This window comes from Eumetopias jubatus, unplaced genomic scaffold (genome assembly GCF_037043125.1).
Source record: "Eumetopias jubatus isolate StellerSeaLion01/CBP00866 unplaced genomic scaffold, mEumJub1_p1.0 scaffold_2, whole genome shotgun sequence".
NCBI lineage: Eukaryota > Metazoa > Chordata > Mammalia > Carnivora > Otariidae > Eumetopias > Eumetopias jubatus.
In genome coordinates this window covers 55,480,847-55,727,088 of record NW_028274808.1, presented here as the reverse complement: position 1 = coordinate 55,727,088, position 246,242 = coordinate 55,480,847, and the positions used below count along the sequence as shown (strand labels likewise).

At 39.9% G+C, this 246,242-nt stretch overlaps 1 protein-coding gene and 1 long non-coding RNA gene across 3 annotated transcripts; one reads left to right on the top strand and one right to left on the bottom strand.

The window, feature by feature from the left end:
- Window positions 1–75,766: 75,766 nt before the first annotated feature.
- Window positions 75,767–96,700, bottom strand: LOC114217430 (uncharacterized). Its single transcript, XR_003610985.2, has 3 exons — window positions 96,489–96,700; window positions 77,201–77,686; window positions 75,767–76,617 (listed from the first exon to the last, which is right to left on the bottom strand). It is a non-coding gene; the product is annotated as an uncharacterized LOC114217430 (long non-coding RNA).
- On the top strand, window positions 96,406–244,454 carry GALNT7 (polypeptide N-acetylgalactosaminyltransferase 7). Of its 2 annotated transcripts, none has more exons than XM_028114274.2 (12): window positions 96,406–96,586; window positions 176,544–177,004; window positions 214,557–214,723; window positions 219,071–219,201; window positions 219,444–219,523; window positions 221,898–222,080; window positions 224,870–224,987; window positions 226,720–226,842; window positions 232,917–233,135; window positions 237,676–237,774; window positions 238,488–238,616; window positions 242,026–244,454. In XM_028114274.2, the coding sequence occupies exons 1-12, from the start codon at window positions 96,461–96,463 to the stop codon at window positions 242,161–242,163; spliced, it is 1,974 nt and encodes a 657-aa protein (XP_027970075.1). In that variant the 5' UTR covers window positions 96,406–96,460; the 3' UTR covers window positions 242,164–244,454. The 2 variants fall into 2 exon arrangements, with proteins under 2 accessions (XP_027970075.1, XP_027970076.1); XM_028114275.2 differs by lacking the exon at window positions 221,898–222,080 and adding an exon at window positions 221,573–221,755.
- The last annotated feature ends 1,788 nt before the right edge of the window (window positions 244,455–246,242 follow it).

Sequence of the window (246,242 nt, the reverse complement as noted above, 5' to 3'; positions counted from 1 at the left end):
AAAATAATAATAATAATAATTATGGAGGTGGGGGAAGAATATACAGGGATCTATCGGGATGGGTCTTTGGACGAAAGGGTCATGTTTGCTATACATTTCTCAAGCTTTTTCAGGTAGAAAAAGTTTTTATTTTGCTTTTGTTGTTCCCGTTTAGCTTAGTTTTTCTGTTAATGAGCATGTATCTGTGGTCCAGGATAGAGAAGCATTGGGTTTTAGAACTGGGAAGACTCTTAGAATGCAGCCCCTTTGTTTTTCCAAATGAAGAACAAAAGGCCAAAGAGGGGAGTCCTGATTCCTGGCGAGGCAGATGGCCTTTCTGAGCGTGCTTTTCCTTGTGTACTCTGTCTTGCTCGCTCTGTTACCCAAAGTGTTTCTGGTTCTGACTTGAAACTTGAAACTTGAAATTTTCAGTCACGAGATGAGACTATTATGCCTCCTTGGGGATGTTTCTAAGAGTAGCATTCATGTTCCGAAACTCTAATATATGAAACGTTTTCTTGTAAACGTTCATGATTTTGTTCTCTCCTCAAAATCGAATCAAAATGTCCAGCGAACCTGCCCTGCTCATAGTTGGGGAAGAGTTACTCCATTATCTTTCCTGACTTTTCAAGCATTCTTTTGAGGAGCAATTCTTCTTAAAATGACTTTTTTTGTGTGTGTGTATGTCAAGAGATCTTGAAGCATGCGAGATGCAGAGTAAAGAAAACCAATAGTGAGAAACTAACCTGTGAGGTGAACAATTCCAGAGAGTGAGTGAAGATTTATCTCAAGTGTTTAGAAAGCAATCTGGTTGTAGAATTAGAGGAACCTATAAAAATTCACATTATGTCATTAAACAGTTGACTGCTATTTACAGTTCCACCAAAAAGCCACCCCTGGGTTTCGCACCCTGGAAAGTCCAGATCTGCAATATGTCAGGATGCTCTAATCATGGGAAGCTAGCCATAACATGTTTGGCACTGTTTTCTGAGAAACCCTGGAGACCGCATCATCTTAGTGTAACACCCATGATCAACAAAGATTGGTTTCCCGATCTCAGAGGGGCTTATCTCTTGCATCTAATCTTACCTTTGAGCAAAAGGATGTAATACAAAAAATAAAAATTAGCAAAAAAATTTCAGAGAAGGCTGAGACATTAAAGCCAACATTAAAACCTCAAACTGTCAAGCAATTGTGTGCAAATAGGAAACATCCAAACAAGACTAAAATGAAGCCCAGAGAATCGACTTCTTAGCAGAAGCGCAGAACACTGCCAATAAGCATATTTCAGGAGTCATTCCCAGTTCCCCCAAAGGTTGGGACTCCACTTACTTGAAAAACCACCATTACTATTGCAAAAAATAGAAAATTACATATGTTCACATATTTGTTTGGCAAAGAGGAACTAAACGGTTATCAAGTAGATTCTCTTTCCTGGAAATAACATGATTCAGACATTAAACAGTACAGTTCTGACTTACCCTTTTATCAGAACGAGAGGGAAAATAGCATAAAGTTAATCTGGCCTCAGGAACTGCTGCTTCTCCATAATAAGAAATGGTTTTGCCAGAAGTTAGAACATAACTTTTTATACCCTTATGTATGTACTGAGGAAAGGCTATGCTGAAAAGCAATTGTGAACTAATGATGGGATTTATACTTTGTTCCAAGATGAATTAATGCCATGGTAATAACAATGGATTAGCTTCTATGTCTACTGCTGTTTAGTTAAAAAATATGAATATGATCACATGACTTTTTAAATGTGCTCATTATATGAGGCCTCAGTGAATAAGTTCCAGAATTATTTTGTGAATTGGTAATATAGAACTTTATAAAGAGATGCGTAACATATAACGAACTGGATTTACCATCAATGAAAGAGAGGCTTAGGCCCATTCTATCCACGTTCTCACAAAACATAAAACCAATGAATGACAACACTTGACACCACTTCTTTGAGGAGCAGTTACATGATTTTTTTTTTTAAGCCAAAAAATATGTAAAGGGCATATAAATATCTCTTTTGTGATTCTTGCCCTCACGTGGAAAATTTCTATTTCAGTTCTTTCATAAGTAAGGAAATAGCAAAAAGAACTCCTTTATTGGAACAGGTAAAGTCCATGTCAGATACATCAGAAGAGCCAATGACACTTCAGTTATGAAGCCAGCTGTCCAGTCATGGGAGGAAGGCCACACTCACCATCAGGCGACATTCCTGGCCCAGGACTTGACAGAACGGAGTTGACAGCAAGGTCTGTCACCAACTGCTTTTGATTCCTGTCTTCAGTGTTAACAACGCAATATTTCCCTGGAGGGGACCAATGCGAGCCCCACCCCACCCCCGTGCCTTCAGATGCTTCCAGATTACATTATTTAGAATTCAGAACCATCCTAACAATATGTGATTCTTGTGAACATTGATTTATCCCCGGGAATCCCTCTCGTAAAGTCTCCTTAGGCTTCTTCCCCTGGCAGAAACACAAGGCTGCAATACACTTTCCTAAACAGGTGCTGGAGATAAGGAAATAAGGCATGTCATATAAATCCTGAGAAGGAACACCTCGAAGGGAAAATATTTTTAAGTGGCTCTCCGCAATTCCGAGAGTAAATACAAATGGTGAGAGGTAAATTGTGTCCCTGACATGGGTGCATGCAGTCCTCTCCATTCACCGCATCGACAAGCTCCGCCTTGCCCCCCGTAACTCTCAGACACCACTAACTGTACTTACTCTCTCTGTGTGAAAACTGTGGCGGAGAACACCGAAGCGCAACAAGTGGCCCAGTCCTGCCCACACCGCCGATGTTGGAAGATTGCTCTTTGATTTATGTCTGTAGCCTCTGCTTGCAGAACTGGGAGCTGTTTGCAACTCTATTTGGTAGACTTGACATTGGCTTTTATTCACAGTCACTCATCTCTACACTTGACGCACCAGGCTGGTGTGTCTGGTACTGTGGCTTCTCAGCAGAAAACAGCTCAGGCCCATGTTTGATACTTCACTTCAGAGAAACCTGGGAGCATTTCTTCCGTCCCTCCTGCCTGAAGCTGCCCCCTCCAGCTCACCACACAATAGCCTCCCGGGGCTGCCCAGTCTGCCACTCTCCACCTTTGCTTCGTCCCACCGTGATGCCACCGACCTCAACACAGAAGTCTTGGCTACATTTCAGAATCTTACTGTTCATGCTTTTATTCTGACATTACTCACCTTGGGGTGGGGGTGGGGGGGTGTTTGTAACTAAGTGATGTAGGTCCTGATTTACCAGAGACAGTCCTGGTTTATGCCTGCTGTCAGGTGCATTTATTAATAGTGCCCTTTTTTACTCTTACAAGTGTCCTAGTTTGAATAGCAAATCAGATGGTCACTATTTATAATCCACCTGCCTGTTTACTTCATAGTACCTTAGGGAAAGTTAAAATGTCCTCTATTTATTAATGCTTATAGACTGCAAGAGACCAACTAGTCTTGTTCTTTCCCTTCAAACAAGATCAAGCAAAAACTAATTATATTTGTTGATCGCCTATCGCATTCACATGCAATAAGTTCTTTCCAGGTTGCATAAACGGAAGCTTTTCAATTAAGAGTTCTTGTACCCGGGGCACCTGGGTGGCTCAGTTGTTAAGCATCTGCCTTCGGCTCAGGTCAAGATCCCAGGGTCCTGGGATCAATGGAGCCCTACATTGGGCTCCCTGCTCAGTGGGAAGCCTGCTTCTCCCAACCCCCACTACACCTGCTTGTATTCCCTCTCTCACTGTGTCTCTCTCTGTCAAATAAATAAGATTTAAAAAAAAAGAGAGAGAGAGAGTTCTTATACCCACGTAAATCTTTTTGCTGAATTAAGAGGATTCTAATTTAAACGTTTTTTCATGATTATTAAAATATATTTAAAATAAACTAAGTCATTTTCGACTTTTCCAAGCTAAAAACAGTAGATGCTCACCATTAGCCATATTATTAATTTTCAATATTATGGTACTGGATAGAAATAGATAAGGTAGGTAGGTAGATAGATACATTCTATCTGCATTATTGGTTTTGTTTTCCAAAATGACTTTACATTTAACTCATTCCACCCTATCTCAGAGGTAGATAACATTACCATCCTTATGAAGAAACTGAAGGACTCAAAGTCAAGGGGTTCACCAGATCAAGGTCAACAGTTGATAGTGGCCTCTCTCCGTATTTGTAATTATTATTAACCTGTGACAAGTTAACCGTGGAGCCAGGACTGGAAGTCAGGCTTTCTGATGCTTAGGCCTCAGCTCCTTCCACTCTCCATGGTAATTCATACCTTACTCTAGGGTCGCTGGTCCCCAGCAAAACCAAATATGAGACGTATTGAGTTACTTCAAAAACTCTGTGAACAATCATTCCTTGGGGACCTCCATTTTTAACCCCTTAATTGTGTTTGCTTATCTCTGTACCTGCGTGTTTTGTTGGTTTTTCCACAAGCTTATTAAAGCAAGAACACCAAACTGAATTTAGGATTAGTTCCTCTTACTGAGATTTCCAGGGCACTTTGAAGAAGTGATCAACTAAAGCTATTTGCATAGCTCTGGAGGAAAATCCTAAAGCAAATACTTGCACTGTGTGATTGTCAATGGGCTCAGCCCTGGGGTGTGGGGGCGGGGGGGCAGTCACCAAGCAAAGATTTTGCAGTAAGTCTCCAAATTGACCTTCTTTCAGTTTTCTTCCTTCTGAAAATTTCTGTCCAGGTACACTGAGGTGAGTTCTCTCTGCAGCACTTTCTCTCTTCTGGGGGTACTAATGCAGAATTTCTGGGTAAGGCTGCTAGATACAGATAATTCTACGATTGAAAAGACAATGAATTGCTTTGTGCCCCAGCTCTCAATGTCTTACAACTAGTAAATCCCAGTTAATTCTCTGACATGGTTGTCTTGCTCACATGCATGCACTACCGAAGCCTGAGAGCATGGCCAGCTGGGATCCACAGCTAAACTTATATTGAGAGGAACAGATCCAAGAACACCTTACTTCAAAAGTCCTCTAGCTTTTATTAGGCCAGTGCTTACTAAACTGTATCACTTGGAGGGATAGTTAAAACACAAATTTCAAGGCCACAGCCCTCAAATTTCTGAATCATTCAAACTGGGATGGGACCCAAGAATTTACATTTATACTAAATTTCCAGGGGATGCTGATCTTGATGGTCTGGGATCCCCACGTTGGCTTAGGTCAATAGTCTCACCACTTTGAAAATACCTTTTTAAAGATAGGTTTGTTAATCTTGAACATATTTAGAAACCATTATTATATTTGAAAGCCATCTATCAGAAATGATAAAACCAACTCACTCAAAATTCAAATGAGTCTAAGTCAGTTCAGTAAATATTTATACCTCTTCTGAAGCTCTTTAAACCAGGATTACAGAAGACTAAGAACAGGCTATATTGTGGTATCATAGTAAATATCTTTCTAATCACTTACATTTTTCAACTAAAGTATATAATGCCTAGGTCAAGACTCCTACCAGTAAGTGCCTGGCATTGAGCATCACATTAATAACTTAATCATTATTGTTCCTTCCTCTGAGCTGCTAGTAAACTTCATACCACGATAGAACAGTACTGAAAATCAAAAGATGGCATAGTATGGTTAAATAATTTACTTAACGCTGTTTTTCATTATATCAGCCTGCCTGGCCTAGACTATGTTTTTCTCCAGTTCTGTCTTATGAAAAGAAACATTACTTGTTTGGTGGCAAATACCTGGCCAAGCTCATTTCAAAACCATTGTGCAGATATGACTGACTTTCCTCTTTGAAAAATGCTACAAGTTAATTAAAAGTCTTTCACGTGCATCAGTATCTCACTATGTTCAACTCAGTTCAGCACCTTCATTAGAAATAATTGCAAAACATAAAGAAAACCTTAGTATTTCTGCCATCTTGGAACTGTGGTTCTCTTGTAATCTTCTTTTCATTGAAAATAAATACTAAGATCTTTTTAAAGGTTATTTCTCCCTCATCCTCTGTCTGCAAAAATAAAAGGTTTTTTTTAGATTTTATTTGTTTATTTGAGAGAGAGAGCAAAAGAGAAAGAGAACACGAGCAGGGGGAGGGGCAGAGGGAGAGGGAGAGGCAAACTCCCTACTGAGCAGGGAGCCCGATGCAGGACTCAATCCCAGGACCCTGGGATCATGACCTGAACCGAAGGCAGATGCTTAACCGACTGAGCCACACCTAAGGATCCTCTGCAAAAATAAAAGTTAACAGAGAATATTTTTCATTTTTTTCTTTTCAGTTTATTTAAATTTTTACCCCTAAAGGCACACAGAGTAAATCTTCCAAATTACTATTTCTCCCCATTTTTCTGTGTGTGTGTGTGTATGTGTGCATGTGTGTGCATGTGTGTGTGTGTGTGCACATGCACTACAGGTGCATGAAAGAACATATGGGAAAAGGTGTTTTGCTTTACTGATATGTGCTATTCAAATTTCTATCATTCAGCACGTTGTTTGTTACAGAATTTATAATGTAGTCATGTGCCAAAAATCCAAACCACATGTGTTCAGATTTTATGGAGGAAAAATTGCAGTAGATGTGAAAATTTCTTTTAAAGCCAAAATGTAGACAGTGCATCTCAAATCGAAAAGATAAACTTCTACCACCAGGACTTTCAATTCTTTTTAAAGCTAGTGAGAACCAAGTGTTAACCAATGCTCCCCAATCCTAGTAACAAAGGGATTAAAGGGGGTGGGGAAGTGGCAGGGGGGTGAGGTTAAGAGAGAGAAAGAGAAACAGTCATGCTTTATTTTCCTAACGATAATTTCTTTTTTAACATCCTGGAGGAAGCAGCAGGGAAGTGTCAGCGTGACTGAGATGTCAAAGAAATAATCTCACAAAAGAAAAGCTGCACTAGAAGCAAGGAGCCACTTCTCATTAATATCTACCCGTTAGCAAATGGCGAGGGGCAGACACATAGAGGCACACACACGTTCTCGAAAACGGCTTTCAGTCGGAAGACAAGGATTTATAAAGAATGGGAGCTCAAACAAGTATTAAATAACTATGCAGAGTCACTGAAATGTTTAAAATAAAAATCTCTAGGGCAATTCATCGGGATAATAAATGCCTCTGCTTGAGAAAGGACATGGAGTGGAGGCTCTTTCATGGTGAATGACAGGAAGCCTTAACCAGGGGGGAGAGCTAATGACCGTGTTTCTACATTCCTCAGACATCAGTTGGGCTGCCAGAAAACCGCCTGTGGGGTTGAGGCAGTGATGGTTTAAAATGACCAGGGAGAAAGGCTACGGGAAAAAATGAGCTGCAGCTTTGGTGGCAGCTTCTAAAGATGTTGATGAATATCTCCACACTTTGTGCTGTCTGCTACCCAGCCGAGCCACTGGCCAAGATGCGAAAATATTAGCAAGGCTCATTGAGAAATTATTCTTCTCCTTCCATTTCTTTTCAAGTTCTCCCCTATTCCTATCAATCCTGAGTAAACTTCCTCCAAAAATGAAGTTAAAACATCGGGTGACTTGAGGACGTCAGAGCATCTTTCTTGTCGAGGTAAAGAGAAATGTTAGAATAGCAAAATCCCCGATCTTCCTTCACATCACCTTTTCTGTTTCTCTTTTCCCAAACTAAGAAAAACATTTCAGACAATGCCAGTAGGATGGCCTCTTTCTCTGAGGACTCAATGCTCTCTAAATTTAATTCAATAAATGTTTGTTGAGTACCAGCACAAGCAAGGCTTCACTTTAGAACAAAAGGTACAAATAGCTAGAAAACAAATGTCTGGTTAGTTGTCCAAAAATTCTGTTCTTGCCCTAGCTGTGGCCCTTTTCTCCCATTTGAAACTAGGTGAGTCTTTAACCCCTCTAAGTCTTCTTCTTCATGATAATGATGAAATGTGTTAATCAATAAGAAATCGCCATGTAACCTGCAGGCAAAACGTAAATTTTGTTTAATTTACTGACTTGTTTGTCAGTATTTAATAACAGTCTGTCCCCTAGCACCTTACAATTTAACAAAGTGATTCTTAGATAGGGTGACTGTATTATTTATTGTACAAACCAGATAATTTTTGAGACTGAAAGGAGATATTAATGGTTATGGAGGAAAAACAGATGAGAACCAGGAGTGGGGGAAACTAGGACATATGGTGATCCTCTTCTTAAAGATGCTAACAAAAGATTTATGGATAAGATGGAAAAAAAATTTTTTAGAATGGGGGGAGGGGCACAAACGGATTCCACCCCCAGTGCAGAGGTGACAGGGCTCAATCTCATGACCCTGAGATCATGACCTGAGCCAAAATCAAGAATCGGATGCTTCACTGACTGTGCCAGCCAGGTGCCCCTGGATAAGATGAAATATTAAAACTAAACCCACATAACCAACATTTAAGAATTGCTGGAGAAGAAAAACACTTTTCCTCTATCCTCTTATGTACAGTTTTGAGGGCCTGCAAATTAAAGTAATAAAAGACAGATGAGTAAGGAAAAAAACAGATGTATTTATGTATTTATGCAAAGGAGTTCATAAAAAATGTGACCCAAAGAGGCAGTTAGAATATGGGGCTTTTATACCATCTGAATAGGAGATGGAGATGGGTAAAGGGGAACTTCCGGGAGAGTCAATTTCTTCTTAGAAGGGGGTCAGGGAGAGGGGTACTTATGGAAAAACCAGTGACTTTTTGGAAATATAAATCGGCCCCTAGGAGAAGAGATGGGAGATATGACAGTTTGTGACAATGTCTGTTTGTATGTGCTGCCAACTTCTTGTCTCTAAGAAGAGATTAGAACTTTTCCCAGAGTGCGGATTTATGACAGTTGAGTTATTTTGAGTCCTTTCAGGAGGCTCTGCTTTTAGGCAGATAAAGGATTTTTATTCTGAAATGACTTAGCTCAAAACAATTTTTATGCCAAACCAGCATATTTTGGGATGGCATATCCTGATCCCCTTCAGGGTTAACAAAGTGGATTACATTCTCTTATTGGGAAGTTCTTTGGAGTCATGTAGGTTATGTAGTTCTATTTGCTATTTTTAAGTTCAAGCATGAAGCTTTATCTAAAGATAAGGTGCTGTTATAGCTAGATTATAATATCTAGGCTATTCACTGCTTGAAAATGGCCTTAAAACCTTTATTCATCAAGTCAGGGTATCAAAATAACATCATAATAACCAACTTAATTTAGAGAATATAAGTAAAAATCTTAAAAAGAAGGTGCTTTAAGGAGGAAAGATAGTCTTCTCTGTTTTGATATGCAATTGTATATACTTAATTAAAAATAAAAGAAAAAGGCAAGTAGAGCTTAGAAAACAATTGAATTATTAAATATCTCCCACAACATTAAAATTGCTATTTTGTAGTTTGCTTTATGTAGACGGCCAGTAGCATTGTGTTTTGCAAGATGAAAGAGGATTTGGGAAGGAAGCTGTTGTCAGGGAATTTAGCAATAAAACAAAACAGCAAAGAAGACACTAGGTTTTTAAGTGCTAATTTACTTCCTTGGTTTTGCATTGCACCAGGGCTAATTCCTCTATCAAAATGTAGTAATAATAGGCTTACCTGATAAATGTGCCCCATCTTCAGAACGTGTAATGAGCTGTGTTTGTTCAATTTCACTGCATCCCAAGACAAAAGACAATGGGGAAAGGCTACTACGAAATGAAGCAAATTATTTTCTAGGGGGTTTGTTCCTGACAAGCCAAATTGCAGCCCCTACAAAAAGGAGACGATATATCATCTGCTTTAGAAACCAACCAAACAAAAACAAACATAGGCACCTAAATGTTACTCCAGCAATGAACTTGGGTGGAGAGAACTTAGTTTATCTAAATTATGTATATATTAGATGCCTAAAAATTGTGCTGAGTGGATGGATGGATGGATGGATGGATGGATGGATGGATGACAGGAACATGCCTACTTCCCTGTGTTACTCTCAATATTTCCCATAACTCAACCTTTAAAGTAGAGAACAGAGAGAATAAGACAGAATGTAAGAGAGAGGGAGAGATTGGGAGAGGGAGAAAAGTAATATACATGGAAGCCCACATTCTAAAGCATGAGAAATATACCATAACTGGATATTTTGATTGATGTAGTGAGTTATTTTGTAATTGCTGCTTCAAGAAAAAAAAGAATGAGATGCAATCAAAATGTACTCCATTAGGCAGTAAACAGGGGGGAAAAAGTCTCCGGAGAAGAGCACAAATCCCTGTCTGCCGTGAGTCTCTAACGACTATGAACCACTTAAACTCTCCCACGAGCAGATCCCGCTGTTGGAAGAAGCACAAAGCAGAAAGACTACCCTTCTCTTTCCCAGCTTATGCTGACACTTTAACCCCTCCTAAATGTACACAGCAACAATATGCACTAAGGATTGTCAGTAGTTAGGGAAAGGAATCGGAGAAAAAGAAAAAAAGATCCAACGCAGGCTGCTAAGTATACAAATTACATAGAGGGTTCTATTTATTGATGGAAATGGCAAATACAGATATGTCATATTGAGTCCCTTGAGAGAGACATTCATTTTAATGGTGAGACCTCAGTAAAGCTACGGCAGAAGAGTCCCATTGTGGGTACAGTTTCTGGCCTCTTGGCTGTTAATGGAATGAGCATTAACTCTTTCCAAGAAAACCTTGGGGCACTAGGTGCTCGAGGAGAGAAAGAAACAGTAGAAGTAAGTACATTTCCCCAACAAATTCACATTTATTTATTTGCAAGCAGGAGTCTGTGATTCGAAAGCTTTTCAGGATAGTGACATTGATTGCTAAAACTAACTAAGCAGGAAGAAATGCATGAAATTGAGAAAGGAGGCCAGTCGAAGGCAAACATTGGGCTATAACACAAAAACAAAGGCTTCAGAAGTAACTGAAGGTTTCCTGACTGTTCTTGACCTACAGACTTTATTTCATTTCGCTCATGCTGCTGAATCGCACAAATGGAAAATAATCAAAAGCAATGGAAGCAGTAATTGCTTTCCTAATAGTTACTGTTTTGACCTGATGTGAATTAATATTCTTAAACTTCTTCAAGGCACATTGCATTTGACTAGCTTATTCCTCAAAGTCACCACAAGAGGAACAATGCTTACCATACATACAGCAAAGCTGCTTTGTTTTTATTTCGTTTCTGTTTCCATTTCTAATTCCTCAGGTCACCAACTCTAATTTCATAGAAGTTAAATTTTGCTAATCAGTCACATAATTGTGGGTAAATGGCCCAATATCTATAATGTAGAATATTCATTCCTAAATTGTACTCTCTAACATCCCTTAACAATGGAAAGTTCTGTGATTTTATAATAACAATAAAGTGGGAAAAAAAGGGATCCATTTGAGCTGTAAGAATATAATCTGGAGAACACGGAACATATTTTTTCCTCCTTTAGAGAGTTGGGATAAGACTAATCATTGGCAATGTTAGAGTAAACAAAGTAACTTTATGCACCATACAAAAATGAGATGATGAATCATAGCGTACTCTTAGATATTACAAATGGCTGGCAATGTATTAAGTCTATTGGCTATTGATTCAATCATTCAACAAACATCTATTGAGTGGCTGAATGGTAGATGCTAATCAGACAAGCTCTCAAAAACCTATATTTCTTCATGGCAAAGATCTCTCTTATGAAGCTGTTTACATAATTGGATCCACAGAGGGGCTCCTCAGCTACTCTGTAAACCTTGCCAGTAGGCTGAAAATCTGCTTATCGGATTACAAAACCACAGCCAGATGTAATGTTTAAAGGAAAACATTCTTAATAGTACTCTTACTCTCCTTTACTATTGTTTCTAATAGATGACTGGAGAGTCCTCACAGAATAAGATAAAAAGAAAAGGAAAGAAGATTTTGAGGACTTTGGAGGACTAACTTTTAGAAAATAAAAATAGGCTAGTTATGTTCAATATCGGAAGGGAACTAGGAATTACACGTCCTAGGCAGGAGAAAACCTTTCTCCTTCCTTCTCCTGCATAGTCCCCTCTGGCCCAACCAGCTGATAGAACATTGCTGGTTCACCCTTGAAATCCTGACAAGGGAGCGTGGGAAAGGCTGCAGTGCTCAACTCCTTGTTGGGTCTTCTCATGTGTCTTGTCAAAATTAATTTATTAATAACTTGCAAAGCTCCCACGTTTCTAAATGTTTTACGGAGTTAAAGGAATTTGAATTTTTTTCTAAAACAAGCTCATTCTCACTCACACTTCTGGTATGCTTTCTCAAGAGCATGAGAAAAGGGCATGGTTACGGTTAGTGCTGACAATTGAAGATAACCTTGATTCTGACTGCGGGGGAACCACTGGGCATTTGAAGGCTCTCCATCACTGTCAACGGCAGCACAGAGACTGAGAATAGACGCCTCATAAATGTAGTCGCCAGCCCTGCACTCTTCTGCGTCTTAGGACCTCTGGTCTCTAAGGGTAGGTTAAAGGGCTAATAGAGGCAGGGTAAGTGCTTTCCCACCCAAGACAGGCCCTCAGAAAACAGCGAAGGCCTATCAAAATAGGACGTGTTCACTCGGTTCCAAAATGGCGCCAAAAATGTTCCAAAATGGCGACTAAAAAGCAAACCAGTGAAGAATGGAGTTTAGCCTAGTCAGGCAAACACTTTTGACAGAGCCACTTCAAACTCTTCAGGATCAAATGTTAACTAAGTGGCAATTGCTCCACCAGCACGAAGCAAACTTCCATTTTTCATTCACTGGCTTCAGATTTCTTCTTAAAAGAGAGAGAGTAGAAGCCTATCAAATAGCCCACTGATATTTTCGACCTTGGCAGGAAACAGGCCTGCTGTCCTGACGCTGGAACAGGAAGATTGTTAACCCAATTGCCCGTTTTTACTAAACCAGTAAGTAAATAACTTAGGCCCGATCTTTACAGAGAGTTCGACGGTGCGGCGCTTGATCAATATGCCTGTGTGGCTGCCTCACAGCAAAACAAAGAACAATGCCGGCTAACAAGACAGCTGCAAAAATTAACGTTAGATCCTGAGGAGATGGGAGTTTCAGGATTACAGACCCTGTCCCTGGCAAGAGAGATACCTGTTACAAAAGAGTGATGGTTATTAAAAGAGAAGAAGCCACTGCAGATACATTTAAGGCATCCTACCATCAATTTTCAGGTAAGTGCCATTGCCTGGAGTTGAGCACAAGAAGATAACTGGAATCTGTGATTCTCCTTTATCATTTGAGATTCACAGCCTGAGGGAAAGGGCTGTGCAAAATACAAACTCCATCTGAATTTTGTACCAAAGCCCTACCATTAACTTCCCATTATCAGCAGCAAACTTTGTATAATACAAAGGGCATTTGAAGAAGGATATTGGCCCAAGCAATCATGGCATTTGGTGGGTTAGAACTTGGGTCTTCTGAAAAGCTTGTAGCTTCTTTTTGCAACCATTTGCAAAATCCTTGCCAGAAGCAGGGAAAATCTATATACTAATCATATATCCAATTGGGCTGAAACTGAAGGAAGTTAAGAGAGCACAAATCTGACTCAGAGGGCAAAGGGACTGCCATACAAAAAGAAATGATTAAAGGGTTCTAAAATGCCCAGCTCTGCTGAGTAGCCACCAGGCGAAGAGGTGATTGTCACTGGAAAGTGTCCACGGAGTTTAAATAACAGTCAGAATCATTGCTGAGCTGAGGAGAAGGAATAAATTGAAGTGAAATTAAGGACAGAGAAATTTTTACTTAATGCCTGTAATGAAAAAAGCTGCCAGATAGTGAAACATCTCTCCGGGGGTAACCATGAGCCATTTTCTCAGGAAGCTTTCAAAGGTCAGCCTTCACCAAGAACCAAATGAACATTTTTCCAGTCCTTTGGATTGGAAAAACCCTTCATAAAAGAGTAGGATTCTATTTTTTGGAGAAAATAATTGTCTAAAATTCCTCTCAGAGAAAGAAAAATCTGTGATGGGACAACACAGGGAGCTAGTTTATTTGTTTGTTTGTTCGTTTAAGTAGGCTCTACACTCAACGTGGGGTCCAACACGGGGCTTGAACTCACAACCCTGAGATCAAGACTTGAGCTGAGATCAAGATTCTTTTTTTTTTTTTTAGATTTCATTTATTCATTTGACAGAGAGAGAACACGCACAAGCAGGGGAAGTGGCAGGGAGAAGCAGCCCCGCCCCCACAGCAGGGAGCCCAATGTGGGGTTTGATCCCGGGGTCCTGGGATCATGCCCTGAGCCGAAGGCAGCCGCTTAACCAACTGAGCCACCCAGGTGCCCCCCCAGGGAGCTAGTTTTAAAGGACATGAGGTAAGAGCAGAATGCTTAGAAAAGAGGCAGGTCATTGGCCAGCAGAGAAGTGGTAGGAGGCACCACTTAACCAGACTCTTCAGAAAGACAATGATAGCCCTATACTAGTAACAAACTTCTGCTTATATGTTGAAAGCAATGGCATGGCATCTTCTTTAGTTCATCAGCATGACTGGATTTTTCCTAGCAGTAGCCTCAACAGTTGGCAGCAACCAACCACTTCAATTCTTTCTGTCCTTAAGCTAAGACATGTCTAAAAACTCTAGTAAGCTAGTCTTGGTAACATCTTCTATTTTTAACTAAGAGTGGTGGCTCAGAACACAAGCTTGCCATCAAGCAGATCTGAGTTCAAATTTCAGCTCTGATATTTCCCTGTGTGACCACTGGCCAATTAATATAACTTCTCAATGACCCAAATTCTCAGCTGAAGATGGGATAATAATATATACCTCTAGCAGCCAATGTTCTTGGTTGCAAGAATTATATGGGAAAACTTAAGCAGAAAAAGAAACCTATCAGAAGGTTATTGGAGAGTTCACAGAATGATCAGTAGAACCAGGTGGAAGAAATGGATGGAAATTAAGAGAGGTGAGTCACCCAAGCTATGGGCAAGGTTATGCCACAGAAATTGTCTTGTTAGGGTGTTACTACATGAATTGTTGCCACCACTACCTCTGGGCCATACACGACTAGACTCTGCTGTCACTGGATACTGGATGTTACTGCCATCCTCTCTGTGCATAGCCATTGTGAGGTGAATTGTAAAAGATCTCTGCATCTCGTTTCTCTCACTTAAGAATCTAATTCCCTACTGGGAGCATTTGATTGGCCAAACCTAGGTCACATGCCTGTTTTATAGCTGCCAGAGCGGGGCAGAAAGGGAGTATCTGATCCTCTTCATCTTCTTTAGTTAAAGACAGGGCTCTGTCTCCCATGGAGATTCATGGTAAAGGATTTCTCCAAATTAGAAGGCAGATTTGAATGCTGGAAAGCCAGAAAAAGGGGAAACATCTATTCCAGTTCACCTCTTTGGCTGTCCGACTTTGCCTAGATTATTCTTTCTCTAATTTAAGTTTCCCCTAAAAGTTCCTACCTAACAAAATTCAACTATCATTATATAGTCAGAAATTCACAAACCCCCTCCCAAAAGGAAGACAAGGCACTGGTTCTCACACCAATTTAAATCCCGGCTCTCTCAATGATGTTAGCTTCTCTTGTTCTATCCTAATCCCATCTCAGTATCCAGAAACTAATGACAAATTGTAACCTGAATAGCTCTACCCCTACAGTGTTGGAAAGGGAGAGGAGAGAAAAAGGAAACATGCAAGGATCTGTCTAACTCAAATCTATCAAGTTCTGAGTTTAGAGGGGGAGAGGTCAGACAGCAAGAGATGTTACATATACATTCACAGCAAGGAAGGAAATCCACAGTCATTATATCTACATGGTCATTGGGCCATGGCTAAAATTTTATTCCTCTTCCATAGCCTATTTGCTGTTCAGGACTTTTTTTTTTTCTTCCTGGTAAGGTCATTTAAATCTTTATTTCAGAGGGATCTGGGTTTGGGGGTCCTGCCTACATGGAATTACAGTAGCTCTCCATTCATTGTAACTCTGGCCACAATAGAAGGAGGAATTACCCCAGAACATCACCTCAATGTCACAGCAACAGGTCACCTTCACCGTGATACTCAGGATCAACTATGAGCATCAACACCAACACTTTCTATTGCAATGACACAAGGAGATCAGAATGGTCAGGTAGCAGTCTCAATTTCCAATTCAATGGGACCATTCTTTTGTTTCCTGACAAACACATTTATCCCTTGAGTACTTAAGGCTCTAACCAGTGAGACCCAGTGTCACATGAATAGAAGGAAAAATTTTGAACTGGTCATTAGGCATAATTATTTATATTCCTTGGTTCCAAGGTTCATGTACATTAACCAGGAAAAGTGCCGTAAGTTGGTCTAAGAGCATATAGTTGAAAGCTTGCCTAGAATACTTTGCAAGATGTATGAGCCAGCTGACACCATGAGTAAATCTTCAACAGGTTTTTCCATAAAGCCAGCTGCTTCTGGATGGGAGAGCACATGTAAAGATCAACAAATAACTGAGAATGAACCCATTGCCTTTGTTAGTTCATTGTAAAGTGAGTCCTCGGTCAGAGCAAAGTTGTGTGGGATACCGTGTCTAAGGTCTTTGGTAAACCCAGTCATCAGCCAAACTATGATCCATTGATCATGACATGTGTGAAACCTTACATCAGGCTATTCTCCTTTCCAGACTTAAAAGATAACAAATAGGGGCTGCCCAGAGCTCCTCCCTGAGGAATGACTGACTTTCATCACCCTTCCAGGCCAGGCTGCAAGGGATGGAATTGCGCAATCTGCCATCTACTTCTGACTCATGCTCAGCCAGGGGTTCAGAACATGAAGTCAGGCTCAAAACGCTTCTTCCTCATTAAAGCAGTCATGGGGAACCCTCATGAGGCCAAACGTGTTTGCTCAGTTGTAAAATGGGCTTTAGCAGCTTGGGAGGATAAAACAGGATAAGTATTTGAAGCAGTTAGTCCAGAATCTGACAGGCTAAAATCCAAGTCATTATTGTAGCCAAAGCACATTTTTAGGCAGGAACCAATATGTGTGGGCAAGCAAATGAAATCGACAACAGGTTTTTCCTAAGTCTACACACTTAAATGAGAGAATATTCAGTAAATACACTAATGGGTACATACTTAGCATCCTATTAGTATTAAAGTTAGGCATTTTAAACCCAATTAATGCACACACACACACACACACACACACACACACACACACACCTCTCTAATGAATTACCTAGGAGAAATAATACAGATCTATGATATCAAATAAGATGAGAAAATTCTAAACATTTCTGTATACAAATACTTTTTTACATAGATTCTTTCTGTAGAAAAATTCACTTGTCTACTCCAGGAGGGAACCAGGATTCTATTTCTCCTCACAAATCACTACCCTTTATCCAACTGTATACATTTAACAGATCCAGACTATGGCATTGAGAAAGAAAGCCAGTGACAGAGATCACAGAGCAACATCTTGAAGAGTCAGATTGGAAGCCTCATCTGTAGAGTAGCCACCTTGGACGATGCCATCATGCCAAGCATACCTCTAGATCTTCACTACCAGATCATTCTTTCTTAAACACTAATATAATTACCATGGAAAAAATGAGCACCAGAGACATCTGGAGAAACTCAGAAACCCGAAGGTGAGAGACTGCTTGTTATACCTCCCCCTACATGGTATGTTCTAGACTGAAGTTTTAGAGTGTCTCTTTCAGCAGGAGTGTTACTTAATCACAATTTCCCCCTTCAACGATCGAGTTTTAAAATAACTGAATATTTAATTAATTCTCCAGAGGAATCTAAAATATGCAGAATTGATTAAAGAGTAAAAAATGTTGCAGTTGTTCTATAACTGTAACCTCATTGAATGCAAACGAAATGCTCCAAAATGCGAACAGCTTACACAATCTAAAGGATATTGGAAAGTAGAATTGAATGTTAATTTCATCTAGAGGACCAGATACTGAGACTTCCAGACAGCCCCCATCCTGTTTTTCACGACTAAGCTGTCCCTGAATTTAAAGGAGAGGGGATTGATCATAATCTGTGATTCTGTGAAAATATGTCATTATGCATTTGAAAATGGTAGTTCCCAGTAAAATTACAAAGCTATGTGGTGGCTATTTTTGATGGGTATTTGCTTAATTTTATATGATAATTGAAAATTCTACAGCAGAAAAAGAAAAATGGTATCCTGGTTCCTACCTAGCTGCCATGGAGCAATTTGACAAAAAATTCAGGCACGAGTCCGTGCCTTGGCTGAAATAATGAGCAGCCTGAGGCTGATTACCTATCAAACCAGAATAATGAGAATTAAGGCTTATCACCAGGTAACAAACTAGCCTCTATTCAGATACTGATTCTGCTGGTCACAAAAAGTTATAAAACAACCTCAACTTTGAGATTCCCTGAAGATAATAGGAATGATAACAAGAGAGGAGAGTGGGAAGAGGATGTATCAAGTGGTGAAATGAAGGGAATAGTTGTAACTTCACAAGCTTTAATCAAAACAGGAGTAGGTGAAGAGAGTCAAAGATTACACCCAGGTTGGCAGCAGCAACGAATAGGTCATAGGTGAGGTTACACTGGGACCTTCAACATCTAGGTGGTCAAACAAGTTTTTAAACAACCATCATAGGGGCGCCTGGGTGGCTCAGTCATTAAGCGTCTGCCTTCGGCTCAGGTCATGGTTCCAGGGTCCTGGGATGGAGCCCCACATCGGGCTCCCTGCTCAGCGGGGAGCCTGCTTCTCCCTCTCCCACTCCCCCTGCTTGTGTTCCCTCTCTTGCTGTCTCTCTCTGTCAAATAAATAAATAAAATCTTAAAAAAAAACAACCATCATAATTTAAATATAATGTCACCTATCTACTTAAATAACAAACAAAATATCCTCCTAAAAATTAACATTTTCATAGTAATGTTGACTATGCATATTCAAATTTGAAATACTGGACTTCTTGTTCTAAAAATAAAATGACAGGTCATAGTCTATTGTTGTACGGTGAACACCCCAAATTTACTCATACTCAAAACTTGTTCATCCCAAACTGTGTCAACACCCAGAAGGTTTGGTTTTGTCTTATTTCCAATTTCTTGGGAGAAACATAAAACTAATTTGGCCCCACAGTCGCTTGCATCCTCCTGGTTGATGGGACTGGGTGGCGCCCAGTGGGGGCAGCAATCAGTGGAGTCTACACAGAAAGTGAGGTTCCAGCAGCCAAACTGGTCACTGAGGAAATTAATTACCCAGCACAGATGAAAGCAGCAGAAGCAAAAGAAAAAGAGAATCTCCAGAAAAGGGAATCCAAGTTGTTAGAGCAACAATAACAAAAGCAGGTATGTCAAGTTCAGGGGCTGAAAGAGGTTTTTTAAAAGGGAAAGGAATAAAAGGTGGGGAGGACACCTGGGTGGCTCAGTAGGTTGTCTGCCTTCGGCTCAGGTCCTGATCTCAGGGTCCTGGGATGGAGCCCCGCATCGGGCTCCCTACTTAGCGGAGAGCCTGCCTTCTGCCGGCCCCTCCTTCCTGCTCGTGTTCATGCTCTCTCTCCTTCTCTCTCTCAAATAAATAAATAAAATCTTTAAAAATAAATAAATAAAATAAAAGGGAAAGGAGCCAGGAATAATGGGCAGAAACAGGAGGTAAGGTCCAGTTTATAAGTAGCCAAAGTGCGTTCTTCACCATGCAGGGGGGGTGCTAGGTGCAAGATAAATGGGGTAGACGTGCAAAGCCAGCCGGGATGATATAAAAGCTTGTTACATAAATCGCCTGTTAGAGAGCACTGAGTGGTTTTAGTGGGAGAGTTAATGTGCTGCAAAAATACCTAGTCATTTTGTTTACTCCCCAAATGACACTTAGGAATTCAAGGTCAGGTTTAAATTTGTACTTTTCTTCCCTAAAACAGATGGAAGGGCAAGGATCTCCAGCATCAGTCTGGAATGCAGCTTGTTCAGAAGTCCTGCTGTCATGCTTATATGCCAGCCTGCTTTTTCAGGGGAGGCCAGCTGAGCAGGCATTTGTCATGCAAAGAGCAGAGACAGAACAAGATCCACAGAAGGAAGATTAAGAGCACAAAATCAGGCCAGGTGGCAATAACCATGACCTGCTGGGACACAGTAAGTAGCAGCACCTGGGAGAAAGTGAGTCATTGTGAATACAGGAGATGTGTGTCACAAGGAGAGAGAGGGGGGAAAATAAAACAGAGAACAGCAGGTTTCGCAAACAGTGACCACAGGCACCAAACCCAGGCCATATTGCAGATGGATCTGGGAAGGACCACATGAAACACACACACATTCTCATACACAAAGAACTCAGCACTCCTAATGGATACCACAGAAAGGAATGTAAGCAGGAAGAGCACCTTTGAGTAATTATGTTTTATACCCGCAAAGAAATTGTCTCTATTTTGTTTAAGTAGGCCCCACGCCCAATGTGGAACCCAGTGTGGGGCTTGAACTTATGACCCTGAGATCAAGACCTGAGCTGAGATTGCAAGTCGGACACCCAACCAACTGAGCCACCCAGGCGCCCCAGAAATTGTCTCTATTTTAATGCTATTTTCTCTCTTTGGGAAATTTCCCCAAAATTTGAATAAAAAAATGTTGAAGTATAAATTATAATAGGATTTTCAGGTTATGATTCTATATTTCCAAGACTACTAACTGGACAGATAAATAATGAACAAAAGACTTTTTCCACTCTTAGATTCCTTCACTCCTCTATTCATTCATTCAACCAATATTTATCAAACGCCCAGCACAAGCCAACAAGGTGCAGACCTCTGGAAGTACAACTATGATCCATGTTGGATGTGGTTCCTGGTCTCCTGGAGTTAACATCCCGATAAAGAAGTCAGATACCAGTCAAATAATCTCACTATATCATAACTACAAATGGAAAGGTTGTTATGCAGTAAGACCACTGCAACCTGTGGGAACACACAATGAATGACCTGATCTCATCTGCAGCCTCAAGAGAGATTTGCTTGAAGAAATGACATTTTACCTAAGTTCCAAAGGAGGAGGAGAAGTGTTTTTAAGACCTGCCAGTTGAGGCGTGATTTTGTTTTCTGTTTTTAATATCTCGTGATGTAAGTATCAAGGCCTTGAGAGAAAGACAAGCCAAAAACGTTTTACTGTCCCTTTCTGATTTCCCAAAAGAAAATGATATTAACCTCAGTGCTTCTAGCTCTCTATCTAAAGGCGGGATTCTTCCAACATCTTTAAGACTCTGGATATCACTACCAATGCCTGAACCTCTGCAGTGCTGGTGGGCCACTGTACAAAGGGAGGACTGGAAAAGGCATTTGGATTCTTTTTATTACCTGCTCCAAGAATTGAAATTGCCAGCCTTTGGTGAAAATCAATCTTATTCTCTTACCTCATTCAGGATGCCAAGAAACAAATTTCTCCCATTTTTCTAATAAGATAAAAAGGCAAGCAAGTATAATCTCTAAACAAAACAAAACAAAAACATAAGAATGTCTCTGAACAAGACATTTTTATGAAACAAAAGAATGTCTCTGAACAAGACATTCTGTGGGTATTACATTTTCTCTTCTGGGGAAGGGAATCATAGATCTTGGTACAACTTGCTTAAGAACAATAGACAATAGACACTTTCAGTTCCATCTGTTTTCCATAAGAAGAAAACATTTTTCATAGCAGAGAATGAAGGCCTTAAGGTTTATAAAAGGGTTATTCTGAGATGTTCCACAAAAATGAGTTATCGGTAAAGGAAGCTAGAATAAGGAATGTGGACGACTATCCAAGGAATAAGAAATATACATGCAAAGGCCCTGGGGTAGATGATCATGGTGCATATGAGGAGGTGAAGAAAAGTCATTGTGGCTGGAGCAGAGAAACTAACAGTGCAAGTGGGAGAGATGAGGTTGAAGAGGTGCCAGATACTATAGGGCTTTAAAGAACAAGCCAGTGATTCTGATCTTTTTTCTTACAGCATTGAAGGATATTTAGCAGGAAAGTAATAACAACAGCTGTGTATTTTTAAAAGATCACATTTTTTGCATCTTGGAGAAGAGTTTCGAGAGAAGCAAAAGTAGATGTAGGGAACAGGTTAGGGGGCTATAGTAATAGCTTAGGAGGGAAATGATGATAGCTAGACTTAAGATGGTGGTGGTACAGATGGAAGAAAATAGATGAAATTAACAGGATCTAAGGGCACCTGGGTGACTCAGTCTGTTAAGCATCTGCCTTCAGCTCAGGTCATGATCCCAGGGTCCTGGGATCAAGCCCCGTGTTGGCCTCCCTGCTAAATGGGGAGTCTGCTTCTCCCCCTCCGTCTGCCTCCCCCCGCCACCTGCTTGCACTCTCTCTCTCTCTTTCTCAAATAAATAAAATCTTTAAAAAAGAGAGAGAGAGAAATTAACAGGAATTAATCATAGATTGGATTATAGAACATAAAGGAGATGGAGGTGTCAAGGATGAGTTCTTCATTTTGAGCTTCTTTCTATTAATGGGTGGATAGTGATAGTATTCACCAAGAGGGGAACCCTAGTACAAATAAGCTTGGTGGGGTGGTGGTGGAAGAAACAATGTGTTTATCTTAGAAATGCTGAGTCTGAGGTGCTTTGGGGATATCAGGTGTTTATATTATTGGAAAGTTGCTTATTTATCCCATAGCTGAGAGAAAAGGGTTAAAGATATTGAACTAGAATATTGATGGTGGAGACATAAGAACAGATGAGATTGCCTAGGGAGAGAATGTAGAGTGATGCATTGGGGAGGAAGCTGGACAGGCAAAGGAGACAAAGAAGACAGAGAGAGAGGAAAATCAGAAAAGTGGTTTCACAAAGGCTGAGGTTTCACAGAAGACTAAAAAATGCCTGCTAGATTAGTGACATGAAGGTTATTTCTGGTGGTAAAACGAGTCATCTCTACAAAAGAGCAGAAACTACTTCAGAGTGTGTTGATTAAAGAGTAGAGGGGTGGATAAATAGAGTAAATGTAGAAACAAATCTTCCAAGAGGTTGGCTGTCAATGGAAGATGAGTACGGAAGAGAAAAGTGAACTGGGTATGTCCATAAAAAATATAAATGGGTGAGATTCAAACATACCTCAGTGCTGAACAGAGGGCTCCATTGAAAGAAGGAAAAGTTGATGGTACAAAAGGGAGAATGGATTATGGAAGACATGACTTTTCTAAATCAGCAGAAGATGGGATCTTGACCACATGTGGAAGGACTAAACTTAGAGAAGAGGAAAGGGAGAAGAAAGTTGAGAACATTCCCTCTGATGGTTTCTATTTTCTTTGTCAAGAGCAAGGTTCAGCCCAGAGCAAGAGAAAAGAGACAGGATTGATGAATTGAAAGTTTGGGAAGAGTAGTGGTCTGAAATGGTCATTGCAGCAAATGGGTAAACAAGTTAATCAGGGTAGCACAGATAGATTTTCTGATAATGTTTGAAAAACAACTGAAGTTGTCTGGTCATGAATTTGTGGTGGTGAGTAGCTGCCCTACTGTGAGATTTTCTCCAGCAGTTCTTCAACAAGAACTTAGAAACACCTGTGTTGAAATGATACCTCATCAAATCTAAGTTATATATGGAAGAAAACAAGAATAAAACAGGCTTATGAGCAGAGCGAAGCCAGAACTGTTAATAGAGTCGATGCCCACATGAGTTTGAAGGATGATGTTAGTATAAGTAATTGAACAAGAAGTCTGGCTTTAATCAGAGAGTGGATGTCAGATTTGTGAGTTAGAATTTTAAGTGTTGGGTGTTTTAAGCTCCAGGATGTGACTCATGGATAGGATAGAGGTGAAGTAGAGGAGAAAGTCACTGGAGAGAAAAAGTCAAGAAAATGGGGGCCAAAGTGTGGAGTGGGTCATGTGTTTATATCTCATAGCAGGGATTGGGGTGAGGTGATCACCATTAGACCAATACAAAACTCATTAATAAATGAGTAAGAGTAATGGGGAGGTCATAGCAATGAAAAGGAAGAATGGTTAGTAGAGCGAAAAGGTATGTGCCTCCATGAAGCATGATATTCAACAAAAGTGTGGAAGTGATACAGAAATAGCAAGGAGGACACCAACCCTATCTCTAATCCTGGAGGCACATGGGGTATGAAAAATGAGCAACCTCTTGTTCTCCCCAAAATGGCCCATGCCCATGGCAACCCCAGAGTCTTAGCATCTACCTCTCTGGACCATCTTCCCTCATTCTTCTAAATCTATCATTTCTGTCTGTCAAAAGCCTCTGAAGTGACACAGTCATCTCTTTAAAAATATAAACACTATTTACTGCTTGAAAGATTCATTTTTTTTGTTTAACTAGTTCAACTCTAAGATAGTCGATGCCACTATTATAGACCTAGCAAGATAATCTCAGAGGCAAATTGGGATAACATTCCACTTTTTGGAAAGTCTAGATTGGAGTTTAACCTTTAAAGGAAGACCTTCAAGGAAAACTCATCAGAGACTCATATTCACAATCTATTCAGCTGGTATATTTGGAGTTGATGCTCAATATGTCTGTATAGCATACTTTCACACTTCCACATCTCCACAGTTACAGGGTCTTAATCATAATGAGTCATAATGAACTCTTCTTTAGTAAGTGGGATTAACATTCCCACATGAACTTGAGATGCTAAATTATTAATAGCCTCCTAAGGCTTTTGGTTTATTCCTGCAATGCCTCCAATGCTTTCATAAAAGTTTAAGATCATTAAAATAAAATGTAGGCTCAAAATACAAAAGTTTTTAAATCTATTCACCATGTGGTTTCAATATTCTTCAAGATACAAGAGAAACTAACAATAAAAGGCCATCATGAGCTTCTCTTGAGGTAAATATTAAGGCAATGAAGTTAACAATACTTTAAAAATGTTATTGCAGCATACTGGGAAAAAAAAAAAAAAACCTCCAAACATTTTGTTTTCACTATGTGGCATTTATGGCTCATCAGTATGACCTCTTTGATAGTCTGTGTCAGCATCAAACCAATGCTACTCAATGACAAATGAAAAATTGAAGCTGTGAGATTGTCCCCAAAAGACATGTGGTTTTACTGGGTTTTGCCTGTTTGTTTTTACTAGGTTCATTGGGGGAGATAGTGCCAGAAAATATTCGTGAGAAACTTTGATCACAAAGAAGATGTCTACGTGCTGAAGAATTTACCATTAAAAAGGCAAAGAGGTGGGGCACCTCGGTAGCTCAGTAGGTTAAGCGTCTGACTCTTGGTTTCATCTCAAGGCATGATCTCAGAGTCCTGAGATCGAGCCCTGTGTAGGCTCTACACTCTGTGAGGCGTCTGCTTGAGGATTCTCTCCCTCTGCCCTTCCTCCCACTTAAAATAAAGGCAAAGGGTAAGGGAAATGGGGGGACTCAGGTAAAACTTATGTTACCTTCCTGACCTTCAAGAGTGAGAATGAAAATAAAAAGGGTCCCCCAAAAAAGGGCCCTCAGAAGGGATATAGGCTATTTACAATTTTTTAAAAGATTTATTTATTTATCTGTTTATTTGACAGAGACAGACACAGCGAGAGAGGGAACACAAGCAGGGAGAGTGGGGGAGGGAGAAGCAAGCTTCCCGCTGAGCAGGGAGCCCAAAGTAGGGCTTGATCCCAGGACCCTGGGATCAGGGCCTGAGCCGAAGGCAGACGCTTAATGACTGAGCCTCCCAGGAGCCCCTATTTACAATGTTTTAAAATGGACATCAGGCTGTGAAAGGGTGAAAAGTAACAAAATAGGTAAGGATGAACAAACCCTATATTTACCAAAGAAAAATAATCAAAAACATGTTTGTTTCAAAGGAAGTAACTTTGCAACGGCTAGGACAAGAATGACATGAGGTGAGGACATTCAGAGAAGTTGTGGAGAAAACAAAACAAACCAAAACAAAGAAATTAAGAAGCCTAGATCTGCAGTGGATGGAGCTCCTCCAGAGGAGAAAGCAATGCCAGAGGGTGTAAATTGCAGGATGGAAATAAGAATGGGAGATACTTCATTTTTTACAAGGTGGAACCTGAGGAGTCAAAGTGGGGAAGAAAAGGGGGAGGGAGTTCATAGAAAACCTAGGGGTCTGACAACGTCGTAAAGTCATGGAAAAAACAAAACTTCGAGTCGGGAGATTTAAAACAAATAGCACATACATGCAGATAGGTGGCGAGACAACTACAAAGTTCAAGATACATTTTTAAAACTACTTTAAAAAAAAAAATGGTAACACCGACTATGAAACGATGAGATACGAAGTGACTGGCATCAGGGCTCATCTTTGTGGCAGTGTTAGTTTGCTAGGGCTCTCACAACACAGTACCACAAACTGAGTGGCTTGAACAACAGAAACGTGTTGTCTTGCGGGTTGTGGAGGCTGGAAGTCTGAGATCCAGGTGTGGATGAAATTGGTTCTTTCAGAGGGCTGTGAGGGAAGGATCTGTTCCCAGCCTCTCCTTGGCTGGTAAATGGACAGCTACTCTCTTTGTTTCTTCACCTGAAATTCTTTCTGTGTGTCTGTCTGTGCCCCGACTTTCCCCCTTTCTAAGGACACCAGTCATAGTGAATTAAGGAACCACCTACTCCAGGATGACTGCTCCTAACTTAACCAGTTTCATCTGCATCGATCCTATTTCCAAATAAGGAAACATTCTGAGGTATTCGGGGTTAGGACTTCAACATGTGAATTTTAGGACACAATTCAATCCATAACAGTGGTCAGCAGGGTTGCCAGCATAATGCCAAGCAGCAATGAGATTTCCATGTGACCTGTGTGTCACCTAGGGCCCCCTGCTCTTTGAAATTTAAGTATAATCACATTGGATCCCCATTCATGCCCAGCAGATATTCAGTCTTTCCCCAGTACATCAGTGATTTCCCTGGGGGCTGATATCGTCAAGGCCAGCTCTGGTGCATTCTCCATCCTGCACTGCAGTGACCCAGAAGCACTTACCTCCTTGATGTTCACCAAAATAAAATAAATAAGAGCCCCGCTCACTAAGTATCTGCGAGGGTAATGGATGTTACTAAAGATCTGGAGGTCATTGGAGGGGAGAAAGCTGGCACATACGGGAAGCACACAGTGAACATATTAACCTTTCTGCTATTAAAAGTCCTTTAGATCAGTTTCCACCAGGCTCCCATGCCAAGGTTACTGCCTCCTGATGCCTGGCACGTCTGCAAGCTGCCAAATCAGCCCTGTGTTTCCTGCAGTCCTCCACGAGCTAGAGTGAGCTCTCTGGAGAAGAGGAACGAGGCCTTGCTCCCCACTTGGTCCCATCTGTCACCTTGGCCCCAGAGGAGGACCACCTGCACCCCTGTATTGCAGTGACCCCCTTGTGATTGCAGCGCTCTCAGCTTCCTTTTGGAGCCCCTCTCTCTGTAAGACTCCTTCATGGGTGTGATCCTGTATCCAATCAAAGACAAACCCTGCTGTCCCCTCCATTCCTTGTTTCCCTCTCCCCAGGGCACAGGGCAAAATGCCTTTACCTCATTTCATGCAGATGAAGTTCTTACAGCCCCACCTTTGAGTTCAGGCTTGTCTGTGTCCCAGAATAGACTCAAATAGGGCCTTCTATTTCCTTTATTTATTAAGCTTCCTGAAATGGGAGTTTCAGCAATGAAAAACCAAAAAATTCCTGTCAGGAGGAAATTGAAAATGTAAGAGAAATGATCTAAGGGAGTGAGGATCTGTCCTTCCAATGTCTCAAAAAACAGGGGAACCTATTAAAACATGATATGTAGAAAATTCTCGACAAAGCACAAAGGCAAAGATTTTAAAGAGCCAAGTAAATATTCCCAACTGCTAGGATACTCAGCAAGTACAAGCTTGAAAACGCAAAGGTAAAATACTGGAGCAAAATATCAAAAGACAACATCCAAGAGACAATTCTGTCAACAAAGTCAAGCCTGATAAGAGAAGAAAAGAAATCAAGCAAGATTAAAGACGTTACCTACAGATATTTTAAGTATGCAAGAGAATAAAGGGGGGATAGTAGGCTTAGGAACTAGAAATAGATTGAAGTTTAGCCGGAAGAAAAGAAAAAAAAATCTTTAAAAGGAGCACTGCATGGAATTGTTTCCAGAACAAGGTATAGAAAAGACTGATTCTAATGGAGCTCTCATGGATCCTATGGCGTCCTTCTCAGATCCTCTGCAACTAGGAAAGCTACCTCAGCTCCTGGGGGCACTGCGGGCCCTTCGGATGGCCGCTCCTTCAAGGATTGCCTCCACTGGGAAGTGAGCCTCACTCAAGGTCACACCCTTTCCCAGGACAGCCCGTATCCCATGATGGCTTGGTGCAGGGGTAGAATGGCTTGGCCACTCTGACACTGCTCAGAACAACTCTGAAGGGCCATTCTAGTTCCAGAGTTCCTGAGCCAGAGGCTGCCATTAGGTCTGCATCCCAACTCCACCTCTGCATCCACCATAGTCCTTCCTCCTTTCCCTTTCTTATGTGCTGATGCTAACAAACATTCCTTAATTAATAGTATGCCCACTAAACCCCATCTCAGAGTCTGCTTCCCTAGGAATCCAACTGGTGACGGAAGGTGATTCATTTATATGAATAGGCATACATGAATATAAACTTATTTGTTTATTCGAACTAATTTATATGAGAACTTAAAAAATGATTGGTGTTCTTAGTCCATTATGGTTCTATAATAACACACCATAAACTGGGTAGCTATAGACTACAGAAATTTATTTTTCATAGTTCTGGAGATTAGAGAGTCCAAAACGAAGCCACCACAGATTTGGGGTCTGGTAAGGGCCAGCTTCTTCATCAACAGTGTCTTGTCTGTATAACCTTACACAGAGGAAGAGGCATGGGACCTCTCGGGCCTCTTTATAAGGGCACTAATCCATTCCCTAGAGCTCCACTCTTATAACCGAATTACTTCACAAAGACCCCACCTCAAAGTACAGCCACATTTGGAATTAGGTTTTTAACACATGAAATCTGGGGGAACACAAACATTTAAGGTATACCAAATGGTGTGAATAAGATACTAGGCAGGGGAAGAACTCTTGGGTTCATAACTTCATTGCTTGATTCTGTAAAACATCAAGGATTATCTCAAAGATGAGAGATGAAGGGAAAGTCCTGGTGAGATTTAGGTCCTTAGTTCTAGTTTATTCTTCAGCCCTACAAAGAGGTAGATCCTTCCCCTATTTCCTGAGGAAAATCCTAGGTTTTATAGAAGAGCTTTGGTTTGAAGACACTCTTAAAGAACAGGTGGATAATCAATAATTAGAAAACAGTTTTAAACTGGAGAAGCAATCTCTGGAGCCAAATTCCTCATCCATGGTTGTTTGCTACCATTAAAAATGTGTGTTGTATCAATGGCAAATTAATTTTGAACATTAAAAGCATGCTGTAGTTCTATATTAATTAACACTAAAAGAAACCAATGACAGCAAAAGAAGATTTCACAATTGCATGTTAATGACCTCATTAACATAAAATACTATATCTCCATATGTGGATTTATGTACCCACTTATCATTGGATCAGGAGATTTTAAAGGCTATTTTATATATTTTGTACTGGTGAACTGTCTGTGACATCATGCATAACCCATATCATGCTTAATATTGAGGAAATAATGAAATCAAAGAAGAAGGCACAAAGAATCAGTTTTGAGGTACTTTCCTGTATAATAGAAATATGAAAGCCTGTAAGTATGAAAAGAGAAGAATTTGTCAAAAAAGGTAAAACATAAAAAGATAGAAGTTAAGAAAACTACAACTTTATTAAAAAGGAAAAAATAAAATTTTGAGAAATATAAACTGTTGGGAGACAATTCTCCATGGATTTCTTGCATTCCTGCTTGGCCTAAGCCTTCTGAGTACAGGACAAGTTTGAAGAACAAACAGCCTAGAAGCTGGAGACTGTGGAATCCTCTAGAGAGATTTAGAGATTTATCTGACCAGAGACATCCCAGGGTTGTAAAGATAAAGCCCTCTTCTTTTCCACCCAGAGACATTTGTGTACATTCCGAGTTAATGAGGCATCTCTCTCCAGAGGGGAGAAAAGAGATGTCGCAGCAATCTCATTTAGCTCTGAGTCTCCCAGTCTTGGGACGTCTCTCCGGTGATGTAGTCTCACTGAATGCCCAGGTGACCTCAGGCCCTCATCACATCACCATGTGGGGATTAGGGTATGAGAACCAATACCCATAATGCTGCTCTGACTATTGTTCTTGCTGTGAGTAAGAATTGGTCTATTTCTCTGACCTAGGGTTCTTGTATTCTTCTATCAGTAGATACCTAAAACTGGGGCAGGCTAACTCGTTATCTTTCAAGAAGAGTGAAATCTTAAAGTAATTTCTTTTTTTTTTTTTAAGATTTTACTTATGTGACAGAGAGAGACACAGTGAGAGAGGGAACACAAGCAGGGGGGGTGCAAGAGGGAGAAGCAGGCTTCCCTCCAAGCAGGGAGCCCAACGCGGGGCTCGATCCCAGGACCCTGGGATCATGACCCAAGCCAAAGGCAGATGCTTAACGACTGAACCACCCAGGCTCCCCAAGAAGAGTGAAATCTTAGACCCTTCACAGTTTTAGACTTATCAGAAACAAAACGTAAATTGTGTTGTTTCACTTGGTGTTGGGAAAAGAAATGCAAATATTTGAACACACTAACCCTATGATAATCAAATGTAAGTCTTAAAGTGCAAAAGCCTACGCAGATATAAGAAGATGGATTCAGCAACTCATAATTTAAACTTGGCCATGATGGATATTGGTAGCATGACATCCTTCAGATGTGATACATCCCTTACTGAATTCATTTAAAACAGATAGCTGTCAAATTTGATGTTTACATGCATAAATACAAATTGCATTTGCATATGTCTATATTCATATATTCATATTTTTCTTCAGCTTTCCTGTCATCTTTCACCAGATGTGGGTTATTTTATTTTGTCCCCGCCCTTCCTGCCCAGTGCTTGCCCACTCTCTCGTTGCTGGGGTGTGATTATTGCCTCAACATTTTTGGCATTTTCCCTAGCTCTGAATTTTGAGATGCTCCATATGCTTTATTTTTCCATGAGGTCTAGTTTTTCAGCCCCTGAAGTTTATCAGTTTTGTCCCGTTTCTCAGAAGGACAAATAACAGCCAACAGCTACCACTGGCTGATAGAAGAAAGGGCTGCCTGCCCTGTCTATCATCCAGTGACCCTCTTTTAACTCTTACTCCAGAGACTTTCTGGACCTTCAAGCTTTCTCCCAAGTATCCCAAGAGATAGGGGCACTTGTTGGGAACTTGAATTAAATGTCAACAAATAGCTCCCCTGACAGGGCTCTTAAAATGTTCCAGATACTCTGGCAGTGAAAACAGTTGGAATTCTCTTTACCGTCTTCATATTTGGCCAAGCTGCCCCCTCTCGATTGCTCATTTTTTAAAGATGCAGCTATATTGTTCATTATCAGAACAAACATTTTTGATTGCTTCATTCAAAAGGTCCACATCAAAATATACTATAAAGATGTTTCCTGGAAAATTGACTATTGTTGCTTAAATGCACATTTGTCAGAGAGCTCTAAAGAACTCCTAGTAAGTTTCCACATTTACATAAGATTAATTTGCATCACCACTCTTGCACTTTCAATGCCTTTCGTTTTTCTTCTTCAGTATTAGTTTCTTAACCTCTTCTCTTCACTGCATTCTGTAAGACCTCAGCATTCTCCCCTTGTGAGTGAAATACTTGGTAGAGTCTTTAGCAGATAATATTGCATTGGTTCTAGGACTAGGGTTACTCTCCCTTGTCTAGTTAGGATAGCTTCCATTACCGAGTCTCATCCTACACACAATAAATATGCTAAAATAAAATGCTCCCTCTTTGTTTTGCTATTTAATTTAACCCTCTGCTGCATTGGAGAGTGGAAAAAGGGAGAGGGATGGGGAGTAGAGTAGGTCACTGAATGCAGTGAAGAAACTTGACTTGGACATGCAAGTGTTTGGAAGAGATAATATCCGTATCAGGATAATTCAGGGAACTTTGTTTGAAATATCTATTCAAGTGACACTGAGACAGGTTTTTCTGTGGCATTCTTTGAGTTGTCCAATCACCATAATTCTCCATTATCTGATATGCCACAGAGAGGAGAGAAATGGAGGGAAATGGGCATCTTGAGGGTTGGGCTTGGCAAAGTCCTGGAAATCTGAACTGAGATGTCAGAGCCTCGGATCCTAGCTGAGAGTTAAATAGGACCTTCAAGTTCATCTGGACGTGGCTTAGAGACCAGCAGAAGACCAGAAATAGCGACAATGATGAAATTCAAAGTGAGAGGCCTGCGTTAGGATAAGATCAGATTGGGTCTTGAGGTGGAAAGGATGTGGCAAACAATATAGGCGTGTGGATGTAGGGATAACTAGAATGCATATGGAGAACGGAGGCTGGGGGGCAGGCATCTTAGATAAGACCATGTTCCTACCTTAGTAATCACCCTATTGCAGGAGATTATAGTCTAGGCCTATATTTCCCAAACTATGTGTAAAGAATCATTACTGTTCCCATAAGCTATAAATAAATATTTTCTGATATTTTTTTCTGTAGTCAAAGGAACTTGGAAAATGCCTATAAGATTCCATTGTTGGATAATGACAATGTATATTAGCACAAGAAAGGTACTGACATATCCTGCAATACAGAAATGTCTAACTCATTATTTTATCAATTTATGTGACCATAGAACTCTATTTTGTTTCTTATAATAATTGGTAATATCCTAAATGAGGGATGGTCTAAGAACATACTTATAGGGGCACTGCATGGCTCACTTGGTTAAACGTCTGAACCCCAAAGGGCTCAGGTCATGGTCCCAGGTCCTGGGATCAAGCCCCTCATCGGGTTTCCTGCTCAGCGGGAAGCCTGCTTTCCCTCTCCCACTCCCCCTGCTTGTGTTCCCTCTCTCGCTGTCTCTCTCTGTCAAATAAATAAATAAAATCTTAAAAAAAACAAAAACAAAAAAATACTTATAACAAGGGATTTAAAGTATTTGTTTAGTAAGGCCAACATCTGGACTTAGTCAGGGTCACTTTCTAGTTGTGAAGCTATTGGTTTTCAAGGCTGCAGCAGACCTTGGAGAGAGGGACTGGATTGGGACAAGTTTAAAATGTCACCAGGCTTGCTGGGTTGTTTTTTGTTTGTTTGTTTGTTTTGAGATTTTGCCTTTTTTTGAAAAAAAGATTTTATTTATTTATTTGAGAAAGAGAGAGAGCACATGTGCAAGAGAGAGAGCACAAGCAGGGTAAGGGGTAGGGGAGGAAGCAAGCTCTCTGCTGAGCAGGGAGCCTGACACAGTGCTCGATCCTAGGATCCCAGGATCATGACCTGAGCCAAAGGCAGATGCTTAACCAGCTGAGCCACCTAGGTGCACTGCTATTTTTCTTGAATAAACATTCCTTAGGCTGCTACAAGCCTTTAGTTAATTTCCAGAGTTCTGAAAAGGGTGATTTTGACAGTTTTACTGCTTTTATGAACAAGTAGGTTTTTGGAGGCCCTTACTCCACCATTCCCTCCATGCATTTTTTTTTATTCCACTGTGTCTTTCTTCTTGTTGTTCTCCATACTAAGAATGTATTTGTTCTCTGTTTACGCTGCTTGGAAAACTCTCATTCGGACATCAAATGTCTCATCCTTAGTGTAGCCTCCCTTTCTCCTTCTCCTCCCAGGCATAATTAATAATGCCTCATTTGACTTGTTTATACATTTTATAGCAGTGATCACATAGCCTTATGCTTAGCTGTTTCAGAGTTCCACATTTGGTTATGAATGTTGTGTACTACCCACCCCAGGAATCACTATTCATAGTAATCTCAAATATGCCCCCTGGAGTTATATAGTGAACAGTCTGCATGGCCAAACTTGGCGGCCTTGTGTCTATCTCTACCAGTTAACATGAAATACTTATGATAGAAATAAGGTCTAATTCAAATTTGTTTGCCCAAGATTGAGTCCAGAAGTTCTCCAAAGTACATACTCAATAATTTAACAAATGAATGAATAGAATATATTCCCCCTATCCTTGTTATAGATCACAGACAGGCCTTTCCTCAGAAAAACTTATAATGTGGAATATGAACAGGAAACCAAAATAAATGACTAAATAGGGACCTATAACTGCCACGGGGTTAGGAATAAAATTCCTGTTATTTCCACAGCAAGAGAGAATGATTAGCAAATTCATGAATAACTTTTTATTATGAGATTTCTACTTAATTCATGCTGTAGGCCTTAATTATACATGTTTCCATATGTCTTATTAAGAACTTCTTAGGTTGCATGAAACAGAAGCTGCCTAGAGATAGCTGAAATAAAGAGGAATTTTTATAAGGAATCAGAGATATTTCATATAAACCAAGTGCAGAACTTGAATATGACCTCTCAACACACTGCAAGTCAGAACTAGAAAGTCCATAGTAAGGCCCTCCTTCCATTTCTTCATGACCATTCTCTTGGATTCTTATTTCTTCTCTATGCACCTCTGCTTTACTCTTTTATTTCTCCCAAAAGACCTATTTTCTCTAGGTCAGCATGCACAAGGTCACACAGCCCAGGCTTAAGTACACTCTCTGTTACACATCACATCAAACTAACTAGAGTTTCTGAGTCCCTGTTTCTAATTCCCACAAGAGCAAATCCACTGGACAAGCTTGGATCAGGTGTGAGCTGCTGGGATAAATGGCTGTGCATGGGGGGCAGGATTACATGGCTCACTTGCTAACAACTTAGCCAAGTCTGCAGGAGCTCACTCACTAGAAGAAAATGGGCAATGAGGATAGGGCTGTAGGTGGTGGGGAGTTTAACTGGATAGGCATCTGTATTAGTCTGTTAGAGCTGCCATAACAGAATACCATAGCTGGATGGCTTAAACAATAGAAATTTATTTTCTCACAGTTCTGGAGGTTAAGGGTCCAAGATCAAGGTGCCAGTAGAATTTCAGGTGAGGTCTTTTTTCCTTAAGCTTGCTATTAACCACCTTCTTGCTATGTCCTCACATGATCTTTCCTCTGTGGGCTCATGAAGAGAAATTTCTGTTGACTCTTCCTCTTCTTCTAAGGCTACCAGTGATATCGGATTAGGGTTCCATTCTTATGGTTAATTTTAATTATTTCTTTAAAGGCCCTACCTCCAAAATGGGGGTTAAGGCTTCAACATATGTATTTTAGAGGGACACAATTCAGTCCATAACAGCATCCCAAAGGTATCCATGATGCCATATAAAATAATATCTGAGTTTAATTTCTGAGTATAATGCACATTGTTCTACTTACTAATAATAGTCTTTAATGGCTGTTAAAGATTTGTTAAAGAATAATTCATGAATTAGTTTTTCTTCTTTGTGACCAATATCCTCACATGTGTATGTACATGTGTGGAATATATGATCATATATATTCAATTCTCAATTATCCATACTAATGAAGATGTAGAGTGAATATTCAGATGATCTGAAATCAAAAGTATTTTTGCACCCTGCTCTGTTCTAGTAACCAAATGTCCTACAGGAAACAACAGTAACATTCAGAGGACCAAGAGTGTCACTTTGCCATGCCTTCTATATAGATGGCCAGATTTTTTTTTTAAGTTTTTTTTTTTAAAGATTTATTTATTATTTATTTTGAGAGAGTGAGAATGAGAGAAAGAGAGAGAGTACATGAGAGGGGGGAGGGTCAGAGGGAGAAGCAGACTCCCCGCTGAGCAGGGAGCCCGATGTGGGACTCGATCCCGGGACTCCAGGATCATGACCTGAGCTGAAGGCAGTCGCTTAACCAACTGAGCCACCCAGGCGCCCTAGATGGCCAGATTTTTAATGAGTAGGAAAGATGCTCTATGGAGTTATGTAGATATCTCCATCCTATTGTGTTTAGGAAGGGAGAGGGTTGTACAGCAAAAAGCGTGAAACTGGGACTCAAAATAATAGTAGTAGACCTGGCAGAAAACTAAGGGAAGTCTTTATAGTATGCAATTTGAATGCATTTATCATAGCATTCAGAGAATTATACCTAAATTTTAATGGGGACCAAAACAATCCCCTCTAAACAAACGCTACTCAACTCCACCACTGAAATCCATTTACCCAAACCCAATGACTTATTCAAGTACTATTTGGATTCCATTCTAAAGGCAAAAATCCTAATATCATCTCAGTTTAGGAATATTGTTCTGCTCCCAGTAAATAATTCTTCTCAGGAAGCTGGTAATATTGAAACATAGTTAAATCTTGAGTCATTCCAAGACTACTCTATTGAATGCTGCCCTAATTCTGCTGTGCCCATCTTGGCTGCCAAATCAAGAGAAGGAAACTAACACAGATTGAGCACCTACTATATAGCAGTACACCTACTTAGAACATTTTAATTTCAGATAATATTTCTAATAGTCAGGTAACTCCTTTAAATATAGAAATAAGAAATAGACAAATCTACCATATTTGTCAATAAATCACTATAAGTTTTATAGTATAGAGCTATAGAGTATATGCAGTGTAGAATAGTGGTTAGGAGTAAGGACTCTGGATTTAAAGGTCAAGGTTCAAACCCCAGCTCTACCACTTACTAGCCAAATCACTTAAGCTCTCTGTGCTCCAGTGTCATTACTAAAAAGGGATAATAATAACTTCTACTTCATAGAATTGCTGGGCAAGTTAATAAATAACAAATGGAAATATTTAGAGAAGTTCATGGTGCATAGTCAGTACTATGCTACTTTTTGCTATAATTCCAAATCTCTATTATTTCCATGTTAGCCACAATGGCAGGCAGACTCTAAGATGGTCTCCAATGACCTCCACTTCCCAGTATTGACACCCTTGTGTAATCTCTTCCCCTCGAGTGTAGGTAGAACCTCTGAATTGCTTTTTCTCTTCTTTTTTCTTTTTTTATTTAAATTCAATTAGCCAACATATAGTACATCATTAGTTTTTGATGTAGTGTTCAGTAATTCATGAGTTGCGTATAACACCCAGTGCTCATCACATTACGTGCCCTCCTTAATGCCCATCACCCAGTTACCCCATCCCCCCACACACCTCCCCTTCCACAACCCTCAGTTTGTTTCCCAAAATCAAGAGTCTGTCATGGTTTGTCTCCCTCTCTGATTTCTTCCCATTCCCCTATGGTCCTCTGTGTGGTTTCTTATACTCATATATGAGGGAAACCATATGATAATTGTCTTTCTCTAATTGACTTATTTCAGTCAGCATAATACCCTCCAGTTCCATCCATGTCAGTGTAAATAGTAAGATTTCATCCTTCCTGATGGCTAATATTCCATTGTGTGTGTATATATATATATATATATACACACACACACATATACATATATATACATATATACACACATATACATATATATACATATATATGTATATATACCACATCTTCTTTATCCCTTCCTCTGTCAATGGACATCTAGTTTGGCTATTGTGGACATTGTTGCTATGAACATTGGAGTGCATGTGCCCCTTCAGATCACTACATTTGTATCTTTGGGATAAATACCTAGTAGTGCAATTGCTGGGTCACAGGGTAGCTCTATTTTCAACTTCTTGGGAAACCTCCATACTGTTTTCCAGAGTGGTTGTACCAGCTGACCAGTGACTGTCATCTTGTTAGCAGACTTTCTCTACTGCCTCCTTAGCTTACATGTGTTAATGAAGCAAGCTACCACACTGGAGAGGCTTGTGTCCCAGGGAATTGAGGTCAGTTTAAGCCAACAACCAACCAGGAACTGAAGTCCCCAGTCCAACAACCCACAAGGAATTGAATTCTGTGAACAACCATATGAGTGCACCATAAATCCTTCCCCAGTCAAGCCTTCAGATAAGACTCCAGCCCTGGCTTACACTTTGTAGCCTGTAAAAGACCTGAAGCATATGGTCCACCTATGCTTAGATTCCCAGGCCACAGAAACTGTGAGATAAGAGTGTGCATTGTTTTAAGTCACTAAGTTTGGTGGTTCTTTGTTTTGCAGCAGTAGACAGCTAATAAACCCATAAGAACTTGACACAAAGTGATTGCTCCAATAAACATTCTCTCTCCCTCTTCAGTGATGTATCTTTTAATGTGATTTTTGGCTGGAAATCACTCTCTAAAGCATTGTTTATTAAAAGACACACATGGGATTAGCCCAGATTTGGCTTATATCTCTTTGGTAATCATTTTTCTCTTGCTTTGATTCAGTTTCTTCAATAATACTAGCCATTCCTTATGAAGTGCCTATGTATGGCATGCACAAGCCATGTGTCAAACATCTTACTCATATTCTCTCATTCAATATTCACAAAAACCCTGAAAGGTGAGTATCATTACCTTCTCTTTATGGGTAAGAATACTGGTGTTCTAAGAGATTAAACCCCTTTTCCAGAGCCATAGTTTGATGTTCCAAATTCTTCAAACAAAACAGAACAAAAAGCCACCACTGTTTATGCTTACAGCTATTCTCAAGATAATACAGTTGACCCTTGAACGACACAGGGATTAGGGGTGCCAACTCTAATGCAGTCCAAACCCTGCATATAACTTCTGATTCCCCCAAAACCTAACTGCTAGAAGCCTACTGTTGATTAGAAGCCTTCTTATATTACAGTTAATTAACACAGATTTTAGATGTTATATATATATTATATACAAATTCTTACAATAAAGTAAGCTAGAGAAAAAATGCTGAGAAAAAAATGTTAAGAAAATCATAAGGAAGAGAAAATACATTTACAGCACTGCAGTGTAAAAAGTTCACACACAGGCAACGAGCCTGGAGGTCCCACAGGTCTGTCTCTTGCTTTAACAGTGTCTGGATGGACAGACCCGGGAACATCCCTTCTTCCAGCCTCCAATCACCTTCCAGTCTCTTTTCCACTTATAACCTTCCAAACCCTCTTCTCAGCCATCTTCTGCCACCAGGGCCAGCCAACACTGTTTTTCGAGGTTAGCTCTTTACTGCCAATGAACCGTGTGTCAGAATTATTCCATCTGGTCAACAGGCATTGGCAGGCCTCTTGTATGTACCTCTCTCTGGGCTTCTATTTCCAATGGGACGATGTGGCTCTAGAGGGCATGAGTCACTTCCTCACGAGTTGCTGGAAGAGAATCACAGAGCACCCAGCACCTCTTGAAGAAGCAAAACCAGAATGGCGGCCTCACCCTCTTCCGGAATGTGCAGAAGCAGTCCTAGTGTGAGCACACTATGAAGGCACACACACAAGTTGTGTCTTTCCATAGTGTCAGCTTTATTCAATCGTACAGCAAGGTTAACGTAATTGCAAAGCAGCTTCAGGATTCCAAATTCAATGACATGTCACTCCTCATGTAACTTGGCTTCATACGTGTCACACAAAGCAAAGGACCATATAAAGTCACACAACAAACAAGATACAACAAGGAGTAAGAAGCTAACGAACGCAACTCGAAGTCCGTTCATGAGCATGCAGTTAAGAGGAGGCCTCCGTCAGGTCAGGGTCAGCTCTTGCCACATGCTGCTAATTATGTTCAAACAGTGGAGAATCTCTGTCATGTTCAGAGATCAGTTGGGTAGAGCCTTCCGCGGCAGTTGCCTTTTTGATGTGGTCAAATCTGAAAGGGTCAGTGTCAGGAGAGTCTGAGAATTTGCTGCAAAAATCCTCCCTCTATACAGGAGTTTAATCAGGCTTGGACCTTTGCAAATCTGCTCTGGTTCTACTCGTTATCAGTTCTGGGTGTCATCAGCCTGTGCTAGTTTTGGTGCTCTCTGGTCTTAGCTGCACCACCCTTGGCTGCTTGACATAAGACATGGCTTGACACGAGTGACTCCATCTTGCTCTCTACATCCATGTGTAAGTAGACCCACACAGTTCAAACCCGTGTTGTTCAAGGGTCAGCTGTACTATTTTTCTCCAAATAGTATAGAAAGACTTCCAAGATATTATTACTCTTCTTTCTTCATTTCTTTCACCTAGAAAATTCTCACGCATCAGTGACCATTTAATCTGGCCCTTCCCAGGTATTTACACTGCAGTCAGGCAAGCAGAAGGTCAGCAATATCTAGCTGGTGTCCTCTCTTAGGGGACATCTTCATACATAGAGATATCTGAAAAAAAAATAGATGGTGAGTTCAATAGCTCATAGTCAGGCCACATGCTATCAATACAGTATGCAAAGGAGCCTCTCAACCAGTCTTTTCTGTCTAAGTTAAGGCTTAGGCAGAAACAGAGCTGAGATTTATGTCCACAAATCTCAAGTTCAAAATTATGGTTCCCATGACAGTCATAACTTACCCTCAAACACACAGGTAGTATTTTTAGTTGTTAGGTTATAGTAGGAATGTTGCAGCCTAAAATATATGTGTGATACGTTCAGATTACAGTTAATACAAGATTGGCTAATTTAGATTTCCTTTACTCTAAGGTTGTTTATATTTATACCTAAGCTGATTCACTTGAGTGTGATTTTTGCACTTAAAGGAATGTGCATTTCAAATTCAAGGGGGTAATAATTACTTGCAAATTTAAATTAAAGTAGTTAGAGCTTAAAATAGGGAGTGTTTGAGCTCAGCACTCAATGACAGGTAGTGGGAATAATATAACCTCAGATCACATTCAAATATTTAAGTTAAGGAGACTCAGAGGAAGGAAGGTTGTCTTGTTATAAGGAAGGAGAGAAGCCTCAAGGTTAAAATAAACCATGCAGGTTTGTAAGTGTATTACATTCTGTGTCCTCCAGGCACATGCATACAAGTAATTCTTCTAAATGCATTTATGTATTTAGACTCATTCTCTAAAAACATAGCATAAAGTGGATATGAACATTTAATCTTGAAAACCAGCATGTAATCATGTGACTGGGCCTGAAAATAAATTCCCAAGAAGAAAGGAGAAACAGGATATGAGACAAAAGGAAGCAATATATATTTAGCCTCCTCCTTCTGTTTGGATTTCTCAGGTACCAGTGGCTACTTTGGGAAAACTGTGAGTGGATTGGCTTCAGTAGATGGTTAAATTATCTGAGTCAGTCTCAGGCTACACTGTAGAATGTGCCTGATATGTGGCACTTTGGGGCCTTTACTCTTAAAGAAATGTAGATTTCTGAAACAATGTTTAGATACCCAAATTCTTCTTGGTCCATAAATACTACATATTTATAGATGCAAAGATATCAAAGAAGGCTCAGACACACACACACACACACACACACACACACACATGGGTTTTTGGGAGTTTTTTCCTTCACTTAAAATCTGAACTATGTGAAAACATTGAGTTCTAGAAGGCAACAGTGGGTACAAGATTACTCAGGAGCAATAGATTTAGAATAATTTTTAAATGGACAAGAAGCGTGGAGGGAGTTATTTAAAAGTAGAGGTGCCTGGGTGGCTTAGTCAGTTAAGCATCTGACTCTTGATTTTGGCTCAGGTCATGATCTCAGGGTTGTGAAATCAAGCCCCATGTCAGGCTCCGTGCCTGGCGTGGAGCCTACTTAAGATTCTCTCTCTCTCTCTTCTTCTGCCCCTGCCCCACATTCTCGTTTTCTCTCACAAAAAAAAAAAAAAAACAAAAACAAAAACAGGGGCACCTGGGTGGCTCAGTCATTAGGTGTCTGCCTTCGGCTCAGGTCATGATCCCAGGCTCCCGGGATCAAGCCCCGCGTTAGGCTCCCTGCTCAGCGGGAAGCCTGCTTCTCCCTCTCCTACTTCCCCTGCTTGTGTTCCTGCTCTCGCTGTCTCTCTCTCTCTCTGTCAAATAACTAAATAAAATCTTTTTTAAAAATGTTTAAAAAACAAAACAAAACACCTTAAAATTATCAAAATCATGGGTTTTAGAAAATAAAATTTGTTTGAAGTGAACCAAACTTCTGAGATTGGATTAATACGGTAAACTAATCCCATGTATATACCTGTTTTCCAAAGTTTCATTAAATGAAAGATATATTTTAAATTAATAATTTTTGTGAGAGAGAGAGCTCAAGCACTCACACAAAGTGGGGAGAGGGGCAGAGGCACAAGTAGGGGGAGGGGCAGAGGGAGAAGCAGACTTCCTGCTGAGCAGGGAGCCCCATTCGGGGCTTGATCCCAGGACTCTGGGATCATGACCTGAACCAAAGACAGACACTTAACTGACTGAGCCACCCACCCGAAAGATATATTTTAAAGTCGTGGTTCTCAAAGTGTGGTTCCCTGAGCTAACAGCATCAGCGTCACCCAGGAACTTAATAGAAATGCAAATTTCTCCTGCCTCTCTCTGCATCTACAGGAACACTGGAGGGGAGGACCCAACAATCTGTTTTAGCGAGACCTCCAGGTGACTTGGACCCAGATTAAGGTTTGAGAACCCCTGGTTTAAAAAGAATAAATCCAGATTAGCCCCCAAACAGAAGAAAGCACCATCAGGAAAAAAAAAATGGGGGACATTTCTGAGAAATAGAAAGCACACTGGATTGGTCACTCAAAGTAACAATACAAGAGTAAACTAGAAATCTTATGTCCACTAGGGCAGAAGCAGTTCAGGGAAAGGATTACCTTATTAAAGAAAAGAGGGGGGTGTTTAGGGTTGGGGCCTTGGAACACCTGGGCAGAGCTGACCCCTCTCCTGCATCCCTGTGTTCCTCCCCCACCCCACCGATGCCAAGTCCCAGGCAGCTGTGGCCTTTACTCATTATAGCAGAGGTTTGGGGCTATGCCAGCAAAGCAAGACTGGGCCCCAGGGGGCTACTGATGGGAAAGATAAATGACCCCATGCCAAGGACATGTGGCTGTCTCTCCCCAGAAACATTTTATCTCTCCCCAACAATCAAGGACAAAACGAGGTAATCTCTACAGATAGGCAAGCAGGGGTTCTTAATTAAAGAGATGCTCATCAAAAAAGAATTATAATTACTTGAAGAGAGTCCCCACCATGAGAGGAACACCAAACTCAGTAGGCAGAAGACCTAATAAAAGCTAGTAGAGCAAACAGGAAAGAACTTTAGAATCGGTTACATTCATCAGGGATTGCAAATGGCTGTGCAAATGTCAACTAAAAGTGAACTGAAAATTGGGTTTATTTTTGTTACATAAAGAGAATGAAGGGCGGGAGTCCGAGGCTAGTGTAGCATTTCACTGATGCCATTGGGATCCATATTCTTTCCATCTTTCGGCTCTGCCATTCTTAGAGTGCGGCTCTTGTCCCAATGGTAGCAAGATAGGTGCTGAAACTCCAGACGACATGCCTGCATCCTCTGAATGAAAAGAAAGGAAATAAAAAGACAGCGCCAACAAACTTGGCCAGAATTATAGTTTATAGCCACATCCAGGTGCAGGTTTTTATAAATTACAACATCTAGAATAGAGAGAGGCAAGGTTGTTCACCTACAGAGTATATACCACGTAAGAGTTATTATTATATTTGGAGAGATTTAAGAAGATATTGCATCTGTGATAAATTTTAAATGTAACTGACAAAATAAAAACTCAGTCGATGGACTAAATAGCATAATGGACAGAGCTGAGGAACAAATTAGTGAGTTAGGAAACCAAACTAAAGAATGTTAGAAAAATTCCCAGAAATTTATTTATTTTTTTAAGATTTTATTTATTTATTTGACAGAGAGAGATAGACGAGAGCAGGAACACAAGCAGGGGGAGTGGGAGAGGGAGAAGCAGGCTTCCTGTTGAGCAGGGAGCCCAATGCTGGGCTCGATCCCAGGACCCTGGGATCATGACCTGAGCCGAAGGCAACACTTAACAACTGAGCTACCCAGGCGCCCCGAATTCCCAGAAATTTAGAAATTTCTAATGAATTTAAAGCAGGAAAACTGAAAAATATTCATGGAGAAATTCGAAAGAACAAATGAAAAAAAAAAATCAAAAGAGCTTCTACAGAAACAAATACCCACTCATATTAGCTAAGAATAAGCCCCCTCTATTGTCTGTCCCTTCACTTGGCAATCACCAAGTAAACAATGCTCACCCCAGAATCCAAGACTACTTGGGGTTGATTAAAGACTTCCACCTTTAAGCTGATACCTGCAACAATGTTCTTAATACTTAGATATTATTTGAGCATTGCATAGGATTGGAAATAAAGACTAGATGAACTCTTTAACTGATCTCTAACACATTGTGTTTCTTTTACCACAGTCAACAAAATAAGATTTATGACATGAACCAGAGAGATGTAGGCAGTCCTAGGTTTGGCAGACATTAAAGCAAACAGAAATACACTAACAGGTAAGAAAAAAGTCGTATAAAAAGATTTAACAGACTGACTATGGCAAAAGAAATTAGATATTGCAATATTAATATTAGACCAAATAAAATGTAAAGAAAAGGACATTTACTGGTTTAAAAAAGGGACATATTTTACATTTATGAAAGGTACAAACTGGAAAAAATATATAACAACAGTAAACTTTTATTCACTTATGAACACAACTCTGAAACCTATAAAGCAACAGCTAATAGAAAAATAAAAATGTGAAATTTTGATACATCTCTCTCTTAGAAATAGACCAAGTAGAAAAAAAGGTACTAAGTTTGATCTATATGCAGATCACTTATATTATATATTTTCCTTCTCTTTTCCTCTTAATATCAATAAAAGCTAATACTTTAAGATCAAATAAAAGATCAATAAAATAAACTTCTTGACAAGAAAGTAAAAGAAAAGACACAAACAGCATTGGAAATTAGAATGTAGCATGCTTGTTATAAAGAATTTTTTTTAATTATAAGAGAAGATAAAGTATAATTTTGCTTTAATAAATCTAAAAATCTAGGTCACATGAACAATTTGTCATAAATACAGATTCAAAACCAGTTAAAAACATTAATACTATAAGGCAAAAACCATAAGAAGATATAAAATACAAAACAAAAAAAGTCCCTGAAAGTATGCCAGGATTAGGATATTTTCAAGGCAAGTTTACCAAACAAAGAACAAATCATTCTACATCACATCAAACAGTCTAGAGTGTAGAAACGTATGAAAAACTTGGCAGTTAATTTTGACACCAAAGCTGAAAAACACAATACAAATGAAAATGTAGGCCAATATCATTTCTAAATATAGATTAAAATCATAAATAAGATATTAGGATATAAAATCCTTCACTCTGCACAAGTGGGGTTTATACAAAGAGCGTAAGGATGACTCACAACACTAATGGGAAATTTGAGAAAAATAACCATTAAACTTGGAGCCAGCACTAGTCCTGGATCATGCAGACCACTTGGCTATCTGAGCTGTGGTAATGTTTATCTTTAAAATCCTTTTCACTTTAAAAATAAATGATGAAAAATATGATTTTAGAGAATGGGGAAGACTATTTTAAAATATTATTGTCAAGGACCATAAAGTTAAATGTTTTAAATAAACATTTGTGTAAAGATGAAAGTGCCCTCTCAGTCACAGGTGTAAGGCCACACCTAAAGTTTTAATGAAATAATCAAGATTTCTGAAGTAGAAGAATAAGAACCAAACATTCCTTACAATATGCTGATAGTTAAAAAATAGTTATAGAAGGAAAATAACTAGGCTGGATCTATAAATTAGCAAGAGCTACTCAAGCACATAATCCTCCAGAGTGAATCTACAAAAAGCCAGCTGAATCTGAAAACCATTAAGTCAAGCAATAAGTCAAGCACAGAGAGAAATATCTTTTTTTCCTGACACCTTCTAATGCTTCCAAGTTATTCCTCTGTAGTTGACCTCTATGAGATGTTGGTAGTGAAGTATTCTTATGCAACTTTACAAAGCATCATGACATCCTGTGACATCCAGCAGATGGGATATTATGCAACCAATAAAAATAAAGTTTATAAAGGATAAAAAGATATCTTTAAAGAAAATGCCCCTAAAACAATGTGAATATTTTTGGCAAGCAGAATACAAAATTGTAAATAGAGTGCGATACGACTTTATTAAAAAATAAATACATAATTATATATATGATATATATCATATATATATGATACATAACATAACATGTATATAACATCTACAGCCATCTGGATTCACTTTCCTTTAAAAAAAATAATGTGTTCAGTTTTTCTAAACATTCCACCTTCTCATTGATCATCCACTTCTGCATATATCCCCCTCTTCTAGCATCACCTTCTTTAAGGGTGGACACTTCTAATCTCATCATTCCTGGGAGTATCATTAGCATAAGGCTGTTAAGTGTGAAGATTTCATTTAATGTTGAGGCTTACAGAGGGGAATTACCATAGCACATACGGGAAACTACTTAAAACTAGCTAGAATAAGGGGAGATTTTCCTATTGTGTATTGTCTATTGTAAAGCTACAAAAATGAAAGCATTGTGGCACTGCATCCAGAATAAATGGATGGAATAAATACTATATCCAAAAATTAAATCCAATTTAAAATTCAATCCAAAGTAAGAATTTAGTATATGGTTAGGAAAGTACTCCAAAACAATAGGAAAGAAACATACTACCTTTTTTTTTTTTTTTTAAGAGAGAGAGTGGAGATGGGTGAAGCAGAGGGAGAGAGAGACAGAGAATCTTAAGCAGGCGCATGGAGCCCAGCGCCAGGCTGGATCTCATGACCTGAGAACTATGACCTGAGCCGAAATCAAGAGTCAACTGCTTAACTGACTGAAATACCCAGGTGCCCCAGAAACGTATTTTTTAATAGTCAGCAAGACAACTGGCAAACTATTTTTTTTTTTTTTTTGGTGAACTATATTTTAATTAGGTTAGATTCCCCATCTCATATTGTATTCCAAAATAAATCTAAAATGGCTTAAAGATTTATATATACAAAATTAAAACATTCAACATTAAACAATAATAAAAGTGAACACTGATAAAATCTTGCATAAGGGAAGGAATTTCTGAAACATGAAAGAAAAATTGGATACCTCAAAAGGAACAGGCAAGTCCACTTCCAAAAAGTCATTCAAAGGAAATAATTACACAAGAAAACAAAGGTATATGTAAAATGATGCTTGGGGTAGTGTTGTTTATAAATCTAAATACGTGAGGGATGCCTGGGTGCCTCAGTGGGTTAAGCGCCTGACTCTTGATTTCAGTTCAGGTCATGATCTCGGGGTCGTGAGATCAAGCCCCGTGTCCCACATCAGGCTTCATGCTCAGCGGGGAGTCTACTTTGTCCCTCTCCCTCTGCTCTTCCCCCACTTGTACATGCTCTCTTTCTCTCTCTCTCAAATAAATAAAATCTTTAAAAAATAATAATGGGGCGCCTGGGTGGCTCAGATGGTTGGGCATCTGCCTTCGGCTCAGGTCATGATCTTGAAGTCCTGGGATGGAGCCCCACGTCGGGCTTCTGGCTCAGCGGGGAGCCTGCTTCTCCCTCTCCCTCTGTGTCTCCCCCAGCTCATGCTCTCTCTCTCTCTGTACCTCTGTGTCTCAAATGAATAAAATCTTAAAATAATAATAATAGTAATAAATAAATCCAAATATGTGAACTAATTTAAACATCCATCAATGGATTTAGTGAAATAAATTCCAGTTCTTCCATATATGTTACTTTAAAAATAATGTGTGTTTTATTTATTGATATGAAAAGACATTCACAAAATGTTAATAAATGGGAGGAGGGGGGATTATTACAAAACAGTGTATAAAATATATATATATATAAAGTATAAAATTTTTTTCATGTTCAAACATAAAAGTAAAATCGCATCATTTCCTCAGTCACAAAGCTTCCTATGGCTTCCTAATACCTACAGAAGAGCCTGACTTTCTAGCATAACATTTGAAGCTCTTTACATCAAACACTCCTTTTCCTCCCTCAAGAGAATGTGCTCTATTCACACAAATCTATTATCCTGTCCCAAAGGACCGTGTGCTGTCACATTTTCATGGAGCTCATGCTGTTCTCTCAACCTGGAAGGAGCAATCTTCCACATTTGCTTCTTAAGGAAATTCTCCTCATGCTTCAAGTCTTCGCTCCAATGTCACCTTTCATTGGAAACTAGCACTAAGACCACCCCCACTCCTTCCCTACATTCTCAATATTTATACATCAACATTTTTGACAAACCTTCTCCACACACAGTACTGAGTTGAATGCTCATAATAGGGGCTCCAATAACTGTTTGCTTAAATACAAGCCATATAAAATTTTAATTATTTGAACAATTTCTCAAACAAAATAAAAAATTAAATCTATCATGTTTTTGGCATTTCTGTTTCTACTAATTAAAGAAGAATTGATAGAAATAAAAAATAGTGCATAAAAGTGCCTCATAATTTGACTTTGATCCCCCCAAGGCAACCTCTATTAAGAATTTAGTATATACACCTTTTTCACAATTTCCTATATGTGTGCTTAATTTGTCTATAAAAGTGGCATTGTAAAAGGAAATTTTTTACCAGATTAGCAAGATTCCTCTCGCTAACCCTCTCATCAGAAAAATGTAGAATATTAATTTTCTTCAAAATTCTTCCTGCTTCTTTCTCATATTAGACAAGCATTTGTTTTTAATTTTATTCACTTCCACCCACAAATCCTCAATTTGCCAGCTACTTGCATGATATAAAGGCAATAATCCACAGTGACTCTGCTGGTCTATCTAGACCCGTCTGTCTGTGTGACTCAGGCCTCTTACCCCATCTCAGAACCTCGGTTGGGCTGAGTTTGGGGCTTTCTCATTACTAGGTGTTGTTGTTGTTGTTGTTGTTTGTTTTGTTTTGTTTTTAGTAAGCAGATAATTTTATTGTTCATTTTTAAAAACAGATATACTAAAGGTTTTATTTATTAATTTAACAGTCATTTTATGACACTTCATATGTGCCAATGTCTTGAACAATTTACAAATATTAACTCATTTAAGAATTAATCATAGTAAGAACCTAGTGAAGAAAGTTCTTTTTTTATTATTATTATATTAATCACCATACATTACATCATTAGTTTTTGATGTAGTGTTCCATGACTCATTGTTTGCGGTTTTTTATTTTTTTATTTTTATTTTTTAAAGATTTTATTTATTTATTTGAGAGAGAGAGAATGAGAGACAGAGAGCACGAGAGGGAAGAGGGTCAGAGGGAGAAGCAGACTCCCTGCTGAGCAAGGAGCCCGATGCGGGACTCGATCCCGGGACTCCAGGATCACGGCCTGAGCCGAAGGCAGTCGCTCAACCAACTGAGCCACCGAGGCGCCCTGTTTCGGTTTTTTAAAGATTTTATTTATTTATTTGGAACAGACAGAGATAGCAAGGGGTGGGGAGGGGCAGAGGGAGAAGGAGGCTCCCCGCTGAGTACAGAGCCTGATGCGGGCCTTGATCCCAACATCCTGGGATTACGGCCTGAGCCAAAGGCAGATGCTTAACTGACTGAGCCACCCAGGCGCCCCTCATTACTAGGTTTAAGTGGTCCTAATGAAGTCTTAATGAGGAACACACAGAAATTGCTCAGCCACTATCTCCTGAGCAATATCTTAAGGCTTTGCAGAAAGAAAACTTGGCTGGCAAGCAAATCCAGGGTCTTCTTGAGCTCTGCTTCCCACAGTCTTGGTCACAATGAATCTTTAGTCCCTTGCATCTCTGTATTTCAGTTTCTTGATCAATGAGGGATTGGATGGACAGCGTAAGGAAGTTTCAAACTATACTCCAGATAGTGCTGGGACCCTGAGAACATGCCCCAAGCCTTCAATACAAGGATAGAGAAGAGAATTTTTTAATGGACAATTAATTAATAGAAAATCAGAGCTACTCAGCCAAATATCTCATCTTTGGAGTTCCTATTAATGACAAGAAAAATGAAAAGTGGCATCTCTAGAACCCAGATGGTACATAGCATATAGGTGTTAGGTGAAGCCAAATATCGATTTGTTAAGGAATGGAACTTAGGTGCCATCAAGACTCATTTCTAAATTGGAATCTTTAAACTTGAAAGCACATCCTTTTATTGTTGTTGTTGTTTCACTTTGTCTCCATACCCCTTGCCTCCGACCTCTTTGAGAGGAAGCTTTCACACCAGCTCAGCCTCATCTGAGTATTCTGTTTGATACAAGTAATGAAATAGGAAGAGTACTGGATTCAAACAGTCAGGGAATCTGAATCTGAGTCTTGGGTCTGCCACTAATTTTTGACCTTGACCAAGTCACTTGCCTCAACAGAACTATCCCTTCGTGCAACCAGTTATCAACCAATTTGCAGCACTTACGACACACCGGATACCGAACTAAAATGTTGGGTATACTGTAATTAGTATGACCGGGCCCATTCTCCTGGAGCTCACCTGGTGATAGGGGAAGGCAGAAAGGCAAATAAACACAGATATGGAAAAGTCAGTGGGACAGCCTTGAGATTAAGTGACCACGGGACTGCCAAATCCCTTTCAAGCCCCAAAAGTATACAGCTTCGTGGAAAGAAAGTAGCTGATAGGCTCATGATCTTAAATACAGTTCACATTTCCTACTCAAATCATGGAAAAATAGGGATAGAACTTACAAATATGTAATGTGCGTTGGCTAGCACCTTCTCCAAAGTATCCTTGCCAAGCTGGTCTGAAGCTGCCACCAACAGTCAGACGACAGAGGTGGGGAGCCCTCACCAGTATCTGGCACATGGGAGCGGTTCGATAAATATTTGTTGAATCCATAATTAAGTAATGTCTAGCAGGCAGAACAGGCCCCAGCAGAGGGCACCTTCCAGCTTTTTTCTATGGGCATGGATTTAGCCAAAGCTAAGACACAGAAAATGTGACCCTGGGGACAAGAGTGGAGCATGAAAGTCACTCCTTTGTGACTTTCCTTTGGGACACGAACCTGGCAAGTTGCTCTTCCTGCTGTGTTTCCAAAGCTGATTTTGCAGCAAAAGGAAAATAATGATGGTGATGAGAACTCTGCAAGATTGGAGATAATTGCTGTCCTCATCGAGTTAGGGATGAATGCTTGAGCCTCCGACAAAGAAACACTTTTCTGAACATGAATATGTCTTTACATCAAGCAGGCACTTCTCAGACCTCTCACTCAACATAGATGTTACTTTTGGGCAAATCGTTTACAGATGTTTGTGGGTTTCGGGCGTGTGAGGGATGGAGTGATAACAGACTTTTCCACGGCGCGCATCACCTCGCTTGGCTTGTCCGGTGACATTCTGGGCTCCCAGGTGTGGCCTCAAAGTGGGAGAATGTTCTGGCAGGACTGCGGCACCCAGCAGCTGCCTGCTGAGCAGATTCAGAGCACAGCTGTTTGGCTTAGAGAATGACAGATAGGAAGAACACTCCGCCTGCCACAGAAGTCAGCTGGGATATCTGCTATTCTTGCAAATTGGTCTATATTAAATACGTAATTCATGGGCTAAAATTAAAACCAAAATGAGCCCACAATTTCTGGAGCAGTCTTCAAACATTCCAGTCATAGCTGCGCTTCTTTTAATACAGTCAGCCATCTTCGGAGGCTCAAAAGGAATTTCCTCTAAGCAGAAAAGTCTGAAGAGAGTTCTTCAAAGATCCTTGAGGGAAACTCACTCTGATGGCAGGAAGGCAAAGTTCAAGATGCCTCAGAGACTACAGGCATGGAAAAATACTTTAGACCATCAGGGCGAGAGGAGGTCATGTTTGATGATACCCAATACAGTCTTGGGTTAGAAATCCTGCTCAATACTAAAAGAGCAAGAGTGCTATTAAAGGTGTAAACTTGGAAAGCAAGGACCCAAGAACATAAATACATATACAGAAAACATTATGGGGCGCCTGGGTGGCTCAGTCGGTTAAGCGTCTGCCTCCGGCTCAGGTCATGATCCCGGGTTCCTGGGATGGAACCCCGCATCGGGCTCTTTGCTCAGCGGGGAAGCTGCTTCTCCCTCTGACCGCTGCTCACCCTGCTTGTGCTCTCTCTATCTTTCTGACAAATAAATAAATAAAATCTTTAAAAAAAGAAAACATTAGCTGTATGAATGTATATGTGCTTATATATTAATGCAGGGGTGATGTCCAAAATATTGAACTACTCTAGCAGCAGAGGATGATCAACTGTCCCAGTCTATTTGGAACTAATGGGTTTCCTGGGACATGGAACTTCTGGTACTAACACTGGGATGGCCCTGGCAGCTGGGATATTTGGTCACCCTAGGCAAGGGTGCCGACCAACCTGAGCGGACGTCAGCTATACACACCTGTGTGGCCTGGTGGACACTCTATCTGATCGCTCATCCTTGATGTCTGAGGATGTTTGAACTAGATGAACCCTGGGAATCATACAGTCCTGTATTTGGTTCCCCTGAATTTCACACACTTTCTCCTGCCTCTGTGCTTTTTCACAAACTGTTCTCTCCACCTAGAAAATCCCCGGCCAATATCTGTAACTTTTTTCCAGAAGACCCTTCAAAAACTGAATTAGATACATCTCTGAAGATCTTCCCAAGGACTCTATATTTACTCTTATATCCAGAATTTGAGGGAAAATGTGAAGCAGAAAGGCAACTCCAAAGAAGCAAGATTGTTCATCTCAATTACTTAACTAACAAGGAAGAATCAGTGAGCACCTCTCAAATCCCCACCCCCAAATTCTAAAGCAAAGTAATTTTTATCACATTTGGTGACATTCTCCAGGAAGCCACTAAAAGCTATTATGGGCTTTTGTGCATGCTGCCAGGGCCCCAGGCAGAGCAGAAAAGAATCTGAATCCAAGGGGCACCTAGCTGGTTCAGTCTGGAGAACATGAGACTCTTGATCTCAGGGTTGTAAGTTTGAGTCCCATGTTGGATTAGAGATTACTTAAAAATAAAAAAATCTTAAAAAAAAAAGAATCTAAATCCAGTAATTTTAGGGACAATAATGAAGACCCACTATTTCCACAGGTCAGGGCCACAGCCCTGCTAGTAAGAGAAATACTCTTCTTCAACATAGGTTAGGCCATGGTGTCTCTGAGACAATAATTACTCTAAGTTCTTGAGCGGTGTAATTAGTTAATAAGGCATCAGCAGTCCCAGAAGCCGTCCTAGGTGGGGAGACTGAACTGGAACTGGAGTCAAGTTTTGCACCTTCCCCTTCTCCCAAGGCCCACCACCCTCCCAACTACTTGAGCCTGCAGGAATCAGGAAAGAACCAGAGTTGAGCATTCTCTTTCTGTGGAAGGTAGCAGAGTTTACTCAGAGGGCACAGGAGTCACGGGTGTGACCTGAAGCTAGAACCAGGTCAAGGAAGGGGGAACACCCATAGAGACCGGATCAGTTAGGGTCCCAGCAGGAAACAAATGGCATACTCATAACGGGGAAATCTGGAGAGGGTTTGGTGAAAGGTCTATTTACAAAGGTATGGGCAGGGTATAGAGAAACCACAGGGATTAGTGTAAGTCCCGGGGCTGGTCCTGCAGGTGTTACCACCCCTAGACAAAGTGGAGAAATGGTTACCGGAAGCCGGAGACAGAAAATGCTTAGTGGAAAGAGCCACAGGACAAGAGCTTGACACCTGTGGTGGCAGGATTCAGCCACGGGGCAGTAACAAGGCAGGAGAGAGCTGACCTCTCTCCCCTTCTCCCTCCAATCTCTTGCTAATGCTCCCTTTGGGACCAAAGGGTAAAGGAGCCATCAACGTAATTCAAGGTCAACTCCCAGTGCATAAGACAGAATGGAAAAATGTACAGAAGATCTGGAGGACAAAGAGAAGATGTCCAGCACATGGACACTCCAAATTTGGGGTCCCTGGCTGGCTCGGTGATAGAGCATGCAACTCTTGATCTCAGGGTTGTGAGTTCAAGCCCCACATTGGGCGTAGAGCCTACTTACAATCAGAAAAGAAAAGAAAATTCCAAACTACAGTTGACCCTTGAACAACACAGGTTTGAACTGCCAAGTACTTACATGTGGATTTTTTTTTGACAAATACTGCACAGTACTGTAAATGTATTTATTTTCTCTGCCTATGATTTTCTTAAAAACAATGTCTTTTCCTTAGCTCACTTTATTGTAAGAATACAGTATATAATACATATACCAAAGATGTGCTAATTGACTGTGCATGTTATTGGTAAGGCTTTCAGTCAATGATAGGCTATTAGTAGTTAAGTTTTGGAGGAGTCAAAAGTTATATGCAGTTTTTTGATTGCGTGGGGATGGGGAATTGGTGTCCCTCCACTCCCACATTGTTCAAGGGTCAACTGTATTTAGAACTTGAATCTTGGTGGTGGCTAAGAGCATTAGTGAGACTGCCTAGACCTGGGGCAAGTTGTTTCACCTCTCTAAGACTTGGTTTACCCACCTATAAAATAGGCACAAGAGTAGTACATGTTCATAGAGTTGTCGAGGTTCAGTAAAGCATCCAACATAGTGGATGGTAAATAATAAGTGCTTAATAAATGTGAATATTAATTTTCCATTTATCACTATCACTGGGTTTTGCTAAATATTATATATGCCCTGCCATTTAATGTTTTCCTTGAAGAGGCTAAAAGGTCAAGGGAACAAGAGGAAGAATAAAAAGTCTTCTCCATCCCAGATTCTCTAGGGCACCAAGAGAAGGAGGAGTCACCTGATCTCCAGATGTGCTAAGACACAGAGGCCGTTGTGTCAGCCAAGAAACCCAGAATGTCAGAGATACTAGAGACAATGTCTGCAAGAGAGATGGTAAAACCAAACTTCCCAGTTGGCCTGTGTAGATTAAAACATCCACTCCTGGGAAAGGGTTGGGAGCCTCATGCATTCCTGTTATACTTAAAAGAGGAAATAGACGAGAAAAATGAAATTGAGCTTATGTAGAACAATCAATGAGTTACATGGAGAAATGAAAACTCTTCAGCAATTCAGTGGTGATCTTAGCATGTGTCTGAGAGAGTGAAGAATGTAGGCTACCTCTGACAACAATAAAAGTCATGGTCTGCATACACTATCTTTTCTATAACTGGCCACAACTTAAGCTCATTGGGAGAAACTGATGCCATTCAAGTGTGCTCAATGGTTTGGAAGTACAGGGTTTCCTCTCTATATCCCACCACAAGTATAATCCTTTATAGTAAAGCTTTCTGTTTGACAACCTGACATAGCTAAGTTAGAAACAGAGAATTAGCATTGGCAAGTTAATAGCATTCTATGGCTCCATGAGTCACTAAGTTCAGTGTCAGGTAAGAATGCAGATGCAGAGGGCGCCTGGGTGGCTCAGTCATTAAGCATCTGCCTTCGGCTCAGGTCATGGTCCCAGGGTCCTGGGATCGGGCCCCACATTGGGCTCCCTGTTCAGTGGGGAGCCTGCTTCTCCCTCTCCCTCTGCTGCTCCCCCTGCTTGTGTTCCCTCTCTAGCTGTGTCTCTCTCTGTCAAATAAATAAATAAAATCTTTAAAAAAAATTTAAAAAAAAGAATGCAGTTGCAGAGAAAGCAGAACACACAAGTTTCCGCCAGGGGGATAAGAATGAATTGGGAGCAAACAAAGGACTAACACCAAAAATATGCATGGTACAATCCCTGGACTTAGCATTTTAGTCTCTCACTATCTTACCTGTTTTGATTCAAGAAACTTGCTAAGACATTGGTAGGTTATGGACTTTTTCTTTCTTTTTTTTCTTTTTTTGGATAGTTGGTGGTTTTCAAGTTTTTTTTTTAAATAACAGCTTTACTGAAATACAATTCATATACCATACATTTCAAGTGTACAATTTCAAGTGTATAATCCTGTGGGGGTTTTTTTTAAGTATATTCACACTTACATGCAACCATCAGCACGATTTTAGAACATTATTATCATCTCAGAAAGAAACTGCACACCCTTTAGATATCACTCCTTTCTTCCTGTCTTCTCCTTTCCCCAGCCCTAAACAACCACTGATCTATTTTCTGTCCATATGGATTTACCTATTCAGGCCATTTCATATAAATGAAATGATATAATAGGAGATCTGCTGTTGACTGTCTTCTTTCACTCAACATAAGGTTTTCAAGTTTTATCTGCATTGTAGCATATATCAGTACTTCATTCTTTTCTATAGCAGAATAATAATCCATTGAAAAGATATATTTTGCTTATCCATTCATCAGTTGATGGACATTTGGGTTGTTTCCACATTTTGGCTAAGATGAATAATGCTATGAATATTCATGTATGAGTTTTTGTATGGACATATGCTTTCATTTCTCCTGGGTAGATAGATACCTAGGACTGGAATTGCTGGGTTCTATGGTAACCCAATGCTTAACTATTTCAGAAACTACCAGACTATTTTCCAAGATGGCTGCACCAGTTTACATTCCCATGACTCCTTCATCCTTTCTACCACCCTTATAACTATTAGAGTGGTAACCCACTTAATATCTAAGTGAAAGTACAAAATACTGGGTTGATACCTAATCCAGTCACATCCACGAATAATTCTTCTTCAGAATAAAGATTCTGTTCTCACTTCCCCATCTATTCCCAAATGTATGCTGACCATCAATAGCAAGTCACAGTAAATCTTCCAAGGATTGTAATAAAAACTGTGTTGTCTTCTGTAGTATCCCTATGATATGAATTCATTTTATTTATTTTATTCTCAAAACAAACAAACAAACAAAAAAACACAAGTGAAATAGCAGGAAGGGCATGGCTATTTCCATTAAGCTAATCAGGAAACAGAAACACAAGAAAATTTATAACTTGCCCTAGGACATATCTAAGTGCTGATGCCAGGGTATCACATACTTCAATCTTTTTCCTTCAGTTGGAATGATAAGATATTAACATAAAAAATAACAACGGAAGATGTATGTGTTATGAGTCAATTGGGTGACAAGAACCAAAATGTAATAAGAGTGTTGTAAAAGGTGAGAGCAGATGACGATAAAGGTATACTGGGGACAAAGGAGGAAGACACAAGCGAGACTTCCTAGAGGAAAAGGGAAGGTGGCACTGGAGCTTGGCCTTGGGGAATGTGTAGAAGTTTGAGGGTTTGACAGGTTAAGTTGCTGGCCTGAAAAGCAGCAAGACTAACAACTTGGAAAACACAAGCAGAGCCAGGGAGTAATGGGTAGTCCAGTTGGAGTGCAAAATACTCCTTTATGTTGAGCTAAGTAGTAATAGGTTAAGGGTTCAAATATAGATATCAGATTAAGTAATCTGCTCTTTATTTAGTGGGCAGTAGAGAAAAATTGACAATTTTATTAAAGGATTTTCATGGTCAGTGTGGTGCTTTAAGGATACTATTGTGGCAGTACTCTATGGAAACAAGGTAAAAGGATACATAATAGGAAAAGAAACACTGGTTAAAAGACTATCATTATAACCCAAGTGTAAGATAACAAATATCTATATCAGAGGTTCTTTTTTTTTAAGATTTTATTTATTTGAGAGAGAAAGCATGCACACACAAGCAGGAGGAGTGGTAGGGGTAGAGGGAGAAGCAGACTCCCCACTGAGCGAGGAGCCTGATGCATCGGGACTTGATTCCAGGACCCTGGGATCATGACCTGAGCCAAAAGCAGATGCTTAACTGACTAAGTCACCCAGGCGCCCTAAATAGGGGTTTTTAACTATGGCATATGTTACTCCCCAGGAGACACTTGCGATGTCTGGGGACATTTTTGGTTGTCACACAGTGCAGAGTCATTCTGGCATCCATTGAGTAGAGACCAGGGATGCAGCTAAACATCCTACAATGCACAGGAGGACACTCGACAACCAAGAGTATCTGGTCCATAATGTCAGTAGCGCCAAGGATGAGAAAACTTGGTCTAAATTAAGGTAGTAACAGTGAAAATAAAAGCAAATGACAGACAATAGAAATATTTTCAAGGAAGAAGTGTTAGGGTTTGATGATTGGCTGGGTCTGGAGGCAAGAGATGGGGACTAGGTGGTTTAAAACATGCTTGGCAAAATTCTAATAACAAAAACAAAAAATTTTTAAGACATTAGTAGAGGAGGAAGGAAGAGTATGAGTATATGGTTTTTTTTTTTTAAGATTTTATTTATTTATTTGTCAGAGAGAGAGAGTCCAAGCAGGGAGGCCAGAGGCAGAGGGAGAAGCAGGCTTCCCCCTGAGCTAGGAGCCCGATGTGGGACTCGATCAGGACCCAAGCCGAAGGCAGCCTCGTAACTGACTGAGCCACCCAGGCGTCCCTGAGTGTATGTTTTTATCTTCTCTGTATCCTTTTCTTTGGAAACAAACTACTCCTCAAACTGTAATGGCATTTGGGTGGGAAAGATCACACCCCCAACCCATCTACAAGTGGTACTTTTCTGAAATAGGTCTAGCCAATCAGAATCCACCATAGACTTGGCCCTACTGAATGGTTCTCTAGGTGAGCATGTGATCCAAGCAGACCAATGAGAGTCATTTCTGGACTCTGCATCTGTCACACATGACGCCAGCCTGACTGAGAATTAAAGAGAGAGGCGAACCAAGAAACAGACTCTTAACTATGGAGAACAAACTGATGCTCACTCGAGGCGGGGGCGGGGGTGGAAGGATGGGCGAAATAGGTGATGGGGATTGAGGAGGGCACTTGTGATGAGCACTAGGTGTTGTTAAGTGTTGAATCACTATACTGTACTCCTGAAACTAATAATACACTGTATGTTAACTAACTGGAATTTAAATACAACTTAAAAAAAATTAAAGGCAAGCAGAGCAGAGTAAGAAGAGATAGAAAACCAGAGACAGAGAGTGAGAGAAAAACAAATTTTAATTGATATCATTTAGGTTCCTGGATCTAGCTATGCCTGAAATACAAGATTCAGATTTCCCAGTTAGATCAAGCCAATACATTTCCCTTTGCTTGAGCTAGTTAGAGTTGGATTTCTATTTCTTTCAAATGAAAACGTTTTGGCTAATAATGAAAGAATGAGATTCGTTTTCAATGTATTAACAGATGGAAAATTTATCAGTGAGGGAGCAGCTAGAATTTAGAGAACTAAGTTAAAATAGGCGGTGTATTTTGGAAATTATTTCTTTAGAGGTGACAGATACCAGAATGGTCGTGACCCTTTTGAAACAAGCCAAAGATAGAAAGACTTGGTATTTCTTTTCCAATTTATAAGAAAATAAAAGGAATCGGGGCACCTGGGTGGCTCAGTACATTAAGGTCTGCCTTTGGCTCAGGTCATGATCCCAGAGTCCTGGGATCGAGCCCTTCATCAGGCTCTCTGCTCAGTGGGGAGCCTGCTTCTCCCTCTCCCTCTGCCCCTCCCTCCCAAGCTCTCGCTTTCTCTCTCTCAAATAAATAAATAAAATCTTAAAAAAAGAAAAGGAATCATAAATTATTAAGAAGTCTAAGTTAATAAATTGTGATCATTCAGAAATAGCAATTCTAATAAAGATATTAGAAACGGGTTACTTGGGAGTTATTCTGAACTATTTGTATAGTTTCATCACATGTAGAATAGCTTCAGATTTGTTCAGTTCTGGACTAGCAATTGTTAATCATTTGCCTATTTGCTCTTAGATTTCTTTTCTCAGCTTCTCCTCCTCTGTTTTGTACCGCAGAGGTTTGATTTCTGCCAAACACATTGCCCAGGCTTCTTTGCCAATTGGCTTCTTGTTAGTTTGACCAATAAAAGTCACTAGCAGGAGTTTGGAGTATGGAAGGTGGGGAGAAGCCAGAGTATGCCTCTCCTTCTTTTCTTGCTTCGGCCAATATTTCTGACAGTGGTTGTGTCTCCTCCATGGTCCCAGCTTCCCGCAAGCAGCCCTATTCTTGGTGGCCCCAGCTCCCGCTAAGCAGCCCCAGCTCCTAAAGTCTGGTGAAAGCTTCTCCTCTTTCTGTCCCTCCGAACTGGCAGTGCCTGCAGCTTCTTGCTATTCCTAACCTCTGGCTTCATCATTTGCTCTTTGCCTTTTTAGCTCTTCCAACACCTTTGTAAGCAGTTCCCCATGTTAAATCCTTTCTATTAAACCACCCGGTTTGGATTCTCCGTTCGCTGATTCATTTGCTAAGAATTTTAGTCCGTTTGGAATGCTATAGCAAAAATACCATAGACTGAGTGACTTAAACATTCCTTTCTTGAGGTTCTGGAGGATAGATGTCTAAGGTCAAGGTGCTAGCATGGTCAGGTTCCTGGTGAGAGCTCTCTTCCTGGTTTATAGATGGCCACCTTCTTGCTGTGTCTCCACATGGTGGAAACACCCTCTCTCCTGTGTCTCTTCTCTTAGAGCACTAATTCCATTCATGAGGGCTCTACCCACATGACCTATTTACTTCCCAAATGCCCCACCATCAAATACCATCACACTGGGAATTAGGGCTTCAACATATGAATTTGGGGGTGGCGGGTGTTATACAAACATTCAGCTTATAGCACCTAGTCTCCAACTCAAATCACCAGAACTGGGTGATGGACAGAGCAAAAAAGGAGCCCACTGACCATTTTTAACCCTTAGATCCAATTAAATAAGATGTATAAAACTATTATGTTGCTGGTGGATATAAAAGTATAAAATACAGTTCGTAAGGAGCATGTGATATAAAGCCATATATAAATAAAATAAAGATATGAAATAATGTAGGTATAAGTTTCAGAGTTCAGAGGAGAGAGAGATTATATTAATTGCAGGCATCAAAAGAAGACTTAAGGGGCACCTGGGTGGTTCAGTCATTAAGCGTCTGCCTTCGGCTCAGGTCATAACCCTGGGGTTCAGGGATCGAGCCCCACATTGGGCTCCCTGCTCAGTGGGAAGCCTGCTTCTCCCTATCCCACTCCCCCTGCTTGTGTTCCCTTTCTTACTGTGTCTCTCTCTGTCAAATAAATAAATAAAATCTTTAAAAAAACAAAAAACAAAAAAAAGACTTAATGAGGGAAATAAGACCAGAGCTGAACTCTAAGGGACAGAAAGCCAAACAGTGGAGAGCAGAATTACAGACAGCATCATGTGGGCAAACGGGTGAAGCATTAGCAAAGAAGCAGGAATAAACACAGTGTGTTCATGGAAGGTCTGACTGAAGTAGAGGCATTTATGGGCAAATTGGTTCAAATAAGTAAGAAAAGGTCACATTGCAAAGTGCCTTTAGTAGGCAGAGAACTGTGAAGTCTGTGGGATCAATCCCAGAAAAACTCAATGGTGAGACCGCATCTTTTAGAAGATTAAGGTTATAGCCCCCCCCTTTTTTTAATCTGGTCAATGAAACACAGAACAAAGAGTCTGAAGGCTGGCTTTCATTCCCATTTCCTGACCCATTTTATAATCTTAAAATTTTTCTTAGATTTTAGGTCTCAGTTGCCTACTTGCAGAGGAGTTAATAATATGTAAGAGTCATCCAAAAATTGTTAAGACTTTTGTTGTTTTTCCAGTAGCTAAGTATTTTTTAGATATTTATCCTAGACCTAATCTTCTGCTAAACCTAAGATTATGAGATCAGTTTTATTTTTCCCCAGTGCCCACTTGACTCCTTCATAATAAAGAAAATGACTTGACATTGCATAAGAGGAACCAGAAAGAAGGGTGTTTCTTCCAGCACCTAGTTCTAAAACATGCTGAATTTAACTCTGACCTTAAAAAGTGAAACTGGAAGAAATGAAGCAACACTTGAACATAGTCTATTAATTGCTTCTATTTCTTTTATTTTTATTTTTTAGAGCGAGAGAGCTTGCGTGCAGGCGGTGGGGTGGAGAGAGGCAGAGGGAGAAGGCCAGTGGGGAGCTGGACGCTGGGCTCGATCTCACGACCCTGAGATCATGACCTGAGCTGAAATCAAAAGTTGGACACTTAACCACTGAGCCACCCAGGCGCCCCTGTTAATTGCTTTTAACAAGTAAAAGTATACATAAACTCAAGAATGGGCATGTCATTTGAAATTTGATGTGTTTTTTGAGAATGAAAATAGAAAGAAACATTATTGCAAAGATTAATATTATTTTAGAATTTATAAGTGGGTTTCCTTGACAGGTGGCTGATGAAATAAAATTCTACATTCCATTTTATATTAAGGCGAATTTGTTTTGTCATGTGTATTATAATTCTCATTAGAAAAGCTAGTAATCATTCTGCTGTTAACTCCACTTTAATGTGGGAAGAATGGGCAGAAGCAACATCTTAGCTCTTATCCAGTGCCAGGAATGAATCGCAATTGGAACAAACAAAAGACTTAATTATAGCCTTTAAATGAAAGCGGGAATAGTACGCATGCAACTGAAATCTTATCCAAGACAAATTTTTCAGAGAAAATAAAGATGAACTGTAATTTTAATGCTTTTGGAAGAAGAAATCAGACTTAGGGTCTACCTTTCTATAAATTGATATCAGTAAAAATTTGGTTAGCATTGGGAGTCTGTGAAAGGATTTTCAACTGATCTTGAGTACGTTTTGTTGACTTCACCCCAGTTTTTCAATGCTGATAAGAAAAAGGATTACACTAGATAAAGTCAATTTAACTTTAGGAAATAAAGACATCTGTGACTGGAGCATAGTTTACCAAAATGTATAATTTCGTTCACGGGTTAAGCTGGGGGCAAAGGGCATTTAACAGAAAACACATAGAAAGAAACCTCTTCACAGAAGGCAAGTCAAAACTCACCAGAGTCACATAATCATGTCATTCGGTGAAATGAGCAGGCCGGGAAATGAGGAAACATGAATCCAAAGGGCGTTTTCAGTTCTTAATAACAACACGGCAGGGCAAGTCATCTTAATTGCTGAGCTTCTAGAGGATGATGATACTGAGCAGTCTCCTGAGCTAACAAGATTTTCAGCTAACCCTTAATTGTTAAGTCATTATGACAACTACTGATGTGTCATCCCTGCTATAATTGCCATAGGCTCTTTCCAGCACCTGTTTTGCATTTACTGTTGTATCCTGAAACTTAACACAAATGTAAAATGAGACTATTACTTCTGTCAAGTGCACATACACACTTGTTGTAAAACACTTTTGAACACGCACACAATACCATGGGAATAACTTCTTAATGTTGTACAGATGAGACCAGCTGTTTGAGCTCTGAAGGTCAAAAATTGTGCAAAACAAAAGAAAACAAAAACAACAACAAAGAAAAGCACGCAGTCAATCCATGAGCAATTACATAAAAATCTTGAAAAGAGAAGAAAGCACCATGATCGATTTTTTTGTCGGGGAAGAGGATTTGCCTCATAGCCACTACACACCCTCCACATCTCCTCAAAAGCCTACCCCCCAACACTACTTATGTGGCCAAACCTGCGTCCAGCTCAACCTCATGGCCCATGAAACGACTGGAACAGGGCAGCTGAGAAGTCATGAAAAATGGGGCCACTGGAAGCAGAAAGGAGCCACTTTCTTACCCATGTCTGCTCATCTCATCCCACCCCTAAGTACCTGGCAGGCAGCTTGGAAAAAGAAAGCCCTGGATAATCGCCTTTTCATATTCTTGAGCTTTCTCTAAAAACACTGATCCTTATCTGAATGTGTTTAAGCTGAACTTATGCAGAAAATTTACATACATATTTTGATCCCTACTGATAGAAGTGGAGGTTTATGGGATCTAACCATAGAGCCTCAGTTGTCAAAGGCGAAATACTCTTTTTCAGTAACACAGAGGAGGTCATTCGCATCATAGTATTAAAAAGATATGTATCAGGATATAGCTGTAAGATCAACACATGATCGACTTTCAGTTCTCTTCCCCTGTCCATCTCTAGAGGGACAAAAAAATGCCTTCTCTCTGACCGCTGGGCACTGTAGAACCACAGACCCATGGGGCTGGGGACAGCACATCCATGAGAATAGCTAAGTTATACTTTAGGCAGACCGACCTGCAGGCCCTGCAGAGTTCCATCAACCCCACACTGGTCACCACCTTCATGTTGATGCCCCAGTGTGGGTGCGTAACTGATCATCTACAGAGCGAAGGTTTTGAAATCCTTCTGGTATCAGGGCGCCTGGGTGGCTCAGTTCGTTAAGCGTCTGCCTTCAGCTCAGATCATGATCCCAGGGTCCTGGGACAGAGCCCCACATCGGGCTCCTTGCTCTGCAGGAAGCCTGCTTCTCCCTCTCCTCGCCGCTTGTACTCTTTCACTGTCTCTCCTTCTCCCTCTCTCTCAAATAAATAAATAAATAAATAAATAAATAAATAAATAAATAAAATCTTTAAAAAAAAAAAAGAAAGAAATCCTTCTGGTATCAAAACCACCCAGTGGCTGGCTGGCCTCCTCTGCGCTGGAGCTGAAGTTATTTTGTTTTAGAGCTGATGTTTCAGTTCTTTATTTAAAATGAAAGCACAGTGGATCAATAGGAGTTTTGAAAAGCTATACCCAAAAGCTTTATCAAGTCTAGTCCATGTTATCATTACTAGAGGGGAGTTTAGAAATATACCTTCCAACATGAACAATCTGGAAAAGAAGGAAGTTAAAATAAACTATTTAATAGAGGTATTACATGAAAGAGAAACATAAAGACCTTCAGTGGCCATTCAGGATCTAATTTTTTTTTATTTGGGCCACAAAAACTAATATGGAATGATGTCAGTAGCTAAAATAGTGGATGCACACATGAAGTTACAACACAGCTGATATCTGGAAGAAGATGAACTTGTGATCCTTAAAAAAAAAAAAAAAAAGGCCAAAAAAACAAAACTTAAAATTCTCATAAAAGAAAACACTAGGCTGAGAGTTCCCCAAGATTTTTTTTCTATTCATACTACAGTAGATTAAAGGCTGTGTATATCTTACAGAAAGAGAAATCAACTCACAGGACACCAAGAGAATAAAAGAATTGTTTACAGTCACGCAGCAAGGCCATGCTTGCTTTTTACACTCCAAACACAGGACTCAAACCCCATTACTGCACGGTTGTTTTAGAGGTGATTTTTACGTGACAGCATGTTTTCTTTCATCGCCAAAGAAAAGGAAGTAAAAGATTCCACTAGATGTATCGGAGCAGGGTTAGAGGGGAAAAAAAACATTTATTGTGTGTTGTAGTTGACTTAAGGATCTATGATCTTGCTTTCCGAATGTCGCAAGCCACTAAAATACATTACTTAGCACCTTCTTGGAAAGCTGGTTGAAAGTCAGCAGATGGTTTCTTTCACAGCAGTTTTGATAGGCACTTTTTCTGATCTCTAACTCCATGATGGAGGAGGTATAATTTTTAACACAGAAATCATATGGCCAACTGTGAGGATAGAAGAAAGAACAGGTGTCTGGTGATAGACACATAAGATCAAGTTCGACTTGAAGCACCGTTTCCGTTTTTTTTTTTTAACTTGAAAGCCAAGAAAGGGGCTAGCTCCCTACAGAGAGGAAATTTTGAAGATGAAAATGCAAAGTTGGGGATTTCAGGCTAAAACTGTCTTTCCATCATAGATAAATGCATGAGTGTTATGGCTTTGGGAGAAGATTAAGGGAGAAGAGGTTCTCCGCGAAAGACCTGTTAAGGATATGCATTGTTAGGATAGGACAGTGCAAGTTTGGCGAATTCTTCTACTCTCTGTGAACAGCATGAAAAGATATATAATTGTACCTGGGGACTTAAACGACAGTCTAAAGATTTATGACTTAAAATGAATGTAAAATATGCGTCTAGCAATGTCTGCTTTTTTTGAAGGTACTGCAGGGTTTGATTTGCAAATGCATTTGATCCAGAGAATGGAACTTTGTAATTTGCCTGCTGGCATAATAGATGATCCAATGTTCATTTAGTCCGTTTCCCCATACTGCTAACAAAATGTATTATGATTTAGTAAAATTACCTGGTATCTGGAGTGGGGGCTAGGGAGATTTAGAGGTGAGAAAGGGTTATATTACAGAATGATGTCTTCTAGGAAATAATCTTGCCTTAGGGTGACATAAAATGAGCAACTGGTAAAGGCAATTTTATATTTGTTTTTTGTTTTTTTTCAGCTGAGTCCAGTAATACCTGATGACTGGCATTATCAGTACACACGCATAACTATATTGCATTTCCCTTGGCTTTGCTCTCATCTTAGTTAATATTCCTTCATAACTTTTCACTTAAAACATAGCAAGGAGATGTAGAAAGAAAATCATATGGGTGCATAAATAATTCATAGGCACCTGAAGGCATAAAAATCATGTTAGACAAAAACAAGTAGTAAGGAAGGTGAACAAGAAGTTAAATTTAAATGTTGTTAAAAAATAAAACCCCAAAAAACCCAGTGGAAATCTAGCTAAAGGCGTCTAAAAACTAATATAAAATGATATCTCTCTCTCAATGAGGATATATGTAACCTTGCTCTTTGGCCCACATCATGGTAATTGAACGAATTCATCAGGGATTGTCTTAAACTTGAGGAACTTTAGTGTCTGTAAGATTATTAAGGTACTGAACTGTCAGCTCAATACAAAGAGATCTGCAACTCTATTTACATAGTGTTCTTCTTTACCTTCTAGGATAATATTCTGAACTCTGCCCAGGCTTTCTTAGAAGCACTTGTCAATCCATTTATAAACTTCAATGGCCTTCTGTCCCCAAACTTCAGAATAACAAAGGTTCTGGTGCCGAATAGAAGAGAGTTACTGCACTTTCTTTCTTTCTTTTTTTTAAAGTCATCTCAACATGGGGCTCGAACTCACACTCAACGTGGGGTTCGAACTCACAACCCGGAGATCAAGAGTCACATGCTCTACTGACTGAGCCAGCCAGGCACCTCTGACTACACTTTCTAGAGATAGTACATGTGTTTAAAACATAAAAGTTTCTTTGAGGGAGAAAAAAATTCAATAGCCTTAGATTTGATAATACTTTACAAAGCATTCAACCATTTTGTATATATTTCTGTAGAGTGGCAGGGTTTAATAGTTTATTTTCCCATAAGTAATGAAGCATGTACAAATATAGAATAATTATATACAGTAATCTAAAATCCCCTAAAATTTAATTGCCAGATATGAGAGGGAGCCAGATTACCTTTTTATTTATTAGTGTTATACTTCCCTATGTTTCCTTTTATCCTTTGTACTGATAGATTAATGATAATAATAATGGTTAACATTCATTTAATATTTACTGTATGTCAGACACTATGCTAAGTACTTTACAAGGTTTATCCCATTCAGTCCTCCTAATAGCCCTCTGAGTTATCCCCAGTTTATAGATGAGAGAACCTAGATAAGAAACTTGCACAGTGTGATAAAGCTATTTTTTTAAGATTTTATTTATTTATTTGACAGAGAGAAACATAGCAAGAGAAGGAACACAAGCAGGGGGAGTGGGAGAGGGAGAAGCAGGCTTCCCGCTGAGCAGGGAGCCCGATGTGGGGCTCGATCCCAGGACCCTAGGACCATGACCTGAGCCAAAGACAGACAGGTGCCCCTTGTGATAAAGCTAGTAAGTGATGGAGCTGGATTCCAGCAGTCTCAATCCTGAATATGCATACTCTTAAACACTGTGTTATTTTCTGGGTTCATCAAAGAAGAAATGGTCAGGGCGCCTGGGTGACTCATTTGGTTAAGCACTGGACTCTTGATTTTGACATAGGTCATGCTCTCAGGATCGTGAGATCAAGCCCCGTCTTGGGCTCTGTGCTTACCCGGGAGTCTGCTTAAGATTCTCTCTCTCTCTCTCTCTCTCCCCCTCTGCCCCTCCCCCTGCCCTCTCTCTCTCTCAAATAAATAAATAAATCTTTAAAAAAAGAAGTAGAAATGATCACTGGCCCTATTGTTTTGAAGGAAAATTAGGTATTCTGAGTTTGTCTTGGATCCTTACTAATGGATCTGCTGAACTGAAAGGACTTTCAGTTTTAACCAGGAAATTACCATAAATATGGATATCAAGGATTATGAAATCATAATTACCTGTATAATTACAATTATCTCTACCATTATCTCCCAATCACACTGTATCATTTTTTATTCAACAATCATTTTTTTGATATCCTACATGTGCCTGGCTTTTTAAAAATAGTAGGAAGAATGGGACAGGAAATAAGCTGTCAGATATTTTCTCTAGGTAGACATCATTCAACAAATTTTATTGATACTTTTGTGCTCACCTTCACTTAACAAAGGATTAACAAATGCTACTAATGACAAAATTGTCTAGAATCCAGATCCACTAGACATTCACTCTGCTTTTGATCATTCTTCCTTCCTTCTAAGGAGGAATAATTATTTAGCCAAGGAAAAGGGAGATCATTTGCAAGTCGTTGAACAGTCACAACCCTGTTTAGAATTTCCTTCCCAGGGGTGGTTTAGATTTATCTCTTAATCACCTGCGGTTTGGGACGATGAAGAATCAAGGGGATAACATCTGCGGTTCCCAAATCATTTCAGACTCTTCATGGGAATGGAGGTTCAATGGGGCACCGAGCATCCTTGCCTAAAGAAAGTCAAGAGGAGGGAGAGATGGGACAAAGGCACAGGGAAGGGATGCTGCCTGGCCCTCAATGTTCTCTATGCCGATCAGTGGCAAATACTTTATTTCAATCCTCATGTGCTCTCTCAAGGATGGAAATATTCTTCTTAGAAAACCCTTGATTTATTAGAGTAGTTGCTATTCTAAAGCAAAAACTGGAAGTGTGTTTATTAAAAGAGATGGTGGGGAAATGACAAAGATATTATTCCCTCTAAAAAAGTGGTAAAAAAAAAAATAGGAGAGGGGCACCTGGGTGGCTTAGTGGGTTAAGCATCTGCCTTTGGCTCAGGTTATGATCTTAAGATCCTGGGAGTGAGCCCTGCGTTGGGCTCCCTGCTCAGTGGACAGTCTGCTTCTCCTTCTCCCTCTGGCTCTTCCCCTGCCCCCTGCTTCCTGCTCCCTGCTCGTGCTCTCTCTCTCCCTCCCTCTCTCTCTCTCTCTCTCAAGTAAATAAATAAATATATATGTAAAAATAAATAAAATCTTTTTAAAAATAGGAGAAAATCTGAAAATAAATACAGTGCTTTTTCTTACGCATATCAACAAGATCACTTGTTGAAAAATTACTTAAACCATTACTCAAAGTAGGACAATCAATGGATTTAAAGATTTCTTGTTAATTGATGTCCATTCACTTCTTTGGGAAGTCTTGTAGAAAGTAATAGATCCTCTTTGCTCTATTCCATCCTGCCAGTGGTGGAGGTTTCAGACTGTATTTTGATTTTTCAGAATGACTGTATTTCTGAGCAGGCCTGGAAGCTCCAGAATAACAGGGCAGTCTTCTAAGAAAGGTACTTGTAAGCTCTTTGGAGAATTATTGATCCTTTGATCAATGGCCCAGCTCATTTGAGCTCTTGATCCGTATGTAGTTAGTCTAAAACACAAATCCCTCCTTAGAAAATTCACGTAAGAAGAACAATATTTGTAACAGAATCTTCTCATGCTTTTTACTTACTATAATAGCATACTCTTGAAGATGGAAGAAAGTAGAGGTCATCCACACAGGAGTCCCCTCTAAAATTCCCTAAGAAGTAAATCACTTGCTAAATACCATCTGAGGTGAGAAGTTCTACCTTCATGAAATTTCTTCCTTATTCTGAAGTAAAGCCTGCCTTCATGATTCTACTCATAGGTTCCAGCTTGACCTCTTAGAGTATTAGAAATTTCTATTCTCTCTGCCACATAAGAGTCCATTGACATTTGAAGACAGTTATGTACACATAAGCTCCTTATGTCTTGCTGTTTGCAGAGAAAAGAACATGGGATTTGGGGTCCTGGATTCAAAACCTGGCTCTGACATTTACCACTTACAAGGACCTAGATATGACATTAAATGTCTCTAAGCCTCAACTTCCTTAACGGAAAGGAGAAGAAAGAACCCCCATCCCATTTGTGGTTAAGTGGGTTAAATAAACTGATTTGTGCTCAGTGCCCTTTATTGGAGGTACTTAATTAATTGTGGCTAGTATAATTATTAATATTGTGGCCTCAAGTCCTCTCTTTCATCCCAGTTTTTCTCCTGACACAAGAGAGCAGAGCTTCACAGTGTATCACAAGTGTACCAAAATATTATCATTTTTTGTGGGTGCCATGGCCTTGGGGTGTAGAAGCACCCTATTCATTTTTATAGTCTCTCCTGGGTACCGGAGTGATCTTCAACATTAAAAAAAAGTCTCTCTCCCTTGTCATGTAAATATTCTTTCATTATCAATTTGAACAGCAACTTTTGCTAGAAATAAAAGATTCTCTAAGAAAATAGGTTAGTTCTTCTTTTTAAAGATTTATTTATTTATTTGACAGAGAGAGACACAGCAAAAGAGGGAACACAAGCAGGGGGAGTGGGAGAGGGAGCCCGATGTGGGGCTCGATCCCAGGACTCTGGGATCATGACCTGAGCTGAAGGCAGACGCTTAACGACTCAGCCACCCAGGCGCCCCCAAAATGGGTTAGTTCTTGACAGTGTATTAGTCCCTCAGCCTTAAGTGTGCCCAGCAAGGCTCCCCCCCCACACATGTATCCTACAAATGTTATCATTTTCTGGCCTCAGAGTGCTGTAAAAAAGTTAGGGCAACACTGCAGCTGAGTTTATTAATGCTGTCTTGGTGTGTGGTGCCTGAATTTAACTCAATGTTATACTTCAGAAGGTTATAAAGAGTAGGGTGAATTATATTCTTCATTTGTCCTAGACATGATACAGTTTCCTCTGCTATCTGAAAGTAGACTATACGCCTGAAACCTTTCTGAAATGATGCAAAGTGGAGAAGCAATTACCATTAATGTATATGGAACTTTTTTTGAGTTCCCAGATCCAAAAGATAAACTTTCTCAAGGTTTTCTGATTCCTTAGGACACACGTTGCTAATGGATGCCCAAAATAAATCAAGATAAAACCCAGATGCTCACAGACACAGTTCAAAGCTATTGTGGATCGATGCCACGGTGCTGATCCCAGGGAAGGAGCTTGGCGGGGCCAGGGGCCACTCTTCCTGCTCTGGGTGCTTGCTGCCTCTATAACAGCTCGCAGCAAAGCAAATGCCCAACACTATTTTCGCTTCCCGCCTTTTTTGTAAAAGCCAAATCCTCTTCAGATTTTGTTCAGTTAGTGAAAACAGGTCCAGTACTATTAATGTAGGTATTTCATAATGTAGGTATCTCATTTAAAAAAAAATGTAGGTATTTCATAAACTTTTATAAAGCAGAGGATACCTGTACTGCTTTGCTTGAAGTTTAAAATGACCTTTGCGTTTTGGGAGAGCCACTTCCGACTGTTACCTAACATTGACCTTGCAGGTCATGAAAACTGCTTGCAAAAATATAGATTCATTCATTCATTCAAAAAATACTTATCTTAAGTCTATTATGTGCACTATTCTAGATACTGGGGACAGAGCTTTGAACAAGATAACAAGGTTCCTTCCCTCATGAAATTAACATAATAAAAAACTTTAAAGTCAATGGTATCTACAATATGAATTGAGTTTTAAAAATAAATAAGTGCTTTTGGCTTTCGGCTCGGAGGAAGCGAAGGTGCAACTGTCTTCAGTCATCTGGGTTCATCGAATCCAGGTTTATCCGACACCCTCCGCCTCTGCCATGCTGCCTGAGTTCGATCCCAACAAGATCAAAGTCGTATACCAGAGGTGCACCGGTGGGGAAGTTGGTGCCATGTCTGCCTTGGCCCCAAAGATGGGCGGGCTGGGTCTGTCCCCAAAAAAGTTTGATGATGACATTGCCAAGGTAACCAGTGATGGGAAGGGTCTGAGGATGACAGTGAAACTGACCATTCGGAACAGAGAGGCCCAGACTGAAGTGGTACCTTCTACCTCTGCCCTGATTATCAAAGACGTCAAGGAATCACCAAGAGATAGAAAGAAGCAGAAAAACATTTAGCACAGTGGAAATATCACTTTTGATGAGATTGTCAACATTGCCCGACAGATGAGGCACTGATCTTTATCCAGAGAACCCTCTGGAATCATAAAAGAGATCCTATGGGGTGCCTGGGTGGCTCAGTTGGTTAAGCATCTGCCTTTGGCTCGGATCATGATCTCAGGGTCCTGGGATCAAGCTCCAAGTCGGGCTCCCTGCTCAGTGGAGAGTCGGCTTCTCCCTCTCCCTCTGCCCTTCCTCCTCCCACTCATGCTCCCTCACTCTCTCAAATAAATAAATAAAATCTTTTTTTAAAAAGGGGGGCACCTGGGTGGCTTAGTTGGTTAAGTATCTGCTTTCAGCTCAAGTCATGATTTCCAGGTCCTGGGTTTGAGCCCTGAGTCAGCTCCTGCTGAGTTTAGCTCTGCAGAGCACAGAGCCTGTTTCTCCCTCTGCCCCTCCCCTCCCTGCTCATGCTCTCTCTCTCTCTCAAATAAATAAATACAATCTTAAAAAAAAAAAAGAAGAGAGATCCTGGGGGCTGCCCAGTGTGTGGGCTGCGACGTTGATGGCCACCACCCTCACTGACAACATAGATGAGAAATCAACAGTGGTACAGTAAAAAAAGTGAAATGTCTAATTAGAGAATATATTCAAGATTTATCATGACACCTGACAGATAATACAAGCACTTCCTAAACATAATGCACTATTATAAATTGTACCAATTGATCATATTAGCATAAATGTCAAAGTAAGATTCTGAGTACCTGAAAATAATATTACTTTGGGAGGGAAGAAAATAATCAGTAAATAGTACTCTTGTGATCGTCATGATGGTGGTTTGCAGATTCCAGGCTGTCCCTCTTTCACAACACATGGTAGGGTTGTATTTCCCTGTGTGCTCGGAATTAGGTGTGGCAAGTAATTTCTCTGGCTAGAGAAAGTGAAAGAGGCAGTGTCTCCTTCACCACATCAGTTTTTCCCTCTGGTCTGTGACTGACAATATTTAAGATGGCAGGTGCTCAGCCAGCCGGGGGCCCTGAGAGATTATCAAAGACAGAGTCCTACTTCCAACCTGCAATAGATATAGAGCAGAAGCAAGAAATAAGTAAACTTTATGCTTTAAGCCACAAAGATTTTGGAGTCTGTCACTGTGTCACAACCTAACCAATCTTGATACAATACCATATACAAAAGTATACAAGAACATCATTATCAAGAGTGAAATAAAGACAGTTTTGGCCTTTATTCTGTTTGAAGAACCACTAGTAGTGGTTAGGAGAAAGATATTCCAAATTGTGCCAGTTTGTTGGAAGATAACGAAGAGGTGATCGCTGGAGTAGGGGGCCAGATGGTGCATGTTATGAGACACAATAGAAGGAAAAGAATTAGCCATGTCAGGCAGGCTATTGCATGTTCTTTTGCATTTATTTATACTAAATGAATAGGAAAAAAATATTAACAGTTTATTTTTTAAAGGAATTGATTCGCATTCCTTTTGGGCTCTGATATTTATCCATCTGACTAGAAATGAGCCAGGGTAGCAATTTCGGAGTCTATTTATTTATTTATGGTTGTCAAGTGATCCTTTATTGAAATATTTTCCTTTGTAGTTCTTAACTAGCTGGGCATTCCACTGCACTACTGTTGATGTCTCATCTATGATGTCAGTGAGGGTGGCGCCCATCAACGTTGCAGCCCACACACTGGGCAGCCCTCAGGATCTCTCTCTCTTCTTTTTTTTTAAGACTTTATTTACATTTTTTTAGAGAGAGAGAGAGAGCATGAGTGGGGAGGGGAGGGGCAGAGGGAGAATCAGACTCCATGCTGAGCACGGAGCCTGGAATATGCAAACCACCATCATGACGATCACAGGAGTACTATTTACCTACTATTTTCTTCCCTCCCAAAGTAATATTACTTTCAGGTAATCAGAATCTTACTTTGACATTTATGCTAATATGATCAATTGGTACAATTTATAATAGTGCATTATGTTTAGGAAGTGCTTGTATTATCTGTCAGGTGTCATGATAAATCTTGAATATATTCTCTAATTAGACATTTCACTTTTTTAGTGTCAAAGAAGTAAATTATTTTATACATTTAAAATAGAGTGATATGGATATAAAATACTTAGGCCTCTGAGAGGTATGAATAAGTCTAGAATGATGTGGGCTTTTCACCCTGGGGTTAGGTTTTGCTCAACTGCTATAATGACATTAATTAACTACAACAAACGATTTTTAAGCAATCTGTGGATTTTTTTTCTAATATACCTTCACCCATAATCCATCTGAACCATAATTTCTTTAGAAGAAAGTATGAGGTACTCATGAGCTTTCAATACATTAGGAATTTACTGATCGAGGATGATTTGCATTGGTCTGAATGTGCCGGTGGCAGAATATTTTTGTGAACTCTTCTGCTCAGCATTATGTGGGATACCATTGGAGTCCTTACAACTCGAACCACCGTCTGAAACTCAGTTTGCGAAGAAATGTCTCACTAATAATAGTCTATTCAGACTTGTTTTTCTTTTAGAAAAATTCTTTTGCAAATAACACTGCATTTTCTTTATACCACTCACCTTCTAAAGAATCTGATTTTGATCTTCCTTCCACGGTTTCCTGTAGGCTTTCTGGCTTATGTCTGCTTTGTTTGTGTTGATGCTCTATTGCTTGCACCTTTGATGGAAGTGAATATTTTTCTCTTATTCTTTGTTTAATACAGAAGGCTGCCCTGTGCACTCTCCTCTGTTACTTGAACGAATTTCAAACAGTCTTTCAGAACTCCCACGTGGGGATGACAATGAAAGTAGTCAGTAATTGTTGATGAAAGCTTTGCAACTTCTGCATCATAGAACAAAATTGAATTGTGAAGAACAAAAGCTTGTCCCTCATCCTTCTTTGTATTCTGAGAAGGTTTACGGGAACCTCAGGTAAAGTCTGAGTAGTTACTCTTCCATTTAGCAAATGCAATATAAGACACAACCTGATAAAAATTAGTGAGATAACCTGACAAATAATCTTTAGATGACTAGAAAATATTATCTCTTACTGATAGTTTCTGTATTCCGGTTCTGAGATTATAGGGAATTCAGATATTCCAGAATTTAGTTTGTTGCAGACAATTTACCCATAATTGTGTGCACTGCTGCCATAAAGTCTCCACAAATTATCCATTGTTCATTATGAAATTGTTATAATTTTTTGAAGGCTTGAGTTATAAATGCTTATTTGTTGGGAGCATAAATTGAATCTGATGGTTTGTTCAACTTATTTGTTTATTCCCTACTTTATTAGTTTTGATGTAACTTACAAAGATATCTCGGTACAAAAAGAAAACAATTAAGAAAATTCAGAAAATAATTGAGAAAAATATGAATGAGGAAAATAAGGCTAAGACGGTCATAACAACTAAGACTCTCTCTCTCTCTCTCTCTCACACACACACACACACACACACACACACACGCAAATTGATCTTGGAGCAAATTGATCTTGGATCTGACTCTGTATTACTAAGTTTTGTACCCAAATTGCAAAAATAATGAAAGGTATTAAATCACATCACTCCCCCTAAAAATTCTTGTGAGTAATATAATATTTAAAAGTAAATAAGAGAGAGAAGAGAATAGTTAATGATGTAAATATTCTAATCTTCTCCTTTGTGATTTGGAATTTTTTTGTTTTGATGAAGAAATTCTTCCAAGGTCATAAAGATAATTTTTACATTTGCTTTTAAAATTCTTAAAGTTCTGCCTTTCGTATGTAAGCCCTTGATTCATGCGAGGATTTTTTTTTTTTAATTGTGAAGTAGGGATCCAATTTGCCCCTTTTTCTACATGGAAAAATCAATTGCCCCTGGTCATTCTAGTTGAGGGAAAACAAGTAGGAAAATGAAATTACCACTGTGGCCAAGATTGAGACAAGTTAGTACCAAAAGCTGAATTCCAACCTTAATGGAGCATGGAGAAAACTTGTGGCGGGATCCTGGCAGGGACACAAGCTGCCTGGAACTATTGCCTTGACTCATCTTGGGATTTTACCCTTTCTGGTTTCCTCACACATGATAAATCTTCATTATGTGGGGCTTCACTAGTTCAGAAATTGTTAGAATTCACATAGGTATTCTACTGAAGTTTGATCTTCTACCAAGAATAATGACAGAGATTGCAAACCGTCTTAGTAATATAAAGGAGGAGGTGCACAGGAAAAAAACCATCTTCAAATACTGCAAAGGAACTTGTTTGTCAAAATATTATGCTTAAATATATGTTAAAGTCAGTCCATCTCTTAGGAACTTCCGCTAAGCAATTACATTATATATCGCTAGGAAGAAATGACAGTTTCAGACTAATTTGTAAGAGGTTTTCTCCCAGAGTCTAATATCGTGTTTTTTAATAGAAACAAATATACGGCAATACCATTTAATGAGTTTAATAAAACGGAAAATAATGCTGTGGTTACACTTTAGTTCCCAAAGCTAATTGTTAATTTTTCTAACATCCTGTTGGGAACAGCTTTTAACATGTTTTGCCCTTAGGGATTACTTTTGAGGCAAACAATTAAGATGAAACAGAAGTGTCCAAATCTGTCAAAGCATCTAACTCACTAATCATTGACCCGCATTGGTCTGATTGATTTTATTTATATGCCATGTGTTTTAATTATCTATTGTGAAACGACTTACCCCAACACTTAGCAGAGCAGCTTAAACCAACAAACACTTATTATCTCACAGGGTTTCTGAGAATTAGGACTCTGGGAGTGGCAGAGTTGAGCGGTTCTGGGTCAGCTGTCGCTTGAACTGCGGTCCTCTGAAGGCTCAGCTGCGGGAAGATCCACTTCTTTGCTCACTCACATGTTCCTTGGCAGCCCTCACTGACTTGCTGGCTGTCAGCTGGGGTTCTTGGTTCCTAGTCACATGGGCTTCTCCAGAGGCTGCTCGCAGCATCTTCTCCTGCTACAGCCCCCTTTCCCAGAGCAAGTGATCCAAGAGCCCAGGGTGTGAACTGGGAGGTGGGGAACATTGGGAGCCTTTTTGAAGGATTTGCTATAGCACTATGATTTTAAAATATATATATATAGAAAAGGGAATAAAAAGGGACTATAAGGAACAAGAGATGTTCACTCAGAAGGCTCAGAAACCTATACATACGTATATATGTTTTTGTATACATAGAGTATACAGAACAGTGACATTTATATGTACTTGAATATGCCTCTGGGTCTTTGACTTCAATCCACTGATCTGTCGCAGCATCATCACCGTTCCGGTTTTGAATACCATAGCATTATAACGTACTGCAATACCTGGTAGAAAAAAACACAGAAGGAAATGTTAATTTTTAACAATAAAAATTATGATTTTTAAAAACTGGCTTTTATTTCTATCCTGAAATAATCAATTCTATCTCCCCCGCCCCTTGCAAATTGAATTTCAAAAAAGCGGTTATCAACAATTTATAAAAAATGAAATAATTTGAGCAACTTGGAAAAGGAATGCAGGATGAAGAAGTTACATAATCAAGGGGGAAATGTCCTGAATGGAAGAAATGAACAACGGGTTCCTAAGGGCAAGTCAGCAGCTGTATATGTTTGGGGAAATGTGACACAGATATGAAAAACTTGGATGAAGGAAAAGAAAAACAGATGATAGCAAGATCCTCAAATATATTTGAACCTTAATATATTGGTTTGGTAACTTTTTGTTTGTGTCTGGCACTCACATCATGTGGCTCTGCTATTGTTTTATTCATTTCCACACAGCAATAAAGCATATAGTGGCAAACTGTAAAGTGTGGATATTTGCTTTCTCATTCTCCTACCCACTACCTCCCTTTTACCAACTGCATCATATATCGTGTATTAACTGGTATCATAAACAACCCCATACCTCAGGGACCTATTGCAACGTAGGTTCACTTCTTGCTCCAGTCACAATCCAGTGCAAGTACAGTGGGAGGAAGAGGGGAAAATCTATTCCACATACTCTCTCGGGGTGCCTCTTCCATCCCCCCCCAAAACTCAGTCTTTGAATTCTGTGCATCTGATGCTCAAAACACAAGACAGAACTTGGAGACCTGTGCAAGATGATTTGCAGGGGCCAAGCTTGCAAGTGGTGTACACAGTTTTCATTGGCCAGACCTCAGTCACATGACCCCGATAAGAGCATCTGGGAAATGTGCTAAAGCTGTGCGTCCAGGAAGGAAAGGGGGTGGAGTCTGATGGCCATGCAGTGGTCTCTGTGTAGCGCCGCCATTAGTCTCCCTGCGGGAAGCGGATGTGTGCTTTGAGGAAACTCCCCACGAAACTCTAGTATTCAGTCCTTCGATTTATACTTGTCTTGTATTTTATGCTTTGAAGCAATTATTCTTCAAATCTGTAGAAATAAAAAGGATTCCACTGAATCTTAGTTAAAACTACAATAAGCTCAACTGGGTGGTGGACGATAGGTTCCAAATGAAGGCAAAGGACTAGTTTGGAGCCGCTGTGTTACTGAGTGGGTTTGTGGTATTATTAAAATCACTTGTGCTTAAACTCTGGGTGATCGGTAAATGCAAGTTTACGGAAACTCTACATGGTAAAGTTCCTCTTTTCACTCACTAATCCTAAAGTATGAGAATGCGTATTTAAAATGTACAGTTTTTAAAAATGCCTACTTGTACACAGGTATGAATTCTTATTCATGGCACCTTCTATCAGTGCAATCAACATTTTTAAAAGCCTATGAAGTAAAACAATTTGCACTTTAAAATTTACATATGCAATACAATGAATTCAATAAACTGGCACTTGAGACTGAAGAAAAGAGAAACAAAAGTAATGAAAAATTCCGATTTGTAATGCTGAGATTTCAAAAATAAAGCAGTAAAAAAAAAATCTAAAGCTTCAACAGATTTGAACTATTTTTCCCCTTGATTGATTTGCTTCTGTTATTAAGCATTAAATGACTCATGAAATCAGACATCACGTATTCGTTTGCAATGAGTTATTTAATTGACCTATTTCTAGGCAAGAGACATAGTTCTAGTCACATGGTAGATTTCACAAAGGCAATTGGTGGCTGAGATATTATTTAATGTGAATTAAGGAATTGCAATAAGTTGTTTCCTCTTGATAACATCTGATTTAAGATCTTCTCAATCTATAGCTTATGTAATTGAGGATTTTCTTTAGATTGTATTGACAGATTATTAACCACCTGTTTTCCCAACTTTGGTTAACAATAACCCTGATTTGTTGTACAATTCTATTTATTATATTTCACTTTTCCTCCTTTCTATGCTCCCAAATTGCTGTTCCCCCCAAAATTTGCTTATTTTTTTTTCCTTTTCTTGTTATACATTATCCATAAAGAGCGTCATGGATAGTTTTGCTCATTAGCATTTGTTTTTTCTTTTTCTTTCTCTCTCTTTCTTTCTTTCTTGCTTTCTTTTTCTTTCTTTCTTTCTTTTTCTTTCTTTCTTTCTTTCCTTCTTTCTTTCTTTCTTTCTTTTCTTTCTTTCTTTTCTTTCTTTCTTTTTCTTTCTTTCTTTCTTTCTTTCTTTCTTTCTTTCTTTCTTTCTTTCTTTCTTTCTTTCTTTTTCTTTCCTTTCTCTTTCTTTCTCTTTCCCTTTCTCTCTTCTGTAGTTTCTTTCTCTCTTTTGCACCTTTCCTTCTTCCCTCCCTCTCTCCCTTCCTTCCTTTTTAAATATAAGGTATTAACAAAGGTGAATCATGGCAGTGAGTCAATCTCTTTGATTAATTCATGATGTGAGCCTTTATGGCATAACACTAAATAAACAATGCCCAGAAAAAGAGCGTTTTCACACAGTTCTAATAGAAAAAAAAGAGGTTTGAAAATATATATAAAATGTAAACAAATTTTTTATTAGAGGTAGTAGTGAGAAGAATGGCTAAAAATGCTTTTTATAACCATTAATCATTTCATTCAGTTTTTCCAGGCTGTAAACTCCTTAAGAGCAGGTCTTTGTATCTCAGTCTGGTACAGCTAGGCACTCAATATTTGTTGAATGAATATATCAGTGAAATCATATATGAATGGTAGGACATGATACCTTTGCATGTTTCAAATATAACCAGAAACCTGTTCATGTTGAGATATGAAAATTGGTGTATAGCATGTAAGAAGAAAGCTCTACAAAATCACTTACTACTATGAATAAGTTATTTCAGTCTTTTTAAAAAAGAAAGCAACGTGGGCATTCTTATAAAGTTTTCTGGGGCTTTATCCATTGGTTGATTTTCTTTAGTCTACTGATAGAAAACTGTCTCATCACACTGAAAATGTCTCCTTGTGATTAAAACAATTTCATTTGTAGAGTGCAATTTGCTACCTGTTCCTTCTCTGATTAACAAAAGATTAATTCCCCAAACAGGAAATGGCTCGTCACTTTTATAATTTTATTAGACATCTTATTCTATTTAGAAAATTTTATAAGAACGCAGGAATGTGTTCAATTTCAACCATTTTATTCAAGATAGTGTCAATAGAAAAAATTCAGGAAAGGCATTCCTCTCATTTTTGCAGTGTGAAGGAACCAATTAAATAGGTACAAAGTTGCCCATGTTACTTTAACTCCTTTTTAGTAAGAGTTATTATCTAACTATAATGTATTTGCTCATCTGTCTATAGCTTCCACTACTCTGTAACCTCTTCACCGGCCAGGACAACGACCTCCATTTGTATCCCTGGTATGATGCCTGGCATATGGTTCGCACTCAGATCTTGCAACAAAAAGCAATTTGGGATCATAAAACTGAAATTTGTGGCTAATCTTTTCTTAAAACCCGAAACCCAAAAATTCTCTTATCCTTAGATATAATCCTGAGATCAACTTGGTTGTTTATTAAAACATTAAGTCATCTATATAATGTCTGTTTGCAGATAGGCCATCTCATTTTGTTTCTCTGCTTTTCCCATCAGATTACTGTAAACAAGCCTCCCCCAACCATAACTCTGAGAGTGTCACGTGTGAGCAGACACTCAACACATATTCCCTTGCCCGCTGACTCTTCCGGAGCGCCTGGTACAACTTGTGTGTGTGCCTTTGAATACAGCAGCTATTCATGGACATATATTGAATAAACTGAAGGATAGCATCCAGTAGGAGAACACTGGCTTCTCTTTCCTCCCGCCTACCCCTAGGAAAATAAACATCTGTGCATTCTTCACATTATCATAAGATGAGGCAGGGACTCTAGGCTGAAGTATATTCTGGGGTATTTAGCTAATGATGCTAAGACTCTCTGTGACTCTCGATCCATACTCACAGGCAATCTGTTTCCCTCCCTTTCCCACTGCCTTCAGGATTACTTCTAGAATCCTTGGTTTGGTTTAGCTATTGCCCATCCCGGAACATTCATACCAGACGTGAAGATTTATTTTTCTTTACCTTATCTCAGGCATTCCAACCACGCTCCGTCCCACACCACCTCCGTGATTGGGTAACACCCGTTCGTCCATCAGCCTTCTCTTAAACACCCCATCTTTCAGGAGGCCTTTTTGGATACACTAGATCAGGGGGCATTAGGTGCCTCCATGGAATCAGGTACTGGATCTGCAGTATTCCTTATCATAATGCACATTATACAATATAACGTGTACCTTCCCTCTGGGCACATAAGCTTTGGGAAAGCAGGGGATTTTTTTTTCTATCTTCTCCACCGTTATATCTCCAGCACCCATGTTCAGTTTACAACTACTTAACGAAATTGAACAAATGAATCATGTCTCCAACTTAAGATAAAAGTAGAGGGAAGCCTGAACTGGAAGTTTGTAGAAATGGGATCAAATCTTTGTTACCAGCCCAATGTGCTCTCAGGGCTACTGTGACCCTGGAGCCCTTCTTCCAACAAAGCAAGTGAAAGAGCTTAATTCGGTTGGCTCACATCACAGTTTATGAAGCTAAGAGTTTCTTGCAGCATGATAAGTTGAGGAGAGGTACTTTGGTGCAATGCAGCTACAAAGACCAAGAATCAAACAATAGTCTTTCCCACAGAGCAGTGTGAGGACTGCCCTCAGTTATGCAGTTGAAACTGCTCTGTGTTAACAGCGGGTCTGCAGCTCCGCCTCTTGGGGTTGCACAGCCCAGGGATTCCTCCAGTTTCCTGACCAGTACATGTAAGATAGAACCATTCCTGTTATTTTATTTATGAACTCTGGCCCTTACTTCTCAGCACCAAAACAACTGAAATGTACATTTGTGGGTCTCTATGACTCCCATCTAAAGTCTAATGAGGTCAGTCAAAATGGAGGCCAAATTCATCATTTATTATTTATAATTTACATCCAACTTCAATAAAAGATGAGGCAATTCAGAGTAACACATGAAACAGCTTGTTTAAATCATGCCGTAAGAACAGAAAAGATCAGATACTGTTAGGGGAGAGAGAGGACGGTGCACCAGGACATGTGATCGCTGCAGCTATCTGTACAGAATAGGAGTTAGGGTCCAAGCATGTAACACACCGGGTACATGGGACATTTACTGTGGACCCTCAGTCCAGAGTGTTTCATCTCTCTATGTTCTTGCTCTTTACCTTTGTCTTATAGATGAATTTTTTTTTTTTTTTTTTTTAGATAACAAAAGTGGGGAAAAACAATTTATAATTCCTCACTGGTAGGACAATCCAGAAGAACTGGCATTTCTTCTTAGGTGTCCTCCTTTCCAATTATCATTTCTTGGTTCAATAGTTAAAATACACCCAATGGTCAAATCACACAATGGAATGAGTTATATATAACAGAAACTCCGTCATGTCTAATTCGTAATAATAACAAATAGCCCAGCAAGTGTGTTTATGGCCATCAGTATTCAGGAAAGCGCTTATTCCTGAAGTCTGTGCCTCACATTGAATGTTAATGTTCATCAATCAGCTGTTGTTCTACAAAATCCTCCAAAGTCTTTGTAGATGGGGTTTTTCCTGAAGATTCTCATTTTCTTTTCAAAACACAGGAAAAGAAAATAATTGTAGGTTTTTCACCTTAACCTACCTAACGTAGCCTATAAAGTCACTCTGCTTGGCTATGCATCTCAACTATTATCTTGCTGACTTTGCCCTCTCTCGACTTGTTCCCACGCCTTTCTTGGCACTTGGCTTCAGAATCAAAAACAAAAGCAAAAAAACCCCAAACCGAGACTTAATTATGACCACAAAGCCAGAAATAACAGAGACCACACCCTTACTTTTGGACAACACATAAATCATCCCAAACAGGTCTCTATCCTCATGATTTCCCCCAGACATAGATTCTACAATTCCTCTGTTTTTATTTAAGTGTCAAAACTCCCAGTTTGTCTTTTCTTTGTCATTGGAAACCTCATATAAAGTGGAAAAATTAATGAACAGCTTTTGTGGCTCTTGTTGTTGTTACTTGTCATCCCTGGGAATAGGATTATGATAAGAAACAGTAGATAGATCTTTATTTTACTCATTTCGGCTAGGTGCAAACCAAGGAATTCTGGTCTTTAAAAAACGTTCCATAGAGGGGGTGCCTGGCTGGCTCAGTTGGTAAAGCGAGTGACTATTGATCTTGGCGTCATGAGTGTGAGCCCCAGGTTGAGTGTAGAGATTATTTAAATAAATAAATAGTTCTTAAAAATATTCCATATATTAACTAACTTATTCTGTTTTGTCACAGAAATATTCTACGTTGGGGCGCCTGGGTAGCTCAGTTGGTTAGGCATCTGCCTTCGGCTCAGGTCATGATCCCAGGGTCCTGGGATGGAGTCCCGCATCGGGCTCCCTGCTCCATGGGAAGCCTGCTTCTCCCTCTGCCTCTGGCCCTCTTCTCCCTGGTTGTGTTCTCTCTCTCTCTCTCTGACAGATAAATAAACTCTTAAAAAAAAAAAGAAAAAAGAAATATTCTATGTCATATCAATGGGCTTCCATTGAAAATGGGGTGGGTTTGGGGAGATAGAGTATTCACTGTTTAAAAAAAATTGTTAAAGAAAAGTTGTATATACTACTTATTAAACATTCGCTTTTTGGTACCTATACATAAACAGAGTCACAAAACTAGATCATAAATCATAAAACTAGATATTCTATTAGGTAGGAAAAACCTGTGTTAGTCATGGTCCCCAAACACATAGAAACTTAAAACTAAAACATGCAATCGATAAATATAACATATGATAGGTCAGTTATTTCTAAAGGGTAGAAGGTTTGGGGGTAGGAGAGATGATTAAGTAGAACACAAATTTTTTTTTAAAGATTTTATTTTTAAGTAATCTCTGTACCCAACATGGGGCTTGAACTCATAACCCTGAGGTCAAGAGTCACATGCTCTACTGACTGAGCTAGCCAAGTGTCCCATATATTTTTGATTTTGATAATTATGTATTTATTTTAATATGCATAGAAAAATTAATACCACAATCCTGTGATTTTACTAGTATTGCTTAGTACAAAGCTAAATTTAGTTTTATAAGAGTATATAATTTTAATGAAAAAAATTAAAGCAATAATATATGCATTACTCCAGGTATGACTAAAAATGGTGTAAATAGTACCAAGATTTAATAAGGTTCAGGAAACACTAACACGGGTTATTGCTATCACCTTGGTATTGGTATCACATCTAGTATATGATTTAAGTCACAAAACTAAAATCAAGTTATCCTAGAAAGAAAGTGTGGTAATTTGGCTCATCAGTTGCCACATTTAAATAATTGCTCTTAACATTTTGTTCCTAGGCTTTTCCATTTAATTATTCTATTCAGTTGTATTGGTTTAATCAATGAATATGCATTAAGTATCTACTACATACAAGGCCTCTGATAGGTAATTTCCAGGAACATAGAAATCGTTAAAGACATACCACCATTTTCTTTCTTTAAATATTTTTGATAATGTTTCTTTTAAAAGTAACACTTTCATTATTAATAATTTAGATAAGATAGAAAAATGTTGAGAAAATTCCCAACAATCCCACTATTCAGATAGAGATCAAAATGCGAATGACTTATTTCCTTATAGTCATTTTTTAAAAGATTTTATTTATTTGACAGAGAGAGAGAGAGAGAAATCGAGAGTGAACAAGCATAAGCAGGGGATGTGGCAGGCAGAGGGAGAGGGAGAAGCAGACTCCCCACTGAGCAGGGAGCTCGATGCGGGGCTGGATCCCAGGACCCTAAAATCATGACCTGAACCAAAGGCAGATGCTTAAACAACTGAGCCACCCAGGAGCCCTCCTTATAGTCTTTTAAAAGTGAAAATATATTATTTCTCTTATTAACAGAGTTGGAACAAGAGTTACACTTACTTTTATATCATATTTTTTTCCCACTTAACCTTCTATTTTTTCCCTTTTTCCATGTTACCAAATATTTTCTAAAACATGGTTTGAAGGACCAAATACACCATTTAACTATTCATCTATCAATAGACATGTGGCTGAGTTCTAGCCAATAAAATCGGGCAGAATGGATGTTCACCACCCCAAACCTGACTCTTAAAACACCTCGTGGGCACCTGTATGTGCTCTTTTTCCCTAAGTTGCCAGCTCGACGCAAAGAATAGAGTAGAGAACTTGGATTGCTCAGGGGATGGTAGAGCTACTGAATGGGAAGAGCATTGGTCTTGAAGGGAGACCTGCTTGGGGGCAGAGTCCCTCCCCTGCCCCTCAACCAACCCACAGAGAGGAAGGTACATTTTTTATTGCATGAAGCCCCTGAAATTTTGGAATTGTTTGTCCTAGTGATTAGCCTACCCTAATTCATTTATGTTCTTCCTCTAACTCTTGAAAACTTTCTTTAAAAAAAAAATTATTTAGGGGTGCCTGGGTGGCTCAGTCTTTAAGCGTCTGCCTTCAGCTCACGTCATGATCCCAGGGTCCTGGGATTGAGCCCCGCATCGGGCTCCCTGCTCCGCGGGAAGCCTGCTTCTCTCTCTCCCAATATCCCTGCCTGTGTTCCCTCTCTTGCTGTGTCTCTGTCAAATAAATAAAATCTTAAAAAAAAAAAAAGAAATAAAAAAATTTATTTTTTCTTAAAAACTTCCAAACTTGTGTGTCCTCATTTTGTGACACTTTGTCTATGGGCCTTACCTTGATTTTCTCAGTTATTTAATCCCAGGTGAAGTCAGTCATTTGTCTAGTGGTCAACTGGTTGTGAATGTACTTGATTTCACTTACCGCCACTTCTCAAATCCAAAGCAGGAAGAGTAGATTGCTGTGAATGATTTTGCCCATAAGACATGAATTACACTCTGGAAATGCTGACTTGGAAGTTCCAAGTAGGAAGTGTCCTGTGGTCTAATGCTCAGAAAACAAGTCTGTTCTAAAAGTTTAGGAGTGACAATTATTAACACAGGTGAAACCTTGTGAATGGGTCAATCTAGGCAAATATTAGAAACTGAGGAAAAGAAAACGAACTGGAACTGTGTTCTAAATAATGCTGCCGGGGTACCTGGGTGGTTCAGTCAGTTAAGTATCTGTCTTCAGCTCAGGTCATGATGTGATCGAGCCCCCGCATCAGGCTCCCTGCACAGTGGGGAGTCTGCTTTTCCCTCTCCCTTTGCCCCTCCCCCCTGCTCATGCTCTCTAACAAATAGATAAAAAAATCTTTAAAAAAAATTTTAAAAAAAGATAAATGATGCTACCTTTAATTTAGATTATAGAATTAGTGACCAAGACTGAGAATGAGTGGCTGAAAGATGGAAAAAGAACCAAGAGCCCAGAAACCAAAGGATGAGAAAATGTCAATAACAATTCTAATGTGCTGTTAATTCATCCATTAACTTAAAATTTTTTATTTATATTTTTTGTTTCTGGAAATTAGATCTCTTCTCAATTTTACTCATATTTTTGGAGCTCTTTTCATTTCTGAAATATATTGAATATGATTATTTTTATAGTGTCCAATAATTCCAACTGCTAACCCTTTTAACAGTGTATTTTGCAGTATATTGTTTCTGCTAAATGGCCCTCACAGGGCCTTGGGTGTTCAGTGATTTTCAACTGTGAGCAACTCATTTTCTTAGGGGCCACAGGAACAGAGCGTTTTTCAAAGCATGAGGTAAAGAGGGTTCTTTCAAAAAGGAGTTGTTAAAAAAGAAAAAAATAGGGCACCTGGGTGGCTCAGTTAAGCATCTGCCTTTGGCTCAGGTCATGATCTCAGGGTCCAGGGATTGAGCCCCATATTGGGCTCCCTGCTCAGCAGGGAGTCTGCTTCTTCCTCTCCCTCTGCCCCTCCCCCTGCTCATGCTCTCTCTCTCAAATAAATAAATCTTAAAAAAAAAACCAAAACCCAAACCAAAAAGGAGTGTATTTGCTTTTCAGATGCCTTGTGACATGATTGGTCTGGGACCACTTTAAACTAAGTTCTTGGTTTGAGGGTTTTCTAGCCATCCGGGTGGTGTGGATTCTGGCTGCAAGCCAGCATGATGGACAATTTATAATGACTAATTCCTTAGATAGATGGTGTGGGGTATGTACAGAGGAAGGTTTCTTTTCAGGGGGTGAGGGGAATGGGTTAATTTTAGTTCTCTCTCACCTTGGGGGTGAAACCCTTTGGGGATCCTAGTTTTTTTTAAAGATTTATTTGAGAGAGAAAGTGAAAGCGAGAGAGATCACAGAGGGAGAGGGAGAAGCAGACTCACCGCTAAGTGGAGAGCCTGATACGGCACTCAATCCCAGGACCCTGAGATCATGACCCTAGCCGAAGCCTGATGCTTAACCGACTGAGCCACCCCGGTGCCCCTGGGGACCCTAGTTTTTGAGGTACTATTAGACTTTCCATTTTCGGCGGATCCTGAATTTGTTTTCTGTTCCTAAATCCTTGAACTCAGAATATAAGTGATACTCAGGTACCTGGGGTTTGGACAAAGTCCTTAAGGCAAAAAGCCAGCGTTGGTGTTCAACTGACCCTCTCTACTCCATCTTTGGATCTTAGTGTTCTTCATTTTCTTGTTACCCATGGATGCATTTAGAAAGATTTAAAAAATATTTTACCCGGCATTTTTTCAGTTGTTTTCATCAGATCAGTTGATCCTGGCATCTAAACTGCCATTGTTGCATGGGAGATTTTATTTCCAAATAGAAGTTGTTCCATTTGAAAATATATTGTATATATGAAAATCTAGAATAAATTGACGAGTAATTGCTTACACAGCTTCTTAAAATAATGTGTGCTGCCAGAGCATTTAAAGAGTTTGTTTTACAGACTATTAATTCAACTACTTGCGGAGAGTCTGGAAGCAAAACAACAAGTTCGATAATTTAGAACCATGAGAGTTGAAGAATATTCAAAATATATCAATATTCTGACCTATTTTAACCACTTCCACTGTCCTGATCCTAGTCCATGCTACCATGATCTCCCATCTGGATTATTAAAAAATAGCCTCCTCGCTGGTCCTTGCTTTTATCTTTGTTCCTTTCCATATTAAATCCAGAAGCCAGAGGCTGTGATCCTATTTAGATATAATTTCGATCTTGCCACCCCTCTGCAAGTCAATGGCTTCCCATCTCACTCTAAATTGAAGCCATAATCACTACTGAGCCCTAATATTCTCCTCTTACTTTCTCAGCTAGAACTCTCCTTTTGTACTTGCTTTTCCTAAACCAAGCAGGAATATTCTTGCCTAGGGGCCTTTGTACTTGATGCTCTTTAGGCCTGGAACCATCTCCCTCAGATATCCATTTGGCTTGTTCCTTCATCTGTTTAGGTCTTGTTCCAGTATTGTCTTCTCAATGAGACCCTCTCAGACTACTGAAAACTGAAACCTTCCCTCACTCCCATCCAGCATTCCAAATCCCACTTCCCTGCTTTATTTTTCTCCCTAGCATTTATCTTCTGCTATGCTATCTAAATAAATGAGTTAAGCTTGTAAACTCTTAGACCAATGCTTGGCCCATAAGTGATATACCAGTTTATTTGGTAATAATAGATAATTTACATATCTTGTTTATTGTCTGATTCCACGAGAACAGAGATCTCCATTCTTTTAGTTTACTGCTATATCCCATCATCTAGAACAATGCCTCGCATGATACATGCTCAAAAAAAGTTGAGTAGAAATAGCTATATACAATAAAAGATCACAGAAAGTGATTCAATTTGTTAAAAATCATTTTACACAGTTTGAGAAATAGATGACATCCTATGAGACTAAGTCCTCAAAGACCATTCTCCAAAAAGAAATTTAATTAAAATTCAAATTTCAAAACTCCTTGCAATATGCCAAAAGGTACATTTATCTAAATGACAGTATTTTGAGCTTTTCTGAAGATCAGCACTCTTAGCTCACATCTCCCTGGTGTGGTTCTCTAAATAGTCAATGTAGGACCACACGTTCAAATAAAGAGAAAATGTACCTGTTCATTGCTGTTGTTAGAAAATAACTGAAAGAAAGTTTCCAGGTCTCAGCAAGATGCAGTACGGCCCAGTGGGGACATAGAAGGTTTGGAATTACTCCTTGCCCAGCCCCTAATTCCTGGATCATTTAGGATAATCTTCCTGCATGTGTCTCAGGAATCTATACCTCAGTTTCTTTATTTGCATGCAACTTGGTTTATCTCCTTTGAAATGTCTGAAACAGCTTCGAGGCATAGTCCATTACTAAAAATAACCCACTTATAATTAATCCAAAAAACATTCAGAAAATGGTGCAAAGAACTTCTTTGTGGTTCCTGTCATGTGCCTTTTAGGCTGTAGTTTGCCTTGGACAAGCACCAAAATGTCCCTTCCTCCTATTCTACACATCTTCACATCCTCCTTGAGATCCTGTTTACCTAGCTACACCTATCACCTTAAGGCCAGAGAGACTCAGCAAAACACATCGCCCAGAATCTCACCTTCTTTAATGTGGGAATCTGACATCTTCAAGACAAACTAGCCTCTGTTTTTGTCACACTGATAATCTCTCAGAACATCACTTTGATGGCAACAGGGGTGGAATGAAAAGAAACCATGTCAGAAGAGGGACAGAGAACCCCACCTGTCATATGTAAAATGAGAGATTGGGCTAGACTCTAATTTCCCTTCAAGTGCTAAAATTTCATGAAATTAAAATATTTCTATTTTAATAGAAGAAGAAAGAAGAAGAAAGACTCAAGTTCCCAGCAGAGTGTGGTTAAATGACATGAAAGGTCTTTAAAACTGAAATTTGTCAAGGTATTACAATAAGTCCTATTACAGTTTGTGCATATAAACCTCTGCATCAGCGAGCAGATAGGTAGTTTCAAACAGCTATCAGTTTATTATCTAGGAATTAAAGTACTCATTTTGGTCAGATAAAAATGTAGAACAGTGTACCCTCCTATCCCAGCTCCTAAAAAAGGGCAAAGCCACTCAACTCTAAAATACTTATGCAAAACATTTAGCTATTATCCCCTCTTAAGATCTGTTAATTAGAACTTATTAAAGCATGGGGGAAGAAAATGGAAATTTCTATACACATTATTAAGCTGTAGAAAGACACTGAAGCTCATAAAGATGAGGGAAAACTGAGGTAAAGAATTTCATTGCTGAGGTGGAGTGGGGCCAGTGTATAGCAAGAAGGGAGTTTCGGTTCTTAAGATTTTTTTTTTTTAGTGACAGAACCACCTGACATATTTCTAAATTAGTTATAAGTAAGATTAAGTTATTTTTAGTGATGGACTACATCTAGAAGCCTTTTCAGACATCCTGGAGGAGATAAGCAGAGTTGTACACACACACAAAAAAACTGAGGTACAGCCTACAGAAAGATTATGCAGAGACATCACCATAAATGATCCAGGAATGAGAGGTTGGACAAGACTCCATATCCAGTAATTAATTCCAGACCTTACATTTCCCCACTGTGCCTCCCTGCATCTTGCTGAGGCCTGGAAATTTCATCTTTTCTTCCATCCTTTTCTAACAACTGAACAATGAACAAGTATATTTTCTCTTTGTATACATGCATGCAATATATCTTTTAGTATACAATGCTTCCAAACTTCCCTATGCTTAAAACACAGAGTGAACATAGGATGCAGTGAGTATGTGAAATCTCCTTTACTCATTTGCTCTCAAATACTGACCATCTCCTGCGTGCCAGCCATGATGGACAAGTAGGAATACAATCACAAATGACAAGAACATGGCCCTTACCCTTAAGAAATTCAGCCTAATGGGGGTGACGAACCATTGAAGAAGCAATTACAAGGCAGAGCTCTATGTTCTACGATGGAGAGTGCACGGGGTGCTCTGAGAGCATGAAGCAGAGGCTCCTACCCGCGTCAAGGGTAGGGTCTGAAGAGAACATTCAAGAGTCTCTGAAAGAACTGATGTATAAATTGAATTGAAGGATGATCAGGAGTTTGGTAGAAGGGAGTTGGTGCTGAAACAGTGTCCCAGGTAAGGGAATAACATGCATGAAGGCCTAGAAGTGACAGATCTTGGCCTGTTCCAGAAATGGAGAGAAGATCAATGTAGCTGTAGTTTGAGTTGGAAAAGAGGTTACTGACCAGTTGTGAGGCTGTGGAGGTAAGCAGAGGCAAGCTCACAAAGGTCTTTGTAATAAATTGAGAAATTTGGGTTTAATACCAAAAGCAGTGGGATGCTGTCAAACAGGTTCCATGCAAGAGTGGTGAGAGATAAAATTTGCTTCGATCACCTCTCAAATAAACGGTTAAAACCAGAAGACTACTTCTGAATTATGGGAGTCCAAAAACAGTGCTGAATTATGAGGAGGTAGTGCTCTACAGTGTTGAATCTAAGAGGGATTTTAAATAAGCATTTTTGCCTTCAAAACACTGTAGGAGACCATTAACCTCATCAAATGGAAGCCCTGGTGACGACAGTCTTTTATTCCAGATGAGCACAACTTAGGAATTATCCATCTCTTAAGGTTAAGATAGAAACAGTCATCCATGTCAGGAAAAAAAGTATAAAGGCAGAATTTTACTTTGCTGTATTCAATGCGAGAGTATAAATTTAAAATCATCAACGTCACAGGATAGTCTTAGAATTTCAGTATTGAAAGGAATTGAGATCAGTTGGTCTAACTCCTTTATTTTATAGTTGAAGACAGTACATAGGTATTTCTTTGCAAGATAATCGGAAATAAGTAATTATCTAAGATCTGGATTCTTTCCGAAAGATTTCAGCATATGATAATGAATACTACATAACTGAGTTAACACAAACAATAAATGAAAAAACTTGTGTTCTGACCCAGATACTTGATTCTCAGTGTTGATTTTAAGCCTCCAAAGTCCCCCACCTCCTAGTACCTACACCCTTGTCTAGTCTGCTCCCACACTGTACCAAACTATGGCTTCTGTTTCGAGCTCTCTTTCTCTTGCCCTCAGATCTTTTACTCGGGAGGAAGACGCCAGCTGCCATGTCATAAGTAGCCCTGTGGAGAGGCCCTTGTGATGAGGAACTGAAGTTTCCCACCAATAGCCCGTGATGAAGTGAGGCCTGCCTGTTGGCTTTGTGAGTGAACTTGGAAGCAGATTCTCTAAGTCCAGTTGAAGCATGAGATGATTGTGGCCCCAGCTCATGGCCTGGCAACAACCTCATGAGAGACCTTGAGCCAGAACCACCCAACTAAACCACTCCTGATTACTGACCCTCAGAAACTGTGTGAAAGAAGTTTGTTGTTCTAAAGTGCTAAATTTTGGGACGCCTGGGTGGCTCAGTTGGTTAAGCGTCTGCCTTCGGCTCAGGTCATGATCCCAGTGCCCTGGGATCGAGTCCCACGGGCTCCTTGCTCAGCAGGGAGCCTGCTTCTCCCTCTGCCTGCAGCTCCCCCTGCTTGTACCCTTGCTCACTCTCTCTTGCTCACTCTCTCTCACCCACGCTCTCTCTAACAAATAAATAAAATCTTAAAAAAAATAAAGTGCTAAATTTTGGGGTAGTTTGTCATGCAGTAAGAGATAACTAATAAACACCGCACAAATTAATATATTCTCAACAAAATTAAACTATAAAAATATCTAAGTAGTAATTCTTTTCTAAAAGATAAAATACATTTTTGACTTAAAAGTACTATCGTTGGTGTTCTTTGAAAAGAGGTGATTAGATGTTTACAGAATAGGTAATAGCAGATTTACCCGGTAATTTATAGGTCACTGATTCTAATTTAACCTGAGTTCTTGGCAGCCAGACATAGTTAAAATTGAAATCTGGTTGCAGATAGTAATTGCGCATGGCTACACGTTCCCATTTCAAGACAACTTAGTTTCTTTCTTCTTTGGGGGGAGGGGAGTGGATTCTCAGTAGATACAAAAATCTCAATTTAAATTAAACTATCACTTTCCTTTTGTCCTGAGTTGCCCTAGTAGGATGCTGAGTAAAGGGGAAACAATAGTCTACCAGCTGCTGTTGTTGATGACAACATGCAAAATAATCACTCTCTAATTAGATAAAACCTCTAAAGTTTTATCCTGGAAGGAGAGCCTCCAGGTAAGGAAGAAGAGCAGCTGACATAGCTCTGACCCCTCGTCTAGTCTACCTTTCATCTTCACTTTACAGTCTCCATCCAATTATTCATTCAGCATTTCATCGGAAAAAAAAAAAGGTTACTGAACCTTTGCTACACACTAGACACAGGAATATAATGATGAACTAGATAGACCAAACTCCACCCTCCTCTACCTCTTTATCTGGGAGTGGAAAAAAGAAATTAAGCAATTACAATGTAGTGGTAATTAATAGAGGTAATTAATATCTTCTATCTTCTAATAGAAGGAAAAGTGTGGGGTGCAGTGGCAGCACCTAGGAGGGTACCTATCCCAGGATATTGGTTAGGGAGGGACATGGAGGGTGGGGAAGGATGTGGGTGGGAGTGTGGAAAAGCTTTTTGTTAAGGCGTCATTTCAGGAGAAAAAGAACTCTCCTTACAGAGGCCTGAAGGCAAGGGAGTTCAAGATACACTTAGAGACTCGGGTTCAGCTTGATTGCAGCATAAAACAGAAAGAAGTGGTGAGAGCCCCAGGGAGTGCACTACACCTTTAAACTGCAACCCAAGCATGGACACAGTTCCTTTTGGTGGGTTCTCCTTTAAAAAAGCAGGCACCAGGAAGAATTAAAAACCTAGCAAATCTTTAGGCCCTGACCTTTTGCATCCTGTCTGAGAACACTTATTTATATTCTAGGCCCAGAAACCTAGCACAGCTTGGTGAGGAGTATGCACGTAGTGGCAAGAACTCGAGGTTAGAAAGATCTGCTTTGAATCCCAGCTTGAGAACAATAGTAATACCAACTTTACTCAGGTTGTGTCAAGAATAAATGAAGTAACAAATGTAAAGCATCTTTTACCCACTGGGCATTCACAAAAATTCTCTTCCATCCCATTGCCTTGCTTCTGAGCCCTCTGCTGGCCTCCTAGCCAAAGGCAGCACGTCTTGGTCCACCACATTGACCCCATATGTGACAGAGGGCAGTGCTCCCTTGGCCATCCAATGCAGTTCTAGTCTCTACCCTCTTCCTCGGTGAACCCAGGATTAGACAAACTAGAAGTATTCCAGCATAAAAATCCCTGTCGTACAATAATTGTAGCATCCGTTAAAAATATATATATATGCCCATACACAACTGAGATTTGTTCTACCACCCTTTCTTTACATTTTGTATCTTTTTCGCTATTTGGCAGATAAGAGTTCAGAGCGGTTAAGTGACTAACCTTGATGTAAGCTTTGCATGTAGCTCATTTTCTACACAGAGTTGTGTCAACTCTACAAAGGCTGCCTCCCAGCAAATATTGCAAAGGGCATATATTTTAAGGTATACTTTTAGTTTTTTTTTTTAACATTGTGAGGACTCAGAGAAACATGGGCTTTTACAACTATATACCCTTTTGTCAATTTCTAACTTTGTATCCTCTCACACACATTTTAAGTTCTCTATATGCAAAACTAAAGGGGGATGCTCGGATCTCTGAATCCTATTTCTGCCCAAGAATCGTTCCCATTACTTTAGTAATAAGCAGCACTTAAAATTTGCATACCTGCGCACCTATACTCCTAATAGTAAAAATGAAGCTTCCTATTTTCTTAATAATAAAAAACTGTCTCCTCTGTGAAAGTGAGAGCACAAATGAGAGGTTTAACTTCAGCTGCTGATTTCAAATGGAATTATTCCCTCATATGATCAAAATAAGATCTCTTGAAGGTCACCTGTTCTAAATCTAGTCTTCGTCTAGGGAACTGTCTACTTTGCAAAGGTGTCCTCCTCCCTTCCGAGCAGCTCAAGTTGGGTCCACAAATGATCCTATTCCTGCCTCCCAAGAATATCTAAATAAATCTTTCCCCAAGCACCCCTTCCCTTCTACTGTTTCTCCAAAGGTGGTGTACAGCTTATCTGGATCAGAATCACCTGGGTACTTATTAACAGGCAATTTCTGGGTCCCAACATTGACCTGAATTGGCCCAGCAGTGAGGCACTAACTTTCTATAGTACCCAGTAGGTTCACTCTTAATCAATTAAATATTCAGGTCTTTTTCACCAAAAAAGTCTTCAGCAAAATTTCCCTTATCTTGTACTAAAAACAACTGGTTCTTAACTGGCTGATAAAAAAGCTGAGTCAGACAGTGATCTGTGTTCAACACCTGATACCTCTCCTCCAGTTGCTCTATATATTAGGCTTATATTGCAACTGTGTACCATTATTCAGCCAAACAAGAATATACCTAACTATATTGTCATCCACTTTACATTTCCCTATGTTGTTCACAAGGATATCACTCTGAATATTTTGTGGAAATTCTGAAATTATGGCATCTACAGAATTCCCCAAAATACCAGGTAATGTAACCCAAATTATAAAGTACATGAAGTCAGTTTGGTACAATTCTTTATCTGGATGACTCAAATTCTCTATTTCATTTTAAAAATTTAAATAACCAGGTTTTACTTTTCTTAAAGTCCTTTTAGATATGAGACAACATTAGGAAAAAGGATCAACCTTCACCATCCTAAATATTAGCATAAGATATTAAACAGTCTGTTTAACTTAAATTAGGCAGTTTAAGATATGCTACACTGATAACGTAATCACATACACTTGGCAATAAAGTGATTGGCATCTTTATTGGGAGGTATGGACGTAAAATTATTCCCTCAGGGTGAGGCATTTGGCTACACATTTGTCGACATCCTTTCCTGTATAATTTAGGTCTCACAGGCAGAAAAGGGTTGAAAAACAGAAATCAAGGAATCTCCTCAAGTGGGTAAAAAATCAGGTCTGAGGGAGGCAATGAAGGTAGAGCATTGTTTTAAAAAACCCCAAATCCTCGGTCCTCCAAATAGAAACAGCCCGTGAACAAGGTGGGTATTATTAGCACGAGACTGGCGTTCTTCTAATTAGCTCAAGAGAAAGTGAATATTGGCTTTCCAAGTGAACCCCTCCAGTCCAGGGATATGTGCACATCACACCTGGGCCTTTCAGTTACAAATCCACCTCCTTAAGGAGCCGTGTGAAAAAGCAAGAGCAATCAACAAGAAAAAATCCTCCCAGCTATAAATCAGCCACGTGGAGCTGCTGCTGCGGCAGCGGTAGCCCTGACTTCCTGGTTTGCTTCCTGCAAGCCTTGCCGCTGGGGGCTCCGGGTAGTGGGTGTAAGAAAGGGAAGGGCAGCCAGGAGCCGCTCCAGGTCCGCAGGGACGGGGGAGGAGGGCCGTGGGGAATCCTGGAGGGCACGGGCGTTAAGGACAGAGTTATGGCCCATAATTAAAACAAAAGTTTGGGAATCTGGAAGCTTTCAGAGCTGAGCAGTGGGGCAAAGGCTAAGGACCAGAGCTGGGGCAAGTGTAAGTTAGTTACAAGGTAACAGGGAATTTGCGAAGAGGGTTCTTGGGCACAGCGGTGAGAGAAGAAGGGGACTGCGTGCCGGGAAGGGGGTAGGTACACAGAAAGGAAGCTTAGAAGAGCGAGGCACACGGGTCGGTTGGAGCTCGGCGGAGGCCGGCGTGGGGGGGGGGGGGTTCGGCGGCGGAGCGCAGTCCGAGCCGGCTAGCCGCGGGGAGGGGGCGGAGGGAAGAGCCCGGGGGAAGGTAGAGCCAAGGGGAGTTCCGGATCTGGAGCTGGAAAGGGCAGGCTGCGGAGAGGGCGGCAGCCGAAGCGGTAGGGGTGGGGGAGGGAGGAGGTGGAGAGCCGGAGGAGGGGGAAGGAGGGAGGGGAGAGCTGTGGCGGCGGCTGCGCCGGGCTCTGTGTCTCTCGCCGCCGGAGGAAGATGAGGCTGAAGATTGGGTTCATCTTACGCAGTTTACTGGTGGTGGGAAGCTTCCTGGGGCTGGTAGTCCTCTGGTCTTCCCTGTCCCCGCGGCCGGACGACCCAAGCCCGCTGAGCAGGATGAGGGTGAGTGACCCGCCCGCCCCCTCCGGCGGCGGCGACCTGCAACTTGTTTTGTTTGCGCGCGCGCGTGGCGGGAGCAGGGGCGGCGGGGTCGGGGCGCGGCGTTGCGCCGCAGCTCCGCAGGTGGTGCTGGCGCAGCGCGGGCCGATCGGGGGCGCCGAGCCCAGAGTACCCGGTTGCCGCTACCAGCCGCCGGCCCGCCCCCTCGCCGCCCCTTCCTCCCGCGCTCCCCCGCCCCGGGCTCCGCGGGCGGCGGCGGCGCTCCACGCCGGGACTGCGGGGCGGAGCGGGAGGAGAGCGGGGGCCGCGGCCGCCCGGCCGCCCAGCCCCCCGACTCCTCTGTGCGGGGACCGCCGCGGTCGCGGCTGGGGGACGCGGGGTTGGTCCAGGCTGCGGCCTGTGGCGCGTGCAGGCCTGCAGGAGGCGAGATGCTGCCGTTGCCATCACCGCCGTTCGGGACCAGGCCCCTCGGTGCAGCCTTCCCTCCCGCCACCGCCCGTCCGGGGATGCTCGCAGCCCCGGGCTCCCCCGGCCCGCCCGCGTGCGGGGAGTAGGAGGGAGATGGCGCCCCGCCTCCGGCTAGTACGGAGAGCGCCGCCTTCCCCCCCCCCCAACTCCGGTGGCCGCGAGACGGGGTGCGATGCGAGGCCGAGGCCTCGACCCGGACCGGCCCTTCCTCTCGCTTCCCCGGAGAGGGGAGGGGCGGTTGGCCCGAGGTGGCTGAGGGGCGACCCCGCCCGGCTCGCTGGCCCCTCCACCGCAGTCCACACCGCGCCGGGGAAGTCCCTTACTTCCAGAGCTGCGTCGCCCGCCCGCCCGTCGCTCCGGGCGGCTCTGTCCGGGGGATGTGGGGTCGGTTCCTCTTCCCGGGCTGTGGCAGGGCTGCTCGGGCCGGAAAACTAACTTGTGCCGGCGCCCCGCCGCTTGGCTTTGGCTGCGTGCTCGCCCAGCCCGGCCGCTCCGCTGGGACGCGTTTGTCTGCCGCCCTAGGCGCGAGTGTTAGCTTTGACACTCCGTTGCTTTTGAGGGTTTAGTCAGGCGCCTCGGAACGTTAGTTACTGTGAGCCGCGCCGGGAAAGGGGCCGCGGCGACTGCGGCTTCGCTGACCCAGTTGGTTGGCTGCATACCGGCTTCTTCCCCCCCACACCCCCAGCCTGATCCGCTCCCCAGAAATGAGCCCCCTCCTTCCTCATCCCGGGGCCCGGGAAAGCCCGCCGGGCCCGCTGCCCTTGCGGGTGAGGGAGGGCGCGAGGAGTTGAGGGCCGCTGAGCGGCCCGGGGGCCTTGGGAGGAGTTAGGCTCTGCAGTAAAGTGCCTTTGGCAAATACTATCTACATTGCGTTTGTGTGATCTCCTTTGTTAACTTTCCTTAGCATTAACTTAGCATCGGAAAGTTGAATGAGAAGGCTTCCTTTTAAGAAGAATCCTAGGAAGAGCTTTCCTTATCCGTTTCTGTCTATATGGTGAAGTTAGATTTACTCTTAAGTTTTAGTGTTTGAAGTCGTGACCGAAGTGGAATCTCTTTGTAATATCTGGGGTGGGCTCCCATCTAAGTCATCTAAGTTACTGATAATAAAAAGTACCAAGTTTTCCTTCAAGTGTGTTTGTGGTTTTAAGCCTCTCAGAACTCTTGGGCTGTTGGTGACCTCTTTATGGTTTTTTGCTTAAAAATGATTGACAAGGGATAACTGAATATTGCAATCGAGAGTGTTTTAAGTCATTAAATGGCCTTTCACAGAGAGCTAGAAATGTTAGAACCCCACTTTCTGGGAGAGAAACTGAGGAAAGTCTGACAAAACTAACCAGAATGTCCTGTAGTTCCCATGACAGGTGTTTTAAAGAGGTGGTAGAACATCCACACCGATACTCATCTCTTGAAATACTTTATTAGAGTGGATATATAATAAGTCCCCAGCCACAAGGCTAGTCATTCAGTGGCAGGTGGTGGGTGATATCTTGATTTCTTTTGGTCCAACTTAATTTGATAGTTTGTCACTGGGTCCGCTGTAATTTCTATCATTTGCCAAAGACAGAAGCTAGCTTTTTAAGACTTTTAAATGTAATTAACACTGAAAAGAATGCTTATGGATCAGGAAAACCAAAACCTTTTATTAACTTTACATAAATGTTACCTAAGCAATTTAAGGCATAACTTGTGAATCATTACAAGCATAAACAAGGGACTTTTGCCTCCTTTTATTAAAAACTATCCTAAGAACTTCTGAGATCTGGCACTAGAAGAACATTTCCTTTAGAGAGGGTTCTGACCAGCCCGCAGATTCTGACTCCCTAGTTTCCCTTCTGCCTTCTAGTTCTTTTCCTTTGATTTATGATTGCAGACACCTCTCCCCACCGCGAGACACCTGCCTCTTTAATGCTGATCCACCTGTGGGCTTTTTTTTTTTTTTTGGATCCCTATAAATCCCTGTAAGTGGCTTGAAATAGGCTAGAACTATCAACCAAATAAAGGTTCGGCCTCAGCTCTGGCAAGCTTGTACTTGCGGCCCCACCCTGTGCCACTGTTTGTCTTGTACTTTCAATGTTCCAGGCAGTAAAGTCTGTAGCAACCTGGTCTTTTTTTTCTTTTTCTTTTTTTTTTTTTTAAACCGGGACTACTTTTTATCTGCCCAGCTGTGGAGGTCACTATTACAAAACACTTACCCATGGTCAAGGTGAGAAACACGTTTCTTATCTCCTTCCTCATTCAGGGCCTTTTGCTGTTTTTTCTGAGGTAAATGATGTGAAAGATGATCTTACCATTCAAATTGTACTCTGTTGTAGATGATGTGATTTATTCAACAAACATTTTTGAGTGCCTACTATGTACTAAGCTAGTTATCGAGGAAATGCTCCTTACCACTAACCCTGGATCTTACAGCTTTGTGGGGAAAAAAGCACCCCACTTTAATCAAAACTCCACAAATCTGCAAATAGAAACTATGCTACATGCTGTGTAGAAAAGCCTTAGGGGATAAGAGAACAGGAATTTGGTCATAAATGTCTTTTTTTTAAGATTTTATTTATTTATTTGGCAGGGAGAGACACAGCGAGAGAGGGAACACAAGCAGGGCGAGTGGGAGAGGGAGAAGCAGGCTTCCCGCAGAGCAGGGAGCCCGATGCGGGGTTCGGTCCCAGGACCCTGGGATCATGACCTGAGCCGCTTAATGACTGAGCCACCCAGGCGCCCCTGGTCATAAAAGTCTTACCTGAAGAAATGACTTAGTTGAAATCTGAAGATTTGAATACAGATAGTTGTTGATCTGGATGTGGGAGAAAGGCACTCCTGAGAGGGAGAAGTATGTACAAAGGTCCTGAGGTAGGAGGCAGTATAGTGAACTGAGGAACTGGAAGAAGACCAATATAATTAGAACATGGAGGATGAGAGGAGAGGTGGAGTGAGGATGTAAACATAGTATGGGTCTTGCAGACCATGCTAAAGATGAGGTCTTTAGAGCAGTAGGAAACCATTGAAGGATTTTTTAAGTAGGGAGACTTGATTAGATTTGTGTTTTGGAAGGATCATTCTGATTGCCTGCAGGAAGTATGAATTGATTTAGAGCAAGAACAAAGAGTAGGAGTCCTGTTGGAGGTTATAATAGTTCAGGTGGGACATGGCGTTGCTTGGATGGGTAGGGTGACAATGAAAATGAAGAACTGATTCAAGAGCTATTAAAGATGCAAAGGTTATCAGGACTAGTTGATTGGATGTGGGAGTGGAGAAGGTGTCAGGAGGTTTGGGATGATAGATTGTCACATTGAAAGTCCTGAAGACAAACATTCATACATTTTTTATGTTTTATGGTTATGGGAAGGCTTCCTTTTTTAGGCTTTGTCCTCTGGATATTTTCAGGTCAGCATTTATTAAGATCATCTGTTTAGTACTTGCGAAGTGCAGAAAGTTCCTTTAATTAAATGAATTATGGTATCTCCTAGACCATACATCCCAAGTTTTAGTCTGGAGTTTAAAATTGAACCATCAGCTCCTGACAATAAAGGTTTGTAATGGAAGTGTTGAGATCTTCAGTGGTTTTATTATAGCTAATCCAGTGTACTGTTGAGAAGCTGCTGGTAAATGGATGATTCTTTGTATGTGTAAAGGCTACCTTAGTCAAACCATTAATGCCACGTAGGTTTAGAGCATACGTAGCGGGGCTGATTCAGGAATCCTTTCTAGGCAGAGAGATTTCAAGGGATAAGCTAAGACCCGTTGAAAGGAGTATTGCTTAGATGAAGCTGAGTGACTGAATTGATTACCCTGTCACAGTCAAGTTCCACCTTACCAAACCCTTTTATCTCTGTGATGATTGATTGCAACCTGAAAGATTCTGCCCTTGACCTTAAGACTTTATTTCAAATGGAAGCTCCATTGATATCATTAGGAATAGAGCTATCACTTAGCAAGAGTGTAGTGTCTTAAGTGGTCACTGTTGTCTTACTTCCCCAGTTGAAATGCCTCGGGATTTGTTTTTGTTCTATTTTGCTGTCCTCCCTCACAGCTGTAATGAAAAATTCCCAAGTCTGTGAACTCTGGGCGTTATAGACGTCCTGAAATTAACGCAGACTTCTATGTACATGTGCCTTTTTGGGGGGGGTGAGAATCAGAAGCTTTCTCATTTCACTGTAAACCGCTGACTGAGTCCTTTGAAGGCAGGATTTATGTTTCTTGGAGTAGCTCATGGAGTATCTCCCCCATTTACCAGGGTGCTGAAGCATTCATTCACGTCTCCCCTTTAGGTCCGGACACCCCAGAAATGCAAACATTCCCAAGAATTCTAAATCTGTGGATTTTGTGGAAGTGTTGCCCATCCAGTGGTCAAGGTCAGGCATCAATCCTGTTACGACCACACCTCTTCACCTCCCTCCCAGGAAGACCCCATTGGAGAATACCAAGAATACCTCAAGTAAAAGTCCCTGTTATAAAGGGATCTCATCCTAGTTGAAGAGATGCAATACTTGCATGGCCTGTGTTCCTTCCTTTCTTCCTTAATCCAGTAGCAATATAAGGAAACACTGAGAGCTGTCACAGAATGTTTTGTCAAGAGCCAAATCAATAGGTGGAGAAGGTGGAGAATAGCCATTCAGGGAGTGCACAATTATTCGTAAGGAAGGAATGAAAACTGGTAAAGAGCGGGTTGAATTTGGATAACTATTTTGTGATTCAGGCTGGCTACATGGAATGGGAGATAAGGTGTGGGCTGCAACAATTTGGTTTTAGTATAAGCTGCGTTAGATTAGTCAATCCTAAATTGGAAACAGAAGGAGAGAGAAAATAATGCAACATGAATGAAAATCAGAATTGTGATTTTCCAGAATTCTCAACCATTTGTAAACAGAGTATTTGTAAATTCTAACTCCAGAGTTATGAAAGAGTGGGTCAGCAAGATTTGAGTGGCTCTTGAATGTAGGAAAATGATTGGGATTATCTGACTTCAACCTAGATCATTGTCTTTGTTCATGTTTTGAATTCTAATTTTCATCCCTGAAGAATGAATGTGCAATGTGACAGAAGGAGAGAAGTGGTTAAATTAAGAATTTACAATCTCTAGAATAAAATGGACATGGCTTGAGTTTAGGAAAGGAATGCTTTTATGGTTGGGTTTTGTACGGTGTAAGAGGGGAAAGGGTGAGAGGGTCAAATATGCCTTCACAATGTGGACAGAATTCTTTGTAAGAATTGGGAGATATATTTTTATTAAAAGCATGAGTCATTTACTCAACAAGTGTCAAATATTTGAGTGTTTACTAAGTGCCATCCGTGGCTCTAGGCATTGGAGATGCTGTACTGGACAGTGGAAGAGAGAAAAAGTGTTGACATAATGAAGATGTTACTCAGGTCTCGACCTAATAACTGCACAGTAGGTGTTGCATCCATAATGCAGTTTTCTTTTGATATATAAAGTTGGGCCTTTTCATAATACCTTCTTAACTCCAACCTTCTATTTGCTCAAAATAATGTATCGAGGGCTTGCTTTCCCTAAGACCCTGGGCTGGGCACGGGAGATGCAGAGATGGCAAGGACACAGACTCAGATCTCCTCTCATAAGTGAGATGATCTGTGTGAATAGGGAATGACTGTAAAAAGGACATTCTCTTTTTATTCTTAGTTTTTAGATTTTATTTGAGAGACCGTATGTGAGAGAGAGAGAGAGAGAGAGCACGCACATGAGCAGGGGCAGAGGGAGAAGCAGGCTCCCCGTTGAACAGGGAGCCCGATTTGGGGCTCCATTCCAGGATGCTGGGATCATGACTTGAGCCAAAGGCAGGTGCTTAACCGACTGAGCCACCCAGGCACCCCTAAAAAGGAGGTTCTTGCACAGCTGTAGGAGGCTATAGGAAGTGGATGTTCAGAGGCAAGAGGCAAGAGCATGGCATTTGGTTAGACCTGGAGTGTCCCATGGAATCAGGGAGGGATGCAGGGAAGAACATTCTACACTAAAAGAATATGGTGAGATATTTTTTTACTAGAGCAAAGTGATGAAAGCTAAGATTGGGGAAGTAAGTTTGGGCCACATTTTGAAGGAAATTAAATGGTAGGCCAGGGAACTGGGTTGGGGTTTTATTAAGTCAGCACTTAGAGAAGCTTTTTGGAAGCTTCTGAAGTAGAGTTGAGGGAGTGGTGATATCCATTAATCATCAGCTCTTGATTCACTAATTCACTCAAGTATTTCAAATATTTATTGAGTATCTAATAAGTACCATTCATTGCTCTAGGCATTGGAGATATTATAGAGCAGTAAACAGTGATAACAGATAACATACAATAGATAACATACCTTGCTTGACTCCTTCATGCCGGGTAAGCATTCTATGTGTATTATGTTGTTTAATTGTAACAACCCTCAAATGCAAGTCTGATGTAATTGTCACATTATAGATGAGACCATGGAGTCAGGTGAACTCTTTGCCGAAGGTCATTTACTTACTAAGTGGTAGAGCCAGATTCAATCTCATGTATTTGGACTTGGAGCTATGCTCTGACCAAACACTATAGATTTTAACAAGATATACGTGCTCAAGTGGACTACATTGAAAGGGGGACATAGATACAGTAGAGAGGTAATTTCAAATAGAAACACTGAAGACAATAAAGGATAACATGAAGGAGGAAGGGGCAGTGGGGACCATGTAGGGAAGTTCAGGGAGCAGTGGCTGAGCTGAGGCCTAAAGAATGAGTATAAGCCTATAATGCAGTTCTGATGGAAGAACGTTCCAGGCAGAGGGAACAGAAAGTGAAAAGCCCCTGAGATTGGAACGAGGCTATAGTGTTTGAGAAATAGAAGGCCAGTATGACTAGAGCATGGTGAGTTTGGAGGGAGTACAGTACTTGATAAGCTTGCAGATGTAAATGAGGCCCTGGGTTGGTTGATAAATTGCATGGTCCTCTACATATGGTCCAAGATAAACAAAATAAGTAATGACTTTTTTTTTTTTTGCGACCTGTTGTAGTGGTGAGGCAAGAACTGTATTAGCTAAGTCCACTGGGTCCTGTGGGGTCTTAGAGAAGGCCGAGTCTGGTTTGTAAGGCCTGGGTGCTGTCAGAGAGCTTTTTAGAAAGGGCATATTGGAGGGACAAGTGTGTGAGGACAGAGGAATGGTATGTGCAAAGGCATGAGAGATTACAGCAAATCCCGGGGACTGCGTGGCTGGAAGATGGGATTGGGGAGTGGAAGTAGGGGAGAGAGAACCCTGGAAAAACAGTCTGAACCCTGAAAGATTGAATACTGTGAATGGCCAGAGCTGGGCTGTCAGGAATAATCTGGAAACAGTGCCAGCTGGATTTCAGGGAGGAGAGAGATGTCTCTGTCATTGGACATGGTAAGGCCTAAAAGCTAGGAGAGTGACCAAGACCATGAATATGAGGAGAGAGAGATTATGAAAGTAGAATTAGCTGGTAGGCAGAGGAACCCTCTGGATGGAACTGGAAGGGGGAGGATGCTGATGCCTTAGAAGGAATAGAACTGTCTAAAGCATGGTTCTCAAACTTCAGTAGGCCTCACAGTCACCTAGAGGGTTGTTAAAACAAAGTACTCCAGCCTCATGCCTAGAACCTCTGATTCAGTAGGTCTGAGGTGGGGCAGAGAATTTGCATTTGTAACTAGTTCCGGAGGTGCTGGTCCAGGGATCATACTTTGAGAAGTGCTCATCTGGAGGATGGGTAGATTTGGGGGCTGTAAAACAAAACATTGGTTTGGTTTGGGCATGTAGTATTTTGGGGGGGAGGAGAGGCATGTCATATTTTATAGACAGTGTCTACTGGGTAGATGGAGCTCAGAACTGGGTCAGTACTGGATGCAAAGTGTGCAAATCATAGGCAGGAATATGTCTGAAGCTTGAGGACCGGATTGGTAAACAAAGGACTATGTGTAGATAGAGGAGAAAAATGTGGGTAGGAAAAGAGAAACCTGGAAAATGCCTTCTTTCAGGTGCCAGGAGGGGGAGAGATGAAAGGAGGCATAGGCAGAAGTAGAAGATTTAGAGAATATTGCCCTGTAGCATGGGCAAAGATAATTTAAGGGCAGGACCATCAGCAATGTCGAATATTGCAGCATTTGAGCAAGAATTGATCACCATTAGGGATGTAGAAAGTTGTTGTGGAAACATGCTTACCTGCCCGCTCAAGGAACCCATAGAACTGGCTCCAGGGAGGGACACCGTGACATCTTCACTGGCGTCTCGGTAAATGGGATGACCCAGGGGAACCAGCTTGGAAGAAAAAGAAGTTCAAGTAGTAAAGTAATCACCTTCACTAGACTAAAAATACAAGAAGAGGAAGGGTTTTAGAGAACTTAACTATCAAAGGGGAACTAACACACTTTGGATTCTATCTGTTCTGCCTTAATTAGGTGCCTCTCTATACCCTTCCCCACCCCCCCATGTGTATATATAGATACATCTGTACATATATATTTTAAGCTAAACCATAATCATGTGGTTGTGGTAATATAAACTTTATATGCTGTACACATTATATTAAAACGATTATAATGCATAGCAGGCTTTTTTTTTTTTTGCTCTCTTTTGGTCTGAAATCCAGTAACTTACAAGGAGCTGTGACCAGAACAACATTTTAATATTTGAAGTTGGAAAAGAAACTTTATCTGCAGAATATTAGGCAGTTTTTAGTTTTTTACACATTAATTTGCCTGACATGTAATTACAGGAAGAAACAGAATAGGAAAATTGTCTGCTCGGCATTTCAGGTAATGTTGGTTTTTTAAGGTGGGCTCCACCGTTTCATTCTAACTCCGTCCTGGGATCCTGAAAGCAATGCTAAGGCTACGTGAACTGCCGTTATCCAGGGCTTAAGTCTGTTGTGGAGAGGGAAGGGCTACCTTCTGGCTGCTTCCTTTTGCTAAGAATCCTGAATATTTCAAAATGAGAAATGTTCTCATTTCTGCTCCATTATAAATTCCCTTCTGGGCTTGGTAGCATGTTAAAGCATTACTCCTGAGAAACATTTAAACATGCCAACTGGGAGACCTGATTCAGTTCACTGAATATAAGAACTGGTACTCTGAAACTTGAGGAAAAAAATTAACTTTGCATTATCTAATTAGGTTTATAGAATTGCTGCAGAGCAGCCTGGTTTCCCAAATCTAGAAGGTACAATTAACTGCAGTATTATATCAATACCAACTAGTCTGCTAATAGGCTTCCAAGCAAAGCAATTGGAATTTGTTATTACCAAGGATATTTTAAACTGGATGAATTAAAATTAAATCACATACTTTTGGGAGCAGTTCTGTATGAGAATAAAATAAATGACCTAATCATTTTTTAATCTTTAATCTCTTATTGAGTCCCTACGTTTAAGAATACATTCGGGCCTCAAGAGGTATGCTACTTTTCTTTAATAGTAAACTTACATGCTTAATGATTATCTGGCTTAAACATGATTTTAGCATTTGTAGTTCTTTATAAAATATCTTGCAATTGTGTTAGCACTTCAGTATTGAAGTACTTTGAAAACTACCACATATTCACTGGTAATGTGTACACCTTGTAAGAAGAATTGGTGTTAAAGAGTAAAGAGCGCTGGGTGTTCTATACAACTGACGAATCACTGAACTCTACCTCTGAAACTAAGAATACACTATGTTAATTAATTGAATTTAAATAAAATAAAAATTTTATTTATTTTATTTTTTTAAAGATTTTATTTATTTATTTGACAGAGAGAGAGACAGCGAGAGAGGGAACACAAGCAGGGGGAGTGGGAGAGGGAGAAGCAGGCTTCCCGCTGAGCAGGGAGCCCGACGCAGGGCTCGATCCCAGGACCCTGGGACCATGACCTGAGCCAAAGGCGGACGCTTAACGACTGAGCCACCCAGGCGCCCCTAAAATAAAAATTTTAAAAAGCGAGTCTTAAGTAGACATTAACTGAGAAATTGCCAGCATTTCTATTTTTTTAGACTCTCTGTAATTATCCTTTGACTTTTGATTTTCCTTTTAATAGAAACCACATACACACAGATACACACACACTGTGATAACATACTCTTTGATGTGAGCAAGGTTTGCAAATAGCTTTTACAACTGTGTGAATGCCTGACTCCTCCACCTACCTGGAACCCTTGATTTCAAACTAAGACACTGAGGCTAGCTATTGAAGTGAAACAGTAGTCTCAGGTTCTCAGTATAGTTTAAGAGACACTTTTGAACAGCTTTATAGAATTTTAAGAATTAACACTTGTTGAAGTAATATCGTATCAATATAATATCTTTATGCTCCTGAGGATTTCTTTTTTTAATAAATTCTCTAGAAAAGCTAAATAGAAAAAAAATAGAACAATAAAGTACAATTTATGTTATAAAAAATAGTCCTTAAGTCGTGATACTTGAAGTGCTCTAGAGGTTCTTTATTTGTCAGCACTTCTGCATTTTAAATAATTTTATTCTGTGGAATTTAAAGTAAATATTTCATATGCATTTTATTAACGTGTTATTGGAAAAATAGTTCCCTTAAAACCCTTGAAACAAAACAAAAATGATCAGTATACTTGAGTCATGTAAGTTTGGTTTTGCCGGACTAGATCAAAGACAGATAACAATAGATAAGGGAAGGATGAAGATGTTCAGATACAGAAAACTGGGAAGAAGCAGGAGATGTAGATTCCATTTCTATTGAAATATATAGTTTATTAGTCAATTGTATAAACATTTCAAAAATGACTCAGGAAAAATCTAATAGGTTTAAATCAATTAAGTTTTTATTTGATTGTTAAATGCAGCTATGACAAATACCTAGAAAAATGTGCCATACAGTATATCATACCAATTGGAGTTTTTTGTCAATAACAGCCCATGTACCTATGAAATCAAAGATTGACTTTATATAGCCATTTCAAAACTTGTCTTAAGACATTTTCTGAAATAGTTGGCTTATTAGGTATAGGTTCCAATTATGCTCACTTGGGAGGACTTAAATCCAAACCTTTTCCCCCAATATTTCCTCTGGCAATTGAATGTTTTGCTACGCAATTCTTATTAGACAATTTAATCATTATGCTTCTTAAAATTTAATACGACAGGATTAGTTTTTTAATCTCTAACACAGTAAGGTGTCTTCGTATAAGTCAGTATTTGTTACCTTTACAATCTGTTTGCAGGGTTTTACATCTTTTCTTTTGAAAGAAAGCATTTAAAACCTCCTGTTCAAAAGTCTGCTAACTCTTGCCAGGGTGATTTAAAATGAATAAAAAGTCCATTAGGTTTTTGGCAAATAAGCTCTCAATTATGGTACGGAATAAGTGACTACAAAGTGCTTTTTAGAGTAATGGAATGGAAATGACTGAAATCTTACTACTTTGTACGTGTAGATTTTTCTACTATTGTTGAGTGTTTAGTTTAAGCTAAAAGGATCACTGTCAAAATTGGAAATTTTGATCATTTAAAATGTGTAATTACATTTTAACATTTAAGCAAAGGATTAGTGGAATGCAGAAATATAGGCATGCAGTTTCATTTACTACTGCTCTGTGTGATGGTCTCAGGAAATTTGAAGTCCACTGTTTGTAAAAGAAGGTTGGGGGAGAGTGTTGCATTGTGGCGGTCAATTAAAATAAATTTGGTTACAGTTCAGGGAGATCCTTGTGGGTGGCAAAGAGAAAAATACTTCTAGCAAATAGTTTTCTGAAATTCTCTCTTCTAAAAATGTGCTAAATACGTGATTTCCAAATGCCTTGGTATTTTAAAGAAATACATTTTCTGTATGAAATTAGGATAACTCTTACTCTTTTTTTCGTAGTTAACATTTAGGCTGCAAACCATGGCACATATAACTTCTATTTTAAAATAAATGTAGTGGACATGTGATCACAGTTGTTAACTGAAAATTTTGAAGAGTGCTGTCAAACCTGCAAAGGTAATAGAGCCCCAAATACCACACCTCTTCCCAGGTCCTGCTCTTTTCTGAGCTCAAGAACTGGCATCTGCAGTATGGGTCAGAATACGTCTATACTACATGGGTATTCTCAGATTATTTTTTCAGCATCCTCTTTGAAGTCTGAGGAAAGTTTTAATGAACCAGGGCTTCATTTCACTTTCCATGAATTACTAGGGCAGGAAGAGTGCCAGCCAGTTCTGCTCGAGCAGCCCACACCTATGACTAACCTGAAGAAAATCTCAGCCAGAGAGGCTAATCAATCATTTCACCGTGGTACAATCATGTTTTATAAGAGGCGGGTATCATCCTTGACTTCTGCTCAGTTAACTGGTAACACTAAGAGAAAAGCAAATGTTAAAATCATTATTATACGTTGGCAAAAATCGCTACCTGAAGATAAAGTGAACGGCTTGAAACATGTATTCATTTGCATCTACTTCTTTAGCCTAAATAACAGGTGCTTGTGTTTAAAAGCAAGTATGTTTTGTGCAATGAGTTATGACTCAGAAGAGCTGATGAAATGAAGAAAGAGTAAAAGGAAATCCTAAGTGGAAATTAAGGTATAGATTTTTAGTGTAAAATACCAGAAACTTCAGGTAACAGTAAAGACAATATATGTATATTCAGTATTGTTTTCTAATGAAATGTGATAACTTTCCTACTATTTTTTTCAATTCTTCATGAAAGTAACTGAAATCTATTTTCTTCTCCCTTGGAACGTAGGATTCCTTTTGTTGATTGTGAGGCATTTGTTGAGCAGTTGGTCAGTTTCTTTGGGTCCCAGTGGGTGCTAAATGTGAGAATGATTCTTTCAAGGTTAAAAAGGTCAGCCATGTATTTTATTGACCTCAAGGTAGCTGGAAAAACCTAGCCGCTCTTTGGGGACACAGTGCCTTTCCTCCGAATGATGAAGCCAGTAGCTTACTCCTAATTTCTAACACAGACAGATGTTGCATTTTTTGAATATACCTCATTCTTTTTCATTAAAGACAACTAAACCTTCACAGTCCTTTATCATACCTGTAACTCTTGTGGTGAGTCAGCACTAATGAAAAAAAAATTTCATTTCTAAAATAGAGATAAAACGAACTTTTTAAAAGAACTTTGTGCTCTTTCTGTAATCTCTATACACCCCTACCCACAACTCCTCTTATGCGTCTCACTTTAACAAAATGCTCTAAGAAGCTGTCACATCCTGTGAATACTGACTAGGAATGGAAGAGAAATTAGAGTTTTGGTTTTCTTGTAGGAGATTGCTTTCTGTCAGAGACTGCAGATTTTCCTTGGTCGGCATGGGCTTAATTTAAAATTGCCTCCTATATGCAGTGATGAAAATCAAATCAAACTTAAAATACTATGTGGAACATTTTCCTGAATGTTTTTGGAAAAAAAGATTTAGAACAGTGGTGTTGCGATTTTTGAGATGCTACTGTTCTGAAAGTTGAAGTTTCCATCTCTTTTCCATTCCTTCCGTTTCTCATCAGGTGACTATAGACACTGGTCCGTTTGTCAGAGTTTAAGCGGTAAAAAAAAAAAAAATCAGAAATATACAATACCTTAAGTCAGGTTCCTGATTTATTTCTAATGCCTTCCATTTAGATATAGATTTGATTTACTTGTTTCCTAAATTCATGGGCCAGTCCTGATACTCACCGTTGTACACTCGGGATATCCTAAATAAAAACATTTAAAGACATTTGTAATAGATGACTGACACTCAAAAAAGTAAAACAGTAACCATAACCCAAACTGTCATGCTTTAGCTGGTTTGTGGTGAAGCAGAAAGCATGAGAAATTTGCTGTGTTTCAGTCTGCTCATCATCACTTGGAAATCACCCAGAGAAGACTTAGATTGGCTGAATTCTCTTCACTGTTCTGTGAAAGCATGTAGCAGTGTGTGTGTCTTCATTAAATACATTTAAAGAGTGAATGGTACACTTGGTGGCACCTGGAATCTTGAAACGACAATGTCTCTTATATGTTTAATTTATTGGTAAGAGTGAAGATGAGTAAGTCTCAAAAGGAAAAATGGAAGAATTCCTTTTGGGGAGGGGAAGCTAATATCCTCTAGGATTTGGATTACTACAATTTCTTCACTGAGAGAATTCCTTGATCTTCTAAGAATAAAGGTACTACATTTGTATGATTTTATAATACCACTTCAGTGCTTCTTGTCTCAGGCAGTATAATGAATTAAAATGCATTGGATGTTTAGCACAAGCTACAACTCCGGAATACTCAATGTAGAATTTTGTCCTGTAGGCCAGTTATCAGGAAGTAGTGGGTCAAATCTGTGCTGCCTGGGAAAGTGTTTTATTTCCTTCTGTAAGCCTTAGAGCCTGCCCATCTTCGATTTCTTGCTGATTTGTGAACTGTAACTGTTCTTGTTATGTAAATGGCCTGCTAGTCAAGGAAGAGATGGAAACTCTGTTTAGGTTTGAGAGATTCAGCAACCTCATGGTTTTGGAATAATCTGATACTTTAGTGTTGTTTTCTTGTCACTATCTCATTGAGATTTTGAAAAACCTACGGAAGTCCCTAATTAATAAAAGATTCGTAAGGAAGGCACATTCCAGTTGATGACCGTATTCCTTACTAGGAAAGGGCAGGGAGTTTGAGCTTTAAGGTGTAGGAGGAAGGGAAGGTGTGCCATCTAAAAGGGGGAGGAGCCTTGTACTGTACGTAGTACAAGGTCATGGTTTGGACGAGTCATTTGTGTTGGGAGTGGGGAGTAGGAAAGACAGGGATTTAAACCACGTACGTGTTTTTTCTTTTAAAAAAAAATCGGGTTGATAACAGTAATCCCCATAAATAACTAAATATCCTGGGGAAATTTTATTGATGTTTAAAATGTAGCTCCTCAAGAACAAGGCGGATTAAAAATAAAAGCTGACGTCATTGTATAGTAAAAGTCCACATGGACTCTGAACAGGAGTTGAAATCCTGTTATAAATATTGTGAATAGCTTCAGTCGGCTCGGCCTAGTGACTTGACTTCCCTGAGCCTCCTCTTATTCCTCTGTAAAGGAAACAGGGCACTGTTTCTGTGTTTGCCTTAGGGTGAGGTTACCAGAGCTTCTAGGAAAGCATTTGACTTGCAGTTTTACACTTGTCTCCCTTTCTTTCCCTTCCTTCTTGGATGACTATAACCTTTTGTACATAGTTTCAAGAGTGCTTAAATGAATGAAATTACTTATATGAATTTGTTATGAATTGGTGAAAAGGGGCTGAGTATTTTTCCTAGACTGTGACTTTTGCCTTAAAAGTAATATCCTTCAAGGAACCAATGTTCTAAAACAGGGAAAGAGGAAAATGTTATTGTTTATTTACTTTTAAAATATACTCTTTTGGGGGGTGCCTGGGTGGCTCAGTCCGTTAAGTGGCCGACTGTTGGTTTTGGCTCAGGTCATGATCTCAGGGTCCTGCTCAAGGATTCTCTCCTTCTCCCTTTGCCCCTACCCCCCCCCCGCTCATGTGCGCCCCTCCCAAAATAAATATTTTAAAATATACTTTTTTCTGAATATAAATATATATTCATTGTAGAAAATATTAAAAAAGTAAAAGCAAACGAAAAATCCCCTATAATCCATTTTACTCAAAGCTAATTATGATCTGTTTGGTGTATTTCTTTTTTTTTTTTTTAAAGATTTTTATTTGTTAGAGAGAGCACAAGCAAGGGGAGCAGGAGAGGGAGAGGGAGAAGCAGGCTCCTCACTGAGCAAGGAGCCTGATGCAGGACTTGATCCCAGGACGCTGGGATCATGACCAGAGGTGAAGGCAGACGCTTAATGACTGAGCCACGTAAGCATCCTTGTTTGGTGTATTTCTTGTCCAAATTTAAGGGTACACCCAGACTACATATATGCTACTTTGTAGATTGCCTTTTTTATTTTACTGTAGAAATATTTTAATTTATATATTGTTTTTAAGAACTACATTGTCTTGTAAACTCACCTGTTAACATCTGGTCATTTTAGCATGGAGATGGTTTAAGGGAAGAGGGCATTAGGAAGAAAAAAAAAATACCAGTGCACTGGGAGTTACAGATCCTAAATTGTGGTGGACAGCGTATGTGCAAAATTGTTTTCCCACCTGCCCCTTAAAAAAAAAAAAGGCAGGAGTTTGATTCCAAGTTTTGCTGTTTAATTTTGGGTGCCTCTGGCTAACCCACCAATTAAATGGAGCAAAACAAGTGATCTGAGGGAGAACAAAACTGGAAGAGCAACTATTGAAGCTACTTATTTTCACTATCTCTTCCTTATTCTTCCCAGAAGCCTAGTCTCCAACTTAATGTTGAGTTGTGGTTGCGGAACATTCCAAAGCTTTTAAACTTCTGCTTAGTAAGTATTAAATCCAAGTCACTGCCCTCAGGTTAATTATGAGGTGTGGTAAATACATTGTTTTCTTAATTTTATTAACTTTGTTCCTTTTGTCTCTGTTGTGAAGACCAAGTTTTCTTTCTGCAGATTCGACTTAGCCACTCCTGGATTTTCTTAAATATTGTGTTCCATATTCGCATTTAAAGATGAAAATTATGCCCTTTCTTTTGTTATTGTGTAGTTGGACTACACCTATGTCACTGTACAGTGATAAGGCTCTTTGTTTTCCTTGACTCTTCTTTTAAGCACACACCCTCTGTTTGTTTATACTTGTATATAGTAACATAACAGGTCAGTGCTGTGGGAGCAGAATTCTGGTGTGAAAATTGATTGAACATCAAATACTAATAAGGAACTTTTATTGAATTCTTACTATGCCCTCTGCTAGGTGTGTTTAAATTCTCAATTTAGCCTTCTGACACTTTACAGATGAGGAAATTTGTGGCTTAGGGAAGTTAAATGCCTTGCCTGTCACCTGGCCTTGTAGGTGATGGAACCGGAGTTCGAACCCAGGCTGACAGCTAAGCCCACCCTCTCGGGCTGGATTCAGGAGCACAAGTCGCACTCCTGAACCATGCTCTGTGAACCAAAGCAGTGACTTTAAAAAGGGTTTTTGAGCCAATAGGGTTGAGAAATGTTGCATGTTATATCACCCCCTCAGAGATTTGCAGGGCACATTAGTATGTTAAAAGCCCTGAAAAGTCCTACAGGAAATAAAATTTTAAGATTTTTTTTTTTTTAGCTCATCTTTCACAAATTGACCTGGTCATTGATTCGGTCTGTAAAGAACTCAAGCATCCTGAGAGAATGGTTGGCTAATAGCCCAATCAAAGTAAGGGAGTTATTTGGGTGATGTTACTGCTTCATGCTCTGACGATAGATGCGGCTATCTCCAGAGGAAGATTCTAACTGCCTGGATTTGCTGAATTCTGCCACTAGACTGTTACTTACATGTTCATGGTTGGCATGTCCTCATCCAACTGTCTAAATCTTACCATTCTTCAAGATTGATCCAGGTTTTGCCTCTTTGAAGCTTTAAGTACTTTAGTCCACTTGGATATCTCTAATCGCAGAAAGGTTCCTCGTTATGGGACATGACCATAAATGAATGTAATACTCTTTAGTACATAGCTGTTTTCCCAGTTGGTCTTAAGCTCCTTGAAGGTAGACCCTGTTTTGTAGTGCTCTCTTTGTTCTCTGGTGATTAGCCTCTGGTCCAATTGTCCTAGAGAAGAGAGATCCAAGTTGTTCTAGTGGCTTTTGTTCAGTTGACAAATACTCATTGTCTTCTGGTTATGACCCCTCCTGAGACGTGCATTCATTCTTAATCCTCAAACTTGAACTCATGTAATCATCTCATACTGACATTGGCAGCCCTACTCCCTGTGTTGCTTTCCAACAGGACACAGCTCACTAATCTTGCTCTATCAAAAATGACTTTAGTTCTGTTGTAAAATACTATGTCTGAGAGCTTACAATTGCAGAAAAATCCTACTGAAGATTTAAAATAGGTTTCTTAGCTCCTGCTTTGCAGTCACCTACATCTTTCTTCATTGCCTTAGCAGCCCACTGAATCTGACAAGTATTTATACTGAGGAATTTCTCTTATACAGGGAATCCCAACATAAGTGGTTCCTTAATTTAGGTTTTGAGACAAATGGTTTTAAGTATAACCCGTATCAGGTTGCTGTTGGTATGGAAATAGGTGTCCAGTGCATAAATTGTGTTTCAGTTACTGGAAACTCCTTTCACGTCATTAAATTATCAAAACAGGTCCCCCAAACCAAATAATTGCTTTTATAAATATTTTGCAGGCACATAAACCAAAGCCATATCGTGTATGTTATGTGGATAAATTTTTCTGCATAGGCAAGATTGAGTGATGCTTCTAAAATATGAGTAATAAAGTTTGCACTGAAAGCACCACCTTTTCTTTTAGAAACTCCCTATAGTAATTATGGATGTTCATTCTTCGCTCCCAGGCACTTCTGTGTACAAAATTAACATCATCTGTCTTGACTGTTTTCTCTCTGTATTTAGTGTGCCCAAATGCCTCTGGGAGTCTTTGAATGTTACCTACTGGGAAACAGGTGATTTCTACCACCACCCCAAACTTCTTTGGGGGAAATAAGAAAGGTCAAACCAAAGGTCCAGTTATCAGTTTGTTTTGTGGGCTCTCTGAATTTTAAGGGGTGATAACTAGATATTTGGGGTTTATATCCATTAGAATATAGATTTGACTATCACAGAAATCCAGAAAGTTAGATTTTTTTTTCTCTTTGTACGTAACCAAACTGATCAGCAACTCTTCATAGACCTGTGTGACCTCATCAGGGATCCATGCCCCTTCTCTCTTGTTCTGTTATTCCTAGAGAGTTGCTCTCCTCTACATGGCCTGAGATTACACCACCTTGTCCACATTCTAGCAGTAGGAAGGAAAGAAACTAAAATGGGAGTTTGTTTCCTCAATCTGTACATATTCTGTTCAGCCACATTCCATTGGCCAAAAGATAGTCACTCTGAGGCAAGTTGGAAATGTGTCCTTATTCTGGGTGGCCATCTGCATAGCTAAAAGTCAGAGGTTAGGGGAGGTGGTTAATAAGAGAAGAGAGGAATAAGAGAATGAGAGAAGAGAGGTATGGAAGTTTTCGCCACAACATAATAGCATGTAAGTGTTTAAATAAGGTTTGTAAAAGTCTCTCTCTCAAAAAAAAAAAAAAAAAAGTTGTAAAAGCAAGGGTGAAAAGTCCCTTGTAGCTCAATTTTTAGTTGTACCCAGCTCCTTCCCTAGAAAAATCAGCATGGTCTTGGTATCTGGTATAAGTTTGGTCTTCTCACTCAAGCACAAAATTTATTTTTGCATTACTTGTTGATCCAAGACTCTTTTCAGACTTGTCTGCTAAACTCACATCAACAGGACCAGGTTTTTAAGGTTTTTTTAAGTGTTACCAAAAAGTCACTCTCGGACCCTTTTGCTGTTGGCAGTCAGGGGACTGCGGAAGGGGTATTTAGGTCATTGTAGGAATTAGCAAAAGTCTGTGGTTTTGCGTAGTAGCATAAAGAGGTAGGTCTTACAGTAGGCAAGATGTATTAGAGAATTGAAAAAGCAAAATTGGGGTATGGAGTGAAACACAGGGATAGTGACCAAAAGAGCTGCCATCCCTAGGGCACGGCAAGGGGTAAGGGCATGGTGAAAAGGAAGAGGTTAGGATTGAGGTTGGGATTGTCAGGATTTAGAAGCTCACAGGAAGGCCCAGCAAGTTGGGGTTCAGATCTCTGGGGGGTAGCATGGTGGGACCCTGGCCAGCTGCCTATTGTATCTGGAGAATATAATGAGGCTGTTTTGGGGGGAATCTGTAATGGAGCTGGGTTGGATAAATGCTAGAGACTAGAACCACTCCAGCTGCCTTGGCAAAATGCCTTAACTTTGACAGCAAACGAAGAACGAATCCATCCGCTTGCCTTTCTGTCTCTCTTGCGACCCCTGTTGGTGAAGCCTAACAGAGGCAGTTGGCAAAGGAGAGATGTTTGCCGAGTTCCAGACCACAAAGCAGAATATAGAATAGAAGGAGGAAAACAAAATATAACAAATGATATATATATGTGTGTATATATAGTGGGTTTAGAGCTGAGAGACAATAGTTTAATAGTCAACACAGTACTGGATATAGAGTCTTCCTTTAGAAAGTTCATGTGGGAAGGTTTGGGGCCAAATAGTTATCATGAGAAAAATCAGATCTGGACTGGATGCGATTCGGATCTGATTTCTTAATATAGACAAGAATAGACTTTCTTTGCCAAGTGCCACTTACTTGCATACTAAGTAGAACAGTGGTCTGCCCAGTCTGATACTGTCTTCTACCCATACCAGAGCTATTTTTATGCAAGAGATCATGACTTTCATCCTTTTATCCGTATGGGTTAAGGATGCAGCTTAGATTTTCCTTTCTTTCCTTTTGAAACCCGTTATGAAACTGTTACACATTTCCTTGAGGCTTTCTTGAGTTTATTTCTAGTATCTGTGACTCATTAAAAAACTACGTAGACTTTTTAGGTGTCTTGCATTGTGTTGAGCCTTGAGGATACAAAGATGACTAAGATACACTCTGTGTCCTCGGGGATGTGACAACCTCGTTTGTGGTACAAGGTGAATGGGAAGTATTATATGTTAAATAGTAAGATAGAATGAATTGTACCTGGAAAGTGGAAAAGAGCAGGCCCGGGGAGGAGAATTAACTTTTGGGCTCATCTTCAAAAGTAGGGCTTTGGTGGGCTGAGGGAGGAGTGTGTGTAGGTGTGTGTTGTGGGGGAGGGCAGGAAGTAGAAACTATACATTTGAGGGGAAAGAAGGAAATAATTATTATAATGGCATTTGGCACATGTTTACCAGTTTCTGTGTGAAGTGACATTATTCGGTTAGCCCTAAAGAGGTCCTTGTTTTGGCTTTGAGGGATTCTCCTTATTTCAGAATTTTGAATTTGATAGGCATCCTCCCTCCTGCCCCTATCTATTGTGACTTTCTGTACTTCAGCCATATTCTTGTTGAGATAGTCACCTTCATAAACTAAAAATTCCTGTTTTACTTTGCTTTCAAATCGAAGCTGGCTCATCTCTGTTTTTATATTAGTTGTCCCTCACAAAATAGTTTCAGGTTTCTATATATGGAGCTTCCCTACTTACAAAAGGCTGTCTTGAGTATTGGAATAGCTAACCAATGAAACATTGGCCCTGGCTACCATATCACTAGAAGAGGCAGGTCACTTTTATATGCACAATTGAGTTCTGGAATTGTCATCATTCTCTTGAAAGGGAGCAGAATTGGAGCACCTGGGTGGCTCGGTCAGTTAAGCATCGGACTCTTGGTTTCCACTCAGGTCATGATCTGAGGGTCATGGGATCGAGGTCCACATTGGACTCCACACTCGGTGGGAAGTCTGCTTGAGATTCTCTTTCTCCCTTTCCCTCTGCCCCCACCACCACCCTGCTTGCACTCTCTCTCTAAAATAAATCTAAAAAAAAAAAAAAAAAAAATAGGGAAGAGAATTAAAATTGTAGGGAAAGAATAAAAATTCACGTGCCTGAGCATGTCTCCCTCAATGTTCCTGTTTGTGCCAGTGGTTAATATTATATCCTCTGTATAACATGATTCAAGACATCTTTTAACATATTAAGTTCTCTGTCTCTATCTGTGGCATGGAAGGGAGAGGTCTATCCCATAGATACAGGTAATTGGAAAAGGGGGATCTAAGCTAGATCAACTATATTTTTGGTCCTGGGATTTTTGAGTTGTGGTGTTGTCTACTAGAGATGATGCAGAGTTGGTTGGTAGACATGGCACCATGGTCAACTCCTTAAGCATCAAAGTCACATACAAAGTAAAATTAAGGGGAGGAAAACTTAAAAGTCTTGCTGAGGAAACCAGTCATCAGGCAAAGGAATGAAGTAGACTTTTGTTTCTAGAAGCAGAGAAGAAAGATGTTGTGGAGAGGGACAGACAAAAAGACTCTTCTGCCTCACAACCTCCTAATCTCCATGAGACCTGCCTGTTCCAACTGCAGACTAAGTTCTTCTGTGACATTTGCCTGAATCCTTATAATAAGTGCCCTTTTACTTAAATAGGTTTCTGCATTTTGCATAACAAATTATTAGAGTAACATACAGAGATAATCTCCTACTTTAACCTAAAGTAATTACCATCGTAGAAATTTCATATATAAGCCAGAGAGGAAGATTTTGAGTAGGGCCCTCAAGACACATACCGGAAGTTGTTTTGCCCAGCGCCTTTCGTCTGTTGCTACCTCTGTCTTGTCTTTTCCCCACCTCAAATTTGTTTTTGAGGTATGGTGATTGAGGAAGATGGAGCATATATAAGAGTTAAGGCTTGTATAAGAGTAAAACTTGTTTTTCTAGAATTTAAGATGTCTGCCTTTTTATCAATCTTTTTCGACAGAAAAGAATCATTAACTATGACATGTAGTATGACTGTATATAGTATGTATAATATGAAATTTGGAGAAATTTCTGTATAAATTAATGATAGCCTAGGAGACCAAAAAATAGAAACAAGGAATTCATATTTGTTAGCATTTAGTTTATTGCTGATGAGAACTACATTTTCTTTAATCAAAATCCCAAAACTTTATATATATAAAAGTTTATACATATGCACATATATATAATGTGTGTGTGCGTGTATATATATATATATATATATATTTTTTTTTTTTCCTGGCTAAGGAAAAGTATCATTTTAACTTGGTTCTTTTGAAAGAAATCTGTCATTTACTAGGGAGGTATCGAGTGCCTTAAAAAAATAGATGATTGGACCAAAAACTGTGGACTACTAAGTTTAAAAAAAAAAAAAAAAAGACTAAACATATTCAGTTGTTAACAATACTAACAATTTATTGCTGTATTTACTCTGAGTTTTGGGTTCATATAAAGTTTGTTCATATGCTATGTAGTTGCAGAATTTTACTGTGAAAGCAATTAGACTTAGTTTACAACTTTCCTATTTGTAAATGGATTTAAGTTCTTTTTGATAGTCTAGAAACCAATTAAATATTTCTTTAATGGTTCAACTAATTGCTTCATGACTTCATTATTTATTTTACTGTGTTCACTTTACAGAGTGTTAAAAGCATTAAGAGATAATAGAATGTTAAGGAGACTTATGATGTAAACTAATTGGAGTTCTTATTGTCAGATTTAATATAATATGTTAATATACAGTATTTATAGAGGCCTATTTTGTACATGCCTTGGGTTTTAAGGGGCATTTAAATTTAAAGTAGGCAATTTACTTATCAACGTGGAAAGCCTGTCTTATTGCCCGAGGGTTAGTATACAGCACATTGTAACTCTTAAAAACTGGAAAGCTTTTGGGAATTTTGCTTGCCAACACTTTCATAATCCCAGTAATATTCCATAGCTTTGAGTGTAAATTTAAGAATTCATTATCTTCAGAAACAAGGAAGAGATGATGTTTGCTGATAATAAAATGAAACTAATACTAGGTTTTGAATCTAATTACTTTTTGGGAGGTGGTTTCATGTGAGTCTTTGATTAAGATTTTATCTTATAGGAGATAAATATAATCTGGCTTTTAGCCATAGGAGCATCCAATCTGAATCCTGAAAACTTCCTCTCCATCTTTTGTTGCTATTGAAGAGGTCAACAAAAGGTTTTGTAAACCGGAGAACTTCTAGCTCAGATCTCCTTAGCTAAATTTAAACCTAGAATCAGTGGCTAAGTAGCAGATACTGATTTTCAGGGCTGGTTTAGTAATGAAAACTCAACCTGTTCATAAGATTTGGTTTCATAACACACATGAAGTATTTATAAAGCTATTTATTTCCTTTAATTTCAAGACCAAAATACAAAGACTGCCTTTGGGATTTGGAATTGAGTATGGGCTTAATGAAGTATCATTCAACAAGTTTGTCATACCTCTTATCCTTTATTTTTACTTGTTCAGTCTCATCTCTGAGTATTTGTAACTAAGTTTAGTTTTTTCTTAAAGCATACTAAAATGATCTATAGCATGGATAGGCAGAACAATCTTCTAAAAATGGAAGGTGATCTGTGACTGGGTGTAGTTCTTGGCTAACTTTGAAGTGAGTTTCATATTTGGAACTGTACTCTGAACTTAATACCTTTCCATTCCAGAAGACCTTTAAATGCTTGATTTGGTTCTCTACCTTCTCTGGAGTAAACTTGATAACTCTTCAGGATCCTAGGATCATTCTGCAAAGGAACTAAAGTGGCATAAAAACACCCCCTTCCCTGTGCCTTCAATATCTGGAGTGTAGTCCTGAAACATATTTTCTTCTCTAGGAACATTGGATCCTGAAGACAGTTTCTCAGTGTAGGAGCAGGGTTGTCCTTATCATGACGAATCTCTTTGGACAATCTGTAATGACCGTTAAGAATTTCTGTTCCATGCTTACTATAAAAGTTGTTTCTCTTAAACAGCTATTTAGATTAAATTGATGACTGGGATGAGATAGGTAAAGGAACTTATGTTTGGTTTACTCAGATGTGTAGTCTGTTAGATAGTAGACACACTAGATCTGGCATGGAATCCAAAGAAGCTTTCAAAAATGGGACTTAATAATGAGGGAAAAGAATACACATTACCATATGGCTTCAATTGACAATTTAAACCCTAAAACTAAAATGTGCCTCTTACTGATGTTATACAGTCAAAGAGTAACTGTAACTGCCTTCAAATTGATAATGGAAATTACGAATAACTGCAAACTTCTTACTCTTTGCTTTCAAGTGTGAATGAGAAACTTAGTCGTTTGATAATTCCCCAATTAATAGGAAAAAATTAACTCGTGGACAGTGCATTACATCAAATTACATAAAGCTGCATTACAGTTTTCTAGTTCATATTTTAATGATGGAGAGAATCTAAAGTTGGAATGTATTCAAGTTGCTTAAAATGGAAACATTTTATGTGTTCTACAGGACCTTCTAAAAAGAACTTGGATTTTGGAGCAGGGATAGGCACTACTAGTTGGTAAAATGAAGATTGTTGTTTGGTTGTCATGAAAACAAAATAATTTGGTGATTATAGTTCCATTGAGTAATGGCCTAACCTCTGAGCCCTTTCCATGTTTGTACTTTGCTTTGCTTCCTGAACATTATCATCCTTTATTCCTGTTGTTTAAATATCAGATTGAGGCATATCAAAGTTGGGTTCTTTGCCTGGACAGTCAGAGGTACATTTGAGAAGTATATGTGTTTCAAAGAAGGTGAAATTTTAGATCCTTTTTTTGGGGGAAGGGAAGCAGAAGGAACTATATCATTTAGTATTGTCAGGATATGGATAGTAGGGATCTAATTCTATGAATGCCTTCTTTTTACAAACTCTGGAAAGTAACCCCAGAGTTTCAGACTCTTATCACTGAAATTGTATTCCTATCTTAAACCAAATAGTATTGCTATGCAGGATTTCTGTAATCTAAGCTTTTATAAATTTGTTGCATCTGGAGCCTATTATAACATGTTCTCTTAGAACTGTAAAGGAATTTCATGTATATGGGGGAAAGGAAAGCATAGGGATGACTTTGATAAACCCTGGACCAAACTTTTATGATAAAAGTAAATCATTTCCTAATCAACTTTATTCAGAAATGTGGAGAAGACCTTTCTCTTCTTTCTCAAGTCTTATCTCCTAAAGGGATGAAAAATGGTTGTATTACTTGTTGTCAGAGATGTTCTTCTTTTTTTTTTTTTTTTTGCTTTGATTCCATAGTACCTAATGTTGTCAAATATTAAACTGTGAACACAGTTTATTCTTGTCTGGGACTTGTACACCCTGCAGTATAAGCACAAGGGGGAGATACGTGATCCTCCACTTCTGCGCCGTCTTGGCTAGCCACATCTCACTCGGGGTCATTCCAAAGCCCAGACCCCAGCATGTCCAGGCTCTGGTTGGAGAGAAGTTGGGAGATGAAGAGGTGGTGTGTGCAGTAGTGGGCAATGGATGGGCTTTGGAGCCAGAAAGTTCTAATTTGAGCCCTGGTCTATCTTCTTAGTTCCTAGGTGTAATGGAGTATATTACTGAATCTTTCAGAGCCTTACCCTCATGATCTGTAAAATGGAGATTGTCCCACCTCACAGAGCTGCCAAGAGGATTAAGCGTAGCTTAATGCATGTACATGTTATGGTTCCTGGCCTCCCTTTCATTCCGGGGAGTGGTTAGGGGAAGGAGGAAGCGGATATAGTTGGGTGTAGCAGAAACTCAGGGCTCTGTGCATGTGAGGAATTAAAGGAGGAGAGTGAGAAGTGGTCTCCAGGAATACAAACCCTAACTTAACCCTAGTTTTCATAGCTTCACAACTGTGGAAAATAATACAAAGAAGTGGCATGTACGAGCCAATACTTTCAGTTGAGAGTAAAATATTCTTTCCTGCATTTAGTTACTATTATTTGTTATCCCCCTGGAGAAAAATTATCTAAAGGAAAAGCCCTCCTTTCTTTGGTTGGTTTTGAGTTTTCAGACTAATAAAAATGTGAGAAAGTGGAGGTTTATCAAGTGGGAGATATATAAATAAGTTAACTGAGTATTCAGCTTTGTGACCGCGAATTCTCTTCCTTACATTGCTACTGACTTGCTTCAGTGATTTTACTGAACCTGTTCCTTGAGTGAAAAAAGGCTTGGGGAGAAGGCCACGTCTTCTTCTTCTTTTTTTTTTAAAGAATTTGAGAGAGAGAGAAAGCACATGGGGGGGGAGGGTCAGAGGGAGAAGCAGACTCCCTGCCGAGCAGGGAGACTGATGCGGGACTCGATCCAGGGACTCCAGGATCATGATCTGAGCCGAAGGCAGTCGCTTAACCAGCTGAGCCACCCAGGCGCCCAGAAGGCCACTTCTTAAAGCAGTGTCCAGAATCTCTCCTAGAGTAGATCTATCTCTGTGGCACTTCCCAGAGTGTCCCCCGTGAAGGGCTCCATTAAAAATAAAAAATTCCCATGGCCAGCTAAGTTTAACAAAAACTGTTATACTATACCCCCACCCCTTTAAAGAATCACAAGTCTGAAAAGTCTTGAAGAAATTTATTTAACTTTAACCCTGTTATTTCAGTAAATAGTGTTTGAGAACTTGTTGCGTTCAGACATTGTCATAGGCTGCCTCGGGGAGGGCTAGGGGAGAGACAGGTGAAGAGATTGAAATGATGATTGCAGGTAATGATGAATACTTTGGACATCTTAAAGCCGTGTGAGTGCTGTGGGTGAGAGGTGAGAACTGTTTTTGATCGATGGTCATAAAAGTCCTCTTGAAAGGCCCTATTTGAGCCAGAGTCTGAATGGTGAATGGCATGATGCAACCGAACTAGACTTGCAAAAAATCTTGGAGGGTAGAACCCTCTAGGCAGAGAGAGAATCAAAAAAGGAATTCGTGTTTTCTGGAGCACACTTTGAGGAGAATAAAGGCAAAGAAATACATGTGAGAAGGATTTTGTAATCCCGATTTTGCATGCATGATATATATTTATCTCTGTTGAGCATTGTGTGCTAGGTACTCTGTGCTACAGACAGAGCACAGTTCTGTTTTAAAGAATAGAGTACTTCAAAGGAGAAAGACTCAACACTTAGGGGACAAGTGCTAAGTGGTACAATGGAGGCAGCATGTCATGGTGGCTGAGGCCAGAGGGAGCCTGACTGCCTAAGTTCAAATCCCAGCTCTGCCTCACACTAGCTTTAAAACCTCAGGCAAGTTATTGAGCCTCTGTGACTGAATATTAGGGACCCTATGGTGTCTCTTTCAGCAGACTATTAGTATATGCAGAGTTCTTAGAATAGTGCCTGTAATGTAGGCCCACTTGCTAAAATAGATGATGATCGTGTGATATTCCTGGCACAGTCATTGTCGTTTTGTTGTCACCATCATCAGAAGGTAATGATGATATCATCATAGAAGACTACCTAGTGCCCCACGTGGCACAGTCCAGATGCCTGGATAGCTTTCATCCCCTCCTAATAGGGCTCAGGCTTGCCCGTGAGAGTCCTATATGTGATCACCCACCGTGTATGAACTATCCTTACACAGCAAAGGAGATTAAAACTTGCCTCATCTACTTTCTTTCTTTTTTAAGATTTATTTATTTGAGAGAGAGAGAGAGTGCGAGCAAGCACACATAAGTGGAGGAAGGGGCAGAGGGAGAGAATCTTCATGCAGAGTCCCTGCTGACTGTGGCTCCCAGATGCAGGGCTGGATCTCACCATCCATGAGACCATGACCTGAGCGGAAACCAAGAGTCAGTCGCTTAACCGACTGAGCCCCTAATCTACTTTCTACCCAAGTTAACTTTTTTAACATCAAAAAGTTTTTAAAGGTGTATAAGGTTTAAGTCTGATTGTCTTTCATTTTGGTCAAGGGCAGAGTTGGTAATAGGATTGAGGGTAGGAAGGAACAAATCAGAATCCTGTTGGAAGGATTAGGTTAGATGAGAATCATGGTTCTGTAATAATGATCATCACAAGTGACCTTAAGGCACTACAAGATTGACTGAGTTCCTTCTAAATCAACAAAAGTTAAAATTTATTGGGAATAATTTAGCATTTTATTAATTTCTTTTTTTAAAAAAAGATTTTATTTATTCATTTGTCAGAGAGAGAGAGAGCACAAGCAGGGGGAGCGGCAGGCAGAGGGAGAAGCAGGCTCCCTGCTAAGCAGGGAGCCCGATGTGGGACTTGATCCCAGGACCCTGGGATCATGACCTGAGCCGAAGGCAAATGCTTAACCGACGGAGCCACCCAGGCATCCCAGCATTTTATAGATTTCTAATTCTTAAAAAATTGGCAATCCATGTATAGAATAAGAAAGTCCCAGTGGTGCAAACATTCATAACCTGAATAATTTATTCCCTAACCATTTAGATAAAATGAGAAATTTTAATAAAGCTAAAGAAATTATTAAGCTTCTATTTTGTACATGGAAGAAGCCATTTGGCTAACCAATTATATATCTAAATTCTGTAGCAGCCCTTTGGAATTAATCTAATTGCATTCTATTGAAAGTCACTCACCTTTTGCAACATGACAATTTTATGCCAAGAGAACAAAAATGTCAGGTCTTTCCATTACATAGAGCCAGATTTTTCCCTTGATTATTTAAGGCAGAAAGAAAGCCAATGAGATTAATCTGTTTTAAAACTATTTTTAAAACATGCTGCCATGTTCTAAGACCACTTTGTTCTTGGATACTGCTTTCTAAAATCTGTAGGTTTCTATTCTTTAAAAAATAAAAGAGAAAAATGAATATCTCACTTGACATACCATTTTATTCTGGGGAATCCTAATTAACACACTAATATCAAAGAGCTGACAACCTCCTACATATTTTACAATTCCATGTGCAAGACCTTGTTATTCTAGTTACTTGAATAGCATATATTCTCCATAGCTTGCTAATAGCAGTTTTATGTATTCTTTTTAAATTTATGCCTATCTGGTCTTTAGAGTATGCTAAGGAGTGGGAGGTAAATGTGTACTCATAAAGGATGTTGCACGAAATATATCTTGTAGGATACAGTTATTTCCATTTTTTTTAGTACAAGATTCTATAATTCCAAAATCCTGTATGGTAGAGTGTTGAGTGCTGCTTTTTATTTCAGTGAAACAGAAGTAATGTTCGGAATGAGAGAAAGATTAGAGGAGCATTTCTCAAATACCATTTTTGAACCTCAGCTTAAAATAGATGTATCACAGAAAATCTTAAGTGAAAGCAAAGAAATAACATTTATGAGACAGATACTGTATGTTAGGTGTTTTCATAGAGGATATGATTCTTACAATAAAACTTCAAGATCTGTGATCCATCCCAAATTTGCTCAGATTAAGTAGTTGCCTAATGGCTTTGTAAATTACTATTTTGACTTTGTGTTAATGTTTTTAAAGTTCAGAGCCAAAGTTTTTTACTTTTAGCAACTGTGTAATGCCTTTTAGAATGAAAAAAAATTAAGGTTTTATTTTTAAGTAATCTCTACACCCAGCATGGGGCTCAAGCTCATAACCCCAAGATCAAGATTTGCATGCTCCACCAGCCAGGTGCCCCTAGAATGAATTTTGTATTTATCTTTTTTGCCCTCATTTTCTTGCCTTCATTTCCCCTCTTTGCCTAATATTTTTAAAATTGTATTTTTAGGATATGTTTTTAGATAGACTACCTCATATTCTTTTCAGTATGTGGTAAAATTATTAAATAATTACAAAGTTGGCCAAATTTACCCACATAGGAAATGGAAGAGCCAAATATTAATACAAACCCACCTATGATTAATTGCAAAATACATACTGTTTCGAATGCACTGTTCTGAATTGCTGCCTTATGGAATCCAGATAAAAATAAAGAAGAAAACTTAAGTGCTTTGAACGAATTCACAGCTATTTGAATGACTAGAATACAATCTATTTTGAGCAAAGAGAACTGGGTTATATTCTATTTCTATATTGAGCCAAACTAGTAAGTCATTTTCAGTCTATAGGATTCAATTCAACATTGTATTAACTTAATGAAAATGCCAACTCCCATTCAGGGCATATGACCAACAAGTGATATCAAATAGGACATCTTAGAAAGAGCACCCTTTTTCTAGTAATTGCTGATTGTGTCCTACAACCTTCCATGTTAATTGGCTTGGAGTGTCTAGCATTACTTTAGCCAGGTTGTCCAGAACCCTAAAAACATCTTTTTATCAGCTCTCATTAGGATGCCATTTTGCGGCCTTTCCTTAATAGGAAGGCAGAGAGCTTTCAGACTTCTATGTCTCTTAGTGGGTTTTGAAGTTTGGAGAAAAGTGACAGTCCTATTGAAAGTGGATGTCTGATCTTACACTTCTAAAGTGAGGAAGAGAGGAAAATCTTTCTGAAAGAAAACAGCAGATCCTGTCTTTATGAATTGTTTATTAGGAAGTCTGATTTTCAAGTTCATAATATGCATTGATTTTTTTTTCTTCTTTTGGTTGGTGATATTTGCTTTTTCATAGCAACCTTGATATTGTATGAGATCAACTGTTTTCATTTTGCCAAAGGGAAGCACTCCTATATTTCCAAAAACTTGAGAAGCAAACCTTCGTTAAAAAGGGCTTTTCCTGATTCATCCCCCCTGCCAGGCTACCCAGACAGCTAGGGTGAATGAGCATCTCTGAAAGAGAAGCACAGATCATTGTGGGTCTGGCCCTGCAACAGACATCATGGAAGGCAGAAATCACTGCAACCTACTTCTTCCTGAGCCCGTGAGTTCCTAAGTCTAGTGCAGATCTACAGCGGTTAGAGCCCGAAAAATCACTTAAGGAGGGGTTGGGGTCAGTCTTCCTGCCTTTGATCACATGGTTGCCTTTTCCTGGACTACCCCTTCTTTACTTTGTTTCCTGCCTCTTCAATCCTTACCTCGCTGTCAAAGTCTAGTTCAAATCCTCTTCTTTCAGGAAGCCTGGCCTGCTCCTTCCAGCTCACATTGATGACTTCTCCTGGCTAGTTACAGCATTTGTTGAACTGTCTGATCTGGCCCTCGATTGGCTACGGCCTGGTATTTCCTCATAAAGGCTGTCCTTGTGTTGGATAGGGACTTAGGTAGGAGCTTGTTTTTAGTTCCCTGCATCTCCCTGCGATAGGTACTATCTTGATCCCAAATTGACAGATGAAGAAAGATGACCTCTCTTGGCAGTCACAGAACCCTGAAGCAGTAGAGCCAAGTTTGAGACCTCATCTTTCTGGTTCAGAGCCTGCTTGTTTCCACTGTGTGGACCGAAGGCTCTCACACTCATCTTTAGGTTCTTCAAGAGTTTTCTGCCCCTCTGATGTTCTAAGAAATGGGAAATTCTAGAAGGGGGTATGGAAGAATGAGGGGGAGTTTCCCTTCTTCCATCTGGCCAGTGTGCACTGGCCCCAGGAGGCCTGTTGCTGGGGGGCGGGGGGTGGAGGATAGATTGTCCCCAGTGTCCAGTCCGAGGTCTTCCTCCCACTAAGTAGTTCCAGATCCAGAAAACTCTGTTTGCAGCCAAGATGTGACCCAGCCTCTGCTGCTGCTGTCTTTGGAAACTGCTGTTGTGGCTACCTGGCGGGGAGGGTGGAGGGGGAAGGCTACCATCTTTCTTACAGCTGGGTCAATTATAACTGTTTTCAGTACCGGGGACTGTAGTGGGCTCTTGAGTTTCTCCAACACTTTGGTTGCTATATATATTATAAATATTTCCCCAGATTTTTGTCTTTCATATTTTTTGGTATTTTAAATTTAAAATATTATTCATGGTTAAAGATTTAAATAGGTAAAAGTGAAAAACTAAAGTCTGTACTGTTTCTTGTCACTAGGGCTATTCATGGGCCTCCTACCCCAATATGCAAGTGATCCTGCCAGGAGCGTTGGCCCATCAATAAAGGGTCTTTTCTCAGTTCAAAAAGAATAAATTTTTGTAGAAAATACAAAGAAAAATAAAATAAGAATGACCTACCACCCAAGGATAACTTGCTAAATTTTGGTATATATTACTCTAACATTTTCCCACAACGGTGTATTTATTTTTTCACATAGAATATAGAAACGGGTGTGTGGCTCATTTTACATCTGTAGTTCAGCAGTCTGACTTTTTCTCTTAAAACTGTCTTCTAGGGCGCCTGGGTGGCTCAGGTGGTTAAGCGACTGTCTTTCAGCTCAGGTCATGATCCTGGAGTCCCAGGATCGAGTCCCACATCAGGCTCCCTGCTCAGCGGGGAGTCTGCTTCTCCCTCTGACCCTCCCCCCTCTCATGCTCTCTCTCTCTCATTCTCTCTCTCAAATAAATAAATAAAATCTTTTAAAAAAACTGTCTTCTATATCATTATACTTTCTAAATTATTTAGAAGTAAAGTTATTAACTCAAACCTCTCTTTGGTTGTTTCCCACCTCTCTGCTATTGTAAATAGTTCTGTGGTAAGAGATGTAGTTAATTTTGTCCACACATTCTTAAATACTGTGTTTTCACCTTTTCTTCCTGGTTTCTTTATCTTTAAAGTAATGTACATGAGAGGAGTAACTTAGATTGCCAGTCATCCATAGCCTTATGATTTTCTCAGGATAGATTTTTAGAATTTTCTTCTTCTTTTAAAGATTTTGTTTATTTATTTATTTGTCAGAGAGAGAGAGAGAGAGCATAAACGGGGGAACGGAAAGCGGAGGGAGAAGCAGACTCCCCGCTGAGCAAGGAGCCCTATGTGGGGCTCGATCCCAGGGTCCTGGGACCATGACCTGAGCCAAAGGCAGACGCTCAACTGACTGAGCCACCCAGGCATCCCTCTTTTTATTTTTTTTAAAGTCGGCTCAGTGTGGCTCAGTTGGTTGAGCCTCCATCCGGCTCTTGATTTCAGCTCAGGTTGTGGTCTCGGGGTTGTGGGATTGAGCCCTGTGTGTGGCTCTATGCTGGCTCAGTGTGGAGTCTGTCCCTCTCCCTCTGCTCCTCCTCCACTGCCCTCCCAGCAACCCCCGCCCCCCGTGCTTGCTATCTCTAAAATAAAATCTTAAAAAAAAAAAAAGTAGTCTCTACACCCAACATGGGGCTCAAACTCACAACCCTGGGATCAAGAGTCACACACTCTACCGACTGAGCCAGTCAGGCACTCCAAATTTCTAGAATTTTAATTATTGGGTCAAAGGGTATGCCTTTTACAAAGGTTATACTGTATAAGTTTACTCTCTTACTAATAAATAAAAACCTCATTGAGACTGCGTATTATTTCATATTTTGTCAATTTTATAGGTAAAGAAATCTTATTTTTAGTATTTTAAAAATACTAGTAAAATTAATCATTTTTATTAACCATTTGGATGTCATCTTTTGTAAATTGCCTCCTTATGTTCTTCTGCATTCCTTTCCATAGATGTTTATTTTTTCCTAAAAATGTGCAAGAAATATTTTTGGGTGGAATGGGGTGTCTGGGATTTAAGAATATTAACACTCTGGTTGCTATATATTATAAATATTTCCCCAGATTTTTCTCTGTCATTTTTTTTTTGGTATTTTAAATTTAAAACATTATTCATGGTTAAAGATTTAATAGGTAAAAGTGAAAAACTACAGTCTTTACTGTTGCTGTAACAGCACTAGAAAATAGGCAATTCTTCCTATTTTTGATTTAACAATGGAAAATTTCTATTTGTTCCTTGATATAAAAGATGCAAATTTAGCCTATCTTTTTCTTTTTTCTTTAAATTTTTTATTGTTATATTAATCACCACACATTACATCATTAGTTTTTGATATAGTGTTCCATGATTCATTGTTTGTGCATAACACCCAGTGCTCCACACAGAACGTGCCCTCTAATACCCATCACCAGGCTGACCCATCTCCCCATCCCCCTGCCCTCTAGAACCCTCAGTTTGTTTTTCAGAGTCCATCGTCTCTCATGGTTCATCTCCCCCTCCGATTTACTCCCCTTCATTCTTACCCTCCTGCTATCTTTTTTTTTCTTAAAATATATATTGCATTATTTGTTTCAGAGGTACAGATCTGTGATTCAGCATTTGCTTGCACAATTCACAGCACTCACCATAGTACATACCCTCCCCAATGTCTATCACCCAGCCACCCCATCCCTCCCACCCCCCCACCACTCCAGCAACCCTCAGTTTGTTTCCTGAGATTAAGAATTCCTCATATCAGTGAGGTCATATGATACAAGTCTTTCTGTGATTGACTTATTTCAGTCAGCATAATACCCTCCAGTTCCATCCACGCCGTTGCAAATGGCAAGATCTCATTCCTTTTGATGGCTGCATAATATTCCATTGTGTATATATACCACATCTTCTTTATCCATTCATCTGTCGATGGACATCTTCGCTCTTTCCACAGTTTGGCTATTGTGGACATTGCTATTATAAACATTGGGGTGCACGTATCCCTTCGGATCCCTACATTTGTATCTTTGTGGTAAATACCCAGTAGTGCAATTGCTGGATCGTAGGGTAGCTCTGTTTTCAACTTTTTGAGGAACCTCCATACTGTTCTCCAGAGTGGTTGCTCCAGCTTGCATTCCCACCAACAGTGTAGGAAGGTTCCCCTTTCTCCGCATCCCCGCCAACATCTGTCATTTCCTGACTTGTTAATTTTAGCCATTCTGACTGGTGTGAGGTGGTATCTCATTGAGGTTTTGATTTGGATTTCCCTGATGTCAAGCGATGTTGAGCACTTTTTCATGTGTCTGTTGGCCATTTGGATGTCTTCTTTGGAAAAATGTCTGTTCATGTCTTCTGCCTATTTCTTGATTGGAATATTTGTTCTTTGGGTGTTGAGTTTGATGAGTTCTTTATAGATTTTGGATACTAGCCCTTTATCTGATATGTCGTTTGCAAATATTTTCTCCCATTCTGTCGGTTGTCTTTTGGTTTTGTGGACTGTTTCTTTTGCTGTGCAAAAGCTTTTTATCTTGATGAAATCCCAATAGTTCATTTTTGCCCTTGCTTCCCTTGCCTTTGGCGATGTTTCTAGGAAGAAGTTGCTGTGGCTGAGGTCGGAGAGGTTGCTGTCTGTGTTCTCCTTTAGGATGTTGATGGACTCCTGTCTCACATCTAGGTATTTCAACCATTTGGAGTCTATTTTTGTGTGTGGTGTAAGGAAATGGTCCAGTTTCATTCTTCTGCATGTGGCTGTCCAATTTTCCCAACACCATTTGTTGAAGAGACTGTCTTTTTCCATTGGACATTCTTTCCTGCTTTGTCGAAGATTACTTGACCATAGAGTTGAGGGTCCATTTCTGGGCTCTCGATTCTGTTCCATTGATCTATGTGTCTGTTTTTGTGCCAGTACCATACTGTCTTGATGATGACAGCTTTGTAATAGAGCTGGAAGTCCGGAATTGTGATGCCGCCAGCTTTGCTCTTCTTTTTCAACATTCTTCTGGCTATTCGGGGTCTCTTCTGGTTCCATACAAATTTTAGGATTATTAGTTCCAATTCTTTGAAAAAAGTGGATGGTATTTTGATGGGGATTGCATTGAATGTGTAGAATGCTCTAGGTAGCATTGACATCTTCACAGTGTTTGTTCTTCCAGTCCATGAGCATGGAACGTTTTTCCATTTCTTTGTGTCTTCCTTAATTCCTTTCATGAGTATTTTATAGTTTTCTGAGTACAGATCCTTTGCTTCTTTGGTTAGATTTATTCCTAGGTATCTTATGGTTTTGGGTGCAATTGTAAATGGGATCGACTCCTTCATTTCTCTCTCTTCTGTCTTGTTGTTGGTGTATAGAAATGCCACTGATTTCTGTGCATTGATTTTATATCCTGCTACTTAACTGAATTTCTGTATGAGTTCTAGCAGTTCTGGGGTGGAGTCTTTTGGGTTTTCCACATAAAGTATCATATCATCTGCAAAGAGTGAGAGTTTGACTTCCTCCTTGCCGATTTGGATGCCTTTGATTTCTTTTTGTTGTCTGATTGCCGTGGCTAGGACTTCTAATACTATGTTGAATAGCAGTGCTGATAGTGGACATCCCTGTGGCGTTCCTGACCTTAGGCGGAAAGCTCTCAGCTTTTCCCCATTGAGAATGATATTCGCTGTAGTTTTTCATAGATGGCTTTTATGAAATTGAGGTATGTACACTCTATCCCTATACTCTGAAGAGTTTTGATCAAGAAAGGATGCTGTACTTTGTTAAATGCTTTTTCTGCATCTATTGAGAGGATCATATGATTCTTGTTCTTTCTTTTGTTAATATATTGTATCACGTTGATTGATTTGTGGATGTTGAACCAACCTTGCAGCCCAGGGATAAATCCCACTTGGTCATGGTGAATAATCCTTTTAATGGACTGTTGGATCCTATTGGCTCATATTTTGGTGAGAATTTTTCATCCATGTTCATCAAGGATATTGGTGTGTAATTCTCCTTTTTGATGGCGTCTTTGTCTGGTTTTGGGATCAAGGTAATGGTGCCCTCATAAAATGAGTTTGGAAGTTTTCCTTCCATTTCTATTTTTTGGAACAGTTTCGGGAGAATAGGTATTAATTCTTCTTTAAATGTTTGGTAGAACTCCCCTGGGAAGCCATCTGGCCCTGGGCTTTTGTTTGTTGGGAGATTTTTGATGACTGCTTCAATTTCCTTGGTGGTAAGAGGTCTGTTCAGGTTTTCTATTTCTTCCTGGTTCAGTTTTGGTAGTTGATACATTTCTAGGAATGCATCCATTTCTTCCAGGTTATCTAATTTGCTGGCATAGAGTTGCTCATAATACGTTCTTATAATTGTTTTTTGGTGTTGGTTGTGATCTCTCCTCTTTCATTCATGATTTTGTTGATTTGGGTCATTTCTCTTTTCTTTTTGATAAGTCTTGCCAGGGGTTTATCCATCTTGTTAATTCTTTCAAAGAACAGCTCCTAGTGTTGTTGATCTGTTCTACTGTTCTTTTGGTTTCTATTTCATTGATTTCTGCTCTGATCTTTATTATTTCTCCTGCTGGGTTTGGGCTTCATTTGCTGTTTTTTTCTCTAGCTCCTTTAGGTGTAGGGTTAGGTTGTGTATTTGAGACCTTTCTTGTTTCTTGAGAAAGGCTTGTATTGCTATATACTTTCCTCTTACGACTGCCTTTGCTGCATCCCAAAGATTTTGAACAGTTGTGTTTTCATTTTCATTGGTTTCCATGAGTTTTTTAAATTATTCTTTAATTTCCATGTTGATCCATTCATTCTTTCGTAGGATGCTCTTTAGCCTCCATGTATTTGAGTTCTTTCCGATTTCCCTCTTGTGATTGACTTCCAGTTTCAAAGCATTGTGGTCTGAAAATATGCAGGGAATAATCCCAGTCTTTTGGTACTGGTTGAGACCTGATTTGTGACCTAGGTTGTGATCAATTCTGGAGAATGTTCCATGGGCACTAGAGAAGAATGTGTATTCCATTGCTTTGGGATAGAATGTTCTGAATATGTCTGTGAAGTCTATTTGGTCCAGTGTGTCATTTAAAGTCTTATTTCCTTGTTGATCTTTTGCTTAGATGATCTGTCTATTTCAGTCAGGGGGGTGTTAAAGTCCCCCACTATTATTGTATTGTTGTCAATGTGTTTCTTTGCTTTTGTTATTAATTGCCTCATATAATTGGCTGCTCCCATGTTAGGGGCATAGATATTTACAATTGTTAGATCTTGTTGGATAGACCCTTTAAGTAGGATATAGTGTCCGTCCCCATCTTTTATTATAGCCTTTGGTTTAAAATCTAATTTATCTGATATAAGGATTGCCACCCCAGCTTTCTTTTGGTGTCCATTAGCATGGTAAATGGTTTTCCACCCCCTCACTTTCAATCTGGGGGTGTCTTTGGATCTAAAATGAGTCTCTTGCAGACAGCATATTGATGGGTCTTGTTTTTTAATCCAATCTGATAGCCTGTGTCTTTTGATTGGGGCATTTAGCCCATTTAAATTCAGGGTAACTATTGAAAGATATGAATTTAGTGCCATTGTATTGCCTGTAAGGTGACTGTTACTGTATATTGTCTGTGTTCCTTTCTGGGCTATGCTGCTTTTAGGCTCTGTCTTTGCTTAGAGGACCCCTTTCAATATTTCTTGTAGGGCTGGTTTCGTGTTTGTAAATTCCTTTAGTTTTTGTTTGTCCTGGAAGCTTTTTGTCTCTCCTTGTATTTTCAATGACAGCCTAGCTGGATATAATATTCTTGGCTGCATATTTGTCTCGTTTAGTGCCCTGAAGATATCATGCCAGTCCTTTTTGGCCTGCCAGGTCTCTGTGGATAGGTCTGTTGCCAATGTAATGTTTCTACCATTGTAGGTTACATATCTCTTATCCCGAGCTGCTTTCAAGACTTTCTCTTTGTCTCTGAGACTCTTAAGTTTTCCTATTAGATGTCGGGGTGTTGACCTTTTTTTACTGATTTTGAGAGGGGTTCTCTATGCCTCCTGGATTCTGATGCCTATTTCCTTCCCCACATCAGGGAAGTTCTCTTGTATAATTTGCTCCAATATACTTCTGCCCCTCTCTCTCTTTCTTCTTCTTCTGGGATCCCAATTATTCTAATGTTGTTTTGTCTTACTGTATCGCTTATCTTTCGAATTCTGCCCTCGTGATCCAGTAGTTTCTCTTTTTCTCAGCTTCTTTATTGTCCATCATTTGGTCTTCTATATCGCTAATTCTCTCTTCTGCTTCATTTATCCTAGCAGTTAGTGCCCCCATTTTTGATTGCACTTCATTAATAGCCTTTTTGATTTCGACTTGGTTAGATTTTACTTCTTTTATTATTCCAGGAAGGGTTTCCCTAATAACGTCCATGCTTTTTTCAAGCCCAGCTAGTATCTTTAAAATCATGATTCTGAACTCTAAGTCTGACATCGCACTAATGTCCATATTGAGTAGGTCCCTGGCAGACGGTACTACCTCTTGTTCTTTTTGCTTAGGTGATTTTTTTTGTCTTCTCATTTTGTCCAGAGGAGAATAGATGAATGAGAGAACAAAATGCTAAGAGGTTAACCACGTCCCCAGAAAATATACTCTAAAGAAATCAGAAAAGACCTGAAACCAGGGGAAAAGAAAGGGAAAGAAAGAAAAAAGAAAGAAAAAAAAAACAAAAAAAGAAGAAAAAGATAAAAACAAAAACAGAACAAAACAAAAAAAACAGAATATGATCAAATATGGTCAGGTTAGTGCACAGACCAGTGCCACACACTAGATTTTGGGTGTATTTTGGTCTGTTAGAAGAAAGTGCCTCCTAAAATTTTAAAGAAAGACTTATATATGTACAAAATAAGGGTTGATGCAAGGAAGGGATGGAATATGATTGTAAAGATGAAAATTACAAAAATTTTAAGAAAGGAATTGATAAGGTGCTTGAAAAAAGAAAGAAGAGGATTAAAAAAAGGAAGAAAGAAAGAAAAAAAAAGGGGGAGAGAATGTGATCAGGCAGGAGACTAGAACAAAGCCATATACTAGAGATTTCGGGTATATTTTGATATGTTAGAAGAAACTATCTCAAAATTTTAAAGAGAGAACAACTTATATATTTATATGCCAAAAATAACGGTAACTACTATGAAGGGATAGAGTATAACTCTAAAAATGAAAAATAATTTTTTTTAAAAAAGGGATTGATAAGATGTTGGTTGAAAAAGTGAAAAAGAAAAATTAAAAAGAAAATGGTTAAAAAAATTAACTTTGAAAGACTAATGAATCATTGTAAAAAAGCCATGAATTCTATGTGCAGTATTCCCCTAGCACTGGAGTTCTCTTGTTCTCATTGATCGGTAAACTTGGTCTTGGCTTGCTGTTCTTGCTGATCTTCTGGGGGAGGGGCCTGTTGCCATGGTTCCCAAATGTCTTTTCTGGAGGCGGAATTGCCCTGCCCTTGCTGGTCCAGGCTAAGCATTCTGCTCAGGTTTGCTCCCGGGAGCTTTTGTTCCTTGCAAGCTTTCGGTACAGCTTTGGAGGACCAGGGTGAAAATGGCGGCCTCCCAATCTCTGCCCAGAGGAGCCAAGACCTTGGGACCCCGCTCGTCGTGCGCCCCCAGAGAAAAGCAGTCAGTCACTCCTGTCTCCCCGGTCTCCAGCCGCACTCCGTGCTCACCCCGCCTGTGACTGAGCATTTCTATCTCTGGCACCCGACCCCGTGTGGAGTCTCCAAACCCAGCAGATCCCTGCGGCACACTCCCGCGCCGCTCCTCCCAGAGGAGGAAGGGGAGTCTCCCCGGATCTGCCGCTTGTTGGGTCCTTGCTGGAGGAGCAGTGGCCCGACTGGGCCGCGGATCACAGTTTATGGCAACCCCGAGCTGAGAGCCCGCTCCTCGGCTCCGTCTCTGCCGCTGGCTTCCCCGGTCTGATACCCAGGAGCTCTGCCACACTCAGGCACCCCCAGTCTTTCTGTGACCCTGAGGGTCCTGAGACCACACTGTCCCGCGAGAGTTCCACCCCCCTCTTAGCCACTGGAGCGATGTCCCTCAGTGGAGCCGACTTCTAAAAGCCGATTTTGTGCTCCGCGGCTCTATCACTTGCCAGAAGCGGCTGATGGAGGCCCCCTCCCCCGCCGTCTATCTTCCCGAATATCGCCTCGGATTCACTTCTCCGCATGTCCTACCTGCCAGAAAGTGGTCGCTTTTGTGTTCAGAGTTGTTGCTATTCTTTTCTTTGATCTCCTGTTGAGTTCGTAGGTGTGTTCAGAATGGTTTGATCCCTATTCAGCTGAATTCCTGAGACCAGACGAAATCCAGGTCTCCTACTCCTCCACCATCTTGCTCCGTCCCCTAGCCTATCTTTTTCTGTTTACCTCTCATTCTATCAAAAAGTTGAGATTTTTAGATGTTCTTCTCTTTACCTTTATGACTCAAAATAACACACCTCATCTTCTATTTTTGTATTCCATTATCAGCCTCTCTTGACCTCCACTTTATAAAATGAGAATATTAGCATCTCTACTCTTTGGGTCCACCTTCTCTCCCCATCTACACGTGGCAATTCTGAGACAAGAGCTTTTCCAGAAGTTTCCCTCCCCTGTAGTCCTGGCAGGGCTGGCATCCATCTCTGCTGCCCCTCTCTCAGGCTGGTTCATCTCCCAGTCCTCTCTCATTTGCTTCCTATCTTCCAGAAAGGCTCTGTTTCTGCTTATGCCCTTCTCTTGTCTGTTTCAAGCTTCCTTCCTTGTATCTTTGTTTTAAATTAAGTGAGTTCTCAGAAAGATGAAAATGTGCCTAGCCTGCCATCTTCACATAAATTTTACAGTGTCTTTGGACATAGAGACTTAAACATTTTTTCTATAATCAAACCTACAAATGATTTCTTTTGATTTCTACCTTTGGTGCCATGTATAGAAAGTCTTTTTCAATTTAAGATTCTTTTCTTTCAGTATTTCTATGAATTCTTTCTTACATTTAAATCTTTATAAATTCCCAGAATATATTTTGGTGGTAGAATGGTTTGAGATCTATCTTTTGTCCAAATGGTTAGCCACTTGCTCTAGTATCATTTATTAAATAATAAAGCTTTGAAGTACCACCTTTTATTAAATATTCTTTGGTTTATTTTTTTGTATTTGTTGTTTTTTAGAGAGTGAGAGAGTGTGTGCTGGGGGGGAAGGGGTGGGGAGGGAGAGAGAAAATCCCAGGCAGGCTCCACGCCCAACACAGAGCCCAGTGCAGCACTCTATCTCATAATACTGTGATCGTGACCTGAGCCAAAATCAAGAATCAGGCGCTTAACTGACTGAGCCACCCAGTCACCCCTAAATACTTAGTTTCTTATATACATTTGTATCTGTTTGTGAACTTTGATTCATTAATCTGTCTCTTACCTATACTGGTGCCAAACTTAATTGTTGTGATTTCAAAATTCATTTCAATATCTGGAGGGCAAGTCTCTCCCCACGTATCCCGGCATCCTTGTTCTTCTTTTTAAAAATATCCTTAGCTGAGGTGTTCTGTCTTCCCTTCTGCAAGAAGAAAAGTTTGCTGTAGTATTATACATTTCAAATGAAGTTGCCTTGGTTAACCCATTTCTTAGCTCTTCGCAGCTCTTAAGTTTTTTTTTTTTTTCCCCCAACTGGGCTGGAGAAGTAGAACTTCTATGTTACACTAGTTCCTTGTCCAGAACTATTCTCACTTGCTCCTAAGACTAGAATTGGAAAATGCAGTACATTGCCAATAACCCTAACTCCTCTCTTAATTCTGTGAAAATATATAATGTCTCACTGACATTTTTGTGTAGTTACTTGGAGCCAAAAGGAAAATAAACACGTAGCCAATTTCACTATCAACACTACAGGAGTGCTTCCCTTCTCTGGTACCTGCCAGTGGCCGTGCCCCCGCCCCCCACCCCAGGTCCCCCCCACCCCCAGCACCTCATCTGCTCTCCTTGCCTTTGGCAGTCTCACCCAGCCTCCATCCCTGCCTTCCTCAGGAACGTGTAGATGCCTTAAGGCCATTTCATCAGGTTCCTTTCTCACCCCATCTGCCAACCCATCCTTAGCCTTCCCCTACAGGATACCAGCACAGAAAGTTCCTGACCTTGCATACCTCTGTGCTCAGGCAGAGCTGGGCACCTAACAATTCAAGAAATATTTAATTATCCTTACCCAGAAACATGGCAGCATAAACATGACTCATTCCAGCCAGAAGAATGAGCACTTGTTTCCTGGAAGGAAGGATGCCAGGAAACCTATGCTTTGGAGTCCCTGTGGGCATGGAGCCTGTGTTTGAGGTAGATAGAATTTCAACGGTTGGAAACGCACATACACGGACTCTTTCATAAACCTACCTAGAGCAAAATGAAAAATGGTAACCTGTGCCCAGATCTTTATCAGGAGCCAAGAGAGCAGAAAATCACCTTTATTCTTTTTCATTTTATATTTGCTTTATTAGTCTCACTCTTCTTTTTGATTCTTCAACAAAAATTGAAATATTAAAAATTAAATATTTTCGGGGCGCTTGGATGGCTCAGTTGGTTGAGCCACTACCTTCGGCTCAGGTCATGATCCCGGGGTTCTGGGATCGAGTCCCGCATCGGGCTCGCCCTGTGCTGCGGGGAGCCTGCTTCTTCCTCTCCCTCTTCCTGCCACTCCCCCTGCTTGTGCTCTCCCTCTCTCTGTCAAATAAATAAATAAAATCTAGAAAAACATTTAAATATTTTCTGTAGGAGATACTATACTGAAACTCTATTCTGGTGCTGTCCAACAGAAAAATAAATGCAAGTCGCGTATATAATTCAAAATTTCTAGTAGCCACATTGAAAAGTTTTGAAAACCCAGGTGAAATTAATTTTAACATACTTAATTTAGCTTAACATATCCAAAGTAATGTCATATCAGCATGTAGTCAATATAAAAAAATTGAGATCCTTTAAATTCTTTTTTTTCCTTTGAAATGTGTGTATTTTACACTTACAGCTCATCTCCAGTTGGACTAGCCCATATTTTAAGTGTTCCATAGCCACATGTGAGATCATTTTCTGAATTTTGGATTGTCTTACTTTGTCCTTGTATTGAAACTAACCATTTCTAAGGGGTTCTTAACTTGAGGATGCTTGTCTAGAACCACCTCAAAACTTCTTCAAGTTATGCATTCCTGTCTATACCCCCACTAGATCTCCTGAGCTAAAAATCTGTGTGTGAGTCTGGCATGAAAATGATACATAGGTGACTATAACAAGTACCTTTAAAAACGACCAAGCTAGTCCCATTTATTCATTTTACCTATGACTAAACATATCCAGTGTGATGAGTTTTCCCACAGAGTAATGATACAGACCTGAGTCTTTCAATGACAAATCTGACATCCTTTCTGTTACACTACACTGCTCATCCTTTCTACCATACTGGATAAGAATGTAGACTAATAATCTATGTGGGCTTTTTTTAAGAGGTGGGGGGAGGGGCAGAGAGAATCTCAAGCAGACTCCACGCCCAGCCCAGAGCCCATGGAGGGGCTCCATCTCACAACCCTGAGATCATGACCTGAGCTGAAATCAAGAGCCCAAGAGCCGGCTGCTTAAGTGACTGAGCCACCCAGGTGTCCCTGTGTGGATTTTCAATAACAAAAGGGACTGGCAACAAAATGGATTTTCAGATTAATCTTCAGTTTTTGAGGAAAGTAAGTATAGAATACCACAGTGGTAACATGCAGGTGTGCACACACATTGCCTAAATACTCTTGGTGATTGAAATTTCATTGTGATGGGCATGATCAGATTTTATGTATACTTCCATTCTCCATGTCTTTTAGATATTAGCTTTAGTCAGTAGAGTATCATGGGCTACCATTTTAAAACGCCTTTTAAAAATCTGTATCGAAATAACAGTTGGGTTTATTGTGATTATTTTAATGTATCTCTGAACATCATTATCTAATATATAAGTTCTTCAGCCTCTCAATTTTCAAAGTGTGAAAAACACATTCAACTCTTGAGCTTTCAGGTTAAAATTTCATATCTTTAATGACAAGACTGCCACATATCAGCAGGCAGTATGGTTGACTGCTCTGTAATTTTATGGGAATTCTTTATAGGGTGAGTCACAGTGGCTTTCTTCTTTCTTTTACATAGAGCTGACAAGGGCAGCACAAGTACTACACTGAAAAATATCCAAGAGGTCATCCAAAGGGAATGCCAGGATTATTTTAGATTAGTTGACGATATGGAGAAAAATGTTTGCTTTCTAACACTGATTTTATATGAAGTGACTAATTAAAGTTAGATAGATTTAGGCAAGTGAATTTAACAAATATTTTCAAGTTATTTAATAATTCTTTGTTCTTAAAAATCATCTTAAGTCTACAGAAATTACAAGCAATTAACAAGGCCTATTAAATAAAGGAATGGTATCCACAGTGCCCTCCAAATAACTACTACATTTTTAAAAAGCATCTTAAAGGTCCAGATCATTTAGTCTGTTTAAACAGATTTTTTTTAACAGTGATCAGGATGGTTATATGGCTCCCAGTTGAGAGTCTTGAGTTTAGATTATCTAAACTATACATATAGTCTAGATAATTTATATAGTCTAGATAATATATATGTTCTTTTAATTTCTTTTTAAAGACTTTATTTAGAGCAGTTTTAGGTTCACAGACAAATTGAGAAGGTACAGAGATTTCTCTTATACCCCCTGCCCCGACACTTACACAGCCTCCCCTATTACCAATATCCCCCACCAGAGTGGTACATTGTTAAAATTGATGAACCCACACTGACACATCATAATCACCCAAAGTACATAGTCTGCATTAGGATTCACTCTTGGTGTTATATATTCTTTGGATTTGGACAATGTACAATGTATGGTTGATTCTTGAATAACACGGGGTTAAGGGGTCCCAATTCCTGTGCAGTCAAAAATCTATGTATAACTTTTGACTCTCCAAATACTTAACTACTGATAGCCTCCTGTTGACTGGAAGCCTTACTGATAATAAACACTCGATTACACATTTTATATGTTATATGTATTATATACTCTATTATAATAAAATAAGCTAGGGAAAAGAAAATGTTAAGAAAATCCTAAGGAAGAGAAAACAGTTGCAGCACTGTACTGTATTAAAAAAAAAAACAACAGTCCACCTATTAGTGGACCCATGCAGTTTAAACCCTTTGTTAGTCAAGGGTTAACTGTGTAATGACACGCATCCATCATTATAGTATCATATAGAGTATTTTACTGCCCCAAAATTCTCTGTACTCTACCTATTCATCCCCATGCAACCCCTAGCAACCAGACTTTTTTTTTTTTTTAACCATCTAGTTTTGCCTCTCTTTACAAATGAAAAGTTCAGACTAAGATCCAAAGAGATCAAGGGATTAACTCCAGGTCACACAGAGTCCTCTGGTCTGCCACTACCTTCTGATTTACTTCACTGACTCTTTTTTATTGGCTATGATGACCTCTTTTGTTGGAATGTAATAGCTTATTAAGATGTGATTTGCTATAACAAAATGATTAAAACTATTTTGAGATCTATCTATGGGACTTATAAACACAATACAATGAAGATAATAGTGTGACTTCAGTGTTTGAAAATTCCATCTGTAGTTTCTTCTGTTTATCATTGGGCATTAAGTAGAGAATGATTGTTTCTTCAAATATAGGTTTCTTAAGACTGAGTATAGTAACCAAAGTTTTAAAATGCTTTTTCAACATTCTTGATCGCATCAGGAAAAAATTTTACATTCGGCAAGTGCGTATAATTGTATATATAATGTACTGGGACATACGGGTTGCCTAATTGACTTTTAATATATGAAGTGTCTGAGAAAATGTACATATTAATAATTTTCAGTTGATCAAATGATAAAAATGGAAGACTCTTATTTGAGTGCTCTGATGTATTCTTAGTGTTAAGATCCTTAAGCTAAATAAGAAAAAATATGATTCCTCTTTTTGCATTCTCTACTTATCCAGTGGTATTTTTCTTTTTAAGGTTGGATGGTGTTTTTACTGCAGAATTAAAGCTGATAAACCTGATCCTCAACTCTGTGTGCTATTCAGGCTGCTTCAGTGAGGAACTGTTCCCCATAAACCCCAAAATTTGTTAGAAGCTAAACATTTGCCATTTGAGCATGTTACGGAGAACTAGACTGAAAGCCAGTAAGAAAAAAGGAATTGTTATTTTTCCAGCAGTGTTTATAAAAACTGATCAGGCAATGAGCAGTAGTCTCTAACACAATTGAACTGTGATGAACAAATATGAATAATCATACATTGTCTTAGAAGAGTCCCGGATTGATGATTTTATTATGCACTGTACTTCACTATCAAATAAAGGAGCCTGTTTGCACATATCCTGAAAACTATAATTTGATAACTATATGGTGATTACTTCTTAGTAATTTTTGAAGGTCTGCCAACCAAAAAATTTGCAATAAAATTCAGTCTTATGAAATTAAAGATGAAATGACAAAAATGCAGCTGTTTCAATAAAAAAGCAGTGCTATGCATATAGCACATCCAATGTCGTTTTTACCAGCTTTGGTTTTAAAAGTCTTTTTTCCTTAAGCAAATTATATGAACATCCTTTCCTATTATTACTACGAAGGATTCTTCGTAATTTTTCATAGTAACTTTGATTTTGGACTCAGCTTTTAGATAAGTTTAAATAGATTCTTCTATGCATTTTCAGAAATGTTGACTACTGCACTTCACTAATGTATATTTACTTATATTGCTCTGGGCAAATTTGGTAAACCTCAGTCTCTGAGTTGCAAAAAAGATCAGGATGCCTCTGAAAATAATATACAACCCAATGTTTTTTATTTTTTGGAAGACATAGCTAAGATGTGATCATTAGATTATATCCTTTAATTTTGGTGTTTTAATAGAAAATCAAGTGTTTCCTTTAAACAACAAAGTTGAGTTTGAAAGACCAAGTAGAAAGCTCTTTAAAAACTCTTACGAGTCCACATTTGTGACAAGTATTTCAGCCGTTGGATTTTGATAACCTAAGAAGCTTTCTTTAGAGAAGTCATTAACTTGTGATTTGACCCAGATCACTCTGTAAGGTCATGATGGCTTGAGGCTTCCTATCTCTAAATAGCCTGTTCTGCTGGGACACAAAGTGTGTTCCAAGAGAAAGAGCAAGATCTCTGTGTGATTAAATTGAGTCTGTAGGGGACTGAAGGCACCCAAGAAAACACCAGCGTTTAAGAAGTCTTCATACAGAAAAGAGACACAAGCCCGATGAGCCCTGAGGAAAAGTGAAGTATTTGGTCCAGGTACACCTTATGTATACACTCAGTGGGGCTGTTCCAACCAAGAATCCAAATCTAGGTTTTCAAGCCCGGTAGAGAGTCAGATTACCAGCCCTTGGCAGCAGAGAGTTTATAGAATTCCTTGGTGGAATCCAGCAGTAAGTAGTAACCTGTCACCCTGGCCTTTTACTTGCTCCCAAATCTGCAGTTTTATGGATTTTTTTCCATTATATTCCCTCCAGCCCCAGGAGTTGGACAGCATTTTCCAAAATGTTATTCAACACTTCTCTAATACCAGAGGCAGTACCAACACATCCTGGCATCTAGCCCATGCTCGTACTTCGGGAATACCCAGCTGCCTTGGTGATGGCCAAATGCCAGTTCATGTAGCCAAGTTGTGGTTTGGACGCGTGGACCCATTCCTTTCTGTAACCCTACCAGAATCGCCCACTTTCTTTCTTCCCCATCAGAATCTAAGCTCCTAGAAGGCAGATGCTATGACTTTTCTGTTACCTCCAGAGGGGAGTCCACCAGGAACATGGTGGGTGTACAAAGGAGGTTAGCCTAAGGAGCAAATCCCGCTCTCCAAGAGGTTCTGAATTAAGCCCCTCAAATCTGTTTTTCTCTTTGTAATACACTCACGTACTAGGGGAACTGAATTAAGTAAGGATCAGAGCTGCTAGCCAGGGAAGGGCCCGTTGCTGACCCAAGTACCTGCGAAGTCTAGGATTTGGAGACTGTTGGGCTCAAGGAATCCTTTTAAGGAGCATTCTGGGATCACAATTCCAGTGGCAGTGATATCAGTATCTTTCTCTAGCTGAGAGTACAGTAATTTTATATTTAAAAAAACAAGCAAGACAGAAAAAGCCTCTGTGTGAATCTGTTTCTCTGGACAGTCTTACAAAGGCATGAAATTAAAACATGCTATGTTTTCATTTATGAGAAGGGTAAAATTACATGCAGCTGAAACTGATATGAGGAAATTCAGGAAGTAAGGTCACTTACAGAAAATTCAATACTGCTTTAGGTTCAACTATCCCTTTTTTTTAAAAAAATATTTACTTGAGAGAAAGAGAGCACCCCAGTGGGGTGGGGGAGGGACAGAGGTCAAGGAACAAGTAGACTCCCCACTGAGCAGGGAGCCTGATGTGGGGCTCCATCCCAGGATCCCATGTTCATGACTGAGCCGAAGGCTGGCGCTTAACTGACTGAGCCACCCAGGCCCCCCAAGGTTTAACTACCTTTTTTTTTAAAGATTCTGTTTGTTTATTTGACAGAGACACAGCGAGAGAGGGAAACAAGCAGGGGGAGTGGGAGAGGGAGAAGCAAGCTTCCCACGGAGCAGGGAGCCCGATGTGGGGCTCGATCCCAGGACCCCGGGATCATGACCTGAGCTGAAGGCAGACGCTTAACGACTGAGCCACCCAGGCGCCCCAAGGTTTAACTATCTTGACAGGGTGTCAGTCTTAAGAATTCTTCAACTATGTGACGGAATAAACCTTTGCCTTTTAAAATTAACTAAGAAGCTCATTTCTACTTAATGAAATGTTAGAATTACAGAACCATCTAAAAACTAGTTTTTCTTGTCAGTTATTTTGAAGCTGTTATAGTAATTAAGTTTTAGATAGACAATATCGACTACATTTTTACAGACATTCTGATATTTGAAACTGGCTTTAATGATTACGAAGAATGATGTTCATATGCTGTTTCTAAGATGGTTCAGTGTGAACCCTTTCCTCCTTTAATATTTTTTTCAACCACTGATTTACTTTAGCAAACACTTCTTTGTAAAAAATTCAAAGGTAGAACTTAGAACTAATCAACAATTCCAAACAGTAGAATCTAATGAATGAAGTGTTTTATCCATCCTACTTTATTCAGAAATATCATTTTTATATCATGTGACAATAGTCCATTAGTTTGTTACTAATAACTAGTAAATATAGGTGGACCCCAGAGATATTGTGGCTCCAGACCACCACAATAAAGCAAATCATCACAATAGATGGAGTCACAAGAATTTCTTGATTTCCCAGTACATATAAAAGATATGTATTTACACTATACTGTGGTCTATTGAGTGTTCAGTAGCATTATGTCTAAAAAATGTGCATACCTTAATTTAAAAGTACTTTATTGCTAAAAAATGCTAACCTATTCTGAGCTTTCAACAAGCTGTAATCTTTTTGCTGGTGGAGGGTCTTGCCTCAATGTTGATGGCTGGGGTGGCTGTGGTAATTTCTTAAAACAGCAATGAAGTTTGCCACACCAATTGACACACCCTTTCATGACTGATTTCTCTGTAGCGTATCATGCCATTTGATAGCATTTTACCTACAAGAACTGCTTTCTATCCACTCTGACCCTGGTGCTGCTTTATCAACTAAGTTTATGTAATATCCTAAGTCCTTTTGTTGTCATTTCAACAGTCTTCACAGCATCTTCACCAGGAGTAGATTTCCATCTCAAACCACTTTCTTTGCTCATCCATAAGAAGCAACTCCTCATCCATTTAAGTTTTATCATGAGCTTGCAGCCATTCAGTCCCATCTTCAGGCTCCATTTCTAGTTCTAGTTCTCTTGCTTTTTCCACCATATCTGAAGTTACTTCCTCCATTGAAGCCTTGAACCCCTCAAAGTCATTCATGAGAGTTAGAATCAAATTCTTACAAACTCCTATAAATGTTGATATTTTGACCTCTTCACATGAGTCACAGATGTTCGTAATGGTACATAGAATGGTGAATCTTTTCCAGAAGGTTTTCAGTTTACTTTGCCCAGATCCATCAGAGGAATCACTATGGCAGCTAGAGCCGTACGAAATGCATTTCTTAAGTAGTAAGACTGACTTCTTGATCTGTGGGCTGCAGAATGGATGTTGCATTAGCGGGCATGAAAACATTAATCTCATTGTCCATCTCCATCAGAGTTCTTGGGTAACCAGGCGTGTTGTTAACGAGCAGTCATATTTTGAAAGGAATCTTTTTTTTCTGAGCCGTTCTCAACAGTGGGCTTAAAATAGTAAACCATGTTGTAAACAGATGTATTGTCATCCAGCCTTTGTTGTTCCATTTATGGAGCACAGACAGAGTAGACTCAGTATAAGTCTTAAGGGTCTTAGGGTTTTTGGAGTCGCCCCTCACAAGAGAGTCTGCCTGTGCTTTGAAGCTCTGAAGCCAGGCATTGACTTCTCTCTGGCTATGAAAGTCCCAGATGGCCTCTTTTTCCTATAGAAGGCCACTTTATCTACATTGAAAATCTTCATTAATTCTCTCAGCTAGATCTTCTGGAGAACTTGCTGCAGCTTCCCCCATCAGCACTTGCTGCTTCACCTTGCACCGTGGAGACGGCTTCTTTCCTTAAACCTCACAAACCAACCTCTGCTAGTTTCCAGCTTTTCTTCTGTGGCTTCCTCACCTCTCAGCCTTCATGGAATTGAAAAGAGTGAGGGCCTTGCTCTGGATCAGGCTTTGGCTGAAGGGAATGTGGTTGCTGGTTTGATCTTCTGTCCAGACCACTGAAATTGTCTCCACATCAGCAATAAGACTGTTTGACTTTCTTATTCATGTGTTCACCAGAGTAGCACTTTTAATTTCCTTCAAGAACTTTTCCTTTGCATTCAAAAGTCTGCTTGGCACAAGAGACTCAGCTTTCAGCCTATCCTGCCTTTTGACATGCCTTCCTCACTAAGCTTAGTCATTTCTAGTTTTTGATTTAAAGAGAGAAATGTGTGCCTGCCTTTCAGCTGAACGCTTAGAGGCCTTTTAGGATTAGGGTAATTAATTGACCTAATGTCAATATTGTAGTGTCTAAGGGAATTGGGAGACTGGAGGAGAGGGAGAGAGACAGAGGAATGGCTGGTCAGTGGAGCTGCCAGAACACACACATTTATTAAGTTTGCCCTTAGGTGGGTGCGGTTCATGGTGCCCCCAAACAATTACAATAATAACATCAAAGAGGACTGATCACAGATCGCCATAACAGGTATAATGAAAAAGTCTGAAATAGTGTTAAGAATTACCAAAATATTACAGGGGACACAAAGTGAGCAGATGCTGTAGAAAAAGGACACTGAGAGACTTGTTCATCACTGGGTTGCCATAAACCGTCAATTTGTGTTTTTTAAAAAACGCAGTATCTGTGAAGTGCAGTAAAACAAGGTATCTGTGTATCTGACATCTACAAGAACAGAAGGTTGAAGTGAATTCATGTTTTAGTTTTACAGAAGATTGTTTTAAAATGCACAAAGGAAACAGCCCAAATCTCAGTGCATAGCCTTCTTATGTAAATTGGGTTTAACATCTGTATCTCCCAGAGATTCAGGCGTTAGTCTTCTCCATTTCTTTACCTAAATGACAGGAGATGGTGGTTTTGCCATTGGTATTTTTTCTTCAACCTTTCTACTCGTGTTTATCCAAATGCGCTTTAGGACGCACAGTGAGGATGAAGTTTAATACACATCGAACCAATGTGCAGATTTGGTGAGGCACATGCATTTTGCAGCCTGACTACCCTCTGACGGTTATTGAGGGTGGGGCTGATAAACCATGCAACCTTGCGTATTGAAGGTAGTCCCTCCTATTAGATACTCAGTCTTAATTCGAAAAAATGCTAAGGAGGCTGATAATTGTTTCTAAAATACCATTATAAAGCCATCAGGCTCCAGAGAGTTCTGATTACATTTCATAATAACCTTAATTTCTCTGACTGAATCACCTCAGTACATTTTTCTCCTGGCTTCTGGAGACAGGGTAGGAAGCAAGCAGATTAAATTCCAATACCTTAAGCTATTTGTTGGGCCTGGCAGAGTTTCTTTAAAAGTTTAAATGATAATAGAGATTAACAGACTGGTTTATCCTCAAATCTTAGCATAGACATTTTATGTAGATTGGAAATCATCTCATTTGTGAATGAAATATGGCTTCTTCTATATATAAAAAAATGAATCTTAGGCAAATCCAGGCTTAGAAGCAATTGTTGGAATTCAGAGGTTGAGTGAGGAGTTTTATTTTAACTCTTTTCTAATTGAACAAATGTGAGATGTTTTCTGGAAGCTAAAAAGCTTTATTTTAAATTTGAGAGGACTTTTTTTATTTTGTTTTTAATTGTAGAGATCAAGATAGTATCACACGTACCTAAAATTCTCCCTGAATATTTTGTGTCCTTTGTTATAGAAACAACATCCAGCATTGGCCATTGAGAAGGGTGTGTGTATATTAGTAGGTTTTAATTGCTGTTTGAAGGGAATTTTTACACATGTACTCTAAAAAGAGCAATTTTGGCAAGTTTCTCAGCCACTAAGATTTTGCGTTTCTTTTTAGTTTGGGCATTACTATTCACATTGCGTTGATTGTAGAAGGATTGATAGTACCCAGTATAAATAATAGAAAAATAAAATTTCTGCTCAGAGTTAGAGAGTAAATATTAAATATCTTAAGTAGAGAGTGAAAAGCATATTTTTTTAAATGTTGGCAGTTGCCCCATGCTCCCATTCATTCATTCATTCGTTTTATTCAATAAGCATTTATCGACCCCTGTTGTTTTCTAGCACTAGCTAGTTCCTCGATGTGCAAGGATGAATGAGTTGTGGTCCCTCATCACAAGGAGCCACCAGCTTCCAAATGCTTGGTCATTTTGGTTGTTTTATTTTTATTTCTTTCCATCAATATCTGTCTTCCTAGAGATCTGCTTAGTACTGGCGATATAGCAGAAAAAAGACAGGAACAGTCTCTTCCTTTATGGTGATTTAGGGGTGATTCTCCAGCCCAGTCATAAGTCAACATGAATGAAATAACAAAGCAACCAGTACTGAGCAACCGGTACTGAGCTGAACTTTTCATATAGATTGAGTTATCAATCATATTAAATCTAGGGACAATCCTTTGATGAGAGGCTAATTAATAAATGAAATATTAGAGGGTTTTTAAATGTTTTTTATTTTTTAAAGATTTTATTTATTTGACAGAGAGAAAGGGAGAGCACAAGCAGGGGGAGCAGCAGAGGGAGAGGGAGAAGCAGACTCCCCGCTGAGCAGGGAGCCCGATGTGGCTCGCTGGGATCATGACCTGAGCCGAAGGCAGATGCTTAACCAACTGAGCCACCCAGGCGCCCCTAGAGGTTTTTTTAAAATAGACTTTATTTTTTAGAAAATTTCAGGTTTACAACAAAATTCACAGCAAAATTAAGAGGAAGGGACAGAGATTTCTCATATACTCCCTACCCCCACTCATGCACAGCCTCTACCATCAACATTCCTCGCCACTGATCTTTTTCCTGTCTGTGTTTTTGCCTTTTCCAAAATGTCCTATAATTGCAATCATATAGCATGTAGCCTTTTCATACTGGTTTCTTTTGCTAAGTAATATATATTCAAAATCCTTTCATGTCTCTTCGTGGCTTGATAGCTTATTTCTCTTATGGTGTTGAATAGTATTCCATTGTCTGGATGTACTAGAGTTTGTTTATCCACTCATCTACTGAAGGATATCTTGGTTTTTTCCAAGTTTTGGCAGTTATGAATAAAGCTGCTGTAAATTTCTGTGTGCAGCTTTGTGGGGACATAAGTTTTCAACTCCTTTGGGTAAATACCAAGGGGCATGATTGTTGGACTGCATGGTAAGAGTATTTTTCATTTTGTAAGAAACTGCCAAACTGTCTTCCAAAATAGCTGTACCATTTTGCATTCCCACCAGCAGTGAAGGAGAGTTCCTGTTTTTCCACGTCATTGTCAGTCAGCCTTTGGTGTTGTCAGTGTCCTCCTGTATTTGATCATTCTCATAGGTGTGTAATGGTATCTCATTTTTAAAATTTGCATTTCCTTGATGATGTATATTGCGGAGCATCTTTTCATACGCTTATTTGCCATCGGTACATCTTCTTTGGTGAGGTGCCTGTTAAGGTCGTTACCCCATTTTTTGAAATTGGGGCTTTTTTTTAAGTGACTAATTGAAGTTATGACCCCACCAATAGAACAAAGTCACAAATCTAAAATAGCAGTCTCTAAACGCTGACTTGGGAGATTCTTTACTTAGCATTTGATTTATTGAGAACGTTAATATTTCAGTAATATTTCAACAGTATTAACTATTAGTTATTAATTATTTTAATTTTATTTGAAAAAGGTGAAAGGCAGGTACCAGTTTTAAAATCCAGCTCTGACTCAAATGTTGGCAAGTTTTGCTGTCACATCAGACTTTATTAAATATGCAAGGATATTCATTGCAGTTACCTCACTGATGTGTCAATCAGATTTATTTGACCCCGCCCACTCTTTACCGCTGTTCAGGGAGATTGATCTAGTGAGAGATAACTTAAATTTTAGCATGAGTCAAAAGGGGCAAGGCACTGCCCCCATAACAGTCTGTGTTGAAGGATCATGTTTGGGTTTTTGGTTTGTTTTTTATTTCTATCCAGTCACAAACCAATACTCTGGATCAGTAAAAGTGAATTGATAGAAAAATGACAATTTTAAAAGGAAAATGCAAAATATGAGCCTGAATTAGATTGAGAAGATATAAAATTAAGCCACCCAATTGTCTTAAAGATTGTAAATGCTGCCTTTTACCTTTGTACCTACGTCCTCAGGAGGGCTGACACAGTCCCCACGGATTGCTTTTCTATGGTATCAATGCATCCTTAGTTGCCCCTCAAGAAACATTTGCATGAATGGAGGGTCTGTTGCACAGAGAAGATCTCAATATTATTTTAATAATCTGTACATTTGTTGCTTTGCCTTTAAATTGGCTATTTTTAAAAGTTGTGGGTATGAAACCAAGATTTTTACATTCTGAACACTCTTTAGAAATTTTAAATAGGACTTTATGTAAAGTGCTCTCCCACACTTGAGCTCATGTGATCCTCGTGACAGCTCTGTGAGGTTGGACACTTCCTATTTTCCCCATTTTACCAGTAACTTAGCTGCGACCTATCTGAGATTATATAGCTAATTAGTGGAAGACGTGGGCTGAAAACTAGAATTCCTGACTCCTGTTTTAGAACTGAGATTGAACTCCTTTATCATTGACCTACATCAGTGTTTGAAATAAAATTGCTACTAAGGTCAGAGCATCAGACTGTTAGTTTCTGGGCCTGGATCCTTTTGGCAATAGTAGTATAATTTTCTTCATAGAGAGAATCATCCTTTAGGAAAAAAAAAATTCGGTCGGCACCTCTCTAAATCAGTTCTGGGAGCCCCTTGTACTTAGATGGAGCATCCTAAAGATAAGCAGCCTTTCATTTGTAACAAAAGAAGGAGCCCTTCAGAGGTGTCTAACAAGTGATTTTGAGAATTTTGACCACCGATACTTGCTCTATTCATTTAAAAATAAAGTCAGACAGGGGTAACTGGCTGGCTCAGTCAATAGAGCATGAGACTCTTGATCTTGGGGTTCTGAGTTTGGTCCCACACTGGGGGTAGAGTTTAATAAAAAGTAAAATCAGTTCATCATTTAAAAAATAAAAAAAAAATAAAAGTCAAGCCAGACAGTCTCTGTATTCTGCATAGGATTCCTCTCATTGCATTTTAAATGCAGTAGTTCCTCCCATCCCTTTTTATACTATATCCTGCCTTGTTCTAACCCATGGTAAGTGTCAGTAAATTCAGTGCATAAAAAATTAGTACAGCAAGATTTCTAAGCTAGCATTATATTAGTTTAATTTTGACCCAAGAAAAGCAGATCATACTAGTTCTCATATGAAACAATTCTGAAATTCTTGAATATGTCTGTTCAATAACAAAAAAAATTATTATTGAATTAAAAAGAGCTACATGGCATTGTATTTGCTTTCATTAGGAATTCCTTTACTTCACTAGTCCAAAATGTGTCAGACCTTTCAAAGAACTTAAAAAAAGTTTTTACTCCTAAGCATTTTATAATGGAAATTTTCTTCAAATTTCCAAAAAGGGAGTGGGGAATGGGCAGAATGGGTGAAGGGGTGTGGGAGGTACAGGCTTCCCATCAGGGAATGAATAAGTCACAGGGATGAAAGGTACAGCATTGGAAATATGCTCAGTGGTGTTATAACAGCTTTGTATGGTGACTGATGGCAGCTGCACTTGTGGTGAGCATAACATAGTGTGTAGACTTGTCTTATCACTATGTTGCACACATGAAACTAATGTAACATTGTCATCTCCAATAAAATATATACACACAGACACAAAAGTTGAGAGAACAATACAATGAACATCCATATGAACACCTCTTGGATTCAACAGTTAATATTTTGGCAAGTTTGCTTTCCTTCTCTTCCTCCCTCTCCTCCTGTATAGGTCTTGACTTGATTTAGGTAAAACATGATTGTTAAAAATACCTCTTTGATAGGAATGAGATCTTGCCATTTGCAACGATATGGATGGAACTGGAGGGTGTTATGCTGAGCGAAATAAGTCAATCAGAGAAAGACATGTATCATATGACCTCACTGATATGAGGAATTCTTAATCTCAGGAAACACACTGAGGGTTGCGGGAGTGGTGGGGGGTGGGAGGGATGGGGTGGCTGGGTGATCGACATTGGGGAGGGTATGTGCTATGGTGAGTGCTGTGAATTGTGCAAGACTGTTGAATCACAGACCTGTACCTCTGAGAGCTTGTTTGGAGGTTCTAGCAGGGGAGCGCAGCTACTCGTATACCCTTGACCGAAGAACGGTCCTCTCCTCTATCGGGGAAAGTCGTCCTCTTCGACCGAGCGCGCAGCTTCGGGAGGGACGCACATGGAGCGGTGAGGGAGGAAGGGGACACCCGCCTAGCCAGCCAGATCAGCCGAATCAACCCTGGCGATCAATGGGGTGACAGATGTCGCAGCCAGATCGCCCTCACATCCAGATCTGTACCTCTGAAACAAATAACACATTATATGTTAAAAAAATATATAGAAAAAAAGATATAGAAAAAAATATATAGAAAAAAAAGAAGAAGATAGCAGGAGGGGAAGAATGAAGGAGGGGAAATTGGATGGGGAGACGAACCAGGAAAGACAATGGACTCTGAAAAACAAACTGAGGGTTCTAGAGGGGAGGGGGTGGGAGGATGGGTTAGCCTGGTGATGGGTATTAAAGAGGGCACGCTCTGCATGGAGCACTGGGTGTTATGCACAAACAATGAATCATGGAACACTACATCAAAAACTAATGATGTAATATATGGTGATTAACATAACAATAAAAAATTTTTAAAAAATACCTCTTGGATGTGTGGACTTCACATTGCATCACGTCAGGAAGCAAATGATGTCAGATTATTCCGTTATTAATGATGCTATTTAATCACGTGTGTGTAGTGGTAATTGCCAGATCTTTTTTTTGTAAATAGCAAATGTGTGTGAGTACTACTTTGGTACCATGTGAATATCCTTTTCCCCAACAACCTTTCACCCAAAGGTTTCATCATCGTTTGGCCCCTGCCAGAGACTATTGTTCAATCAGAATTGATTATTTCATCTGCATTCCTCTGTAAAGGTGAGAATTCCCCCATCCACGGTCGCTGATCTACAGCTCATTCTAAAAAGTCAGGGTAAATGCTTAATTCTTCTGTTATAATTACCCTGTTTGGAATAGGTCTCACTAAATCAAATTTCCCCATTTTTTTTTCAGTGCTACTTTTCTCTGTGACGCAACCAAATTGGCTCACCTTTGTGATTTCCTGCTTCAGATCTAGATCAGCCACTTCTCCAAGGAGCTGAGTTCCTTTTAGTGAGGCATGGTATTTAGAAATCAAGATCTAAGGATTGGGCATGTTCATTTTTTTATATCACTGCTTTTAAGCCCTTTCAGCGGGTGGGGCAAGGAAATATGTTTACTTTTTAAATCATCTCATATTGAGATTTCTAATTAAATTAACTTCAGCTTTTTTTGACTACATTTGTGTCTCTTATTCTGAAAATCTTGGTTTTTTTCATATATTTGCTTATTTCCTTCATACATACATATGTTTAAAGTTATGGTATCAATTTTATTGCTACTAAAAATAAAACTCTGAAGTTTAAGATTTCTTGGCAGTTTTTCTTATACCAGGAGAGTTTTAAAACACAAATTCCTTTACCCCCAGACCTTTTGCGTGAGAATCTTGGAGGAGAAACTGGTGTCAGGTCGTAGGTTTCTATTTTCAAATAACAAATCCATGACCTACTGCCCTAGTCAGTCTCAGGATTGCTGGAATGTGTGAAATCTGTTTTGCTTTGGGTAATATCCCCACCTCCTTTTTCTCCTCCTAAGACATTTTCATAATTTGATTATAATATAATATTGAATAATTGGCACAGAGAGAAAAATGTAAACAAATGGGGAAAGGGTTGACTGGGAAGCAAAAAGTGAACAATAACTTTTTGTATTTTCAGAGTCTCATTCTCTACAATATCTTCCCTACATTTCTTTAGAATGTTTTAAACAGTAGTCCTGATTTGAAAAACATTTTGATATTTAATAATGACATAACATTATATTGCATATTTGGTGTTGCTAGGCACTCAGTGTTTTATACAGACCTCATTTAATCCTTGCACTCACATATTATTCCAATTTTATAAGTGAGGACATTGATTTCAATATATGTAATGTCTGCTTATAGAATGACTTTCCAAGGAAAATACAAGTCTTACCTTCTGCCACAGGCTGGGTTATCTAGGAAGCTGACTCTGAGTTGGAGGTGAGGATGCAGGTTCTATTAGAAAGGGGGTCTGGGGATTCAACACCTCTGAAGGGGAGAGGTTGGAAGCACAAATGCACAGAGAAGCTGAGCCTCCCGACAACCCCCACCCTCAATAAAGCTATATACACTGTTAAAAAATAAAAAAGTTGAGATGTGAACCATCTCTGCGAAGTCCTTAACCCGCCCCATGGGGGGCCCTGAAGCTAGGATGGTCCTTCAGAGTTGTTCCAGTTTGGAGTGGAGAGGCTGGGCCTGTTTACCTCTGCAGTGACCAGTGATCGTGTGCACACTGTCCCTGCAGGAGGCTTGACTTTGGGCAAGGCCGTTTCCTTAGCAGAGGTGATACCAACAAGGGCTGACAGCCATCTCCACCAGCAGCTCGAGGAGTAAGTCCTTTAGTCCTGGAGGGGTTATGCGTGGTTATCATGGTGCCCACAACCTCTTCTATGGATTTGCTATAGTTTCTCCAAAACAAATTGTTCTTGACAAAGACCATTTTTTTTTCCCATTGGTTATCTTCTTATTTTTCGTGTTGAAGATTCCATGTTCAAGGAAGTTTGTTCTCATGCCATTCATCATACACCTAACGTCTTCCTTTTAACCCAGTGTAATCAGCTTTTAGCTCCTTGCCTTGTGTGATGTTGGCTGGGCCAAAATTTTTACATGCGGATAACTTTTACAGTGTTTTTAGACATCACATGTTTATCATCTCTAATCCAGTCACCAAAATTTTACTCTACTTCACTTTGTAACCATGCTTGAGAAGGTTCTCAAAAAAGTCCATGCAAAAGATAGTCTTTACATTAACTCAGGCTTGGGATCTCCCGAATTTCAAACCCTTCTTTGTTAAAGCACTCTCTTCGACACTCAATGCATCCTTCATCCCATGATTTTCTCATGAAGAAAGTTGCTTGCTCTCTTAGCCTGCTCCCCATCTGTCCCAGCAGTCTGCCCTCCCTGTGAAGTTGGAGGCAGAAAAGCAGCCTGGTTCATAAAGATCCAGTTTAGATCTGTGGATGGCAAGGGCTGGAATATGGTGTGACTGAGAACTGACTGCTACATACCTCCTACCTGGTGTACCTTGTCCCTTGTTGGCGGGGCGGGGGGGAGTAAGTGTTCTCAGCAAAAGAAATGCTTAATTTTGAATATTTGAATTAGGTTAGGCTGCATATTGTAAATGTACTACTTGTTATCTTCTTACTTTAGGAGTATATCTAGTCTTCATTTTTTATTGGAGGATCTCAAAATACTTCCAGTATGATCTGTAATTTTTAAAACTTAGTCACTTCTCATTGTACTGAATTTTGGCACCCAACAACATAATTTCTTTGCTTTACAATGGTCTCTAACCTACAAATGAAATGCTTTTAATTGGGCAGCCCTCTTGGGTTTCCTCTCTCCTCAGGAGCTTTGTAGTATCACTTTGCTATCAGTCAATAAACCTTGCTTTGCTGCCTATCAAACAAAACACACACACACACACACACGAAATGCCTTTAATTTTAACCTCTTTAATTTTTTGACTTAAATAAAAATTTTTAAGATTTACCTCCCTTTAAAGAAGTGTCTTGAGGATGAACTGGGAGCAAGTGAGAGAAGGAGAGATCAGTGGAGAACAGAGTGTGATAAAGTATTTTTGAAAAAAGTGTATGTATCTTTGCGTAAAGCACTTGGGCTTCTGCCTCATGAATGTCTCATTTTAGAGGATGTCCTACAACATAATTCTCTCCTCTTTGCTTTTAAGTAATTGATAATTGATGACCAAGTGATGAGTCATTGAATTCACTGTACTCTGTTGTTTATACTTTTTAAAAACTACTAAAGGTGTCTTTTTGTTTTGTTTTGTTTTTTAATGTTACCTGAAATTTTTGGTAGTATACTCAAATGAAAAATATTCCTACCTATGCCCTGTGTGTGAACTTTCAGCTTAGTCTTTTTGTGGTCATAACTGTTGTTTCTCTGTGCCTCCTATCAACTGTGCTTGGTGTGTATTCTCTTTATCACTAAATTTATGTACGGTGACCTCTTTGGCAATCAACGAACTTTACAATTTATTGATGTAGAAGAACCTCCTAATGGAAAACAAAATCTCAAGTTACTATTGTAAACTGTTTTCTAATGGATTTTTTCCAATAAATTTTAAAACAAGTTTGAGAGAAAGGTAATAATTTTTAAAAACTTTATATAAACATATGCCCAATATAGGAACCAAGGGATGAGAAAATATCATCTAAAATCTCCCCATCAGAGACAATTACTACTTTTAACTTTCTTTCTTGCTAGTCGTTTCTGATTTTTTTCCATATTTGAGATTATATGGTATAAGTATGTATATTGAGTGCATGTATTCTACTTTTTTAAAAACATTATAACATAAGGATTTTCCCCAAGAATTATTTTTCTTAAACATTTTTATAGTTATGGACTGTCCAGTTGTATAAGCGTAACATCATTTTCTTGGCTGTTCTCTTGTTAAAAACATTCTATTTGTTTCTAGTCTATTTGCTACTATATGCTGCAGTGAACATTTATGCATAATGCCTTTTTCTGCAATTAGAATTATCTCTCTAGAATATATTCCCAGCTCTGAAATTGTGTAGTTAGAAAAAATGAATGTTTTTAAGGATTTTGATACATACAGCCAGATGGCTCTACAAAGAACTCTCCCAACATTGTATTATTCATATATATATATTTTTTTTGGGGGGGGGGAGGGTCCAAGATCTTCATGGCCCTAAAAAGGTTGAGAACCACTGATACATTTATAAGAAGAGATTTTATGATTCTTGAGGTCATCACTGACTTTTAGCTTTCTGGAAGGCTAGCAAAAGCATAGCCTGAAGAAGCTGTGCAAGAAATTTGTTGAAAATATGATCTTAGTGAGACCTGCAGGTGATCCAACTGAGGATGCTTTTCAGAAATACTCATGTACCTCAGGGAATAGAAGTGGTGGTAACCCTTCCTTGGTGTCAATTTGAAAAGCCCTTTTTTATTTACTTCATATTTGCCAGTGGCAGACAAATAGAAGATATTTGAAAACCATTCCATGTTTCTGTGAAATCAGAAGAGCAAGCATAGCAGCTCAGCTTAATGGTCTTATGTGCCAAAGTGACTAACTGAAAATAATTTCTTTCTGTTTTTCTCGGTCGAAATAAAATCATATGAGTGTATCATTCTAATATTCTGATATTCTCCTAGGCTAGTGGGCCTCATAGTAAGTTACTACTACTTTTTGAAGTACGAATTAGATTTCCAGAAATTGACTTCTTTGAAAATAGCCCTTTCTGAACTATCATTACTAATTCTTATTAATAGCATTATGCTGGTTTTAAAATAAAGGGATTTTTATTAAAATGAACTTCTGCAATTAACCGATTCTAAGGAATATATATAGGTTTTGGTATTTAAAAAAATACCAAATAGCTTTGAAAGAAAGCTGTCAATTTATATAGCTAAAAGTTATGAAAACCTTGTGGATGCCTTCCCCGGTGGGCTCTGGAGCCAGAGACCCTGCCCCTACCACCTCCTGAGGGTACGGCTTTCGGCAAGTTACTTAAACTCCGTGCCTCAATTTTCCTCATCTGCAGGATGGGATAATGATGGTACCCAGCTCAAAGGGTTATTTCAAGGATGAAAAGAGCTAGGTGGAATGCACTTGGAATAGTGCTGGTAACATTGTAAGGGCTCTTCTACTTATTCCTCACCCTGCCATTATCGTCATCATCCCTGTGAAATGAATCAGCACTCAATAAAATACTTCCGGTGATAAACTGATTTACCGGTTTTAAAAATCTGTTCCATTTTTCTGGTTAAGCCTTTGGAGATTCTTTGCTAATTTTGCTAACGTTGACAAAGCTTTGACTGACATCTTGGCAGGCTGTCTTTGGCATGTACTATAGTAACGGTGAGCCTTCTTTTTCCATTCATTCACAGATACAAAGATAAATGTCTTGCTTACTAAAATTGTGCCAGGTAAAAAAGGAAATCTTTTTCACAGAAAAACAAAAATACCGAAATGACTTAGGGTCATCAGAAAATTATGTCAAAATAAAATTGAGGTGTTTGGTGAGACTCGACCATTCCAAGCACTGTGCATGTTTTTTGCTGGAATTTCACCTTTAGTTGCAAAGGGATCTCAGATTTCAGTTGTACTACTTTGGTAGCTTATGTGAGACCCAGTGAAGTTGGTTGGAATGTGTTAGAGCAGCTAAACTTAGCGTATATCTGACTGACTGGCTTCTCTCAGCTAACTGATAGAATTGCTTTCTATTGCTCAACAGCTGCTGTGCATCCTCCCCAAGCGCCAAAAAGTTTCTTGAGCTTATCATTTTAAGGTGTTCTAGAAAGAGGTGTAAGTATTATAAACATAGTTGTGAAAAAGTTAGAATACTACTTTTAATTTCTAGGTGGTGGTTAGCATGGCTAAGAAATGGAACTGGAAAGAACTGGAAAGTTAAAGTGAAAGGTGTCATGTTGTTAACATTGTGATGTAAGTATAAGCTACTTACTCCACGATGTATCAGAATAGATTAGGAAAAGACCCTGTTTTATTCTCTACGAAAGCAGTGTCTTGATATGCTACTCCTAACCTTCCTTTGGATTTCATAGGGAGCATCCTTGTGTATCCTAGAAAACAGACTATGGTACCAATTTGTGGATACCTATTCTGTGAGGCTTCTCCTTTCCCTAAGTGATATCTCTTACACCAGGAAGGGGGAGAAAAATGGAGCTCTGGTCTTATATTTGGGCAGCACGTCCTGAAAAATGTAGTAAGCTCCCTAAGATGGTATAATTCTCTTCTATTATGGAGCCATTTTTTGATAAGTTTTTGGTTAGAGTAGAATATTAGTGAAGCCAAAGTCATGGGCTTGTTAATAATTTGGTTTTATTCCATGGCTTCAGCATGCTTTTAGTCACAAAAAGGCAAAAATATTTTTTAGCAGGAGTCTGAACAGCTCAGAATTCACAGCAGTACATCAGTCAAAAGACTCAGCTTAACAGGACCAAAAAATACTTTAGTCCTTACTTATGAGAGAGACTGATTTAATTCTTTGTGTAAAATTAGTTCAAAATGTCTTCCCCTTATTTCATATGCTGTCAGGGGAATCATCATCTAGCACATCAAAGGAGCGGAAAAACTGTTGACAAGGCACATCTCATTGTTTAGAGTGTCAGAATGGGCCATTTCTTTGGTGTAAGTAGTTGCCAAAGACAGACTTCTAAAATGTGATAAAAAAGCAGAATAAAGAGACATGAAAGTGTTTATTAGTTGAACATTTTTAAAAGCCTCTCAAATTTTTTGTAAATTTCTAGAAAGTAGAAGTCATCATCAAGCAGTTGTAAGTCAAGTGGCTCAGCATTGTGCCTAAATGCTCAGGAGTCATAGTTATGCAGACCAGGGTTCAAGCACTAGGCCAGTCCCTTATGAATTGTGTGACATTGGACCTGTTAGTTAGTCTCTCTAATCTTTGACCTCCTCAACTATAAAATGTGAAAATAAAATTACAGGACCTATCATAGGATTGTTGTGAGCACTAGAGAATGTAACATACTTAGCAGTGTCCAATTATTTTACTTTTTAAATCAGACTTTTCACTGCTGTTCCCCCAAGATCCATCTAAACAACATAAGGCACACACCCCCCCCCCAGAAACATGGAGCTCAGGGGACATCACATTTCCTATTGAATAGGTGTTATTTTACATATGGGGATAAGAATAAGGAAAATAGAAATGTCAGAGAATTGAGGAGAAAGGAAGATACACAATACAAAGTCCCGACTGCACAAAAGAAGTAAAAGACTAAGACTCTCCTCAGCTAGAGCTTTAGTCTGGGGGGAGAAAACGAGCACATGGAGAGATAGAGAATTATAAAAGTATTGAGTAGAAATTCATGCGAGGGAAAATATCACTGGAATTAGAACAGATGGCGGGGCTGAATCTTATTGAAGGAATTGGAACTGAACCTAGAAGGAAAGAGGCGGGCCACAGGGCAGTGCTGTAGGCTAAGGCTTGATAGCAAGAGCCAGACTAGAGGCCGGGGCTGACCATGTGTTTTTATGATCTCCTGATGGGGTCCAGCTGACTAGAGTATGGGGACAGCTTGAGTGCGGAACCAGTGATGGCAGAAGGCCAGGCAAAGGATTTTGAACCTGATATGGTAGAAAAAGATGGGAGGACTTTCCTTTTTTTTTTTTTTTTTTAAAGAGATCTCTGACATGCCCTGTGTTTAACCTCTGTTAAACGATGCAGGAAGTAGAATTTCTTGCAGGCAGTAGAAGAGGTTAAATCAGAATAGGTTAAATTACTGTTGGAGTAATTCAGACAGCAGCAGTGAGGGTTTGGGTCCCAGGGAAGAGCAAAGTACCTGTGTCTGAGGGGCTGCCCTCCTCCTGACCTGGCTAATCCCACCTCTGCTTTGGCTCCCACCCATTCTCAGGAACTCTTCACTTTTGATTATTCCTCCTCTCGCATGTATTTGAATATTTTACCCTTGCCTTTCTTTTAAAGCTGCTCAGGACTTTTCCCATTGAAAACAAAATAAACCAAAACCCCTCGCCCCACCTCATTTCCTCCAGCTACCTCTCCGTTTCTGTTCTCTGTCTGGGCAGAGTTTTCACAAATGTAGCCTACTTTTGCTTGCACCATTTCCCTACCTTCCAACTCCACGCCTCAACACCACTGGCCCTGGGCTCTTGACCCCATCATACCACTGGAATGGCTCCTGCTAAATCCAGTGCTCCTCTCACATGGCCTTTAACCAGCATTTAACACTGTTGACCGTTCCTGCTGTCCCACACGTACTGTCTTGGTTTTGGTTTTCTTCCTACATACTGGGCCACTTCTCTGTCTCCTTGGTAGTCCCACCCTCCTCCACCAGTCTTTTAGGGGTTGGATTCCTCAAGATGGGGTCAGTGGGTCCTCTCCTCTTCGCACTTTATGGTCAACTCATAAATAGCGTCCGGGTCCTTATGTCACTTATGATCTATATAAAGATGTCTGCCAATTTTATCTTCTCTAGTCCAGTCGCTGAGATACAAATCCTACGTTTCCATCTTCTCTTGACTGTTTCAGAAGCACTTCAAAGTCCACATATCCAAGAAGTCCACATATCCTCGTCATCTTTAACTTCAGTCTTTTTCTGTGCTTCCCCTCCCAGTGAATAGCATCCAGTCGCACCTTAGGGCCATCCCTGCCACTCCCATATCCAGTCCATCATTAAATGTCTCTATTTCCTAATTAACCCTCATCCACTCTGGCCTCTTTCCAGCCTCTTACTGCTCAGCCAGTGGGCTCTTTGCAGAATGCTCCTGTCTCTGGTAGGAGCATTAAAACTATGAACTGGCTGCTCAGGCTCCCATATTACAACCAAAGTCATTACCATCACACCAGAGCCCCACTTGGTCTGGCCACTACTTCCCTTCTGCCTCATCTGGCACCAGGCTTCCCCAACTCTTTGCACCCCATCCACATTTAGTTCTTCCTACTTACCATAGAACTTCTCGCTGTAGAGACTCTGAGCATGTTCTTTCTGAATACTCTTTCCTCTTTTTAAGATTTATTTATTTTAGGGGTGCCTGAGTGGCTTGGTCAGTTAAGTGTCTGCCTTCGGCTCAGGTCATGATATCAGGGTCCTGGGATGGAGTCCTGCCTCGGGCTCCCTGCTCAGCGAGGAGTCTGCTTCTCCCTCTCCCTCTCCCTCTAACCCTCCCCCACGCTCGTACATGAGCACATGCTCTTTTCTTGTGTGCACTCTCACTTGCTCTCGGGTAAATAAAATCTTTAAAAACAAACAAACAAAAAAGATTTATTTTAGAGCGAGTGGGGGAAGGGGTGGAGGGGACTAATCTTCAAGTAGACTTCCCACTGACAGCAGAGCCTGACGCAGGGCTCAGTCCCATGACCCATGAGATCATGACCTGAGCCAAAACCAAGAGTTGGACTCTTAACCGACTGAGCCACCCAGTCGGCCCTCTTTCCTCTTTTTACCAACGTAGCTTCTCCTCGTCCTTCAAACCTCTACTCAGCAGTCCTTCATTCTCAAGGGAGCCTTTCTTAGCATCTTAGAGTAGATCGACTCTCCCCAAAAGTCTCTGAGAGCACCATGTTTGTATGGCTGTTTGATTATATGTCTCCCTCACTGGACAGAGAGCTCCACAAGAGCAGGGATGTGTTTGCTTATCATTGTGTCCTGGTAGCCTGGCGCAGCGTAGGTGCTCAACACACATTTGTCATCCATCAATTAGACTATTTCAAAGGAATGTCCCTAAGGCCGAAGAAGAGGATCACAGAAATGCCTCTAGCCTTCTAGATGATAGGAAATAGGATACTTCCATCTGCAGCTGGGTAGGAGATAATGGTGAGGAGTCCTGAGGCCCCTCTAGATCCACCCTCCTGGGGCCTCTGCCAGTGTTGTAGAGCACCGAGCTGGTGAGTGAGTCATGTTGCGGAACCAGGACTAAAATACCTCCCTTGCCTGTACCTTCAGACCTTGGAATTCTCACTAATTTTAACAACTTGCCTGCAGTTTCTAGCCCTGTTGTCCACTCCTTGAAATTCTCTCCCGTATTGCTTTTTCACATATTTTTCTTATCCCACTACAAACATCTTGGCACCGCTTCCCACTCATTTGCTCCATCAGCGTACTCATTCCAAAATTCAGCTCTGATCTGGCATGCTCCTCTCTCATGGCTCCCATAAAGTCTGAACTTCTTGGCATTTCCTAAGAGGCACTCTGAGGCACTGCCAGCATCTCAAGTCTCATCTCCTGCCACCTCCCCATATGTCCCCTGCACTTGTTACACCAAACCATTTGTTCTTTTATGCTTCTGTGCCTTTGCCTCAGCTGCCAAACCCCACTCTCTACCCCCTCCTCCTTTACTTACCAACCATTCACCATCTACGTGCTGGGGAGTGTCCTCTGCTTCCAAGCAAGGATTCAGTCGCTTCCAGCCCGTTCAGACATCCCTTCCCCCCATCTGCGTGTCCTTTCGTGGTCGGGTGCACAGTGCCTGGCGGGTAGTAGACCCGTAGTATTTGGAAAACTGAAAGGACAGCTCTTTTACCTTTAATGATCCATATAAATACTAATCGGAATGCCAAAGAACAATTATGATAAACTAGAGTATCCCTGGATAAGCATTCCCTCTTGAAATCAAACCTGTTGATAGTCGAACAGTAAATGTCCAAACGTTTATTTACATAGATAACCTCGATCTGCCCTAAGTGTATTTTTTCTGTCTCACACAGTTATGTTTCCTTGACACACCCTCCCGCATTGGACTTCTAGTACCAACGTGGTAGTAAAATGTTGTCCCACACTGTAAGATGATAGCTCTGCCCTGAAAACTTTGAGATACTTTCTTGAGGTGATTTTTTTTTCTTAAGATTTACAAGAGGAGATTCTTACACCAGTCAAAATGTATGTGTTCTGAAGCCGCACATTACAGTACTTTCTCATGAGCTGTTATGAAAGCCAAGCTTCAGGGCAAAGCAAGGAAGCACTAGAGGAAAGGCTTATGCATTTCATTTCCAGCTGCAGAAAGTAGTAACACTTCATGTGGGAGTGCTGTATTCATTCTAGAATTTCTCCCCTAGAGGGATAATAGGACATTGCTTTTTCACCTTTCAAAAGGGTATTACAAACATTCTCTCCCAACACAAATACCACATTAGACCTCATTCTTCTCTCACTCGGTAAAAGTTTCCCTTAGTGTCATAAGAATTATTAATGGTTGTGTTGGTGACATAATTTCCAATGAAGTTTTCAGGAAGATTTGGAAATCATTTCATGTTTTCACTGGGATTGCCAGATGTGAAGGAGAATTAGGAATTAAACTGTCTGGCTTTGGCAGGTATTAGATTATGAAGTGCATTGTTGTACTGGAAATGAGAATCAAAGGGTAGGACTAAATAAACACTTGTCCTGGGTTTAAGAAAAAGCGTTAACGGTGTGATTCCCCAAGGACTGGTGTCGGTATTGCTCTTTTGAAATATTTTCAAGATGATCTAGGAAAGAGAGTGAAGAGATTCTCAGCTCTCCTAGGTAAAAAAGTAGAATTGATTGGCATAAACCAAAAGAAGGTTCCAGAACATCATGTGAGGGGGCAAAAGAGGAGCAGATGGGACCTCATTTTCAATCAGTTCAGCTTTTAGGTAGTTCCTCATTTCTCCACCTGATGAAATGCCATAATTGTTCTTTTGAAGGGTCCATTCAGCTGGGTTAATTTCTTATTTCTTATCCTACGAAGCTATTTGGTTTTTAAATGTGTATTTCCTCTCTCCATGTGCATAGATCATATGTATGCATCATAAATTATTCATGTGTTAAAAAAGTCTTCACAGATTTTATTTTATAATCTTTCTCTCCTTGCTTTGCTTTCATTTTTCTCTCCTTAATACCTTCTTATTTTTAGACAGGTCATTTTGTAGGAATAATGTGGTAGAATATTTATTGTAAAATACTGACAATTTTATTAAAATATTTTGCATAACTTATGTGCTATTTTTAGAATGAAAATGCCTCTTAGGAGCTTTCTTTTTAAAACTCAGTAATTACTTAGCTTCCAAACAGAGAGAGTTAAAAATCTACCCTCTATATCCTTTTATGATTTCTAAGAGGTATTGTAATCCGCCTTTTAGTATTCGTGGGAGTTGGAGCTTTTAAATGGCATTGGTGCACCTTGTATTTATAGCCTTGTCTTGACGTCGGGGCTCTTACAACTGAAATGATGGCATAAACTTTGACAACTATGGCTTCATCACCTTTTGAAACATACTACAAAATGATTTACTGGCCATTGCTTGATATTCATGTTTGATTCTTAAAATTCAGTTCAAATCAGTTAAAGATTTAATATTAAATATTCATAATAAGAAATAAATAAGCCTGTGAAATATATCTATGACTCAGTTTATGAGCTAAGGCATGCATTTTTCATAAGGTCTCTGGAAAATAAAAATTATTTGGATTTCATAAATATGTTTAAATTTCATGTCATAGACTTGGTTAGTTGTCTGTGATATTAACTTTGATCTGGGCCGTTAAGCAGTCTTAACAAATAAAAGTTTTTTTGTGAAAGGATAACCAACTTGTTATTTTCCTATTGCAGACATTAACCTACATTTTGGTCCTTTAGTTGCTTATTTCATCTTTTAATTTATTCCCCCTTGAGTATTATCTGATACTTTTCTGACCTGATTTAGAATCTCTATCTTATTACTGTTTTAAAACAAGCCCCAAATTTAGCAGGAAACCATTTAGCAGGAAACCATTTGCAAGATAAATTGGCTTAGAGGACTGAGATGAACACCAGCAGATTTACTTTCTCATGTTTAAATAAAGTACTCATTTTCCATGAAGTAACAAATTTCACTTGCAGACATGATTTATCCAAATCTGAAGAAGAGAAGAAACTAAAAAAAGGATTATTCGAATTTTAGATTGGTAGGGAAAGCAATGTTGTTAGTAGAGAAAATAATGTTTTTAGTTATTTCATTTGGATTCTCAAAATGCTAGCTTAAATCAAGCCAAGCAGTGGCGTAAGACAGTGGCTCCAAAGTCAGTTTATATTCTAGCAACATAATAAAAGATGACCCGCAGCTAGGTGTTTGTTCTCCACTTAGTCTGTGAGGAAACATGCACTGAGTACCTGCCGGCTACCCCCGCCCCCGTGTAGGGGTACACACAGACACACACTTGCTGTCTTCAAAGAGCCCTTAGTCTGACTGGGGAGAAGCATGTACACAGATACTAAGGCAATTCAGGAAGAGCAGTGTTAGAAATATTCATGGGACTGCAGGGGACTATACCCAGAGCCAATTGCTGAGTTTATAACTGCTGGCTTGACCTACTGGTGCTTAATGGTAATTTCACATTTACAAAATAGAACATTAGAGATAATGGTATTAATACAGAGAAGGATTTTGCATGAAATCTCCCATTTTCAATTATAGTTTTAACTTAGATGTTGAAAATTGAAAATGTTTATTACTGAGGAATTTGTAGTTTAGAATGATACCTTTAAAAATGCAATGCATTGCCATGGTTTTTAAAAAGTAAATATTATGGGGCGCCTGGGTGGCTCAGTCAGTTAAGTATCTGCCTTTGGCCCAGGTCACGATCTTGGGGTCCCAGGACTGAGCCTCATGTTGGGCTCCCTGGTCAGCGGGGAGACTGCTTCTCCCTCTCCCTCTCCCTCTGCCCCTTCCCCTCCCCTTCCCCTCTGCCCCGCCCCACTCATGCTCTCTCTCAAATAATAAAATCTTTAAAAAAAATAAATTTTATCATTTTAAACACTTCAGTCATTTACTTTGGTTGAACTAAATTTTGTTTTGAATTTTGAAAAGAGCCCAAGACTTAAAATTTGCCATATCGAGATATTCTATAGTTGACCATGATTTTTCAAGATGTGCAGATATATTCAGAAAATTGTGTCAGTGCAGATGGATACTTCTCTTAAGAATATCATATGATATGAAGATCCAAATCTTCAAAAACCGACTAGTTGCACAACTATGGGATTTATTGGGAGACTCTTATTATGGAAATCTCTTTTATTAAGATGATTAAACATTCAAAATGTGATATAGCTAACTTTTTAGGAAGACACCTATTAATTTCAGTAGTATCTGCAATAGTACAGGTTGGATCTGTATTATATACTGTAGTTTGCTTATTTGGTTAAGGAGAGGTGGCATTTAATTGACTCACAATGCCCCCATATGAACCTGATAAAATCTTTCCAGTGGGTGGTTAATACTACAGCACTAACTTAACCCATTTGTAACTATGGTTTCTAGAGTGTATCATAAGTTTTGAGAGAAAATAAGAGGACTAATCATTAGCTATTATGTAATATAGCTCTCCACAGTCCAGTCTCAATGTTGCAGTCCCTAGAGAAAGTCTGGGTCAGTCTAGCTTACTGTGACTAGTGGCTACCCTGCCAAAGTCTAATTTCTAGTACTAGAAGTGCTGACCTGGATTTCCTTTGGTGGGGCAGTTATTGTGATGTCAACCATGCTGTTTTCTCCATTCTGTTACCTTTTGGTTTATAACCTGGCCTGGGGGGAAAAGGGGGAGAAAGAAGAATAGAAATCCCTGCTTTGGGAGTATATTTCTTTCAGCAGATAATTCTTTGATCAGAATGTAATACTGAGGGGCTCCTGGGTGGCTCAGTCGGTTGGGCATCTGCCTTCGACTCAGGTCATGATCTCAGGGTTCTAGGATCAAGTCCCATGTCTGGCTCTCTGCTGGGCAGGGAGTCTGCTTCTCACTCTCCCTCTGTGCTCTCCCTCTCTCTCTCAAAAAAAAAAAAAAAAAGTGTAATACTGATAAGCCACACCTTTCTTCATTTTCAATTCTGCCCTAGTTGCTAACAGAGGCCTTGCCATGGGTCTTTAATCTCTTCCTAGTTCGTGAGTCTTTACACAGGCTTGGGATAGGTCTCTTTCCATAAGGGAGACAACCTTAGATATTCAAGTACTGATATGGTCTCTATTTAATCTATTTAATCTTGGGTTTTTCCATTTTCTGCTCTAGTTAAACACAGTCAAACCACTTGACCCCTGCCCCTCCTCTCACGACCAGTGGGGGCCACTGACCCCCCCACCCCCATGCAGTCCCTTTCAGTCCGCTGAAAGGAGCAGGAGTGAATGGTCTTCAGTCAGCACAAAATGCCCACAGGGATGGGTTAGCTAAGAATCCAGCTCTAACTAATCAGAGAGAAACAAGGGTACTGAGGGTGGAGCACCTGCTTTCCCACCCACCTTCTGCGGTGGATAAGAGTCTGGGGAGGCCCAGCTTACAAGCACACCCAGTTTCTTCCAGTGCCTCCTTAACTATCTCCCTCCCTGATTTCTTTGTTCCTGTTGCTCACTCACCTAGGAGGAGAAGAAAGTGGAGCTAGAGAAAAGATGCTGGTGTCATTCTTCTAATTAAAGGTGTTTCTTGGGGTGCCTGGGTGGCTCAGTTGGTTAAGCCTTGGACTCTTGATTTTGACTCAGGTCATGATCTTGGGGTCATGGGATTAAGCCCCCATAGGGCTCCATGCTCAGCAGAGAGTCTGCTTGGGATTCTCGCTCTCCCTCTACCCCCCTCCACTCTCTCTCTCTCTCCCTCCCCCAAAATAAATAAAATATTTTTTTAAAGGTGTTTCTTATCGAGAGGGTTTTTAAATCATAGATTTAAATTTGACTTATGTTTTTAAGTTCTGTGGCTCATGTAGCACGATAACCAAATAGTATGAATATTGTTAGCAGTGGCCACTTTCTGAAACTAAATTGTAATTTCTGCAGAAATCATGTGACTTCAGGAGCTCAGCATTAAGAGCTTAAATTTTCTAGGTTCACCTATAATTTCAAATCCAGACAAGCCTATATCTAAAGACTATTTTTCTAAATCCCTTTGCATTCCTATCATTTCTATCATTTGTGTTCCTATCAAGATCATGACCATCTTGGGAAAATATCACACATAAGTAGAATCTGGGGGTGAAGGGGGAGCTTTGTAAGATGGAAAGTGAATAGTCTGACCTGATTTCTGATAATCCCATATTTCCATCTGATGATAAGTGATTATACTTTTCAGTATATTTATACCTTTATGAACATAGTGATTTTAAGCAATTATCTACCGATTGTCTTTTCCATTTCTAGTCAACAGTGATTCATTGATTTTTGACTGTAGAGTAAATCAGCTGGTGCTTAGGAAGATATTATAGTACCAGTGAGTCACAAAGGCATCTACTGATTCTCACTGACTCTCAGGGAGGAGTATGTAGTTTTCCTACTCAGGGGAATTGAGCGTTACACAGCTTTGTAGCCATTCTTTGAATCATATAACATTAAGATTGGACATGATTATTTTTAATTGACTTGGGGTTAGACAATTCTCATATTTGGTTTGCTTTCAGATTTAATGACATACAGGCTTTGACAAGTGAGAAAATTCAATTTTTCTGGTGACTATTACAGCATTATTAAGAGTACACTACCATGCAGGGACACCTGGGTAGCTCAGTCGTTAAGTGTCTGCCTTTGGCTCAGGTCATGGTCCCAGGGTCCTGGGATCGAGCCCCGCATTGGGCTCCCTGCTCAGCTGAGAGCCTGCTTCTCCCTCTCCCACTCCTGCTGCTTGTGTTCCCTCTCTCGCTGTGTCTCTCTCTATCAAATAAATAAATAAAATCTTAAAAAAAAAAGTGCTATGTAGAGAATATGAAGTTATATCCTGTTCTCTTGCTGATTTTGTAAAGTATTGGCCAGATATACTATCTGATCCAAGCCCCTCTTCCCCATTCCATAGTCTCCATTCTCTATTTTCCTTTTCTTCACTCATAACCAAAGCAGAAATTTTAGGACTCATTCATTTATTCAGTAAATATTTGTTGAGGAATTAGTGCCAGGATAAATATGGGGAATGCATTGGTGCATACAGTAGACATGGCGCCTACTTTTTCACAGAACCTAGTCTAGTGCAGGGGTTGGGAGGGGTGGTGGTTACAGATACATCCTGTTGCCTGTCTTTGTAAAGAGTTTTATTGGAACACAACCATACCCACTCATTTACATATCATTGGTGGCTGCTTTTGCACTATAATGGCAGACTTGAATGACTGCAACGGAGACCTGTGGTCTGCAAGGCCTAAAGTATCTACTCTTGACCCTTTGCAGAAAAAGCTAACCAACCCCTCTTCTATGGGTATGGTGAAGAAAAAGAGTATAAACTCTCCTTGTTAAAGAGTATAAACGCTCCTGAGGGAAGTGGACCAGCGGTGGAGTGTTGTAAGCAGGGAAAGTAACATGTTCATATTTGAATTTTAGAAAAGTCACTATGGTTGCTATGTAGAAAAAACAATGAAGAACAAGAGAACGTGCGTGCATTAGAATGAGAAGCACTCAAGTGTAGTGGTTAAGAGCATGGACTCTTTTTTTTTTTTTAATGTTCAATTAGCCAACATAGAGTACATCATTAGTTTTTGATGTAGTGTTCAACGATTCATTAGTTGTGTATAACACCCAGTAAGAGCATGGGCTCTTGAGCCAGACTGCTGAGATGCAAACTTTGGCCGTACTATGTACTGATTCTGTTGTTGAGTTACTTCTCTGTCAGATTTTCTATCAGTAAAATGGGGATGGTAATCACAGAACCCAACTCTTGGCAAAATAAATAAATAAATCGATATATACAAAGCACTTAGAAGATAGAATTTTCAGTCATCATTATTATCACTACTGTAGTAATCCTGTTAAGGAGTGAGGGTGGTATGAACTAAGGCAGGGGCAATGATGGAAGCGGCCAAATTCAGGAGCTACAAAGACAATAGAATTGACAGGTATCAGGGAGTGATTGGACATCAGTTGGGTAGATCAAAGAGAATGAGTAGCTGAGGATGAAATGCAGGTGTTGGATTTGATCAGTTGAGCGGATGGTGGTTCCTGTCCCCTAAGCAGGGAAAGACTGTAATCCAAACAGGTTTGTGATGTGAGGTAAAAAGAAGTTCAGCTAGTTTGGGGTATCTTAAGTTTAGGTACTAGAGTGATATAAGTAGGTATCTAACATGGGACTAGATTGATATATAAGTAGATATAAGGTCAATTGATACAAGTAGATATAATGAGATTGGTATAAGTAGAAATTTGGGAGGCAGCGAACTGTGAGTATTGGAGATGAGAAGTGGGATGTGGGCTGAGGAGAGGGATGTAGGAATGGTTGATGTAAATCTGGTCATTACTCTTGGAAAAGAAGGACATAATCCAGAATGAAGCTGGACTGATAGGTGGACGTCTAAGAGAACTATGAAGAACACCAACAGTGGAAGATCAGACAAAGAACCCCTAAGTCAAAGAGAAGATCTAATTTGGAGGAAGATAAGCATGAAGTTCAAATCCATTAAATAGTCTCTTGTTGAGGCGGGTAAATTTGAGAAATATTTAAATTCTCAAATTTTGCTTTAGTATAGGCCAACATAAACCATAGCGGGTACTTCACAATGTGGGTCTTTCATGCACTATAATTTCACATACCGCCATATTCCATACTCTTCCAGCATACACTGTGCCCTTTCTGGAATTTTAGGCAAAGTAGAGTGGTTGCTGTGGTTACAGATGTTGACATCTGAAGACCTGTTCAGTTTGCTTTTCTGTATTTGACATTTCCTTCCCCTCATTTTTTTACCTCCCCAGTTAAAGATTCACTGGAGCTTTGATGTGAAAAATTAAAGTGGGGGAGACTCTTCTTTATGTGTTATACTTGGTTCAACAACAATATCTTTGATCCAGTATCTTAGAGTTTTATAATGATTTTTCTATTTTAATTTGCCTACAACACTGCCACAACACTTCTCTTTTAGAAAGAGCTGGGCGATAAATTGGAGAGATGTCCACTTTTTCCATCCTCAGAGCCAGTAGGGCTCACAGGTTAGGCTCCAGCTAAGTCCTTGCTACTGAGATGTGTGATGATAGAAGCCTTATCTACCTTATAACACATGCCTGAAGAAAGATATCACATTTATGTAATCAGGCTGAGTGTTGCATTTTATATTTAGTTTTGTGTTATAGGAGGAAATTTATGGAAAAACTTTGAAATGGACCAAAAAGATGATTAGATATACTCTCTGACTTGGTTTCTGGGTTATCTTGCCCTTTCCTCATCTTTGAGCTATTTTACAGTGCTAGAAACGACAGAATACTGATGGTAATGCAAAAGATTCTCGGCCATTGAAATGGAAATTGTGTACTGTGAGTGCAGTTGGTTATTGCCTTGTGGATATTGACCAAGGTTACCAGTTTTGCATCTATTTATAAATCCTTTGCAGTATCCTTGATGTTTAGATGTTTGTTCTTTGGATTCACCTTTGAACCACTTGTAACATTGTACAGGTTTCCTTTTTAAATAAGAGTCAATTAAAATCTTTGTCCCATGTTAAAAACAATTGTTTTGTTACCTACACACATGTGTGTTTATATGTACCTGTAACATCTCTAGAAAGATTCCCAAAGTGCTGGCTGTGATTGCCTTTATAGGAGAGGAGGCAGGAAAACCTGTTTTTCATTAGATGCTCTTTTGGGTCCTTGGAATTTTCTATCATATGCTTATACTACCTAAACAAATAAATTTTTAAAATTCCTTTTTAAGCTCCCCCAAATCAATCCTTAGCTAGCCCTTACCAAAACTTGAACTAAATTCACATTTAAATTAACTGGCTGGGTGATGGACATTGGGGAGGGTATGTGTTGTGGTGAGCACTGTGTGTTACATAGGACTGATGAATCACAGACCTGTACCCCTGAAACAATAATACATTATATGTTAATAATAATAAAAAGATAAATATTAAACAAAATTAATTAATTAATTAACTGGCTTTCTAAAGAGATCTTTGTTTCTCCATAAACTCCCAGCAGATAGCAATGTACATCTCAACGTCATACCTAGCACTTTACTTCTGCACTCTTTAAAATCAAGGGTTTTTTTGTTTTGTTTAAAAGATTTTATTTATTCATTTGAGACAGAGAGATAGAGAGCGAGCATGAGCAGGGGGAGAGGCAGAAGCAGGCTCCCTGCTGAGCCAGGAACCCAATGCGGGGCTCGATCCCAGGACCCTGGGATCATGACCTGAGCCGAAGGCAGACGTTTAATGATCTGAGCCACCCAGGCACCCCTAAAATCAAGTTTTTAACTTTACTTTTCAAGATAGCTCTAACACTGTAGACACATCTTGGTCATATGGTACTATTTCTGTTAGGAATCTATGAAGGACTCCCATAATCTCAATGTGGAGTGAAGTGGCAGACCCATTCGCCTGTTTTGCAGTTTGAAGTTGACCTTGCCTCTTCCCCAGCTGTGCATACTCAATAATCCTCTTGTCTAATTATAGCTAGCAGCTCTTCCTCTGAGTTAGAGGTTCTCAAGCTTGGCTGCATATTAAAATCACTTGGGGAGCTTTCAAAAATGGGAATGCCCAGACCAATTAAATCACAAAGTCCGGGGGTGGGACACAGACATCAGTATTTTTAAAAGCCACTGAGGTGATGCTAATATTGAAAAACACTGCCCTGTGCAAAGAATGGTACTGATTTAGCAAAAACTTCACATAGGATATTTCAGCAGAAAAAGCCCTCAGGATTTCTGACCGAAAGATCTGCACAGGTGTTGGGGAGGGTCCACACAGACACGGGAGGCGGACTTACAGAATACCCCTATGCACCAAGTCTGTTGTTACTTGGGCTACCTCCGGAATGGGGCAAGCTAGGCATTCGGTGTGGTTTAAAAGCCTAAACTGAATTGGTTAGTCTTCAGCATTTTGTTTTTGTTTGCTTTTTTAAAAAAAAAAAAAAAATTAGTTTGAATTCAGCTAAACTCTCACTGAGTAGAAAATACCGACTGTTGAGTGCATATCCCCGCCTTTTCCTCTGCCATTAGAGGCACAAAGCCAGCCTCGTGATGGGTGGCATCTAATACCATTGCCACCATATGGCTGTATTACTGACAAATAGTTATATTTATCGTACACTGGACATCTGGGAAAACCACATACTGTACATGACCTATTAAATGTCTGTTTTTGTCAAAGCTTCTAGAACCCCATTGCTTTAACCCATAACAATGTGCTTTATTAAGAGGTCTTTGATAGAGAGTTTTAGAAGGGGAGAGGTAAAAAAAAAAAAAAACGTATCCATTCATTTATTTTGGAAGGGAAATAATCTATTTCTTAGGATGTCCTCCCCCTGCCCAAAAGATATCTTTTAATGGGAAGCCCTGATTAATAGCCTGCTTCTGTTTAACATTTTAAATCATTTATTGTTGCCTCAGCTTTTTATTAAACATGAAAATTCATATCATAAACTCTGCTGTGGTTTGCCTTCATGTACTCATTGTATATCCCCCTCCCTTTTGTATAGGAAGACAGAGATGTCAGTAACCCCATGCCTAACCGAGGAGGCAATGGATTAGCTCCTGGGGATGACAGATTCAAACCTGTGGTACCATGGCCTCATGTTGAAGGAGTAGAAGTGGACTTAGAGTCTATTAGAAGAAAAAACAAGGCGAAAAGTGAACAAGAGCGCCATGCTGGAGGAGATAACCAGAAGGACATAATGCGGAGGCAGTTTCTTACATTTAAGCCTCAGACATTCACCTACAGAGATCCTGTGCTTCGTCCAGGGATCCTCGGTAACTTTGAACCCAAAGAACCTGAGCCTCATGGAGTGGTTGGTGGCCCTGGAGAGAACGCCAAGCCATTGGTTTTGGGACCAGAATTCAAACATGCAATTCAAGCCAGCATTAAAGAGTTTGGATTTAACATGGTGGCAAGTGACATGATCTCACTGGACCGCAGCATCAATGACTTGCGACAAGAAGAGTAAGCACACATCCTCTTCTTTCTAAAATTGGGGCAACTCTTGTTTTGATAGGTATTTGGTTAGATTGTTAGAATGGAGAAAATGTTTTTGCCTTTATTTCAAGGAAATAAAATAAAAAAAAAGGCTCTTTGGTCTGCAAAATGGCCAGAAGGAGGAGATCACTTCATTTATGCCATTAGATTGAAGGTATAACATACCAAATTCTGGGGTTTTTACATCAGTGCTACTCAGATGTGGTCCCTGGACTGGCACCGGTCTGTGAATTTTTTGTTACCAGTCCACAGTGAGAATGTGAACTTGTACCACAGTGTAAACCAACCAGTAAATACTTTGTTTGGTACAAGTGACGATTTTTTAATAACAAAACTTTCTCGATGTGCTGATTTTCATTCTGGATCAAGCCCCTGTCTTATTGGAATAATAACAAATAGTAATGCTGCTTTAGATGGCTCCTATAGTTACCTAGATTTTGATGTTTCCCTTACTTTTTTTTTCTTAGTACTGCACCTGGAAATCGGCACTCGCTGGGTCTATGCAAAAGGAATCCCCAAACAGATAAAACTCTGGCCTAAACTTTCAAATTATTTTCATGTAGTTTGATTTATTTTTTAATTTAAATTTTTTTAAAGATTTTATTTATTTATTTGACAGAGAGACACAGTGAGAGAGGGAACACAAGCAGGGGGAGTAGGAGAGGGAGAAGCAGGCTTCCCACAGAGCAGGGAGCCCGATGTGGGGCTCGATCCCAGGACCCTGGGACCATGACCTGAGCCAAAGGCAGACGCTTAACGACTGAGCCACCCAGGCGCCCCTCATGTAGTTTGATTTAAAGTAAAGGATTGCCAACTCTTAACTTTTGATAGACAGTGGTTATTGAATGAACTCAAAGCTTTTCTCTTTCATTTTATTTAATAACCTATTCTACTCCTATAGGATCTAAATAGCCTCCATTAACATGGGTGCAAATTTAATTCTGTGCTACTAGAAAACTCTCAAAATGTATTCTGATGATGGATTGTTAGTATTATCTTTGTCCTAAAAGGTTTACGCACATGCATAGAGACCCCACAGGAGCATTCCTTATGACCACTAAGAAAGATTCTATACCTAACATAGTGCTACTCAATAGACTTTTTTTCTTTTCAAATTTTTGTTTAAATTCTAGTTCATTAACATACACTGCAATATTGGTTTCAGGAGTAGAATTCAGGGATTCATCACTTACATTCAACACCCAGTGATTATCACAACAGGTGCCCTCCTCAATGCCCATCACCCATCTAGCCCATCCCTCACCCACCTCCCTCTATCACCCCTTAGTTTGTTCTCCATAGTTAAGAGTCTCTTATGGTTTGCTTCTCTCTCTCTCTTGCTCGCTCTCTTTCTTTTCCCCATCCCATATGTTCATCTGTTTTGTTTCTTAAATTCTAAGACTTTGGACATTCATATATCAATTGGCAAGAGTGAGAGGGGTGAATAAAATATGCCAAGAAAGTAGAAGGAATAAAAGTACAGAACCACGATGATGAGGGGAGTTAGAGCATCTCAAGGGACTGTGAAGGAGGAATCCGGGAGCAATTGATTCCAATTCAAAGTAGAGTCTTGCCTGGTCATAAGGTTGCCAAATTTAGCAAATAAAAATAGAGGATACTTGGTTAAATTTGAATTTCAGATGAATAATGAAAAACATTTAGTATAGATATATACCAAACAGTGTATGGGACATACTTATACTTTAGAAAATTGTTTTATCTGAAACCTGCATTTAACTGGGTGTCCTGTGCCCTTCCAGTCAGGAGTGTAGGGTGGTTGTTACAGAGATAGAACTGCCACGCGAGTACCCTTTAGGACCCATGTGAGGCTCTGCAGTCCCTTATCCGGAGTGTGTCCTGGTTATCTAAAATACAGCACTTAAACATACTGTTTAACTCTGTGACAGAAGGTTCTCTGAGAACCTGTCGATGGCATTCTCATCACTGAGAAGGGAAGAGAAGAAGAGAGTAACATGTATTGCCTTTCTACTACATGCCAGGACTTACTATAGGTTCTCTTACTTAATTCTTACAACCAAACTGTGAGGAGTTTTTACCTGTGTAGGTAGTCTGAAGCATGGAGCTCTGACGTCTGTGTATTTGCTCAGCAAAATGGCAAAGTTGTGGTTCAACACAGGGTGGTTTGGTGTGAAAGCCCTATCTTTCCACCACATGTCACCTCAAGATAGGTCTTTCCCCGGGTGATATGCCTCTGTGCCATGTTATAGTCAGTGGGTGAGCTTAGTGAAGAAATGGAGATTGTTAGCACACGAGCTATTTATAAAAGACAGATCATTAAAAACACCAATATAAATCTAGCTCACTTTTCAATATAAGAAATAGGCTAAGAAAATCAAATGACCTACAAGACAGAGAAGTACACGCCTCTGTGTTTCTCTCTCCTTCACCCCACACATCCTTTCTGTCTGCAAGACCTCTAGCTTCTGCCACCAAAATACGTCTCAGATTACTTCTGAGACATGATCTGTCATCCCCACTACCACCACCCAAGTCCAGGCCACCATCATCTCTCTTGGAATCCCTCAAGGATCTCCTTCATGGTTTCTCCATTTTGACTTCTGCCTCCTCCGTATTCCCACAGAAGCCGGTGTGGTTATCTGAACCACACAACTCTGGCTTATGTACAACGATTCTTTGTTTTCCCAGGGCACTTAAAATGAAACCCAAACTCCTAAGCAGCAGCCGTGACCCTTCCCTGCCTTGACAATCTCCTCTTGTTACTGTGCCTCCTCGCTCGGAGTGCTCTAGCTGGGCTGGCCTTTCCCGGTCTCCTTGCGTGTGCTCTTCACTCCTTTCTGGAGACGTTCTCCCTTCCTGTGGCTGGCTCCTTCCCGTTCTTGAGGTCTTAGTAGAACCTCTCTAACCATGCTGTCTGATTTGGTAATGCCCTGCTTTATTTTTTAATACTACTCTCTGGCCATTTCATTCATAGTATATATCTAATTTTATAATTTATCCAATTTATATAGGTATTGGCTTATTTAGTTGTTTATTGACTGTCTTTCTTAGTGATAGGGTCCTGGGAGCAAGGAATATGCCTGTTTTCTTCACCAGCTACTTCCAGTAGCTGACACCCAGTTGGTAAATATCTGTTGAGGGAATGAGTGAATGAATGAGTGGAATCTGCTAGGGTTCAAACCTTGACTCCATTACCGGATGTGAGATCTTAGACCAGTTACTTACCCTCTGTAACCCTCAGTTATCTAATCCTTAAAATGGGTCTAACAATACCTGTCTCCCCAGATTGGCATTGGAATTAAATGATGTAATAGGCTAAAGGTCTTTTGTCACAGGCCTGGTGGTTAGAAACTTAAGTGTTCTTGAATTATTATTATTATTATTATTGCTGTGGTACTTTCTTCAGGTCACATACCTTCTTGTCAAAATTTTATTTATTTTTATTTTTTAAAGCTGTTCTTGTCAAAATTTTGATGTTTTCAGTTACTGTTTAACTTTGAGGTCCTCTGTTGCTTTTTGGAAAATGTAAATGTTACACACTGCCTTATCTTCATCATCTCACCTTATCTCTCCTGTGGTAAGGTTTTTAGACACACCAATTGCCGCCCAAACCCCCAGTCTCTCTGAGTCCTCCTTGCTCTCATATAACTTCCTTTCTCTCTCCCCGTCCTTTCTTCTTGCCTTCCTCATTGCATCCCTCTTTACCCTTCTCTTTCCCCTCCCTTCCTTCCTTCTTCCATGCTGCACATAGGCTGATCAATTCCCATGTTCTTTTCTCTTGTATAAGTACTTAGAAGTAGGATATTGCATGTTTCTGTGTATCATTCCTTTAAGCACATGTCCCCAGTCAGACGAAAGGACCCGAGACTATCTTAGCAAATGCTCCTTAAGCCCCTCTTTAAACTTTTATGCTAGTGAGAAAACTCTTTCTTTTATGCTTCAAAATACTCAAACATTATAACCCCCAGAAACTTTGTTTTTGAAAGAGAGAGCGAGCGAGTGCGAGAGCGTTCGGGAGGAGGAGCAGAGGGAGAGGGAGAGAGAGAATCTTAATCAGGCTGCACACCCAGTGCGGAGCCTAGGCAAGGCTTGATCTCATGACCCCGAGACCATGGCCTGAGCCAAAATCGAGAGTTGGATGCTTAACTGACTGCACCACCCAGATGCCCCCGAAACTTTTTTTTAAACTGAATCCAGATTTTCCCCCCCAAGATTTGATTTATTAGAGAGAGTGCTCGAGCAGAGGGAGAGGGAGACAGGCAGAATCTCCAGCAGACTCCATGCTGAGCACCAAACTTATCATGGGGCTCAATCCCACAACCCTGAGATCATGACCTGAGCTGGAACCAAGAGTCAGTCACTTAACTGAGCCACCCAGGTGCCCCAGATCCAGATTATTTTTAAAACTTGATTCTTTCTCATACTTAAAAAGAAAGAGAGAGAGAGATAGGCTTAATTCCTCTTTGAACACTGAAAATTTAATGTAGAATAAATAATTTCTAAGTAGAGTTATTCATAAATTAGGAGGTGGATAGTCTTAAGAATTTAATCTAAAATAAAAAGGCCAGCAACAAATAAAACATCCCTAAATTTTATATATTATCCAATATGCTTATTAGCACTTCTCTCCTTTTACTGGAAACATATTGAAAACATAGCATGCATCCATATCACACACATACAGCCCCCCTCACGCTCATCCCACATGGAGAATATGCTACACAGAGCCCACCAGAGACCGGCTTGGTGTTGCTGACTTTAGGCAGCTTTGGAATTTAGGTCTTATCAGCCCTGTTCTCTTGCATCCATCAGACATTTATTCATTTACTTTTTTAAAGATTTTATTTATTTGAGAGAGAGCACAAGCAGGGGGAGCAGGCAGAGGGAGAGGGAGGCCACTATACAATCTGGCCCCGTTGTTCTCCGACCTCTCCTTCTGCTTCTCTCCCCACTCCGTGCCAGCCCCACCGCTGCCCCCTTTACCCGCACGCTCCTGCTGTTCCCTCTGCCCGAAAGCAAAGTCAGCCTCTTCGCCGGGCCTGACATTTATACAGCCGGCCCTTGAACAACATGGGTTCGAACTGCACAGGTTCACTTATACACACATTTTCTTCCAGTATAGGAAATGTATTTTCTCTTCCTTATGATTTTCTTTCTTTTTTTTTTTTTTTAATATTTTATTTGAGAGAGAGAGCACACGCATGAGCGGGGGTGGGGGTGGGGGAGGGGCAGAGGGAGAAGCAGGCTCCCCGCTGAGGAGGGAGCCCGATGTAGGGCTTGATCCCAGGACCCCAGGATCATGACCTGAGCCCAAGGCAGACACTTGACCGACTGAGCCACCCAGGCACCCCTCCATCAGACATTTAAATGAGCCATCTGCCAAGCTTGGAAACCAGTCTTTGGGGCTATTGGTGCAGATGTGACGTCTGACACTGGTTAACTTCTTTGTTCTTGTGGCTGTCCCATAGTCTTCCCAGATGAATGTTCTCTACCTTAGAAGCAAGATGGAGCTGCCCAGCTGCCAACATGACTCACACTTATGTATGTTACAGTTTTGAATTGCATGCACTGGCTGAGTAATTTACTGGCTGTTGATTGCTTGTTAAAAGAGTGAGTAACTGTATTTTGAGTGAACTGGAGGCCTACTTCTTTTTTAGAAACTTGATCCAAGAATGACTTCACCTGCCTTCACACACAATTTCCTATAAAAAAACACATACAGTTTTTTTTCACAGTTCAACAGATATCGAGTGTCTCCAATAAGCAATACATTGTGCTAACCTATCGGTTGACAAAATACAGTCCCTGCCTTCAGGGGGCTCCCCACCTGCCCCTGAGGAGAAGGGAAAGAAATCCATAACATAAGAGTCATAGGAAAGGGGTGAGCAAAATGATGTGGTTCAGAGCGGGGAGGGACACATGAAGTTAAAGGAGTTGGAACAAGATTGAGGGAGGGGACATCAGGGCTGAAGCCTGGAGGGTAAGTAGGATCTTCCCAGGAAGATTTCCAGGTTTAGAAGATATAAAGACAGGCAGTGACTAGGAAAAAAGCAAGTGGTGTAGTATATACTTGGATCAGTATGTGTAGAGATATTGGTAGGATAAGTCGGGTCATGTTTGGAAGACCACAGGGCCACGCACAAAGTCTACTGATTGGTGGTCAGGAAAGGACCACTGAAGGTTACACAGAGAACCTCAGGAATATCAGACTGGTAACGGTGTCGAGAATGGATTAGGTGGTGGAGAGCTGTTGGACGGTGAGTAGCTTTAGAGCAGGAGCTTCAGCGAAGGTTCCGGGACCAGAAAAAGGGAGACTCGGTGTAAGAGAACAGAAGAGAAGTAAGAGAATCAGTAGGCCTTGGCAGCTTGGTAGAGTGGAAGGAGGAATCAAAGATAAATCCAGTGCTTGGAAGGCCAGTAACACAAAGAATGGCCCTATTAACAGGAAAGGCTGGCTGGGATGGAGCAAGCCGCTCTGCTCGAGGAAGCTCAGTGACCTAAACCACTTCTCTCCCCAGCTTTAGATGAATTTATGCAGAGCCCAGCAGGATGGGGAGCCTGCGTGTGGGGAAGGGTGGAATGATCTGTTTGTGAATATGGTAGATTTTCTTCAAATAAAGCTCCAGATTTTATTTCCCCTGCTGTGAACTAACTGATGCAAATACATAGAAATTATTCTTGCCCTTTTTCTGCCCAAGAAGACAGACAATCAGAGGTATATAATCCAAGCTATTTTGTTTCAAACAAATGAATTAAATATTTTGACTTGTTGAGCAAATTCATCCACTTTGAATATTTAACCTTTCCTCCTACCTACACACCGATTGCATTTTTATTTTGTTGGAAGCTATCTTCGTTGCATTTATAAAGTAAAATAACAGATGTTAAAGTGCTCCAAAAATTTAAGAGCTATGCAAATGTTAATATGATTAATTGTTAATAACTTTCTTAAGCTTGTCTGTGGGAAATTGAAGGTTTTTTTTAAAGAAATTTTACATTTACACTCATGCCTTATATACCAGACAATTCTCTTCTTACCTGATACCAAAATAATCATGTTTACGCTCTTATTTAAGGTGAATTGTGATCATGAGCTTTTTTTTTCTCTATTCGTGTCAAAGGCTTTCTTCGATACCTTTGTTTATATATAGTGCTATAATTTATAAAACAGATGCTATTTTCAAAACATTTATTTAGTTGAAATGGTATAGGGTTCCTTATAAATTTCAGTTTCTACAATGACCCATAGGTTTCAGTTAGAGCTAACTAAAACTCTGAGCTGGTCATCAGAGGTTAAAACAAATTATTAGAATAAGGAATAAACCCGATATACACATATATATGTGAATCATGTACATGCAAATGGATTTCAGCACTTTATCCTAATTTCTATCATCAGAATATATGGTGGACCCCATCCAGACTGCACCGATCACAGTTACTAACCCGTGGTCCTTTTCTCTCACAGCTGGCCCAAGATACGTCTCATTTTTTCAAACTACAGTTTGGCAACCGTAGATCTAATCTGTAGGAAGCACATTTGAAATTGGTTTCAGATGACCCATGATGGACATATTGCTTCTTTTTTGTCCCACTGGCTTGAAAATTTTTGCTCTTAGAAGCCACTTTTTGTGAGTTCAAGGGTTTTCCAGATTAACTTTAAAAATAAATTGTGTTCTAATGCCCAGATTCTCTTTTTCCTTTTCTTCTAAACACACACATAATGAACTCCCACACACACGCACACACACTTTGCACTTTGGCTAAATACGTTTCCTGTTGTCAGTCAGGACCTTAAACAAAAATCAGCTCTGCCCCCATAACTGAGAAAACTCCAAAGTGGAATTATTACAGAGATCGGGGGTAACATAGGTCATCCCAATTTCCACAGCAGTTGAGAAGGGTACCACGTTCATAAAGTGAGCCTACAAACACTGGAAATAGAGGGAATTCGCTCTAAGCCACCATGAGCAGAGTAGCAGTAAATCTGGCGTGCCGCGCTCTCCTTGATAGTATTCTGGGATGGCTCATTTCCCTTGGCGGAAACATTCTTCTCCTGCCCAAGACCTCATTTGGTTGATAAAGTCCTTCCCATTCTCTAGTCATTCTCCAAGTTGCTCTATTGAAAAGGGACTTAGCTTCATTTCCCCTGCCTTTATCTGCCCCTCCATCCCCACCACCAGCATTATAAAAGTATAAGGTATGCCTGATGAAAAATTATAAACTCGGGTGGCTCATTTTTGTTTTTTTTCAAGTGCTCCGCCCCCAACCAGGAATTTAGAGTAAGTTCCCCGCAGGCTAGTTAGAAAAATAGGGAGGCACCATTAGCTATCCCATAACATCCCACCCCAAAGACAGGCAATTTCAGGGAAAGGAAAATCTTGACTCTTTTTTTTTTTTTCCCCCTCCTTAGGATAGGTTTCCCACCCATGAGGAGCACTGCCATGGAAGTTAAGGGATGTTTTTTGTACCCTCTTCTCCTAGAGCATCTCAGTTTTGGAGCTCACAATCATTTCAAAGTGTTTAGTCCTTGTCTTCTGCTACAAGGTTATGAATCCCTTCCCGAGGAGAGCTGCAGACATAGACCCAGGCATGCCACAGTGCAATGTGGGTGCCTGAACACACGTCCCCTCCCCCAGGGCTTGGCACGACCTGCTCTGGTAAGTTAGCAGCTCAGACAAGCAGAGGCAGCCAGGACCATTAGATACAGCCTGTTTGTTCCTCTGTGTGTTCCCTTAATGCATATCGGCTCTTGTGTGTTTGTGGAATGGTATCAATTCCGTGCAGACATGCTGAAGGTTCCTACATCTCCTCCTGAGTGTGAGTGTTTGGAAGTGATCAAGGGCAAGGTTTCTTACAGAGTGACCCTGACAATGTATTTATGAAGGCCTTAAGAAAAAATCTGACAGTGCTGCAGGAGTACTTTTCTTTAGTTCAAGAAGGTGAGGGGGTGGGGCGTTTGTAGTGGCTTCAAGATGCACTAACTAGACTTGCTACTATATTAAGCAGTCTGGGGAAGCTGCCAGGGCATCCAGAGAAGCTGAGAGGAAAAGGATTGGTGAAGAAGGGTACCTCTGGATCAGACTTTTCATTTTGGCGAAGCTGCTCTGTATTAGAAGCAAATGTCCCCCAGGACCTACAGGAGGGAAAACATAAGCCTCCGGGTTTAAGGGCTGCACAGAATGGCCTGTGAATGTCAGTGGTGATTTTAGCTGTACTGATTGATTTTGTTCTCCTCAGGGTTCTGGTCTCGACGTTCCCTAAGTTTGGAGTGGTCTGGTCCTATCCCTATTTTTCCTTTAAATCCTGTTTTCTTTTTTTAAATACATAATTTTGCAAAACAGAGGCTTACCAGGAGGTTACCTGTCCGTCTGTCTGTCTGTCTCTATATGGCATTGTAGCAGAAGTGTCTGTATTGTACCTGAGTGGTAGTCAGAGCCAAACTTGTGGACATAGGAGCATAGTGTGACTGCAAAGTCATAATATAATGTTTTCCACATTTAAGATGAATGATGTACATGAATCTGGTTAACTGTTAAACCAAGCATGAACAAACATTTAAGGAAAGGAAGAACCCTACCCCCTATTTATTCCGGAAGCCCCGCAACCATTCTGGAAGATAGTGCTCATGTTGGGCCACACACTTGGGGGAGACTTTGGCCAGTTTAGAGCCAGGTCTTACTACTGTCATGATTGGCTGTAAAAACCTGAGGTGACAGCCTCACCCTTCCACATGGACACATGCAGGTTACCTCTGAGATATCCAGTAGAAAGGACTCGTTTTGGAGAAAAGCAAAAAGGAGGATCTGGGAGAGATGGCAGTCTTCAAAAGTGGTTGCACCAGGTCAAAGCCTTCCTTCCTCTTGATTGAGTTTCAGGCTGACATCCACTCCTCAATCTGTGGGGCAATTTTTGACAGCTCTCCCATGGTAGAGACAAGTCCTTGGGGGAGAGCTGTAAAGTGGGATCATCAGTACCAATTCTTTTCATAAGCAAGGATTGTAAAAGTAGTAAGATGAATAATTTGTTGTACAACTTCTTGAGTGCACTTGTAAGTTACTTACCTTTGCTCACTTTAAGCTGAATATTTAAAAACAATGCACTTGATACGTTGCAAATAGAATTACTCTTATCATTCTTGCAAATTGTAAGGTGAACATGCTAAAAAGTAGAAAGGTCAAACAAATTGCGTGAGTTAAAATTATGTTAAAATACAGTTTAGGTTCGGTAATATCTAGGAAATGGCCTGTAGTTTTGCTCTCCTCTTCATGGCATCCCTGCAGCGGGAGTCCACTCTCCAAAATGTAATCAGTGTGTAGGAGGAAAATCTCATTTTTAATAACCTAGTAACTTACTTTAGAATGAGCCATGCCATTTTAATCCAAAGGAAAATATCCGCTCATTCTCCAAAATAGCAGGTCCCAGTGAGCAAATCAAAAAGCAGGATAAAAGGCTCCGGAGAACGATTTGAGAATCTAAACTGCATGTTCTTACGACCCTGGAGATGCACTGCTGTCACTTTTAAAGAAAGGAGTTGTAAAGTCTTCAGCAGAAGCGAATGTGAACAGCAGACTGCTGTGTTTCATCTTTTGTGAGGCAGGAGCTCCCTCCAGAGCCACAACAGGCTCAGCTGCAGGCCTGCTGGCGGGGTCCCTCCCTAGGAAGAGAGGAGAGAATGGGAAAGGAGCAATGAAGGAAGACAAACTCTTTCCTGAAAGTTTTTGTTGTGAGGCGTGTGTGAAGCACAGCTTACTGGGAAAGTAGCATCAGGTAGTCAGTCTTACTTAAAACCAAGCAAAGAGGGGCGCCTGGGTGGCTCAGTCGGTGAAGTGTCTGCCCTCGGCTCAGGTCATGATCCCAGGGTCCTGGGATCGAGTCCCACGTCGGGCTCCAAATCTGCTTCTCTCTCTCTGCCCCTTCCCCTCCCCCCAGCTTGCGCACGCTCTCTCTCTCTCTTTCTCAAATAAATAACCTTTTAAAAAAATAAAATCAAGCAAAGAAGAGTCTGCCAGGCAGACAGTGAAACAGCCTAGATTGGGTTTGACTGCTTCATAACCTTCTCTAGCTTCTGTCGTACGTGCTAGGCTCTGCCTCCACAGCCGTCAGATGCCGGACGTTAGGGCTAGGGGCAGGATGGGTTGGAATTAAGGCTGTGCCGGGGGACATATGCCATAGACCTGGAAAGACACAGAAGGGCAGGTTCCAGCCCTAGGGCATTTATTTCTACTTTTTTTATATGGCTTTTTGGGAAATATTTCTCAGTCACTTTATTTTTTTTTTTAAAGATTTTGTTTATTTATTTAACAGAGAGAGAAAACAAGCAAGCAGGCAGAGTGGCAGGGAAAAGCAGGCTTCCTGCAGAGCAGGGAGCCCAATGCGGGGCTCTAATCCAGGACCCCGGGATCGTGACCTGAACTGAAGGCAGACGCTTAATGACTGAGCCACCCAGGTGCCCCTTCTCAGTCACTTTAAATGCAGTATAAGCTATGTTTACCACTTCCACGGAATTAACTCTGTCACTGTGATGGTGCTTTGCTCCCTTATTTCTCTGATACAGCAGGTAATGAAGACAGAGGGGCCTCAGTAAATGACAGGATCAATAGCATCATTTCCCACTTTATTGAGTACCTACTATATGTCTGGCAGTGTGCCGGGGGCTTTAATACACTATCTCCAATCTTTACAACCATATTGAAACAGTGCATATTTTTCCCACTGTGTTTTTAGGTGATGTACCTGAGGCTCAGAGAAGTAAGTAATTTGAAGGTCACATAACTATAAGATGGTGGCACTGAGATTCAAAATAGGGCTTCTAGAGCATGTTGCCTTGTTAGTGATGCTAAACTAATGGCCAAGGGGGCTATGTTAGAGGACACTACAGTGTGTTAACTTTCTGAAAAAGAAAAACGGAGAAAGTTAGGAAAAGGTAAAAGGCAAAGACTTTTTTTTTAAAGATTTTATTTATTTGAGAGAGAGTGACAGAGATAGCAAGAGAGAGCAGGAGCAGAGGGAGGGGCAGAGGGAGAAGCAGACTCCCCGCTGAGCAGGGAGTCCGATGTGGGACTTAATCCTGGGACCCCGGGATCATGACCCAAGCAGAAGGCAGACGCTTACCCGACTGAGCCCCCCAGGTGCCCCAGGCAAAGACTTTTTATCTCATTATTGCAGAATGTTTTTCTGCCCTTAAGAGAGTGTTTCTCAGTCTCAGCACCATCACCTTCTATGTCGTGGGGGCTGTCCTGTGCACGGTAGGATGTTTATCAGCATCTCTGCAGTCTACCCACTAGATGCCAGGAGCACACACACCCCTGGCCCTGGTTGCTGTGATAGCAACAACAAATATCTCCAGAGTTTGCCAGGTAGGGCAAAACCTCCCCTGATTAGGAATCACTGCCCTAAGAAGTCAGTCAGTCAAGGTAATGTTTCAATAGGCAGGGTGAGGGTGCTGTTAATACGATGGAAAGAACAAAGATGGGATTTGTAGCATCATGGAAAAGAATAAGCACAGATTGATTGCATGAGCCAAAGAAATAGGAAGACCTGATCCTTGGTAAAATGAAGTTAGGAGAAGTGGAAGATTTTGTCGTGGGTCTCAGGCCACTTTGGGGCAGAATATCAGTGCATTACAGTAATCATTCATAGATGCGTGGATATCTCTTTCAGTTTTTTTTCCGTGTAACAAATACTGGGGGTGCAATGCATGGAGCCACCCTTTATTCCACTGTTAAAAAAAAAAAAAAAAAAAGATCCACCCCTGCCTTTTATTTAAACCCACCTTTCAGTCAGTGGTGGCCACTGATGACGTTTTCAAAATTGAGTGCATTTTGTCTAAACTTTATCCGAAGTTATTCAACCCATTCTTCTCTTGAATTATCTCCTATTTCTATTCCACCCCCCACTTTTTAAATCTGGACAATTACTAATACTTGTTGAGGAGGGAAATCATTCTAAGTAATAAATACTGACAATACCTGTGTTATTAACCTACGAAGATAATTTTATACTTATTAGGACCATTGTAAGGCAGTGATCTTTTAGTTATGTATTAGCAATTATCAGGACGAATTATGAAAAGGTAAAACCTATAACAAAATATCTGTTTAGTGACTTGGCCTGTTCAGAATCTATGGACCAGCAGTTCTTCACCTTTTGGTCTCAGGTCCCCTTTAAATGCTTAAAAATTATTAAGAGTCCCAAATTATTAGACTTTTATGTGGGACCTATCTATCAAAATTTACCATATTGAAATTAAAGCAGAAGTTTTAAATTATTCAGTTAGTAGTGATAAACCCATTCATTACATGTTAACACATTTTATGAAAGATAAATTTTCCAAAATGAAAAAAAAATGTATGTTAAGAGTAGAATTATTTTGCATTTTTACCGATTTCTTTAATGTCTGGCTTCTAAAAGGTATCTAGATTCCAATATCTACTTGTGCATTCAGTCTATGCCCATATGTTGTTTTGGTTGAAATAAAGAAAATCTGTCCTCTCACAGATATGTAATTGAAAAGGAGGAGTATTTTTAATAGCCTTTTCAGATAATTGTGGATATTCTTCCTTGATACTGTGCCCAAACGTAACCCAAAGAAGTTTTTGAAAAATAGTCGCAATGTAGAATCTGTAGCTATACCTTTAGTACTCTGTTGTTAGTCCATCTTGCACTTTAGTCTTTTCCCTGTGAATGATGTAACATCATCTGTTCATATCCCTAGTAATGCAGATTTTCCAAGTATTGACAATTTCATTACATATATCATCATCAGTTCTTATCAGAAAGGGTTTTAACTCCTGGGAAGCTGTCATAATTCCAAAATTCTAAGTTTTGCCTGAAACCTCAAGTTTTATCATCAGAAACAAGTGATGTCAGCTGTTTTCCTTAAAGTGACAGGCTCCCTTTGTCCACATTTGAGAAAATGCCAAACAACCAAAAATTTCATTCTATGAAAAAATTGGCTAGTTCAACTCAGAACTCAACTATACAGGTGCTTTTCCTTGAGACCACCATCATGATGGAGCAGCAATCCTCTTTGCATACTTCCCATTTCATCTCACAGAATATTAAAAAGGCGTGTACTCAAAGGCAGGATTTAATAAAAATAATAAATTTTTGTTAAAGATTTATTTATTTGAAAGAGCACGAGTAGGGGAAGAGGGAGAAGCAGGCTTCCCGCCGAGCAGGGAACCCAGTGCGGGACTCGATCCCAGGACCCTGGGATCACGACCCAAGCCGAAAGCAGACGCTTAACTGACTGAGACACCCAGGTGCCCCTAAAATTAATAAATCTTCATCAAGAAAGATTTACTGATTCATTAAGGACATTCAGTGTAGATGGCATTGTTTTTGCTTTGAGTGTGTGACGATAAGGGATACCATCAACACAAGTACCTTTTGGTGCTATTACCTTGATTTGTCCAAGGGCACCAGTAGTTTTACCCACCACTGCTTTTGCCCCATCAGAGTAAATATCAACACAGTGAAAAAGGTATTAAGCTCTTAATATCATGAAAATAATTTTGACTTAATCAAGCTCCTGAAAGGGTCTTGGGAATCCCAGGGATCTGTGGGTCATACTTTGAGCACCACTGTTACAGATTTTAGAATAAATTAGATAAATAATAAAAATGAGGCTTAAGAAAAAAATTGTCTTCAGTCTTCCAGTTTGATCACTGACAAATTATAATGTTATAAAGTTAAGTTAGAATTCTTATACCTGATTCATTGGTAATTACACCAGATTCCATGGTTAGTGATGATTTAGATAATTAAGATGCTTACCTGATCCAAAATTTAATTGGATCCTATTTTAATTAACTGATAAAGAAGAACTTTATATTACAAAAAGTGCTAGATCATCTGCAGAAGGGTAGATGGCCTGATAGTATGAGATCCTATCACTAGACTAATTAACGGGACTGATGGATAAAGCAATACAAAAAAAATGGCCAGCCTTAATATTCCTGAGACAGAAATGTTTTTAAATGGTGTGATGCAACCGGCCTCCAAATTTGGAGTAGTTTATTCTTATAATAATTTAAATGATTCAGAAAGGATCTTGTGGGAGTAAAAAGACATTCAAACCTAAGGATTCGAAGTTCAATAATTTATTGGCCAGGTACTTTATTATAATAATATTTTTGTATTGCTCATTTTTGATATTTCAGGAATTCACAGCTGAGTGCCCAAAAGTTACTTAGATTTACTGAAGTCTGGAGCTAGTACTAGAATATCAATACATCATGCAGGTGCGTCATAAAATGAGACCAGTAGTATTAACATGACAATTTTTGATCAGACATTGTACAGATAACCAAAGTTAGCTTCCAAACTGCTGGCTCATTTGGGATATCTGCAAAGCTGTTTCTTTCAAGACCTTCCTCTGTAGCAAATTCCTAGACCCCCCCCAAATGCTATTTTATTTGTTTTTTATCATATGTATTGTTTATATAGACAAAATAATTGTTATAAAGTTAAAATTAGTCTTAGGACCAAATTTTTTTTTTTTTAGATTTTATTTATTTGACCTAGAGAGAGAGAGCGCACAAGCAGGGGTTGCTGCAGGCGGAGGGAGAGGGAGAAGCAGACTCCGTGCTGAGCAGGGAGCCCGATGCGGGGCTCAATCCCAGGACCCCGGGATCATGACCTGAGCCGAAGGCAGACGCTTAACCGACTGAGCCACCCAGGTGCCCCAGGACCAAATTTTTAATAAGGAAAATATAGCAACTTGAGGGGGTGCTTTGATTATTTTTCACTCTACCCCACCCTTCCATTTTCAGAAGAAAAAGATTCATAGAATATGTGAGTGGTCAGAAGGCGTTTATTATTTCCATTCTAATGATTGTGAAACTAAGCAGATACACAATAAAATCAGAAAAAGCCAACTCTACAAGACAGTCGAATTAAGTCAGTGTCCATTATAACATGCCTTGTGTGTGTACACACCTAGGTTGTTGATTCGCATGTCTCTATCTTCGTATATAGTATGAGTTCTTTGAGGAAACCGTCCCCATAGTCCTCTCTGAGTCTCAGTTTCCACATCTGTAAAAAGGAGTTTTCAGTGTGTTTAACTCGTGTAGCCACGCCGTCCCCAGAATCCTTTCTTCAAATGACTTCCTTCGTGACTCTGTGCTTTGGATCTGTGCTCCTCCTTGAAACCCCGGGCTCCTAAATGCAGTTTGGAAACGCCTAGACATCTTCCAGGGTCTGTTCCATCTGAAAATTACTTTTTTCTATGTTTCTCCAGTCTCCCCTGGGTCTTCGGCAACGTTTCTCTAGATGCAAGAGCTGCATAGAAGAAGCAGCCAGCAAGCAGCTGGTGCGCAGTTGTTCACACTTCGGCTTAGCAGAGAGCTTTCTGTTCTGGCCCTGCCTCTTCTTCCTGGAAGAGCTGAGGAGCCCGGCAGCTCTGGGCTGGTGCCAGGCATGACAACTCTTCTTGGAAAGTAACAATAGATGCGGTATCTATTAACTTAGCAGGGGCAAGCACTGCTTTGATTCCAGCACGTCAGCAGTTTGCACGTTTGGCAAAACTTGCCCTTGATGTCCAGCCCCTCGACGCTATGCCCGACCTGGCAGAGAGAGCATCAGACTGGTTGCCAGGATACCAGGCTCCCCCTTCTTTGGTTTCCCCAGGAGCAGGAAGGGGAGCAGAATGGATTAGCTAGAAGACAATCAGTCATTTTATATTGCCGAGTTCAGCCCTGCTGGTGTCCCTCGGATAGAATCCTGCTGTGACAATGACTCCCCCTGTTAACCATTGTATGTGTCAGCTCCAGGGAGGAGAGGAAACCCGTTTTGGCACACTGACCAAGAAGCAAAACTTCCCGTTCTAACATTGCAGAGGCAGCTGAATATTTGTCAAGTTCTTTTCCCATCCATTTATGTACCTATAGCCACACTTTTGAGAACATAAAAAACTTGTTCTGGGGGCACCTGGGTGGCTCAGATGGTTGGACGTCTGCCTTCGGCTCAGGTCCTGATCCCAGGATCGACCCCCGCATCGGGCTCCCTGCTCCGCGGGTGTCTGCTTCTCCCCCTCCTTCCTGCTCGAGCTCTCTCTCACTGTCTCTGTCTCTCTCAAATAAATAAATAAAATATTAAAAAAAAAAAACTTGTTCTGTAAGCTCATCGCTCCCTAAACCTCCTTCTGTGATTTATACTTGGGCCTCAGCAGCCTTTTCTGTGTGATCTAAGGCTCACGGCATGGTTAGCACCCTGCTGACACCAGCGAGGCAGCAAGGATGTGCTGTTTCTGGCAGGAGTGATGGTGGGGTGGACCCTTATTTCTCCTACTCCTCTCAAGCGAATGGGGGTTACCTGCAGGCCCCGCACACTCCCATCCATGGTTTTGCCTCGTCCGTTGCCATCCTGCCGTCAAATCTCTGCTTCCCTCTCACACCTCAGATGGTCCAGATGAACTGCTGATCACAACGGATGGGAGCCAAGGACACGAGATTGCACTTTCGGAACCACATGGCAACTTTTAAAGGGCATGGCTTGGACACTCCCAGAGCCTTGCTCATAATACATTATTTCATAGACTCAAAATTTTAGAGCAGAATAGAGCCAGAGAGCTCACTGATACTGTTTTCTCATTTTGTGACTAAGGAACCGGAAGTCCAAAAAGTAAGCAACTACCCAGAATTATGTGGCTCCCAGAGGTGCCGCCAGGTCTCTGGGATATTTCGCCGCAGCAGGGGAATGAGCAGGAATGTCTGTATATCAGAGCAGTCGTTTAAAGATTGAGACATTCTTATAGTAGTAACATTTTTTACTCAGAAACAAAAGGGGAGAGTATGTTATCAATTTCAAAGTGACTCTCTCTTTGAATGTAGGCATTTAAAATCCCCACTCCCTCTCCCACTCCCCCTGCTTGTGTTCCCTCTCTCCCTGTGTCTCTCTCTGTCAAATAAATAAATAAAATCTTAAAAAAAAATAAAATCCCAACTGTTTGCAGCAAGGGTCTCTGCTTAAATCTAAGTTGGAAGAAGCCTCATGAGGAGAGAGCAGAAAGGTCCCTGAGTGGTCCCAGAGCAGAGGCTCCGTGTTAACGTTTGTATAGTGCCTGTCACTTATAGATCATGCGCCCTGCCTGGCCCCTGAGCTCATTCATCCCCAAATACCAGGGAGAGACTATGAAAGAACGTTTCACTAGAATGTCTGTAGAACTCTGGGATAACAGATTCCCATACTTGAGGGTATGTCAAAGCTGGTAGCAGATCACCGTCCAGTGGGTTCTGCAGTGACAAAAAACTATGGCCTTGGCACGGATCGGCAAGTGTCTTCAACATGGCCCTGCCTTATAGCAGGTGCAGCAGTGGGACTAACTTCACAAAAGCCGAGGCCTCTTTGCACCAGGGCACCCCCCCACCCGCAGTGATCCTGAGCTAGAGGAGAAAAGAGGTACTACGTGGTACCCGAGAGTACCGAGTTCCTGAGTGCACCCAAGGGACCTCTTGGGGATTCCACACGGAGTTGAAAAGAATGATAACTAACATTTAGAGAGCCTTGCTTGCCTCTTCTAACAAATGTGGATAAAATACTTGGCCCATAAAGGTATTGTGAGGATGAAACGTGATAAAGAACATAAAGGCATATAACACAGTAGGTAACGTGAGCCCTTCGAGTTGGAGGTCCCAGTGGTTGGAAGCCACCCTTGTCCCTGGTGTGGCATAGACAAACCTACAGAAGCTCTTTTCTTCTATATAGGTCTCTCCTCGTACCAGGTGTATGGTGTTCAGCCTCATCTTGGTCTTTCATTCCCCACATTCTACTAAAGAGGAGGAATAATCCCAAAGACAGTGAGAAAACATAAAAGGGGTCCTTAATGTCCGCACACAATAAAGAACCACTTGCTCAAAAGTACTGGGTGATTGAATCTATAATTGGCATCATTAAGAGAAGTGAAGAAAATATGAAGATGCATCAGGGCTGTAGGGTTTAGTATGTAAATATTTCATAATAATAAACACCATCGTTTCTAAAAATATGTTTTCTAATTTAGCCCTATTTTTTTTTTTTTTTACCTCTAAACACCTCTTTATAGTGTAGACTGTCATTTAAGCAGGAGGCGACGCTGTCCTTTCAAGGGTAGGTTTGTCTGAGCAACAGACTCGTTTCCGAGTGGCTGGCTCTTGGTTACTACCACTGCTCGGTGGTGAAGACCTCTCTATCTCTCACTCTCTCTTCTGTTTCTCTCTCTTCTTTTGGCAGCTTCCTGTAATTTTCAGGGCACATTTTTTATGTAAGGCATCCCTGAATAGTTTACAGAATGTTCCTGATTTACTCTGACTTTTTAATAACCCTACCGGTTAAAGTCCTATTCTCTAGCATAATAATTGTTTTCAAAGCGTAAATTTAATGTTAACTGAGAGAATGTGATGGTCTCTGTCTCTTAAATCTTTGCAAGTTACTTTGAGTCACAATGCAGCCAGCAGCATTTGCCCATAAAACAGAAATTTATCCACCCATCTTGCTTCCCCTGTAGAGTGGGCAGTGCAAAGGAGTGACAAACTTTATAGCTGACTTTTTGTAGCTGCCCTTATTGGCGAAATTGAATTTCTGTCCGTGTGTATTTTGCTATGCAGTCGATCCTTGTTATCAAGGTAGTTGTGTTCTATCGAGTCACTGTGAACACGGGGTTAGGAATACAGAAACATTGCTCCTAGGGTGAAACAGGGTGAGGTTCTTGTGAGCCTCAGCTGATGAATACATAGCCTGGATATATGTGTGTTTCTGTCTTAGAACACCCTATTTAACGTGTATTGTTGAATCGTAACATTGAACTCATGGCCGGCGGCACCAGGACCCATGCCTGAAGGAAGAAATCGAACACATGTATTATTTTCCCCAGAAGGCACAGCACTGCCTTCTCACACTTAGGAACACTAGACAGCACTTCAGCAGCAGGCTTGGGAGCCAATTCAAACAGTGAAATCACCAACAAAAAGCACAAAACTGAGGAGAAGATGGCCCTAAAAAGACTATGAAAAGGACACCGTTTATGGTTGTCAGAGTAGAAACGGGAAGACAGAGTATCCTCTTGTGTCTGCGTGTAGGCAACTCAAATTGCATTTCACATTTTTTTTTTTTTTTTTTGCTGCTTTGCACATGTTCTCAAATGACTGTAACAGTGTCCCCAGTATCGATTTGGAGGTTACAAATAAATTTTAAGGAGTGCGCAGATTAACACATACAGACTCCTGGATGAATAAGGCTCCATTGCATTTTTGTGTATTTGAATATGGAGCTCAGGTTAATCACAGAAATATTTGGTATAGAGTTAATGGAGATAATGCCCAATACCCCATTATGGTAAATGCAAATTTCAGCAACACTGCAAATGGTAATTCTGATAAACCAAGTATTTTTTACCTGTTAATTGATGCCAAAAAGAAAACACGGTAATGGCTTTTAGAAATGTCAAGGCCAAAAAGTGTAGAATATTCAGTTTTTCTATTCAAAGAATGGAAATAAACCGGCCTAGTTATTATAAATATACCTCGCTAAGTAATCTTTCTTTTCTCCTTCCCACCCCTCCTTCCCCACCTCACTCCCACCTCCTTTACTGCATCTTACTATTAAAATGGTCTTGGGAAGGAATTTGGAATCCTGCCAGGATGTGCTCAACAAGAGGCTGCTATTGGGGGTGGGGGGGGGGAGGCGGCAATGAAACACAGGAGGTTTTCTGCCCTGTTTGGAATATTTATTAGATTCAGTGATGAAATCATCTCTGTTGATTAGCACACCTAATCTGAATTTCAGAGGTACTGATGACCATTTAATCTTATAGTATCTTGCTCCTAAGCCCCAAGTCCATCACCTTACTACCTAAGTGATTAGATGCTCTAGTGAACCTGTTTAATTTCCTATTACTAGCCTAGACTTTTATCAGGAATACTTATTAATTTTAGATTTTATCTCCCCTCCTCAAGAGAAGTGATTTAAGTTCTTTCCAGGTAGCACATAAATAAAAGAACATCACACCTGTTACTTCAGTCTTAGTCTCAGAGAAACAACAGAGTCTACTAGACCATAGCCACAAAATCCAATTATAATAATGGCAGGAGAAGAAATGTGGCTTTTGAGGATCAGAAGTTGCGGGCATGATGCTGGGAGAGTTCACATACTCCTGGGGTCCAATAAAAACAAGAGACTTCATCCCACAGCTGGTTGTGGGGAAGTTATTTACAAAAGTCCTGTGAATAAAAGAGCAAGACAATACAAATGTGTGCATACCTCTAGAACCTGAACATATAAAATGCTAATAAAATGTGCTTTGAAGTATAGCCACTAGTTTTAACAATTGTGCAGAGGTACAGAACTACTGTTACTGCCTATTTATAGGTAAGGATATGGATAATTTCCTAGAGAAATTTTTAAAAATTAAAGTGGGAATAATTTAGAGGTTAATAGAAGCATACTTTTTTTTCCCTTTAAATTGTGACAGTGACCCTTACAGTTAGTTGCCTGTTCTCCCCAGGATAAAGCTGTAATAGATTGGTATCAGCCTCAAAAAATAAGACTTTAGGTATGAAGAGATTCAATTAAATTGCTCCTGTGAGGTCTTGAGTTTATCAACTTGACAAAAAAATGCTTTGTATTTTGGTGACAAGTGTTTTGTGAATAAAATATTTTAGGGGAGAAATGGTGTTCTGCGTTCTGGTATCTCAGGTAATGAGGAAGCTGCAGAAGAAACTTCCTTTCTTTCATGAAGGCTTCAGTATAAAAGATGGCCATGGTGGCCGGCACTCCGACACTAAGCTGGGGCCCTTAGACACAAGCGAGCTGGCAGCAAATGGCACAGTGGGTCAGAAGGACCCTCACAGAGTGGAGGGACTAAAAAGTCAGTTCATGTACTAAATCAGTACAGTTCTTTAGATTACTCTGAGGTGATGTCCCCTCATAGCTCTCCGTCAAGGAATTTCTAAGTTAGACTTTTTTCCTCTTGAGAAACGTAATTGGACATCCCTGAATTGCTTCAGAACATTGAGGATTTCTAAGGCTTTTGGTAGATTTTAAAGAGGTATAATTTTTCCTTTTTCCGCCACATGAAATACTTTATTTCTGAAATGGTGATAATTAAACATACTCAGTGATACTTGAAACATTATATTGGAACTCAGAAGAGCTGGTTTTCCCGTTTGGGTTTATAAACTTCCAAAAGTTGGCAGCTGGTCCCCATAAAAGATTTCTTCCAACAGAGATCTTATATCTTTGTTTGTGTTTTCCTTTCTCACTTCAGCACATTTGTCTTTTCTCCTAGCTGCTCTAGCACTCTGAGCAACAGTAGTCGTCTTTTTTTTTAAAGATTTTATTTATTTATTTATGAGAGACATAGAGAGAGAGAGAGACAGAGGCAGAGGGAGAAGCAGGCTCCCCAAGGAGCAGGGAGCCCGATGTGGGACTCGATCCCAGGACCCTGGGATCATGACCTGAGCCGAAGGCAGACGCTTAACCATCTGAGCCACCCAGGCGCCCGCAACAGTAGTCTTCTTAGCAATTCTGTTCTGAGGGTTTTTTTTTCCATCCTGACAGGATGGCTTTATAATCAGATGGAATTAAGTGGAGTAACCAGCTAGTATCCGGAAGGAAAAGACTGGCAGAAGTGAAATGCAGAGGCACCTTAAGTATGATTTGCGAATCCCTCAAATATCCTCTTATTGAATCAAAATGCGAATGGATCTAAATCGTAATGTTTTTTAAAAATGTGCCCTCACTTCTTAGAAGAGATGCATTCCAGCCCAGCCATCTATGAAACGAATGCCCAAGTTTGGTCTAATTCCATTGCTAAGGTAAAGCTCTACCTCCAGGGAAAGCCTTAATGTGATAGTTTTAGTAAGAAAAGAGTTAGGATAGACCTCTTCCCCAGGGGTTGCTGATTACAGAGCTGCCCAGCAATGTTCTTTTCACTTGGAGTTGTCTGAAGTAGCAATTTTAAAGCTTTCAAAAGAGGAAAGCATACACTTAAAAGAAAATATAAAAGAAGAAAATAAGAATCACCTACCACCAGGTTGGAATTTTTTATTTTTTTTAAACAAAGGTATTCCACTGCATGGATGACCCGAATTTATTTCCCCAGTCCTTCATTTGGGGACATTTGGGTTGTTTCCAGTTTCTCACTATTGTCAATGATGCTGTGATGAACAAGCTTGTGGCCCCATCATCGTGTTCACTGTTGATGACTTCAGTAGGACAGATTTCTTAGTGGAATCACTAGATCAAAGGATCAATAGCTGTTTCCTTTTACTTGGTAGTGTTTTTTCGACACTCGTCTCCCCTCCACTGTCTACTGTATCCCTGGTCTCCACTGCTCTGTCAGCCTCCACCCCACACAGAACAGATTTGTTTTGCTCTGTTTTGTTTTGTTTTGACAATTGGCTTCCCTTGTGCATGGCGTATCTATAGACCTACGAGAAACACAGGGAGGAGAGAAGGTAACGCATTGATTGTATACTGTCTCCAGACGACAACTGACTTCTAGTGCTCGCATGTGTTCAGTTCTTGAGTTTCCTGCCAGATTTTAATGAACTAGAATGTTATCCAAAATTGTGGGTTGAGGTTTCCTGTCCTCTGCCTTCTTCAGAGGGGGAGTTAGCATATCCTTTCAGTTCTAACCTTATAAATTCCATCTCTTTTTTGAGCCGTAAACCTTTTGATAACGAACTTCAGCTCACTTTTGGGGACTCATTAGCCTCCCAGTAGAGGATTTGATTTCCTGGAAAATTACAATGAAGCAAAGATGTAAGAGAGAGGTAAAGGTAATTCAGTTAATGCAGGAAAAGAGGTAGACTGCTTTAATGATTTCTTGAAATAGTATTACCAGATTTCTTCACCACAGTATTTATTAAACATCTCATATGTGTCAATTATATTACATGCTAAAGGAACAACCTGGCTTCCTAATACCTTAAACAAGATAAATTACTAAACAGTTAATATATTCTTATTAGCCCCAGAAATTGCCTGCTCTGTGAATTAATAAATATTAACTGTTGTACATTATGCACTCTTTTCTACATCTGTAATCGTAGTTTTATAGCTGGGAGTCTTTAAAAAATGATCTAGTGCATCTCCTCATTGTGCTGTAGGAACATTAGTATCAGTCAGTATTTAAGACTTCCATGGGGGCGCCTGGGTGGCTCAGATGGTTAAGTGTCTGCCTTCGGCTCAGGTCATGATCCCAGGGTCCTGGGATCGAGCCCCACATCGGGCTCCTGGCTCGGCGGGGAGCCTGTTTCTCCCTCTGCCTCTCTCCCTGCTCATGCTTTCTCTCTCTCTCTCTATCTCTGTGTCTCAAATGAATAAATAAAAATCTTTAAAAAAAATAATTAAAAAAAAAAAAAGACTTCCATGAAGTGAATATTATACAGCCTATATTGATAACTCCCTCGATATCCCACGCTTCTCTGTTGGGAAATTATTTACTAACTCCAGCCTAAAGTTACCATGCCACCTCTGTAAGCTTACACCTCTTTCGCCATTAGCAGCGTTGAAATTTGCTCTTAGAAATACGAGCCCTCCATATGGTCGATGTGATTTCCTTCTTGTAATGAGAGTAGAGAAGGCACACACTCACTTACTGAGTGATGAAACATGGGATAGGAGATGACTCAATAAACATTTTAAAGAATGTTTGCAAAGTGTGATTTTCAAATCTGTGTTGAACTGAAATTCCCAACTTGGTCTCTGCACAACTGTTTTTACTAACTTGTGTTTTGGGAGGATGCCATTGGTCTCCATTGACAGCCTTCATGAATAACAGCCCAGTGAAACTCACTGCTGCATTTGCCATAAGGAGGACCTCTAGGGAAAAAAAAAAAAATCCCATCTGGTCCTCACACCAAGATTATTGTACTTCTTCGGAGCAACTGGTTTGTTAAACACAGAGCAGACTAGGTTTCCCTCCTAGGCAATTCAAGCCAAACTGTGGCCTCCCCATTAATAAGTAGGGGCTGCAGGGCACCCAAGGCTGCCATTCAGGGCAGTGCTATTCATTCACAGTGTATTCTTTGTGACCGGTTCCTCCAGAATTGTGCCCACCAGAGCCTGCTGGTATGTCCTTTTAACACCTCATTCTTGATGCCTCCTTTATTTCCTTAGTCTCTCTTTATCCATCTTCTCCCCCTCCTATTTTTAATTTTCATAACATTGTCGCATTCTCTGGGTGTGTGTGAGCTGCCCAGAGTCCTTTGTGGAAAGAGGTGCAGCAGAAATTACTAGGTGCAAACCTGCATTCATGCTGTTGGTGTCATTATCCATGCCATGGCATCTTGCTTGATCCTTATTCCTGTCAGCCGTGGTTGTTTTGGTTCAAATATATTGGTTTTTGAAAGCTGGTGCCTCTGTAAACTCAGAATATGGCATGTAAGCTCATATTTGAAATGCGAGTCCAATATAGCTATAAACATATGGCTCACACCGTAAAATGTTCATTTTCCTTTCCCAGGGAGTTTTGAAGAAATGCACACGAGCATATGTCCAGTCATAGGATTCCCTGCCAGGTTTTTTCTTAAATTATGGTTTGACATTTCAGATCATTAAGTGCACACATCTGTCTGCATATGTTTTCTTTTTCCAAAAAAAAAAAAGAAAAAAAATTGAAGACATTTATTCAGTGACATAGCTTAGCATTTTTAGTTTGTCCTGATGTATTACTTAGTATTTTCAACCCTTAAAATCAGGCAGAAATCGACAGAACTGTGTGCAGTCATTCTGTTAGTGGCCGTGTAGACCCTGGGTATTGAGTGAAAGTAAGGAATTCATTTTCCTTTTTTTTTTTTTTAAGGCATATATTGCGCAGTTCTTAGTAAATCTTTGGTTTAAGGGATGGGACCTTGAAGTTAGAGTCAAAGGATTCATTTTTAAATCTTGCCTCCATTACTAACGGTGATTTTGAGCAAATCATATAACCTAATAGAGCCTCAGTCCCCTGATGTAGAAAATGAGTAATACTAATGCCTGAGCCACCTACCCCAGAGGACTCTTGTGCAACTCCGAGGGGATAATGCACATGGAAGTGCTCTGGGAACTGTGAGAGCTGTTAGAACTCCATTTCCCCAGTCTGGGATAAAAAGAGATCACAATAACTAATAGCAAAAACATTATTTATTTGGCTCAGATGCTGTCCGTTCGGCTAGAATTTTACCTCCTCAGATTCTTCCCACCTGGTTCTGGGAGTCAGCTGGGATTGTTGAACACATGCTTGGGTTCCTCAGGGCCATTCGAGTTCCTTCTCTGTGGCTTATTGAGGTGAGGGCCTTTCCATTGCTGCTCACACAGGTAGTGCTCACTAAATCCTTGGCCTGAGGCCCTTGAGGCCACTAGTGTCTTCACCAAAGGGATGTAAGTCATCCCTGTGTCACCACTCTTGATGCCTGTCAACTGTGAAGTTCTCTCCAAAATGGAGAAAATGCCCTTCACACCTGGTGGCTTTGTCAGGACACTGAATGAGGAGGAGCATCAGCGGCGTGGCTGAGAGGGAGGTGTTCTCTAAAGCCAGACTCGGAAGGTTTCTGTCCCAGACTCTGTACGAATTATCTAAGGTTGCCACAGAGACCGCAGGCCAAGGGGCCCAAAGATGCCGTAAGCTTTGGGAAGCCTCTGGCTGCTTTGGAGCTATGAATTACAACCATACTGTGGCTGTGTTTTGAAGATCATTGGCAAATGAGCTGTCATGGCTAAGGACTAGACAGCTGTCTCCCACTATCTGGGGGGGTGCCAGGAAACTGGCTACCTCAGAGAAGTTTGGAGACAATGGAAATAAATACAGATACATGCTTTTCAGAGAGCCCTGGGTGACAGGAGGCCACAAGTGGCCTGGGCAGATAGATAATGAGTCCTGTTCTTTGTTACATAAACGACATAAAGCAGTGGTATTTGCTAGCTCTTTTTGTGGCTTCTTGCCTTAGGAATCAGCTGCGGTGAGCTAAAGAGTTTCTGGTCCTCGTTATTCTGCTCTGCCAAGAATTTCCCCCCTTCCCTCTAAGACATTAATCGTTTGGACATGAAATAAACCCATGTACCTAGCTCCGCCCCAGAAACCGAAATCCGTCCCGGGAAAAGTTTAAGTGCACCTACTTGGATAGAACGGGGGGCACTTGTCCTAAAACCTGGCACACATAGCAAGCATGTGTTTTTTATTTAGATAGAGCTGATTGGGGGCTGGACCTGATAGAGAGTATGGGCATGATGAGCTAAAGCAACCCATTTTCCTTTCCTTCATACCCATCCTGGTATCCCAAATTCCAACTATAGCACCATACACTCCACTCCAAAACAAGTATGGCAAAGCTATATGTTTTCATTTATCTAGTTTAATCCCAAAACATGGTATGCTTGAAAAACTTGTAGACCCAACCATTAATTCTGTGTTCATTGATTTTGACTCTTAACCTCCATAGAGCAGAAGCTAAAGGTTTTTTATTCTCTTTTTCATTGATAGTTAATTCATTAATGAAGAGAACAGGTGATATTCTTTGATATAATACAACACTGAGAAGAGGAGTATTCCTAGAAAAGTTTTTGAGATCAAATCAACCACTATGTATTGGGTATTCACATAATACAGGAAAATTCTGTTCTGGCTAAGAGCAGGACTTCTGACAATTAGCTATGCTGACATTTTCATCTTGTGGATGGTTAAGAAAGAATGAGTTCTGTTACAGACTTAATTTTGACCTTCAAGGGAAGACTGGCTAATAAGAATTGATAAGAACATTGGAGGAAAAAGAACTAGATCATCTTAGAGCTTCTAATAATCATGGAAAGGAGCGTAAACTCTTGACGATATCAAGGTAGAATTTTAACAAAATCATTAAATGTTTTAAAAAGCTTCAATTTTATTGTGCCTAGTAAAAGAAAGAATATATCATCGGGATGAGAACAGAGGAGCCAAAGAAACTCTGTGATCATTGTACCCCCAGCTATCCATGAGAGAGGGGACCTGAGTCTGTCAATTTGAATTTACTCTGTTCAACAAACCCTATTGTGGACAGAGATGCACGGAGCTTTCAAAACCAGTAAGACTGTCAAGATTCCACGCTTGCCAAGCGACATTCCTATTGTAATCAGAATTTGTAGGCAGATTTTCTAGTGATGACTAAGCTACATGAAAAATTGTGTTGTTTTTTTTTTTTCACATCAATTGAATGTATCAGCCACCTATTTGGTTAGCTTATATAATTCTCTTAAGCTCAATTTTGTACATTCATAAAAAATATTTTTAGGGCCTACCAAATACTACTGGCCTCTGGTAAGGCCACCTCCAGCTCATCTTTTTATAACTTCAACAGTGATCATTGAGGAACATCTCTGGTAATCTTAAATTTTAAGAGATAGATTGATTGGTTAAATGATAGTGAAAATCTCTAAATTTAATTCTGTGAAGACATATACATAATGAACTAAAGTTTACCAAAATACCAAGAGTTGCATGTTAAACTTGGATTATTTGCCAGGAACGATTCTACTCAACAACTTAAGCTTAAAAACAAAAAGAAAAAAGGTGAAAGTGGGGGGTGGCAAGCAATTAACTGAAAGGATGTAGGAATATCTCATGAAACCTAAGGTCGGGAAATATACTTGACTGAACCAGGAAATGAAAAGTTGAGAACCAAAGTCATATGCTCTTTCTTTCTGTGGTTCATAGACTCTCTACTTCTCTCTTTCTCTGCTTCTCCATGAAAATAGCTCCTTAGCCCATGCCTTGCAAGATCATTCAAGAGCTTAGTGGAAACCAACTAGAATCTCAGAAGCTCGAAGTTCAGGGAAGGGGCCTTTGGCCCAACTTGGGCAAGTGTTCACTCCTGGGCCAGGATGACTTCTACTCAGTAACTGGTATTTAGGGAGACTCTTAGAGAAGTGGACCTTGGGCAGGACTGTGAGTGATGGGCAGCTTTCAGAGAAGCAGGACACATTCCAGACATGCATCCCCAGTGGTGTCTGCCAAAGATAACCAAAGAAAAATCATTTTAAAAATCTGTTTGGAGTAAAATAAAGAAAAAACAAGAGTAGGCAGATTATTAGGGCATATTATGTGGTTTTGCATATGAGACAAAACAGACACGTGCGTACTCTTTTGTTTCTTTCTTAGATGCAGGAGTGACCTCCATACTGAAAGTTTTATAACATGTTAAAGAGGGAATTAAATTCCAATATAATGAGCATGGAATAAGGAAGCACCTAAATACATTAATTTGTTGAGGCTCTTATAGGGACGCCTGGGTGGCCCAGTCAGTTAAGTGTCCGACTCTTGATTTCGGCTCAGGTCATGATCTCAGGGTTGTGGGATTTGAGCCCGTGTTGGACTCTGTGTTCAGCGGGGAGTCTGCTTAATATTCTCTCTCCTTCTGCCCCTCCCCCTGCTCGCTCGAGTGCACTCTCTCGCTCTCTAAAATAAATAAATCTTTAATAAATTATTACATAAATAACATCTATTACAGCACCAGATACTGAGGAACTTAGCTGATGAGTTTGAGAGGAAGTGTTTTCAATAATCCAGAGGTATTGTGAAGAAGAAGAGAGATTGCAGGAAGCCATCGGTGGGAAAACAGTGCCTTACATTTTCCAAAGAGGAGAGAGAAAGTTTGGTTCTGGAAACTTGACACTGATGTGCTACTGTTAAGATCCTAGGAAAGAGGGGCGCCTGGGTGGCTCAGTCATTAAGTGCCTGCCTTTGGCTCAGGTCATGGTCCCAGAGTCCTGGGATCGAGCCCCGCATCGGGCTCCCTGCTCCGCGGGAAGCCTGCTTCTCCCTCTCCCACTCCCCCCTGCTTGTGTTCCCTCTCTCGCTGTGTCTCTCTCTGTCAAGTAAATAAATAAAATCTTTAAAAAAAAAAAAGATCCTTGGAAAGATCACTTATGCATACTTAAAAAGTCACCTTCACTAGGTACCAGCTTGGGTCTATGAAGAGGAGTCTAACTAGTAACTGTATCTTAAAAAAAAAAAAAGAGTTTACACTAGTGGACCAGGAGACTGTGTGATACCTAATTCATCTTGATTTAGCTGGATATCTGAGTAAAGTTTTCAGATCCCTGTGGACTAGGTAAAGAAATGTAGTATGAAAGATGGTGCAGTTAGATGAAATTGATGAGTGGAGTGATAGCAGCCTCTCAAGGATTACAAGCTTTCAAGCACTATATTTGACCTTCTCATGTTCGTCCATATGAACAGTGGATACAGAGATAGAAATCCTACTAATCCAATCTTCAGCATAGAAGGAGGGATGGTTATAACACCAATTGACAAAATCATCAAAAAGAGCAGGACCTGCTGGAGCATGCACCCAAGCCAAAAATGTAAAATGCAATAGATGTAAACACAGTATTTTATGTGGAGTTCAACTGCAAAAACACAGAATGAAAAACACTAAGGCTTAATGCTAATTAGGGGATAAAAGTTGTAGGGGTTTGTGAGCTAGCAGTAAGAAATGGTTGCAGAAAATATATCCAGTGCCAATGTAATTTTAAATTGTATTTGTAAAGGAATTGTATCCAGAGTAAGGGCTGTAATATTGCACGTTTATGTTAGCAAGTCCACATCTGGATTATAGAAAGCTTTTCTGGGAAGACACTGATGGACAGGAGCATATCCAGAGAATGGTGATCAGGAAACTTAATTTATAAATTTCTTTGACGCTTAGGTTCTTTCAGTATGTGTAATGAACTGTAAGGAATACAATCTACCATAGCATGTTCTCAAGGAGCCTACTTTGTGTCATTACAATCAAAGTTCGTAGAACCTAAATACTTGGGTAAAATCAACTCCCCCCCTCCCCCCACCGCCCAGTCTGTTGAGCTTGAGCGATTTGGTTTAACGGTGATAATTCTCCTTTCATTGAAAATGTATATTGGTTTCTGAATGCTAAGTTAAATTTTATATTCTACATTACTAATTTATTTAGCCATTGGGTTTCAGCGCTGTTTCATGTAAATCATAAACAGTTTTCTACTTTTATCATGGGAATGAGCAAAAAAGGTTTTAGATGGGGACAGGAAAGATTCCTAATTTATTTAAAAATAAAAGTAGATAGTTAAAAAAAAGTGTTCCCCAAATTGAGGATTTGTTTCCCATGCCTAAAAAAGCATGTGCATGTGTGTGTGGACACACACACACACACACACACACACACACTACCATAGATTAATGATAGTATATATGGATTGCAGGGGTTGGCAGCGTAAAAATGTTATGTTTTCCATAGTCTGTTGAATTAGATATTATTTATTGATAAAGTTTAAATACAACAAGTCAATATATCGAGCTACAGATCTTAAAAACATAGCTGGTACATGGGGCGCCTGGGTGGCTCAGTCATTAAGCGTCCGCCTTCGGCTTAGGTCATGATCCCAGAGTCCTGGGATCAAGCCCCGCATCAGTCTCCCTGTGCTCTGCAGGAAGCCTGATTCTCCCTCTCCCACTCCCCCTGCTTGTGTTCCCTCTCTCACTGTGTCTCTCTCTGTCAAATAAATAAATAAAATCTTAAAAAAAAAACATAGCTGGTACAGAGAGAATACAAATAAATAATACAGAGCATTTCATTTTTGGTTTTGAAATCTACTTTTTTAAGTCATAGAAAAGTCACCATGAGAATTTTTATTCCCATCCTTTCTTCTGATCTCCAGCACCTGCCCACATGGCCACTGTGAGAATACTCTGTTAAAGGACTTTAAGAATAACTATAGCTTTAATCATTGCAAACCTATAATCTGTGAATATTTACAACCTTGATTTATTCTTGACGTTAGAGGATTTATAAGCTCATTTGGAAAATGAAGCTCCAGAGAGCAGAAGTTGGTCAAAAGTCTGTAACAAAACCCATCCATTTAAATGTGGCATTCTTGGTTCAGCTGGCCTTCCTTCTCATTCGAACTTATTATAAATTCTACACCAGTAAAGTGAGAGAAATGATGCAAAAGAGGGGGTTTTACCTCAGTATCTTGGGTGCTTCTTTCAATACTAAGGCTTACGTATATTATGAGCTCTATTTCTGTATGCTCCACCCAGTGGACTCATCTCACAATGGAAAATCAGAGAAGCTGCCAAAGAGCTAAACTTTCTCGTGAATCTGCATTCAGGCTGATGGTGGCAAATGAAAGCTAGTAATTAAAGGGAACTCAGTCTGCATTGGCATAAAGGTTTCCTTTGGGCTAGGGTCCAATCAGCCTGAGGTTCAGACTCCCTCTCTGGGCTCGCTCTTCTCCACAGTGTCTCGTCCCTTCCCTTCCTTTCTTCTGTCAGCATCCAGGTGATAGTAGGGTCTTGCATTCTTGAGGTGTTGTGGGCAGTTCTGGACTACTTACCCTCCGTCTCTGCTGCCTCCTCCTGTCTTCTCAGGTGTATTGACCTCTTTTCATTTGCTGCTGAAGGAACCCTGCTGCAGGAACTTCTCCGTCATTTCTCTGGCTGCCCTTGGGACAGATGGTCCCTCTTCACACCTGCCCCCTCCGGGGACTCCTCTCTGCTTTGTCTTTCACTGGTACTGTGGATCCCCTGAACCCTGAGGGCCAGTCCCTGGCTTAAGGCTTCTACCCTGTAGCTTTGCTGCATATCATCTTACCCCTTCCCCTGGTGACTCCTGGCAGGCCCCTAGATCTTAACGCTCAGCTGCCTTCTATGTTCCCACTGAAAGCATGTGGAAATACTAAGCTCTCTGGTTCCATCCTAGAGCCAAAGGAGACTGCAAAGAAGAGGTGGGAAAGGAAATCGTCTTTAACCCTCTCTGCCTGAGTACACCTCAACATTATTTCTGTTCTGTGCTCCAGCCACACCCTGCTGGGTGATCTCCTGTTCAAGTTCAGAACTGGAAGCCAGGCACACGTCCCTCTCTCTATCTGCTTTCATTCCCATCTTGTTCCCTCCAGATTTTCTACCCCTCCCCGTTAGAGATGTTTTTCCTTCATCTTTCTGTGGAAGAGGAATGTCCCCTCCTCCACCTGCCATATAGGCTTGTTCTTGAGGGTACCTCAAGATAGAAGGGTTGTAGTTTGGAGGGTGGACATTACTGAGAAAAGAGAATGCATCAAGAGGTCTTCCAAAAATATCCCCAGAGCAATTCAATAAATATTTATGGAGCAGCTATTACGTGCTAGATTGTGGTGAGCAAAATAGATGAGACTCGCATCCTTAATGAGCATACAGCCTTGAGCATTTTATAGGAAAGGTGCCTACACAAAAGCATAGAGATGTGTGCATAAGGATGATCATTATAACATTATTTTTAGAGTCAACTAAAATGTCCATCAATAAGGAAATGGTTAAGTAAGTTATGGACCAGCCATACTATGGCATATGATGCAATAGTTAAAAAGAGTTAGATAATAAGATAAATCTGTACATACTCATATGGAAGAAGAATTTATACATACTCATCTGAATATATCTTGTGTGTGTGTGTGTGTGTGTGTGTGTATACACACACATACATTTATATGTCTGCATGAGTATAAGAAAATTTAAAAAATAAATAAACATCCAACTCTTAACAATAATTTCCCCTAAGAGGTGAGATTTGACGTAGATGGGGAGAGGTAAAGGAGGGAACTTTCGCCTTAATAAACTGCTTTATCATACAAGTTTTATATTGCTTTTGTCATTTTTGAGACAAACAGGAAAAATATACACCAAGAGTTGTTAACTGGCACACAATCTAATTTACATCTTTGGAGTTATTTCCAAACTGTACGTAGGCAAGAGGGGATGAAAAGATGAGACAACACACTCTATTCCAACTCTCTTGTCCTCTGGAAGAAGGCAAGGTAGCATGCCCAGACCTTTAAACAGTCTCCACTCTACCTCTCCCCACTCCCCTTCAGTCCCTCTGTGTTTTCAGCTCCTTTCTCTCCCATTCAAAGCCACTGTCTGCTTGTTTCCCCAAGTTGTCATCTTTTTTTAAAAGATTTTATTTATTTGTTTGTTTGTTTATTTTAGAGAGAGAGCAAGCACAAGCGGGGGGGGCAGAGGGGGAGAGAGAGAGAGAGAGAGAGAGAATCTGAAGCTGACTCCACGGTGATCACGGAGCCTGACATGGGGCTCAGTCCCATGACCCTGAGATCCCCACCTGAGCTGAAATCAAGAGTTGGACATCTAACTGAGACACCCTGGCATCCCCCAAGTTGTCATCTTTTGCCTTAGAAATCAGCAAGTCCCAAATGTTCTACCATGTCTTAAATATTTTCACCAATTCTGGTGTCTGTTATAAATCAAAATTGCTCTCTGTGCTATCCGGTTCTGCTGCTTTAAGCCTGGTGGTTATACCCAGAGGAAAAAAAAGGTTGCCTGAGTCTCCATCAGGGTTAGAGTTTGTTTTGGGGGACTGTTATCCCTACCCATCTAAAATTAAACCTGTGGGGTGCCTGGGTGGCTCAGTCGGCTAAGTGTCTGCCTTTGGCTCAAGTCACGATCCCGGGTTCCTAGGATCGAGCCTGGCATCAGGTTCCCCGCTCAGCAGGGAGTCTGCTTCTCCCTCTCCCTCTGCGCCTCCCCACTGCTTGTGCTTTCTCTCTCTCTCAAATAAATAAATAAAATCTTTTTTAAAAATTAAATTAAATTAAACCTATGTGCCCAGGTTGGTTTTTCTCCAGAAACATTCACCACATCTTTCAAGATATGCATTCTTTCATTGCTGTATTTTTTACCTTGTTGTTCTGAAAGAGCATTGGCCCATCTCAACTTTGGATTACACTAGAAAACCCTTTTGGTTTAATTTGTTGCTAGAGGGTGCTACACCTCACCACTCCTTCCCCATTCCTGGGGCCGTCTCCTGGCTGCAAAGGGGAAGGAAGAGGGCTCCCATCACATAACAGTATGCTCCATGGGTGCTTGTATGGAAATGATATTCAGTTTCATCCTCAATTCTTAGATCTTAGGTCAGTTCTTAGCCATTCATACACAGGTATAGCTAGTATTTTTTCTTTTTCATTTGTTTTATGTTTAACAAGATTTCTTATAAATTCAAGATAGCCTAGGTTTATTTCCTGCCTTCGTTACTTCCTAGCTGTATAATCTTAGGCAAATCATTTCTCTCTGAGTCTTAGTCCCCTCGTCTGTAAAATGGGGACATTTATAGTACTAACCTCATAGTGGTATTGGGAGATTAAATAAGTTAATAAAAGTAAAGCATGTAGTCTAGTGCCTGGCACATAATAAGTAGATGATATTTGTTATACTGCAAATGCCCTTCTTTGTAACTTTTCCTCTTTAACTTATATTTATTTTTCATATTTTAATTAATTAAAGATATAGATCTTCCAAGTTCTCATAATATATGCATCATATGCACATGATTCATTCTTGCGCTTTTCTTTTCCTCCCCACTCTCTTCCCACTTCTCGAGGCTCAGTACTTTGTTTTTTTTTGTCATCTTTCTGGTCTCACCCTCAAATCACTTGCTCCAGGAGGCCTCCCTGACCATATGTCTTGAGGCTAGGTGAGGTCCACCCGTCATATATACCCTGGTTTTTGCACCGACACATTCAGGGAAAATACAGATATTAGCTTTGTGTCTTGATTCCCCAGTAGGACCATGGCTTCATAAGGGCAGAGACCATGCTGACCCCTCGATGCTATAGCTGTAGGGTCTAGCTTAGAGCATGGGCATAATAGGTAATTAATACTTGTTTAATGAGAAAATGCAGATATAGGAAATAAGACTTAAATGGATTACCAGATTCAGTCTGCATTTCTACAGAAACCTCTAAGAACATAGACAATTTAGAACAATTTTGAGAGGAAGATAAACACCTGAAGGAAAAGCTGTTTCCATCTATATTGGGTCGGGCCCCAGTTTAAATAACGATTACTATTCTAAATGCTGGGATAGGTTATCAAGCTGATAATGTTAATTACTGCTCTTATGGCTTGAAATTTAATCTTGGAAAGAAGTTTATTTACTTCAAGAAAAACTTTGGGGTTAAACAAACAAACAAATATAAATGTGCATGAATATACACACACATATATATATCTATATAATATAGAGCTATTTTGTGAAACTCATTGACTCTTCCCTGGCTCCTTGAGTATTTATCAGGCCCTGTTTGGAGTTTTCTTTCAATTAGAAAACTTTATTCCTACTACAGTTGTTTCAAATAATTTGTGTAGACACATGAAAAAATGCTACACATCACTTGTCATCAAGGAAATACAAATCAATACCACAATGAGATACCACCTTACACCAGTTAGAATGGCTAAAATTAACAAGGCAGGAAACGACAGATGTTGGCAAAGATGTGGAGAAAGGGGAACCCTCCTACACTGTTGGTGGGAATGCAGGCTGGTCCAGCCACTCTGGAAAACAGTATGGAGTTAAAAATACAGCTACCCCCCACGACCCAGCAATTGCACTTCTAGGCATTTACCCCAAAGATACAGATGTAATGAAAAGAAGGGGAACATGCACCCCAATGTTCATAGCAGCAATGTCCACAATAGCCAAACAGTGGAAGGAGCCAAGATGCCCTTCAACAAATGAATGGATAAAGAAGATGTGGTTCATATAAACAATGGAATATCACTTAGACATCAGAAAGGATGAATACCCACCATTTACATCAACATGGATGGAACTGGAGGGTATTATGCTAAGTAAAATAGGTCAAGCAGAGAAAGACAATTACATATGGTTTCATTCTTATGTGGAATATATGAAATAGCAAAGAGGATCATAGGGGAAGGGAGGAAAAACTGAATGGGAAAAAATCAGAGAGGGAGACAAACCATGAGAGACTCTTGACCCCAGGGAGACAAACTGAGGGTTGTGGAGGGGAGATGGGTAGAGGGATGGGGTAACTGGGTGATGGGCCTTAAGGAGGGCACGTGATGAGATGAACACTGGGTGTTACAGGCAACTAATGAATCATTGAACACTACATCAGAAACTAATGATGTACTATATGTTAGCTAATTGAATTTAAATTAGAAAAAATAAAAACAAAACAATAAAATAAAATAGCTAAATGTCCTTTAGCTAATCTAATAACTAAACATTACTAGAACCTTTAAGATTCATTCAACAGTTAATTTTTTAATGTCTGCTATATGCCACAGGTCAGCCTATTTAGTTTTTTTTTTTCTTAATGTTTTAACCATATTAGAACAATACAGCTTTCAAACACAGCTACATAGTGGTTTATACACAGCAAGTGAAATAAATCCTTTGCACTAGAAACTCAAGTTTTAAAAAAAGGAAAAATAAACCGAGATCTAAGTCATGGAAAAAAATAACCCAGCCCTGATAGCTGTAAATAATATCTTAAGCATCCCCAGCTGGGAAGCATATATTTATAAATTAATTCTCTTTATCCACACAGCAAGTGCCAGTTGGTTAGAAAGGAGTTCTGTCGAGTCACTGCATCTCATAGCAGCTTCTCTCTTCTGTTTTGTGTTTCTGTTAAGACATGAGAGGTTGTGTTTCATTCACCTACGTTGGTTAAGTCAATAATATTTAATCCAGTCAGAAAACATAATCATAGTAAGTTTGAAACCCCGCATTACAGATTACCTCTAAATAAATACGGTGAAATTTTCCTTTTGCAGATGCAAGTATTGGCATTATGATGAAAACCTGCTCACTTCCAGTGTTGTCATTGTCTTCCATAACGAAGGATGGTCAACCCTCATGAGAACAGTCCACAGTGTAATTAAAAGGACTCCAAGGAAATATTTAGCAGAAATTGTGTTAATTGATGATTTCAGTAATAAAGGTAATGACTATGGAAAATTGACATTTTGTCTATGAAATAAGTTAATTATGAACAATTACAGAATGTAATTTTAAAATAATTAGCTTTAAAAATTAATAATTAGCATCTATCGATAGCATCTATTATTAGCAAGTTGGCACTGTGCCAAGCATTGTATATGAATTATTTTGTTTAATCCTGACAATAATCCTTGAGATGGATGTTGTTATTATCTTTATTTTACACATGAGGCTCAGACATGTTAAGTAACTTGCCAAACGCCACAGAGATAGTAGTTAACAGATGGATCCAAATCTCCAGGCTCATAAATCTGTGTATTTAACTACCTACCATCTTACACTATACCAATTCTCTGGGTCTTGGATTTTATAAAAATTTGGTCATGGAGATAATTTATTGAAAGACTGAAAAGGTGCAATTGTGTGTATATTATAATGCCACGTGATGCTCCATCCATGACTGTCAAAGTGAGATCCATAATACCTGTTTAATAGCCTGTATTTTGCACTTGAACAATGATGCAAATATTGAATTTCACCAGAAACCATGACCATTGTTATTTATAATAGAAAGTATTTACTGAAGCTTATTTTGTTCTATATTTGATTTAGTATGTTGAATAAAAGGAAATTGTGTGTTATTTTTTATTCTTTTTAAGGAGCCAGCTATTATAGCATTTAGGGAGGTATTGGTTAGCCTTGGTTCAATTTGGCAAGAGAGAGATTGAGCAGTGGTTTTCCAGATAAGTGGGTTTTTTAGATTAACATTTTTTCCCTTTAAGTAGATCCATTATTGTAGCTGGCCATTATCTTCTTAACAGCACAGGTATTAGAAGGTAGACAATGCTATAGTTCGGACCCCAGGTCAGCACGCTAAGTAAAAAATGTAATTGTCCAAAAAAAAAAAAAATGTAATTGTGCTGCCGAAACCCAGACTGGATATTTACTTACTCTTCTTTACTTGTCATAAAACTGAGTTGAATTCTTTGAAAATTGACTGAAGAGCTCAGGCTACTCACTAACAGCAGGATATTTGCTTTTTGGCAAGTAAGTTTTGCAGAGAATTTTTGTGTACAAGTAGTGATGCCACTGAATATGTTAGAGGTGCATACAGAACGTGGGTAGCATGAAAATACCATTCAGAAGAGCTTTACAGAAGCTTTCTCCAAAACTTAATTTGTAACTCTTGCAGTCTAGATAAACCTCTGCTGCTTTGGCAAGGACATGACCAGAATCTTGCTCTTGTATACATATGTTCACACAGAGAAGAAATAGAAATATGGCCGATTTCCTTTCCCCCTCATCTTTGTACAACTAATCACTTTTTTCAACTAATCACTTTTAATTACACTAAAGAATGTAAACTTTAAACTTTTTAGTCCTATCAAATGCCCTTTCACGTATACATCTCATCTTGGTTGCAATTTTCTATGACAGGAGTGTTTTCATTAAGAATTCTGTTCCTATCTCAAGATAAATATTTGAAAATAAGTTTTAAAGTGCTACTGTTGGTACCGACAATATTTTAGATTTAGGAAAACCTACATCTACAAAAATAACTAAGAAATCTCACGTATGTGATTATGCTGCTTTTAAGAAGCCCTATGTTATTAATACAAGGAGAAGCTTAGCATATCCTTAAAAAATAAGTGAAAATACACTAAAATGTGTTTCCCACCCTAAAATAACTGCTTGGCTTCAGAAAAGGAGCACAAAATTTTAGACTTTGGTTTTCTATCCATTTTACCTTAATTTTTTTGTGATCAGTGTTTCTGTTGTTACAAACCTCTAATATTCAGCCTCTTATAACACATTTTAATAGCAATCAAGTACAGGGCCTGCTTAGCTTTGAGAGTACAGAGAAGCATTTGTTGGGGTTACTCTTGAATGGAAGTACAGAAGGTCTTTAGCTTTTAAATTTTAAAACAAACTTAAAATTTGTCAGTCCTGTCCCGTGAGTGAAAACTTGGTTCGTTCTTTCCCCAATGTATACAGAAAGTAAAAGTGTGAGTTATAATTTTTCTTTTAATGACAAAATACTTTACTAATATAATACCTTGCAAAGGAAGATGGCTGCGCTTAACACTTGGGTTTCTGGAAAATGCAGTGTCTTCTCTACACAAGGTGTGGGGCCTTTAAATAGAGCACACTCCTCCATGCGCATACATCAGCCAGCTTGAGGCTAAGTGGGGCCAAGGTAAAATGGGACTCCATACTCTCAGTGGCTTATAACCACAAAGGGTTATATCGTGTTTTCTGTGGGTCAGCCCTGGCTCTGCCCCACTTCTCCACGGCAGGGCAGCCTGATCTCAGACATTGCCTGCCTCGTGCAGAGGAAGAACTAATGGTGAAGCACTAGTGGGATTTTAACACTTCTGCTCACAAGTGCCTTACATCATTTTGTCCCCATCTCACTGACTGTGGTGAGGTACATGGTCTGGACTGCCCTCAGTGGGTTGGAGAGAATAATTATTCCCCAAGGAGAGGTGAATCTTTTGAACGTTCTTGAAGTCTACCACAGTGCAGGATCCCAAAGAAGCCAGAAGTCATTTGATTGACCAACTGATCTTTTGGGCCACCTGAACTAGGAATCTAAATTTGAAGAACTCATTTCTGGCCATAGTAATTTATTTTAGATTTATATAGATTGCATAGCCAGAAGAGCCCCAGAATGGAATTCGGAAAGGCTTTTTAAAAAGTAATTTAGGATTGGGGCACCTGGGTGGCTCAGTCGATTGAGCGTCTGACTCATGATTTCGGCTGGGGTGGTGATCTCAGAGTCGTGAGATCAAGCTCTGTGTCAGGCTCCCTGTCAGCAGGGAGTCAGCTGGAGATTCTCTCTTCTCTCCCTCTGCCTCTCCCCCGACTCTCTCTCTCTCTCTCTCTCTCTCTCAAATAAATAAATAAAATCTTAAAGTAATTTAGGATCGTTACTAAGCTGAAAAAAATAAGGTAAGATTTAAAAAAAATTACTTAAATTGAAGGGAAAAGTACCTAGATTTCTCTGGGAAAAAATATAATTCAGCAGGAGAATTTTATTTATAATACTCATTAAAACTGGATGCCAAAATAGAAAAAGGTAAATTTTTTTTCTTCTCAATTCTGAATACCTATGTGTAGGTATATTTCTAATTATAAGCTCCCTAAAAATGAGTCAAGTATTAAGTGTACAGCCTGATTTGACCATTTAACCACCAGCACATCACGAAATATAGCTTCTGGGGCACCTGGGTGGCGCAGTCGGTTAAGCTTCCGACTCTTGGTTTCGGCTCAGGTCACGATCTTGGGGCCCTGGGATCAAGCCCCACATTGGGCTCTGTGCTCAGGGTGGAGTCTGCTTCTCTCCCCCCTACCACTCCCCTCCCTCCCGCCTCGTATGTGCTCTCTCTCACTCAGTCGCTCTCAAATAAATAAATAAATCTTCAAAAATAAATAAATATAGCTTCTTTGTTGTTGTATGTATTCATGGTCCAAAATTTTAAACAACTTAAAAATAATTGTGTCTCCAAGAAACATCTTTAGAGATCCAAGAGCTAGTTGTGGCTATGATGGGCCCATTTCAAGGGCTCATAGTGACACAAATAAAAACTATACTCTAGCAACTGGAAAACCAAGGTGGAAACTTTGGCAAATGTGTCTTGTTTTTATAACAGTTTCCCTCACCAGATCTCAAATATATACATGTATATTTATTCATTATATCTAAATATTACATTTAAATATTTACATATGCATATTACACACACACACACACACACATACACACACATACTTGTTAATACCCAAAATTGGAGAAAATTGGATCCTTTGATTATTATTTGCCAACTTGATGGGAACTATATTTATAACACCAAGACTGCAACCTTCAACACTGATCATAGCTGGAGGAAGATGGCCCAGAAACAAATGTTAACCTATACCTTATGTAGACTCTAATAAAGTCACACAATGTTATTTATAGTGAGTGTATCTTCAGAAATCTGGAGCCATTACTTCTGCCAAAGCAAACAAAATGTTTGCCTTAAAGCTTTTAGATATGACATTTAAAATGTGGATTTTTTTTAAAAAAAGTTTTCATGTCAGCTGGCCTAGTCATCATATATTTAATGTTTGGAGAGATCTTTGATAACTCTTAGGCTAATTAGTTCTCTGTAGGCATATTAAGCTCAAAAATCAACTGAAATAATTTATACTACCTGACTTCCCTGCAAACATTCAGTCTGTTTGTTTCAAGTTGACTGCCCAAAGGACCTGTTGCCCATTCCTGTTTCTTGAGAAAAATAATAGTCTAACTGGTTCATAGACGTAAATATAATTTATAATGTTGACTGAATTTTTTTATTCATAGAACACTTAAAAGGAAAACTAGATGACTATATTAAGCTGTGGAATGGCTTAGTGAAGGTATTTCGAAATGAGAGAAGAGAAGGTTTGATTCAAGCACGAAGTATTGGTGCCCAGAAGGCCAAACTTGGACAGGTAGGAAACATTGGATATTTACCATGTCAGCAGCTTGGATTTGGTAACTAAACGATCATAGCGGTTTTTAAGTACCCTTCAGATTTTTTTTTAATTGAAAATGCTGGCTGATTAAACAGATAACTCATATATCAGAATGGACTCTCATGCTGATTTATATTAGTGTCTAAGTTTAAATTGTGTGTGCTATATGATGTGCCATATATGAGGAGTGTTCTTTCACCCTGCCTCTTTTCTTTAAGGTTTTGATATACCTTGATGCCCACTGTGAGGTGGCCGTTAACTGGTATGCACCACTTGTAGCCCCCATTTCCAAGGACAGGTAACATTACCTTGCTTTCTTTTCTTTCCTGGGTGAAAAGTCCTAGAAGGACAAATAATATCTCATTCTCCTGATTCCAGTTCCACTCAGCGCTTCAAGCATTGTGTTTTAAGTGTGATCCTTCAACTTGTTGTTTCCCGGGGTCGGGGGCAGGCTGATCCTTGGGGCTGATTCAGACGCAGGCAGTCAGGCATTTGGGATAAGCTGAGGGGGTCTCACCCAAGAATGGTCTTGTGGTCGGGTTATTGAACAGACATCCTCTAGCTCCAGAAGCTTTCTCGAAGAGTAACATTAATTGCGCCATCTACACTGTGGTAACGGTTCCAAAGGCTTGAAGGCGCACACTCTGAAATTATACCTATTGGTTTTGGTTTTTCATGCCCTTTGGAATTATTACTTCAGACCAGCTGTGACGCATGTCAAGACTTTGGGTTCCTATAGAAACTTTAAAGTTTAGAAATAGACAACTATTCCATGGAAATGTGTCAGTCGCCATTACGTTTTACAGAAGTGTCTGAACACTAGAAGGCAGCATCCGTCTCCTAGTTCCAGAAGCCTTCCCTGCTTTTAGTGCAGAATTCTGACTATTTTGGAATCAAGGGGAAAAAAAACCTGTCCCTGTGGTGAATAATATGCATCAAAGGGCGAACTTTGGGGGATTTAATCATCAGAGGATTTAGTATGACGGCCTATCATAAACATTTCTCACATGCTGATTTAGTCCTCACAGCAGCCCTGCAAAATAGATATTAGCTCCATTGTACTGAAGAGGATATTGAAGCCTAGAGAAATTAATTGATTTGCCCTGATTCAAACAGCTAATAAACTATCAAACCGAGATCTCTCTGGGACACTTTACACTATTTGTTTAGAAATCTGAGAATCATGAGAAGTGAAGAAAGATAACACACCATCGGCTCTCCAGGTGAAAACTAGTAGTCTTCAGGCGCAGCGAGGAAGTGGTTTCCTGCAGGGTCCTGTGGCGCTCCCACATATACCCCACGGTGACACCTCCCACCCTCACTGTCCCCTGGGAATCCACAGTCTGCGGAGAATAAAGTACCTGTCTCAAATCCACGTCCGCCACATCAGAATTCTATGCCCTGTAGGTTTTTCTCTTCTCCTTGGCTTCTAAAACATCTAAAAAGCACCTTAACATGGTTATGAAAAGCTGCAGTCTCTATTTCAGGAAATGCATCTTAAAATCCTGTCTGATAAGATGAGCATTAAAACAAGCTGGGTGCCAAATTATCTTTGCAGAGTTGCTCCTACACTAATTGGTCATATAGGACCAGCATTTTATGAAGCCCAAATACAAGGTATTTTTTTGCTTTGAGTTCTCAGACCACTAAAATTCTTCAGCAGGTTTTGAGGGATTTTTTTTTCTCTTTTTAAAAAAAAAGCAGGAATACAATACAATACTTTTTTTTTTTTTGCAATGAAAGCTGTTTATTGCAATAAAAGGAGCAGGAAAAGAAGATCAAGTAAAGGAATAGAAACAGATTTTCATAATAACTTTTTCCAAAGGAATAGAAAGCAACAAAGAGTTGGGAGAACTGCTAAAAATATAGTGGGTATTATTTCCATACACACACACACGCACTCGCTCACACACGGTCACACTCACGTTCACACTCAGATACACACATTCACACTCACATTCATACTCATTTTTATTTAATGGAGGAATGAGGAGGGAAAATAACAGGCAGGAAAGTCTTGTAGGTAACACAAAATTACCAAGAGAAAGTTGCCTATAGGACCAAAGTAAAAATGAGAAAACATTGTTAAGTTCAAGGACATGGCTCTTTGTCCCTGACATTTGTCTGTAAGCCAAGGGAATGGTCTCCTGTGTTTTTCCCTTACAAAAAAAGGGCTCCTTGACTTTTAAAGACATTCATTTACTTCAGTTTCCCATTAGGTATTAAAGTCCCGTAATACAAAAAAAAAAAAAAAAATCAGTAATAAAAAGAGATAATATAGTTAGGCATGCTAAACTAGTCAGTTTTGGGTTCTTAAATGCTTTTTCATTTTCTGTAAATGTTTCAGAACTACATGTACTGTACCTCTAATAGATTACATAGATGGGAATGATTATTCCATTGAACCGCAGCAAGGTGGGGATGAAGATGGTTTTGCCAGAGGGGCCTGGGACTGGAGTTTACTATGGAAACGTATTCCTCTAAGCCACAAGGAAAAGGCCAAAAGAAAACATAAAACTGAACCTTATCGGTAAAGATTACTACTTTATTTTCTTACGTGGAATGTCTATCTAAGTACTTTTTTTTTTCCCTTCCCCATGTACTTGTATAAATATGCGGGTCCATACATACCCTTCCATTTCATCTTTGCTGCCATCATCAACACAATACAGAACCATTTGCACTGTGCCGATTATAGATGTCATAAATGGCAACACATATGAAATTGTACCCCAAGGGGGTGGTGACGAAGATGGGTATGCCCGAGGAGCATGGGATTGGAGTATGCTCTGGAAACGGGTGCCTCTGACCCCTCGAGAGAAGAGAATGAGAAAGACAAAAACTGAACCATATCGGTAATCACTAAATCACTTACATGTTTTTCTTTTCTCCAGTTGCTGCTAACATATTAACCTCTTGCCAAGCTAAAAATATTTGATATTAAAACTATAGATGTTGTCGCAGAGTCTGTAAGAGATTTTTTTCCCTTGCATTATTTCCGAGGTTTGAATGCACATTGCTTCTTTGTAATTGTTTTTTCCCTAAATGCAAACTCCATTTTGGGGGTGTTGGGGGGAGGTTATATGTCATTGCTTTCAAATACAAGTGAAAAAAATCTTTGCCTTCCTGTCCTAGTAGACTAGACGTCAAATTTTATTCTTTTGACCATAATTTCATTCTGTAAATTTAAAATGCATAAATTATTTCCAGTCCAAGTTTTATGTCCACTTTGATCCCTTGGCTGTAGTGTTAACAATGAAAGGCAAATAGCAAGAGATTTCTTGTCTTTTTCTTCTTTTTGTTTTGTATGCTAACTCATAATAACTAATTTTGTACCGGTTAAGTCTGGTACATAAAAATACATGACTTTGGAAAATACGACATAGAATCCTTTACTACTTCCTTCTCAGAAGAACATTTGATTAAAAGGAAACTTTATTCCAAAATCAGCTTTTGTCCCTTCTTACGGGACAAATAGAACAGTTTATGCTACTCTATCGGTCATGTAATGGAAGCATTTACTGCCTTTCAAGAGTGACTCCAAATGAAACTTTTTTGTCTTATGTTAGTATAGCTTCTAAATGTGTCTAATTTTTTCTGATCTTATGGTTCTGCTTTTGGTCTCTCTCTCCTTGTTATACCACTGATAATGCTAGAACTCTGTTTTGGGAAGATGTTTCCAATGTCACGCAAATGCTGGTGGGATCTGGGTGGGTCATGATATCAAAATACTGAGATGGCAAACATAAGGAAATTATAGAATTTTAAGCTTTTGACACTTTCCAAATTTCCCTTTGAAGTTCTTTCTTGAAACAGTCCAGGAATTTACTGCTTACCTACTTGATTTAATGAGTACTCCTGGATGTACAAAATAAAGAGTAATGATTATATTTATATTTCTGCCAATTCCATGGGCTTGGCTAGTAAAGGAAGTTTTTTTAAGTGGGCTAGAAAAATTCAGGGGGGTTTCCCTTTAAATAACTCACAGTTTTCATGTAAGATGCATTTTAAAATATATACTGAGCTAAGTGTGAAGACATTTAAAGATCAAAAAGGCATGGTTTCAACAGAGTAACTGTAAATGACAGTTAAATAAATGTGCCATGAAAATAACCAAGAATGCAATAGTTCTGCTTACCAAGTCAGGCAGCGTACCGAAGAGGCATAAAGAGAATGACTTCCACTTGGTGTGATTTCCTTTAATATTGAAAGTATTACTTGATTTATTATTTATCCACTCAACAAATATTTAATGAGTGCTTACAATGTGCCAGGCATTGTTTTCTGGGGACAAATTTTTCAAAGATGTGTTCTCTCCTGGCACTTAGAATATAATGGGTGAGACAGAAATTAAACAGATCGCTACACAAATAACCCTGGAATAGCAACTGCCAAAAGTGGTACGAAGACAAACCACAGGGTACGTGGAGCTTAGGGGAGGGAGAACCTAATCCAGCCGCTAGGAGCCCGAACGGCCTCCTCGACCTTTCAAGTGTCCTTCAGGCTGAGGCCTGAAAGGCCAGGAGTCAGCCCTGCGGACGGGGAGGAAGAACATTTCAGGAGAGCAAACCGCCTGAGAGAGAAGGGCGTTTGTTGTGTTGGAGGCGTGAGCGAGCCGCGAAGATCTCGGCTGGCGGAAGCCCGCTGAGCGTCAGGAGCCGGGAGAGGCGCGCACCCCCGGGGCCCACATGGAGCCTGCTCTGCCTGCCGTGGCATTAGATGGATGGGGGCAGAATGGAGGAAGAGACAAGGTCAGGGTGTTGCCATAGCAGTGCAAGTGACGGGAGCTTGGTCTGGGAGCTTGGTCTAAGCAGCAGTGACAGGTCCCGGATAAGTTTTCAAGGTGGAATCAGTAGGAATTAGTGACAGATTGAATATTAGGTGTGATGATGAAGAAGGTACTCAGGTGGAGGAGGCTACTTAGGAATCATGACACATTAATCATTAATTGTGGGGAGGAGTGGGAAACAGGATGAAAATGATTCCCCCTAGCATTTCCTCTAGAGAGGTGAGTGGTCTGTCCCCAAAGAGGACCCAGTTCAAGATTCCATTCAAGAAGCCCCTTGCATTCCTACCTCCTGACACAGTAAATAGCTAATGTCTAATTCTCCTGTGTCGTTCCTGTGCTACATTTGCAAACTCTGAATGAACTGTGACTGTTCTGCCATGATTTACACCTTTATTTGGCATGCCCCTGAGCTATAAAATTAAAAAATGACAGACTACTTCCATGGTCTATGGTTGCACTCATCCTAGAATGACTCATAAATCATTGTAGGAGCAGTTAGCAGACCATGGCTGTATGGCTCAGTATTTTTAGGAGTGAAAGAGAAAATTCTATCTTAACTCACTCTCAGGGCTTAATTTTCAAACCAACAGAGGAACTAAGGCGCCCTCTAATGGCAAAATGATTCAATGCTCTAATTTGTAATGAACTGCAAATTGGATTTCAGATAGAAATCAGTAAATTCATTAAATTATAAACAGATTGTTTTGTGGAGGCTTTGTAATTTCTTAATGTTTGGCCATCGGTTTTGTCTCTTCTGTGAATTATTTAAACTGTGTTCCAAAAGGGCTGTTGTCTGTTGGTGAAGGGGTACTGGGGGTTTATCTTTAATAGTTATTGCAGTGTTTCTTCACTTAGGTCCCCTGCCATGGCTGGTGGGTTATTTGCCATTGAACGAGACTTCTTCTTCGAACTGGGTCTGTATGATCCAGGTCTCCAGATTTGGGGTGGTGAAAACTTTGAGATCTCATACAAGGTAACATTTCATTTAAACAAATGCAATTCTCTAAGTAGTTACCAACTTTTGTGACTTTCAGATAAGGCTGGTTTCTTTGGGGGAAAAACTGTTTAATGCATTTCTCTAAATTATAAAGAATGGCTAACAAAAATGCATACCTTTGGGGAAAAATAGGGCAAAATGCAAACTCCAGACTTCTTACATATTTACATGGTTCATCTCAACATTGAAGCCTGCAAACTTCAAAAATGAAAATACTAGGGCGCCTGGGTGGCTCGGTCAGTCACGTGTCCAACCCTTGGTTTCGGCTCAGGTCATGATCTTGGAGTCCTGGGATCGAGCCCCGCATCAGGATCTGCGCTCAGTGGGGAGTCTGCTTGAGGATTTTCTCTCTCCCCCACTCCGTCTGCCCCATCCCTGCTCGCACACATACACATTCTCTCTCTCTCTTTCTCTAAAATAAGTAAATAAATCTTTTTAAAAAATGAAAATACCTCCTCTTCCCACTCCCCGCCTTACCCTCCAGACTTTCTGTACATTGGAGCCTTTTGTTACAAAAGCCCTTTGGGGAATCTGCCTGTATGGGGGCCACATTTGACCATCCACTGACACAGTTACCCTTTATCACTATAGGACATGATGATTCAGGACAGAAGCAGGTCCCAGCCATGACTGTGCATCCTCGGACTGACATTGGAGCTGCCTTCCTTTAGCAACCCCTGTTGTTGAGGCAGTCCTTGGACAATAATACCATCCATGCTCCAACCCCTCCCTCCCACTGCCCCCAAGAAAGAAAGAGAACTATATCACAGTGTGAGTTAAACAGATATTTATTGCTTCTTGTCTTAAATGTCCAAAGACAGAAGAAGAATAACTCAGTCCCTGCTGTCAAGGAACTTAGAGTTCATAAGAAGAGATTAGAATTAAATTCATAATATGATAAGAAGGTAGATGGCATTCAATTGGTGTGGTTAAGAAACAGCGTCATACTGGAGGGAGAATTTGAGGCAAACTAGAAAGGTGGGCATGATATCGATAAGCAGAGATAAAGGAAGGGGAAGGAGACCTCAGAGCAAATAGACTGGGGAAAAGTACAAAGGTGGGAACATGAAGAATGCGTTCAGGAAACGGTGAGGAGCCCAGTGTAGCAGAATCTGACAGCCTGAGTAAGAAAGACACCCAAGAAGAGCAAGTGGACAGGTACGTTAGGATTGTTTGGAGGAGGGCCTCTAATGCTGAGCCAAGAGGTTTCTACTGAATTTAATAAGCAGGGGTAACTTATTGAAGATACCAAGCAAGAGAATAACATGACCCAAAGTTGCCCTTCAGCTAGAATAATCTTACTATACATAGGGATAGCACTGATTTGAGAGAAGCTGGAGATGAAGAAGCCAGCTTGGAGGTTATTATAATAATCAGCCAGGTGGGAAATCCATTAGCCGTGGAAATGGTGAATGATATCAGGAATGAGGAATCTGAGTGACTTTGCAAGGTGACACTGGGCAAAGGGTGTTTAAAGCTACAAGTACACAAGGGGCCCTGAGTCGCAGAATATTACTGCATTCTTATGGCCTTGTTTGTTATTATATGAGTTTGAAAAACACATTATTTTAGGATCTGTTTCATTTATGAATTCCCCATGGGCACTGTTATCTAATTTAGGTTTTATATTTACATTTATGAGAGAAATTTTCAAGTATAATTTATTTTGATGTTTGAAACAACTTCCACATGTGTTTTTCCTTGACAGATATGGCAGTGTGGTGGTAAATTACTGTTTGTCCCCTGCTCTCGTGTTGGACACATCTACCGTCTCGAGGGCTGGCAAGGGAATCCTCCGCCCATTTATGTCGGGTCTTCTCCAACTCTAAAGGTGAGTCTTTGGATACAAGGAGAGAAGCCTAGGGAGCTCTGTACCACACGTGCCTCATTGATATACCACACCCTGTGGTAGTCACTTTAGTGGCTGCTCCCTGAATGCGATAAATCTTTTAAGCAGTCAGCGCTGGTTCTCCCTTTTAACTTAAGCTGGACTTATTCATGAAACACCTTATCGTTTTTGTTTTGTTTTGTTTTGTTTTGTTGAAGTAGAGTTGACATACAATACAGGTGTACACAGGTATTCAACATGTATATATGTTGTGAAGTGATCACAATAAATCTGGCTACCATCTGTCACCATAAAAGTTGTTACAATATTATTAACTCTGTTCCCTATGCTGTGCATTGCTCCCCTTCCCCTGTGTCACCCATCTGCTCACCCGTCTAACTCCAGCAACCGTCTGTTTGTCCTCTGCGTCTATGAATCTGTTTCTGCTTTGTTTGTTTGTTTGGTCTTTTAGATCCCACATAGAAGTGAAATCATATGGTATTTGTCTTTCTTTGCCTTACTTATTTCACTTACTATAATACCAGCCATGTTGTCCATTTGGGTCCATCTGTGTTCTAACAAATGGCAAGATTTCATTCTTTTTTATGGCTGAGTAATATTCCATTGTGTTTGTGTGTGTGTGTGTGTGTGTGTGTGTGTGTGTATGTGAGTGTGTATATATCTGTATACCCCACATCTTTATCTATCAGTATTATCCATGGACACTTAGGTTGCTTCCATATCTTGGCTATTGTAATTATAAACTGTATTATAATTATAAACTGTATTATAAATAATGCTGCAATGAACATAGGGGCATGTATATCTTTTTGAATTAGTGTTTTTGTTTTTTTAAAGATTTTATTTATTTATTTGAGAGAGAGAATGAGAGACAGAGAGCACGAGAGGAAAGAGGGTCAGAGGGAGAGGCAGACCCCCCCGCTGAGCAGGGAGCCTGATGTGGGACTCGATCCCGGGACTCCAGGATCATGACCTGAGCCGAAGGCAGTCGCTTAACCAACTGAGCCACCCAGGAGCCCTGAATTAGTGTTTTTGTACTCTAGGGATAAATACTCAGAAGTAGAATTGCTAGGTTGTATGGTAGTTCTGTTTTCAATTTTTTGAGGCATCTCCATACTGTTTTCCATAGTGGCTGCACCAATTTGCATTTTCAAAAACAGCACACAAGTGTTACCTTTTCTTCATATCTTCACCAACACTTGTTATTTCTTGTCATTTTGATGGTAGCCATTCTGACAGGTGTGAGATGATATCTCATTGTGGTTTTGATTTGTGTTTCCCTGATGATGAGTGAGGTTAAGTAACTTTTCATGTGTCTGTTGGACAACCTGTCTGTCTTTTTTGGAGAAATGTCTGTTCAGGTCATCTGCCCATTTTTTAAGTGGGTTGTTTGCTTTTTGATATTGACTCATGTGAGTTCTTTATATATTTTGGATAGTAACCCCTGTTTGGTTGGATCATTTGCAAATATCCTCCCATTCAGTAGAATGTCTTTTCATTTTTTTGATGGTTTCCTTCACCATACAAAAGCTATTTAGTTTGATGTAGTCCCATTTGTTTATTTTCTTTTGTTGCACTTGCCTGAGGAGATAGATCCAAAAAAATGTTGTCCAAGAGCTTGCTTCCAATGTTTTCTTAGGAGTTTTATGGTTTTAGGTCTTATATTTAAGTCTTTAGTCCATTTTGAGTTTATTTTGTATATGGTATAAGAAAGCCATCCAGTTTCATTCTTTTGCAAGTAGCTGTCCAGTTTTCCTAACATTTATTAAAGAAACTGTCTTTTCCCCTTTGCGTCATTTGTCAAAGATTAATTGACCATATAAGTATGGGTTTATTTCTGGACTCTGTTCTGTTCCATTGAGGTATGAATCTGTTTTTGTGCCAGTACCATACTGTTTTGATTGCTATAACTTTGTAGTATAATTTGAAATCAGGGAGCATGACACCTCCAGGTTTGTTCTTCTTTCTCAAGATTGCTTTGGCTATTCAGGGTCTTTTATGGTTCCACACAAATTGTAGGATTATTTTTTCTCGTTCTATGAAAAATACTATTGGTATTTTGATAGAGATTGCACTGAATCTGTAAATTGCTTTGGGTTGTATGGACATTTTAATAATATTGATTCTTCCAATCCATGGTGTGGTGTATCTTTCCATTTTTTTGTGTGTCATCTTTAATTTCTTTCATCAACATCTTACAGTTTTTGGAGTATGGGTCTTTCACCTCCTTAGTTAAATTTATTTCTAGATTTTTTTTTGATGCAATTGTAAATGGATTATTTTCTTAATTTCTTTTTCCAGTAGTTCATTATTAGTGTATAGAAATGCAACTGGCTTATGTATATTAATTTCATATCCTACAACTTAACTGAATTCATTTATTAGTTCTAATAGCTTTTTGGTAGAGTCTTTAGGGTTTTCTATGTAGAAGTGTCCTGTCATCTGCAAATAGTGACAGTTTAACTTCTTCTTTCCCAGTTTGGATGCTTTTTATTTCTTTGTTTATCCGACTGCCATGGCTAGGACTTCCAACACTAAGTTGAATAAAAGTGGCAAGAGTGGGCATCCTTGTCCCAGATCTTAGGTGGAAATCTTTTGGCTTTTCATCATTGAGTATGATGTTAGCTTGTGAACGTGTCATATATGGCTTCCATTATGTTGAAGTATGTTTCCTCTATACTCACCTTGTTGAGAATTTTTATCATAAATGCATGTTGAATTTTATCAAATCCTTTTTCTGCATCCATTGAGAAAATTATATGATTTTTCTTTTTATTAATGTGGTGTATCATGTTGACTGATTTGTGGACATTGAACCATCCTTGCATCCCTGGAATAAATTCCACTTGATCATGGTGTATAATCCTTTCAGTGTATTGTTGAATTCAGCTTGCTGACATTTTGTTGAGGATTTTTGCATCTATGTTTATCAGGGATCTTATTATTTTTTAAGATTATTCGTTGTATCCCATTCTGATTTAAGATTTCTATATTGAATGTTCTCTGTGAGGAGACATCTCAGACAAACTAAAAAAAAAAAACCGCCACTCCATAGGAAAGTAGTTGAAAGGAAAATACCAGCTTCTACTATTTTCACATGAGTAAAATATTATTTTTGTTTGGTCTAAAAAAATTAATCATTAGGAGCTTCTGCAGTAAACAAAATCAAATTTTTGAACAATGCTTGCAAAAGATTAGTATCTTTTGTCCCTCAAACCAGGGACAAAGCAAAAAAGCCTCACATATAGGCCAGATGTCCCACTCCTAGGAAGATGAAGTCCTCTATTCTGGACTGAGCAACTTTGAAGTTTCTTTAGTTGGGCTGCTTTCATAAATTCTGAGAGCATAGGAGTCTGATTCCATTCATTTTCTGGAGCCCTTAAACCAAGTCAAAAGCAGAAGGAAGTTTATTATTGGCTGCAGATGCAACTTGGAAATGTTCCTTAAAGGGAAATAGATAATAGAAGCAGAGATGGAAAGGTCTTAGCATGAACACAGGTTCCTAACTAGCCAAATTATCATAGAAATGGCCAAATGGAGCCCCAGCTACAAGAGGAGATGAGATTAAAATATCCGCGATAAAACAGAGCACCAAATTAATACCAGGCCAGACTGGCATTGCAGGAAAAGAACCTGCCCTTGGAGTTGGACCCATAAACATGAAGAATTAATGGAAAGTCACATTGATTCATGAAGGCCTGTGCTACAAGGGAAAGGAAAAGAGATGAGAGGGAAATCTTTATCCACTCTAAAAATTAACTGTACATATCATAAAAATGACATAAAAATGTAATATTCGTGAGTGCCTAGAGTGTGCCAGGCACTTTTTTTCCCCCTCCATCATCCACTGCAACCACAGCGTTCCAATGGCTTACATCTATTTATCCAGCTCGTCTGTCTTCTTGGAGCTTCCGACTTTGATAGGCAGTTGTCCCCTAGAATTCTCTTCTTAGATGACCCTCAGGCATTTCAAACTCAATGTAGTCAAAGCTGAACTTTTAACTTTTTCCCAAAAGCAATTCCTTTTCCTGCATTCTCTGTTTGCCCATGAATGTAACTTAGAGGGGGTGTTAGGGTAGTCTTCCTCCCTTCCCTCCCACCTTACCGAGCCCTGAAGATTCTACCTCATACTTATTTCTAAAATCCGTTCCTTTCTGTGCTTCGCGCAGGTGCTCGAATCTCTCTCATGGATATTAAATAGCCTCCTACTTGGCTGTCTCTCATCAGCTACAACCCCCTTCAGTCCATCTTCCATTCACCACCAGTGTTACTCCCCTGAAAATTAAATCTGATGTCTGTACCTGTTCAAAGCCTTTTGATGGCCCTCAGCTAAAGGATAAAATTCAAAGTCCTTAAAAAAGAATAATAATAATAGCTAACACTTTTTGAGTGCTTGGTATATACCAGACACTAAATGCTTTTTCATATTCACAAAACACAAGCTATGTTGTGGAAAACTACTTGCAGGACTCCAAATGCACCATGCTATGTCACACTTCTTTTGGGTTTCTCTTTACCCTGAATGCCATTCCCACATAATGAACCACTCCTTCAAGACCGAGCTGTCCTGGGCCCCTCCATGCTGCCCCTCTGGCCTTTTCCTTCCCAAACAATGAAATGCTCCCTCTTTGTGTTGCTGTAACCGTATGTGTCTGCACTGAATTCATCACGTTCATTAGTATCTAGAAGACTTGGGCTGTGTCTAATTTTGGATGACTTTGCAAAAGTTAAGACTATTTAGCAATAACATTATGTGTTCTTGTGCGATACTACCACATACAACTTTTTTGGAACCCAGGGGCTTTTGCAACAGCATGCCTGTGTTCACCCTTTGGTAGTCATAGCCTGGGAGAATCTTTTTTTTTTTTTTTCAAAGATTTATTTATTTATTTGAGAGAACGAGAATGAGAGAGAGAGAGTACATGAGAGGGGGGAGGGTTAGAGGAAGAAGCAGGCTCCTCGCCGAGCAGGGAGCCCGATGCGGGACTCGATCCCGGGACTCCAGGATCATGACCTGAGCTGAAGGCAGTCGCTTAACCAACTGAGCCACCCAGGCGCCCTGTAGCCTGGGAGAATCTTAACCTGAACGCAAGGTGTTTTCTTTTTTTAATTTAAATTCAATTAGCCAACATGGAGTACATCATTAGTTTCTGCTGCACAAGATGTTTTCTACTCCTGATGTAAATCAGGGCTCAGCAACGATGGCCTTTAGACCAAATCCAGCCCATTTTAGTAAATAAAGTGATAGCGGGCACCAGCACACCCCTCTGCCTGCGTGCTGTGTAAGCTACCTTCTCATGACAACAGCAGAGTTGAGTAGTTGCTACAGAGGCTGCGTGGCCCACTGTTGCCAAAGATCCTTACTCTCTGGCCTTTTGTAGAGAAAATTTGCCGGGACTAGATTATGTACTCAATCTGTCATAATATTCGTGTCCGCCTGCATTCATTCCATTAAACCTTAGAATACAGGTCTTTGTCAATTTTCACAGTATCAGCTTATTTTATTGTTCCTTAATTGCTTTTCCTTAAAATGCATCAACTGGGGAAAATATCCGGTTAATTCTGGGTGATAGCAAATGTTTCTATTATAGTCATAGCATGACCCAAAAAGCCACTTGCAAACAGAGCTATTGTTTTTTTGTGATGGTTTCTGAAATGAGTCTTTTCCCTACACATGCTCGTAGTGTGGTTCTAATAGAAAGAGATTATTCTGGGTAAAGGAGCATCCATGTCCAGCCAGCCTCTCCTGAACCCTTTCTGAACTTCACCTTCTTCCTGTAGACGGTGGATAGAACATACGATCTTAGAATATACGATCTTTACAGCTCGGTGATGTCAGATTCTGCGTCCGTCACTTCTTAGTTGAACATGCATGATATTTTATCTTTAGCAATTGACATATTCGGGTCATTAGCTCACTTGCATTTGTTTAATTAAATATCAGGTCCTATTGAGATGAGTTTGTTATATGTTGGTCATATTTCATGTGTCTAAGATGGGCTATTTATGGCATTGCAGATATTTTTCTTTTTCTAACAGTATCTTCTTTTTCACAGAATTATGTTAGAGTTGTAGAGGTTTGGTGGGATGAATACAAAGACTACTTCTATGCTAGTCGTCCTGAATCAAAGGCATTACCATATGGAGATATATCTGAGCTGAAAAAATTTCGAGAAGATCACAACTGCAAAAGTTTCAAATGGTTCATGGAAGAAATAGCTTATGACATAACTTCACATTACCCTTTGCCACCCAAAAATGTCGAATGGGGAGAAGTAAGTACTGGCCAGTATTTAGGTCTCAAAATGTGTGTGTTTGGGGACGGAGTTTGGGAGAAGGCAGAGAGATAATGGAAATATGTGAGTGAAAGAGAAGAATTCTTGGGGCAAAGTTTCTCTAAAAACTGTATGGTAACCTCCCCCACCTTTCCACCAGACCGTTAACACCTCCCCTGATGCCCCCCACCCCCACCCAACCACTGTGTCCCCTGCTCTCAGCTTTTGGACTTACGGCTCTCCGTCCTGGAATGACGTCCACTCCCTGCAGCTCCTCCTGCCCCTCCCTCCAAGTCCTATTCCTGGCTAATTCCAATTATCCTATTGCTCTCAATTTAGAAAGCACCAATTCTAAAAAGCCTTTCTTATTCATCCCCCACCCAGTCAGAAAGACTGAGTTCTTGATCTTTCCATGGGTTCTCATAGCAGCCAGTCTCCATGCTCGGGGCCTGGTTCACCATTGTGTCTCACTGGACTAATGCAGAGACCCCCATATACAATACAAAGACTGAGTTCTTGATCTTTTCATGGGTTCTCATAGCAGCCAGTCTCCATGCTCGGGGCCTGGTTCACCATTGTGTCTCATTGGACTAATGCAGAGACCCCCATATACAATACAAAGACTGAGTTCTTGATCTTTCCATGGGTTCTCATAGCAGCCAGTCTCCATGCTCAGGAGCTGGTTCACCATTGTGTCCCAATGGACTAATGCAGAGAGCCACATATACAATAGGCACTCAAACAATGCTTGTCAAATGAATGAATGAATTAATGGTAACTGAAAATAAGTAAATCAGGCCAAGGCATTGATTGGTGTTGTCATTTGTTTTTCCAGACTTGCCTTTGTAACCTCATTTCTGATTTTATGCACGTGTATTAAACGTGCCATGAACTTTCAAACCTAGGTACTGTTGCTCAGTTACGTATTCAACAGCTACTGGTCAAGGGCCTGCTGTGTGCCAGTCACTCTTCTAGACATGAAACAAGACAGGCATGTCCTTTTCATCAGGGGAAAGTTCTATCCCCTTGGGCTAGTGGGAAAGAGACAACAACAGGGAAGACAAGACAGGTAATGGCAGATGGTGGTGAGGCCTACAAAGGAAATAAACAGGTGATGTTCAGGAGGATGTAGGGACAGATTACAGAAGCCTTCTTTGAAGAGGTGGCATTTAATCTGAGATCTGAATGATATACCAGAGAGCCAAGAGAGAGTGTTCCAAGCAGAGAAAATGGTGAGGTTGGAGGCTCTGAGTCAGGAAATGCTTTGCCTTTGTGATAATCAGAAAAGAGGAGATTAATGAGGAGGGAGGCCTTTATCCTGTGGGTGTAGGAAGCCATGGGAGGGTTTTAAGGAGGTAACATAAATTGATTTATGCTTTGCTTTTTAATTACCCTGTTGTGAGGGTTTAGAGTAGAAACAGGGATGCCAGTTAGGAAACCTAGTAGGGTAGTTCCGGTGAGAAGCGATGGGAGCTGAGACCAGGAAGTCAAAAATGGAATGCAGAGAAGCAGACCGACGTGAGACACATAATTCTTCTGGAGGCAGATCGCTGATGGATGGGGGTGTGAAGGATGTGGGCCAAGATGACTAGTTTTGGTTTTCCTTTGAGTAGCCGCTGAGGTGGGGGTGCTGGTGGAGGGGATGGGGGGAGGGTTGGGAACGGCAAGTTCTTTCTCGGCCTTCTGGTCGTGTGAGGTGCCCACTAGACGGCCAGGTGCAGCTGTGAAATTGAAGCCCAGAAAAGAGGAATGTACATTTGGAGCCATCGGCAGGTTCATTGTTTCATGAAACCGAATGAACTCACCTAGGGAGAAAATAGAGACAGATAAAAGACGGGATCCAGCCTTGAGGGATTCCAACATTTAGAGTTGGGGAATAAAAGAAACCGACCCTTATGCTGTTCACCTCTTGGTTTAATACCATCCCCCCCCCAGCCCCGCCCTCCCATACTCTTATCTCACCTCTGTGTTCTAGTGTAGCAAACCGTGTGTGACTCCCAACTAGACCATGAGCCCCTGGAAGTCCAGACCAGATTTTGGTACTCTTAAATCTCCAAGCACACCTGATTAATATAGTGCCTTTTACATAAAAGGAATGACTCCTCCTGGTGACTCCTCTTGGTCAGTCTCCTGACTTTGAAACCATCTACATGCCGACGACTCTCACATTTCTATCTCTAGCCCAAATCTGTCTCCTGGAGCCCAGACAAGTACCTCCAACATGCTACTTGTTATCTCCACTGGATTGTCTAACAGAGACTTCAAACTCAGCATATCCAAAACTGAGCTCCCTATCTCCCCTCCCAGCCAGTCTTTGCGGATCGCTCAGACCAAAAACTTTGGCTACTCCTTTGTCTCCTCTTCTCTCGCACTTCACATCCAGTTCCCAGATCTGAACCCTTCTTACTGTGCTTTAAGCCACTACATCTCTGAGATTAACTTTGCCTCCCTGCAGCCTGTTCTCAAGCAGCAGAGTGATCTCTTTAAACTGTGAATCAGGTCATGTAACTCCTCTGTTAGAAACGGGCGGTGGAGTGAAGGCAGAGCCCTTCCTAGTGGCCTTGAGGCCACTGTACAATCTGGCCCCGTTGTTCTCTGGCCTCTCCTTCTGCTTCTCTCCCCACTCCGTGCCAGCCCCACCGCTCCCCCATTTACCCGCACGCTCCTGCTGTTCCCTCTGCCCGAAAGCAAAGTCAGCCTCTACGCCGGGCCTGACATTTATACAGCCGGCCCTTGAACAACATGGGTTCGAACTGCACAGGTTCACTTATACACGCATTTTCTTCCAGTATAGGAAATGTATTTTCCCTTCCTTATGATTTTCTTTTTTTTTTTTTTTTTTAAGATTTTATTTGAGAGAGCACACGCATGAGCCGGGGTGGGGGTGGGGGAGGGGCAGAGGGAGAAGCAGGCTCCCCGCTGAGCAGGGAGCCCGACATAGGGCTTGATCCCAGGACCCAGGGATCATGACCTGAGCCCAAGGCAGACACTTGACCGACTGAGCCACCCAGGCGACCCTCTTCCTTATGATCTCCTTAACATTTTTCTTTTCTCTCGCTTGCTTTATTGTAAGAATATAGTATATAATACATATAACATACAAAGTATGTGTTAATTGACTCTGTTTGTTGTTGGTAAGGCTTCCGGTCAATAGTATGCTATCAGTAGTGAAGTTTTGGGGAAACCAAAAGTTGCATACAGGTTTTTGACTGTGTAGCAGGTTGGCATCCCTAACCCCTGCGTTGTTCAGGGGTCAATTGTGTATACCTCAACACTGCTCCGATGTTACCTTCTCAGGGAGAGTCTGCCTGCTGTCCCCAAAGCCCTCTTAGTCCCCACCTTGAACTTGCTTTTCTTTTTCTTTTCTCCATGGCACTTACCACTTCCAAACATGGTATGTTTTTTGCTTATATTCTGTCTTTCCCTCCCTAGAATGTAAGCTTGCTGGGGCAAGGATCTTTTATCTATTTTGTTCTCTGGTGTAACAGAGCCTTACAACATGCTGGACAAGTACTCACCAAATATTTGATGAATAAAGAAAGTCACGAGTGAATGAATAGGTGGAATTTTCTGTTCTCCCTTTATAAGCTCATCCCTAAATATATCTTCACTTTAACCTCTATCCCCACTCTGGCCCCTGTACATTACACCTCACTTCTCAGCATTCCCTGCACATTGCAAGGTAAACCCTTATAAACCCCATGTCTCCCTGGGAACAGTCTTCAGCATTCCTCCAAGCAGGGCGAGAGGCTCCTTTCTCCGCATGCCCATCCCTCTATCCTGCTGGACGCTTAGCTCTCAGTCTCGCTACAGACGTGAGGGCCCTGGCCCATGACTTGATTCTCACCTCGTGTCTTCTAAAGCACTTATCATCATAGGTTGCTCAGTCAATATTTGCTGACCAAGTGAAAGAATAAATATTTTATCCAAATACTATAGTAATTCATAATTTAGTTAACAAATGCGTAGTATGTCCAGAAAAAGGAAAATGTGCATTCCAAAGATGAACCCCTGTGTTTGCTTCTCACCCACATTATTCATATCAGAGGAAAGTCTCACTGCCTGGCCCATCTGCCCTAACTTTTGTCCCCTGGGCCTCTTGGAGACAGCTGCCAAAATTGTCGCACAGCCATTTCTTACGTATTTAATCTGGTCTAGACATCTAGGGCCAGTGTCTGCTACCACTGGGGTTAGGGAACTGTGCTCTGTTTTCTTCTCATCCACATGAATTCTCATGAACCTGGAATTGTATTTCATATCTTTTTTTTTTCTTCTGCAGTATTTTATCAAAATCTATAGACTAGTGCTCTCAGTTGGAGTAAGCCCATTGCAGTGTGGACTTCAAGACCATAAATGATTTCAGAGACGACTGGCATACTCTGAGCTACTCAAAGACTGACAAGATCGTCTTAACCTAGCATTACACGTACCCAGACTTCCACTGTGAACTGCAGTATTTAGCATGAAACTCTCTTCCCCTATTGCTAGAGCTCACTAAAGCTAAACTGTTGCCTGCTTTTTGGTTCATTCATTTTTGTAGATCAGAGGGCTTGAGACTGTCTACTGCATTGATAGCATGGGGAAGACAAACGGAGGCTTTGTTGAGCTAGGACCCTGCCACAGGATGGGAGGGAATCAGGTAAATAACCATACTTATTAGAGCAGCTAGTCTTAATGATCAGGGGGTTTCATTTGCTTTTTAATTTGATGATTTTGTTTGAGTAAAGTTAAGCATTCTGTAAAAAACCTGAAAGTGCTAAAGCATTTACTTAGATGAGGGGGACAATAGCAGTATTGGGTTTTCACACAAGCAATCCAAATCTGGAATTTATTTCTGATCTAAGAGATTAGAATATATTCCTATGTGAGTATATAACCATGTAAGCCTAGCTCTGTAGTAATTTTATTTGCAAATTTTGTTCAGTATTCCACATTTCCCCCTAATAAATTAACTAGGCTGTTACTGCCAGTACAGTATATTTCACTAATATATTTTCTTACTTCCTTAATGTGGGTATTGTTCTTGCCTCTAATTTAGATTGTCAAATGTCATCAGCTCTATTTCCACGTTTTCATCTGCTCACACTGTCAGTACATAATAAATATGTGTTAATGACCCATTCTATATCTAAGAGGCTAAAGAACATAATCCTTTAAGTGTTAGCAGGAGTCTTTGCTAATATGAAAATGAATATAGTTTCTATCTTTGGACATAGAATTCTGAACATACAGAAAAATTATAGGAAAATAAGATAGTCATTGAGTTTAATTATGAGTTAAGTTTCTTTTTTTTTTTAAATAATGTATATCAGCAGAGAAGGTGCCTTGTTATTTTCTTTTTTTTTTTAATAGCTTTTTCGAATCAACGAAGCTAATCAACTCATGCAGTATGACCAATGTTTGACAAAGGGGCCTGATGGATCCAAAGTTATGATTACACACTGTAATCTAAATGAATTTAAGGAATGGCAGTACTTTAAGGTATTGTGCATTTCGTCTCCTGAAATACTATTTGCTATTTCATTTTAATAATACCTACCACCTGGAATTTAGATGGATAAATCTTAAAATATATATGTATATATAGATATATGTATATATGTGTGTGTGTGTGTGTGTTTATATACATACATATATATAAAATTGCAGTCATATTGCATTTATATTTCATGTTGTCCAGCAGGTGGAGATAGAGACACACAACACTTAGAAGTCTGGGCCTTCCCAACTTCTTTATCATAACTGGATAAATACTGTTTTAAAGGTCATGTTTAGTTATTCCCTTGACACCATGGGAGCAGGTTTTCTCTTTCAGCTGTGAATATTCCAGGTTCTTTGCCAAGTTGAAGATTCCAACATATTAATGTATTTATGTATAATTTTCAGTGTCTAGACTTGACTAAATCAATTTATTGTGAAACATAAAGCTGGGAAAGCTGCCCCAAACTGAAAGAACCTGGCAACCCTCAACTTTATTTACTCATCTAGTGGTCGTGATCATAACGTGTCTGTCATGCAAGCCCTGACTTGCTAGGTAGTGATGTTATTATGACCCGCTTAATATTCCCGGTTATCATCATTCATGGATAATTACTATGAAGTGGTAAGTATGTGTCAGGTGCTGATTTTTTTCCTATAGCATGTTAGAAAGGAGAAGGTTAACACAAACCCTGAAGAACAGAGCATTTATTTCCACAAAGAAAGATGAATAATAGCAGTAAGTGTTATGGGGGTCAGTGAGAACAGTACTAATAAAATAGTAAAAGAAGGGTATGGCAGACCAGAAACTACCATCCAGAAGTAGTTTAATGGATAAAAAAAAATGGAATGTACATATTTTAGATATTTTAAAAGCCACAGCATTGAGTACACATTTGTGCATCAGACATTACTAAATATTTCTTGGGGCCCGATGATGTGGTGACTTCAAAAAGAAGCCAAAGCCCATCATACTCTAATGGCAGAAAAGAAAGAACTGCAGAAATGAAAGTAAATAAAATGCCATAGGTTAACAGAGGAGAGATTAATAGGATGAGTTTCATTGAGGAAGTATCATTGTACCAGATCTTGAGATAGAAAAAGGTTTTTTGTAGAGGATAAACAAGAAAACTGGGTGAGCAAAGGCGTGGAATGAAAGTGTGTAGAAAACTCTAGGACTCATGTTTAGTTTGGTATCCCTAAATTGTAGTCCACATGAAAGAACATTGAACTTCATTTTGTAAGTTTTGGAGAGTGAATGACTTTATTCCAGTGAGAGGAAAACAGTGGATACTTTTAGGAAAATAACTCCAGGAACATTGTGAAGTATGGACTGATAAGCAGATCAGCTCAGTCTGCAGTTCTCAGACTTCCGGTCTCTAGGTTCTCTCTACACTCTTGAAAATTACTGAGAACCCCGCAACAGATTTAATTTATCTATGTCATAGCTAAAAATATTTTCTGAATTGCAAATTAAACCTGAGAAATTTTGTAAGCATGTATTTGTATTGTATTATATTTGCACTTATGCATTAATTCATGTAAAAGTTAATGATAACCCTACTACATTATCATTGTTTTATAATTTTGCAAATCCCTTTAAATGTCTGGTTTAATAGAAGACAGCTGGATTCTCATACTGCTTCTGCATTCAATTTGATGTGATATGTTGTTTTAGTTGAAGTATATGAGGAAAATCTAGCCTCAAACATGTGGTTAGAAAAGAGAGGATTAATTTAATAGCCTCTTCAGATAATTGTATTCTTCTTTGATGCTACACCACAGCTAAGTAACTGGTCGTTTCTTATAAGTTTTTTGCAGTGTAGAATCTGAAACCATATCAGTGAACATTTTGCCCTCTGTTACATTAAAATCCATTGATCTGTCTTAAACTCTGAAAGGATCTTTTACTCATGTCTGCTTTTGTAACATCATGCATTGCTTATTTGGAAAATATTGGCTCACTAAGTTTTGTAGATCATCCAAATGTTGACACATTGCATTAAACAGTGTCAAAAAATCACAAATATAACCACTGATTTTCATGGTAAAGCTGTCAAGTTCATGGTGGTGGGTACAAGTTTTCCACAACTCTAATTTTTGCTTGAAAAGTCAAATTCTATCAGTGGCAACAAATAGTGTCAGATTAGCGTTGCTGTTTTTTTTTTAAGTGACAGGCTTACTTCATTTTCTAGAAAAAGTCTGCCCAGTCCCAAGTTTGAATAACCATAGTTTGTCTAGAGTTGTCCTTTCGAGTAAAAATGACATTACATGAAAAAAGCAGCTAGTTGGACTCTCAGGTCAAACAAATGTTCATGTGCTTTCCTTCTAGATAACCACTGTACTTCACTATGTGGAAGTGCTTTATGCACACTTTATATTTCATCTCAGAATATTTTTAAAAGTATACTCAAGGGTAGGGGCGCCTGGGTGACTCCGTCGGTTAAGCGTCTGGCTCTTGGTTTCGGCTCAAGTCATGATCTCATGGGTCATGGGACCAAGCCCCATACTGGGCTCCGTGCTCAGCCAGGAGTCGGCTTGAGATATACTCCCTCTGCCCCTCCCCCCACTTGCACACAGTAGTTTCTCACTCTCTTTCTCTCTAAAATAAATATCTTTTTAAAAAAAGTATACTCAAGGGTCAGGATTTAATAAAACTAATGTTGTACTGTTTCATCACAGAACACCTTTAAGTAAAACTAGCATTTTCTTTCTTAGCTATGGATGTATGGCCACGAATACTGAGACTACTAGCACACTTATGTCACTGCTTGACTTATGCTAAGGCCCCAGCATTTTTACCTGCCATTGCTTTTGCAAAATCAGTATACATGTCCGTGCAATGAAAAAGGCAAATGGGGTCTTCGTATTATAAAGATAGTTTTGGCCTTACAGACCCAATCTTAGATAGTCTGAGGACTACCATATGAGACGCCCTGAGCTATATTGAAGACATCTACAACAGAGGATGAGGGCTAAACTAAGGCATATGCGGTGAGTCTGGGAAAGGCTATAGATCAGAGACACTGCAAATATCAGTCCTCAATGACTGCTACAATTTGAATGAATAAAGGAAGGTGTAGCATGAAAGGCCTCTGTCCTGAGGCCTGGAAGGATGGTACTGCCATTAGCCAGGGTGGGAACTGAAGAAAGAAGTAGGTTTGGAGGGGAAGACAATGAAATGAAGTTTCTATACCATTGAATTTGAGGTACCGGCAGTACATTATGACTTAACAATAAAAGGACTCAGAAGACTGATAAATCAGGAAAAATCCAAAGTCTGAGGTATGGTTGGTTTAAGCCTGTCCTATCTGCTGGAATTCTCTTCTTGCAAAAGCCAGGTAATGACTTCGAATATCAGTGATACCAAAAGAAGTACAAATTTAAAATTCCTTTGTCCTTTGTTTTCCAGAGCCTGCACAGATTTACTCACATTCCTTCAGGAAAGTGCTTAGATCGTTCAGACGTCCTCCATCAAGTGTTCATCTCCGATTGTGACTCCAGTAAAATGACTCAAAAGTGGGAAATGAACAACATCCATAGCGTTTAGAAAGAATGAAAGAAACCAATAACCTACCTACTGACATATAAATTTATACAGGACTGAAAACCGCCTGAAACCTGCTGCAACTGTTATTAACTCTGTACAGTTCCAAACCCAGAACCTCCTGATCAGTTTGAAGGACGTTGATAAACTGTGATTTTACAATAACATTATCATCTGCAGTTACTGTTTACAAAACTGCTTTTACCTTAAACTTTGTAGATGTTTACATCTTTTTTTGTTTTAAGATGATGTTGGTAATTTGTGCATTTAGCTCTGTTTTATTTAGAACAGAGTTAAAAGCATCCTTGTCTTCTTTGGGATTACACTCAGGGGTCTGAAAGGCAGTTTGATTTTATTTTATTTTTTTTTAAACACACTTGAAAACAAGGTTGGAGTAACCAGACTTTCATATATAACTTGGTGATTATCAACCTGTTGTGTCTTTATTTAATTTTACATCTTTATGAAGCACTGCCACAGGTTCTTAGCCAAGGTGGCCTTCCTTCACAGTCATGCTGCTTTTTTGAAAGGTGAATTTCAACACATTTAGTGCCTCTTTCATTTCTCAGTATATATTTCAAGAGCTTTTGATGAAATTTATAGGATGGTAACGATGGAATTGTCATCTGTATGAGGAACACTTTCACTACTCAAAAATGACTTTATGTGCTACCATTTGTTCTGATATTGAATGTTGTATGGCTTGAAAAAGAAAAGACAGTATAGAACATCCAAGGCTATTTTATAGGATTGAAAATTGTATGGCATTAACTCCCTGACTCGCTGGCCTGCCCAACGCTCTCTGTTGATACTGACTCCTAAGATAGCAAAGGGGGTCTACCAACTAGAGAAAAATTGTCAACTGACATCTGGGATTTACTTTTCCCTTATACCTATCACTACAGAAAATTAATTCTCGGTTTTGAAACCTTGAAGTGTGGGGGTAACAAAAACAACAAAATACCACTGTAAACACATCCAGGGTTCATTCTGACCAAGGTAAGAATTTCCAAGCCCTTGTTAGATTAATCCTTACAGAACTCCTGTGCATTACAACCTAAGCTGTGGAACCTCTGAAGCCAAGATTGAATGGATGTTTCATGTATGTCTTCATCCAAATGAAATCCCCTGCACATTTTTTTAAATTAAAAAAAAAAAAGGCTATTTAAAAATACAGTTCATGAACAGATATAAACTTCTGTTAGGTTAGGTGTTAGTTCCCTAGTGTTTCTTTTTTTTTTTTAGGAAGCATATTTCTATTAGTATTTTTCCAGTGAAAAGAAGGCTTGTTTGGATTTCAACATTTATTAAGATAGTACCTACTATAGGAAAACCAAATAGCGCAAGTGGTCAATTAAATTTTAATTTCTAAGTCATAGTCTTTTGTTACCCAAAAGATTAAAATGCTACACTGAGTGCAACAAAAAAAAAAGAGAGAGAGGGAAAAAGCTGATGAAGTGGGGAATGGCAAGGAAATTACGCATTTTTGATCCTGTAATCATGGTATCATTACAAGAAAGGAATTTCACAAACTATTGCCAGAGGGAACTATTTTTAATTAAAGCTTAAAAAAGGAAAGAAAAAAAATCTACATTTGTTTAGAAGAAAAGCCTACAAATTTGTTTCTTCCAAGCTTAGCTCTTAAATATGGAGAGTCAGAGTTAAACATCCTGAACAGAGTTTTATTTGTAATTTTGACTTGTCAAGTTATATTTTGCTACTGATCTGTGATCAGCCATTTTAACTTTCATGCATCTCTAGGGATGTTTAAAAAGAAATACATTTATATATGCTTATACAACTGCAAAATAAATCAACTATAAAAGGAAACTAAGAGAATTGGTACTTTAATTACTTGTGTCTTTGCAAATAGGCTCCATTTTCCTTGTTGAATAGATTATAACCTTGTTAACTATGCATAGACCTAAGAAAGGTGGCACATAAACTGTGCGTGTAAATTTTAAATGGGTATTTTGTGCAATTCGTTGGTACTCTATGAAAATGATTCTATATATTGAAATCAGAAACCTTACCAAACATGAAAAACATCAGAAGCTGCTGCCATATGACTATTTTCTACTGTAGGCTGCTTTGGAAATAATTCCCATATCCTTGCTTTGTAAGTTGATAATATCACTATGCATTTCTACACATTTTATAAATTTGATTTATGCAGATTTTGATACGCTGTATGTTTCTGTAGAAATTGTATAAATATTCAAATTTTATTAGGGATAAATTTGAGAAGTTTATGTATATCTTAAATCTGGGTTGCTTGTTTTTTAGGTGAGAAAAAAATAAAATACTGTATTTTAATCCATTGGGTTTTTTCAGTACTCGTAATCGTTTCTAAGTCCAAACACTGCATGCTTGAAATAATTACTTGATTTTATTGTTTATAAGATATAATAACATAATAGCTAAAATATCATATACTATAGTTATATGTTGAGTATGTGCTTGAATATTGGTTATAATTATGCTGGGAATACTTGGAGTTTACTTATCTGTGGAAGGAAACATAAAGGTTTATTTTGGTCTCTAGTTGCCTATATATAGCAATTTTTTTTTGAAGTCACTTATCCAATTATAAAAAACCACCCCAGCACATATATCTTTCTTGGCAGTGTATTCTACTATAGAATTGCCTATTGAAAGCAAAACTCTTTACAGCCTGATAGATCAAGTGAGTAGAAAGAAAGGAAGCCTAAGATACAGTCTCACAGGGATCTTGGAATATACTTCATTTCTGGACAGAATCTAACTTTTTTTTTTTTTTAAAAATCCACTTATAATTCAATGGAAAACATGATAAATACTTGATCTGAGCCAGATCCCTAGTAGGCCAGTCATTTGGGTACATGAAAATTAATCCATGTGAAAGCAGATTTAAAAAGTATCAAGTACTATGAAAATGCATATCATTCATTAGAATCAGTCAGTTGCAGGAAAATGGACAGAGAATGGTTTTTGTGGACCACTATGTCCTGGAATTGAGATTAAAGGAAGGATGGACTCTAAACTAAATCCACTAATTGTTTTTGCAATTCTCATTTTTAAGATTCTGAAATGCCCATAATTGAGCCCACATCTGAGGAAAGGTGGGATGGGGAGGGCTCCTTATTTTCATAATAGAATGATGTTACAATCTACTCATCTGAATGAATATAGTATGGTGGACCAGTCTGTTGTGAATCTAGGTTCCACTACAAATTATTCATATAACCTTAGAAAGTCACTTAAACTCTGTGCCTCAATTTTCCCATTTGCAAATTGGGGAAAATAATAGTGCCTATTTTGTGGGAGTTTATTAGGATTGTATGAATATACATAAAGTGCTTAGGATAGTTCCTGGCATATAGTCAGGGTATTATAAATATTAGCTATTATTATCTGGTTTCAAAGCCTTAACACTTGTTTTTATTTTTTTAACAGAGAGACACAGCGAGAGAGGGAACACAAGCAGTGGGAGTGGGACAGGGAGAAGCAGGCTTCCCGCCGAGCAGGGAGCCCAATGTGGGGCTCGATCCCAGGACCCTGGGACCATAACCTGAGCCAAAGGCAGGTGCTTAACAACTGAGCCACCCAGGCACCCCTTAAAATTTGTTTTTAATCAGAAGACAGCTACACTGCAAACTCTATATAAAGGCTACATGTGTGTACCTATGTTTCATCTATGAGATAACATTACCCACACTTTACAAATTAAGAAACGAAGCTCAGAAGTTATGCTTCTTCTTAAATTGGGGGTAAAATGTTTATCCATAGGGAATAAATAATCTCTACCTCACATCGTTTATATAGCATGTGCAAGATATAGTTTTTAGTGATCTAACACTTGGATAGAACTAAGTGCATCTTGAATAATGTTTAAGATAATGTCTTTAAATTATCTTTAAATGAAATTTCTCAGGTTTTTGATATGTGCAAATAAACTCCAACTGTATTAATGCTTACATGTACAAAGCAAAACTAAAACTAAAACAGTAGAAAATTGAACTGAATAGACTTCCATGTCTGGCCATGACATAGTAATTGGTATTGGACTTACCCTGCTGTCCTAAACTATAAACTGGATAAAA

What these genes read in the sequence shown, in the direction of transcription:
- GALNT7 (XM_028114274.2), top strand. Translation starts at nt 96,461, where the DNA reads ATGAGGCTGAAGATTGGGTTCATCTTACGCAGTTTACTGGTGGTGGGA. An exon ending in AGAAGGCCAAACTTGGACAG is followed by an intron (nt 219,202 to 219,443) that starts GTAGGAAACATT and finishes CTTTTCTTTAAG; the next exon opens with GTTTTGATATACCTTGATGC. An exon ending in GGTCTTCTCCAACTCTAAAG is followed by an intron (nt 226,843 to 232,916) that starts GTGAGTCTTTGG and finishes TCTTTTTCACAG; the next exon opens with AATTATGTTAGAGTTGTAGA.